The sequence below is a fragment of the Perissodus microlepis genome, chromosome 14 (genome assembly GCF_051167445.1).
Source record: "Perissodus microlepis isolate ML-2025 ecotype Zambia chromosome 14, ASM5116744v1, whole genome shotgun sequence".
In the NCBI taxonomy this organism is placed as follows: domain Eukaryota; kingdom Metazoa; phylum Chordata; class Actinopteri; order Cichliformes; family Cichlidae; genus Perissodus; species Perissodus microlepis.
In genome coordinates, this window is record NC_140474.1 from 9,123,069 (window position 1) to 9,364,536 (window position 241,468).

At 39.1% G+C, this 241,468-nt stretch overlaps 5 protein-coding genes across 13 annotated transcripts; 3 read left to right on the forward strand and 2 right to left on the reverse strand.

Annotated features, from left to right (window-relative positions):
* Positions 1–8,747: 8,747 nt before the first annotated feature.
* spartb (spartin b) lies at positions 8,748–20,180 on the forward strand. Of its 4 annotated transcripts, XM_084950045.1 has the most exons (9): positions 8,748–9,001; positions 9,489–10,314; positions 12,100–12,297; positions 13,206–13,365; positions 13,505–13,699; positions 13,792–13,950; positions 14,495–14,585; positions 14,772–14,818; positions 15,571–16,656. In XM_084950045.1, exons 2-9 carry the CDS (start codon positions 9,493–9,495, stop codon positions 15,675–15,677), a joined length of 1,779 nt encoding a protein of 592 aa, XP_084806171.1. In that variant the 5' UTR covers positions 8,748–9,001; positions 9,489–9,492; the 3' UTR covers positions 15,678–16,656. The 4 variants fall into 4 exon arrangements, with proteins under 4 accessions (XP_084806171.1, XP_084806173.1, XP_084806172.1 ...); XM_084950047.1 differs by lacking the exons at positions 14,772–14,818; positions 15,571–16,656 and adding an exon at positions 20,066–20,180; XM_084950046.1 differs by having other exon boundaries at positions 14,772–15,688.
* LOC146373406 (uncharacterized) lies at positions 18,338–20,077 on the reverse strand. The gene is made up of 4 exons (XM_084950049.1): positions 19,771–20,077; positions 19,625–19,688; positions 19,478–19,539; positions 18,338–19,393 (listed from the first exon to the last, which is right to left on the reverse strand). Exons 2-4 carry the CDS (start codon positions 19,672–19,674, stop codon positions 18,648–18,650), a joined length of 858 nt encoding a protein of 285 aa, XP_084806175.1. The 5' UTR covers positions 19,675–19,688; positions 19,771–20,077; the 3' UTR covers positions 18,338–18,647.
* A 1,354-nt stretch (positions 20,181–21,534) lies between the features above and the next one.
* On the forward strand, positions 21,535–39,440 carry dclk1b (doublecortin-like kinase 1b). Of its 2 annotated transcripts, XM_084950043.1 has the most exons (17): positions 21,535–21,737; positions 22,104–22,484; positions 22,723–23,069; positions 29,512–29,611; positions 30,931–31,047; positions 31,133–31,227; positions 32,116–32,203; positions 32,460–32,629; positions 32,942–33,061; positions 33,309–33,455; positions 34,098–34,231; positions 34,989–35,066; positions 35,194–35,290; positions 35,397–35,477; positions 35,575–35,688; positions 36,408–36,478; positions 37,020–37,184. In XM_084950043.1, exons 2-17 carry the CDS (start codon positions 22,124–22,126, stop codon positions 37,075–37,077), a joined length of 2,178 nt encoding a protein of 725 aa, XP_084806169.1. In that variant the 5' UTR covers positions 21,535–21,737; positions 22,104–22,123; the 3' UTR covers positions 37,078–37,184. The 2 variants fall into 2 exon arrangements, with proteins under 2 accessions (XP_084806169.1, XP_084806168.1); XM_084950042.1 differs by lacking the exon at positions 36,408–36,478 and having other exon boundaries at positions 21,541–21,737; positions 37,020–39,440.
* Positions 39,441–39,746: 306 nt separating this feature from the next.
* On the reverse strand, positions 39,747–239,584 carry nbeab (neurobeachin b). 5 transcript variants are annotated; one of them, XM_084950036.1, is made up of 57 exons: positions 239,008–239,584; positions 192,210–192,441; positions 190,465–190,565; positions 190,137–190,232; positions 188,571–188,692; positions 186,560–186,686; positions 182,861–182,980; positions 180,591–180,737; positions 175,539–175,736; positions 175,279–175,412; positions 173,372–173,480; positions 171,063–171,215; positions 169,493–169,661; positions 164,074–164,153; positions 163,393–163,455; positions 162,916–163,013; positions 162,397–162,489; positions 159,843–159,951; positions 159,660–159,741; positions 159,431–159,554; positions 158,634–158,826; positions 157,490–158,479; positions 156,339–156,556; positions 155,938–156,091; positions 154,723–154,903; positions 153,660–153,772; positions 152,949–153,014; positions 152,504–152,672; positions 150,428–150,860; positions 146,312–146,469; positions 144,361–144,484; positions 143,492–143,611; positions 142,577–142,704; positions 138,071–138,132; positions 133,935–133,999; positions 131,858–131,966; positions 128,490–128,656; positions 116,019–116,143; positions 106,699–106,845; positions 101,918–102,054; positions 80,842–80,959; positions 80,650–80,752; positions 79,837–79,952; positions 76,378–76,490; positions 63,935–64,075; positions 62,776–62,895; positions 58,004–58,156; positions 55,040–55,207; positions 50,701–50,790; positions 49,451–49,643; positions 48,622–48,693; positions 48,321–48,476; positions 47,119–47,289; positions 44,554–44,655; positions 44,119–44,315; positions 43,664–43,815; positions 39,747–41,292 (listed from the first exon to the last, which is right to left on the reverse strand). In XM_084950036.1, exons 1-57 carry the CDS (start codon positions 239,278–239,280, stop codon positions 41,202–41,204), a joined length of 8,745 nt encoding a protein of 2,914 aa, XP_084806162.1. In that variant the 5' UTR covers positions 239,281–239,584; the 3' UTR covers positions 39,747–41,201. The 5 variants fall into 5 exon arrangements, with proteins under 5 accessions (XP_084806162.1, XP_084806161.1, XP_084806160.1 ...); XM_084950035.1 differs by having other exon boundaries at positions 49,451–49,628; positions 152,949–153,056; positions 239,008–239,583; XM_084950034.1 differs by having other exon boundaries at positions 152,949–153,056; positions 239,008–239,583.
* Positions 98,936–101,386, forward strand: mab21l1 (mab-21-like 1). Its single transcript, XM_084950048.1, has one exon. It carries the CDS (start codon positions 99,420–99,422, stop codon positions 100,497–100,499), a length of 1,080 nt encoding a protein of 359 aa, XP_084806174.1. The 5' UTR covers positions 98,936–99,419; the 3' UTR covers positions 100,500–101,386.
* Positions 239,585–241,468: the final 1,884 nt, after the last annotated feature.

The following is a 241,468-nucleotide window of genomic DNA, read 5'->3' on the forward strand; positions in this document are numbered from 1 at the left end:
TCAGCTCCTTAAAAAACACATGAGCCCATGGCACACCAATGTGCCATGGGCTCATGTGTCACCCATTGTAGTCAACCTTTACATGGAGGAAGTGGAAAGTAAAGCTCTTGTCTCTTTCAAAGGAACTGCATCTAGCCACTGGTACAGATACGTGGATTACACCTGGGTCAAAATCAAAACCCAAGAAGTCGAAGCCTTCACTGTTCACATCAACTTAGTGGATAGAAACATAAGGTTCACTAGAAAAGATACAAAGGATAGTAGTTTGCACACACCAGTACTTACTCTTTGAAACCCACCATGAAAAATTGCATACCCTTCATCATGATTCCATCTTAGTCTATTTTTACCTTTTTTAGCTTTTATACTTGCTTTTATACTCTCATACTTCAAGTCAGTTTTATTTATACAGCGCCAAATCACAACAACAGTCGCCTCAAGGTGCTTTATATTTTAAGGTAGACCATACAATAATACAACAGAGAAAATCACAACAATCATATGATGATCTATGAGCAAGCACTTTGGAAGGAAAAACTAGCAGTAGAACTAGACTCAATGAGGAGGGGCCATCTGCTGTGACTGGTTGGGGTGAGGGGAGGAAGCCAGGATAAAAGACATGCTGTGGAAGAGAGCCAGAGTTTAATAATAAGTAATGATTCAATGCAGAGAGGAGTACAAACACATAATGAGTGAGAAAGGTGACTGAAGAAGAAATACTCAATGCATCATGGGAATCCCCCAGCAGCCTAGAGCTGTTGCAGCATAACTAAGGGAGGATTCAGGGTCACCTGATCCAGCCCTAACTATATGCTCTAGCAAAAAGTAAATTTTTTTTTTAAGCCTAATCTTAAAGTTAGATGGTGTCTGTTTGTTGAATCCAAATTAGAACCTGGTTCCACAGAAGAGGGGTCTTAAAACTGAAGGCTCTGGTTCCTAATTTACTTTTAAATACTATAGGAACAACAAGTAAGCAGTCTGAGAGCAAAGCGCTCTAATGGCGTGATATGGTACTATAAGGTCAATAACATAAGATGAAGCCCGATTATTCAAGACCTTATACGTGAGGAGCAGGATTTTGAATTCAATTCTGGATTTAACAGAGAGCCAATGAAGAGAACATAGAGCATCATAGAAGACAACATAGAAGAGCCACCTCGACTGGATTTTGTACATATTGGGCTTGTGAACTGTAAATAAACTTTCACTGAACTGAGTCCTGCATTTGAGTCTGGCCATGTGAGATATGGTACACAAGTAAATTCATTATTAAACTTTGACTATTATTTTTCTCGTGTCAGAAACAGAATGTGGCCAAAATACACATCACTAATCAGGCTTCTTTTTCCACACGTGACTTGCCAGTTATTCCCCTAAATCACAGCTTCTCTTTTTTCCACATACTGACTGGTTACAAAAAGCTCTTTACATCTTAATACATTTTCAAACTCAGTCTCTAGAAGAAACAAAAAACCTTGTGTGTTTCTCATTTTTATGTCTCTTAGATCAGCCTTTGGCTGTTTTGATGTTGATGTACCGGACCCAATATGTTTGGCCTTCCTTCCACACTTTCCTGCCAGAGATATTTTACTGTTTTAGGAAACTGCTCCACTGATGTCTGCGTGCGTTTGTGAATCTTCCATTGCTGGCTTTGTCATTACTATGGCTCATCCACATGGTATTCTTCAAATATGGTCAGTGACTTTACGTTCACACAAAACAGTCAACATACAGCTGTGTGCAGATGTCTGGCTTCACCCCTCATTTCTTTATATTTTGCTTCCAAGGAGGCAGACTTAATTCTTAACCCTTTAAAATCTGATCCATGAAATAATCCTTACCACTTGTTCTCCAGGCTTTTGGAAGGTCTTTCAGGGGTTTTCTTTAGACATCGGCTGCTTTTTCACTCATTTTCAGTCCAGTCCTCCAGTCTGATCATCTTTAGCAGAATGTTTATTTGTTGTTTGTTTGTTTTGTTTATTAAGCCACTTAATGCTGACCTATGAATCATTCAAGCATAAAAAAGGCTCCTAACTTAAAGGATGTGTCTGCACAAAACAGAAAACTTATATAACCCATTTAAATTGTATCTTAGCAATTTATTACTAGCAGCCTGTTCCAAAAACACATAATTTGTTACCATTTCTTTAGTTGAATCTATAAAGAAAGGGCAAATATAACACAATTTGATTGGCATAAAATATTATTTTTGTACTGATGAGGTGATTTCCAAACAGCTATTAACCAAAAACCTGACATAATACCAGCCTGTGGTATTAGAGATCATGTCACCAGGCAATACCGGATGGAAATCATCTGATTGGTGAGAACTCTTTTTCAGCATGTCAGTGATCCCAAACACACTGCCAATGCAGTAAAAGCATTCCTGGATTGTCCTGACTTAGAACGGAACAAAAGAAAGCCAAAATCCAAAGAGGTGAATGTCCTTCAAGAAACTATTCCGAGTGACTACCTAAAGAAACGACCAGAAAGTTTTCCCAAGAAAGTTCAGGGTGTGTTAAAGAATAAGGTGTAAATAACTTTCAAGCTCATTAGAACTGTACAAACTCTGTGTTTGTCCTATATGTTTTACTTCTATTTTCTTAGCAAAATATTAGGAAGAGTGGTGGCTCAAGACGCTGCATGTGCAGTAAGAATATCATTTATAGTCGCTTCAGGCAGCTTTTTGTTTTCAGATGGAAACATGGCTCAGAAGGATAGCTGAATGCAAAGCCATTACATGTCTGTGTTTGTTGTCTGAGTTCTGCCAAAAAATAATTATGCACTACATATGATGAGCATTAGTGAGGGAAGAAGATTGTACTTCAAAGTTAAATTTGCCTCCATAAGATTGAGCATATAAACAAAGTCGTACATCTTATGTAAATATAATGCAATTGCAATTTTACAAAATGTTTTAGTCTGACAGCATTTTAACCACATGAATATGATTCACTAGCCAACACTGAAACACTCCCTTCACTTATTAATGTAATTAAACATGTAAGAACACATAAAGAAGAAGCAACAGATCGTCATCTGGACTATAACAGCTTGGATTTTTAGTAATTTTATAAGGGGAATGTACTAACTGTAAACTATGTAAAGGCCCCATAACACCCCAGAGATGAAGTTTATAGGTAAATTACTTTAGTCTAGTGCAAACCTCTGTTACCTCAGTTTTCCCTGCATTTTTCCTGAGCTAAAGCGTTCATGCATGTAAGACTGTCAGACTGCTGGAAGGAGTAACTGCAGCCCCTAGTACAGATAATAACTTTTTAAATAGCTGGGTGATTCATGCAGGAGACCCTTTTTAAAAAAAATTAAAATCTGTGAGTGAGCGCTTAAGTTAACTTCGTGTCATTCTTGATGACTCCTATTAAAGCAGTGTTTCAGATTAGTAGTACGCTGTTCAATATTTAGCGCCCTTTGAACCAGATGTTAAAGTAGGAACGGCGAGCTTTCCCAAATATTGAAGCATTGTTTCACCTTGGGGATGATAGTGCAAGAGCTTGCTGGAGTCAGAAAAGAACATGATCTCTCTGTCCATAAATCACAAAGCCTGAGACAGGTTTACTAGCGACCGTGATCCAGTTTTCTTTTTTCAGTCAGCCCTGTGCAGCTTATGTGGATTTCAACAGAGAACAATAAGCATTTGATTAAAAAAAGAGGTCAGGATGCACACATTTAGTTTTTCATAAAGAAAAGGTATTTTAGTTTCCTCTAATTTAATCACTATCAACCAAAATGGTGAGATTTGCTGATATAATAATAATAGAGGACACCAGTCACCTTTTGATTCTTACTGTTGCCCATACTTTTTTATCAGCTTTCTTTTAATCAAGATTATTTTTAAAATACTCACATTTTTTTAGAGAACAGAGCTTTGCTGAAGCAGAACTTTTTCTTCTTTTACTGACTTTTTGCAGCCACTTCAGGGACACTAACTTTCTATAATACGGACCTCAGTGGAGGGCTGAGGGGAAACTGTGACTTAAGATCCTGATGTCTGTTAGGAAAACCATTAATTTATATGGGGTTTTATGACATGTGGACAAGCGCCGTGTATTTGTGGCTCAAAAATGCAGTGCAGAGGACACAGCTGCACCATATTTTAATGTGTCTTTTACAGCTTCACCAGGGAAAAAAAAGCAATTCGTTTTGACGCTTGCATTAATTGGAATCATTTGTTGTTCATTTTTTCGCATTTGTTGTGGTTGCACAATTTCCATTTGTTTCTGCTTATAGTTATAGCTCATTCATGCATATTTAGCTCTTTAACAAACCTGTTTATTTCATGGTCATAATATGAAAACATGAAACACATGGGATACCACTACCCATTTTGTTACTAGTTCATAGGAGATGTGCACTGGATAACAACATATATACTATTGTTTATTTATATCAAGTTCTAGTCTCAAGTTAATTGCCATCTTACGCCACTGCAGTGACATAGTTGCCTTGTTATGGTGAATGCTTATTTAGCGGGCTTGCACGAGGACATATAAATAAGTAAATACAAATGTTAATCATTTACTCGACATGAATGTCTTCATTTTGAACAGATCACAGTACTGTTTGGAATAATGTTGATTGAGAGAATTATTTATCTATTATACACACAAACGCTATAAAAACCTAACATTAGACCTGCATAGCAAAAATCTGAGCCTGGAACAGTCCATGATTGATTGCATTTGTGCTTCCATTTTGACAAATAACTATGAAAGAAAGGCTCTTCTTTTTGGCACACAGGCATAAATTTGTTTACACAATGCCTGAGAAGCCCTTCAGTGCCATAATTCCTGCTCAATCCCTCATTTTTCTTCCGATCTTTCTCCTAAACCGATATAAAAGAAATACTAAATAGTGGACGTGAACATTACTCTCTTCTGATTATAATTGTTTTTATGAACACCGACCATCGCATATATGCTTAAAAAGTTATGGAAAACAAAGTGTATATCTGGAACAAAGTGACATTGACAAAAAGGCAGCAATAAATTACTGACATAACTGCGTCTACAGCTAAAATGAAAGTCTGGCCAAAAGATAAAAATGGATAAATATGAGAACAACTGAATGTGATTTAACTGACTAATCATTAAAGTAATGGTATGTTTTGATCCACACTGTGATTACACTGAAGACTAGCAGTCTAGGAAAATACGAGGTCAGGCAGGGGGAATCTGGACAAAACAGTTTTATTAAGGTTTTTTTAAGGGGCATTATGAACATTATATAGTAGTCATGTGGAAAAAACCCACAGAGCTGCCTGTAAAAGAGTTGTACATTCATTACAGCCTTGTGTCTGGTTCTTCCAAATAACTTCTTAAATAACTCATTTTATAGCTGCTTAATCTGACTTTTATCTTATAAACTCAAAACTGAAACTCCACAAAAAAGCAGATTACTGAATGTAAATTACTTGAATAATTGAGGATCAGCAAAGCCAAAAACCCACATGCATATCATTTGAGTGTTGGCTGGGATGTAATTCCTCATTAATCATTGTGCATGTGTTTCAGTAGCTCCATGAGTATTGAAATGTTGAAGTCTGTTTACACAAAGAATTCAAATAACCTGTTTTTGGTTAAAACAAATCTTAATGTTGCAACTCTTCACGAAAACAGCGACTAAACAGCAAGACTAACAGTCATACTTTCTCTGTTACGCCACCTCTAACTTTTAGTTTGTGCTGCACGAATGATAATTTAATAATTATCATTATCATTTAATAATTTTTAACTGTTCAAAAATGAATTATTAAGACAATTCTGATGTCCACATAGAAAAACCATTGCTGTGACCAAACTAAATCCATGATCTATAGATCTAAAGCAAATCACTCTTCCAAAATGGTGACCCATACATATGTTGCTCATATGTGGGCCAACCTTAACAACAGAAGACATGTTTTACCAGCCTGTTCCAGCTACAGACATTAGTCGACCTCTCGGTGAAGCGGAACAAATTCAAAACGTCCCCATCTGGTAATATAATCAAAGTAAAGACAGGCAACCTGTTTGTAGTGCACTCAGTACAACTGTACAAGAACTACAGTGAAGCAGAGTATGATGCACATACAATTCAATGAGATGAATAATAAACTATAACTAACTTCAGAAAACAAAGTCGGTAATAAGAGAATGAAAAACAGATTTATTTTTTATTCACTATGAGCACAATTTACAGAAACACAGGAACACAGTTCTTATTAAATATGACCTTCATATGTTAAGGACTGGAGCTCAGATTCTTTGAACATCAGCTTGCCCTCGGGCATGACAGAGTTGAAAATAGTGAGCTAAAGCTGCACTGGATTAACACCGCAACATGTGTGAAGAGCATGTCCAGTCTGGTCCCAGTGTTTTTGCATCTGTGCTCAGTGAATACTGGGAATCTGTCAAACTGGAGATTAGACTTGTTGAGCTATTTTCCAGGGTCACAGCAGCTAAGAAACTGATGAGAGTCAGACTAGTAAAACAAAAACATAAGTGATTCAGAAAAAGTTCATTCTTAGTAAATTATGCATGTTGATTTGTTCTTATTGCTTTTAAAATGCCTGTAGGTTTCTGCTGTTTGATGGCGACATGCTAGGTAATTTCATAGTCATTAGAGGCACATTTGAACCAAGCCGCATGTCTAATCATTCCCATGATTAGACAAAATGTTTCAACTATGAAGGATGCTAAAAATTTTTGATTAGATTGAACTCAGAGCAACATAAAAACTGTACCGTTTTCACCACCTCATACTCAAAATCTATGTTTGAGGTAGGATTTGACTCCCTCTGGTGTGCAGTTTCAAAAATCTGAAATCTAGTCACTGAAGGTGTCTATGGCCAACGTGACATGTTTTTAAAATCCATAACAAATCTTCTCTTTTCGTCAGTAGATTTGTAGATATTTTCTTATTGTCCTTGGGGGCTCAACAACATGTGTTAGCAATTTCAATGAGTCATTTGCAGAGTGTTGAAAGAAGAACAACGAACAAGAAGTGGGCATGTCCTGTCTGACTCACTTTCTTCTCCTCTGGAAATATTTTACAACAATTGTATCAACATTTTGATGAACCAGCATAATTTTCTGTCTAGTCGGTCAACGGTTCGTCTGAACATTAAAATGATTTAGCACCGGTAAACAGAATCCTCAGTTTCACAGCTGCTGTGAGTGTTCAGTACACAGAAAACGGTCACTGAGCAGATTAATGTTTCAGCTTTCTCAACAGCTGGGTGACCCGAGGTCAGCTCAGACATCTGAGGTATAAAAGAGGCTTTCGGGAATCTGTTTTCAATTTTTTGTTGAATACATTCATTTGAGTTACATTAATGAAAACATATCCATTTTGTTACTTTAATTGGTGATCACCTATTAAACTAACCCATGCATGTCTTTGGATTATGGGAGCAAGTTTGAGTAAGCTGCAGACACAGGAATAGCATGCAATCTTCAGTGCATAGTTTGAGTTTGGACATCAAGCTCAAGGGTCATGACCACCTTCTTCAGCACAGCCCGAACTCTCTCAGGCAAATGTTCTTGTGATTTCTTGTAAGGTCCAGGCTACGGGGAGGCCAATCCATGACCGATAGTGCTCCATTGTGCATTTTTCTAAACAAGTATTGTAGGGGAGGAGCCACTAGCTTAAAGACTCATGGGTCTGTTCATCTGACATTCACGTGTTAAGTTACAGAGTTATAACAGCTATTCCAGTTATCTTGATCTGTTGTTGTTGTTGTTGTTATTGTTAATGTTTAACATTATTGCAGCTGTTTTCTGTATTGATTGTGGTCAGCAATGGCCACCAAGACTAAGACTGCTGTACCAGTTAATGACCACTGTTGTGATTTAGGGTGATGCAATCAACAGATACATACTGGTTGTTGAAAAGTGTAAGAAACACAGGGTCTCCAGGTCAAACTAGAGATCTCTGTCTCCTTCTTGGCTTACCTTTCCAACAGTAAAATATCACTGTAATGGCAGCATGTTTGGGATACTGTGATGCTGAAAAATCAACATATTGCAGCCACATGCTTACCTGATGGCATTGCATGTCAGATCAAAATTAGAATTTTCTGCATTCATAGTGCATCATCCAAGATTTCCCCAAAATTTGGTTAATAGCTTCAAAGAAAAAAATTATAAATATTTTTTTTAAAAAAACAAACAAACAAACAAAACAAAAACCTTAGCATGGCTTGAGACTGTTGAAAATGCTGCATTGTGAACTTGCTTTTTATCATAACTTCAGCTAGTTTGCATTATTGATGAGAAGTCCTAAAAGTCTGTGAAGGTTCTCAGTCATCCAGGTCATCGTAGTCAAAGGAGCTTGCAAAGAAAAGCGTCTGGACTTCTTTAAGTTGCTTGAAGACGTTTCACCTCTCATCCGAGAAGCTTCTTCAGTTCTAAGGTCAAAAAAAGTCCTAAAAGGTCTGTCTTTATTAATATTAAGAAATATATTTACACTGCCACCGCATCATTCAGTCACCGTCTTTGAATCTATATGGAAGTGTATAATGTGTATAAGTGCATAATTTCTGCTTGATATTAATGGAACTGAAATTTGATTTAATGGAAAATAAATTGTTGCAGTTGCTCACTATGACCAATAGATGGAAGTGTCCCCTTATTCAAATGGTTCATTTATCAGTGGAAGCTATTTGAATGGGTGCTTAGTGACCTCTTGTGGTTATAGTGACGAACTACAAAAATTGTCAAGTTTAGGTGGCGTTTCACTACTTCCGGTATCTATTTTTTTTTTTTAAAGGGGGCTGACATGTGATCGTATTGGGCACGTCGGTCGCTGAACCTTTGCTTTGAAAGGTCAGTAATGACCTCATGACACCACTAGGCACTCCTTTACTTTAGGGAGTCGTCCAGCAGCGAAGTCTAGTTTATTTACTCAGGTTGCTGATTGAAGTTAACACTCTTTGCTAGCTAGGAGGAACGTTAGCAGGCCAATTAATAAGCTGTTCTTTGGTGTTTTTCCGCTCTCTAAGGTAAGAGCTAATATCATTCTCTATTAGGCGAGTTGGAACTAGCTGACAGCTAGTAGTTATCACTAATTACGACTTCACATGTTATATATGTATGTTGCTGTTGGTACACTAAAATCGTGGCATAGCTCCTGGCTTTGTCCGAACGCAGATGTTAGCTCTTGTTGATCTGTGTTAGCAAGTTTAATATGAGGATTAGTGTGTTTAAAGCCTGTTTTAGTGGATCGTTTTAAACCAGTGACACTGACGTACGTAACGAAAATAAACCAGGTAACATGTGATCTAGAAAGACCAAAAGGGCCATTTGCGCGATGCGTTTTACTTCTAAGTGACTTGCACTTGTGATCAAGTTTGGGGTCGAAGTTAAGTAAGCAGTAAAATATCATTTGAATAACCTTTAGCCCTTTCAAAGTCTAGCCAAGATAATCATTTCCCTGCATGTGCTGTACTTAATAGAAATTTACGTGTAAATCCAATTGTCTTGTTTCAGAGCAATGGAGAAAGCTAAACAAGATGCATTTGATAATGCCAGACTTCAAGTGATCAAAGATGGCTATGAAAGGGCCTTCGAGTGCATCAATAAAGGACTCACTGCAGATGAAGCTGGAGACAAGAGTCAGGCCCTGGAGCTCTACAAGAAAGGACGACAGCACCTTCTTAGGGCTATCAGTGTGCCTTCGAAGGGGGAAGAGTGTGTTGGTAACTCCTGGGAATCAGCAAGGCAGATGCAGCAGAAGATGCAGGAGACCCTGAACAACATCACCACCCGCATGGCCATACTGGAGACCAGCTCTGACCCTGAATCTGCAGTATCTGCCCCTGATGCAACAAGCATTTCTGCAAAAGGTCTCTACCCAGGACTTCCCACCACAGAGAAGCCAGCACGGCCACCTCCACCAGACATTCCTTCTGCTAATGGTCAGCCAGCTAGAGCTGTAGGAGGTTTGCCTCCAAGCGGAGGAGTGGGTCTACCCCTCTCACCTACCAGACCCTCTGCGGTTCCTGCCGAACAGCCTCCAGCCTACTCTCCTCAGGCGGCCGATGGTCACATATCAGTGTCATATGGAACAGATTCAGGGGAGATGTCATTGGTCGGGGAAGAGTTCTACAGTCATACATCTAACTCGACACCTTCCCCTCAGAGCATAGGTGAAGATGGAGAGGAGCTGCTGTACATTCCCAACGGGGTGCAGATATTTTTTGTCACACCTGAGGGGCAGGTGAGCGCTCCCTCATATCCCGGCTACCTGCGGCTGGTGAGGTTTACCAGCGATCACTCAGACAGAGTGCCTAATCGACCACCAGCATTTCTGCAGGTGAGAGAGGAAAAATTATTTTATTTATATATTTATTTATATATATATCTTTTTACTTTGTTATTTTAAAATGACACATTCATGTGATGTTAAGCAATCACTCAAAAAATATGTTATCAATTCTCTTCCTCTTTTTCTTTTTTGTGTCCCTTTACCCGATTTCATAAGATGTTTGCTCAGTTTCTTAATATCCGCATTACAGTGAGTCATCAGCAGAGGGACATAGGCCGGTTAAAGATCAATGTCCCTCCTCCTAAGGACAGAGTCATGTGAGGGTTGTTTACCTAATGCCCTAGTCCCAGTAGGTAGGTTTATGGCTATGATGTCATCCTCGGGGGAATCCCAGACATGAATCAGATTTGGGGCACAGGTGACAATATTCAGAAAAAGAAATTAAGTTATTTGGAGTGTTCATATGTGTAGGCATGTGCACTATGCCAAGATGATGTGTGAATTTAATTTTCCGTTTTAAAAAGAAAATGACAGTAGCTAGGAGCTAGATGGGCATGCAGCTCCCAAACTGACAGGTTTGTCTAAATGTATTTTAATATAAATTAAAAAGTATAAAGTTTTTTTTAGTAGGAGGTGGGTTTTTTTGTGTGTTTGTTTGTTTTTTACACATTTAAAACTAAAGCAGTGTTTGAACATTAATATCTCAAAGACCTTTAAAGATGAAAACCTTAACATTTACCTGTAAATTGAATGAGGATGTGCACTTAAAGCCAAATACACCGGAACATGGTGTGAGCTAATTAAAAGATGGAGAAAAAAAAATTAAAAACCAGAATCTTCTAGGAAGCTAGAGTACCCACACAAACACTCGGAGAACATGCAAACTCAACACAGCAAAATGGTGGAGTCGAACTCAGGACCTTTTGGCTGTGAGGCAATAGTGCTAACCACTGCACCACCTGTTTCATAAAATGTGTCAAATCACATATTAACATGAAATTGTTAGTCACAAAAATAAATAAAACACTGTTATTAGGTAATGGGGTTTTTTATTGGGGGGGGGATTTTTTAACATATCAAATGGGTTGTGAATCTTCACAGATGAGCATGATGTAGTTTGAGATGCTTTCCAGATTTTTCTTTTTCTTTTGACTTGAAATAAGTTGGTTAATAAAAACCAATGATGCAGTGAAATCAAAGGTTGTGAGGTGTTTTGAACTGCCAAGTTGGATTTGTAAAGGTCAACACCGCAACCAGTCAATGATAAGATAAGAAAGGGTTTGGAGGTATGTACACAGCTTAAGCTCTTTATTAAGAGACTAAATCAATAACACCAAATGTCTCTAACCTATTCAGGATTATTTGTTATGATTACATTTGCCTTTCATGCCACTAGTGTCATGAGACTAAAATTTGCCTATTTAGTGGGGGAATTTCCCAGGTGTTATTGAAAGTGTGTGACATCAGTGATTCACATGAGTGCAAGTAATTACGTAAACCCAGCTTACACAGTTATGCTCTGTAATCTTGTTAGACATGCAGCAATCAGGATGACTGTGTACTCTAGTTTGTCTCACTGTGTTGTGCACTCCTCAGAAGTTTCCCCATTTGTAAAACCAGGATTCATTCAAGGTTACTTTTGAAAACCTCTAGTAAAACAAAATGTCTGCAGACTTCTTTCTCCTGTTAAATGTTACTTTCACCTCAATTCACTTACTATACTATATTACACACATCATTTCATATCATAGTATACCTGTTTTGATTTGTTTTTAATCACATTTTCCATCTGTTGCATTCTTTATTTTCTTCACTTTCTTTTGATCCCGGCAGGTGTGTGACTGGCTGTACCCTCTCATGGCCATGAACTCTCCAGTGTTGCTCTGTAACACTGGTGTGTTTATGTTTCCGGACATGATGGCACCAGCTCCAGGGTATTATGTGGGAGTGGTTTTGTCCTCTGAGCTCCCTGCTACAGACAGAGGACTGTTTCAGGACCTGTTGTCCCAGATGACAGATCTGAGGGTTCAGGTCAGTGTGTTTCACTGTGGTTAGATCTGCAACAGCATGAAATATTTGGTATTATCTGGCAAACAATTGCAAACAGAGACCAGGCTGTAAGGCCTGTGTTTCCCAAACAGAAGAGTCTGTGGCTAAATATATCCCCAAACAGAGATCATGCTGTATTTGATTTCTGTGTTTAAAGAAATAACAATATATATATTTTTTTAAACTAGAAAATCTAAACTTTCCCAACTTCAGATTTTTTAAATTCCAGTTTAATTGTTTTGTTGATTCTTACACAAACAATACTTTTGATGCTGCACTCTGCTATATTGTTGGCTTGCAATGAAACTCTTGCTGCTGCTTATTTCTGATCTAGCAGCCCTCCCCAAATTACCCCTGCCTCAGCATTGTGGGGATTTGACTCAGGCAGGTGAGGAGAATTAATCAGTTATAATGCTCTTATCTGTAGCAGTTAGAACCTCAGAGCTTCAGCTGAAAGACAAGTGCCAGTTTAGCCATGATGGAGGTGTCATTTTGATTGGAGTGACACCAGGCAAGGTCATTTTTAATGAATGCACACAGGCTAATTATCTTGTCAAATGGAGGTGATATCACATCAGAAAGTAAGCAATTTTTTAAAATTTCTTTATTATTCAGTCTAATACGATACCAGAGGTTTTTAGCTAAAATCTTTCGTTACAGCAGAGAGACGTTTTTAAAATGGCAGTCTGTTTGAGAGCAAACAAATAGCGCATTGTAATGAGGAGTGCAGAATGAGAGGATGCATTGTGTGCATTGGGGGGTTACTGGGAGACGAACATCTGAAGTTAGATGTGTGCAGCTTCCACAAGTTGTCCAAAGTATTTCTTATTTTCATCCCACACTGTCTGTCTTCATTCTGCTCTGGCTAACCAATGTGTCTCTATGATCAGGCTCCAGAAGAAGCTGCAGATACCATTAATCTCAGCCAGAAGGTGTCTATTGATACACCTGAGCAACCAGCAGAGGCTCCTGCAGAGACTCCAGCAGAGACCGAAGAGGAAAAGACTTTACCCGAATGGAGTGAAAAGGTGGCAAATGGGATCCTGACAGGTAAGCAGTGTCTCTTAAATTTTTAATATCATTGTTTTACAAAGTTAGGAGTTAGTTTGGAATTGGATTGTTTATGAATATAGGTCAGCAGTCCTCACTAATGATCACTAACGCTGTCTGCCCTGTGTGATCCTGTCAGGTGCATCCTGGCTAAGCTGGGGACTGGTCAAAGGAGCTGAGTACACAGGCATAGCCATTCACAAAGGGGCAGCTAAACTCAGAGAACATATCACTCCAGAGGACAAACCCACCCCCGTCAGCCCCACAGTCACAAAAGGCCTCCATGTTGCCAAGCAAGCTACAGGAGGAGCTGTCAAAGTCAGCCAGTTTCTAGGTCATTAAGTCATCTTCAGTCAGCATTTTTTACTGCCCTTGAGTGGTAATTTGGCAGTGAACTTATAATTTACTAATGCTTTCTTACTGCAGTGGATGGCGTGTGTTCTGTTGCTAGCTGCGTGGGTCGAGAGTTGGCTCCACATGTGAAAAAACACGGAGGCAAGCTGATCCCAGAGTCTATGAAGAAGGATAAAGATGGGCGTTCCAACATTGATGGAGCCATGGTGGTGGCTGCAAGTGGTGTGCAAGGTAAAGTTAATTTTCACTTTATATTCTTTAAAACATGTTTTTTTTGGGTTTGTTTGTTTGTTTTTTATTAAAAACCATATTTTTTAATGTTTGTACTTTTATATGTACACAGATGTTTTTGAAAAGACCTTTTGGTCATTTATCACATGACCAGAAATTTAAAAAAAATAAATAAATAAGAGCTCTTCTATGACAAGTGTGTAGAGGATAGTATTCAGATTAAAACACCTCAGCCGTGCTGTGTATTATCATGCACTGGCAGAGAGCATGGTAAAAAAGCATTTTTTGTTTTGCTTTTCCTGCATTGACCACCTGTCCTTTTCACCAGGTTTGGCACCCTCTGACTTTGCCCTCTTTCCCAAAATTCAGCTTGAATGTCTGCTGTGTAAAATAGCAGCTATTCTGGAAATGTTACAGTAAAAGACACGCTTCAAGGGGATTTTGTCCAATCTGAATCTGATGGATTTCATTATTACGCCCTTTGCATAAATGTATCTACCGTTACAAACAAACACATACAAATAATACTCTTGTGTTTTCCCAGGATTTGCAACCATGTGGACAGGTTTGGAAGTAGCAGCAAAGGACATAGCTACAAGTGTAGCTTCAGAAACCGTGAGCACCGTAAAACACAAGTAAGAAATTAAATAAATATAGTTTAATTACTTCTGACTACTGTCACTGCTTGAATGCGCACCTATGCAATTTTTTGATCAGCACTGCTCGCGAGACGGGTTTTTGATGTGTATGTTGTAAATGACTGCATACATTATGTAAGCAAAAACCAAAAGTGCACTCACTCTCTTCAATTTGCTTTGCAGATTTAGGGGTCTACAAAACAACTCTGACACTCCTAATGAGACAAAGTGTAATTTTTCCTGATTCTCCGCAACTGTTTAATGCTTTGCACTTCTAATTGTGCACATAACACAAGCTTCTGGGTTTTTTTGTTCTCTTTAACAAAGCACTCTTCAGCCCTATGCTGTACCAGTTCACTCCCTTTTCTTGTGTGCCAATTTGGATTACGGGGCCTCTTTAAGTGATTCCATTGATTTCTAACAGTGTTTCTGAAGGAAATGTTATAATTGACAGTATTTTCATCCTGCCTGCCTCAATGGGTTCTCGTGTTCTAAGAAATTCTGCAAAATGGTTATCAGATATCTTCACATCAGAGTTAAAAACTGGTTTCAGGAGGGAAATTCTTAAAATGTTCTTATAATGATGAAAATCTGCTGTACTGTTTCTTTCTTTGAATACGTTTTTGGCTTCGTTAGGCATTCTTGGGAAATCACTAAGCTGGACTCTACAGTATTAAATTGGCTTTGTTTTTGCATGCATGTGTCAATACAAGTTGATTTGGTTAGAATTTGTAAATGAAATTGGCCAAAAAAGATCTTCCCATCTGCTTCAAATTGGGTAAAATTGCCTATATTCTGGCAAACAAATGTATTTATTCCAGATTGCACACTTGCATGCACTTGCAACCCTCACTCCCTCACAGAAATTCACTCGATGCATGATGGCATCTTTACAGTCTTTGCACTACATATTAATTAATTCTTCCCATACCCTCTTCTCCCCGCCTCTCGCTCTGACCTCTCACTCAATCTGACTCTGAAGGTATGGAGCAGCGGCAGGACAAGCCACAGACCACGCTGTCAATTCTGCCATTAATGTCGGTATCACTGCCTTCAATGTTGACAACCTGGGGATCAAAGCTGTGGTGAAAAGGACTGGCAGGCACACAGCACAAGCACTTTTGGAAGACTACAAGATTCAGAAAAAACCTGAAAATGGGACTCAAGTGGAGAAGTTGGAGAAATAGCTGGTAGTGTCCTGCCTCATTCCCACAGCAATGCCTTAAAACAAAATTTGTAATTCCTATTAAATCATTCTATATTTAATATTCTTTATTTATAAAACTGGTTCTAGATTTACAAGGTAACTACTGATTATATTCATATCCTATAGTTTGATACTGCTTGGAACTTGCACTTTATGTAATACAGGAAGATTGGACATAAATGTGAAGGACCTGAAAATTATATAATACACACCAAAAGATTAATTATAAATGATACAATATCTTACATAACATTGAATTCATTTTGAACTGTTTAACACTGCTGTTTGTATGAACAAAGCTTTGTTCTTGAATAGAGACATAATTATTTAATATGCATTTGTGTGTTTCCCATAATAGCAAATGTGTTTTAAACAAAAGATGATGAAATATATGTGTGCATATTTACTTGCACATATATTTAAGACCAAAGTAATACCAGCTGTACTGTTTCACTATGGTGTTGAAAATGTCAAGTTATCACTGCTTCTGTGCCTTCAAATATCAAATGATAACGTTAAAAATTAATATTTCAAGCTCTAAAATTTGACTAAAACACAACAGATTATGGACAAGTATGTAGTCTCTCTATACTCAATCAGTAACCAGTAAGATGTAAATGCATCTCAGGAGTCTAAAAGATGTTGTGCTCCAGTCTGCAGGGCTTGCTTCTGTATTTTCGACTTAGTTGCAGCCATGTTATTTTTAAATGTGGCTTATTGTATTTCAGAAAAAATTCACTGTAATATGTAAACAAATATATCCCAAAGAGTATTTCTAATGTTTAAATGGCCTCTAGTTTCACATTGAGATTTTGTTCCCAGCTGAATTACTCAATAAAGATGAAGACTAAATGAAGCATCCTTAGGAGTCTAAAGTAAATATTTTGTGCCAGCAGAAGTGCATATTTGCGAGTGCAGTCAATTAATTTTAATTCCTCAGGAGTTAGGGTAGTTAAGTGTGAACCATGAGCCTAGTACCTCCACCTAGTGGCGACCATTCAATCAAGCTTAATTTAACCATGTACGTTCATGCCTCCTGAATGGAGACAGCAAAGGAAATGGGTGATCCAGATTAGTTTTCTTCTTTAATACCAGCTAAACAAGAGGTAAAATTAAGTGCAGGTACAAAGAGTGTTGTGAAAAAGCCTTGAGCCAGCCCCTTAGTTACTTTTGCTTCCAAGGAGCCAGACTTAGTCATTTTTATTTAGTTATTAAAGTGGTCTTGACCAGTAGTTCTCCAGGCTTCCTGGAAATACTCCAAACCTTTTTCAGATATTGGCTGCTTTTCAACCATTTTCAGTCCAGTTCTTGTACCTTACAATTTTTAGAGGAATGTTCAAAGCTACTTAACACAAAATTTAAGTACAAAAGAAGTAAATGTTTTGTGCTTAACATTGATAAGCAACATTCATGCAATAAAAAGGCTTCTAACTCGAGGGATGAACCAGTGTTGTCTCTACAGGCAAAGAACCAGTTTTAAACTTTATCTTTAGGCACTTTGTTACCTTTAGCCTGTCACAAAAAACTATTTCTTCAGCCTTAGTTTGCAGAATTCTCATCAGAAATTGTCTCAGTGAAAGGGTGGCTGACAAGAAGCCATTCTTAAGGAAGGGAAACTGGGGGGAAAGGCTGAGGTGTGCTCAATTATACAAGAACTGGACTGCAAATTGGATCTTATGGCGTGAGTAATCCATATTTGAAAAATTTGGTTCAAATCGGATGTACAGAGGTCAGCTGGAAAAGGGTACTGCAGGGAGTGTTTATAGCCACCTGTAAAACACGATGGAGGGTCAGTCATGGTTTGGTGCTCCTTTATTTTTTATGAACAAGGTTTTGGTCCACCATGCAACACAGTTTATAAAAGAGGGTAATTTTCCAGCATGATAATACAGTAAAAACACAGCTGGAGGGGGAAAAAAAAAAAAACACACACACACACACACACTGGAATACTATCAGTCATACACAGTCCTCCCCAGAGCCCATACATCAGCATGACTGAAGGAGTACGGGATTATCTTAACTGAAAGGAACAAAAGCAGCCAACATCCAAAGGAAAGATTTGAATGTCCTTCGAGAAGCCTGGAGAACTATTCCTGATGACTACTTCATAAAGTTGCAAGAAAGCTTGCCTGAGAGTGTTCAGGCTGTGAAGAAGAAAAAAGACGTTCATAAGTACTGAGGTTCAAGCTTGTCAGAATTTAACAAATTAAAATATACTGCATTTCCATTAATGTTTGTACATTTCACTGATTACTGTATCATTTCTCATTTTGTCAAAAAAAAATTAGGGGGCTTAAGACATACACATATTGAATATTTACATTCAGTACATAAATTTGTCCATTTATTTCAGCAGCTTATAAAGTTTTTTCAACTGATAAGATGCCATATCTTTACTCAAACTTAACATAGGTATTCAGTCTAGTTGTTTGTTTAGCATCTTCTCATTTTTAATGTACTCGCTGGAGAGGGAAAAGCAAATTGTAATAATTGCAAATGCAGCATTTTGCCTCTGTTCGTCGGTTTTATATTTAAAGATTAAATGCTTTGAGGTTTCTAGTGGAAATTATGACTCATCTTTACTATAATTCCTACAATGCTGCACTGAAAAATTAATGTTACTCAATATGAAAAGAAATGTAATCTGCAACAGTCTAACAATGCAGGGGGGGGAAATGCAAACATTTTTATCAAATATAAAACTTTCTGTATATGCATTTACTTTTTGTCAGCATCACTGCGGTCTAAACATCTTTTATACACAAATTAAAATAAAAAGGAAAGAAAAAATACAGCCGTCTCTCTACTAGCTGGCCATTTAAAACTGCAAAGCTGCAGTAACTTTGTACTTAATCAGGACCCGTTTCAGGGGAAAGGACAAAATCTACAAGATTAGGATCAGGGAAGCACAAGTTACTACTGCTATCCAAAAGCAAATTGAGCCAAAATGGACTAACCACATCACACTGACTGTCTGTTAAAGGGCTACTGCAGTTGTCACTGTCTGGGAAAAGTCTTGAATCGCACAAAGCTTCTGAAACTGCAAGAGTGAGGTCATCAGAGCTTGAAGGTTCACTTTGAAGTTTACATGGTGGGATAACTAGCTGGCTTGTAAAATCTTCTACTGATACAATGTCAGGTTGGCTAACCTGAGGTAAGTCAGTGTAACACACTTCAGTTTTTTCAGGTGGGGTATAGGCTTGGCCACAATGACCTGATAGGAAAGCAACAGGATCCACCTGGTGAGAAGCAGCATCCCATAACATATGGCTTGAAGATGAGCTGGGTAAAAAAGTGTGGCTGATATCTGCTGATGTGAAAACACATGAAGTTGCATTCATAAATGCGGTGGCTGAATTTATCCAGTTATTTTCCACAAATTGAAATGAGGCAGAGAGAAATTGATCCTGGCACACTGGCAGCATTTGTCCTCGGGGAACAGTCGATTTATCCAACAATATTGGCGGGGCATGTGCTGTGGTCAGGCTGCGCGCTCTAGCAAGTGTTTCATCCATCGTCAGAGGACTATTTGTTGTGATAGATGGCTGATTTACTTCTTTACAGAGGTCTTTCTGAGGGCATCTTGAGACACGATCTGAAATTTAGCAGTATGTTAACAAATACAACAATGTACCAATGAAAGAATTTTTTATTTTTTAAATGAAAAACAATTCCTCACTTGACTTTTTAACAGCCGGCTTTGTCCTCTGTGAAGCATTCTTTTTAAGCCTGATCGTTTTTCTGTTAGAGAAAAAACAAAAACCAGACAGTCAGCTTGGTATTCTTACCATTTAGCGAGTTCAAAACTCTTATTTGGATTGTGTACCTTTTCTTTTGTGATCTCTGTATGCTTTTCCAGAAAATGCTGGAATTCATTTCAACCACTCAACCTGGGAAAGGGAAAAAAAGAAAAACATTAAAATGATCATAACATTTACTTATAATATTGATATCAGGATGCATTAGACCTACTTTACACAGAATATCTGGAGGACGAGTCTCTTTCAAATAGCTTATATAATTCGCGGTGAGCTCTAGTGTGGCTGCTATGTCTAACTGACCGTTGACAAAGGGCAGAAGATCACACAAGCGTTGACAAGATGTTCTGAATTGAAGCCTGGGAACATGTCAATATGTGCAGTAAAGAAGTTACAGTTACGGTGGTGATGTGAAACCATACAAGAAATGGCCAAGGAAGAGTTTTTGGTTGCTTTGATAGCACACCCTGGGATTGTGAAAGTCTAACCTCCGCCTCTGTTCTTTGCAGCAATGACTGATTGAAGTCTGGAGCTCACTTTTCTGTGAAGAAGGGTAGCACTTCTCCAAGGTAGGTTCATTTTTTTTTTTTTAATCTCATCCTCATGCCTGAGGAGAAAAAATATCTCTGAATGTCATAACACACAATGACAATGTATTCAGAAACTTTTAAGATTTATATGACTGGAGTTTTTGGCTCCTGAGTTTGTCTGAAAGAAGTGCAACCAAAGGTTAATGTACTGTTAGCATACATATCATGAACTGTCAAGGTGCTGTTCTAAAGGCTGGAGTTACTTCCTTATTTTAAATAGAAACCTAAGGAGCAGTAGAAAGTTAAGCTTTGTATAGACTTTGTAACCACAGCACCATACATACATTTAATGCATGAATAAAACCTTTTAATTCACGGAGTAAAGCTGGAATAAAGAACAAGAAAGTAACGTGCTACTTAAAGCCTGGACAAAACTCTTAGGCAAGAAAAGTTAGTAAATTTTGTAGCAAGTCACAAGTTGTTAATTATATTTAGAACCTTTTAGTTGTATAACCTGAGCACTTTTGTTTGCCAATAATCTTCCAAAGTTAGAGAATAACAAAGTTATGTTTTCAGCTCTTGGACAAAAGCCACACAGTAATGTGATTCTTGGCATCAGGTTTAAATTGAGAAAAAAAAATGCTGACAAATATAAATCCAAGATGTCCAAAAATGTATTATTAACACAAGCTGTCAGCCTATGAATATATAATAATGATTTTTTTTTTTTAAAGCAAATTACTCATTAGTTGGTCGTTTGCTCATTCTTAAGTTGTGCTTTTAGTTTCCCTGTTAAAGGCGACATTAATCAGCCCCTCAGGCGCATTTCAGGAGCAGGTCCGAATGAACTTGTTAATTTCTCACATTACCAACACCTGTGTAAGCTACTACCGTTACACACAACTGCAGTGCATTATTACCGCAATACCTGCTGTCTACGTTGTTAGCGCATGCGTGAATTTTATTACTTATTTTCAACGATAGTAACCGTTTAAACGAGCTAAAACACTTGCTGGAATCTAAACTTACGGTTTGATTCGAGGTTGTTTTTTTTTAATTCAGTGCCAATGATTGGTTAATTACTTAAAGAAACACTAATAGGAGGTTATTTCTTTTGCCGTTTTGTTTAAAAATGTCTGTAAGATATACCATAAGGTAGCTTAAATCGGGAAAGTCACCATTTTATTGTTGCTTTGGTGAAATAAACCTGCAGGCCAACTACACCTGGAAGTTAAAATAAAACTTAGGTTTTTTTTATTTCGAACTAACGGGTAAAACTTAACGAGGATTAGTAGTTTTTGATTCTAATCATCCCTAATAGTGCTACTAAAGCAGGTCAACACGAACGCGCATTTTATTAATACGTGCGAGAACGCGCCCCGGCAGCAGCGTGCACGAGGAAGGCTGACAGCAGAGCGGTCCGGTAAATCACTGCAATGGAAGAGGAGTAAGGGAGGGTGGAGGACACCGGCTACAGCCCTGCCTCCAATCTGCATGTGAGTACACAGCAGAGTAGACACACGGCAGGGAAGCAGAGCACCATCACAGGGCAACAAAGGGACGCATGGTTCATACAAGGTATCCAATAAATAAAAGATCTGAGACACGTTTCGCCTGGAAGCGTTTGATTACATCCGTCTTCACCTCAGAGGTAAGATTGCACAGAAACTAGAAGATCCTGCTGATTACCGTTTCCTTCCTTTTGTATTTTTAAGGTTTACCTTTCAATAAGCTTTTAGCCAGAATCCCACAAGAGACTGTTACTGTCCATATATTATCCACAGTAAATTCATGTGAATTTTATATATTTAAATTGAGACACCCCAGAGAACATGAAATGGGTGTGACATGCTACTTCATAATGTGTGTATGAGCAGCAGTTGCAGCATCAAGGCTTGTGCCAGTGCTGAAGCAGGATGTTAAGCCACTAGACTTAAAGGGAACGTAATTGGTGTAATATGTTATAAGTTAAAATGGTATTCAGATTGCAAGCATGTTCTTTCCTCATATTATTCAGTATAATAGCACAGCACAGACATGGAGCTGGAACACTTTGATGAGCGGGACAAGGCTCAAAGATACACCCGAAGGGGCTCGAGAGGGAATGGGCTCCCCAGTCCCACTCATAGCGCTCACTGCAGCCTGTACAGAACCAGGACACTGCAAGCACTAAGCTCAGAAAAGAAGGCCAAGAAGATCCGTTTCTACCGCAATGGAGACCGATACTTCAAGGGGATTGTGTATGCCATTTCTCAGGACAGATTTAGGTCTCTCGAAGCACTCTTGGCTGACCTTACAAGATGTCTGTCAGATAATGTCAACTTACCCCAGGGAGTACGGACCATATACACGATTGATGGGTCAATAAGGATCACCAGCATGGACCAGCTGGTGGAAGGTGAGCATTGTTTCTAAACAGTTTTAAGCCTGCCTTAGATTTGGCTTCTATTAGGTAAAATCGTTATCTAGTAAAATAAAATATGATGGAAATGACACTAAAATAGGAGATAAAAACAAAAACCCTTAAATTCTTCTGCTCTGACACAATCTATACTTTTTTTTAATATGCTATGTTTGTGTTAGCATTGCTAATGGGCTGAGAAAATCTGTTGTCTTGTTTTTTTTTTTTCCTCCAGGAGAGAGCTATGTTTGTGCATCTATAGAGCCATACAAGAAGGTGGACTACACAAAGAATGTAAATCCTAACTGGTCAGTTGGTCCTAAGACTGCTGTGTCTGTCCGTGACCCTTCTTCCCTTGGTAGTGGCAAGGCTGGATCTCCAGAAACCAGGGAGAGCAAAGACTTCATCAGGCCCAAACTGGTGACGATTGTCCGCAGTGGAGTAAAACCTCGCAAGGCTGTACGGATCTTGCTCAACAAGAAGACTGCACACTCCTTTGAGCAAGTCATGACCGACATCACAGATGCCATCAAGTTAGACTCTGGAGTCGTCAAAAGGCTTTATACCGTTGATGGGAAGGCGGTAGGTGTTAAATTGTTGTTTCTGCAGAGTTATCGGTTTGTTCATTTCAAAGACTTCTAGTACCAGCAACAACATATTTCCAAGTGGGGTTCAAATAGGAAAGCATTCGCATTAGGTAGTGACTTTGGGAATCTCAGACATCACCAAAAAGTTGCAAATATAACGGGATTTCATTTTCCCACTGTAAGCACGTTTGTCACTACAGCTAACGGTGTTTAAAGTATGAAGTGACTTTCAGTGCTGTCCTTACTCAGAGGAAGCATTAAGTATACGTCTCACAACTGTGCCATTCAGGACAAGTTACATAAGTGCCTGATGATCTTCTGTTTGTATTTACACAAGTGTGTTTGTGCTTGCCATCAGTGAAGCTATGTGCACATTCATGTAACAAGCAGCGCTTTTGATACAATAAATTTGAAAAGTTTAAAAGAAGAGATGTTATTTACCTTCACATTTCCCTGTTTCAAACTAAAGCTCTTAACACCAAATGTTTTTATTTGAAAATCACGGACAAAGGGAAAGCAGGAAGAACAACCATACAGTAAGAGCCCGGTACCTACAAGAGTGCAATTGCTTTATCTTAAGCCTCTCCACCACTTAAACATATAATTGGTCACAAGTGGGAAGGATGGAAGGATGCTTCTGTAGAAAAGAAGTCAAAGTAAAATGGGATCATGCCTCCTCAGCCCTTGTAAGTGGTTTTGGAGACTGGTATTCTGGTGTTGCCATGCTGAATTCCCATTTGTGGTGCTGTGTTACATCTTAAGTTTGATTTTAGAACATTGCAATGAACCACACTTGGTAGACATTTGCAGGAGGCTTAAAAGATTTGGAGTTATGCATCTGACATCAGAGGCTGTGTGGTCTGTTCTTCAGTCTTGTCCCTGAGATTTGCTTCCTTACCCAACAAGAGAGCCCAGCAGGTTCAGAGTCATCTGGGAATATGTGTAAAATGTATTATGAGAAATAGGTTTCTAGGACTCCATCTCATATTCCTACTAACAGTAACACACTATTAAATGTATACTTACTAAGTGAGTTTGTACAAAACATGCAATCTGATCAGCGACTTGAGACTTAATTATAAAGCTTCTTGTATTCTTGCTTCGACTATATGCTCTAAATACTCTGGACTGTTATTATTTATACATTGATAACTACACTGTATATGTAGACTAATTATATTAACCTTTGTTTGGAAATTATGGGAGTCATAAGTGACTATCAGTTTTATATGTAGGCTGACATGGCTGGACAGCATGTAAGTGCCACCTACACTAAGAGCGGTCTAAACATTTCATAGCAATAGTTAGGGCACTCTGTATTAGTATCCCTCTGACTTTTTTTTTTTTTTTTTCCCGCTGTGATGGTCTCTATGGTAAAATGGTTTCCTGAGCTGGTTGCTAAGGAACAGCCTCTGCGGCAGAGCGGTGCAGTACTGATGTCAGGACTGTAGGTGTATTGTGAAAAGGCTCACAGATGCAGTGCTCAGTCTGTCAGCCTTATTATTACACACGGCGGCAAGATGGAGCACATGGCTAAGGTGTAATCCCAGGAAAGCATCCTTTGTGTAATGGTATGTAGAAGGAACAGTGGGAGTTTTTCACACTAACAAACAAATCTGCCTTCAGAATATCCTCTGTTGTTTTAGGAATAGAGATTTGTTTAGCAAAAAGCACAATGATACTGCAATATATTAAAAGTAGAATCCCACTCTATGGAAAAAGTAGGAAATTCAGATTTATTTTTTATGGTCCTCTCACCGTCTCTAACTGCCTTTTGTATCTGCTTCTGGATTTTGTTAACTGTCTCTCCAATAATAAGCTGCTTGTGTGCTTGGTAGTGCCATCATTTCTCTGGTTTTGTGACTTTTTGCCCTGTTGTGCCACCAGATGGCCAAATAAACACCCATTGGCATTAAGAGACCTGTTTTCACGGGTGTTTAACCTTTTGGTAAATGACCTCCTTTCTGGGGGGAGGGGTTCTTAGACAGGCTTTTGCTGACAGTTTAAAAAAAAGAAAAGAAAAGAAAAATGTGACAATTTATTTTTAAATACATTGTTTTCCAGTAAGAATTAAGTACAGATTAAATTTAAACAGCTGTAATTGATTGTTATGCATTTCTTTTTTGAGTCTGCCGGTAAATTAGCAGTGGCATTCCTGTGATTTGTTGTTTTATCCTTAGTTGTCTTTGACTCATGATTCATGGTTCTATTTGTGGATCAGCTTGGCGGGTGGCTGTGCTTGTTGACGCCTGTGATCCTACATACTGCTGAGTCACTCTGTAATGGTGCACTGCCATGCAATGTGTGTCTACATACATAGAGAAAATAAAATCAGTAAGGACTTAGCCACAATAAAGGCACTCCAAGATACTGTAATGCACAGAGAAAAGTGATGGAGAGATGCATGCTCCCCAGATAAGTCCCACTGTGTTGGTCTTATCTATAGGGACATGGCCTGTTATGACCCCTGATATTATTCATCAGATGGAGCAAAGAGTATTTCCAAGACTGAGTAGGTCTGAGGGGACTCGATCATGATGTTCCCATCCCTGCTCAAATGGATGTGGCTCTGCACTATAACTGTATTACGCACAGTGCTAAGTTCTCTTCATGCTAAAGTCAACACTTCTTGTTCAAATAGATGTCAACAGCCACCCGAGGATAGTCTAGCTTCACATCAGTGCATGAAAGCAGAGGCTTGCGCCTCCTTTCTAAAGTTATGTATGAGAGGATGTGATTAAATGGTCCATTCATGCTTTGCCAATCAGATACACAGTGGATGTGGTTGGAATTTATGGTGCTCTGTGTACAAGAGAGCTGAAGCTAACATAATGTTTTTCTAATTCATTCCTTTAAGTTGACTTTGACTCTGCCGTTTTCTGGTCTGGATTTACCCACAATTAATCTCTTTGGTTTCTACTCATACCACAAATGTCACGTCTGCTCTATGGATCCTGGCTGTAACTCCCATCTCACTGTCTTAGGAAAATGTCACTTTGTTTATTGATTCAATAAATAAAATAACTAAATGGTTTTAGTTGGTTTGCAGCCTTCTCAAATTCGATGTGCAAAAAGATGAACAAAATGGAAGAGTGCCTCACTTTCCTCCCACTTTCTGTAGTCTGGCTGTACAAAGAAGTGCCTTCGTGTGCCACTTCATGTGGTAGATATGATTTTTAGCTCATCCAGCCAAAGGACTGATGACCTCATGCCATAGCGAGGCAGCTGTCCACCCACAGTTAAAACTCACTACTCCTCCTCAAGTATTGGTCAGATTTTAGTGAAACCTGCACACAGCGATCACCTAATGGATCTTCATACAAACTATGCTCAAGGACATATTTATCATATTTACTGGTAATATATTGTGATGGATTACATGCTGGATGAGCTTCGTCATTGCATTGTCTCTTCAAACTACCCGTTGCGCTCGGTGGAATTTTCTGTTTGTGGAATTCAAAAGAAACTTTGCAGCATGTGAACATCCTGAGCTGTGTAAAGAAAATCTTTACAGTAACTCGTGTGTGATGTTGCAGTGAAACTATTCTTGAATATTTAAAAAGTTTAGGTGATAATAGTGATCATCTGTCTGTTATTAAATAGACTTTTCCGCATGCTCTCATTATACCAAAAATATTTGCAGGACGTGGTTATTATCTTGGCTGGTTATTATAAATGTTTTTGGGGGTGTTTTTTGGTTTTGAAACACTTCTAAGAGCTAAGTGTAGAAACTTAGTTTCCCTCACTGTTTTTGGAACAGCCCCTGTTAAGTCGCTGCTGTTTCTGCAGCAGAACTGATTTGGGCATTTGTACAACAGACTGCATATAAAGGAACCTCATGCAAAATAGAACACGAACCATTTGCCAACTTGGAGGTAAAGATGAGTCATGTTTCTTTCTGGCATGCTAGGTGACTGGCTCCTGCTTTCACTCTCACACTTCAGAAGAAGCTTTAGTGTCCTGGGAAGCTCCACCTGTGCATGCTTTGTTGTGTTACACAATTGTGGTCTTTCCTATGGCTCAAATCAACAGGCTTCTATAGCATGCATATATCCATTGTTATTTATTTCTGGATTGGATGTCAGGTGCATCACTTGCGGAAATCATAGATAAAACCCTGGAAATCAATACTTCCCTAAGATGCTCCTGAATTGTGAAAAGTATGCATGCGCTTTCTATGCGAATGGTAGGTTTAATGGAGCTGCTGTGTCACAGAGCCTGAAGGCAAAAATAATCAATATGAAGCATCACATTCACAGTTGCCTCTGTTATTTGGCTTCATCACAAGCTTTAGAATTCTAAATTCAAAGTACTTTGGTGGAACTACAGAACTCCTGAAATAAGAGGTAACTTTTAGGCGTATTTTAAGAAATCATTGATCAACATTTTTTTTTTTTTTCATGTTCTTTTATAACGTTCTAAATCTTTTGTATATTTAAGGTGAACACTGCTGTTATTATTGAGAGTGCATATATCATTAATTGGATCTATAAAAGGTTTTTAGCCCTTGGTAGGTATCATATTTTTAAACATTCAGACTAATAATAATAATAAGAATAATAATTTATTATTTTACCTTTTAACCTTTTCAATGTTTTTGATTCCAAGACAATTCACAGAGAGAGATTGGGATTAACAAGGTGGAAATTTGAATTCTTATCAACATCCTAACAATATGCTTCGTCATTCTCTCTAAATGAGGCTATGCTGCTTTTGTGTTATCTGCAGTTTGCACCATTAAGAGCTCCAGATAGGATCTGACAGTGGGTGTCAAAGTAGCCTTCTCATTGTCTTAAACTAAGCTGTGATTTTTGTCTGGTCTCCTTGGTAACTGCTGTGCAGCTCCTCCCTGTGGGATTTCCTTTTAGGAGGAGGAGGGGGTAGAATTAGGGGTAGGGGACATCAGTGATGCAGAGAAAAGGTTCTTATTTAGCAACCCCTCTCCTCAGCCCCATGTGTCTGATATTCCTTTTAACAATTCTTGACTGAATGACCTTTGAATGTTTTAAAGGTTACTGGTATAGCCAGCCTGACTGTGTTCTGTTTTTTTATTGTATTATTATCTATAATACTATAGGTCAGTTAAACAAGAAGGATTAAAGGCTGAACCTTATGGAGAGGAAATTAAAACTGAAGCTCTACTTTCTCTTGCACACTCTTATTAGCCGAAGAGTCATCTGTGTCTATCTTTATTTATTCATGAGACTGCTATATAACCATTAAGATAGACTTTTCTATAAATGCAAACATCAGCATCCACCTAGCCATACAGATCTTGTTTATAGAAAAGCAGAAATGATTATAATTTACACTTCTCTGTTGTTTTTACAGTGATAGGTACTTGGTTACTATGTTATTTTATCCAAAGTTTGCTTAAACTAAGTAAAGTACATTGTGGAAATACTTCTTTTTCAGAAACAGCCTGACCACTGTGTGTTGTTGCGATTGGATCTCTGAATAAATAGCTACTGTTAAACATTTTCTAACGTGATTTTACAAAATATAATCTGCAGTAACAGAGGGCAATTAACTTAATCTCCCACTAGTGATGACAACGATTTAATGAAAGACAGACACCATTGTTGTGGTCTCCACTGAATAAAATCTAACAGGTTTAAAAGGAGCTTTTCTTTTCTTAATGGTTACCCTGAAGACATTAAAGTGCAGCTGGGCTGTTACAAGAGTAGAAAGAGGTTAATTCTTTTATTCATATGCTATACATGCTGCAGCTGTACCATTAATTTTTCATTTGTGCTTAGATCATTATAAGCATTTATTCAAACCTGGCATCCTTAAATCCAGCATTGTAATCAATAAAATTCTTTCTTTACTAGCACATGTTTTATATACTCCATTTAACATGATTATCCAAATGTTATAAATCCTATTAAAGTTTAAAAGTCATTATACACCATTTGCTGTATACAAACAAACTGCTATATTCTTTTCACAAATGTGACACATATTGAAATGTGAATTATTTATTGAAGAGACCTTTTTACCAGGAAATCTTGAAATTAAAGCTCAATACATGGAAACTGCACACACGGCATGTTGCCAGGGTTCAGACCTACATACCTTTTGCTGTGAGACTGTAGTGCCAACCACTGTGCAACCTGAATTTTTATGACATTTTTGTTCAATATGTTGAATCCTACACTTAGCATTGATGTTTCATGTTGCTATGATATCTTACACTGACACATTGAATCTCATTTGCCTCAGTTTGAAAAAACAAGTAGAAGAAACAGTAATATACTAATTTTTACTTGATTTGCATGTCTCTGCTGGAAAAAATGCTTTGTCTGTTATAGTATGTATACAATATTTCAAGATGTTAACACATCATCTTATTTCCAGATTATGTAAAGTATCACTTGAGAGTGAATGCATTTCAGACTTATTGAACTAAAGCTGACAGACATTATTTTTCTCAGGTCACCTCCCTTCAGGACTTTTTTGGGGAAGATGATATATTCATTGCTTGTGGTCCCGAAAAGTTCCGCTATCAAGACGACTTCAACTTGGATGAAAGTGGTAAGCGTAGTTATGAGGCTTGCACCAATTTCCCGTGTTTTATATGTTGTTCACCTTAAGTTGCTGTGCAGTCATTTAAAAAACATGTGAACCCTATATTTAATAGTAATACTAAATATAATATTGATGATGATGATTAAATGATTTTCAAATGAGAAATAAATATATATTTTTGTGAAATGTGCTTTGAATGAAAGAAAGAAAGAAAGAAAGAAAGAAAGAAAATAAATGTGGATCATGAGCATGCCCGCCACTCTATTGCACCACCTCTTTCTCTAGCTCTGAAGGAGGATTTCACATTTTTCTTGTTCAGATAAAAGTTCAGCTGCTTCACAGTTTGAAGTCTCCTGCCTGATATTTTTCATTTAATTATGCTTAATTATGCGTAAAATATTTTAACATGTAGCATATCTAGACTTCAAGCAGGACAATCTGCAGCATGGACTCTTCCCTACAAACCACGAAGAATTTGCTTGCTAAAATAGGCAAAGCTTTTTTTGGGGGGAAAAAAAGAAATAAATATATTTTCTGGATGATGCTGTACACTGCTCCAAAACCTGTGCTTACTGGACTGATGTAGTGAATCTTTGTCCCACATAAAGATTTTGGCACATGCTGTGGATGTCTTTCTGTACCACTGTTTACAGAAAGTATCTTCCATAGACTTGCAGTTGGTTTGAGAGTATCGTCCTATCCTCAGCACAAAAAGGTTCACCAGCTCATCAGATAAATTAGCAACCCTCATGCACCCGAATCAAAGTGGTGTATGGTGTTTTGTACTCATCCAGCCACAGACCAATAATCTCTGTTCATTTGGTCATAAAATCTTTCTTTGTTTCAAATTGTATGATAATGATATAAATGAGATCTACATTAGTTACAGTGCGTTCTTGTTGGTAGGCAGTTGATGTCGTTACTTGGTTTATACTGATAGGCCCAAGAAAAGAAAAGAAGAAGAAAAAAAAAAAGAAGGAGAAAAAAAAAAAAAAAAAGAGAACAGTTGTAGCTCAGATCGTAACCCCAAGATGCTCTCTGATGCATCCAGAGTGTCAGTGGTAGATAGAAAGCACTTAAGCATAGAAAAAGTGATTGTGTGAATAGGTGAACGCAACACATTGTGTAAAGCACTTTGCGTACTCAGGTAGAATAGAAAAACACAATATAAGAACCAGTCCATTTAGCATTTAATAATGCCAGAGAAGCCGAAAGAAGGACAAAAGGTCAGTATGCCACACATAATGCTGATCATTTATTACTCTGCCATAATGATGCTGGAACAGTCCACACCTTTTATTTTGCTTGTTTTCATTTCTTTTCAGAATGCAGGGTAACAAAGTCTGCATCATATGGGCGGCTGCCCTCAGTACACGGTCTCTCTTCCCCAAGAAGTGGTGGAATGCCCCGCAGGAGCAAGTCTCCCTCATCTGCCGGTTCAGGTAAGAGTGTGCATGTGATCTGTCCTTTCACGTCTTGTGAACTTGGTTTATGCTACAGTATTTAATCTTTATCTTATCCTAAAAGCTAACGGCACTGCAGGCAGTCAGCTGTCCACACCTCGTTCTGGAAAGTCTCCAAGCCCCTCTCCAACCAGTCCAGCTAGCCTCAGAAGACGACAGGTAAAAAAAAAACCCAAAAATGAAATAATGAAGTAATGATTTGTGTTGTGCCAAGATTGAAGAATTTTAAGAAGTTTTTAATTTAATTAGACAGAACTTTAAGTGCTTCAACAGGTATTGCACTGACATGGAACAGAAGTTTATCACCATCCTTGTAGTTCCAAAAAATGTGTGAGTCTTACTACCTATTAACCTAACAACTAATTACTTTGTGTTGCAGTTATGTTAATGGAAATAAATTTCATACCCCATCAAAGCCTGCGTTTGAATCATTATAAAGATTTATCTGTGAAATGGGGAAAAAATCCAAAATGCTTAAGTGAGCTTAAACCCTGTGGAGAAAACTCTGACATGAACTCAGGGAACCCTTGTCACAATGAAGCAATTAAGAGATTAAACAAACACGTTAGTAAATTAAAAGCCCATGTAATCAATGCTGCTGGCTAACTAGCAACTTTTCAGCAATTTGTGAATGAAACATAATCTTCACTGAAGCAGCAGCGATTCTGACATATCTGATCATGGATCAGGAGAGTGCAGTCTCTCATTTCTCATTTAAAATCCAGGTATCAGTGATACTGGTGTCACTTATTCATAATTCTGGCTCAGCTAGGTATTGTTACTGTCGTGAAGTTTTGCATGTCATTTTCTGTCTGTGTAGAATCACTTGGTAGTCTTTGTGCTGGTACAATGATTTCTGTAAGGTTTCACCATGCTTGGTTCATTGCTATCTACATGCTCAAGGCTAGCGGAGTGGAACAAACAAGCTTTGTGTAATCTGGCTGTAATCACATTTTTATAAGCTTTGCTCCCCTCTGAAATTTGTGTAAGACAAGTACGTCTGTTTATCTTTTTATTCTCACTCCATAGCTGTCTCTTCTTTTTCAGGGATCTCAACACAGTGGTTCTTCACTCTCCTTGGCATCTACCAAAGTATGCAGCTCAATGGATGAAGGCGATGGGCCGAGCAGCGAAGGTCAGAAAGGACATAAGACAAATCTCCAAAAGTTGATTCTGTTCATGTTTCTCCCACAAAATGCTACGTCCAGATGAACAGAATCAACTTTTGGAGATTTACTTACCTGGATGATTGAGCATGCATCAAGATGACACAAGACATAAACTAACTTTAAACAAACAAACCCAAAACAGTTTGCAAACAACATTTAAACTACTATATAATGCTTTACCTATTATAGAGTGCATTTTATTTCATTTTATTTTTTTCACAGCTGAGCCAATGGATGAGTACTCTTCAATCCCTGCCTCCATAGCAGAGAGGTACAAAGTGGGAAGGACTTTAGGGGATGGAAACTTTGCTGTGGTCCGAGAGTGTGTGGAGAGATCCACTGGAAGGGAGTATGCGCTCAAGATCATCAGCAAAGATAAGTGCAGGGGAAAGGTGAGCCTGCTCTGCACCTGCTGAATTCAGCTTTTACACCATCAAATTTCCAATGTTCATAAAGTTGAAGTTCAACTGTTGCTGAGTCATTGGTGAGCAGGGGTTGCTATAATGCTGGAAACAAAAATATTTGGTTCTGTTTGCTTTTGTTTGCTTTTTTGTTTAAATCACAGCATCAAATGATCCTAGTTTACAGAGTTCTCTTTTGAAAACTGTTTTCTATTATCTTCTCTAAAATTACAAAACAAATCTCATATATTGTGTGTAAAGTATTCTGGCTACAGTGTACAGATTGTTTTCTTTGTCACCCAGGAGCACATGATACAGAGTGAAGTATCAATCCTTCGGCGTGTGAAACATCCCAACATAGTTCTTTTGATTGAGGAAATGGACACCCAAAACGAGCTCTATCTTGTAATGGAGTTAGTTAAGGTACTGATTTTTTTTAAAAAAAAATTTAAACGAAGAAATTGAAACCTTCGATGTCACAAGATAAAATTCAAATAAGTTATCAAAAACATTTAATATGTAATGCATTCTTTTTGCTGTCATAGACTGGTTTATAGTTGAATTAATTAACTTCAGTTAAAAAGAAAATTTTATCAACCATTTATCTGCGTCAGACTGTTATAAATTTAGCAACTGGGCCTTTTTCACATTTCAAACACTCTTTCTCCAGGGGGGTGATCTCTTTGATGCCATTACATCTTCTAACAAATACACTGAGCGCGATGCCAGTTCTATGCTGTTCAACCTGGCAAGTGCTATCAAGTACCTGCACAGTCTTAACATTGTCCACAGGGACATAAAACCAGAAAATCTGTTGGTAAGTACGACTCTGCACAGAGCATCTGTATGGGTGGGAAATCGCTTTGCATTGTAAAATATCCAATTTCCCTATTAGCCCCGTTTCCATGTCATTGTTTTTTCCTCAGAATCTCTCTCTCTCTCTCTCTCTCTCTCTCTCTCTCTCTCTCTCTCTCTCTCTCTCTCTCTATATATATATATATATATATATATATATATATATATATATATATATATATATATATATATATATATATATATATTATACAATACACACACACACATATACATAAGAGCTTGGATTTAAAACTACCAATAATAAATGGTGCATAGGTAAATAAGTTAATTAAATTACACAGTTCTTTGGTAATTTAACGATGATCAAATATACTAAAATTTCTTCTCTAGACCAAAAATAATTGTTGGTCTTAAAACTACATTTCATGATCAAACCAAAAGTCAGTTTTCTGTGCAGACCATCCATGTTTGCAGTCAATGGAATATTTTGTAGTTAATTTTGACTGAAATCACTGCACTAATAAAAAAAAAAGAAAAAAGAAAAATGGCTCAATAATGAAATCAAATTTTTACTAATCAGATTGACTATTGGAGACCTTTTCATCCAGTATATCCCACTGTCCCTTTTCTGTATCTTGTCCAGGTATATGAGCACAATGATGGGAGTAAATCTCTGAAGTTAGGAGACTTTGGCTTGGCTACTGTTGTCAACGGGCCCCTTTATACTGTGTGTGGCACACCCACCTATGTAGCACCAGAGATTGTTGCTGAAATGGGGTAAATCAGTAATTACATTATCCAGTCCAGTCATCTGCAGCACCATTATCAAGACCATAAAAAAAATGCAAGAGTGTTCTCTAAAAGTTGATTCTGTTCATCTGGATGTAGCGTTTTCAGTGAGTACCATTCAATTAGTACCATTCATAGGGAGTTGGGGAATGGCTGCAATCGCAGCATTGTAAGATGGCAAAAGATGTACCCTTAGGCCCCCTCCTCAATTTCAGTGATGAGGATGTACACATCCTGGACAGGGAGGAACGCTGGTTTGAGCGTGGAGTCAAGGAAGCCATTTACGAGAAAAGGGAAAGACCATCTCTGAATCGAGGAGGGGGCCTAAGGGTACATCTTTCACCATCTTACAATGCTGTGATTGCAGCCATTCCCCAACTCTCTGTGAATGGTACTCATGGCCATTGATCAGTGGTCTTTGATCAGTGGTTGTTGATCAATGGTCATGAGAATTTGCATAATTATGAAGAAGGAACTGATCTCCCAGCCCATTGTTCCTTCAGTGGTGCTAGTTATGCAAATATACTGTTTATAAGATTGGGGAAACCTGCAGTCTGATGAGACTGAAGAAGTCACTTGGATGAGTGACGAAACGTTTCTCCCACTGAAAACGTTACGTCCAGATGAACAGAATCAACTTTTGGAGATTTACTTACCTGGATGATTGAGCATGCATCAAGATGCAAGAGTGTTGTTTTTCTGCGTCAAGTGTCCTTTATGTGTTGTGTTCATATTCATATTATAGATATGGACTAAAGGTTGACATTTGGGCAGCAGGTGTCATCACTTACATACTGCTGTGTGGATTCCCTCCCTTCCGTGGGTATGTGTTCCTCTATTTGGAGGTTTACTTTAAGCGTTACACTTTATTTCCATACATTTTTAAGGTGTCACATGTAGACTAATAGTGCCTATAGACCTACTTAGCTTTATAATTTAACTGTATACAGGAGTGGTGAAGATCAGGAGGCGCTTTTTGAACAGATTTTGAGGGGCCAGCTTGAATTTCCTGCACCACACTGGGACAATGTGTCAGACTCAGCCAAGGTTTGTATCTGAAAGTGGTCCTGCTGTGATCACGAGCCATGTGAAACACCCCAGACACCCTCAGTATGTTATTATGAATTCTTGTGGCTAACAAATCTCTGTTTAGGCTCTGATCACTGGGATGCTGCAGGTAGCAGAGGATAAAAGATATACAGCTGTACAAGTCCTTGATCACTCGTGGGTCAATGTAAGTGTGTAGTCAGTCCTTTCGCCAGAATCTGCATCGATACCAGTGACGTTGAGAAAAGTAGAGTTGCTGAAGTATGGCTCTTTATATTTATCAGGATGATGGTGTGTCAAAGAAAGAACACCAGCTGCCAGTGGCTGGGAAGATCAGGAAGCACTTTAACACCAGAGTCAAGGTCAACAGCACTACAGCTGGAGTGTCCGTGATCACAGTAAGCACTGCTCTGCACTCTCCACACTGACACTGCATGTCGGTGTGCAACGGTAGATTACATTTGGGCTTTCTGCTTATTAGCATGCTTTGGCAATGAAGGACTTTTCAGCTTTGAGCCATAATGTGCCTCATACAACTCACACATGCAGAAGCTTTTTATTTTTATGCCTTGGATGTCATTTTAAGTTGGAACTAAAATTGCTGCTTTTGTAAAACAGGTAAACAATTGTCCTCTGATGTTTTTAAATCTGCAACCTCCCTGCTTTTTTCTGTCAGTCATCACTTCATCCATTTGCATCTTACTGCTAGATTTTCCTTTGTTTGCTCTGCCCTCTCATCCTACTTTTAGCTGGACTGTCAGCACTTTTGTTAGAAAAGCTTAGAAGTAACATAGTTGACCATTACGAGGTTTTAGGAGATGATATTTTAATTTGAAATAGTTGCAAATACAAGCTGGATTTGAAAGATAAATAACTTGTTTTCAAAGTGAGCATTGTTATTAAGGAGGATCTGCATTGCTCTACATTTCCTGTATATAGTCTTTTATAGTTTTTTACTTATTTTGAAACCACTTGTCAGTTTACAGTGACATGACATCTATCTGCGAGTATCTTATCAATAATAATAACAGGAGTGTAGAGATGTTTTCCTAATCCGGTAAGTGATGCTTTGAGTTCATAGTGATCCTCTGAGTTGCGCTCATCTCTCTCTGCTCAGCTGGACCAGGACTTAACCATCAAGAAGTCAGGGTCTTTGGACCGCTACCAGCATCCTTTGTACTGGATAAGGTATGACACAGCATAGTGCTTAAATAAAGTGAGTGCTTTCATGGCAAAGTGCTGGCAGTCTCCATTTCCCATCTCCCAAGGGTTTGACATATTGCCCATCAGTGGATCCCTTTTCATGCCTCATCATATCCTTCACTTTATCACCTTACATCATCTCATTTGGGCTGTAGCAGGTAGCTGCACAGTTTTCCTTGCCATCTACTTATTTTGCATTTAAAAAGGTTGTTTGAGAGTTTGTTATAAACTGTGCTACTTCATTTTTATTTTCCAAGATGAAAACATTTTTTTTCTTTCTAGAAGTGTTGGCAACAACATAAAAAAGTGGTGGATCTTATTGCCTCTTCTTGCCTTAGAGAAGATGAAGTCATATTTTTTTTCACATAGAGAAAACTTGCAAGGGAAATGCAGCTTTTCACATACAAGTGCATGATGACACTGGCTCATCTAAAATGTACCTCATGCCTCAGTGAGTGGATGCCAATCCTCATTGATCTGGCTCTCTAGATACGCTAACAATTGCTGCTGTGTCACCCTCTCTCAGACCACGCCACTTGATAAAGAGAAGCAAGTTTTCCGACGAAGACGCCACCAGGATGTAAAGGCCCACCTCCCTCATGGTATCCGTGCCAGCCCCTCCCACGGCGCAAACCGTGGCCTTTCCCCTGCTGAGGTCACTTCAGAGTCCGAAGACTATTCTCCAAGTTCGGCTGACACTGTCCGTTCACCCACTTCTCCATTCTAAAAGCCTTCCTGGGGTGACAGTGCCATCCACTCCTCTGTGGAAAAAGAGGCAGAGGGTTTGATGGGTCTAGTCTGTTGACTTGAGCTTTCACAGACTGAATAATTACCCTTACCTGTTTTTACCTCCCCCGAATGTTATGTTACCTTTATTTCAATTCTTGAATGCATTTAAGAGAGAAGTCTAGTCTGGATCTGGAGGTTTATGTTTTTATGCCCAAGTTCAAATGGCACATCTTTGTATCATTTAAAGTTCAAAATATTCTAAAAATGCAGGCTCTCAGTTCACCCATTAAAACCTCGATTTGTAACAGGCTGTATTTGCTAATGTCTCTTCAAGGCTGTCCTTCCAATGAGCTCACTCTGTCCTAATTGGCTAACTTCCAGAGGTTGGGCTCCCCTCTGCACAGACTTTAGCTGGCTCTTGGGCTTCAGAGCTATGAAAACAAACATCAGTAGTCAGGTTTCATTATTTTTCTATTTCCCCTAAATGTAAACTTTGCAAATCTGCATTTTTGAGCCTGAACAACTCACTGAAGAATTTTCCAACAAAAACATCCACTAACATTGAATGCTGATTTTTTTTTTTTTTTTTTTTTTTTTTTTTTTTTTAAAGCTTTTTTTGTTTGTTTTTTGTGATAATTATATAAATTACAGAAAATCACAAGATGCATGTTGTGTCCCCTTCCCCTCCAAAAAGCCAACAAGCTGTTTAGGCCCTATCAAACAGCAAGGACTGGTTCATTGTAGTACTTTGGAGCCCTCTGCTGGTTAATATTGTATCCTACAGGAAGTAAAGCTTTTTGAAACCAAAACCTTAACCTCTAAATATTAAATTACATTCAGTAAATGATCGGTACATATCTGATTTCAGCTTGTCAATATTAACAGTATCGGCCAACCTTCTGTTGTACTGTAAGGCAAACAGTAAGCGTGCTGTAGCACTTGATTTTGTGGTGCATAAACCATTGACACGTTATTTGAAAGGACTTCAGACATGCTGCCAAATAAGTATTTCCTGGACCTAACAGAATGACGACAATTCTTGTCTTGCCACATAGTAGTTTCTCAAAGAGAAGATGGGCCACTGATATTTAACTGATGGTTTAGCTTACCTGTGTGCTCGAGGGTGATTACTGAAATGGTTCTGTTACACATCTGTGAGAGTGATTGCAGTTCACTTGTGGTGCATATGAATGTCAATGCTGTAGTTGGTAATAGGTGCATATTTTAAGGCCTTGCCTTGACACATATAGATTTAAGTGCAATTAGGTATACTGCGCTCTTGGGCAGTATACCTATCAAATGCTGTGTGTCCTTTGTAATGCTTGCATATTTGACAATGTGCTGCTGGGATTATTGGAATGTCAAACACTTCCCTATCACATGAGGATAACTGGTGCAACATGGTTGATTTTCACACACTGAAATAAGAACCAAGTTAAATAATAGTAATACAACAGTGCTTCCAGTAAAATCTGTAATTTTAATATTTCTCTTCATTAGATCATTTAATTTGTTGAATGTTTCTTTCAGTGATCACATCAAATATGACTGAGCAATTTTAGGTCACTAGACTTTCTGTGCTTTGTCTAATTGCTCCAAGCATTGGTTCACAGGGGACAAAATATTCATTATTATGACTGTCCTCTTTCTTTTTCATAAACTGTAATCTGCATGTGTGCTGATATGCATCCCAAATCAGTTGTTCTGGTCTTCTACTGTTTAACATGCGCTTGTCAGATATAAAACCATTCCTTTTACCATTATACGTGTTGCCTAGATGAATGAACTTTGGTAAAGGCAGACTGTAGTCATACACAGCTAAGATTTGTATATACTTAGTCGTGTGAAGTTACTGCTGTTAAACTGACTTTGTTGTAAAAAGGGCTTTTATGTTTTTCGATTGACGAAATCAAACCCAAAAAGCACAAGAAAAGCAAATTGTGAGTTTTGGGGAATGTGCTGAATCTTCACCAAAAGAGTATGTAATGTTTACATACGGTGTGACAAAACGGAGAGTGCTGTTATTTTGGAGGAGATGGAGTATAAAAGAATTGTGTTGTTTACCCATATTCCATAAATGTAAGGATGCTGTACAACAATCTGAATGAGAACAAAAACAAAAAAAGAGGGGAAAAATATTGCCGTGGTTAAAAAGCAAACTTCTAACAATGTACTCTGCACAGAAACCAAACCTGAGAATAAAATGGATTTAATTTGAGTCAGTGACTTTTTGAAACACCAGATGGCAGTATGACCAAACACCACATCAATTCCACCTCCAGCTACTTATAACATTTACTGCACTACTGTTATAAACACCTTATTATAGATTAATCACATACATGAGTAAAATCTCAAGAATTACTCTTGAGCTGACTAGTGTATGCAATTTTATTAAAAACACCAACAAAAGAAATTCAGCATACAGTTGCCAGTTTTGACCTAATTGTTTCCTCCTGGAACATTTGCAGAATCATTTTACTGTGTACTGATTGCAATAAAAATGAACTGCTTCATTCGGATATATTGTTAATGATATGACATTTTTATTCACAATAATGACACGATTTTCACAGGAAAGAAAAACCAGTGCCTTCAGGATTTTATAACATGCAAAATATTCAGCTTTGGGTAGGTAGGTTTATGTCTTGTAGCACCTGTTTAAAAAAAAAAAAAAATTAACCGCTAACTCCATCAGTTTGCATATTTTTGTTCATTTAAATTGACAGCTCATGGAAATCAACTTCTCCTTGCTTCATTTAAATCCAGACTCAATAGCTTTCATATCACCAAAAATAGACCATACTCATATTTATACTGCTGTCGTCTTCATTAATATATCATTTTGTTACACTGCTGAATACCTCTCATTGACCTATTTGTTGAACATGTAATAATATTGCTTTCAGAGCATGGAGTTATGGAGGACAGAAAATTGCAAAAGAAGAATAACTTAAAAAAATCTGATATACACAAAGAACAGTATAAATGTTTGCAGTGCCAGAAATTGTAGAATGTCTTTAAAAATGGCACTTTCAGCTTTACCATAAACACGTTGACAATCATTAGACAATCCAACAAATCTGATATTTTAATCATTCGATGTTTTTTGGAAGAAACAAACAATGTCTAAAAATAAATGCATGTTCCACATGACAAACTTGAATCGGTATACAATCTTTTCACATTTTCCATTAATAAACAATATAGTCCCCGATTTTAAATAAATTTGGAAATATCCATATTTATGACATGGTCATAAACGGTTTTCACAAAGGACACACTGAATTTCCATATAGACATTCAAACACAACAAATTAACAGTAAACATTGTCTTTTCACATACACATACACTTGACCACTGTTAACGATAAGCAAAAAAGGGTCGTATACGTGGAACTAACCAACTAATATCTGAAGAGCAATGAAAACCTTTGCAACATTTATACATGGCTTGATGGAACATGGTGGGTAGTCTAACAGCATTTAGATCTTTGCAAGTCTTTATAAGGAAGAAACACTTTAGACTGTCCTTTTTTACAGGTTGAGCATTTTTTTTCTTAGAAAAATGTTCCAAGTATCTGCCATACAAATGTTGTATAAATGTTCCTCATTTTGTTTCGCATTTTCACAGTTGAAACAGGAACATTAAGTATGTTTTAATAACTTAACTGTGTAATTTTGTTAATTAGAGTTGATTTCAGTCTCCTCTTATCCAGAACAGCAGACCTGCTTGACTCATTTGGGTAAATACTTCAGCTGGTGCTCAGGTGAAAACCAACAAACTGACTCCAGATTGTTTAGCAGCAGACATGTGTTCGCCTCAGAGGCCAGATGAACACATGCAAGAACACACAGTCCTTCATCGTGCTGATGCCCCCAGCATCTTGGATTCTCTGCAGCACAATTCGGTCACTGGTTGATAGGTTTCCCTCTTAATTCTCCACACTAGCCTCCTGCTGCACGTATCCACCTCTCGTCAGTACCTGTTCTGATGCTCGTAGTGCCAGCGGTTGAAATCTATGTTAAATGCCACAATGCTGCCAGAGGCCATGCCGGTGATCAAAGTCCTAAAAGGCAACAAAACAAGGAATAAATACCAGATATGATATTCCAATGTTAGAAAACTACTGGAAAATGTAAATATTCTTTCTATAACTTAATGCTATTCTAAAGGTGTGTGAATGAGAGCGAGAAACCAACATGCGTTAAAATATGTTCACTGTTTAAGCTTACTTCCATGCATCTGAATGATTTGTTAAAATCCCCACAGTGAGTGAATGAAACCGGTGCAGGAGGTCATGAGGGGCTGTGACAGTAAATTACTGAGTTCCTCTGACAACTCAAGTGGACCACTGAGTCCCACTGTCTTTCTGTAAGTGCCCTATGCCCCCAGTGTCCACATCTGGCTGGTATGTAGGAAAAGCAGCTGATTTCACAGGGTCGTCTTATACTGCTACACCCCGAGGGCTAAAATGCTCCAGCACAAAGAACAGAGCTTTAGCAGAATGTCCTTCTGTAAAGGGAGTCAAGGAGCCCAGCTCACTTAGATTACCTAATGTCAGCTTATTGAGAAAAGACACTGCAGCTGAATCGAGGGGTTCTTCAAATATTTAAGTGATTTAAGTGATGGTTTAATACTTGTTTAATGTAAAAAAATAAATTAAAAAAATTCAGTTTCCTCCAACTAGCCACTGCTTGTCTTAAAGGGTTATTTAAGCACCTGATGGTGCAGATTTAAGAACTAATGTTTGGATATATAAGTGTGTACGAACAAAAATCATATGTGCTCACAAAGTTGAAGGGCATATGTGCATGTGTGTTTTTTAAAGCAAATTGAGCCTGATTTGGTGAAATGAAAAGTGAGACATGAACTTGAAAAAATAGAGTTTGCTCTTCTAATTAACATATTGTTCCTGTTTATATGTTCAATGTAACGTTTACAAACTGTATTAGAAATAAAATTCAATTAAATTCTTTCACTAAATCCTAATCTACAGTTTTAAGTGCTGTAAATAATTGTGGCAGATCCACTTTTGATGTGAAAACAAATCTGTTTTTGCCTCCGATTTGTCGTCCGACTGTTTTATTCAGTAGTCTGATTAGAGTGCTGAGATCACAAAATAAAACGCTTTTGCTTGTCTTAGCTTTTCTAGTGACTGTTTAAATTGAACATTTTCAATTTAAATACTTTCAACTTAACTTTTCAGTTTAAACACTTCTTTGTTCTTTTCATTGCTATATCTAATCGCCTGTGGTTTGTTTGTTTTTAAACACAAAAAATTAATTCAGGGTGTGTCCACATCCATTCATAGCCAAAGATTGGAGTGGAAATCAGGCTCATGCACATGCATTCAATTTTGCTATGATTGAGATTGACACAGCTTTATAAATCTGATGAAAATGTTGCACATTTATGCCTTGTTGATTACACACACTTGTAATCAAGTTTTATGCATTTGGCCCGAGGTCTCTGTTTTTGGATAGGCCTGTAAATACTGAGGGATATTTGGCCTGTGGCTGTGAAGTGGAGCTTGAATGTTCAGGTTCTCTAACCTCTCTTGACTGCCAGGGTCACATGATGACGTCAGGCTTTTAGCCCCAAAGCGGACACTGCCGTCTGTGAGTCCAGTCACCCGTTATATGACTCCTGACAAATCTTGTGGAGAAATAACTTTCAGGACAAACAAGGGGCTGACCTGCCTTTAGATTTCTGCCGCATGTATGTGTGCTGGCCAGTGTCCGAAATATATGCATTTGCACCCCTGTAATTTTTGTCTCTATGGCAACTGTAAGTTCTATTTAAAGGAAGCGGATGGTGACTATTCCCAAACTAAACCACATTGACATGAACAACAGGAAACACAAGGCTTGTTTCCTGAATCTATACCTAGCATGATATCCCGTGATATGTGATCATTTAGATATACACAATCCTCCACAATATTTTTAATCAACTCAAGAATGGCAAACACAGGCACAACACAAACTTGCTTTTTTATACTTCTTACACACTAAAATGTGCAAACATTTGGCATGTCTTGCAGCTCATTTATACATAAACAGTTGGGTAGATTCATTACAGGAAAGAAACTAAAACAAATCAGCTGTTTAGATGCCACTTTTAAAGTCTTCGAGAAGGACAAATTGTTTTTAGGCTGCACCCCTATTCACCCCTTCATAAACACATTAATTCATCACTTTTTACAACCACACACAAACTCACACATGTGGATGAACTGTTGGAAATATAGAGTTTATCCTTCTCAACTGGCTAGAGCAAAGAATTAAACCACTGACCTTCCAATAAGCTACCTGCTTTACCTCCTGTGCCACAACCGCCCCATTAAATGATTATAAATATACTTTGGTTTACCTCATTAAGCTCTCACTCTCATGGGCCTAATATACCATCACCAGCATACAACTGCTTGCCCTGACCTTTGATCGTGTGATAGGTCCATGGCTCGGATGCCTGCATCACAGCCTGGATAGATGTAGAGCTGTTTGAAGTCACAAGCCTGCCACACCTCCACCACACCGTTGTCTCCACCTGTCACCAGGTTGTGGCCATCGCTGCTCAGGAGAATTGCCTACAGGAGGGATAGAGGCCAGTTACACGTGAAACTTCCAACCCAACATTTACTCACCTTTCTTGCTCCAGAATGAGAAATATATAGCATACTGAAAATACATGACATGATGCAACATACTGCACAACATTACTATCATCTAATCAAAGGTTAACGTGCTCAGTATGCATAAAAAAATGACTCAGTATTTGAATAAAATCTTATGTACTTGAGATTTAAATATCTCCAAACATTTTAAAACTGCAGATGAACAAAAATGCATATTTCCTAGAGTATACTGATGTTTTTTTAAAGTTGGCATACCCTGGTGGAATCATTGACTTCCATTTGTGCCAGCAGTTTTCCATTAATGCTGAAGTTGCAGAAGCGTCCCCTCTCATAGTAGATGATACAGTGGCCCTCGCTGGAAACCGAGATGAGCCGTGGGCACAGATAGTGTTCTGGTCCCTCCAAAGCCCGCAAAAGGTCCCCTGTGATGGTATGGACCAGACACGGACCCTCTACCAAACCAGAACGCACATGTGATCAACCTGTGCTTATGTAAAGAAACTATGAAAATAGTCAATTTCTGTGAAGCGACTGCATATCTGTCATCTGGATAAACATTGGTTTGGAGGTGGTCACTAATCAAATGGTCATCTAATGCACGAGCACCGTTGTTCCAGTTTATTGGTGTACCTGATGTCACCTTTTTTTGTCCAGTCAATGTGACACGGAAGAACAAAGAAGCGCACTGACCTTTAGCTCCACTGATGACGAGGCCCAGCTCTGCACAGACTGACACACACACAACCTCCTGGTCGTGACCCGTGAGAACTGCACGGGGTGCTGGGTAGTCACCTAAAGGACAAAAAGGCACACAATGTCACAAAACAAATGACTTGGCTAATTGTTTTTAAATCTGATGTGTGACTGCAAAAATCCTGTGAATAGCATGCTGCAGGTAATTTACCGGCCAGTACATAGTATTTTTGCGCTGTCACCGAGCACATTTATAAGACAATGAAATCATATAAACGCAATCGCTGTGATTGTGACATACATCTGCTTGCAGGGAGGTCCATGTGAATTGTTATGTAAATGAAGGGATGCCCAGGGATGGCAGGGGAGGCACTTGATTTGATCCTGTGTGTCACATGATTGATGATGGCCGGGGGAGAGGTTAGTGAGGGGTGTTTCGTGGCACCTGGAGCCGACCTCGAATACTGTCAGAACGATGAAAGGGGGAGTCTTTCTGAATTGCTCTGATCACTAAAAAAAAAAAAACACTAAACCTTTCCCTAAATAGTGCTGAAGAAGGGAATGAACTTTTAATTAAATTATATCATGCGTAGATTGTTAAATCTCTTTAATTAATCATTAAATTCTACTTAAAGTAAATGACAAAATATGAACACAACTGAGAATCTCTAGTTGCTTTAAAAAACAAAGCTTAATATTCTGTATTTCTTTTGCTTAAAGGATATTTTTATATAGAATTGTGATAGCTAACAAGTCTTCTGTTTGGGCCTTTACTGTAGTCATCACCTTTTCCCCAGCTGCTCATGCCAAACTTATGTCAAACTAACACTGAATAAGTATGAGACTGTTGGTGTCCACATGTAACTAAAAGTTCAGCCAATTCCGTCAAACTTTCCCTATTCACTGGATGACAGCACCATCCTGATAGGAGATGTGGACACACTTTAGACCTCACCACCACCACCACCACCACCTCGGCATATTGCTTCTATAGCCGCGGCAGCAGTCCAGTCAGTGAGCCGGACTGTGATCGATGCAACACGGTCCCTTAGAGACCGGGACCTGAGCAGTGCTGTCAGTCCCAGTACCTGCTGCTGAGGGGGGCTGAATAGGACAAATGTCAGCAAAAGCCTCCGGGGGAAAAAGGAGCTCACCTACCCGACAAAAGATTCAATCACCCTGTACCAACGAACCCCCCCCACCCTGCCTGAACCCTTGGGACAAGCTAGATTCAGCCACAACAATTACTTGGTGCAAATATCTCCTTGCAACCAGCGTGATGGGCTGAGTCTGAGGAGCAAGGCCATGATTGAGCTGGAAGTTATTTTAATTATTAGACATAGAAGTTGCATGCAGGCTTTTGAGGCATGGGTGAAATCAATTTCCTCGCGAACGCCACATCTGCGAGATGATAGAGTAATGATCCGGCAAGCTGCTGCTACATATTCACAGAACCTTTTACTAGCATTACAGAAAATATAATAGGCATGAAATCACTAGAATGACATTCTTGGAAAAGATCGCTCATTGAGACAGTCAATAAGGATACAGAGGACTGCTGTTTTGCTTTATGGCATTAATTTGGGGCCTTTAATTGTAAAGGTATGAAAAGATGGTAGTAGTTCATTTGTCAAGACTAATGCCTTTCATCTGTATTTGAATATGATCATTAGTGGCTCAAAGATTTATACAAGAATAAAGTTTAAAAGTTCTCAGCTGCATCCCAATTGTTTTCCGCTCCCTGTTCTTCAGCTACATAGCTTCCTTTTATCTTCTGTCCATTAAAGGTGCATTGTAAGCACAAGTAGTGTGAATATCAGGGGAATACTGTTTTCCTGCTGCAGTAACACAAGTACTATTGCCCCTTGCTAATTGGAGGCATCCAAGCTGAAATTCTTAATTAACTGTCGGAGCTTCAGTGAAGTTAATTAAAGGACACTCACGACTAATTCAGAGCTCCTAGAATCTGAGACGACTGGAAACACGAGATCTTTTAAGGCACACACGCGGCATTGTTATCCAAAAATAAAATAAAAACATTTTTTTCCCCCTTATTTTCAGTTTTTCCCCATTCCACACCATATATGGTTCTGCTTGCTACATGGTACTGTAACAGTTCCTTTTGTGATTAATTGTCTGAAACACAAGACAATCAGTGCGAATGAGAAACTAAATGAACTGAGCAGCAGAAATCACACACTGGGGTCTACTATTATGAATGCCAAGACATCTGGAGTCCTCTACTTGAAAGCAGCACATCTCAATGTAATGAATCACACTAATGTATCACAGCTTCAGTGCAGATAAATGATCGTCCCCCGTCACTCCTCTGGATTTGATTGTAGAATCTAATTATAGAATAGAAATATTTTTCACCAGTTTATTAAAATTAAAAAAAACAACAACCAACAAACAAACAAAAATACTAGACTTGTGTACCTTTACAGACTTTCATTTCACAACCAAGAAATGGCATAATTAACTATAAACATGTCCAGAGGGCAGTTCTTCTACTCTTTTGTTATGCATGTGAGTGCGTGGCACTTGGATACAGTTACTCACTGTTATTGGGGTTGTCGCCGATAATATGGTGCCGCCCACTCCAGTACCATAGTAGCAACGTAGCATCACGGGACCCAGAGACGATGTAGCAGTCTCCACCAATGTAGGACTCCGATCGGGCCAGACATGTTACCACGTCCCAGTGGCCAAAAACTATCTGGGTCAGCTTACCTAAAGTGGACACACGCTGTACATGAATTCGGTGTTGACAAAGTCCAGAAATATAAAGACTGCTACAACTGGTACTGTGAATGCTGTCACTTCTGTAAAGAGAGTTAATTTATTAATTAGTGAATAAATACTTGTAAAAGTTACTCTAGTGGTTAACCAGCTTTTTAAAATAAAACTTATGCTTATGACCCCGTTTAAAAGATAATGTCCTTAGCATTTTTAAATGGATTATTTAAGCTACCCAGTGTTTCTAAAGAGAAAGAGAGTGTGTCAAACTCCTGTAATTATATAGCATATATAAAATATGGAAGTGGCCACCATGACACCACTGATTTGTTTGTTTTGTTTGACTCACGATTTTGAAGCCATAGCATTTCAGACATCGCTATCTTGTTTTTCATTTTTAAACTGGATTTGGGAGGCAAATGATGGATCTGAGACAAATGGCATGCTTATACAGTAGCAACCTGTCAGTCACAAGGTAGCTACTCTCCAGTACATACCATGATTTTACTCAAAATAGGATAACAAGTTACAATATGATAAACATGCAGTAATAAATTAAATTAGTGACTGGGCCATAATTTAATAGGAGAGTGTTTAATAAGGTCATAAGTGAAGAGAGAAGAGGGAGAACTTTTGCAGAGCCTTTAATAGTTATTTTCACAACCAAAGGAACAAAATCAAGTTTAATGCAATTCTGCTCTGGCTTCACTTTTCAGACCTATCTTTTACATACAGTCTGTGCTTGCATTGTAAGGTGCAATGCTAATCCTTTTTATATATACACACATACCAACACAAATTAATGTTATCTAAGCCGACTGAAACATAAGAAAAAGGAGAAAAAAATGTTAAAATAACTTTTTTTTTTTCTTATTTCAGTCCATTATTATTTATTATTTTCACCCATTTTCTACAAGGCTTGTCAGGAGAGAGGAGCAACAATACTGTATCATTACCGTCATAGCACTGTCCTCCACACATCAGTGCACACCTCTGTAGGAAATAGAGTTTACACTCTAACCTACCTGTCTCAGAGGAGTACACACGGAAGCTCTTGTCCCAGAAGCCACACACCAGGATGTAGCGGTTGTCAGCTGTCACGACAAAACAGTGTGTGGTGATTTGGATGCTTTGGTCCACTAGGTCTGTGATCTGACGCTTGTTGCTTCCAGTATTGTTGGCTGTGGGGAAAAAAAAGAAAGAAAGATGTCCCAAGCAATTTCCCAAGCAAAGCTATAAATTAAGGACTGTGCAATTTTATACAGATCTAAAACTCCATTAGATATTTTTATTTAATGCTGTTTTTTTCCATTCAAGCTCACTCACCAACCAGAGAATCCATCTCTATGGGTAAGTGATGTGCCTGTTCCAGGGAGTAGCCGGGTGCTCCTCGGAGACCTGAATCCAGACAGATATGTGAGCCTATTTCTGACCAATGGACATATCTGCACACACGCGCACACCTGTTCCACTTTTAGAGCCAAGTTAATTCATGATATCTTCCAGGAGATGGAAGCATTGGAGGTCCATCTGTCTTACTCTGCTTTTTTCCCCCCCAGAGTGTCAAATTGAATGGAGATATTTCATCCATGTGAACATATCTGGAGCCAGTTTTGAAGCAGCTACATGCCTGAAAATATGGAGGTCTTGTTATCGTAATTATTCTGAAAAGCCAAACCACATTTCCCTCCTCTCCAACAGGATGGCAAGGGTGCTGCAGCTGTGTTCATTAGTGTGGGTGCAGCCAGAGCCGCCACATAGAGCAGGCTCTTTGGTCCGGAGGTCTGTGTGTTTCTACAGTGACAGATGGGGATGTGTGAGGAGAATGTGGTGCAGTTGTGGCCTAATTTTCTAGTAACCATTGCTTTGGCCCTCTGACCCTGAGGTGAGGCCGATTCTCATGGTGGGGCTCCGTGGGTAATGTTGTTCACACATGTCTGAGAAGTAACATGTGGAAGCACTCACGGTCAGCTTACCTGGGAGGTGCTAGCCTCTCCCATAGCCAGCTGGCTGCAGCTCTATTATGAGCAGTTGGTAGTTTTTTTTGGTGTGTGTGTGTGCGATGGTGATGAAGTGATTTTACAGGGCCACTGCTGTGGTAGGTATGGCATGTGGTGTGGCACACTTTTGTGCATGTGAGCTGAGCTCCACTCACCGACGGTGTTGTGCCATCGGTTGACTGCAAATAGGCGGCTGCAGGTGACAGTGACCACAGCAGGTATTGTAAGATGGGGCAGAGTGTTGGCAGCCACGTGGGTTACGGGTGAATTGGAGGGAAACTTCAACACCATAATGACATCCTGCTGCATCTGGTCCTTGAACATTAGGGGACTCTGTGGAAGGAAACACTATTGAGTAGAAGAGAGAAAAAACAAAGTGTGGAAAAGGATGGAGTAGTACAATGTTGGGAGAGGAGGAGGAGAAGGAGGAAGAGGAGCAGGATGGGAGGCGATGGAAAAAATGAAAAAGAAGAGATATGAAAAGATGAAAGAAAAAGAATGTAAGAGGCAATTAGTATGGAGGTTGGAGGAAAAACTAGGTTTAGACACAAAGGAGAGTTTCATGCACTGTCCCCTATGGGAAGCAGGGACTAAGACACAGGTAGACATGGGAAACTGGGATGGTATTGACTGCACGTATGAGATGGTGCATACATATACATACATCAGAAAATGGCCCATAAGGAAAGCACTAAAAGCAACTGGCTTTTTAAAAATGTTTGCAATGTGCTTTTCCTACCTTTTCCTACTATGCTGACTTCTGCATGTGTAGCAGAAGTAAAAGCAATGGCAGACATAGTGATACTAGCAATACTGTAAGATCTGAAACAGTTTTAGGTCTCATCCTTGATACAGGAAACCATTTAAAGAACTGGAGAGAAATGATGAAAATATTCTCAACATTTGCCTAAGTAGAAAACGGACCTAAAAGGTCTTAAGTTTCTTGTAGGGAGAGAGAAACAGAGAGCCATGTGAGGATAATGAGGACAAGGCTGGTTGTTACATAGGTTGGACAGGGAAGAGGTGCTTCCAATATAAAGAAAGGCACTACTAGGCCAGTAGAGAGCACTATTCCATTTTAACCACACTCCTAGTAGGCAGTACCAGCTCCAGAACAGTGCAGACCACTGGAACTAAAAGATTGTTTGCTATACTGAGGGTCTGTGACCTACATGATGTAGGACTTCTGAAAAATGTATCTTCTGTTATAAAAGATCAGATTCAAAGAAACTTTTGGAAGTGAGAAGTCGAGAACTTCCTTGTCAATCTTCTGTCTACTGTACCTACAAACACATTCACGCTAACACACACCATCCGGGCTTGGACAGGTCCACACATCCTTCCTCATGCACACCACCACCACCAGAGGTGCAGGGAATTTTCCCAGCATGCTCGCTGTTCTCACCAGGTGCATGGCGGAGCTGCGTGGAGGATGTGGCTCAATAAGCAACTGAGATGGCGTCTGTCCAAAGCTCTGGATCTGCGCCTCTGTGGCCTGCGGGAGAGAGAGAGAGGAGAAGGAGAGAGAGAGAGAGCGGCTGTCACAATCAATATGCATCAAAGTGATGGGTCAATGCGTTACTTGACAATGCAAGCAAATCCTAACTCAGCCGTGCCTCTGAGGAAGGGGGGAGGTAAAGGGAAAGGGGTGCACTCCCAATCCGCCTGGGTGCTCCCCCTTCCCCCCTCACCCTGCAGAGTCATCCAAGTGTTAGTATGGAAGAGACAAGCCTTTTCCTATTAACATGCTTCAGTTAACCATTCCCATTTCCAGGAGCAGGGGCCCCAACTGCACAAACGTTAACCTGGAGTGACATCCAGCTAGGACCGCAGCAAGCCGGTGTGCTTTTAGATGTTATTGTGCTTGAAACAAAAGGGTAAAAGCATGTGTATGCACATAGACATGTATTAAACAGCGCCACAAAATTACACAAGCAGGTCATGGCAATTTGGTTAAAGGTACTTTGATGAAAGATGATTTGTGGGGTATAAAATACAAGTCTAAATGCATGTGATGCTAGAAAACTACCTAAAAACAGCCATTAGAAGAGTAGATTTAAAAAAGAAAATCCATTTAAATAGACACTAGATCTAATTTGCCTGCAGTTAGAGGGAGCAAAACACAAATAGTAAGAGCTGCTGAGCTTGACTGAAAGTGGGGCACTCCACGGTGGGAGTGATTGATGTGACTGGAGCCACTTCCACCATCAGAGGGGAGCTTGTAGACGTCCGTCAGTGCCACTGTGCACAATGGAACATACATCGCTCAGCCTTTCGCCCGCCCTTCTGACTGCCTGGGCAGCTAGCCCTCATTTTCCTCCGCCTGTACACACCACTCACTATCAAAAAGACCCATTGGGTAACACATGCCACAGTGAGAGAAGTGGCATGGGAAGTTTGGAGGTGATACTGAATTAGGACAGGCCACCTGCAAGCCACACGGTCGCCCCCAACACCCCCGATCACTTCCTATCTTCCACAGCACCAAAAAAAAGGCGCTGTCCGCACAGCTCTGTCGCTTAGTAGTGAAAGTTTCACGTGAGTTGGGGAGCACATTTGGCAATCATTAAGTGTTAGTCGGGGTTTCTTTACAATGCAGTCTGTCAAGTAATAAGCAACTGACATTATGGCTATTTAAGGTTAGGTTTGGGGTTAGGGTCACCGTGTCTGTTCAAGTAGAGAAATTTGATACAAAGATCAGAAAGGCTAAGAAGGCCATGTGGAAAACATCAACATATTTTTTATGATGATTCTATTATCGGGGAAACTGGGTGCTGCAAAGCCCCATTTTGGTAGCCTCAGAAAACCCTGAACACCAAAAGTTTCCAAGTGCAAACAGGAGAGTTTGTCTCTGTATGTGTTTTTGTGTTATGGGGGCAGGGGGGTTTGACTTGTTGAAGGTTAACCCAAGAACATGTTCTTCCACTATATGATCAAAACACATCAATAGCTCTCAGCTACTTAAATACTAATCTTCAGTGATGTATGTCAGAAACTTATCTCGATCTGAGATGGAGAGCACTTAACAGGTAGTTCATTAGTATAAGTCACTTCAGGCTTTGATTTTTGGCTGATAAGTGACACTTATCATCCAGCCATCTGGATGATCTTCCCTCCCAGCAAAAACTCACCTTGCTTGGATGAGCACCAAACATCCGTTATAACTCACCATGTGTATTTGTCTGTCTGACTTTGTTTGCATCTAATTGTGTTATGAGGAAAAGGCTTCAGAGGTGAGTGTCTCCAGCTCCCTGCATCTCTACTGTATGGTCCCCAAACTGGTGGCAGTCTCTATGGAGGATCCTCCAGTGCACTCATGCAATGCAGCAACACAACAGCTCTGTCACACAGACTGCAGACATGGCCTTGCATTGCCCCACTAAGCACCGTGTGCTGAGTCACGACACCTGAGATGCACAGTGGCAACTGCAAACATGAAGCTGCGGCACCTTTCACCTTTTGGTAGATCCCATAGATTACAGATGGCGAATTGCTTTTAAGTAGAAATTTAAACAGATTGCAAAAACCCATCAAAACCATACAAACCCATGTAAATATGTGTGAAGGTACCATTTAGAATTTGTAAAATCTGTGTAACTGAGTTATTTTCCCATGTGACAACATCACTGCCCATTCTTTACATGCCTGTGGAAATTTGTTTAAGATAAGCTTATCTGCAATCCCCAAGTACAAATAAAGAATTGCCTTGAGGGTGTTTCTTGAGTGACAGCTTGGGAGCTGAGCAGAAATGTCTCAAACATTATGTCCACCAGTATGTGTTTGTTTCGAATGCAGCTATGATCACTAATAATGCACATTAAATCCTATATGATCGCTGATTAATACAGATTAAGGTCAAGCATTTAAACATGTATTCCATCATAATTAGAATATCACAGTGAAATCACTCTAAAGTATGTCAGCTACTTCAAAGCCCCACATTTGCTAGCTATAGCACACTTTGTTGTCTCTGTTGAATCAGAGGGGGCAGGAGGGGCAGTGACATGAGGAGGAATAGAGTCCTACTGATGAATAATTTGTCTGTTTACTTCTGAGTGACACAGTGGGGTCTGAATCCAGGGGTTGCTGTCATGTTTTTCAGTAAGAGAGGGCTGTCACGAGAAGCATCACGGTGAAGGACTGCTGTTCCGGCAGTGTGCCCAGTAGAGCTGTCACCGTGCCCTCAACCAGAGGCCCAGCGGCATGTCAGAGGGTGTCATCATTTTCATCTGACACACAGGCGGAAATTATCTCTCATGACCTCTAATTTCTTGACATTTCAAATGCCTTAATTGTTGTGACTAATGCCCGATCTGCAGCTTCACCTGTCAGGCCCAGAATGAATCAATACCCCGAAGTCAATCGCCACATTTTAGAAATAAGCAAGACATTCACTGGGCACACTTCCATGCCACACCTCACCGACTCATTAAGGCAGAAATGGAGGAGAAGCAGGTAGTCACCTGCCAAATGTTCTTAACATTCTCAGACTGTGCAGAATATTGATGATTTTAAATCAAATTACATGGCTTCTACTTGGAACAAAATCATATTTGCAACTTTGCAATACAATAAAACAAAATAAATATATTTGAATGCATGAACATGACGACTTTTCCAAAAGCATGTTCATGAGATTACTGGGAGTTTTAATATACAAAAAAGTCCACCTGGAATGAAAAACCGAACTGAGGGTATGAAGGCTCGTCTTAATTAGTGCTCATCATATCAACATTACATCAGTTGCAATTAGCTGAACCAATTTCTTTCTCCTTCACAAAATATATTCACAATACATGTCACAACAGAGAATACATCAACTGGGTGCAATTAGGGAGCCTGAGTAGCAGGCTTCCTAATGCGCAACTAACTAACAGTACTGTCATCTCTCAGGGTAACAACAGCCAGGGTGGAAGACAGATTAAAAACCCCTCAATCTGATGCAAAATAAACAGGGCATCATCTAAAATTGTCCTCAAAATGATGAAAACCAACTCTTTCACAATATGGTTTGGTAATTAGATCAGCCAAATCTTCTGCAGGTGATTTGCATAGTGGTCACTTGATAAATAAAGGCGCCCCTGGAAGTGACAGTATATAAATGACTTGTTTTGCAGACAGCAGATGGTGGATATCACAGGGAGAGACGAGCTCACACTGGAAAGTACCACAATGCATGCCAGCTGCCGCATATTCTGGTCCCCTTTCCCCTTGCAATTACGCTATTCACGAGTAGTATGGCGGAGCGAGTAGTTATTCAATTAATTTGTTAAGAACAAGAGGATTCACTCCCTCATCTACTGACTAAGTGACCTCTGGTGATTGATCAAAGAGTGAGGTCACATTCACTGATCTGATTCAGGGCGAGGACAGACAGTATCGTCGACATGACAAAAAAAGGAGGACATTGTTACGATGTTAAGACAAGCTGTGAATAATGATAATGCTGAATGATATGAAAAGACTATTGTTTATCTGAGAGAGTATTAATAATTCCAGAAAATCTGTTTGTGTAACCAGGAAATTACACAAATAAAAAATAAAACCTGCAGTGAGTCATGATCTTTATCTGATTCTCTCACGGTGTACATTTGCATGACACAACATTTGACTGACAGATGCATGATGCGAATGCTCCTGGAGCTCCTGCACATGCCAGAACAAATAGAGACAGGAAGTTGTGGTTATGTTGAGCAACAGAAAAAAAAAAGAGGGGTTGGCGTGTGTGCGTCCGTGTGCTTTACCTCTCTGAGCAAAGGGTCAGTGATACTGTCCAGGTTGACGGAGCCCTCGTAAGTCAGGTAGTGAAAGACGTTGAGGGCGCGCATCGCCTCTGGGCCTCGCTGCTTGTAGCCGAAAATAAGGTCAATCCACTGATGAAGCTGACATGACACAAACTCGCTTTCCAGGGCCTGTCAGAGGAGTATGGGGCAATTAGAGGTGAGAGGCATACCAGCAGCGCATAGCACATTGGCCAAAAGACACAATACAAATTTCACTTCCACCCAACAGTGAGTAACATAAAACACAACCTTACTGACCATTACATTACCTTTAAATATAACAAAACTAATTACCAAGTGAACTATAATGGAAAGTATGACTGAAGCATTAAACCTTTTAGTTTCTATTAATATTTTTTTTTTTTTTTTTTACTGGACATAAAGATTAGAAGGAGTACGCAAACAGAAGCTGAATGCTCAATAATCTAATCAGCTGACTGAAGGGGAAACCTCCCATATCATATTTCCCTGTCCACTTAAAAAACTATCTTTGCATGGAGACAAAGAAATTGGTTCAATACTAACAGGATCCATATTACAGTAAAACTGTCTACAGGAGAAACACTGATAAATTACTTGCAAGAGCAAAAGAGGAGACTAAATTTCTTGTGGGAGCGCTACTGAGATATTTAGGATAAGATTTATGTCCGATAATTATTATAAATATACCTATGGAAAGCATGCAGTGGGTGGGGGATGGGGGCGGGGGGTGTATTGTTCCAGAATATTGTACAATACAATTCCCATGCATGCAGGCGTAAGGCTTTGCTGGAGAAATTTTACACTCCTCCCCTCGCGTCAGGAATAACAGCCATTACCAACAAAGCCTGCTCAAGCACACAGAGGCAGAGTTTGCCACAGGGCATATCACTACAATTGAAAGTGGCACATGCAAAGATGGGAAGTAGGAGGAAAAGAGATGGAGGGAGGAGGGGTGGGGAGAAAAGGAGGGAATGAAGAAAGAAAGAGTGAGAAAGAGGGGGAGGCAGTCAGAGAGATTCTCTGACAGAAATGAAATAATAGAGGAAGCACGAGTGTGGGCTAGCAAGAGAACAGAACAAAAGAAAGACAAAAAAATGGAGGCTGAGGACTATGATTTTCAGGGCGTGTGAATACACTGGTCTGAGAATCCAACAATGCAATGCAACCTCACACATGTATCCTTCAACAGTGAGAAAACATCGACTGTAATCCTTTTTTTTATCCTTGTTGTTGGAGATGCAGACATGCCAGTAACAACTCCCAGCCTTTCCCTTTTCTACCACTTCTCTGCCAGTATACAAGGCTGAAAGAGCTCAACCAGGCAGTCCGAGTACAGCATGAGGAAAGGTCACCTGCATAAGACCAGCCAGGCTCTGTCACTCCAGCTGAAAAGGTCAAGAGTGTTCGTGCAGCCTCCTTTTACCTCTAGTTCAAAAAACACGGTGGCCTCTAACCTCAGGATGCCTGAAAGTTTGTGTCTTCATAGCAATGTTAAAGAAGCCGTTCTGGTTTTCAGGTAGAATCAAATCTTTATACTTAAATGGAGGCGTATCATTGAGCATTATTTCCAATAATATAAACTTTGATTTTAAATGTATCTATTCTGCTCAAATTACAATTTATTTTTGAAGGTATACTATCATAACCAAGATACATCACTACAGTACTAGACTACTGGTTATTGAAGATCAATTTTTCTAAATAGGAATTTTAAGTCTCCAAAAAGCAGCTTTTCAGCTCTAAAAACATGATGTTATTTTTAATGTTAACATTTATTGAGAAAATATGCCCATATGTGTACCAATGTATCCACACTGCTGCAAACAGAAGCTATTGTGTTCTTGCTCATTAGGTTTAGCGGGGAGGGGAGCTGTTGAGCTTCTGCAGTAAATGATTCCAGATTAAAGGGAGAGTCGAGTTTATCTCAAGGTAAGAAATGGGTCCGATCTCATTTTCTATTTCTGCTGTACCTAAAACCTGTTGGGAGTTATGAGTCACATGTTGATAGGCTATCTGTATTAACCGTGCACACACACAGACAAATATGCAGACATGTCCACACACATGCAGATGAAAAGCACCCCGCACACTGCTAAAGTGATGAGTCCAGGCTTTACAGAAGGTAACACTATAGGACAAACTTGCCCTCAACCTCATCTTTTGGAGACACCACTGGGGTCAGATTGTACAATGTTAGTATTGAGTGATGGGCTTTATAAGATGAGTCATGAATAAGACAAAGAGGCAGGTGCATGGGAAGGTTAAAAGGAAGAGTGGGAAATTGATTGATTTGCTTTTGTGAGGAAGCAGAAACATTACAAGGAGAAACGTTACATGCACCATTTGTTTCAGAATGATGGATAAATATGTAAATAGTCTTTATAAAATTGGTCAATATTATAAATAAAACAATAATTATAACACAAAGCTGGTTCTATGAATATATGCATGCAAGAATTCTAGTTGGTGGAAGAGTCGAGGCTGAATTTTATTTTTCTAACCTTCGGGATTCCCTGACCAAACTGCTATTGATTATTCTATGCTGTCTATCAGAGACTGAGTAGTTATTAACTGTACACTGCTGTACTGAATGAATATAATATCTTCCCAGATTTATTAGATTTCCTGTTTTACAAAACATGTTTATAGATGTTCATGTATCAATTGTTTTTCAAAAAAAGAGCAACTTTTACATTAGTAAAGGCTAATGAGGATCCAAATATATATACACAAATAAATAAATAAAGGCAATAACTCCTAATTTCATTACAAGATGTAAACGGAAAGTATATTTTTTTATATTAACATGGTAAATGGTCTGTATTTGTATAGCGCCTTACAGACACTGGATACAACGTGGAGGATGCAGAGGTGTGTGTATGGATAACTGTGGTCAATATAATTATAGCATGAAATGTTGTATTTGACATGACTAAACCTTACCATCCTGTTTATCCTAACAAAGTCTTCAGGTTTCTTGGCCCAGGCTGGCAGGTCCACATCACAAATCATGGTTCTGTCTTCTCTCATTCCCAGATGGTAGCCATTGCTGTTGACAAACATCTCCGGGAGGTAGTAGAACTCGGGAGTCAGTTCCTGAGGAAGAGAGACATTTCCATTTTTACAGCTGACTGGCAGGGCAATAATGCTTAATACCACACTCTACATTGTATAATCACTGAAAAATCCAGCCATGTGCAGGAAATCACGTATTTAAGGACTGAGCCATAAAAAACAGAGGAAAAAAAAAGCTCTGTATCCCACTGCGATGAAGTGAGAATTCAAGGGGAAAGGTAACACAAACAAACTAAACAGCAGGCCACGAGAAGGCAGTGAGAGGTGCTAGTCCAGTTATTCCAGGCAGAGGTGTTAGGTGTGTTAAATGAAACGGGAACTGAGTTGGGTTTTTTTCCTTGGTCTTTGGGTTCTTGTGATGGGGTCAGGACCTTGCAGTGGAGGGGAATTCAGCCTGGTAAAGGAGGCCCCTATGTATAGCCTGGTGTGATTCTATACATGGAGAAAGAGGGCAAATATTTACCAGAGGTTCTAGACAAGACTATTCCTAAAGGATTTCTCATGTGTAGAATATCCTAGTGATGTTTCTTCATTTTTAACACAGTAAGTACACATAGCACTACTTGCTGCAATCAGTCTGTAACAACTACGAGTTGATTTTTACAAATAACTGTTATCATATCTATTTAATTAGCCTTAAAATCTACAACAATTCTCACAATTCCATTGTGTTTGTCACCACTCCACTAGTAGATGGTATTTTCACGCTAAAAAAAATGGAGCAACATTTTAAACCTTTCAAAGAAAATGGAAGAAGCACAAACACATAACCTAGACCAACTGAAGATACGTCTGAGGAGAAAGGAAAAGTTTGCAAGTAGTTGTACTTATTAACCTTTCCTTTCTTCTCAGACGTAAAACACTTTCTGTGGCTGAATTACGATGCAAACTTTAATTTTGTCAGCACTACTCAGAAGCAGTGAAAACAAGTAAATCAGACAAAATCATTGTTGCGGGAAATAAGATATTTAAAATGGATAATATTAATTTTACATTTCATGCTTGTGCTTAAAACTGGCAACCTTTGTAGCACTAGTGCTATAAGCTAACAAAGTTAAGTACAGCCCTGATAATGGACTACAGAGCACTGTAAAGTAAATTCAATACACTAAATTTCTTTCTGAAATGCTGTAAGTGCTTCCATTGTTTGTTCTCCAATGCCATGTGCCAAGACGATGCAGGGCAGCCATCTAAGCTTTACTCCCTCAGAGATCAATTATGTCACTAATAGTGTTACATCCTTAGTGGATATCATAGCTCTTCTGAAAAAGAAAGCAACAAATCAGAGAAATCAGAGACTCTATCATAACTCACAAAAGCGCACGAGAAGATCTTCACTTGGTCTGGAAAAATATTTTGTTTCTCAATGAAAAAAAGCCATTTGTAAAGCTAAGACATCTTACTACTCCTTACTTATAGAGGAAAACAGGAACAACACTAGGTTTCTTTTTCTCACTATGGCCAGACTCTACACACTAATTATAACCAGTAATGACTTCACAAATAGAATTTCAGTAGTTAGGGAAAGTATTCACAGTTGTCCCACCTATGTAGTATTAAGTATGACAACTACAACTGTAGCTATTTATTTAAACTCTGTATGATTTTTCCAAACCATCTTCAATAATTTCTTCCTCCAAACTATCAGCATATCTATTAGACCCCATTCCTACAAGGCTGTTCAAAGAAATCTTAATCAGATTTACCCCATCTCCCTATTCTATCTTTTTTTCTTCTCTCTTTCATCTCACTCACCAGTTGCAGCAGATGGCTTCCCCACCCTGAGCCTGGTACTGCCAGAGCTTTCTTCCTGTAAGAAGCAAGTTCTTCCTTTCCACCACTGCAAAGTGCTTGGTCAAAGGAGGTTTTATCTAGAGTACTGCAGAGTATTTACCTTGCAGTATAAAGCACCTGGAATTGACTGTTCTTCTGAATGGGCACTATATGAATAAAGATTAATTGAATTGAAGTGAGTCATGTATACTTTACTGCTGACTATTACCCAAAGCACATTATGTGTATTAGGATAGAGTTTTTATGCCAGTCAGCCTTTTATATATTTGTAAATGGAAGAGACCTTACTTGAGCCACTATACATAACAAAAAAAGGCATACAGATGAAATGCTGTAAAGACTGTCCTGGAAAGTCACAAAAATATCAGCTTGTAAAAAGCTTTTCTTTTTATTATTTATTGATGACATAGTTATAGCATTATTAGATTAAATAATGACCTGTGGCAAACAATCCATAAAGTACTGCATGTGCTGGACAGGTAAACGCAAAAAAAAAAAAAAAAAAAAATGCTGACTTAAAAGTAAATTGGTATTTTGCAGTTCCCACTGTGACCCCTCTGATCACTCTAAATGGCTAAGTGAGTCAAGCATTTGCACAGCCAGGCATATGCACACAAGGAATGTAGATCCTCCACTCTGTCCTCATTAAAAACATGTACAAAAGACAAGTTAATGTCTACCTTTTAGCGTGAGAAAATAAAGCAGGGTACAAGTACCTTAACTCTTTGTATTTGGCTTGTTTTATGAATGCTGTGTTTGTCAGATTCAGTGGTCCTATGGAGTTTTATATTGCCTATGGGATACATAACGTGCTGGGCTTTCAGGCAGCCATAAATCACTGGGTTTTGAGAGAACGAGTTAGCATGACATGGTACAGGCCAATAACCCTGCTGGTCTGCTGTTGGTCACATTTCACCCTCTGCACACGACAGGGAAGGGAGTAAAGTAGCCATTCCTCTCTGCTTCCTCCTGTCTCTCACATACACACAGCCACACTTTCCCTCCTCTTTTTCATTTGTAAACTTCCTGCCGTAACTCACCGCCAAGCCGTTAAAACTGCCAGCTCCGTTTTCAAGCCACCCTCCCATGGCAGCCATTAATTCTGCAACAGCATTGTAATGGGCTAACAAGTCAATCACACAAGCCTCCGTTGCTTTACACTGTGTCACCTTAATGACATGTTCGTCAAAATCTGTCACCAACGGAGTGCTGCTGGATTCCTTCAGACAACATGGTGGCAGTTCTCTCTGTGTGCATGAAGACGAACGTGTAGATTTGTGTCCAATACCTCCAAGAAAAGTCTCCTCGTCTTTGCCCATAGGTGGCTGTGCCAGCTAAACATAACTACACCAGTGCACACCGAAATAAATGAGAAGTATGGATGCACATTAACATTAATGATGGGGTGGTCGGGGAGGTGAGGGCTTGGTCGGTGAAGGGTTGTTTCCATTTGACTTGCTCTTTTAGGAGGTCATCCCCATCAGGGGTTCAGACTGCCTTGGTCTTGTTGTCATTACTGCTGGAGGAGGTTGGGGTTAATGAAGGAGAGACCCTGGTAAAAAACAAGATCCCTTTAAATTAGAAGCTCAGTGGGCCGGCTTGGTGTACTGGGCTGAAATGACCTTAACCCTGTACTCTCTGCTGGGTCCGGGAATGGCATTTTTGTGTCTGTCTGGCATGCATGGAGACCTGTTTCTGTGCCTGCCAGACAAACAGCCTATCCTTTTCAAAAGAAGAACTATGCTGAGCAATGTTGTTAACACAGGTATGCGAACCAAAATTACACATTTAAAAAGACAATTTCAATAGTTTGGAAGGTAAATGATTTTTTAAAAGATTACAGCAAATAATAATGCTATATTTCCTTATAGTTTATCATGTTGCACTATGACTAATTCATACAAGCTCTTGCACAATATTTTCCTTCTACTAATTCATTATGAAATACTGGTAGCAATCCTGTAGTTTCACACACAGTCCAGCAGCTCTCCTAATAGATCACTGGCAATGCTATGTGTGTAAAAAGAAATGCATGCAGACATACAAGTAGTTGAAAGTAGACTGTATTTGTTAACAGGGTGGCGTTTGACTATTCAGTTGTTCACTGGTTTGCAGCTTTCTACCTCTGCCTCACATGGATTGCTAGCTGCTCTCCCCCAGATTCTGGCAAGTAAAAGCTCTGTCTGTACATAAAAGACTACATTTTAAATAGCTTTTGTCATTAATGCTTTATTAATTGCCTGCGGCAACACTACCCGATGCAGGGTGTGCTGGAAATATATGACACTTTGAGGTCAGTGTGTATCCCTGCTGCGTGTTATGCAGTGGGCAAAACGGAGACAAATCAGCAGGGTTCAGCGTTTTCGATGACTGCTCTGTGGATTTGCGGAGAGATGGTTTTGTTCTTCTCCCAGATGCAGACTTTGTTCAAAAGCAGGATTGTTCTACCTCTGAGATAGTTTGCTCTCTGCATGAGATAAATCAAATGTGCATAGGGTATTCCCGTGCACTACGGCTCTTTGAGATTCACTGTTTGGAAGAGGCATTTATAATTGATGGTATATATTTTTGCAGTGGTTTTGAGGCACAGAAAGGAGGAGAGCATATGAAAAAAGAGGCTTGGTTTGGTATTTTGCAACATATATAGATGTATGCTATATTACTATAATTTTGCATTGACTTGTGCAATAAATTCTTTTCAACCATCTTTGCTGTAAGAATTGCCTTTCGAAGACCCACAAGTCCACAACACAAGCTTTAAAAAGGAAACTAGCAAGGAATAAAATGTATATCAATTGTATTTATAGATACAGATGTTTTAGTATATCCTTTGTTGTGATTCTCACCTTTACATCTGAGGTGTCCCTCTGACAGTTTCTCCAGGATCGGGAAATGCCTGAAAACGTGTGGTCGGGGTGATCGAATTTGTTGTTGTTGGCACTGAGGAAGAACGTGGTGAAGGGCTCCTATAAGGAAAGACATGTATTCATCACAAAAGTCAAATATCTCCACCCAGATTTAAAGTCCTGATTATTATTTTCTCACCCTCTTGACATCTAATTTGATTGCACCTGTCAAAATCTGAGAATTTAAAATATTTTTTCAACCATGAGGATTAAATTTTAAATGCACGGGAATAGCCTGAATTTTCTGTATTATTCATTGTTATTTTTTCTGTAGCAGAGATCCTTCTTTCATTGTATCCAAGCCTGAGGGAAAATTAATTAGTGCTCTTCCTGAGTACAGTAAGCCATAATGATAATTGGCTCAAATTTGGTTTTCTTAGACTGAGATGGCAACCATTGCCGGTTGGAGCGGAAGGATCACTCACCAGAGGAAGAAAGAGATTGTGAGAACAAACCCAGTGAGGCCAATCTAACTGCTGTCAAGGGAGCTCCCTCAGTTCATCAGCCTCTTTCTACTAATGACGGGGGAGGGGGAGAAATACAGTACAAATTCCTCATAAAGCGCCTTCAAATTAGTAAGATTTTTTAAAATCACATGTGCAGCAACTCAAAGAAGTGGTGGAGGTTAGAAGAGCTTTTTTGTTGGGAACAGACTGGAAGTACATGTTCTTCCTCTTCTAGAGTAAATGAGGACAGTGCTCAGTAACCTTGATGGACATGTCTCCAGCGCTCACTGGGTTGCCTGAAACACATAAACCTGTCACAGCAGCCTCTGTAAATCATTACCCAGCCACTCTTTATTTAGTTCACATATGCTGGTTTACTGGCCTGTGAAATGTGTTTTCTGAGCGCCATTGGTCTAACTTAGGCCCAATCAAATTGAGATGTCGAGCTGCTTCCTGTGCAGAAGCCAACAGACCTCAAAGAAACAGCATCATCAAGTCTGACAAGTGACAATCAACTAATGCAGACAAAAAATGAAAAACTCTCTGAGGTCTGGGTTTGACTTCATTCCTATTCACATACTTGACTAATTCGGGGATTTTGCACATAGTACAATAATAAGAGGGAGGGTAGCTGCAAGAGAGGTTTTACTCACAATTCTGACAAGCCAGTGCAGGGTGGTGGCAGCTGTGGAGTAGTGGGTGTTGTAATGACAAGGTGGTGTCTGGTCATCTTCCCATGACTCATAACGCTCAGTGAAGAATGCTGCACGCTTTGGGTTCAGGGCACCAATAGGCTGAAAAGGAAATGAGGACAAAACAGGCTTAGTTGTGGCAATTATCGATTTTCTTGTATTCCGTTTCCACTTAAAAGCCTTTATAAAGATGTACTACATATGCTTTGTACAGTCATGTGAAAAAGTTGTAAGGTTTTTACACTATCAGGGGAAAACAAATCTGGCTTTACCGGGTTCTAAAATGATTTCAATACAATCTCAGATTAACAAAAACACACTGTGTTGTTTTTTACTTAACAAAAAACAAAGCCAAATACAGTGCGCCCCATTAATTTTCTGTGTTGCTTTATAAGTCTCTTGTATCACAGTGGAGGAGTTTTGGCTCACCCTTTCTTCATGATATAAAGTTAATTGAAGTTTGCAGGCATTTGTTCATGCACGACTCCCTTAAAGTCCCACAGCATTTCAATCAGGTTCATCCGCTTGATTGATTTCACCTTTTTACTCCCATTCTGTTGTAAATGTGATTGTATGTTTGGGATGCTAGTGAAGCAGCAAGGGTTTACTTGGTTTCTCATATTTTCTCCTGCAGTTATGCACTTTGGCTTAGTTTTTGTTAATGAATGACAATGGGTAATATTTCATGTGTTGTTTTTGATCTGAGGTTGGATTTACCCAAATTTTAAGAACCAAGAAAAAACAAATATTTTTATTATGTATTGATATATAAAATCTTAGAATTGAATAATGGTGTACTTACATGTCTGCAAGTCTCATGTTTTGTAAGGTAAACAAACCTTAGAGTTGGTCCTTTTATAAATTTTAATTGACCCTAAAGTCTGAAAGTGTGTTGAGGATTATTTGTCCAGTGCACTGAATTTAAAAGTTTGTGGGTTTTTTTCTGTTTGTTTTTTTCCCTACTGTAAACAGGTAGGATGTCACATGATGTAAAGATAAATCTGTCATCATGTCTTTTGTTGATACCTTCCTTCTTAAGAGTTTCTGACATTTCTGGTTATTTCACAAATAGAAGACAATGCGAAAGCTTTTTTTTAACAAATGATATTCAAACAATGAATATATCAAAGTAAAGAGAGCCAAATAAAATCCTGTTTTTCTATGAATATAACAACAACTACAGTATAGAGTTGAAATAACCAGACATATTGTATGTAGGACATGTAGCTGTCATAGTGGCATAAATCTCAGTAATGAACCTCCGTATATCCTTAAGGGTCAAATGTACAGGTTCAGTGTCTCTGCAGAATTTAGTATGCTGTGAGACAACTTAGTCATTCATTATCTTCCTGTTCAAAATATTCACCAAGCACAGTCAAAATAGACACAAGCTGCAAATAGCTTATTATTTAAATTCAAAACTGAATAAAAGAAAAAAATCAGTGCTACCAGTATTCATGATAATAACAACTCTACTGTTAAAACTATAAGCACTCAAATTGAAGTTTAAGCAAGGCTATGTTGTAGTTACTGGTGCTTGCTGTTTTTAAACTGGGCTAGGTTTGCATTTAAGAAAAAAAATACAGAAATTTCAGTAAGTGTTTGTTTCAGTGAGGACTGTGCTGCAGAATTTTAAGAATGTTCGTAAATAAAATGAAAGATTTAAAAAAAATTAAGTCATTTTATTCTAACATAAATATTCTGTATTTATATGTTATTCTTTACTGTATGCCTGCATGAGTATTTGATATTGCTTTGTTGTTACCACATTCTCATCACAACCACGTTTATTAGCCTGACTTGTAGCCACCTGCTTGGCCTGCTAAAAAACTGGAAATAACAGCTTTTGGCATTTTCTGCAACACTTAACTATAAAGCAGTTCCTTTGAAAAAAATCTCCATAAGATCTATGGAGACATTTTGAATTTGGCTTATGGTTATCTCACATAACAGAAAGTTATGGGTCCATATATCAGAGACAGACGCAAAAATCATGAACTCATCATTCCTATTATACAGTGTCAACTTAGATCTCATATTTTTTCAAAAGAAAACTATCTTCTCTGTGAAATAAAAAAAACTAAACATGAGTGCTAAACTGACTTGTATAATATATTCCACTTGATCCCTGGGCAACAAGACTAGTCAGTCCTGTGTTGTTTTGCATGCATAATTTCTAAATATTACAGCACGTCTCATGAGTCATCTCCAATCTAAATTACATTTTTATGTACAAGCAAATCTATGGTGGTCATGCAAAGGTTATAGAAAACAACAATGCTGTATAAGTCTGGAAAAAAAGCATAGAAAATTCATATTTTTGTATATTCCTAAAAGGCACTTTCTTAACTTTGTAGCCCTCACTATTTGGCTCATCATTGCAGTTTGTAAAAACTATAGTGCATGGAAAAACAACATGTGAAGCACACTAATTCCTGCATGGGGATGTGGATGATTTGCTTACCTATGATATCAAAATAGTGAGAGTAACATTATGGTCCAAACATTTTTTATTTTTATGGGATTTTTTTTTTTGCAGTTTTAAAGTAATGAATCCTACTTCACTTATCCTCATAGGAACATCTCAAGCATCTCATGTCAATTAGTTCTCTGTTCTTACTTAAATTAAGAACAAATTAAATGTAGCAATAGCTGAAGAATAACTGGACAGAATTAATGTAAAGAAAGCTGCAGAATCTTGGAAGGTACCAGTTGGGACATTTGTAGTAATACTGGGTGGGAAGCAGTGGAAAGTTCAGGGCAGACATGGAGCTTTACTCTGGCAATTGTCTGTCAGAGCCTGTTATTCTTCTGAACCCTTAAAGTAACTGTTGCGCTGTCTTCTGTCTAAAATTTAAATAGGCATGTTGGCAGGGGTTAGCAGGATGGTGTGTTAAGGATGGAGGGAAAAGATATGTGTGTCTCCTACTAAAACGCTGTGGCTAATCCATGTGGATTAACCCTAGCTGACCTTATTTACACCCAACACACCCATCATGGCAAGCACTTTACTCTGAACTGCTACTCTTGGCTTTAACACAGTGGGGGAGCTAATATTTATTGGGGTGGCCACTCTGATGCTAGTACTTACACATTTGGGTGGCACAGAAAATGAAGTTTTCCTGTATTGTAAATCACTGTAACCAAATATTATATTTGTTGGTCACTTGATCTGAGAATTTGCTTATATAGGCATGCTGAACTTTAGTAGCACATGATAAAGACCAATGTGGACATTGTTAAAAACTGCTATAACAATAGTAGCTACTGAATCTCAATTTCTGTGCATGTGCCCTTTACGGGCTATGTGCATGTGTGGGGTGGTCACCCTTTAAATCTCCACCTGGGTCAGCAATCCTTTGTGCTTTAACACATAGCTGTTTTTAGTACCAGGAAAATACAGTGAAATCTAATAATGCAACACTGTGTTATATTACTGGAGGCTTAGACATTGAGGTAAGCCACAGCCATGGTTTTAAAAGTGTACAATACACACTCTTAAAATTATCAACTGAAGGAAACTGAAGATCAGTTTTTCAGAGAAAAAAATGATCTTAAAAACCCCCCAGTATGGCTAGTATTTTTAGCAGAAAAGTTTGCTCATTATTAAAAATACTCCCCATAATATGCGCACAAAAAACAAGCAGAAATGATTGGAACTTCACAGCTTTGCATTTAAAAAAAACCTGTTGCCTAATTATTTAGACCCCATAAATAATCACTGCTATATATATATTTTACATCTATCCAATTATTTTCACTGTTAGGCAAAATCTTAGAGGGTTTTTTTTTTAACCACAGCCTTAGCAATAACTTCTATATTAAACTGACACCATCACTGGGTTTTAGCCCTTTGGCAGCTGTTTCATTTTTATGTGTTTTAAGGCAACAGAATTACTCCCATTAAACATACATTTAGTGGTGAATAAATTGCTTTCTCTGCCTTTTCAATCACCTCATCCAATATGAGAGCCTTAGAAGCATATTGGCAGTCAATATTAATATACTCAGTACCACTGAATCAGTTGCACAGGGGGAAGGGTGACTGGTAATGTAATCAATGGCAGCTTTTCTACCTGGAAGCTGCAGCTCAGAGGTCAGAAGAAATAAAATAAAAGCAGTTTGAGGCTTATGTCTATTCTAACGTTATTAAAAACTGCACTGTTATTGTTTTAGCTGGGTGTAGTCACTATGAAACCTCAATATGGGAGACTCTCTTGCTCACTGAGAAGATTACCATTGTATCTGCGTGTGGTGCACTGCACATTCCTGAAGCTCTAAGTCAAAACTAAATGCAGTCTCTTTTTACTTTTTTCAGTCCTTTCTTAAAATCTAATGGCAGTCCACATCAGTGTTAGCACAATTGAATAGACTGAAAGAGAAGTTTATTGAGATCTGCGCAGATTTATGGGGTGATAATAGCCTTGCATGTGACGTCTTGGCCCAGCTGGATTGGGGTGTAAGCCACAAGACGTCTCACACTCTGTAAAAGCACTGCTAGTGTGACTAATGCAGGTTAGAGCTGTATAAAAGATCCAGGTAAATACATGTGACAGGGGGAGAAAAGTGAAGAAAAGACAGCTGAAGGTACTAATGAGAATAAAGAGGAATGCCAAACTGGCAATAGTGGTAAGTTTATAAAAAGGCTTACTTGCTCAGCTTAATATTATGGTGCCAAAGAGAAAGCTGGAAAATTTACTAAAATGTGTTGAAATGAGAGAATAGGTGACATATTTTGATGAAAGATTATAACAATTAACTACACTAAGATTTATAATTTGGGTACATTCAAAGTGCCTCTACCAAGACTTCTACCTAAACTAACAGAAACTGGAGCACCAAATTGCAGGGAAGAGATCCAAACACACCTTAATTGACAAAGTATTTCCTATTAATTCTTCTGTGTGGCTCTAAATTCATTTAAAAAAAAAATCCACAGCTAAACACCTTCCCTACATGGGAAAGCCACAAGACCCAGGTCGCTGAAGAAAAGGGTTTTTCACACATTTGTTAAAGGGTGATTTTTCAAAACTGCATAAGTCAGGGTTGTTATATAGCTAGTACAAACCAAAAATATGGGCTATGAAGCTGACAAATACCAAACTGGGCGTGTCTCACATGATGATATAGTTGTAAACATACTATCATGAAAAAGTTTTGGCCCCCTTCTTGACCTGAGTAAATACAAAATATAGTTTGTAACTGATGATTTCATTTATTAAGGGAAAATGACTATCCAAACCTACCTGGCCCTAAGTAAAAAAAAGTAATTGCCCCCTAAACCTAAAAACGGTTTGCCAACTTTGCCAACAAGGACTGCAATCAAGCTTTTGCGATAACTGGCAAAAATTCTTTCACATCATTGTGGAGGGATTTTGGTCCACTCTTCTTTCCAGAATTGTTTAAATTCAGTCACACTGGAGGGTTTTCGAGCATAAATGGCCCATTTAATGTAATGCCAAAGCATCTCAATCTGATTTAAGCGTACACTTTGACGAGATCATTCCAGAATCTTATATTTGATCTTTTTGAGCCATTTAGAGGTGGACTGTTCTGTTTCACATCATTGTCCTGCTGCATAATTCAAGTGCAATTGAGCTTCAGAACACAAATGGATGGCCAGGCATTCTTCTTCAGGATTTTCTACTTGAGAGCAGAATTCCTCATCATTCCGTCAGTTACAGCAAGTTGTCCATCTCCTGAAGGAGCAATGCATTCGCAGAACATCACAACCACCATCCGGTTCGATTGCTGGTATGATGTTTTTTTTACGGACAAGGGGGTAATTGCTTCTTCAAATAGGGCCAGGTAGTTTTAGATAGCTTTTTTCCCTTCAGTGAAATCATCTTTAAAAAGTGTGTTTCACATTTATCCAATGGTATCGTTATTCAGTGTTAAAATCCAGTCGATAATCTGAAACATGTAAGACAAATACGCAAAAAAGTAAATAAACTCCGTAAATAAATTCAAAGTATAGTTGTTGAACAGTGGTCCGTGTGTAGACTGCATATTAGGGTAACAAAAGCAATGGTCACCTATTTGTAAAGATGAGGTTGTAAACTGAAATCTTGTATTCATGCTTAATGAACTCACTTTATTACTCCAAAATCAGCACCACACTGTAGAGTATTACGATTCACCATCTTAAAAAAATCATGAACACATGTCTGGTTGTACCAAATCCAACTGCAGCTACAATTAGATGATTATTAACAGAGTAAATCTGTATACTAATTGAAAGAAACATTTATCTAATTAGTTCTCATTTTAAGCTATGAGCGCAACCAGTTTGTGGCAAAATGAAGGGTGACTTTAAGTCCACACATTGTACTGAAATGACTCTGGGTAGCCTGAAAAAGAGACTACATCCATAACATGTTTGCCTAAATAATGCACTCAGCTACAACAGCATGCAGGACTGACACAATGAAGCTCCCATGCAGTTGTTCTAGTGGAATTTAAGCATAAAAAAATAAGGACACTTCCAGTTTAACCCAAATTCTGTACATGTCCACATTTTTGCTATAATACATAAAATCTCTGTGTGTTTGTTTCTTTGTCTGTGAACGCTTCCTAGACCAAATGAATTTGAACAACAAAACTTTGCATACAGGTACATCTTGGGTCCTGTAGATTCATATCTATTTTAGATATCATGCTGCCAAGTATCCACCTAGCAATGGGCTAAAATGACCAGTTTTTAGCACTTATACATCTATAATGGCTTATAAAAATCATTCTATCCATTTTATCTCACAACAATAACATCTAATTTATATCCCTAAAAGCTGAAGTAGGCATGGTTTATTATGATAGCATCACATTGCCAACCCACCACCTAGCCATGAGCTAAAATGACCGATTTTTAGCATATGAACAACAGCTACACCCCCCACGCTGCCTTTTTTTTTTTTCTTTGCCAACAGTACCAACAGGCCTTGCCCATTAGCATGGGCATGTTGCTACAGGCTTATACTACACACCTCAATGCCTGTTGTCATGGTTTCCTGTTCCAGTATTAAGAAGGCATACTAGTCTATTGAAAGATGTCTAAGTATGATTGTTTAGGTTTACCTCTAACATTGAATACATCTGAATAATGAACTATGTGGTTGATCTGTGGTAAAAAAGAATTTCCTTAAAACCTTAAAAAACAAAAGGACAAAATGTATAAGTGAAACTATGTCCCAAAAATCGAAGTTTAATTAAACTGGTTATGGAGAATGAATGAAATACGCCAATGAATAATGTATGGAAATATAAAAAGTTGATTTTCTGTTTAAACAACTGTACAAAATAATGTACAATGTCTCCAGTAATGTAAGAAAAGACACAAAGGATTTCACTGGTCGCTTATTCCTGTCATACTCACCATCTGTTGATAAGCAAAAATCAAGCTTTGCTTGCATCTGTTCAACAAACAATAATAGCCTCTTACCTTCTCCTTACATTACATATCACACTGATTACAGATATAAGACCATGAAAACAACAGCTTCAGACAACGCCACACTTTCTCCCATCTGACTTCATTTCTTCTATAACACCTGACCAAGGGAAATGCAGCTAAACAAAGTATGATCAAACTTGGATTTAACTTCAGATTTAATCAGGATCATTTGTGGTGTTGCACTCCAAAGATGTAGGAAATGAACGTGGCCATTGGTGAGTGAGCGTGCAGAGAGTGTCTCCATTTGTTTGGTCATATCTAAGCTACCTCCCAAAGAGACGCATATTGCATTTTATATTTCAAAAGAAATTACATTACAGTATGTTGCTGTGGTGCTCTGTCAGGGGAAGTCACAGTCGTTTTTGCTTGCCTCGTCAGAGGCAGGGCTGCATGCAGCTCCAGTCTAATGCAATCAAGTTGCTCCAACTCAAGATAAAGCAGATGTGCTCCAAACAGCCTGACTGAAGCGGAAGTGTGAGTGATGAAGCCTCCATTATAGAGAGAAAAGTGTGGAGGGAGTGCTTTGCAGCAGCCAAGCTGTGTCTGTGTTACTGAAAGTTTTTCTGTTAGAGATTCTCAGCTCAGAGAGGAAGAAAACAGCCTCCTTTATATTATATCTCTTTCAAGACCATGAGGGTTTTTTTTCGAATTTGTTAAGGTGGAAATATATATTTAAATTGAATAAAATCTGCGCTTGTGTCACATTTTTGTTATGTCTGTCAAAATGTTTTTCAAAAGATACACGTAATAAATTTTTCTGTGTGAAGAAGAAGCATGTTGAGCAACATCTGCTTCCTTTGCTTTCTTATGCAATTAAATACATTTCCATCACATCATTTAACAGCTATGAGGAAGATAGTTTCCATACATCTATCATCTACTTGTCAGTTTGTCAAAAAATAATCATTAGAATCTAATGAAACACTTCATTGCATGAGAATGTAGCTGACATCCAAATATGCAGAACTCTGGCCTCGAGGCAAATCGACACAGCATTCAGCAGAACTTTGAAGCTAACTGAATGCAGGAAATGTAGGTGTGTACAGGTTTGGGAGGTTCTCATTAAGTAGATCAGTACGGATGTCGAGCGGTTTAGACAATACTGTCCATCAAGTGACAGTTGCACATAATTGGAAAACAGGTCTCAGGTATGACTCGTCTGTGAGAAAGAAAACCTCCCAAACTGTGCAATGTCCCTATGAGGTTATGAATACTAATCTAATAACAATTTACAAAGCCTTAATGTTGCCTAATTGTACTGCAATTATATTGTATTAACCTAAGAGTAATGATGTGATAGTTTGTCTTCTTAATGCTGCAACCTGAGTTCTCACGTGACAGGTGATATTACATTGGGTGACTTGATTTTACTAAACCACAGGGCAAAAATAAACAGACAAGTTAAAATAAAAACTTTATTTAAAGAACATTTTGTTGCAACCCGTAATGTGGGGTGTAATCTGCTAAGTTCAGGGACAGCCTGAATTCCTTCAATATAAAAAACAAGCAAAACATGCTTTTTTAAATTTTTTTTTATTTCATGTGATAGACTGAGAGCCTATCCAAAGTGTAACTAAATGTACTATTTTCCAGATCTTCCAATTACCAAAAGCAGACAAATTCTGGGATACCAGTGAGCTTTAAAAACTGTCTGTCTTTTTTCACCTTCAATAAAAACACCAGTATATTTATTCTCCTAGGTGTCACCATTAGGCATAGCATCCAGCTATCAGTGGAAAAGCAAAGGCTGAATGAAACTAGGCCTTAGTTACCTCAGGTCTAGAGATTGGTTGGCAACCCCCTGGCAATCAGACATCGCTAGAAAAGTGTGTATTCCCTGGTGAGTGGTTGCTGACAGTCTTTTGGTGAAACTGCTCACAATGAGGTACGTTATACAGTGCACCATACTCTCCGTGCTGTTGATGTGATCACTAGATTTCTGAGGTTGTCCACAATTTGCATTGAAGATGAGTAATTGGTGAGAATTTGCAGACAGGTCTGCATCTTCCACAGAAATTTGCTAGCAACACAGTAAGGTTTTTGGTGCAGCAACTTATTTGCGACCAATTTCACCTAGGGACAGCCAGCATCCGCTTACCAGCTGGTCAGGAAATTTTTCTCTTATAATCCACAGTTGCCAGAGTGGGCTAACTGGTCCCTCAGCCTGTGTGACTGGGCCCATAGAAGTTAGCACTGAGGTAGAGTTAGCCAACAAAGATGTACACATTCTGTGTGAGGTATTTCTAAAACAGCAAAAATAATAATAATGCCCCCCTTGCTATAACTTTGGATGTAAATGAAGATCAAACTGACTAATAGTGGGGAAAAATATACAAGGCTAGAGCAAACAACATCTGAGATCACTTATCCTCGACTAGGTTAGTAATAATTGTGTTGGTCCCCAGTTTGAATTATTTGCTACTGAAAAAGTCACAATCCTTAATTAAATCTCTACACAAAAATTTTACTTGCCTCAACAGCGAGTCATTCCTTCAGGGTTAAAATATTGGTCAATATAGCAGGGGCAATGTGAGCCCAGAGGCTGTAGTGTACATGGTGAGATTTGAAGAGCTCAGCTTAAAGGTATGTACACATCAACAGTACTGAAAATAAAAGCTAAACAAGTTCATAAATCCTTTTTTTTTTTTTTTAGGATTTATGAATATGCAGTAAACAAGGGATGCAGCAATATAGAACAAAAAGACAAGAGTCTCAGCCAACTCGTTAAGAGACTTGGACCCAGTAACAGGACTGATGCGTCATCACCTACCAAACACTTACCCAGAAATCTGACTCAGATTAATCTGAAAAAGACTGAATTCCTCAAGAACTAGTAACGTATTCTTAATGGTACTAAAACATGGGTACTGTATAAAACAATTTGAAATGATATCCAGCCTCAGTTTCCTGATACATGTACAAATCCCTGGCTAAACACAGAAGAAAGTCACCACCTAATATACAATGAATGTCTCCAGAGACTACTGCTACTACCACTGATCCATAAATGAACAAAAAAGGGCAGATGAAACAGAGAGGAGAAGAGTGGGGGCCGTCGTCCCTCTCTGCTACACCAGCTTATGTGAACTTTTGGAGGTAAGAGCCCCGGGGTTCCAAGGACAACTGTCAGGAGACACAGGCTGTGAACTCATGCTAATGAAGGCAGCTCGGCCCTGTAAACAGCATGGGAGGATGTCACTAGAATACATTACAATACATAACTGTCTCCCCGGGGCAGGAGGGTTCCACATGGCACAGCCCTGATCACTCCCCTCGACACACACATCTCTATACACACGCATACACATTCTGTGGCTTTTTCATCCCACCTGGATACCCCACAGGTAAAGAAAACAACAAGACAAGACACACAACTGTTTGTCCAAAATGTTTTCTGTTTAGTACTCCAGAGGAGTAAAACCTTTCTTTCTTTTTTAAAATTAACAATACTTTAACTTGTGACTGATTGTTTCATACTTTTATTTCAAAGTCCTCCGTCTCTCTCACCACAAAACCAAGAAAACAGATGCTTTGAAATGCTGAAAATTGATACAAACTGTTGAGAACTGAGATGGCAAAATGAGGCTCTTAGGCTGCGTGTTGGTGCTTTGAGGGGAACGAGGCAGCGATAAAGTGAGTGAGAGAGAGAGCTCAGACAGGAATGTGACTGTTTTCAGGTCAGTGAGCTGGAGTGTGCATGGGCGAGAGAGCGAGAGCGAAAGAAAGAGAGACAGAAAGGGGAGGGGGTAAACCTATAAACCAGGCCACAGTTCTGCTGCCTTTTCCCCCCCTCATTCAAAGACAGAGCAAACATAACACTGAACTTTATCTATCAGGGTTGCAGGGCATTAAGGACATTGTATCATAGCTGTTGTGATTTGGCACTGTTACCCGAGCTCTTACTATTTCTCAGCTTGATCTTTTTTGGACAAGCCATATTTAGAACATCTTTCACTGCGGCACTGTGCTGATGAATTCTCTTATCAGTTCATCGACCTTGAAAATAAAAGTATATTACTCGCAGAAACTTGAACTGCTGCATGACAGAATTTAGAGGAAAAAAATATCCTTGAAATCGTACAGTTGGTGTTGAGTGTATGAAGACTCAGGCTGTGCAGATATCCATTATTTAGCCCCCCATGGATAAAGTTGTCATGATTTTACTCTTGTGTTATGCAGACTGGATTTAACTTACAGTATATATTGATTTTGTATACATTTTCCATATTGTGATGCTGTATATGCATTTCAAAAAACTATTTCTAATTTATGTTATGATAATGACTTAACATGAGCTGATCATGCTGGGTTGTATGATGATAAATGGCCTGTATTTGTATAGCACTTTACTCAGTCCCTAAGGACCCCAAAGCACTTTACACTACGATCAGCCATCCACCCATTCACACACACATTCACACACTGGTGATGGCAAGCTACATTGTAGCCACCGGGCCCTCTGACCACCACCAGTAGGCAACGGGTGAAGCGTCTTGCCCAAGGAGCCGGGGCTCGAACAGGCAACCTTCCGATTACAAGACGAACTGCCAACTCTTGAGCCACGATTGCCCCATGATGAACTCAGTGTTGTCTTGCTAAGTTCATCGAGTTAGACTTGTGGTAGTAAAACATGTAAAAGCCTCTCTAATGCAAGACCACAGAGATTTGTTAAGGGTATATCCAAAGCACACAGTACAAACTGTGTGTTGAGACAATGCAGCACCCAACATAAGGGAGTAAACTTGTATAAAGTAGATGAGTGCATTTCATGATGCTACAACCAGCATTTTCCACTTCAGTGCAGAGATAGCACATGATTCCTTTGCCAGTAAATACCATATTGTTTTACAATCTGACTCCTAATAAGAAAATCCCCTGCCATTAGATCCAGCTGCCCCTTCTTGCCCCTCTTTTTTCCATCATTTTAAGGTGAACAGCCGAGAGGCCCCTGTACCTTTGAGAGGTCTCTGAAGTTCGCTGGCAGGGTCAAGTCCAGCTCCTCCGAGTCATAGTTGGTGAGGACCCAGGGAAACACCGGGTACTGGTTCAGATCATTGTATGTCCTCCCTAAACACACAGAGGAGACAGAAAACTGTGAGTGATGATGGGCTGGAGGCGAATAGAGGGGTTGAAAGCAGGGCAGCGTACACTTGAGGCTTCAGTTACTTTAGGGGATCAACATGCAACATTCCAACAAGCCCCCAATCAGACGGACTTCCTTCCACACTTCACAGAGAGTCTGCCAAGAAAACACATACACTAATGGTAGAAAATGTGAGAATGATTCTGCGTTTCCCATGACTCTGCCTGCTGTGTCTCCTTTGTTAACAGACTGTGGGAACTGCAGGAGGCCTGTCTTTAAGTATATGGAAAACATAAGCATTTTCAAGTAGTTAGGAGAAAATGTAATTGCGGAGGTATACGTTCTTCTGGGGGACATGACTTCCAATGCCTGAAATCTCACAGCAAATCTGATTGCTGATTGACCAGATGTTCTCAAAGGAAAATATGATTTTCAGATGAGAAAACTTGGAAAACTTGGAAACCTGGAAAAGCCAAGAGCATGTACCATGTTGTCAATAACGCTTGACTTTTCCTTTGAAGATGACATTGATACAGCTGCAAGGTCAGGTGGTGGCCAGTTGTAATCCAGGACTGGGATGGGGCTGCTTTTTGCTAGAATTTTTACTGCTTGTGATAAATCATGCTGAAAACTTTGGCTCAAAGTAAACTGAGAGTTAAAATGTAACAACTTCTTTTCCAGGAAAAATGAAACAAAGGGGCACAAAAGAGATTCTAAGGTGTCAGACCATGGTATCCTAGGATATCCTATCTTTATATGATTAAAACAAACAAAGATGTTTCCTAGAAATGTCCAGTGATTGAATACAAACTATTTTCCAGCTTCTTTAGTTAAACATTCTATACTAAAGACGCAACAATTCCAGGACTGAAAAATAACCAACTCTACAGCAGAAATAAGCAGACAGTTTTGATCTCTACAGCTAATTTCCCTTTCAAGACACTACTACACATGACATATTACAATGTCATTATTTAGTGAATAAACACGAAGCCCAAATTCAGAACCAATGTATGAAAGTACACCCCATACTGCTTCCACAGGAATTAACTGTCAGAGTTCATTTCAGGCTCCATAGGGCCTCAGATAACATGTTAAATCTTATTGTTCACGTCAGTACAATTAGAAAAAGACTGAAGTAGTATGTTTTTTTGAAAAACCACCCGAAGAAAACCACTTCTCTCTAACAAAAACAAACAAGAACCCCCCCCCCCCGAAAAAAAAGAAAAACAAAACAAAACATGGCAGCATGGCTAGGTTGCATATAAAAAAAAACTACAAGACTTCTGGAACAATGTCCTTGGACAGACCAGACCAAAGTAAGTATGTTTGGCTATAATGGACAGTGCTATGTTTGGCAAAAAATAAACACAGCATGCTTGCACAAACATCTCATACCAACTGTCAGCATGTTGGTGAAAGGGTTATGATTTGAGCTTGTTTTTCAACCGCGGGACCCAGGCACCTTGCAGTTATTCAGTGGACAATGAACTCCTCTGTGTACCAAAATATTATAGATTTAAATGTGAGTCCATCTGTTTGACAGCTAAAGCTTGGTCAAAAACTGGGTCATAGAACAGGACAATGCTCCCAAGCACAGCAGCAAATCTACAACAGAAGTGCGGAAAAAGAAAACCATCAAGGTGCTGCAATGGCCCAGTGAAAGTCCAGACTTTAACCCGACTGAAATGCTGTGACAGGGCCTTAAGAAAGCTGTGCTTAAATGAATGCCCACAAACCTTGATGTACATTGGTTTTCACATTACTCTATTCTAGAGGTTGGGTTTTTATATAAATCACCCTAAATTGTATTAACACCTAAAGTCATGTGTAATTCAAGGCTACTGTGCTACTATAATTTAGCTACTGTAAGTACTAAGTGAGTGCAAACTTGTTTTGTTAAGGGTAAGTTTGTACTGAAAGACACTAGAGAGCCCACTACTATTTTTTTCCTGTTTTTAACCAAGCTGTTATCACTGGCTGGTAACTACCCAGCTTGTTACGCTCAGTGCAAGACAGAATGACCAAAATGCTAAATTCAAGGTATCATATTGAATCTTTGCATATGCATCCTGCTGCTTTAGAATGACATTCTATCATGTAATAGAAAAACACATTTACTAAAGTCAACTTTTCAACTAAAGCACAAATGGGAATAATAAGGAAAGAATAATAAAGGATGTTTCACTACATCTAGGTTTAATTAGATTGTTCCCAGGTTTTTAATGATTAACTATTAAATATTATCAACTTGAACCAGTCAATCAGTTACGATTCTGCAGCAGGTTGGCCTTAGAAAATCCCAAACTAGCCAAGCAAGTGAAAACGTCTGACAGGCACTCATGGAGAAGGTTTCTGCAGAGTAACCAGGGTCTGGGGGAATCTAGAGAACATAATTATCCAGGTTAATGCCATGCACTCAAAAGGAAACAGCAGGCTGAGTGTGGAGGATGAGTTGGGCATTGTTGTGGTTAGACCTACTTGCGCTGAGGCCTGAGCTGGGGTGGCAGGATGTTAATAACAGTGGAATAGTGTTTAATTAGAAGACCATTTCCCGTTCGCACCTCTTCCCAGCATTTCACCCCCCGCCTGTCTACCGCTCCACACTATTCTGACATCCCTGGCAGCCCAGGTCATTACCAGGGATTTTTAATGAATTTTGGGCATGTTTTTCTGTCTGCCTTACATCTAATTAGCTGACAATAATGTATCGAAGTCGAGCACAAGCTAAATATAAATATGCATGAATATGCAGCGCGAGAGAGGATGACACCTTTCTGAGCAGAATAGCGTAGAGTCGCTCTTGCCTTCCCTGTTAGTTGCAGTTCAGATCAGAGAGTCGACAACAGAACCTTTCAGCTCCGCAGACACACGTGTGCACACTCTCACAAAGCCAGGCACTAATTATCTGGAAAAATCTGCTGCGCCTGCTCTTTGCTTCAAACAGCATACTCCCATGAGCAGTGAAGTTTACAATGTTGAGCACCTCTTAAGACTACCATGGATTCTTAAACAAATACGACATAACTGAGGCTACTGATAGTAGCTTCCAGCACCACTGACACATAAAGTTTATTGATCGTGATAGCAAACCTTAAAGCCATAAGACTCTAATGGGGAAAGTTTCACATATATAATAGATTAAAACTCTGCGATTTCACCGGTTGGAAATTTTGTCCGGATAAGGAAGAAAACAAGTCAGAATCTGTCTGTTTAACTGATGGCTGAGAAAAAGAGAATATATTATTACTATACCTTCTGCTACTTTCAATTTAAGCAAAGAAATCTCAAAGTTGCACAACATTAGAAATTCAATACATACAACATTACCTGATATAGTGTTGAGAAACATGAGGTACTCAAAGTTGGAGATTTCTCTCCTCTGCCAGCGCTGGGTCATGTTGGAGGATTTGAAAAGCTGACGAGGAGTGGCCAGGGAGATGCGTCTGGAAAAAGCATTTAAACAATAACTCAATATCCACAGGATTAGTGTTAGCTATGGATATTTTATAACTTGATTTTGTTAAAAAATTTGAACTTAAAATAAAAAAAACAACAGAAAACCTGTATAGGGAACTGAATTCAAAGGATTGGCTGCAAACCATGACATTATGACATTAAAAGCCAGTCTCAGGTTTTAACACTACTACTCAGTTTTAGAATTAACATACTGAGATGAAGGATGTATAACAAAATGGTATTCATAGCTGTATATCTTTTATTCTAGCACATTAAGTGAATGCCAGTTGGTAATTAAAAATCCCTAAATCACACAATTATTCAAGCTGAACTACAATGCAGGATGCCTTTCTTGACATCCACAAAATATCCTACAAGTTGCCAGTTTTGCGGCAGTAAATAAAAAGGCCTATTAGCACCATTGGAGTCTAAAGGGAATCTTTTTTCCTGTGGTCATTGGCCTGGCTGCAATCCTCTTGTATAGAGTCTTCTGTCAGAGAATTAGGTCAGCTCAGTCAGGGTCAGTGCACATCCACTTCAATGACTGGAGCAATGGGACTTCAAATGACTCTACTGCAGGCCAGTACTGCACAGACTCTTCACCACACAGCACAGATGAGGTAACAAGGCCATAAAATAATTCTAAACATTTAACGGCATTTTGATTGCTTTATTTCAACTTACCTGGCTTGTGGAAGTCCATAGCTGGTACCCACACCCACCCGAGGGAGACTGTACACGACTTTCTTTACTGTGGCCTGGTCAGGAAAGTTGAACATGACCGATGCTGCAAAGAGTAAAAGATAACACTTATTATATAAAAAATGGGAAATAAGCACTTCAATTTTAAATTCTCTAAATTGTTACTGCCTTTACTTCTGTTGGCCATAAAGACCTCCAGCGCTGTGTTCTGCAGGAGATAACGTCTAGTGAAGACTGCGCGAATTTCACTGAACATCCACTTCCCATGCAAGCCCTCAGTGTATGGTAAGACCTAGAAGGTGAACAAGAGAAGAGAAAAAAATGTCCTGTGGTTATCGTAGCTGTATAAAACAAAATATAATGTTAGATGAAGAGTGAAATAGACTACTGATGTCTTTATTTAGCAATTTAGCAACCAAAGGATCGGAATGCAGTACGTTGCAGATATGATGAAAGGTGTCAAAGCTGTGAGGAGACTGTAACAGAGCACTGACAGGAAAACAAACCCGAGTAAAACATTACTGTACATACTGTTTTGTTTTGGGGGGTATTTTTAGTGGAAACCTGTTTTCATGGGAACCACAAATACAATTATTGAGACAGGAAACCTTTGCCTGCTACTTGCAAACTAATCCCTCTACCCATTTGGCTGCTAAGAAGAATGCTTAACTAGGCTTGCAGGCAGGTATAACAGGGTCAAAGCACCCTGATGTAATTGGGACTTGGAGCTTCACCAAACCAAGGCAAAGGAGAAGCCTCAATATCACACCAGTATCAGTTCTTTCATTCCCTTTTTCAACTTGTAGCTAAGAATTAGTGAGACTGTATAACACATTACATGGCACAATTGGTACAAAACATGCAGCTGTGTACAGACTGTTGAATGTTTCGCAGTTTTTGAGTTAGTTTAAAAGAGTCATTGGTGGAAAGGCAAGCGGTCAAAGAAATAGCCCCCTGGGTCAGTGAGATATACATAATCAATAAAAATCATCATGGCAGGGAAAAGAGAGAGAGAGCAGACAAAGAATCATTAGTGTATGCAGCACCACCGGGGGCTGCAGGTCCACACACAGAAAGACAAGACAGTTGTTCTGACAGGTGAGAATGGTCCCCTCACACACCTTTCTCCCTCCTTCCATCTCACTTCCCCCTGACTGAACAATTTTGTCTAACAGTATGAGCCGGGGAGCAACCTCATCAACTCCCCAGGTTATAATCACACATAGGTTCAGTTCAGAGAGTGCGTGTGTGGAAGAGAATAAAGATTTAACAGGGCAGTAAGGGGGTGAGGCCCTACAGTGTATATGTGTGTGTGTGTGTGCATGTGTCTGTGTGTGTGTGTGTGTGTGTGTGTGTGCGGACACGTGTGTGTGGTCACGGTGGTGGGGGTAGAGATGGAGAGAATCAGAGTGAGCTGGGTTAGGTCTGATGCTAATGCTCATTTAAAATAGTGACAGGCTGGAAGAGTGCAGCACAAGCCGAGCTCCCTTAATTTCTCCCTGGAATAGCTCATGCCCGACCTCCGTGCCACATCCAAAATCTCTTGAGCTCAATTAAAATTGGATTAGGTGGAGATGCTGGATGTGCAGCCCAGCATCTCTGGTGTTCTCCTACCAGTAATGCCCCTGCTTGACACCTCTGCAACCCCCAACTCAAACAGTTGTCATAGAGACAGCACGGCCCTGAGGAGGCAGCGTGCTGACTGGAGGGGGATAGAAAAGAAGGGAGGTGCGATGGAAGGACTACTAGGAGCTGGAGGCCAGCAGCAGTTTACTGGGAAGCAGGTTATCTTTTATGCCCCCTCCCACTCTGTAGCCAGATGTTGTGGAAGCAGTCTTCTGAGTGCAATGCTGAAAGGCAAGTGATACAGATAAGCATCATGGGGAGACTACAACAGCTTACTCCATCAAAAGACTAGCGAGGTGTTATGTGAATACAAATTAAGTTATTCATATGTCTAGAGCCTCTGAATGGTTTGTCAGTTTTAGTACAGTCTTTATTCATTAAACTAATTTATTGTTTTAATTTACCAGTAGCTTGTGAATTCTCCATCTTTATATCATGCATTATAAAATAATACTGTAACTATAACAGCCATGGAAGCAATAAAACATAGTGCAGGTTCGTAAGTATTGAAACATATATAAACAGCTGTAATATTCGGTCTCAAAATTGGTTTTCAATGAAATATTTTAGCGCGGGCTGTTTTTGGTTAACCAGCTAACGCAAACATTTTGCTGCCATGACAAAATACAGGGCAAAGGGCCAGCTGTCAACAAAAGAGAGGCTAAAGAGGAGAAAAAAAGAGCCGATTTCAAACGGCCCAGATCAAAAAATTTGTCATAACAACAAAGCTTTGGTCTAAACCAACACACAGGGGCCCCTGTAGACTTGGGGATTTGACAAAGCCCAGCCCTCATTTTTGGAGGCCCAGCTGTAAAAAATGCCATTTAATGAACCTGTCTGCTGAAGCTGTCCCCTGCCTGTCAGAGGTGTCAGCCAGTGACAAGCGCTGGGGACGGCCGCCTCCAGTCACAGACAGGCCTGCCAGCTGGAGACTTCGGCCCCAATCTAATCACGCCACCAGGAAGGGACCGGCACTCTGCTCTTGGTCTGTCACGCTCAGGGCTGGGGGAGCGGTGAGAGGGTGGGTGAAGGGGTCTGGTGTGGCCGACAAGCACAGCCTTTTGTTTCCACACAGGTCCCTCCATGCAGGCTCATTAGGAGGCACAGGCGCATGCGCTACTTTACCAGCTGCAGCATATATCCCTATCCTGTATAATAGCCATAATGCAATTTAACAACTCTCTGCTTGTTTTACATTATTCCTTCTCTCTGGTTTCCCTGATGTGACAGAGGGCAGGCTGCGTTCTGCACGCAGAACATCATAGAAGAAAAAAAGAAAATATTTTGACAGATGAGATGAGGAGAGGCACAGGTGACACCAGTGTTTAGGCTGAAACTCATATATAATAATGTGCAGATGCTCACACGGAGCACATCATGTTTATAAGCGACAAGAAGCCACTCCATGCATGGAAATAGATTCTAATCATATTTGACTTCCGAATAGCTTTACCCCCACATTGACTGAGACACAATGACAGATGTTATTAATAAATCTAACGAAGCATTTTCTTTAAAACCTGATGCAATTTTCTCCCATACGGAACAATCTACATCCCCCTCCACTCCATTTACACCAAAATAGGAAAATATTATAATTCAGTGAGACCTCCAAGCCAGCATGACTGATATATTTATATGAGACTGTGGAGCATACTGACAACCTGGTATCACAGCACCTCTGCTGCATTCTTCTCAGATTTGTCTAATAGGCTTCCACTATAAAGCCTCACAACTGCATGGTCCCAGGCGGCCATAGAGAACAGTGAAGTGGAAGAATAAGGGGAGGATACGAGAGGCAGTTTCATTTTGAGTGATATGACTACTCCCCGAGGAGCAAGTGGGATGGATTTCACACATGGCAATTTGGAGGATCAGCACACACTGCATATACTGTATTCAATGGCTGACCCCAGGCAATATGGGCCAAATCTGTGAAGAGGTTGAGGAGCCAGAGAAGGCACAGAGAAAGCATGAAGCCTAGTAACAGGGAGAGCAGAGAACAACTCTGAGTTAAGTGGAAGATCATTGCCAGCCTAAGACAACATGGAAGACTGGGCAAAAAAAGAAATAAATCAATAAAAACGAAATAATGTTTATAAAAAATTACCCAACTCGTCCACTAATCTATATCTAAATTAAAAGGGGAAAAAAAAGTGAAAAAGAAAAGCAAGCCTTGCATAGACTGTGTTATAGCTATCATGTACATATGTTTCCCATACTTGCTTAGATGGCAAAATATCACCCCCTGAGATTTCCCTCCAACCCAAAACAACAAAAATGACTCGAAAAATGCAAAAGCCACAAAACACATTATCACAGACAGTTGCTTTGTGATCAGCAGAAAGTAGTTTCTATGAATACACAAAATAGTTTTTAATTTAAAATATTTCCTGAATAAAACCATATGCACAAAAAATAGCCCCAACTTTGACAGTTTTTTCTTTCTACACACTAAGCAGTGCATACACTGTGAAATGAAACTAACGCTGGCATATTTAAGTTTGCAAAGCCAAAGCCAAACTCCACGTTTTTATTTTAACTTTAATCCCTTTTACATCCTGCAAAGATTCATAATGTATGCCTGATCATCAAAGCATGTTTTTATCTGATCTGTCCTTAATGTGACAACTGTTATGAAGTGTAGAAATACAAAAAATGTAAAAGATTCCCCCAGATTATTAAAAAAAAAAAAGAGAGAAAGAGAGAGAAAAATCCACGTAGTTCCTCTCCAGCAGACCCGTATCTCAACTTCAATAAAGTAGCAGGCTTCTAATGCAGGTATTGGGAGAAAACAAGATACAGATTTGCATAATCAGTGTCACTATACATTTGGGTGGTAGCTGGAGTGTGGCAAGATGACACAGCTCTGGTGCTCTGGCAAGACCAGTGGGATAAAGGAGATGAATATGCATTAAATATGCTGGCAGTTCACTGCCCAAAATGTCCAGCCAAGTTTGTCAATAACATTCATGTCAGAGATAGTATTTCACGCAGATTAGCAGACCCTGCAGTGCTGTCTTCAACACTGCCATGGTAGGACAGGTGGGAGGAGCCCCTGGTGCAATATGCAATCGTGTCTTAAAGAGTAAAAGCTCAGCCTATGTGGAAACATAAAGCCCCAAGAAATCCAATGGGTAAAGAAAAAAAAAAAGAGCAACTTAGGCTTGTGGTTCTCTGCAGCAGTGATAGAAAGTCTGGCATCAAGCCACCAGAAGGTTTGGCGGTTATAAGAAACAAATCATTCTAAAGTGTGGTATGAGCCCTCTTTAAATTACATATACGTTTAAATATAGTGTTGTTTCTTTTTAGATTTTAGATCTAGTTGGATGCCTTGTGATTGAAGCCTGATGGTGACGCCATGTTTACACTTTTGCTACTTTTATCCAAGACTACAAAGTGGGAATACAATATTTTTAAAAAAAAAATATATAAAATGAATGCAATTCCTGATAAAATCACAGTTTTATGTGGATCATATTCTTATTGTCTTATTGTCTAATTTCATTTTATATCAGGACTCAGTTTGTTAGGAGTCTATCAAAAGTTTGGAACATGTGTAGGAGGGAGCAAGTTTGAGAACAAAATGCTTGCACTCTTTGGAAATCAAAGGACAGACCTCCCATTTCTTTCAAAAAGCAGATAAGGCTTGTCAGATTATAATATTATTTTATGCCATGTTAGACCCTTAATTAAAGATGGTGAATTATTATGTAGTTTTAGTTTGCATTATTCTCCTGAATTAGAAGAAGGTGATAACTATTGCATTTGTTAAGCTGAGTTGCATTACATTAGACTGCTGGTTTATTGTGAATGAATGATATTGTTTTATGATGCATTATACTGCTGAGTTATGAGAAATACTGTTTGCAGAAAGTCATCGCCTTATTTGTCTGATTAGAAGAGAACAGAACACACTGGAGTTTTCTGCCCCATCTCAGCGGGAGCAGATAAACAGGGAGCCAAGGTTGTAGCTTAGGCACTGTGTGAGAGAAAGAATGTGAATGTTTAGGCTTTTGTGATTAGATGGGGGCCACTAGAGGCTATAAGAGTTTGATCAATGCTCCACCATTTTGAGATCTGATGCTGTCTGCGTACGGTGTCCATCTCCCACGCGTGTGATCATTAAAATCATCGTTTGACTCAACCCGGCCGGACCAGTGTGGTTATTGTGGTTTTTCCTCTTGTATCCATCCCCAATATTTGAATCCGTAACAGGCTGTAATTTAGCATTCAAGCTAACATGAGTTATCTTTGTACAAGTGTTAGTATAATGAAAAAAATGTGCTTAAGAATTTTCTATGAAATATGTTTACTGCCTACATGATTATAATTTATGAGCAAAACATTTAATTTCCTGGGTTTGTTTGTGAGCAAGTAAACGATAGAATACAACATTTAAAGCTTCATATGGAAAATGATCATGGTCAAATGGTGAGCCACCCATAGCCACATCCATAAACATACTTAGTCAGCACATCATCCAGATAAAAAGCTTTGGGGATGCTTTCACTAAGGAGCTTGAGAGAAGGGATGCAGTCATTTGGTGTTGGGTCTTTTCAGCAAGCTTTTCCTAATGGGACGTTTTCAGGGACTTGTCAGCCTTAAGATGACTGAAATCTTCCTGGCCTGGGTACCAGCTTCATCTGGCTGCCACTGAGACTGCCAAGCTGATCGCTTTAAATTCTACTTTTCTTTTCCTCTTTTTTTCCTTTCTTTCTTTCTTTTTTTTTTGGTTATGTGTGGGAGGAATAGGGGCTCAGAGCAAGAAAAGAAAAGAAAAGAATAAGATGAGGATGGAGAGGCAGAGACAGAGGAGAAGAGGGACAGAAAAAGCAAGTGGTTAGACGAGAGGGCCTGATGAGCAATGAGCGCCTCACTCGTCCTCAATTAATCTTGTCTTTCTACCTTTGCTTTGGCGCTTCCCTTGGCACCAAGGTAATAATGACACCCTCATCCATTATCCTTTTATCCCCCTTATTCACAGGGAATTGCTTAATAATATGTTACAGATTCGTCCTCCTTCATATAATTCTTTCTGTCATTCGCAGTATATCATCTGGAAAACACACAGCCCCCTTTCTGCTGGACGCTGTTTGAGGATTATCGCGGGTGACACCTTCGGGATGCAGCCAGAATCTGGAGCATCATTTTTTCAGCCATAAAGTGGAATTACCCTGACTTATCTGTCATTGCCAAAAGCACAACAAGCCATTCAGGGCCAAAGCAAAGGTGGAACAGGTTCTTATCGGCTTCTCTGAACGAGAGGGCTTGTAAATTTATGCTAATGAGGGCCTTTGTCATCCAGGCTCACCCCTTGGGGCTGAACGGGGCTTGCAAGGGATGATAATCTGGCTGTTGAGTGCACTAGATAATTTGTACTTTATCCTCATGTAATTATATAGTTTAAATCTTTTTACCAATGCTAATCCTTCAACACGAGGAAGTGTCTTAACCGTGTCCATGGTTCTTAGCAGCACTAGTTAGCGTGCATCTGACTCCCTCATAAAATCACGTAGGAGGAGTGCAGCGCTGATATAATTACTCTGACTTTCTGTAGCCTGTGCTGTGAATCCTCCTATCATTTTGATCCACCTTAGCAGCCAGGCAGTAAGCCAAGCTAGCAGCCTGGGGGTGTGGGAGACAACACAGGGAAAGGTGAAAACATTGTAGCCTGACTGAAGAGCTCTTTCCATTTTTTGTCAAGAGTAGAAAAAAATGACAGGGTGAAGAGGAAAATGAGGTAAAATTAGTAAAAGTAAGTGCAGTAGGGCAGCTTCGCAGAGCTTTTGAGGTCCCTCTGCTGTCCAGTGGGACTCCACGCCATCTCTCGTGCCTGCCAAAGCCGACAGCCCCTGACAAGCTGCTTGGCGTGCTGTAATTTGACTAATTACACTGGATTAGACCATATTAATGCAAGCTGTTTTCTCCAGGGTCATTGACCCACCCAATGTGTCCCTTGCTGGCTTTCCTCAATTCTGCGTAAACAAAAGAATCTCAAGAAAATAAAGCAGATTTTTTAAATAAGCTTTGAACATGTATCAATTTAACTGATGTTATTTTTATAATGGGAGAGACTGCTACAAAGCATCCACAGCATAGAAACTGTGAGATGCAGACTGCACTTTCCTGGGGCACATCATCACAAGGTTCTTTGATAACAAACCAAATCTTTCTCCTCCTGCTTTGACTCTTTGCATGGAAAAAAAAGAATCTCAGAGAGGTACCATAGTTCATGAGATTGTTTTTTTACATAAACAGAAGGGGTTGGGAGTTACTAAGAATGGCATCAAAAAGCAGACAACAACAGGGAAAATGTAACTTTGAATTTTGTGATTTTGACTTTTAATTTCCGAAAAATATCAGGACGAAATGTGAGTAATGAGGCACTGTGAGGTTTAGCTATGTGTTCAAATGTCTTCCTAGGGAAATTGCGTTTTGAAATCTAAAAGGAAATAAAAGGCACATTATTTCATCTGGAAATAATACTCAGAGAACCAAAAAGCATACTTAATTGTACAAAGACTGATGGGGAACCAACTCATTTGCATTTGTAAAAATCCACAAAGAAAGAGGGGAAATGAGCCATACGATATGTGTGTTTTAATACAAATGCTCTCTCAATTGTACCAAATCAATTTGAATTCCACACAATAGAGAGGCAGCTTCAGTGTTTGTATGTGTTCCTCTGCCTTGAACACGGTGTAATAATAGTCTTAAACCATGTGTTATAAAGACAGAATACCAAAGAGGCTTACAGCCTTAGTTTCATGAAACATTTAGGTAAAAGTTCCAAAGGCTGAGGATGATGAAAGAAGGTAAGCTTGAAAATAGGCTTCTGGGATCCACAGCCCTTATTGTACAGAAGTCACATCAAATTAATGCTGAGGGCCATTTGCAGCCTTTCTTCTGCTGAGCTTTTCAGAACGGATTAAGCTATGAAAACTCAGAAATTACTAAAGCACCTATTAGGCATTAAGCTTACCCTTTCTTCTCTTTCCCTTTGAAAGTCATTGAATGTGCTTCACTTCACTTGTAACACAATTCACAAGTTGTTTGCATACTTGAAAGAATGGCAATTTGATGAAATTTGTCCTGTGAAATGTATATTTTAGACTTGCTTCTTACCATTTCTTAGCAGGAGAAAATCTTTACTTCTATACACATTTTACACCGTTTACCCTTGTTTTACCCAGTTATTTGTTACTTTACAAAACTGCATATTATACAAATTCATCCTGTAGTTTCACATAGCGGTGTAAGCATTTTGCTGATAGTTTCAGTGTTTTCGCACTGGAGAAGAGCTGCTACTGCTGGGTTTCTCTCAGGCTTTCCGCACCCTGCTTTGCTCTCTGAATGCTTCTTCAAAGAAGCGCGGGGAGTGCATGAATTGTAATTATGGCTCCTAAAAGGATTCAAGAGCAACCGAACGATGGCACTTGAGAAACAGGTCGTGTGGAGTTAAACGGCTGTCAGACACTCAAAGCACAGCAGCATGTGAACAAACCCACAAAGGCTGGACAAGTCCACTTTTAGGGCCCTCCTGCCCACTTTTTCTCTTGGGAGGGAGGGGGGGATTAAAGATCAACTAAGTCCCAACTAAAGACCCATATAGCTTTTCCTCATCTTCACTCAAATTCAAGTTTTCAAGAAGGTTCCCGTTTTCCAAGTATGAAACTCAACCTGAAAACAGTAACAACTAGTTCAAGAGCTGTTTAGAGTTGACTCAAAGATTTTTAATCAGGGAAAATATTAACTTATAAACAGGCTATTATGCAGAAAAAATAAATCTTCTTACATTTCAAGGTAAATGAAACAGCAGGAGTGCAGCACGTGAGAAGGAGAAGCACACGTGTGAGAGATCAGGTAATTGGTACCACCTGAGAAACCACTGTAACCACAGTGTCAGATTATCCGACAATCTAGGCTTCACAATTATGGAAAGTATCATCTGCGCTCCCCAAACAGCTTCAATGACTCACCAGGGCACAGGACCCCTCGCTTCACATTAAAGAGACCAGCCTTCAGTCAGGACCTTCAGGAACTTCAGCCCCAGCCTACTCCCTGAAAGCACCCTTAAAGAAACCAACCTGCAGCGTGAAGTCCCTATGCATGACCCTTATTAAACTCCTAATTGGATTGAGAGCCACTAAGAAAAAAAAATTCAACATTGTTCATTCAGCTGAGATTTTCTTTAACATTCCTTCCAGTAGTTTGCTCCTTCAACAATAACATTCAAACTCGTGTCACTGAAAACCTTTTTTTTCCTTTTCAAAACACAAGCAGATTTTTTTTTTTTTAAATAGAAGTATAGGCAAAACCTTTTTTTTTTCATGATGTTCAGAGCACTATTTGATTTTCACAGGGTGCAAGTGACAGGCTGAAACAAAGCTCAGGGATGCCCATTGTAAAGCCTTTCATTGTTGTAATGGTTTTAAAATGGCTACAAGCAGGGCCCTATTCACTAGTGACCAGGCTACTTCACTCTCATGTTTATATCCAGGACAAACTGTGGCCTAAGTGGGAACTCTGGAGTCAGCTGATGAGTTTACTCATACCTGGAGTGCCGGACTATCAGTGCCTACAGAGGTTCCCTCCACATTTACACTAATTATAGAGAATAAATAGTTCCATAACAACAACATCAATCAAGTTCATTATGAAAAACAGCATAATGACAATAATTACAATAATATCTCATTAAGAAAAAGAATAAGAGACAGGGGAGAATTAATAGCAGACAGGTGTACAACACACTGCAATTATGGAACCTGAAATTAGTTCATTGCCTCGAGGCAAACACAAGAGAAAGGGAAGGTTGTGTTCGTGTGTGTGTTGGTTGGTGGGGGGCTGGTTTTAGGGCTGGGAGTAGGACTGATAGAGGGAGGCTCACTGACAAAAAAAGGAATTGCAAATAAGCAAACAAAAATGTCTTAAATGTGTAAATTAGAGAGAAAAATAAGAGGGAAAAGCAGCTTTTCCCTGCAGACTGGTTCCTTAGATGAGAAAGGAGCAGCGAAACGTGATCAAGGGGAGCCGTGGAGCGGTGCGGCAGGCGTCAAGATGAGCACTCAGCCAACGAGTGGCAGCTTCTCCTTTTCCAGTCAATCATTCATTACAGAGCCAAGTGCTGTGGAGGAGTGCCTCCTCGTTTTGACCTATCATATTACTGCCTCTGTAAACTCCTAATCCCCCCCTTCGTTAGATGGTGTCAACAGCCGACATGCTCACTCCCTGCCGCTGCACTCCCTGCTCAGACACCTCCCAAGCCCTGCCAAGACCACAGAATTGACACTCTAATAAAATCGTTTGAAATTTAACGAGGTAGAACGGCATAACTTTATCCGTCTTTCTGGTACTCTTACCCACCTTTTCGACTTGGTTTTTTTTTTGTAAATCGTTTGAAAGACGCGCAGAAAAATCATTGACTAATTAGTTAACTTTGACATTTTGTTTCACTATAAATTTTAGATACATTTAACTGTAAACAACCTTTAAAAAGTCCTGACTTTAGGTCTTCAATCTTTTATTGGCTGGACTGAGAGGCCAGTCATTTTTTTTTCTTTTTTGCCTTGAGGCTGTTTCTAAGCAGGTGAAAGCCTGAAGGCAGGAACCTGCACATCAGCACTTCTTCGTCCATCATGACTCTTTCATGGCGACCCCATCTCCTGAGCTTCTCTAATAGAGCCCAGTGAGATGACTACAATAATGAGTCCAACAGATAAAAGCCCAGCGGGACAAAGCAACATTCAGATACATCTTCACATACACACTGGCACAAATCTGAGAGTCTCTCTGCAAATTTTGTTATAAAAGTAAACAAAAGAATCAGGCACATGGTGCAAAGCAGGAAACCAGATGAAATATCTGTGTTTTGGCTGAACTCCAAAACTAATTTTTCTAGCAATTAATAAAGCCATGCAGATCACAAACAACAGAAAACAATCAAGTTCATTACAGGAGCGTCCAAACATATCACAGCTGTCCTTCACACACTGACCCTTTTAAAGAAAAATATTAAAAACATACACACAGACCAACAGATCCAAGTGCGTATGGGTTTAGGTAGGGTCCCAATTTAAGCTGACAGATACCAGATAGCAGATACTCAAGGAAATGACAGCACAGATTTAGGATGGTTCTGAGTTTAGCTGAATGTGACAGTGCCGCAACAAAACTATTAAACATGAGTGAAGGCGAGTAATGCTAATATTCTTTATTTCTTAATAACATGTAGCACATAAGCCTTTGTAGTCAGTCAGGATCTTAAAATATTGCACCTTATTGGGGGTATATATGTAAATTGGTGAGATAAACTTTGTCACACCTACCACGTAACATGGTTTAAGGGATGTTAATTACCGTATAAAATAAGCAATTGGCATCCGGCCCCATATGTCCCACTTTTTGGGTGAGGAAGATGGAAATGAGGTGGGGTAGATTTGATTGTGACATACTCGCCGTCTGTGCTCCACAATGTGTGCCTTTGCCAGTAACAGGCTAATATTCAGCAGAGCTCACCACCACCAGAACTAATGAAAGTAGACAAAATGTCTCTGCTGCCATCTTTGTCTAGCATCCGCTCAGGGTGAGCCTCCCTCTTTCCCTCCTCTCCTTTTCACCTCCCCTCTTTCCCCTTGCTCTTGAAGGGAGGGTGACAGCAGCATAAAATGGTGGCGAGCAAATGTGCCTTCCATGTGGCAGCAGCGGTGGGGGTGACAGGCCAGGCTGAGGCCAGTGCTATCAGCAGTGCATGGCTGTTGCTTTGAACAAGCTGGATGGTCGCCATGGAGGATCAGGGTAGAGCTCATGAAACGCCAGCAGTTGCAAACAAAAGCATCTCAATATCAAATCAAGAAAAAGACCAGCCACCCTTGAGAGAAAACTGCTAGGTCTTTGATGAATGGAAACTTTGCTGTTTACTGACACTTGTTAATAAGTGACCGCACATCACACCATTATTCTGGTTTGTTTTACAGCCTTTAAACAAAACTGATTCAAAAAACTGCATTTACTGACATTGTATTTATTATTCATATTTTTTCACTGTGTTGTAATTTTAATTTAATATATAAAATATTTATATATGACTTACAGAACATCTAGGCATACTTAAAACTACTGAACAAAGCAAACTCACTTCATCCAGCAATTAGTGGTTGAGTCTTTCAGGGGGTTGTTATTTAACCCAGAACTCTGAGGATGATGAAGCAAGGGCATAAATCACAGAGTGAAACAAGGCAGACTCCTCGATTCATTAATGGAAATGATCTGTCAATATGCTGGAGTCAATTCACACGTGTCAGCTGGGCTCAGCACACAATGGCCCAGCCAACTTATGAACTCCCTGCACCACTCCAACGAGTCCATAAAACAACTGGCAACGCCGCTGGGGAGCACCCCGAGACACCACCCTCTTGCACAGACCACCAGATGACACAGATGGGGCGAAACCAAACAAAGACGAGAGTCCCTTTGTACAAAGACGGACCCCTTTCAAAAGCCATTCATGCAACAAATTGGGGAAATCTGGCCATGCAGCACTTTGGGCTTGCTCTTTTATTTGCATGAGCCTTACGTCACAGTAAGTGAAATCAGATTTATGGCTCTCTGTTACAAAAAGTGGTTAAAATTAAGCGCAATTTTAAGAAAAAAAAAAAGAAATAAAGCTAAGTTAACAACAGTTTGACTATGTTATCCAGGAACAGCTTGTTCTGCTCTAACTGAACCACGGTGTAACGAGCCGAGTCACTTTTTAAAAAATGACATTTTGCTGCATTGCACAACAACAACCAAAGCATCAGCTAAAGAAACGCTAATGAGGAAAGCTACACAAAGACAATGCTGAGCCTTGCTTTCATGTCTTCTCCTCTGGAGCTGATGGATTATTTGGCTAAATATAGAGCTAAAACATGACATAATTTTTATTGTCAAATCATCTTGACAAGCTTGTAAGCAAATGTAATTTCAGACTTCGCGTTCACTGCATCAGATAGAGGTGCAGATATCACCGATTCTTCGCACTCACAGGGAATAATACCTATTAATAACAGCCATGCACAAGGTACTGTAGGGGTAACTTTAAACAGCTTCAAGCTTTAGCACTTTCAAAGAAGGCCCATCAGTTATGGAGGTTTATTTCCATGTAGGTCATTAAGTATGAGCACACAAGCTTTCTCTTGTTAGTCCCTCTGCATTTTTCTTTTCTTGTTCTTTCTCAGCTGCACACTGGTGCTTCTGCAGCAATCTGCATAGAAAGACATTTGTCATCATTAGCCCTGCTCTGACAGTTGGCACCCGGTACCTCAGATCTCTAAGACTGGCAATTATGAACCCTTCATCCCTTATTTAGGCAACATCACCTAATTTCATCACAGGCCTCACCAACAGGATTTGATTACCAACACCCCCAAACCTGCAATATGCCCTCGATTCTTGCATTTCCTTTGTTTTGTGCTTTGGTGTACTCCTACTCCCAGATCACATGACACGTGGGAGAGAGTTGTGTTCATTCAATCTGAGATTTGAAATTACTTATCATACACAAAGGCCGTAGAGAGGCCCGCATATGAGCATCATGGGGTCAGTGGGCAGATGATTACAGCACCCACTTTTAGATGGTAGACATCTTGCAGACATTAAGATTAATCACAGTGTTGTTGCTGAATGGCTGCCTTTAAACACAAACAAGGTGGAAATCAACAATAAAGCAAAAACAAAGCAGCTAAACAGAAATGAAAATAAGTGCATGCTAACATATAAACTGTTCAAGTCTTTATGACCTAAACAAATCCAGTTTCTAGAAATCAACAATAGGAACTCATGTAGAATAAAGTAATAAAAACCAGGTGCCCTAGTTTCCAACACACGAAATGTTTAACAACAAAATACCAACTGCAAACTGCATGCTGATAAAGCGCAGCAGCACTGTCACTGCATCTGGCCAAATGCATAAAATGTGTATGAAAAGGTGTGCCGAGCATTACGTAAGATTGTATGTTCGTTTTAGTAACACAAACCAGGCATTTCTCTGGATTGTTACTTTGGCAAACAAACTTGAATTGTATATATATATATGCAAAATTCATGCAAATACATGCATGTAATTTATCAGCAAGTCTGACAAGCGTACCATATTGCAGAGGGGAGGGGTGAAGGGCCAACTGAAGCTGAGACAATCAATTAAGTTTTATAATTTACACTTTTCTTCGTCTCTCTTTTCTCAGAATGCTCCATCAAACCAATACATTTGGTTATTTCTGTGTGCTGAAGCTTACTGCGAACAATGCCTGTTGAGGTTACCGCTAGAGGGTCTCTGGGTGCCCTCTGGCCATGTGCTCCGGCTTCCTGACTTATCCAAATGAGGCTGCTAATACACAGCGGAGAATAAAACAAATGAATGGACACAATCCAAAGGGGGTCCACAGTGAGGCTCCAGGCCCCAAAATTAACTGGCCTCCTACAGAGACACCATATTGCGTGGAATAATAATGCTCCATTATTAAAAATCCCAATGACAATTTCATTTTGTGACAAACAAAATTACAGAAAAATGTGTCAAAGTGAGTGACCATCCCATGAGTATATTATTTCTCACAGTTTGAGATCCAGCTATGTCACATAGCCGAAGTGTCACTGCTTTTAATCTGATCTGTACAAACAGATGCCATCCTCTTAAGTCCACTTTGGCTAATCCGTACATTAAATCGGGAGCTAGCTGGTTGAATTCCCTTTGTGTGGGAATACTGCTTGAGAGAGTCTTTTTTCAGACTAAAAAAAACCCAGAAACCTAATGAAATTACAAGTGTCAGACTTTAGTTGTGTAACTAGATTTTTAATAAAACATCATTCACAAATACAATGTCAGTAAGAGGATTGCTCACCACAGAAATCTTGATCCAGTTTGTGGATCGTATTATTAGGTATTGCAAAAAATTGAGCTGAAACACGCACGTGTGATTCTTTAAAACTCTGTGAACAGAGCATTGATTGCTATTTTCCCAATTTAAACTAATTTTCAAAACATAATTTTTAATGCATGATGCTGCATAGTGTTTTATGCATGTGTGGTAAATAATACATATCTATACAGCAGCGTAAAGCACGCAAATGACTCTGGCGTCACTTGGTACAACATGACTTCCAGTCACTCAAAGTGGCACTCATCTGATCAAAGGCCAATTATGCCATCAGACGAGTACCACTGAACTTATGCCCATCTATGTTAATATGATGATTGGTCTTTCTAGAAGAAAGGAGAAAGAAAAAAGGAGAAAAAATGCATGAGTGTAGAGGCATGCTCTTTGAAAACAAAGAGGCCTTCAAAACAGGGTCACATGCTTGTGCAAAATTAGGGGAAGTAGAAGTCATTGTATTGATTTACACAATCATGCATGTATTTTGCTCGGTCAGAAATAGGCCTGTGCTGGAATCACAGCCCCATATATCACATTGGAGGGCCTTCAATAGCCTAGCGGCATGGTGAATAAAGCAACAAAGATTGCAATGTAGTAATGGTAAAGATATGGGTAAGGAGACTGAATTGTCTTAGGCTAGACCTGACAACTGCTGGGACTGTCATGGGACTGCAGAGCAGGTTGAGTTACTGTGAGATCTGTGCAACCACATGCTTTAGATTAAGAGGTGATAATCTCAATGAAAATCCTTGCTTCTATCACGCATAGGGACGAAAACTGGAGTACAAACTCAAGAGGTGCAACTGGATTCTGAGGTATCTCACTTGGAGAAAGATAGCCTGGAAAGTGAGCCTAGTCTGGTTTCAATAAAGAACAAGTACCTGCTGAGCTGCAGACAGTGGGAGAGAGTGAGAGAAAAGACTATCAAAGCCCGAGAGGGGAAGACTTTTAGCTACCTCTCACCACATGAAAACGTTCAATAACGTCCTCCACAGTCACCAGAAATATGTCAATAAGAATAAAACATTTCAGTTGTAAAATGTAGTTAAAGTTACCACAGTTAAATGTGGTGAAAACTAGAATAAAATAATATTGTTATTATTTAGTGTTAGCTAGTCTCAAACGACTGTATTTAAAGAAAGTAAAAAATAAAAATAAATCTACCCAAATCTGTAATTTCTGCCTAGTAACAGTGTGAAATTATCACAGAGGTTTACCAAGCAGCTACTGGCAGTGTGTTCATGACAGGCTGTGCTGATAATGGGAGTCACCTATCTATCAAGGTCCTTCGTGCACACACGCCACCTCCCGCTCAGCCGCATCCATGTAGTTAGAGCTGGAACTGACGAGCAGCGGTTTGCCCTCATAATGTCTGGTTGTGTGCAGTTCAGGCTAGAGCAGAGATGAGTGTAAATGACTTTTTGTTGCTTATCTGATCCACGCAGCATCATCTTTTTGAAGTCTTCTTCAAAGCGTGCACTGTATTGTGAGATGGAGTGCCAGTGCAATGATGAGAGCCAGAAGAGGGTTTAGTGCAGATGTTAGCTCACTTTATTGAGGATCATGGCACTGTGTATAAAATGCACATACACATGATAATTATTTTGCTTTTATTTACTTTTTTATTTTTCATTTTCAAAATATTGAAACTGTTTATTTTTTTCCTGGATTTTATTTTATTTTATTTTTTGGGGGGGTGGGGGTGGGGGGTTATTACTATCTTGTTGAATAAAGTACCTCTATTTAAGAATGCAGTATTCAATGTAAAATATTTTATTTATTTAAATAATTATTTACATTACATACAACACACAATAATAACTCTGACAATCTTTAATATTAAAATTACTTTCAGAGAAAATTAATAACCTAAAGACCAAAATAAAAATTTAATTATTGCACATTCTCATTCACTGACTGAAATTAATTTTTTGGTTAAAATGATAAAACTCTTTTTTTAATGTAGAAAACTGTAAGAACCATATAGTTGTTAAGATTACAGCTGTTTTGGTTTTCTTACAAAATAAGTTAATTTAAATGCTAAAATAAAATTACACTGTTGCTGACACCCCCCCCCCAAAAAAAATACTTAAAAAAAAATTCTCCTTATCATACAAGCTGAATTTTTAAAGCTGACATAAGTTACTCAAACTCATAACTACTAAATTAAATAATAAGTCAAAAATGATAAATAGCTTCAAAATATTTTATTCTTGCAAAATAAAGGCGGTAGTTCAACGCTGTTTATTCACCTAACGTAACATTTAAAGATCCAATTAAAAAAAGCAAAGCTTGATTGTTTTCATTAATATATGTCTTAAAATGTACAAAAGTATTTTTAATCCATACATATTAATATATTGCTGTGTGCATTTCTCCATTCAAATTGTGATTTATCTGCTTTAACCTACATGAAGAAAATCGATCTCGTGCGATGCAGAAAGAGGACAATTTAAATAAAACTGAAAACTGAGCCGTTTATTAGACGAATACATGAATACCAAACAATTCTAAACCCACCTACTGTTTCAAATATGATTCAACAAAGTGCACTAAAAAAAATAGAAGATAGCGTCCAATGGAAAATAAGACACGTTGAGCTGTGGAAATTCTGCTTTCTTCTTCTCTCCAAATGCGTAGGTGTACTTCCGCTCCTCGATATACTACTAGTACCTGTACTTTTTACTTGTATATAACACCCGGGGATGAATTTGTTTTCGATAAACTGCAGTGACGCATCGGACAGCGATTGGACATCTTGGTTTCAACTCCTCCCTTATAATAAAGTGTGTGTGTGTGTGTGTGTGTGTGTTCCCGTTGTAAAACACAGCAATACCGGGCGTCTGCGTCAAGAGGACACACTCCACTCTGCGCAATTACGCGGACTCTTAACTGGCACAGTGATCAGACAAAAACGAAAAAGGCATTTCTACTGAACAAGACTTAAATGGACTTTTAATCACGACACCCTTCTAATTTCAAGGACTTGCTTTAAATACTTCAATGCAGTTTACGGCACACCAGCTGTGAATGTTGTGATATGATTTTTACGCGTGTGCTCTGAGCACAGCTTATTTGTTTTATAAATATACTTTTTTCTTTTTAGATAGCTTTCTTTCTTCTCTAAAATTGGCTCCCGTACAAACAGCCGCGTTGGATCCCTCGGCTTACTGCGAGACTCCGGTGTATAACCCGGATCTCTGCCCTAATATGATAGCCGCCCAGGCAAAGTTGGTGTATCACCTCAACAAATACTACAACGAGAAATGTCAGTCTCGGAAAGCAGCCATCGCCAAAACCATCCGAGAGGTGTGCAAGGTGGTTTCGGATGTCCTGAAGGAGGTGGAGGTGCAGGAGCCCCGCTTCATCAGCTCTCTCAGCGAGATGGATAATCGTTTCGAGGGACTGGAGGTCATTTCGCCCACTGAATTCGAGGTTGTGCTCTATCTGAATCAGATGGGAGTATTCAACTTTGTGGACGACGGGTCCATTCCCGGCTGCGCCGTCCTCAAACTCAGCGATGGCCGCAAGAGAAGCATGTCTCTGTGGGTCGAATTCATCACAGCCTCCGGTTACCTCTCTGCGCGCAAGATCCGGTCGAGATTTCAGACACTGGTGGCGCAGGCAGTAGACAAATGCAGCTACAGAGATGTTGTCAAAATGGTCGCTGACACAAGTGAAGTGAAGCTGCGCATTAGAGACAGATATGTGGTACAAATCACGCCAGCTTTCAAGTGCACTGGCATCTGGCCACGGAGCGCTGCGCACTGGCCCCTGCCTCACATTCCCTGGCCGGGACCTAACAGGGTGGCAGAAGTCAAAGCGGAAGGTTTCAATCTTTTATCCAAAGAGTGCTACTCCCTGAACGGCAAGCAGAGCTCAGCAGAGAGCGACGCCTGGGTCCTGCAGTTCGCCGAGGCCGAGAACCGACTCCTTCTGGGGGGATGCAGGAAGAAGTGCTTGTCTGTCCTCAAAGCGTTGCGAGACCGTCACCTCGAACTGCCCGGGCAACCTCTGAACAACTACCACATGAAAACCTTGGTTTCCTACGAGTGTGAGAAGCATCCCAGGGAGTCGGACTGGGATGAGAACTGCCTCGGCGATCGCCTGAACGGGATACTATTGCAACTTATTTCGTGTTTGCAGTGCAGAAGGTGCCCTCATTATTTCCTGCCCAATTTAGACCTGTTTCAAGGAAAACCTCACTCTGCTCTAGAGAATGCAGCCAAACAGACTTGGCGACTGGCGAGAGAAATACTGACCAACCCCAAAAGCTTGGAGAAACTCTGAGGTAAAAATAAAATATATTAGTTCACCTCGTCTTAAAAATGTTTTGAAGAGGCCTAATGATCTCCTAAACGGACACAAAATATTGCCAACCGATTTGCAAGTCTTGTGAAATGTGACTGTCCTCTGTTGTTATGTTTTGGCCTAGCCTGTTTCAAGATGATTTTCTTTTTTAAATAACAGCTTAGCTTGTCACTCTCCCCGTGCACCTTTTGGAGGTGTCAATACTTAAATTTAAATTATTGGCTAATCCAAGAGGCCACCTCAGAAGTGGTTCCTTTCCTCTCCGTGTCACACGGCTGCCTAAATCCTGCATTTCCTTAAACGCTTTAGAATAAAGCCCGAGACAACCTTTGGAAAAACAAAAAAACACATCTGTACATTTTATACTGTAAATACATTCATAGATTGTGATTCGAGTGGTCTGAAATTGTGAATGTTGTTCTGTGACACGTAAATAGGATCCACCTGTTTAAATCTACTTCTGAACTTTTTTTTTCTTTATCTGGTAGAAACGTTTTTAATTTATACTTGCATCAGTGGTAGTCTGATTCACCTGTTTCAATGGACTTTTTCTAATTTTTAAAAGTTTACATTTTGATGGTAGGCGTACGGCATTTTGTTACATTGAAAACATTCCATCGATTTACTTGAATTATTATTTAAAGTACAAACATTTGAATTGTTTTTCTCTACCGTGCTTAGGCCTACATGATTTAAAAAGAAAAGAAAGAAAAGAAAATGATAACATATATATAGTATAAATATATATTACAGTTTAATTGGAAAAAAATGCACTTGAAATACACTGGATTATAACATCTGTGATCTGTTTTTTTATTTCTGTCTTTGATCTAATTTAAAGAGCTAATAAAACGAGCTGTTTTATATTTGTGTCCCATTATGGTTTTATTAAATGTGTATTTGAAATAGTGAAGTAGGCCTAATGCGAAGAAATAATTATTTATTGGAACTTTTCATGTTGGGGGTCTCATGCTCTCGTTAGTATTCTACATTTCAAACTTTCCAAAAGAAAAGAAGGGAGGAAGAAAGAAAAAAAAGTAATTTTCTTATTTAACGTTTTCTTATTCAATATTTTAAAGCAATCCAGCAGATTGAAAAAAAGAAAACATGTATTAAGTACACAGTACTGGGGTCCAAAAATATGACCTAATAACAAAAATCTGAGCAATAAACTTATTCAAAGAAAAAAAAAATACAGAGCATATGCGGAAGAGCGGAGGACTTTATTTTTCAAGAAAACATGAAATCTCGCGTTTTGATTTTATATATAACTAAAACGTAAATGCTTAACACCTGTAAGACGATTGCAACGGAAGGGCAAAAAACACCGAGAAGCACACCTGAAACCAACTGGCCGCTTTAAACTTGAGCTGTACACTTGCTTGCAGGTTACTTACCTTTGAGTCGACCCTTTTGAAGGCAGGGTCATCCTCGTCCACCTCAAAGTAGATTTCAGTGGTGGTGATGGACAGAGTCCCCCGAGCCACCAGGACAGGGGCAACAAGCTGGGCCGGGCTGCTCAGGACCACTGGGCCTGTAGAGTGCAGAGGGGATGGCCACACGCTCAATAAGTAACGCGCAAAAAATAAAAAAAGATTATTACTCTTTTTTTAAAAAAACAATTATTATATTAAATAAAGCGAGATAAGTGTAATTCCGCTAAAATGCCCAATGCGATTACAGGGGGTGCCATCATCTCGCGGCCGATTATCCACAAATCCCAGATGTACTACCACAATCTGTAGTTTTAATTATGAATGTATTTGAATCTTTTTTCAAGTATTGCATTTTTTTTTATTGAAACGTTTAATTCATCAATATAACGTATACATTACGGCAATTGTAGGGTTTTTAAAGACCTGTTTCTGATAGTGTGCATCCGTACATGTGAAAATACAGCGTATTCAGTGGAGTTATAGGGATGTAATTAAAAATTATTACAATAAATTTCAATATTTATATACACTATTAAGGAGAACAAATGCTTTTGCAGTCTGAATGGTTTCCATAAAGGCAATCCAAAAAAGAAAAGAAAAACGCTCTTATTATACATGAGATTAAAATATGATTTTACACAATTGTTACTCAAGACTGTTTTGACAGGGACAAACCAAGCGACGAATTCGGAAAATTAAATATAAAAATGACAATAAAAAACAGAAATAAATGAAAATAATAATAATAAAAAAATACTCTAGTAAACCTCGTTTTCAATTCCAAAAAGTCGTCGAGAGTGTTAAGGTGGGCTTGTGGCCCTGGTCAGCTGATAGTGATCACATCTTTATTTCAGTCTCCTCCCTCCTTCTCCTCCTTCTCCTCCATGTTCTCAGATCAGTGTCGCTGTGGAGTACCGTTACAGTGATTTGTCTGCTCTCAAACGAAACCTCTCGAAATCAGGATATTTATCGATTCCTTAAACTCCAAAGAGCCACTTTAATGTCTCATCAATCTTAATCTGTGCTCCTCGGCCAATTATGGCCGCTAGTGTTACAGGAATACAAGTGGATTTCGGTCTCAACTCCCAGGGCGCCCCTTCATCGCTCTTGCAGGCTGCACAGTTAAACCGCCCTCCCTGATTTTTTTTTCTTTCCTCAGCGTTGCTCGGATCCATTAACGGTGATCCTATCTGCTGATGCTATCAGCGCAGACGCTACACGTTGCTTACAAGCTTCATATAAGTAACCGGTAACCTCAAGCCTGTTTTTCTGCATGCCTGATAAGGTCTGGTGTATTTGTTTAAAAAGAGAGCGAGAGAGAGAGAGACAGCGAGAGAGATTAAAAAGGGAGGGGGAGTACCAATAAGAGTGAAAGTATATGAATTTGTTTTTACATTAAAATAATATTTGAAATACAATCGATTCTTTTTGTCATAAAAGCGTTGAGCGACAATAAAAGTTGACTGCCCTTTTGTTCACACCAGCCCTTAAATTATAAAGTGTTCCACCTCTTACTAAAAGTAACACCTCTAGGACTAAAGCATTGTAGATTTGCCCTGAAGGACTAGGCACAGAGAAATGCTCTATAGCTTCCAGCATTAAGCCACAGCATCCATTGCTCATAGGCAGGAAGAGGATTAGGCAGTAATCCCCTCAGGGATCCTTCCATAATTAGGCTATATGGCATTAAAATGTTTACATGAGAATAATGAAATTAGGGGCAAGTTACTCAGGACGAGTTGCACAGCATGAGTGGTCTATATAGAGTAAAGCTTAAATTACCAGGCTGATGGGCCTTTGTCTTAAATAAAATGCAAATATTTCTTAAATGACAGGCCAATTTAATGAAGTGATGAAAAGTCTCATTTCATTGTGGTGGGAGTTTGGGAGAACTGCTGAGAAGATGGGTATATTATTACCCACAATCCATCTAGTGGACTGCAGTGTTTGATTAGTGCGTTTAGATTTTATATTATGACAGAAAGAGAAAGGGACATGGGTTACAAGCATACCAGAGCAGTATCATTTAGAAATTCTTACATGTCCAATTATAGCAGATACATATATACATTTACATACAAAGACATGCATTTTTTTTAAACTACGAAAGTACTTACAGATGTTTGAAATGACAAAACAAATTTGGGAACAAAAATAAACTTTTTCTCTTCCTCTCCCATCCTTTGAGATTTACGTTCATAAACATTATGTTGCTTTTTTCTTTATGAAGATGTTACATCTCAAGGGATCAAGGCTATGAATGGAGACCTAAAATGGATTCAGAAAGCCTAAATTAGGGAGAACAAAATGGTTGCGGTGCCTAAACCACACTTTGGGGTATATTAACATGGTTCCGGGATGCCAGCTGAGCAGTCATATTTACAGTCTCCTCTTTGATACGAGAGACAGTCTGCGAGGAGGCTCTGACTTCTCAGTTCTCACACGCACGCTTCTATTTTCACCGATTTTGGTAACAATATGTGCATACAAAAAGATTCATTTAATGCCAGCCCAGGCATAGACAGCATTTCCACTGTTTGTGGGGGGAGCAAAACTAATCATAGGTTCAGTAACCACAACTGCCGGAGCCCATGAGTGCAGGCGCCGCCCCTTTGGCAGCAGTTGCAGGCACTGACCCAGTGGCTGGCAGGAGGAGCGCTGTTGTTGACAAGTCTCAGATCTGTCTTTAAGGCTGTTCATGCCTGAGATTAGATACAGGACAAACACAGACAGAGCATCCTGGTAAAAACATTACCCAAATGTTACAGTGCAGGGGAGCTGCCCTACTGGTAAAAAAAAAAGAAGAAGAAAAAAAAGAAATGCATTCAACTTCCATTTATCACAAACAGTTATATACATAGTTAAACCAGAATTTACTTATCAAAATCAGTGTCAACCTTCACATTTTGGTTCCTAATTTCAGCTCACACTTTATAAATGTATCTCAAATATTCAACCTCAGCATTTCTGTTTTGTACAGTATCATTATTAATTCTCTGAGGATAAAACACTTGGTTTGTATGCTAGCGCTCGCGTTGCAGTTTAGGCAGACCAGTGCAGGGTTCATCTGACAGACATGAGTGTTTGACTGCCTGTTGGCCCTGGGACAAAAAGGAGGGGTTAGTGTCCTCCTCTGAGATTCATCTGTGGGATCTTAGAGGGGATTTCACTGCTCAGCAGTGCCCTGGTTCAGACTGAGATCCATATGCTAAGCCACAATAACTCTGTAATGCACCACTGTGAAAGAGAGATGTTTATTTAAGTGTCTGGCAATAGTTTTTAGACTATTCCCTTTCCCTACATTTTTTTTAAAATGACAGTTTGTTCCTGGAATGAATAAATTAGATTCATGCATTTATATCTGTTACTGTCATGCAAGTTTGTTGCAGCTCTGGTTTTACAGGATTTGGAAATAACAGTTTGGCAACCTAACAGCTACTCAAGTACTAAGATTGTGCAATCATACCACTGAAACTGCAGTTAAACCAACAGAACCTGGTAACATCTTCTAATTATCCTGTTCAGTTTTGTTAGTTTTGAAGACAATCCAACCACCATGAATGCTCTATCAGGGAAAAACAAATGACAGCACATAACATTTAAACAAAATTTACATCATGACTGAAAAGGCATGTCGACCAAGAGCTAAAAATGTTATGTATATACAGCATTGATGCAGTGTGCATTTATTTATATATTCTGAAATTAAAACAGCATCCCATGACAACAGCAACTGCTAACAAAGAGTGATGGGCTTTCACCACTTGTAGAAAAACTGCATCTACTTTTTTTTTTTTTTTTGCTGCTTTTTGTTCTTGTTCACCAGACAATAGAAACATTTTTTGTTTTTGTTTTTTCTGAATGTAGAATGACTGCTAGGGTTAAGTAGTACTTTATATTCTAATAAAATAAATAACTTTAGGCATCGCACACACACAAAAAACATCAATCACCAGTTGTCTGCATGAGGTGTTAAGTGAAGATCTGGCTTTATCGACAAGAATGCAGTCCAGCATTCTTGAGCTGCACTCAAAGCTGAAGCGAACTCTGTCTAACTTGCCTTTTAAAGCTATGCCGAGGTTCAAAGGCAGCACAATTTTCTCCAAACATGTATTACTCTGGTCAAATTACAGACGTTTTGGCCAACCACCACCTTTACAGTATGCTACACTACTAACTGAATTGTGCTAGACAAAGTATTAAAGCTGTATTAGGATACTGACTATGAAATCAGACAATAATCATACAGGTAACACAAATCGAAGATGTTTTAATCAGTACGATTTCTATTCTTTGGCTCTTCAGAATTAAATAATGCAGCAGAATTAAGAATAATTAAGCTTCTTTAACACCCAAATATAAAAATCTATTCTATTTTAAACGTTTTCCATTCAATAGATTGTATCTATTAAAAGTGTGACTTATTATGTTATAATATACAGTAGCTGTCAAGTATGTGTGTGGTATTAGGATTATTTTTTATGGTTAATACCGTCAAATCATTGCATGAGAATAGGTGTATTATCCGACATCCAATATATCACGTTATACTAAAAGTACCAAACAATTACTGTGCATCATGCTCTTACCAAATATTTCAAGGTTTTTACTTTCAGATATACTTTTACCACTGCAATTTCATTTTAGTGCACTTTAAATGCTATAACACATGCATCCAACGACTTCACCGATTATGCCAGCTATTAGGATAGGAACAAGCAGCAGTGGTGATTTATACTTACCACCCAGGTTGTCCATCTCCTTCTCCTGCAGCAGGCTGACAGCATCGTCGTCTCCATCCAGTATTAGTTCGGTCTCAGAGTTCTGAGTGGTGACAGTTGGGCTGCGGAACACCGTCTTAGACTTGACCACTTCGTTCTTCTCAGAGGCTGTAAAAGCAAGTACGGGAAGAGAGAGCACTAAATGTCGTCTACTGCTCTTTGAAGCTAATAGCAGGATTTGTAACTGTGCTTATATGAGATTGAGATACTCGGTTAATGATATTTTTTTTATATATAATTATTTAAAAGCAGGTGGGACAGAAGTGTGTGCCTGTAGTTTTTAATTTTTTTTCTTTGATTTTTTTCTTTTTTATTTCAGAAAACTCAGTAGAAAAACAAATAAACATGAAAAGCACACAGAAACATTGCTATCTAATATTGAAGGCACTATGTTGCATTGGAAGGCTTATAACCTAATTGGGCTATCCAAGCTCAAAACATGGGAACTCATTTCATATATATGTTTAACATAATACACATTGTCCTCTATAGTTTCTATGCAAATATTTTGAAGCATAACGTAATAAAGTGTACATAATGCTTTCAGAAGTTTAGCATAATCTACACAAATACCTTTGTTGGAAGGATGCTACTTGCTAGCCCCTATCCATTAGTTTTCTCAGCCACTTATCCACCACCAGTCTATTTCTATTTCTGCTATTTACCACAGAGGTTTCCAGTGCTATATTTTTCCTCAGCAAAACTGTAAAATCCAATCAAAATGTTTAGTAGTTGTACCCTACGACTGAGCAATCACTTGCTTGAAAAGTCAGTGAGGAAATTAAATAAAAGAAAATAAGTGTGTGTTACTAAAGGGGATAATAAATATCGAACAAGAAAACAACACTATTGCAACAGCAGCAAAAACCAAGTTAAAAAGTTAAACCACACACCCACCAAATGACATTTGTAACTCCTGCATCCATAATACAGACGGCAATCTTACACACACACACACACACACACACAGTCATGGTAACAGTTGAGAAAATATAAATGGTTTTGGATAATATTTGGTGGAAAAAAACTTTTTTATTCCTATCTATAAACTAAAATGCAAACATATGGTAAAGTATAAAAACTGAGAAAAATAAAGCATGGAGAATCTCAGCATGAAATGAATAGTGATACGTGGGATGAACCTGACACAGATGCACACTAATGTACTTGCCATTCCATATAAAAGAATGTCAGAGTACACATTTGCTCACTGACTGCTTTTTCGAGTGGTTGAACATCAGAGGTGTTTCAGCTTTTATTTTTAGACAAGGTCAACAACAAAACGCTACCTGCATCTTAAAAGACCAACAGCTGAGTCAGGCATACGTCTTAAGCTCATAGCAGATTAGAGATATCATTTGCCTCTTGCAGATACTTGACAAGAAGGAGACTGTGCAGACAGCACAATTAGAAGGCTGCTTAGACCAAGACTTCATCATATGGCTATAGTGAAGCATGTGTTCATACATCCTTGAAAAAAAACAAAGAGCTCCAACAACACATTTATCAGCTTAAATCAGCCCATCTCCAACATGTGCCTGCCACACAGCCGCTCAAAGCGTTCATATGAATTTGTCTTTCTGACGTCCAATGTGGGAAATAACCAGAGGAGAAATTTGCGCGTGCGAAAGGAAGAACACATATCAAGAAACGGGAGGTGGCTGACACCAGCCTGACATGTTTCCTTTCAGCACAGTTCTTAATTCGCCTCTCCCTCCCCTGAGGAACATGTACCTTGTCTTGAAGAGGTCACATTTGACTGTTGTCAACACTGCTACCAAGAAAAAAGTCTGCTTCCTGCTCTGTCTCATATTTGGAGTGCTTTCATCAGACGAAAGGAAGCAGTCTGAGCATTTCGGAAATGAATTCTGCGCAATGTTAAAGCCAAAAGCCAGCCAGCGGCCAGAAATCAAAGCAGAAAGAGTGAAATTTAAAACTGTAATTCTGTAAACCATCATTATACTCAGAGTAAATGAGGGAAACCTCGGCAGACAGGCCGATGTTCTGATTGGCAAGTCTGGACAGGGTTGAGTAGACCAAATAAACCATGCTGATTTCTACATGCAAACGACCAACATCTCCTTTTTTTAGGGCAGGCAACAATGCAGGAGGAGAGGACTGAACCCAGCTTTGCCCAAAATGCAATTTAGTTCTCAGAGAAAAGAAAATGAATAAGGTTATAAATAAGAAATGGAGTGGTATGACATGTAGGAGAAAATGTGCTGACATGAAAAGCGATGTTCTCTAGAGTCATGGCCCTGGATGGACTCTCATATTAAAAGTGCTGCTGTGAGAAGAGTCAACAATTTGTCACCATTACTGGACTTGATGTGCAGTCATGTTGAGGCAGACTCATTAGAAAGCTTTTCATGAGTTCGCCCTGGGCGAACGTGGCAAAACAAGAGGAATGTTCCTTCAAGGACCTGATACGACTCATGTGATTGACACAAAATAAAAATGAATGGAGACGAGGGCCGGTTGATGAAGATGTGTGTCGCCTACTGAAGGACATGTCATAGTCTTTTCAGCTCTATGCTTTAGCAATAAAAAAATAGATGGAGTGAAATGTGCCTTATGAATTATCTTATTTTGCATTTGCAGGTAAAATTTATATTATTATGTTTCTGATGTAGCGCAACAATAAAAAAATGCAACATCCACTGGAACTGACAGAGCTCTACTTACACCCTCACCAGTCAGGTGGTAAAGTCTGTCATTTACATAGTTTAGTTGAATATTTTTTTGGCTCTGTGATACCCATTTAAATTTAAATAAATTTATGATCCACTTTGGTTGTGCTCGTGTGTTTTCATTCAAGTTTTTCTTTTGTAGTTTCCAGTTTACTTTGATATGCAGTCATTGTTTTCTCCAAGGTTAACTTCCTGGTTGCGGATAAACTCTCATGGATGGATGCATATGAATGTCCTCTACTCCATCACACTGTAATGTTTTGCTATGATATGTTTCAACCGTGCAAAAGTGGACTTTGAGGTAAGATCTCTCTCTTTTTTGGTGGGTTGCCATGTTTCTAAAGCGCCGACTTGTTGATATAACATCAAACTCAATGCACCATTCAAACATTAAAAACAGCAACAAAAGAGTTTGCTATGTTTTTGTGGGGTTGGCTTTAGTAGGCTTGAATGCAACAATTCGGAGTTTAGGATTGGAGAAAAAGTAATAGATGTTCTTTTTGTATTTTGTTTCCTGCCTGCCTTGGAAATAATTAAATCTGGAGAGTTGTGTAGTTTTTGTATGTCTTAACGCCACAATGAAAAGACTTGGATGAATACAGTTTTTAATTGCTGCAAATGTCTACTTTGAGATACTGCTTAATTTTCTTTTCGGTAATGTGCTGGGACACTGTTCCTCCTCTGTAAATTTAGAATAAATAACAATAAAAAGCAGATGTCTGAACCAACTTCCTGGACTGTTGTACTTATTTTGGTTTTATGAATTCCCCAAATTATACACAGATTTATTTATTTTTTTGGCCTAAAGGTTTTCTGTGAGAAAACTTCTCTAAGACACGGTTAATGTCAAAGTTTGCATTTCAGTCCCAGGAAAATCTTTACGTAAACTTAACCAAGCAGTTATTATATTTTTATTGTATTTATTTATTTAGCCTAATTCTAATCAAACTGAAAACTACAAAATAATAATGATAACAATAATAAAATAAATAAGCATGCAAAAGAGAGAAAAAAAAAAGCTATGTGGTAGAAAGCTCTGACTGCCTCTCACAAGCCCGAGCTGCTGGCTCATATCCTGATCAACAGCATTAACATAACATAGAATAACATACACAGCAATCTGTGAAAAGCTACTGTCATTGACTCCTGAGTGTCACAGCAGTTTGCTTTTAAGCTCTTTAGAAACAGTTCCAGGAGGAGCTACCGATCACTGGTCTCCCGGGTCGTTTTGTTCAATCACCGAGTTGAAACTGCCTCAGAGTGCACTAATTACACTCAGTAAAGTGCAATGCAGAGCTTTCATGACCTCAGTGGAGGCTGATGAAGACCTGCCGGCTGTCACTAACAGAGGCCGTCTCTGAACGCACAAAGTCCGGAGTTCACCCTCTCAGATATGCAATGCCCAATGTGGCACAACTTTCCTTAAAACACTGAGTCTAACTTCATCTTTAATTTTTACCCTGGTCAGACAGATTTGTTATATAGAGTTTAAAATATGCTAAAGGATTAAAAAAGTTATTCAGTTGTTCAGTTCAAATAAACTTTGCAAGCTTAGATAAAGGCTCCCATTTTGAAAATATTTTAGGGTTGAGCAGTTTTATTACACAATGTGGAAAAGATGAGCTTTGAAAAGCCTTCAAAGGAGCATTGAAAAGCCTTCAAAGGAGCATTTAATCAACTATAGCAACACTGCCAGGGTCCATTCTTGATATACTGTATTGATACAGGTTGAGCGTTGTGGCACTGGAATTTTATTTTTATCTCAGTAGTGTAGTGTAAGCATGGCTTTTTGCAAGTCTTATGTATAATATAGACCCTCCCTCTCACACTTTTCGCCATTCCTCAAAAAGAAATCCACAACATCCTTCTCTCACATGTTCATCCCAAAATCAATTCTCCTTGTTTGTCCTCCAGCCTGTAGTCCTGTTTATCCATTTTTTTTGTTAAGAGTCGCCCACTAATGGAGACGATGTCAGCTTAATAAAGTAAATTGCACATTTTCCAAAGAACACAGTTCAACAAGGTATTTCATTATTAGCTTTGTTGTGAGCGGTTCTGTTCAATTATGATTGTCAACTGTATCGCTCTTCCTATCTGAGGAAGCATCCATCTATCCATGATTAGAGGTTCCTCCTTATGCAAGTAAACATTAATGACACTCTACTCTGCAATCTTAGCTAGCTGCATTCTTGTTTTGGCTGATAAATGTACACCAGTGAGAAATCAGTTCGTACTCAGAACAAGGTCTGTGGAAGCATTAAATTGTGGATCGTGATTTCTGGAAAGTGACACTTTTTATATGTATATTTTTGGTGCTTCGAGCAGGTAAATGCCACCTGGTTCCATTATATTTAACTGCAGGAAGACATAGTGCCAAAACAGGAAAATTCACACCAAAGTAATCTAGACCAGCGGTCCCCAACCCCCGGGCCTTGGACCGGTACCGGTCCGTGAGTCGTTTGGTACCGGGCCACGAGAGTTGAGGCTCAGGTGTGAAATGTATGGTTTTCAGGGTTTTTTTGTTATCGTTTTTATCATTAACTCGGTTTTCCTTGGTCTTTTCACGTGTGTTATGAATAAATCTTCTTTTTTTCGGTACCGGTACTAGTTTTATTTTGTTGTATTTATCCGCGACACCTTAAAGGTCGGTCCGTGAAAATATTGTCGGGCATGAACCGGTCCGTCGCGCAAAAAAGGTTGGGGACCGCTGATCTAGACACATAAATAGCAGTATGAGCCACAGGGAAAATCTTCAACAATTTGTTACATCTTGTAATTCACTTATTATGCTGTAAATAAAACTCCATATATTTGGAAGAAAAAACAAAAACAAAACTTGTATCTGAAGATGGACCCTAACTTAAAAATCTCAAGTCTTACCTGACTTTAAAAAAATAAACTCTAGAGCTTCTTCAGGAGCGTTGCTGTTTTATACATACATAGATTATTTACAACACTATCACCAGACTGCACTATCATTCACACAAGTTTTGCACACTCATTCCAACATCTATAGAATATGAACTCTATAGAACAGTTTAAATATATCTCTTCCGTTTCCCAGATTCAAATCCTGTCCTCCTACGCTTGCTCTCCACAGGCTCCACATTCCACAAGAGTCCTGTTCATGGGATTGCATTACTGTGAAGGGCGATGCAATTCTGCCTCTTGTCTCTATACTTTTATTTACTCTGCACTGAAAGATGAAATGAGGGAGGAGGGGGAATGACAACTTCATACTTACTGCAATGCGGGCCATCTGTATGTGTAAACATAACAACTTTGATGTAAGGGAGTTTATACAGTGCAGACGCTTCCACTTGGGGTAATCTTTATCCAATATCCTGGAATAATCAGAGGTTACAAACAATCTCTTCTCTTCATCAAAACACTTATAACAAGGTCTAATAATCCCCACACCTCCATATACTTGCTGAAAAGCTGCATTCAAATGCCATTATTTTGGATTTACATGTTAGCCAGCTCATTTATCTTCATTTAATATCTGTGATTATAAAGCTGGAGCGAGCTGGAGAAGGTTAATATCACATCATGACTCTGCCTCCGCAGAAGTACAGAGCTATAAAGATCTCTGCCTGGGGCAATCAGCTCTGAGAGAAGGCGCTCACCTGAAATGAGACAGCAAGGACACTCGGAGGTAAAACACCCCGTTAAACATTTGGATCAATATTAACGTGACTTCCATTTCATGCTTGCCCAATTCCAATCACCTAACAATATACTCGGATACTGGGCGGAGGCTGGCGGTAACAGGGCAGGTTATTACAGGAAGAGGGCAGAGACAGAATGTGCTGGCTAAGCTGTCAATGCTGCTAATAGACAACGAGGTAGAGTTTAAGGCAGAGTTTAACCTCCCATCACACATGTCTGTGATTGTACACACTCTTGCACACACATTGTATAAGTTACACTTGTACTAGTTTTAACAATAACTTGATTTAAACAAATACAGATCACATTTAAAGTTGTGTATTAAATTTGAATGATATCAAAACTCCACAGAGGACATTCTTTTTCTGAGATAAACACCAAACTCACTAAAACCTTATTGCAAAACACATCATCGTTTAACATGTGGTACTAACCTCTAAAGTCTGAAAATACCATCAGTTTAAAAAAAAAAAGATAAAAAGCAGTTAAAATAATTGGTAAAACTTGTGAAATATAAAAAATCTTCTTAATATCAAAGAGAAAACACAAAAGAATGCGGTGCCAACAACCATGCAAGCCACTCGCTGAAATGTTGATTTAAAAAATGTTCTATTGCACTTTCATTTTACCCAAGACTGACATTTACTCTGAACACAATCATGCAAGTCTGCCCTCTTCAAACTCAAATGGTGCCTGAGTGTATACTGTCATATCCTGCTGTCAAACCAGGAACTGGCTATTCAGTTTAAACAACCTGCTGGTTTTCCAGTAGTCTCTGATTTTAAAGCCTCAGTAATGACTCTCATGGGCCAAGTCAAACAAGCCTCTTTGTTTTTCTACTATAGTGCCTATGCTGCCCGGAAGCCAGTAAAGAGTTGTATAGCATCTCCATCAAACCCCAGAAACAAAGTCTGGATATGACAAATGATTTCCAACCTCTCAGCCTTTGCACCAGGATTATCTACAAAGAACAGGTCCTATCCTTAATACTATGCTAATTAAAAGTGAATACTCTTGTAAAAAACACAATGTGTCATAATCCATTTTTTTTAAACTGCCAACTGTCACTGCCAAAAAAAACTCTGCTGAAGCTGTAACAAAGAACAAAAGGTTTCTCATTTTAACTCATAACAAAAAAATGGCCTCGACTGCGCAACCACATCAAAGACTGCTGGAAACAGCCTGAAAGTGCAGCTCACCTCTCATGGAGAGCAAGAGGGCCATCCGACCGCAGGCGATCCCTTTCACTTGACAAGTTTATACATTATTCCGCTCATTAAAACCACCGCATGCCAGCAGGACTTCAACAAGTCTTCTGTCAACCTCATTGAGGTCCTAATGTCACATTGCAGAAAGAAAACTGAAAGCTCCAAAACATTCTGGTGAACGAATGACGTAAATAGCAAGTAAAGTTCACAGTATGACATGTGTTACCTGAGTCAGTAAAGCAGCTAATTCAATTCAATTCAATATTATTTATATAGCGCCAAATCACAACAACAGTTGCCTTAAGGCGCTTATTATAAAGGTAAAAACCCTAGATTAATACAGAGATAATGCACACATGCTAACACATACTTTGAGCACCTGCACAGTGGAGTTTGACAAATAAAAATGTGTCTGGTTTGTAACTGATTCTTACCCTTCATCTGTATGAGTACTAAAGCAATTTCATGTTACAGTATGTTATAGAGGACTTTCACGATATAGGTCATACCTTGGAAACTTTCTTTTGTTTTCTTTTTCTTTTTGATATGAACTGAGTTAAAGTTATCTTAAGAACAATAAATAAATAACAAAATACAGTAAATGTCAGTGTTGAGTGGAAGGTGAGTGGGAGGAGAGTTTATTGCGGATGTTCCAATCTGTTAAGCATTTAGTGCCACTTTATTTATTGGTAGGCAGTGTTGATGCAACACAATGCAATTTATTCATCAAAGATTCTTAAAAGCTCTTTGATATTTTTAAGTGGATTAAAAAAATACTAATGTAACATTAATTGACTTGAGCCCTTCTTACAATGGAATCAATGAAGAGCTGAAAAGCCACGTTTGTACTTATCGAACGTAACAGTGGACCCATTATAAAAAAAAATCTGAGAAATGCTATTTCTATATGGGTGGAGCATCATCCACTGAAACACCAGTTCATGTTCATGTACAGAGTTGCCATGATGTACATACTACAGCAGCAATGATAGCGCAAGAGCTGAATGTAGCCAGATGACATCCCAAACCCAACCCACCAGTCTGTTCAGTAGCTCAAAACTGAGGCACAATGAGGTCAGGGAACATTGTCATGATCATGCATGTGTCTGCAACCATATAACAAGGCTACGCTGACCACAATGAGTTCCCTGCTTTCTGTTTTCCATAAAGTCAAAATGGGTCTTACTCTATTAATTTCAGTCTCAATACATTCAAACTTGTGCCATTAAACATCTGCGCTGCTATTCAATTACAGACAGGAGAGTATCGCCAAGGGATTTTAACAGTACTGAGTGGCTTTTAAAAGTCAGTGTGGCAGGATATAAAGAAATAACCGACAAAAGGTGGTGGGCAATGCTGCGAGGCTGCCTCGGTCAATGAGAAAGGTTTGAGGCATGAAGAAGAAAATAATAAAGCGGGAGAGCCAATTTGCTCTAGAGTATGTGTTGCAATGATAATAAAAAGTGCAATAAAATGGATGTGTCATGTTCAATTCACAGGACTCATAAAAAATGTTACCTATAAAAATTTCTGCTAAGCAACATGTTAAACTAAACGGACAAGCGGAGGCTAAACTTTAATCCTTTTTCAAAAATGTTTTAATGGCAACATTGAAGCATTGAAATGGGATAATGCTGGATGTGAATTTTTAGTGCCCTAATTATGAAAACTTTTTTTAAATGCACATTCCATAAAAATGGGAAAAACTCACCATACTCTTGCAGTTCCTTGCATACGACATCTAGGTGGGTGGAGCCAAATGGGTTTCTGACAAATCTCCGCCTTCGCCGCAGGTCATCTTCCCAGTAGTCAAGACGCCAGAAGTCATGCAGCTGACTATGGAGGAGACCAAAAAGGACAGGCAGGTTAGACAGAGCAAACAATGATGGACTGATTACACCAGCCACGTTCTTATCAGAGGAAAACATCTTGTGGAGAAAAACCAGGCCATAGTTAGAAGGCATATTAAGCTGGGCCTCTGCATACTGCATGCACCGACCTACTAATGTTAGTCCTGCTAATGCTATAGCATCAGAAGAGCAGGGAGCAGCAGCAGTCGCTGCACGCATAAATCACCAGTACTCCCATTAACAAATACAGCATCAAATTACAAGTATAAATGGCACAGCTTGCCTCCTTTTTACAATGTTTTTTAACAAGTCTTGTAAATCAAAGGTAGGAACCTCAACGCAGACAGCGTGGAGTTTAATGATCGGGGTCTTGGGGCGGTTGAGGCATGAGCCTATAAAACAAGCCCCCTCCCTGAGTATGTGGAGCCATGATTAAAATAATGTGCTGAAATATTCATTGAAATGATTCCCAGAGCCCTGGAGCAACCCAATAGAAAATTGCATTTTTATTCATTATTAATAACAGCGAATTAGGGTGGTAAAAAAAAAAAAAAAAGACAGAAAGAAGAAAACAGTTCCAGCATGTGGTAACCATCTTTGTAAATGATTATTTCAACATTAGTGAGGACCTGGGATAATTTTATTGCTTGCAGCTAATGCAAACCATTAAGCACCACAACCAGCATTAGGTTTCTAAGTGCTGCTTGTTCCAACTGCACGCTAGCTGGAGCTATTTCAAAGCCTTTATGTTTCCTTTAGAGGGGAATACAGCAAGACAAGTCTTGCTTTAATTTACCTTTACCAAGGAGAAGGAAAAAAATTGCATCAACTCTAGCTGACAGACGAGAAATCCTTACATCAGCTATTCCAATTTTAACCAAATGTGAAGAAATAACACATATTTTTCCTTCGTTTTGTTCTCTTTAACAATGACACTATGTGCGAATAGGGCAGCGCACTTTGGTACCTCAACATTTGAGCTCATTTTATTATACAAATACAGGGCATCTGTAGATCTAGAAACAGAATAAATCTAGAAACAGGCGCTCAAATCTCAAAATAAAACCTTGGACAGGATATTGAGTGTTCAAATCCAAGCTGAGATTTTCCTGTGTGTGCTGGATACAGTAAGACCCTGGCAGGCAACCGTCTATTTCATTGTATAGTTTCTGCCCCCTTCCCTGCTACAGTACTGAGGGAGTCTAAACAGATTAAAGTGTTAGAGGGGATCACATCACAAAATACAGCCTTCTTGCTCCATAAATATAATATCTACCAGTGTCAGAAATCAAGAGGCTCAGGAGACTTAGCCGGGCTCTGACAGCAACATGAGCTCAGTTTCAGTTAAGTATCAATCAAAACTGAGTGTATATGTGTGTGTCTGTGTGTGTGTGCACATGTTGTATGCGCAAAGTATCATGAGCTGCTGTATGCAAAGCAACACTGAACGCCTTGAGCTTGTCCCCTGTCAATCTCCCTCAAAGCCTCACTGAAGAAAAGAGAGATGTCAGTGGGTGGAAAGAAGACACCCACGTAAATGATATTGTAAATGCGAGATTACACAGTGTGAAAAATGTAAATCCACTGCAGGCAACTGGGCGATTACTGTTGAAGATTATGTCCCCTAATTCTTAGTACAAATACACAGCAGATGCCAGTGGGGGATAAATCTGCCTCTTTGAAGAGTTCCCTGTAACAGCATTAACTAAATTTGCTGCATTTTACACAAAGTGCTTGTTTGCTTATTTGAGTACAACTTCAAGGCAAAATATCTTCATTTGTCTTTAACAGCAAGCAAATACACAACAAACCAAACCTCAATCAACTGATTAATGAGTTGGACGCCGGCGTTTTTTATGTCTCCTTGCCTGTTTCGGCCTGTGCAGATGGTTTCAGTTTAAATCTGCTGTTTGAGGAGGAATTGTGATATTCTACACTATGTGGTCAGTGCTGGACCGGATTTGGACTGTGCCAAAGTACTGTGCTGAAGGAACCTCCTCTCTGAGGGTGGTCCAAAAGCTGCTCAGGAGGATTGCAATCCTGATGGGGATACACAGTTGGATGGCATCGAGCTCCCAGCTGTAGCTCTTCAATAGGGAAATGGCAATGAAACACTAAAGAGCATGTCCATGTCTTAAAAGCATTGTAAGAAATGAGAGTTTGTTTTCTTTTTCCCCAAACGCAGCAATTTCCTCATCCATGGGCCTGAATAGCAGATTTTAAAACTGCACTTGGATAATGTATGCACACATTTTTACTGTTTAATATGCTGCAAAAGCTAACAATCAACACCAATCTCTTCATTTTAAAAAAAATTCAGATAATCAATTTTTAATATAAGTAATAAAACACAAATCCAGCTACAGAATCATTAATAGAAAGATAGTGTGTTGTCTCAGTAACAAATTGTCCATCCAACATCATTCATTAAGGGATGGTTGGAGACCTTTCTTATTTGACACATCAAATGTGTCTGGCTTCATGACAACCATAAAGAATTGCTGTGAGCCGGCCCGCTAGAAACTGGCAAAATTTATTAGTCCCATCACCCATCAATCACCCAAATGGATTTCAAACCGCATTTTAAAAGCTAATTTTCCAGCACTGATAACCTACAGGAAACGGGAACACCATTATTTATGGCCGCTTTCAGACTTGCTAAGTGCAGTAAGATAAATTTGTAACAGGACTATTGTCTATTCTCTGCTCTTTCAAATATGTATTTAAAGGGCATCTTTCCTCAGGGAGCCAGTGTTGAGGTCTTTGAGATGAACACCTAAGTATACGTGAAACGTAGGCTGTTGAAAAGAGAAAGCTAACTGGCGTAATTTAAAATAATAACAGTTTCTAGGAAATTATATCATTCCAAAAAAATGTTGGCTTACATTGGGTTGGAGGGTGAAATCTATTTTATGTTGCGGTTATAAAAGGACAGCAGAAACTCCATAGTTTCCAGAAATATTTCTGATTATTTGGCAAATAGTATCGGTGTTTATTAAAAAGGTGAAACTGTGCCAGGCAATTAAAATCATCTTAAATGTAATAAAACTATGTAAGTGATGGATTAAAACATTGAAAAGTAACACATTTTTGTAAACAACAACAAACTTTATTTATATAGCACATTTAAAAACCAGTGGTGTACCAAAGTGCAAGAGAGTAGGATGAAGTAACAGGGAAGGATGAGGGCTATGGCAAGGTACCAAAACATGCTAGCAGGTTGAATGGCATTAAAAACACAAAAGCAAAAGAATTGCATATAAAAACATAAAAGAAAACTAAGTGTAAAGGATAAAAAAAAAAAAAAAAAATGATTAAAAGTAATTAAGAATAAGCCGAAGATAAGAATAAGCATTAAGCTAACTAACAAGCAAGCGTTAACTGGTAGAAAAGGCGAGGCTAAATAAGTGGGTTTTTAACCGCGATTTGAAGGAATGGATGGAATCAGACTCACGTATAGCGATGGGGAGGTTATTCCATAAATCGGGTGCAGCCAAGGCAAACGCTCGGTCACCTCTAGTCTTCAGCCGGGATCTCGGCAGTACCAAGAGTGACTGGGAAAATGATCTTAGTGCTCTAGTAGGGGTGTATAATCTAAGTAGCTCAATGAGGTAGCTTGGCACTATATTGTTAATAATTCGGAAGGTAAGCCGCAGGATTTTGAATTTAAAGCAATATTTAATGGGAAGCCAATGCAGATCAGCAAGGACAGGGGTAATAGAGACACGCTGCCCACTACCAGTAAGGAGACGAGCAGCCGCATTCTGAACAATTTGGAGTCTATGGAGAAGAGTAGAGTTAAGACCGAAGTAAAGTGAGTTACAATAATCCAACCTAGATGTCAAAAGGCGTGGATAAGCTTTCCAAGGTCCCTATGCGGAACATAGTGTCTGGCCTTGCTAATAAGACGCAATTGATGGAAGCACGATTTAACAACAGAAGACACTTGTTTGTCGAACTTAAAAGAGCTATCCAAAAATACAAATATCCAAATATTTACCTGTCATACAGTTACAGGAATAAGGCAAAAACATTGATACAGCAATATGATGTATCACTTCTTCTGGCAATTACAGACAAATTGACACCAAATACTAGTATTTGCATTAAAACAGACAGGCACAGTCAGTGGATTTTGCCACAAATTTGCATTACTAGAGTCACTACTTCATGACTCATTGTTGTAAAGCTTATCAAAGGAATGAAGGGAAAAGCGATCATAAACTGACTGGCAATACAGAAAAAGACATTCAGAGAGCCATAAAAGCAAACAGAAGGAGAAGCAGAAGGAGAGGAAAGTCATCTAGAAAACATAACAAACATCTATAAAACGTAAGAAATAATAATGACAGAACTGAAGAAGCTTCTCGGATGAGAGGTGAAACGTCTTCAAGTAACTTAAAGAAGTCCAGACGCTTTTCTTTGCAAGCTCCTTTGACTACGATGACCTGGATGACTGAGAACCTTCACAGACATAATAATGATAGTGTACACAAACTGACAAACCAATGTGGCAAAATGCTGTGTTAGGAAATTGTCATTCTTCTGGGCAACACATTGGGAAACTTCAGTTCAGTTCGATTCTGTTCAACCCAATTTTACCCAATCCAAGTTGCCTCAAGGGGCTTTATATTGTAAGGTAGACCCTACTATGATACATACAGAAAAAAACCCAACAATCATATGACCCCCTATGAGCAAGCACTTTGGTGACAGTGGGAAGGAAAAACTCCCTTTTAAAAGGAAGAAACCTTCAACAGAACTATGCTCCGGTAGGGGCAGTCGTCTGCCGTTGGGGTGAGGAGACAGGACAAAAAAAGGACAAAAAAAAAAAAAAAAAACTATGAATGAGAGCCAGAGATTAATACCAACTAATGATTAATGATTAACTAAATGAGTCATATTTTGAGTTGCTTTGTGGTTCCTACCGCTATTTAATAATCAAACAATATTTTCATGACTTGCATCTATAGGTTCTTTATAAGGTAGATAATTGATGAAAACTGAAACTTTAAAATCGTCAAATGGGAATTTTCACACACACTTAAGTTGCAAAATTGTATATAGGGATATACAGTTAGGTCCATATATATTTGGACATTGACCCAAGTTTTGTTTTGTTTTTTTACCTTTTTTTTTTTACCTGTTTACTAAAACAATTACAGTAATTCCAATTACTGTTATATAACGGACATGGACATGTGTAGACTCTCAGCTTTCATTTGAGGGTATCCACATTTAAACTGGATGACGAGTTTAGGCGTCTCAGCTCTTTAACGTGTACCACCCTCTTGTTTTCAAGGGACCAAAAATAATTGGACAATCGACTCAAAGGTAACTCATGGGCAGGTGTGGGCAATTCCTTCATTATGTCATTGTCAATTGAGCAGATAACAGGTCTTCAGTTGATTTGAGGTGTGGCGCTTGCATTTGGAAGATTTTGTTGTGAACAGACAATATGCAGTTAAAGGAGCTCTCATGTGGGTGAAACAAGCCACCCTTAACCCTTTCATGTATAGTGGTCACTACAGTGGACAGCTATTCAAAGGCTGTTTTCTTGTATTTGTGTCAGTGTTGATGGTATACTTGCACATAAACCACTACATTGGACACTGATGTGTCACTCCATAGCCTGCCACCCACTGGTCAGTCAGTTGTCCACCTAAGTGGACATGTAAAAAACTTTTTGAAAAGTACGTTTAAAAAATATTTTTTCCTGCCTAAAGATGAATAAAAATACTTAAGAAAAAGAAATACCAATTGATAATTCATGCATGAAAGGGTTAAGCTGTGAAAACAGAAAAAAAAAATCAGAGAAGTTGCTATGATATTAGGAGCGGCAAAATCATCCTGAGAAAGAAAGAAAGGACGGGTGAACTCAGCAACACAAAAAGGCCTGGACGTCCATGGAAGACAACAGTGGTGGATGATCGCAGAATCACTTCCATGGTGATGAGAAACCCCTTCACAACAACCAGCCATGTGAACAAAACTCTCCAGGATGTAAGTGTATTGATATTGAAGTCTACCATAGAGAGAAGACTGTATGAAAGTAAATATAGACGTTCACTGCAAGGTGCAAGCCACTCATAAGCCTCAAGAATATAAAAACTAGATTGGACATTGCTAAAAAATAAAAATCTAAAAAAGAAAGCTTACTACATCATCTGTAAAACACAGTGGAGGAAGTGTGATGGCTTGGGTGTGCATGGCTGCCAATGGCACTGGGACACTAGTGTTTATTGATGATGTGACACAGGACAGAAGCAGTCAGTGTTCAGAGACATACTGTCTGTTCAAATCCAGCCAAATGCAGTCAAATTGATTGGAAGGTGTATTATAATACAGATGGACAATGACCCAAAAAACAGAGCCAAAGCAACCAAGGAGTTTATTAAAGCAAAGAAGTGGAATATTCTTGAATGTCAATGACCTGGTCTTAACCGAACTGAGCAGAAAGTCCCACAAAAAAACAACAACTGAAAGTTGCTGCAGTTAAGGCCTGGATGAGCATTAAAAAGGAAGAATCACCAGCATCTGGTGACATCCATGACTTCCGGCTGTCAATGCCAGCAAAGGGTTTTCAACTAAGTAGTAGAAATGAACATTTTATTTTCAGTTATTTAATTAATTTGTTATTTAATTTGTCTTTTTGTCTTAAATTACTTTTTGAGCACCTGAAATGAAGTGATTGTGTTAAAAAACCGAAAGCTTTAGTTCCTCACATCTTTTTGTTCAACCCACTAAAATAAAAGTCTGCACTTCAACTGCATCTGAGTTGTTTCATTTAAAATCAATTGTGACAACGTGCAGAACCAAAATTAGAAAAAGTTATCTCTGTCCAAATATTTATGGATCCAACTGTAGAACTAAAATGTCAGCATCCATCTATAGCCTTTGAGATGCAATGCATCTTTTTTGGAGCAATGGCCTAACACGTTATAGGCCAGCTACTTAAGAGTCCTCAACACTAACTGAAATATGCACCTATTTCTCTGTAGCTTCACATCTGTAAATATAATGAAATGTATAATGCCTTAGAAATAAGTGACCACAGTGATCTGTTGTCAAAAGCAATAATTAACTTCATGTTTTTCAAGCCATTTAAAACAGAATGGCTCATAAAACTTGCACAGCGCTCGATTGCAGACAGATGAGTTTCTCATGGTTAAAGATTTTCTTTTTATTCTATTTATGCTCAGAGGGGATTTGTGTGAGGCAGTCGGGAGGAAGGACAGGGACATGCTGATTCAATAAAACACCATTATACTCCTTTTAAAAAGCTTCCATTGGTGACATGAGTAGGGGGTAATTATAATAAATGCCAGTAATCACCGAAAATTCTATTCAAAGGAGCAGTGACTGGTTTCTGTCTCACACACACACACACGGACACTGAAAACGCGCCAGTTTTTAGTGTAATTCTGAGGACAAGCGGTCTTTTCTTTTTCTGTTTGCCGACCTAACAGGCTCTGACTATGTGATCTGCACGGGGAACATGTTTGAAATGTCTCAGTTAAGGTAAAAATTGAGCTAAAGTAAAATAAGGAGACAGTAATAAATAGTTCACTTGTTATCTAGCTGCTCAATTAGTAATTTCTGCCATAGTAGTCAGTTCTCGTTCGCCTATTTAACACTGATTTATTGAAACCTATCCTTTGTGTACATTAAAATGACAACCAGACATGTGGCACTGTAATGACAGGGACCTCACACGCCATGAAAACCATCGGGCAGCCTGCAGAGGCTGCAAACCAAAGCGAAAAAATGTGAAAACATCTTCTGTCAACCAGCACATTCTTCTTCTTTTTGGGGATTTTTATGCAACATTCTCCCACATACTGCTGTTAGATTAAAAAACTAAAAAGACACAAAAAAAGCACCCTGTGCATGAAAGTTGTGACTGGCAACCATATGGTGATGAGCCCGTTGCGTTCAAAGTAAACTATAAAGTAAGGAAAAAAATACAAAGTAATTTCCTCTATAAAAACACACCAAGTCTGATCATGTGTCTCTCGAATGCCAAGTGTTAAGTGACTGTATGGCCAACATCATGATTAGATTATCACAAAGGGCTGCAAATGGCACACAATACTTTCATCTCTTTAATTTCACCATAGCTTTTCATCGCTGTTCTCAAGACTGCCGCAGACTTTAGGTTACGAAGCTGAGATCGAAATGCTTCGGGTTACTGGATATGACTTTTCTTTTGTTGATTAAGAGATAGAATGGAAACACACTGAAGAACGTTATTGGACAAAGACAAAAGGACACAGCGGCAACAAGATTAACTCCAGGTCATCTGGCATAATGAAGACAGACATACGAGGGATGAGGAGCCACATTGTGCTGTTGGTGAGCTCCCCTGGATCGCCAGCTTTCCGGAACCTATCTTTCACTGGAAATGTGGCACAGTCAAGCAATGCCCAGCTCAATTTCAACGCCCACTGAAATTGATGATTGCGTGAATGGGCCTCTTTCCAGAGATAATTAGCACAGCGTACAAGGTTAAGAGGGCCCCAAGGGAAGAGAGCCTGGTGTAGGTCAAGAACGAATGTGAAAAAGAGAGGATAGCAGCGAGCGAGAACAAAGAAGCATCATGTTTTCAATAAGATCAAATTAATGAAGATTATAAAATGCACCCTCACTTAGAGGCTGTTTTAAATAGAGCTGCATTTTATTGATGTACATAGTAGATTAAAAAAATAAGGAAGAGCAGAAACCGCTTTGGTAGAGTGGATGGGAGATAAACATCTAAAGTGTGCATGTGAACAGAAAAAAAAGCCCTTAGAGGTGAATTAATTTTATAGCAGCTTCTAAGATTCCCCTTTTGGTTTTACAATATTTAACAGAGTACTTCAGATTAATCACAAGAATGTAGGATCATACACATTTTGCTGCTCTGGACGTCAAGTATAAACGTGTCTTTGAATTATATCCAGTATGTTGCCAGATTAAATTTTGTTTTTACTGTCAGGCTCAATTGGGGACCTTGACTTTTGTTTTCTGCCCCAAAGGGATCATCAGACCTCAACCCTTGCAAGGCTTTAAGGATCTCTAAAGGAGCTCACACCCCCACTGTGGTAGTAGATTTCTATTAGAATTGATAACCCCTTTCAGGAAGGACCAAATACTGCGGGCACATTGTGAGTAAAAAGGTTCATTCCATCACAAAGTTATTATCCACGGGCAGATTGTTACCATTCATCACGTGCCAGAGATGAAACTCACTGTTAGTCAAGGGAAACGGCTGTTTCACTGCCTCGAAACAGATCAATATATGCCGCCATTTTCCTTTTGCTCCTCTGCTACAAAAAAGTAATTATACAGAAGAAATGTTGACAATCAATAGACTAGTCAGGTAAGGTTAAGGTCTGCTGTGGAGGCCAGCAGAGGCTCCTCCGTCAGCTGTCAGTGATGCTACTGAACTCAGACGCCCGCATGGGAACAAAGAGAAGCTTGTATGCTTCAGCTCCCTTTTACATTTGTGTTAGGTTGGCTGTGTCGAAACAGTTAGTATCAGTGCATGAAATCCAATGAATTTTCAAGTGTTTAAAGGTACGTGTGTGTGTTAATGTAATGCAATATTAAAATTAGACCTTTAAATATATAACAAAATATAATACAATAACACATATAAAAAGAAAAAAAGAAAATGAACAAATACACCATTAAGCTGCCTTTTTTACTCTAACGGTGTATTCAAAAAGACTTTTGTTGCATAAAATAAAGTTGCAGTTTAACTTTGTAGAGAGAATTTATTGTGCTGTCACAGTACGGTAGTCCCGTGCTGCAAAAGTGCTGGACATTAGTCTTCAATGAATTCATCAGCATCGCCTTGACATCTACTTTCACTTTAGACGAGCCTGAACTTTATAATCCACTGGCAGGGTTCAGAGGTCAACAGCAGAGGGGACCAGAGGGCAGGGAAAATCACTCTCTCCCTGGAAAAAACTCTGACATCCAATTTTCAACTTGATTTATCAGTGTAAAGCTAAAATTGATAGGGTGTCATTACTGCACAGGGAGCTGTCTTGGAGAGATGTATCAAAGCCTCCTCATTTTGATTTAGCACAGCGGATCAATACAACCCTATACTGTTTCAATTTGAGGACTATTGATTTTTCTATGCTGACTCCATACAGAGGGACATTCATCATCAAGCAAGCATATAGTATGGATCCAACGGGCCACCATAGGGTCTGATCTGCGTATTTTTCAGGCAGATCATATGACTGTAGAGCAGCTGTTTTAAAGCCGTGTACAGATCATTTCCTCATTTACCGCTCTTGCTGTAGGTGCTCCAACACAATTTCCTAAAACTGTTTGCTCTAATGTGAACAACAACTTAAAATCAACTGGCTGCAGATACCAGGAATTCAAAAACAGAGAAATCTAATACTTGGGCATCTAATGAGCAAAGCTGCAAACATGCGGTTTAAAAAAAAAGAAAAAAAAGAACACTAAACAAAAAAAGTGTCAGGAGTCTGACTACTGCCTTCCTATGAATAATTTTGTTTATAATATATCCTACACTAATGATAAATATCCCTTGGCATGTCCCCAGGCAGAACTTGGGAGTTAAAGGCAAAGCAATTTCTGTGCAAGACGGTAAAAACAAACATTACTAACTAAAGGTTCACTCCCTCCCTCTCTCACACTCATACACACACACACACACACACACACACACACACACACACACACACACACACACACACACACACACACACACACACACAACAGACAGCCACCTCAAAATGCTTGAGGGCTTTATATTTTACAAGAGAAGCATAAATGGGAAAGTTAATGTAGCATTGAATAAGACTGAGCTGCTGAACTGCAACACTGCCTTGAGCTTGTGAGCATATTGCATCATTTTTCTTCACCAGCAGGTTACCATTAAATTTGAATTTGTTGGAAGTTTTGCGGTATCATTTACAATGCACCCACGCTCAATAACCTTTTGTTTCAATGCAAATGCTATGCCTCTGAGAGAAACTCCATAAATATTTGAACAAGAGCCCAGAATTTAGTCCAATAGATTTTCATGGGTACTTAAGGTTCAGTCAGTTTTAAGAAAATCTGTACTTGGACCCTGAGATCCTCACAGTCACAGTCAAAATATTAACATAATATTAAACACAGTGTTTGGATAAGGTCAGTTTTTCTGCCATTGTTCTGGAAGCAATTGCAATACATTACTGCCTCTAACAAATCCAAGTGTCAACAGGAATTGCAGCATGTGATGTCAATATACATGCATTTGATAAAATTAGACTGGCTACTGCACACAATGTTCCGTGAGTAGAAGGATAAAGAACAACTTTAGCTGCTTAGAACATCTACTGATTTTGATGGAAAATGCTCGAAACATTAAAAACATAAAATAAAGCTATAAAAATGAGTACAACATTTTTTCATATTATGAGGAAACCTGGTTTAAGATCTGAAACAAATTCACGCTCAGCAAACCCAGTCGAACATCTGCACTGTATCGTTAAAACGTAATAACAAACTTAAAGCTACTGTTTCAGCAAAGACGCAAAAATTTGGCAAATAAGCAGTTGCGGTTTGTGTATAAAGTGGCAGACTTTCTCTCAACTGGCTGCTCTTGAATTAATTTTATGTGAACAAATTTACTACTACTGTGCATTTCTACAACTGGCCTGTATAATGTGATGTGGATATTTAACTCAAACTGCCTGAGGCTTTCCCTGCACCAAGTCATTGTTCATAGTTCTGCTATTATAAAAAAACTGCATGCTTTTTGTCATATCTGTAATTCCCAGCCATAAGCCCAGAAGAAAACAAAACAGCTTGCTGTGACTCCTTTGTTTGTCTAAAATAACTAGCTGTCAATGCTTCTAACCAGCCCTGCATCCATGGGACCATGTGGATGATAGTGAAAAGTAAGCAGCAGAGTGGGAGAGCTGGTGGTTGTTTTAACAGGGCCCATGGGGAAGGCTGCAACTACCACCAGGTGCTGGGCTGTGTTACTGAGAGGGTCAATGAATGCCTGGACAATGCTGCAGAAACACCCCAACCCCCGTCTTCCACCCCGGTATGTTAGATGACTGGCCAATCAGCTGTCCCCAGAGGATTAAGCCACTCGGCACTGTAATTGCATTTGCTGACCTGATTGCTGACCCTATCGGATCCTGGGAAAATGACATTAACTGGTGGCCCTATCCTCTGACTGCAGAGTACTGTGAACAGGTAACTTTTGTCCTGTAGGTTGTACCTAACATTGAGTGGCTATAGTTTATCTTGAAGTCTTAACACCACCCATGTAGGTCTGCAGTTAAACTTGTTCAAGTGTGGGGACCTACCTCTGGGCCAGCGTGCCCCAGGCACCATGCTTGTTGGTGAGTATGTTGACGATTTTCTGCTTTAACTGGTTGGCTGTTACATGGTCTCTGTGCTTAGCGGCGCAAATCAGGTGGTCACACATCTTCTCTTCCTCTTTTCTGTCAGCAGCATACTGAGCACAGTTTGACTAATTTCAGATTTAAGAAAAGAGAAGAAAGAAAACAAATATGTTAATCTCATTCTGTATTTATAAATTTAGGTACAGTATCTACCATCAAATTTAATGTTGGACATTGTTCTAATAGCATTTGAGAATGTCTTACTTGAATAAAGTCGGAATAATATATACACTCTAATGGAGCATTTGTCACGCTGAAGAATGTTATAGCTTCATTCAACACACTTGAGTGCATAAAGATATTAGTGGACAGCTGAGAGATATATTTCTACTCCCTTGGAGGAGGGCACTAAATCACTGCAAGCACATGAAGGCAGTCCATTGCCTAACTGTGGACAGATGAGGCTTCCTGTTAGGTAGCTTTGGATGGCGCTATTAGGAGAGAAGAATATAGCCTGTCAGGGTTTACAAAGCTACAATGCCATTATATCAATAAAATGTTTATGCTGTCCACTGGTTTAGCAATGGGTTAAAATGTGAAGATTTGCAGTTGTCTTCTAAAACAAACTGTAAGAATGTGTAAGAACATATTGTTTTATAGAATTCAAATCATAAATATAAAAAAAAATCTACTTGTCAGAATGTTTAAATAAAATACAATGTGTAAAATTTGCAGCTTTACTTGTAAACCTTTTTCCTGAAGTCAGCGCAACAGAAGCGCACCAGGTAGCTAAATGTAAACTAGAGTAGCACATGCGACTGTCTCACTAGGCCACCCTGAGGGGAACTCTTGCTAATATTTGCAATCTAATTTGCTAACAGAAGCTGGAAGTTAATTGAATTTCCTGCTTTAAAATTTGAATTCTGTCAGATATTATACTTCAACATATACCTCATAAAGCGGATAACTCAATCTCCGCCCGTCACCTCACATTACAACGTGACGCCGTGACAAATATCAAACATTATTTATCACTTAAAGCATATGACGCTTCTTCCTGACACCAACTTAATTGTAAAACTGTCTTATCTGCGTCCTGAATCTTCAATCTTGAAGAGTGGGTAATAAAGTAATGTCAGGCCTAGATGAAAAGTGTAGGCTGTCTGGAGTTGGCAGACAGAACGGATGGGGCCAGGTACACTTCCCCCTTCTCCTGACATTGCATATCTAACCGTCTCTTCCAGTTTATCTAGCGGGTCAAGGATCCTCAAGAACTGTATATCAAGCAGCTGTTTGAGGATGGCTGCTTCTCCCAGATAAGAAACTCATCACTACTCATATGTACAAGCTGTTAACAGAGCTGGCGGAAATGTGTGTGTGTGGTTTTGTTCGAAACACACATTTTGATGTTGAACAGTCAGACTGGTAATACTTCATAACAACTGTTGTTGCGATAATCGCATGATTATAAAACTTTGTGAATAGTTAAAAAAATGCAGTACAGTGTATTCTTGGCTATTATAAAGTTGTAATGTTGCTGTTTTAAATATTTTTGTTTTAAAGTAAGCAGGTGGTGTTACAATTTAAAATCAGAAGACCAAAAACCTGAAAACTACAGTTCATGTCCTATTTAACTCTCAGTTTTGTTTTCCACTCTAGTCTATCTCACCATTACTGCGACCCCAACCCTGTGGGTATCGCCAAGATAGCCCAACAATATTTGAAACCCTCACTAATGAGGAATTAAACTTTTATTATGATACCAAATTAAACAAGTGTATTAATCAGATTTGTAATATCTACCAAACCATTCATCCACTTTTGTTGTCTAGTTCGGGGTAATATAGCACGGAGAATATTGTGCATTCTGATGATATCTGAGTTCAATGGTTATCATTTCTCACCTCTCCCAGCTATGATGCTTTTAAATGAATGTGTAAACCACTACAACACTTGCAACTTGCTAGTACTTGCTTTCGCTTTATGAAATGTTTTAATTCTTTGTGGCAAACATTCGACACGATGTTGGAAACACTCCTCAGAGACTTTAAGCCATATTGACATGTTAGCATTACACAGTTGCAGCAGATTTTTTCCACTGCACATCCATGATTAAAATCTCGCCACATTCCAAAGGTAAGCTACTGGATTGAGATCCGGTGACTGTGGAGGCCATTTGAGAGCAGTGAACTCATTGTCATGGTCATAAAACAAACAGACATTTACAGCAAGCATATAGTCAGGTAGTGGTATTTAAGCAATGTTTAGTTGGAACTAAGGGGTCCAAGAAACTTTTGCCACACCATGACATCACACGCAGCCTGAACCATTCGCACAGGCAGGATAGATTGAAGTGTAATTGAGGCCCTACCATTTAAATGTGGCAGCAAAAATTGAAACTCATCAGACCAGGCAATATTTTCCCAACCTTAAGTTGTCCAATTTCGGTAAATCTGCACAAACTGTATCCTCATTTTCATGTGCTTCTGTACCAGTGTGGTCTTCTTCTGTTTCAAAGTTCAGTGTGTTGTGCATTCAGAGATGCTCTTCCGCATACCTTGGCTATAAGGAGTGGTTCTTTTAGTTATTCTTGTCACTAACAATCCCGCCATTTGTGCAAAATCACTTTTTCCACAATCTGATGTTCACTTTGAACTTCAGAAGGTTCTCTTGATTATGCATTTATAATTTCATTGAGTTGCTGCCATGTGATTGGCTGATTTGAAACAATGAGCAGTTGAACAGGCGTACTTAACAAATGGCCAGTGAGTCTAATTTATTGTAATTATTAACCTTCAAATAATAATTTGCTGTATTTGAAAAAATACTACTTACTTTCATAACATTTATTAGTGATGTTTTTATAAGGTCTTACCATATGATTTATTATTGTTTTTGCTATTACTCCACTTAAACCATAGTGTTTCCTTTCATATCTCAAATGATGGTTTGATAGGCGTAGGCTAAATACAGACAAAGGGATTTTATCCCCCGAGTTAGTTGGCAAAAGCTCATATCAAAATCCTAAATTAATATTGCCGGGATCCCTTTGCCACCAATAATTAAATTTATATGAGTTGTAAGAGCGAGGATTTAATCCTCGTGAGGACACAGAGGGACACGATTACTGGGCATATAAAGTTGAATGCCTGTTTTATACTAATAGGATTTGTTTAGAGCTCATTAGGAAATTGTCAAAATCTATTCACAGCAGATGGTAAAACTGAAATTTGGTCAATTGAAATATTGAAATAGTGTATTTACTGTTGATTCAGTAAGCTGAGCAACTCTGGGCAGGCCTTTAATGCTTTCAGAAGCATAGTTTATACCTCAAACTCTGCATGTTTGTGCACGTCCTCTGCTCGCTGTCTGTTGAGGATGAATTCAGCCTCGTTGGCAACCCGGACTATGTGGTCCTTCATGGCATGGCAGAGCAACCTTTAATATTGCAAAGAAATTTAAAAACAGGAGAAAACATCAGGATTTTTAAAATTACTATGCATTTCAAAGACACTCCAAAGGAAAGCACAGTGTAAAGGTAAATTTAGCTTGTCAGGACTGTGTAACATTCTGCTTAGTGAGAGAGGAGACTGGTAAACAGAATCATTTGTCTGAGTTATGTTGCAAGGCTGCAGGTCAGTGACAGACCCCTCTGTAGCATTAAGGAGGGAATAGAGTGTCATTAGAGCACTGGAGCCTGTCTGCCACACTCCTGATTGACTGAGCATCCCTTCCCACTGACCAGAACATCAACCCAGAAACTGTATTGCTGACAAGCCTGGCGGTGGAAAGCTTCTCACATGGCTGAGTCTAGACACTCCGTGGTCACCCACATTCACACATAGGTTCTAGTATCTTTAATAAGTGAAAACACCCTGGATATTGTGTGTAGATTACATGCCATTTTACACACCATTAGGCCAGCTTTGTTTTAATTAAAACACCCCTTGTTCCTCTTCAGTGCTTGATACAGATTGTAATTTTCCCTCCCATCCCAAGGAGAGGCAGTAATCCCAAGGCTGCATTCATCAGCTGCTCTCGCCTCTTTAGTTGTTGACAAGCACTCGTTAATAGACAGAAGTTCACTGTTCAAAGACAGAGGCTGACAACGCCAAGCTTTGTTTCGAAACCAAGAATAGATGAGAAAGCAAGTTGACAAGTGATATTTGGAGATGGAAAAAAGACATTTACGCGCTCCACCAGACTTTTTGTGGTATTATTTCATGCATAGAAAACACTAATCAATCACCATTCGCGCCATGACGGGAGTGAGGGTGCTTAGCTGCTACAATAAATGCAACTAAAACTTCATTATGTCAAGAGGGGGGCCTGATTATCATTAACATTTCTACTTTCTTTCGCTACAACAAATGTCTTATCATCAGTCATTTCAACAGCATTAAAGTTAAAAGGTTGTTTTTTATTTGTCTTGGTCCTTTGACTGATTCCATGTGTTGATTTGGAATGCACCTCCTGACAGTGCCTTTAGCAGAGGCGCCTCTCTCATCTCATGTTGGCATTCATTGACATACAACTCATGAAACACATTAGTTATAAAAGTAGTAACACACCTTTCTTTCTCAATAGCTATTTAATATGATAATGTATGGTGCTAGAAGCAGCAATAACTTAATGAATGCTCTTTCTCTTTCCCTTTGTTTTCATGAGGGGAGGATAAATGGCCTCTAAAGTGGATGCCGGATCTGATTGTGGAATAAGCTTAAATAAAATATCCACCTAATCAGAGCATTTTTAGCCTGCCTGTTAATGGCTTGGAATTCAAACAGCTGCATTATGACACATAGCTGAATGTTCTGTTGCACATACAACAGATACAATGTCTATGTCAGCCACGCCTTGTAAGGCAAACAGATTTACCAGACTACAGCTACATATACGTCTGTCTAGTTAAGCAGAATAGGTGCACAGAGATTTGAGTAAGACTGGAAAATTATGTGTCTGTCAGCAGCACCCTGGACAGCGCCGTGTGGCCCTACTGACTGAAGCTCTTTGTTCCCGAGCCAGCGGGGGACTCAGAGAAGCCTGGCTGGGCTCAGGCTTGAACCTGGGCATCGAGGAGGCCTGGCCAGATGGGTCAGCAGATGGGCAAGGAGGCTGAGCCGCCCCTGATCTGCTCGACAGAAAACACAGTCTGGCCACACCCAGGGAGGAAGAGGGAGGAATCAAGAAAAACACAGCAAAAAAGACAGAGGGACAAAATACAAGAGGAGGACCTGAGACTCTTATGTTATCCTCTCACAACAATCTTATTTACTTTTACCTCCAACAGAGCAGCCAAGAGGAGCAAGAGGTTTATGGGCAATCTAGTAAAAAACAGGGGGATTAGTAACCCAGTGTCTGGCCTTGTTGTTTAATCTTATGTATATTAATAAACTGATACTTTACCTCCCTTCATTAATTAGCTCAATGAATGCCAGTCCAGCATTCTTTTGAATCGAGTTCTGCCACTCCTGAAGAGAAAGAAAAAATATTTATTACTCACACAAGGACTGCCCGTGCATCTAAATTACCATAAAGCTAACAGAATAATACAAAGAACACATCAGAAATCTTTGCAAAGCACATCAAAAGTTAGAACAGACTTTGCATCCAATATGCAACAAGATCATTCAGAAAAGAGTGACAAGAATCACATTTCGTCATGAAAATTTTATATTTGAAACTGCAATTTAGATACAGTTTCATAGCTTGTAATTCAAGTACGTAAAAAAAGCATTTCGTTGATATATCCTTTGAGGAAAAAAAATAAAGTGATAGCTATAAAAAGCTGAAATTCTGCACCACATGTAAGACCATCCTTTCTTCCTCTGTGAAAAGATCTGTAAACACAGGAGAGATGTAATTGTGGGATGAAACTGTATCCTCTCGCTTAAATACAGCCATTTCCTCCATCCCTTACAGTGACAGATTACTGAGCGGGCTCACTGAGCCCTGCAGTGAGTGCCTGGAAGGAATCCGAGTCCTGGGCCAGAGTGCCAGCACTTGCTGTCTCACAACATGCTCTGGAAATGATTAAAAAGCAGTTTGAGCGCGCGCCTTTCACTGTGGGAAATTCAGCTCTCCTGTAACCTTACTGAGGTGCAAATGGAAGAGAAAATAGAGAAGGCCACAGTTCAAAGAAAAAGGGGAAACAGAAGAAAAATGAAAGGAGAAAGGGTTTTAGTTCTAAGGGCTAATAATGTACATATAACTTAAGGCTATTCACATATATAAAGGAACCTTTGAACATTGTTTACTGAAAAAGCATTAAATATAACTGCTATTCCCAACTGAAAGACTATATGGTGGTATATAATCTACATGCAGAAAAGAGGTACACACTGCTTGTTCCCTGTGAGTGTCTGGATAACATAAGCAGCATTTGTTTAGTACAGTACCAAAATAACTGACATTGACATTATTATGTATGGGTACGTGTTTTTGTACATAGTTGTTGTGACTGACACATACTGGTTCGCGCACGAGTGCACAGTCTGACCCTACGATGCGTTAAGTCAGGGAGATGGTGCTGACAAACTGCTGAGCATCTGGTCTCCAAATGTTCCCCCTGACCCCTTTCCTGTGCTACAGTATCTGCCTGGAATAGGCTGTTGTTGATTTGGAAAGGGATCATGTACAGCCAGACTTCCAAGGTTCCACTCGCACCATGCTCACGTGACAAAAATAAATACGGAAATCAAGGCAGACGTGACACTTGGGCAACACCGGGAAAGTGGCAGCAGGTCAGAGGAGGTAAAGCATGAACTAGTCAAATATGCTATCTTGTCTGAGGTATGCTTGTTGACAGCTGAGATAGCACTTCAGAGACTCTCTTTTTTCTTTTTCTTTTTCTTTTTTTTTAGCTGGAGTGCACAACTCCCAGAGGAGGCTGCCTTTGATTGCAGAGATTTAAAAAATCCTCTGCAGCCCATTTGAAGGAAATTAGGCTCGACGTGCAGCTCCTTAAAAAGAGATGTAATTCTTGATGTAAATGCAGACCATGACCACAGTGCAGCACCTCTGGCTATGTAAAGTTTGTTTAGTAGTTTCGCCAAGAAAAACGAAATTTTAAAGATGCACCAATAGTTTGGCCTTTTGGAGATGTCTGGTTACAATTAAAAAATAAAAAAGGCTTGACATATTTTTGTCTCATTATTATTAGCTCATAATTACATATCAAGCAGGCATATCCAGGATTACTATTCTCTTAGTAATATCCGAGCAGAACTAAAGTCCTATAGTGACTTGCTTGTAGCTGAGTTTAGTTTCCACACACTAAAACTCATTTACACTGTATTTGATATGATATAAACTTCATTTAGCTATTTGGGGGAAAAATGCTTCAGTTGGAAAAAACTGAAGACTACAGTAGTCTACTCAAATGAATTTGCTACAAGTGGCTAAAAAGTGCCATAATACTAAAGAGCAGGTGAGTTTGTTGAAACACAAACGATACTAAGTTTGATACTAAGTGTTTGATGCTCACTTGGGAAAATACTGGAATTCTCTATTGTATCTTTGAAAATCCTACCACCTAAAATCCCACAACTCCTGTCCCAGTGAACAGCTTGATGGCCTTGAGAGGCATCTCTCTCTTCCCACTTTCATCTTCCTGAAATTCAGCAGGGCACTAAGTATTTGTGGTGTTTCAATCCAACCTGTCAGTATGCGGGAGCCTTTGCTTTTATCTACTCTGCTTTGCTCAGTTGTACTCTCCACATCTGGAGGCCTTCCATCACTAAATCTCTGTGGCTCCACTCTAGATCCCCCCCTGTATGTTTAAGCTGTTACAAGAAACAGAGCTGCTTGACCCTTTCATTCAGCTGCCCAGACTGAGGAGAGACACATAGTGTCTGCAGCCATAGCCAGCAACATAATGATTGCTGTGATTAGTATGCATAAATAAGAAAAGGCAGATCATTAGCACTAATTTATTCATAAAAGTGACAGGTCACAAAACAGAGAGGGACTAAAGGTCATCTAAGTGCCCTCCTTGCTGTCTTAAAACATTAATGTTAAAGTATGTGAGGGTGCATGTCAAAGATGGCATTTTATTGTGATAAAAGCTCACCCTGCATCTGACAAGACTCGCTGTGCTTTCTAAAATCAGCTGAGATTCAATATGTGCTACCAAAGACATTAATTATGAGCTCTTTGCACTGCAGTTATTAATCAGATTAAGGATTGTCTCTGCTGCTTCTGACAGCTGGTCAGCACATATGAGCTTGGTTCCCTGAAATAAGTAATGAAGAACACACTGCTAATTATCTATTTTTACATCAGTTAATTATACCAGCTGGTAACAAAAGTGGAGTATATACATAGAGAGAGTGTATTATAAGGATGAAGAGCAATTGTTCATCTTTATCTGAACAGTGTTAGAAGGACACCAAACCATACAATCTAGTTTCAAGGCCTTGCTGTCTGATCGATATCTCAGCCTGGGTTTCAGCCCGCGAGCCCCTAATGGCAGGAACCTCTGGAGCTGCAGTAATGCTATCTGTGTAACGGGGGGTGGACTCAGACCCTTAACAGCATGCTGATGCTCTCATCTGCAATAAATCCTAAAGCTGGAAAATGCAACTTCCCACAGACAGAAAAGCAGCACAAAAAGGAGCCCATCAAAAACCATCAAAAGAGCAACAATAACTCAAAACTGGCTCCCCCATTTACGTACATTTTTTGGTGGAAAGCCCCTGAATAATGGCCTCCATATAACAGAGGCTCAGCTCCCTGCCGAAGAGCCCTTTGGACTATGGATACCATGGAGCACACTTCGTGGCAATCCACCTCCTCAAGACTTTGGCCCTGCAGTCTGGATCCACAGAGGCACCAAGTAATGGCTTCCTTATGGGCTCCCGACGCAAGACTGATGGGCTGACAGAAGGTATGTTAAATGTCTCCTGTTCTAACTGCTACATCAGGGCTCTGACCTTCCCTAAAACATGGGCTTAACAAGAGATTCAGAGGGTCAGCTCAAAGGTGATCAGTCACTTGCAGGGTTGGCATGAGGTGGAGCTCATTCTCTAAAGGAGAGCTTGGTAATAAAGCTCTAGGGCGTAGTGAGAAAGTCGGTAGATTCTCAGAGATCAGTGTGTGTCTGTACCATCCGTTTGGACAATTAGCTTAAAGAGGGAAGAGATTAAATAACTTGCTGTCTAACATGAGCCCTCAAAACTGAAGCAAGTCTTAACCATAAATGTGTATACTTTCAAAATATCCACAACTTGGACTGGATAAAGGGTATATCTAATGTGTACGTCTCTGTTTAAAATACATCTTTCAAAGTAAGAGGTGAGTGAACTAGGTTATAGCAATGACCATGTCTAATTTGCCAGTACAGAGTGTCAGTTTATATTGATCCGCAAGGGTTGAAACCAGATCCTTGCACGTCTCCACAGAGTGTTGGCAGAGAGTATGTTATCAAGAGAAGCAGAGTATAGAAAGGCCTATTAGACATGAAAAAGAATGGCAGATAGAAAAAGACAAAGAGAGCCTGGGAAGATGAAAACTGTGAAAAAGACGAGAAAGAAAATGCTCACCTGAGAACAAAGGAGCATGACGAGCTCCACCACTGAGGTACTTGACTTCATACACACTAGACCTTTGGAGATAAAGCAGATGAAAAGAAGAGACATTAAACTTGCATGTTAAAGAACATAAGCATACAACTGTTGGTATGATAAGGTGTAATCATTTGGGCAAACAAGATAATATATAAAAAAAGAAAAATGCATAGAGCACATCACCGACATACAGTACTCAACTTGTGCAAAGCTACTGTATATAGCCTCTTTTAACATTTTTGACAACCCTCCCCAAATTGTGTTCCCAATTTGCCTGTCATAAAATTGTAAAGAAGAAAAAAACGACAGAACAAAAAAATACATCTGCAACACATTTACATACGAGCACTCCAACCCCCACACACGCACATCCTTCACACATGCCACACGCTCACAGAAGACATTCACAGCTTCTTCCCACATCTCCATTCGGTAGACGGTGAACCACTGAAGCAGACAACTCTCTAATGAAACATGGGCAGGTGTGAAAAGCTCATTTGTAGAAACAATGGCTGCAACTGGTCTCGTATTCTGCACCTCCAGCCCTTCTGCTGCACTTGGCGAGAACTATTAAAGGTGCAATCATTAATAAAGCAAAGAAAGGAACTCTATAGTACTCATTATAGGCAGGCAGAGTAAAAAAACCTATGCCCCATGGATGTTGTTGTTTCATGGATGATGGGGTATCCACCAAAGAAGATTTCTAGGAACTTTAAGTTTTTCACAGTACAAATACTTAAAAACAAAATAGTATTTATGTAGTTGTAATGATGGCTTATTTAATAAAATTATTAAGAGCAAAATAGTTTTGCATTATACTTAAAAGCAGAGTTATCTTTGATATTATTCAGCTTTATAAAGTACACAGGTATAAAGAATAGCCTAATTATACAGAATAGCTTAATGAGAAATGCACGAGTGGCTGCTGTAATAGCACAGAAAACAATAAATAAAACAATCACATGTGTGTCCAAGGTACATTTGCTGTCCACATGTAAACACAGCAGCAGACCTACCTCCAAAAGTCCAAACACTAAAACTGCAGTAACATTTACATTGGTTGACACGCCTGTTAAGTATGGGCACTGTTTGAAAACAATGAAATATACTGATAATATTAATGTACTTGTGTATTTGTAAACTATGATATGTAAACATAACATATTAATATATTTTATAAATATGAATTTAATTCTAATTACATGACGTTTCCCTTCATGGCTTTTTATTTATTATTATTATTTTCTATTTATGTTTTATTATTTTCTGTAATATATATATAGCATATGAGTTGGATGCTTATATTAGACATGTGCAATGGGCTCAGGCCTCAGTCTGCTCTAAATGTTCTTGTTCAGGCAGGTTTTTTTTTTCTTTTTGCTGGGTTTTTTTTTTTTATATCTTGCCTCTGTGTGATGTCAGTGCTGTAGTTATCCCTAATATAATCATCTCAGCCACACAGCTCTGGCTCTAAGCTTCTGTTTGCATGAAACAGCCAATCAGAAAAAAGTTCACTGCCACCCTCGATGTCAGCAAAGGGAGAGGAGCTAAAACTGATTGTTTTAATAAAATAATGAACAGAGGGGCTGCAAAAAGACCTGAGAGTACTGAGATTAATAAGGATTATTTTGAACTTTGAATTTGAATTGTACAAGGGTGGAAAGCCAGAAATGAGCATAAATGGTCCTCTTTAAAGGTCAACTAGACAAAATTCAGCAGAAATGGTTTTACTTGTGTGATTAAATGGTATAATCTAACACAGAATGCAAAATATTCAAACCCTGGACGGATGGATCTTTTGGTCACTGATTCTCCATTGAGTTCTATTCATGAGCAGAGACTGTCCAAGGGAACATATTGTAAATACTCTAAGAGGATGTGACCCTTCTCTTGTACACAGAGTGCCACAGTTGACCTCTTGTTATAGCAGTGACACGCTAAGCCATAAGTCAGTCCGAACTGACACAGTAGTCAGGTGGCCAACTGACCCTGGCCTTGTGCTGGTAGACAAACTAAATGCATTCTATTTAAACATGGCCTGCCAGTCCTTTCCTGTAAACAGGGCAGGGTTAAGGCATGGGTGAATGTGGCATTGTGGGGTGATGTGCCGGCAAGCTGGGCCACTCAGGGGACAGCAAGGAGCAGGCGGCAGGCATCACAACAGCGGCAGTGTTCGCGCACAGCTCTTACCCAACAACTCCAAGTGTAAAGCTCAGGGTGCACACAACATAATTGCTGCAGTGACCACATGTCTGCAAAGGGGGTGAAGGAATAGAGTGAGGCAAAGGGGCACACAGGGCACAGGAGGGCTTGACCCCGAGCAATCTAAGGAGTGATGGATGACTGGTAATTACTGGTAAATGGAGCGCCTTTGCACTACAGCACAGTATTTCAACTGCGGGCCTGGGAAGGGTTGGGAAGAAAAGTAGATGACGAAAAGAATCAGCTCAGAATCAGCTCAGTCATGAACAGACTGAAACTAAGATGGGCTGAAGTGGCTTGATAAACTTCCATATCATATAGGTGTCCAAGAGCAAGTGTTGATTCTGTGTATTTGCAGTGTTTTGACTGGTAAACCTGCTCTAATCCCTGTCAGAGTTCACATTTCACAGACCCAGACAGGGTTAAACATGTCTAGAGTGCTGAGGCCCGAGCTGTCTATCTATGACCTTGTTTGTGGGGTTACAGTCTGCAGCCTGAGATCAGCTCTGGTTTGTCAGCTTGGTCAGTCTGCTGACAGACTTTGAGTGAAAGGGTAACAGACATATTCACACTTGTCAAGGCTTTGCTACCTGATTTTTCATTCCTTTCTCCTAACACTGAGTGAGTAGACCAAGCCACATGTGCATAGCATACTCACATTTCTATTTACTTATGTATATATGTATGATATACGGCTGACTTGGAGGAAACCATGCTTGTTTGTGGAACTTAACTGGTTGGAATGGAAACATTTTTAAAAAGGAGTCCGTAATACCTCAAAAGTCCTTTTCATGAGCGCAGAAAAGTACTTAATGCATCATTTCACCATTCATTTTGACAAGACTAGTTATATCAAATAAATAAGACCCCTCTTATCATTAAACATGTCAAAGCTGATTATTTTTAAAAGCTTAAATTAGATGCCACTAACAGATGCTAATAAAAAGATCCATAAAATTTCAGATCCAACACTGCAAAAAATCAAAAACCCTAACTAAATGCAATGTTATTCAAAACATTAAAATATTGGAAATGCATTGTTTAAATCAACTGGTTGTGTAAACAGTTAATGAATAAAGTATGCCCCTGGAGAAAAGTGGACAATGGTGGTCAGTAAATGTGGGTCAAAGTATTTTTCTAGGAGGGCTTAAATAACAGTCACAAGAGTGCGTTCTGGCAGCATACTGTCATTCTCTGCAAAGACCTTTTCCACCAGTGTCGGTTAGGTTACCAGCAAAAGAAAAGACTTTTGCAATCCGAATTCAGAGAAAGCATTTTGGGTGCAAGTCGAGAGAGCGGAGACCACCCGCGTATGTTTTGGACTACACACAAACAGACAAACATCTGCAAACACACACAGTCTCACTCATGCGCGTGCTGACTGCGGTGGCCCTGTTTTCTTGTGAATACAAGCCAAAACAAGCCTGGGGAATAGAGTGGTAGTGCACACACATGTAGGCATAGAGCCCTGAGGTTAGGCACAAGTAGCACTGTGAGAGGCTGCCAACCTGAGGCTTGAAGAAGGGACTGGAAAGCTTCACGCAGCCACCAGGAAATAGAGTGGAGTGCAGCAAAGAGATTTCACACTTCTGCAAACACTATGCACAACCAAACCAGTCAGTGCAGCTCTATTTGTAAAGTGACTGCTGTAATATCGTTTTAAAATAAAATAATAATTGCCATTAAACCTCGTGGCTGCACAGAGGCACGTCTAGGTCGAAACATTCAAGAGTACATTTTAATAGCAACAAAAATGACTCCGGTATTACAGAAACATTTAAGCACTTATACTTCATTGTAATAAAAATGTGCATGCATACAGATTTTACTGTGCACAAAAAGGTTAAAGCTTATGTAAACACTTTACCCTGAAATTAAAAATAAAAAAATAAAAAATCCCTTCTTCAATGTGAGCTGGAAAGAGTGAGTTGGAAATTTCATCTTATTTTGGCACTAAAAATAATGCAATGAGGTGGCAAAGGCTACCAACATTTAGTTCAAAATGAGATTGGTTTGACAGTGAAACGCTGATGGTTACAAAAACATCTAGGAACAATATGTGGAAAGAATTTGAGAAAAGAATCATGAAGAAAACAAACACACACATGCCACAAGATGAATGAAAGGGAAAACAAATTTAATCAGACCCCCAGCTTGTGTGCAATATCGCAACTCTCCTGTCAATGTCTACTGCATCCAAAGTTTGGCAGCTGGTGGGGTGACTGGGACAAAAATGTTAACAGCGCACTAAGAATAAAATGTGCCATACAACATCTGTACCTTCTATGAGCAACTCTTGTCCATGGCTGCCCAGCAGGGTGCGAGACAGAAAAGGCGCAAAGTCCACAAAGATCTCTCTCAGCAGGGGTGCGACTTTCTCCAAGGCCCTTTCTAGCTTTGTAGTAATGCTGTCAGAGAGCACATCAAAGTAGAAGTCAGAAAAAGAAATTAGACACCTGAATTTCAAAAAGAAAACTTGAAAGAGGTCATTCTTTTTGCTACACTATCAAGGAGCAATAAAAAAAAAAAAGGAGCAGTGAGAGCCCCACAGTTCACCCGGTGTGCACAGCTAACAGCAGTTAGTGTGTAGTCAGACTGTCAGAGTCAGACTGGTGGGTGCAAGAGGTAACCAGCACATTTCAGAGGATGCAAACTAAGCCAGATATCAATGAGATTGTGGCTGCTATCAGCAGAGATGTCAGTAAGTGAAGATTTAATGTTATTAAGAGCCATGTGAACTCACATCTCACTAGCTGTTTGCATTCTTTGTTGTGATATGTTACCAGAGTTGCACTTGAGATCACAGTTGTTCACTGCAGAGGAAGTTCCACATCTTTTAGACAATCACTCCATGCCTCTGGCTGACATTATCTAAGAACCTCGGAAAAACTGTGAGCTGGAGTCATGCAGCCATACAAACTGAGACGGTGTACAAGTAGAGATACAGTATATCTCCTATGTGTACACACACACACAGATAAAAAAAAGGACAACACGAGGAGAGCTGAACCTTGTTTTCCCAGCTAAGATGGACAGAAAGCTGCAGAATACAGAAAAACAGAAAGAGAAGAGGGACGGTTTATGTGTAGTGGAAACCCGCTTCAAGAAACCTGGGAAAACATATTCAGAGAGATGACACACTAGCATAAAGTGCAGGATGCAGGAAGTCTAGGTAGCTAGCATAGATGTCCTTGCCTAAGACACTGTCCTGCACCTCTGGAGGCTGTCTTTAATCCTGTCAGGGAGCTAAAGGGTTTGAGCTCAGGAGGTGTCAGCTTCTGACGTAGTGGATTCTGGTCTACTTCACAAAAGGCACTGAAATAGAGAGAAAAAAATAAAGAAACCACAGGCAATCCTTCCTTCATGTTGCTTTGGGACTTAGAAGTTGGGATCATGAAGTCATTATATTATAATAAAGAACTATGGTAATAATCAGATTTATTTATGGATTTCAGTAGACCGAAGCAGTCTATTCAGCTCGGCTGTGATCTAAAATATAACACAGGCATCAGTAGGTTCTGTGGTGAGATAGTACCATCATTGACTTCACAGTTACGCTAAGTGATGTCGGTGACTGCTGCCATGGCAACTGAATCTCTATTCCTGTGGCAGAAAACACTGAGGCAGAGCAAGAGAGGAGAGCGAGACTCTGGAGAAAGACCTCGGCTCTCAGCAGTCAGTGGGAGAGTAGATCTAAGGATGTCTGTCACAAACTATTAGAGCGACGGGAGAAGATGAGTCAAGGTCACAGCAAGCTGTACTCAGGGTAATACACATGCACATAAATTAGGACAAACTTTGCCACAGTGTTAACATAAAACCACTTTTTTGGTTTTTATATATACATATATATATCGATATATATATACACACACACACACACACACACACACATACATACATACATAAAATGCAGAAAACTATAGAAAATCTTGATTTAGCACTTTGAGGAAACTTTAAGGAAAGAAACACAATGTAGAAAAATCTACTTTTGGGTAGATTTTATACAGAAGTGACACAGTTTGACTACATGAGTTTGGCTGAATGGAAGAACTGTGTTGTACCTCATGTTTTCTACTGTGTCCTCAGGCATGGGGGCCACCGTCTGCACGGCCGGCAGATTCTTACTCGTGGCTCCATTGACAAAACTGGAGGAAGAGGAGGTAGAAGCAGCTGCGTCAGTGGCTCCTGCGGGAGAAATAACAGAAGCACATCACATTAATGCAAAGCAAAAATAATTTCAGATTTATACAGATGGCTGACAAATTAAAGGAAAGACGTCCATTAGGCATCTTATTATGATGTTAAGCCTCTAAGTGCTGCAAAAGCACGCTATGGCACTTGCTTTTGATGATGGTGGTGGTGTGTAACTCATTGGTGCACTTTCTGCCATATGTGTTCAACTGGGTCAAAATATGGTAAGTGTGAAAGCCATCACACATGGCTTGCATAACTTCTGCACTGATCAAACCATTCAGTGGCCCCCTAATGGCCTTTGAATGCAGGCATTGTGACAGTGGAAGAATACCACTTTGAATCAGGATATAAAATTTCATCTCAGCATAAAGGTGACCACCAAACAACTTTGCACTGATTTTTAGTGACCCCTCCCACTAAGTGAACAAGTAGATACAAGAAAACGCAATGCTATGTCTTATTGTGTTTTAACTATCCTTGTCAAGTACCAAGCAGAAATATTTAGGTAACTAAAAATAGACAGTAAAATGTGGTCAATTCAAAGCATTTAAATACTACCACAAGATTTGTGGAAGAAAGAAGCAAGGCCTTATTCAAAACCATTGTCTATCTTCAGGGAAATTCCATTAAAGTTACATCCAGTGCTTGTAAATGTTTTTAATGGCACACAGATTGAAATGACTGAAAGAAAATGAAGGAAGGATGGGAGGTTATAAAAAGCAGCCACAATCTGGCCCCTGACAGACTTCAGCCCAAATTTCAACCAAGTAGAACAAATTATGCACTTTAACTAAATCCAAGTGCAACTCAGCTGGTTCAAACTTGTGCCAGCAGGGACACATGGAACTGTTTTGTTTAGTAAAATGACAAAGATGAAGAATCAACCAACATATCGAACATATCGGAAAAGCTTTAAACAAGCCAATAAATTTGGATATTGTGACAACTGTAATTTAAAGGTGAAACCTGAGTCAGAGCTTCTTGGCAGCATAGTCGCAAATATAAAATCATTCTGACTGTCCTTTTGAGAGGTCAGACCAGTGAGAATGATATCATGTGGTCTGGGTGAGAGTCTGTGGATTTAGCTGAGCGCACACTTTCACTTGGGTACATTTCTCAAATTCCTTCACAAGGCCTCAGAGAGGAGAGTGATTTGTATTACCATTATTGTTATTATTATTATTATTAATAATAATAATATAGCACACTAAAAGGTGTTTGAAATCCTAATGCTTGTTTGTGTTAAGTGGGGTATTTCAAAAGCCAGAGTACACTGGCCCTGAGGTGAATCCTGCTCAATGCAGCACAGCCTCGGGAGAAGCAATGTGACAGCAAGGGGGGAGAGGCCATGTAGTCAGTCAGATCAGAAGCCATGCGCCATAAAAAGTCAGGGTATGCAAATTCACTTTTGGCAAAAAAAAAAAAAGAAAAAAGATTTGTTTTGCTGTACAGTTGAAGCAGATTAAAATTAGGGTGGTGTCTAGACAAATCCTGGTGGCTAAACAGCCATTTTCACTCTCAGAAGCACAGGGCTGCTTTGGGGAGTCAAAAAAGGTAAAGAGTGCCATCTAGTGATAGCAACAACCACCTGCAAGGACATCCAGGATCACATGATCATACACAGTAAAAACACTTTGTTCTATTCCTAGAATAGCATCATTTAACGAAAAATCAGGAGAGGTCAGTAAGATTACAAGTAATTGCAACTTGTAATCTTAATACTGAAGCAGTATTATGTAAATCCTAGCAAGGCTACTAGGACTGAGTGTAGGATTTGAACAACGTGGTTTTAGTCCAGTAACCTTGTTTGTAGCATACCCGTAGTGTTTATCATGCTTTTGGGGGTCGCAGAGGTAGCAGCAAAGATGTTGGGGGTGCTGCCAGTTGTCAAGCCTGGAGAGGTGCTGCTGCTGCTTCCCAGGGTGTTAACTGCTAGGCTGCCAGGGGAGGTTTTCTTCACAGGCACCACCACACTCCTACATCAAACACACACAGAATGTATCTTATTTATATATGCACCAAAAATGATGCATTAAAAACTAAAATAAAATGACGTTATTAAAAAACAGAACAGCTACAGGGTGTTGTAATTGCTGCAGGTGTATGAGATTCAAACTGTACATTATAAAAAAAAAATGCTAACACAATTGACTTATATTCTTGATTGAACAGCATTTTAAATATGTTTGGATCCAGAATTAGGCCTTTTATATTTGACATTCTGCTTAACAAAAAGAGAGAGTCATTTGTTTTAATAAACAGAAAGTTAAAAAAACAACAACAACACAGTAACAGTTCAACAAAAAGGATACAAAACTAAAGGAACAAAACCACTTACAAAAAAATATGGATGAAGCAAGACGGAAGTTTAAATCTTACAGGAATAAAAAAATGATGTGTTTTTAAATAAATTAAATTAGATGATAGCAGAAAGCAATTAGCATGAGCAAACCTGGTACCAAAGTCATTCATGTTTTAAGGGGGAAAATATCTGCATCTCTTACTCCTTTCTAGGGCCTGCCACTACGAGCACGCGGACACATTAGTCAGGGCATTTGAAGGGTAAACATCCTGCCCTGTAACTCCATCTTTCAACGTAATGCATGCAAGGCAAACTTGGACACACACATGTACACATGAGGCTTAAGTAAATAAACATGAGAACCAGCCAGCGAGCTACTACATTCCCTTACATCTGCTCTTGCCTCCAGTGGTCCCCTGGTGCAGCCTGGCCTGAAAACATCCCCGAGTCGAACAAAAGACTTTCCAGAAGCATATTTGGGAATTCTCTACTTGGCGTTTATTCTATCCAGAGCCACAGAACATAATCTGCTTCACAGTCAGAAACTATATGAAGGGTGTAGGCATATTATGGCAATTACTACTGGTTTTACTTTGTGTTCCTAGATAGACAGGAACACAATAGAAAATAAAAATGCAACCAAAGAAACCAAAAACTTAAAAACAACCCAGCTACAATCAAAAATAAATATGCACATACAGAAGTCAAATATTACGGGTGGCTTTTTCATATAAGCTACTGCACAGATCTGCAAAACAGATCATGGTATTATGATGAAAGGGACATTGTTTATTAACTTAGGAAATAAAGCATGTTGCTTAGGATGGAAATGACACTTGTGACCTTATGTAATGACAAAAGAAAAAGCACAGGCACACCATTAAACCACCAGACTCCTCAGTTCACATGCAATCTGACTGGCCAAGGATTAAAGATGATCTAGTGAACTTGGCTCTGCAAGAGCTCCCTGACAGAGAAGAGAAGGAAAGCTTGTCCTTATCGGGTCTGCAGTTGGCCTTTGGGTTTGTGAAGGTGCCAGATAATGTCTCGTCCAATCTCCTGCAGTTACTCTCTGTGACACAGGCCAGGCCTTTGCTCTGTCACGAGCTAAGCCTGTTGTCATCTGAAGCAAATCCCCAGAATCCTTCCTCCACAAAAACAACACAGACGGTTGTTGCTGTTTTGTATCTACAGTCACAGATCATGTAAAACATGCCCTGGGAAACAGAGTTTGCCTTGGATGTGTTTCAGGCTGTTTGGTAATTTATTTTATTTAAGTTTATTTAAGTTTTTACTGATTCTGCTCAAAATAATAAAAAGTATGATGTTTAATTTCCCCCCAAAAAATACCTCTCTACTTTGTCTTGACGGAGAGAGAATATTCAAAAAGCAGATATAATTGCGCATTAAGCAGAAGGTGCAGCCCTGGTGACAACGACATAACAAGCATACAATAACAAAAATAATAGTGAAAGAAAAAAGCAGTTGAAACTTACACACAGAATAACAGAACAAGAGAGCGCCAGGAAAGCTTGAAAGCCTCCTGAAATATTAATATCTCCTGGGATACAGCTGTGCTCTGGAAAACACTGATGACAAGTATCATTTATTTAGCAGATCTTCATAGTTCTCAGTGAAATATCATTGACAGATTTCATGTTTTGATTGCAGGGGCTTTTTGTGAATGTCCTCTTGTTTGCCACATTCACCCCTTCCTCACGTTCCTGCAGGGGCCTGCCCATGCTTTGGCATGGCCTGGGCATTACATTAGATCTACAGTATGTTGAAAAAACATGAAACTCTTTCGATGAATAATTCATTAGCCGGGTGCTCATGAATCATGTATAGATTATCTAGTGCATATTTTATTAATAGGATTGTCTTAATTGAGTTGCGGAGAATAAAGGAAGGATTAATCTTGAAATGAATATTAATGAGGTCTGCGGCTGTGAGGGATGACTGCAATGTAAAGTATGACCACAGAAATGTCTCCTTTGTAGATCTAGAGTAGGAATCTAATCTAATAGCACTTTATTCAGAAATACAAGGGATAAAGAAGCGCAAATGTGCTGTGGTAAAATTACACATGCAAATTTAATTTAAAAACAGTTATCGCTGCTCTTCTTCACATGAACAATCAAATATGTAGAGAGAGGACCAATAATATCTGAAATCTGGAGACTTTTAGCAGATGATAAAAGTAAATATTTGATTTTATTTTCATTAATTTAAATACGGCTTTCGAGGACGTTAAACCCCTCCTCTGTGAAAGTGTCTAGCAGAGGGGCCGCTGTGACAGCTGCCCCTGTGCACTCCACTTTCAGCCATTTTTCCCTCCTTCTTTTTGATGTTGTCTCTCCCAATCTATTTTCATCCTGACAGACAAATGAAAGGTCCGTCCACGGCTGGCAGTTCATTTCGCTGGCAGGTGGCAAACAATTAGACACAGCAAATAGAGGCTGGAGAGGGAGTGACATGAAAAGCATGAGACAAAGTTGTAAATGTGGTCTGGAGCCTTTGTGTAAAAGCATTTCAAAAATAATACACTTTGCCACGGCGACTCATTTCAGGCTGCCACTTTCCATTAAGGATGTGAGCGGTGAGGACGATGGCTGGCTGCGGTGTGGTGCGTGGCCACTTCTGTTCAATCTGTCATCAACGCCCAGGAGACCCCCACCCTCTAAGCTGTCCAGTTTCCACATACCCCTTCATCTTTTCCCCTATTCATCAAGCTCACCTCAACCCAGCTCAGCAACAGCATGCATTAAGGAGAAAGGAGGCCCCCATTGTTGCTCCTGACCCGGTGGGTCCTCTGCTTTCTCTCTGAGGTCTGAACGCAAAAAACTCTGACCAACTAAGTGGTTTCCAGAGGAAAGGGTTAGTTTTGGTTTGTGCCAAACAAACTTAAATTACTTTGTGAAAAATGATTATTTCAACACTTTATCAGCCACAGGAAACAGAGTTCGGAGGAACTGATGCTTGAAATCCCTGTAGAAGCAGGTTTGTAAACACACAAATCCAAAAAGATTACTGTGTGGTTTTATCTAATCCAGGAATTTAAATAAACTGCAGCAGACCCACCATGCCTCAGATACTCTTTTTAAACATAGGAATCCTTTGCTTTGTTGAAAGAATACAATACAAGTGGCCTGAAATGAAAAAAAGTGCTGCAAGCTACTTAGAAACCATTAGTGCTAAACTGGATGACTAAGGTAAACCCTGAGGATTTACATCACTGTTCTGCAGCCGCTCAAGATGCTGCACACATCCAAACATATCGACAGAAATCCGCTGATGATTCAACTCAAAGATTTTTTTAGGAAAGATCTTTTCTTTCCTATTATTTCTTAAAAACATGAAAATCAGACTCTTTTGTAATCCATCACAGTCGACATAAAGTTCTAATGTCATGCTTCATCCAGTGATGTAATGACAAACCAATGATAATGTGACTTTCATTTAAAAAATGCAAATCAAATGTTCACCTTGACAAATCTGAAACTCAATAAAGAGTGTTCATTGATTTTCGTGTTGAAAAGAAAAAGGAGGGATTATTTGCAATAATATCTTGGCGCTGTTTAGCTGGCAGAGAAAAACTGAAGCACCATCATAGAAATGATTCACTTCCTCACCTGTCAAAGGAGTGAAACTGCATGGGCAGCATGGCCTGGGCCTTGGCAGCAGGGTCTGGATAAGATAAAGGTTCCACCCCAGCCTCCATGACCTCCACTGGAGCTGCTACCAGACTCTTCAAAATCTCTTTAACATTGATGCCCTTGTTGGGCTGACTGATGCTGGTGACAGAGGAGGTCGGTTTCAGCACCTCCACACTAGAGGATTCAGACAAGCTCTCCTGGGACTTGTTCACCTCTGAGGAGAGTGTAGATATGAGGTCATTCACGACACTTGTCCCTCCAACGCTGTGGTCCACGTCAGACCCATTAAGGACGCTGGCTACCTGCTCCTCCCCGATCCCAGAGTCTGTGTGGGGAAGAAAGCTTTCCGTGTGGAAATCTTCTGATGGTACAAGATGGTCTTTACTGCATTCAAAAGTTGGAGCTGTTTCTGTAAAATATACACAGACAACTGAAAGTTAAAAAGGCTGAGACTAGCGTTACCAACATAAATATAGTACATTCATTATAAATGATAAGTCTAGTCATAATTTTTTTCATTTATGACTGACTGAGTCAGAAATAAGTACGGTCTAATGTGTGGTATGTAATGTTTACTGGATAAACAAGTTAATTATTCAAACTGTGTCAATCTCTACACTAAATAGGGCACCATATATCACGCATTTTAAAAAAAACAGTCAGTAGTCTGACAGGTGTCAAAATAAAATTCAAATAGAATTTCTTGAGATAGAAGAAATTGGTATTTTTAATGGTTTTTAAGAAGCTAAGTAAATATGATACCAGTATTTGTGAGGACAAATAAATTTCGTGGTTTGGTTTACAATCGTCCCCAAATAGTAAATTTAGCATGTGTAGAACGAGCCACAGGCCAGGACAGTTTCTTACCCACAAGTTCTGATTCTCTGGTGAGATAATGTTTTTCCCCCTCCATGGTAATAAGCATGAATCCTTTTCTTCAGCTTTCTTCAGCCTAAAGTCATGTCTATTTAATAGTTTGAGCTAGTATTCTGCGAATTTAAAAAAAAACAAACAACCACTGCACTGTGCATCTCTACATACATGGGGAACTTAGTCATTAAAATTAGGGTCTATGTATGGATCAAGTCTTTTTTCATTTTTCCTGAAAATGCAGAGGTGCCTCTCTCACTCTTACTGGCTCATCCTGACCCAGTGGCAACGTAGATGCAAGGGTGGCCTTATTAATATTCATCACATGCCCCCTAACGAGGTCAACAGGGCTTGATTTAGCCAGCAAGTCTACTGGCTTCCTGGTCCATCAGACAATCGTCTGCCACATGCCGTCTGGAAAATTCCCCCCATTTTCTGGTGAAATTTATGAAGGCGGCAGTGTGCCTCTCTCCTCCCAGCAACCTCTATGATCCCATTCTCCTCTGGTGGATTGCTTGCCTAATGGGGACTGACAGATGGGGCTGAAAATAGCAAGCCCGGCTCCAGTGCCCCAAAAACCCACAGTAGTTGGCCAGCATGCGGCCGTTTTCTCATCTTTTAACTTCTTGCTGCTCATCTTCACTTTCTTTATTCTGTGTGTTAAACTTACATGTTTCCTTTGGCCTCTCTCCTCTTCCCGTTTCTTTTATTCCCTTCACCTTTTGTGTGAATTAAAGTTGATAAAGTGTGCTCACTCGTGCATTTCATAATAGTAAGTTGGCACTGCAGCAGACATTGTGCTCAGCCTTTGTAGCCAGCCACTGATTTCCTTTCATGTGACTTAATGTATGATTTATGACTTGAGGCATGTACTTCCTTTCATTTCAAACAGAACGTTGATACCTATTCAAGTTCATAACCACCATCTCCAGCACCAGTGTTCTTGCTTCCACATTTAATTTGCTGCGGTGCAATTAGCAGAGCTCATGAATAAATCATAGGTGAGTCAGTGGAGTACAGCAGGATATCCCTGTTATTTTATTGAAGGAGCGCTCATAGACTGGCACTAGAAGGACCAAGGACACTTAACATTTGTGTATATCAGACAGTCACTTCAAACTGAGATTAGCTGAGCAGAAAAACAAGTTTAATCAGGGAAAGGCCTGGCATAGCTGTCCACACCTGTGCTGGTTGGTGAGTTGATCTCCTGACGCATGCTGCGGCCTGACTGGCTGCTTATTCTGACGGTCTCACGTTGGGGCTCCAAGATGTCACGGTATTTGGAAACCATGAGGACAGAGATGAAGTATACCACAGCTAAAGCCAGGAACTGGGCTTGCTTACTGTCATCCTGTAAAGAAGTATCACAAAAATGCCACTTTGTATTCAGAATATGCATTTTGACACAATCCACTGCTGCTGTTTTAAACACTTCTCACAGTATCTTACATACAAAGCATGAAAGTCACAGCGAGTAAGGTAAATATTCTCAACATATTTCTAAATTTGCTTTGTATGCATGTTGATTGTAGTATGTTGTGGATTCCATCCCTGCTAAGCTGCAGGGTGAAATCCTCTTTTCACACTCACTACCTCACCTTTGTGACAAACACATGTCTGGACTCACCACGTCACGAAACACCACAGCACGGAGTCGATTGATATCCACATCCTGCAGAAGGCGATCGGGGTCCTTGATGGGAGACAGGTTACTAGGGAGAGTCTCTATGGCTGTCTAAAGCAGAGAGACGACAGGACGTGACATGCTACTCCGTTTCATCAAAGCTCACCTTTATGTGTTTTTTTTTCCTTTCAGATTATTTTAGGGATTAGAAAAAAGATAAAGATCATAGAGCTTAAATAAATCTGCTGATATGGTGGGTTCAAAGTCAGATTTAGCATCACTGGATGTTCAGATGATACAAAGAACTGTTTGTCCCTCTACGCATGTCACATTATGAGCACTGGTCAAAGTGTTCTTACACTGGTGGTTCTCATGCTTTTTTGCCATGAATCACTTCAAAAGCTGGAAAACAGTTCACACCCCACGGGCTGCAATTTTTTTTTTTATCAATAATGAACAAAGACATTTTGATCTGTATTTTATTTTAGTGAATCAAAGATCAGCAGTACAGCATCAAACTCTTGCTTACCTTCCCTACAAAAAAAATTTATTCAACTTTAATGACAATTTAGCTTTTATATTATTCATTTGGATTTGTAAACAAGGAGCATCAAACAGAACAGGGAACTTTAATTCCTAGCGGCTAAGTCAGGAGACTAGCTGCTGCAATATTTTGGACACTTGAGACAGGTCATATGTGGCATCACATCCTACCTTGCTGGTAGCGTTATGCAGGATTTCCTGAGTCTTGTTGTTGAGAATGGAAGACGTATTTCCCCTGTGTCTCTGCCTGCACTCCAGACAGTTTCTAACGGCCACACAACACACTGCGCACAAACCAACACACACACACACACACACACACACACACACACACACACACACAAAGAGTAGATAAATAGGCTAATTTCAGAGTTAAGTGGAAATTAAATGCTAATAAAAGGCACAAACTCTTTGAAACGAATCAGTTATCTCTGATGACTATTTGTTCCAGGCTGTCAGGAAAGATAGCAGGAGTAAAATCAGCAGGCAGACCGATTTCACACTGAAGCCTGTGATGACAAATTGTATGTTTGCACCAAGGACACTGTGTAGTCTGAAGGCTATTTTCTATCCCCCAGAGCACAACTTGTGAGTCAACAATCAAGCAAACACAGGCTCACCAACACACAAACCCACAGGAACAAACAGGTACAGACACATTTTGACTGACTTTGTGTTTCAAATACTTCATCCAAAACATCTGAACTCTGAATCTTACAGCTGTCCACATTTTAGTAACTCTGAATTTAGGCTGTTATTGCCTTTTTATTTAAATATAATTCATCTGATCTCTATTATATGAAATGTCACATGCAAACAGGCACATGGGCAGAGAGCACCTCACAGGGTCCTATGAGGCACTAATGACAGACACAAAAGGCTAGCATTTGCAAAGAGAACCTGATCAAACTGCAAATGAATCTCTTTGCTTGCTCTGAATTCCAAAAAATTTTGACTCATTTTTCACCGATAGAAACTGCAGCAAAAGCCTGAACATTCTCCAATCTAGTATACAATTAGCAAACCATTCCTAAATTAATTAGCTTTTTATGATTGTCATGGATTAGAGGATTTATCAGAATATGTGAAGAGACTACCATCACGGCATTTTCCACCTCATTCACCTTTCAGTATACAATCGCTACATAAAGATATGTTAATTTAATTGCTACCTCACTGCACTGACTTTTACTCATTCACATCTCTGGCCACAAACATATGATCACCATCTTACCAAGTCTGAGGCACTGACGCATCAGGCCACCTGAGGACATGTTCTTTTCAGCCTCGATCTCACTGAAGTTGAGGGAGCTTGAGAACACCAAGACATCCACCATGACCATGAGACGGGACAGGAAAGTGATGGCGGTCTCTGAGGACATGCCCTGTGTTGCCTCGATGTTCTCTAAATCAGTCTTGAAGAAGCAACAAGGGAGACGTGATATATGCACATTCTCACCACCAGCTGTGGTTAAAATGTGGTTAGTTAAAGGAAACGTGCAAAAAATGTGAAAAGATAGGCATGTCACATCTATTAATACAGTGTGGCTGAATTTTCCACAGAGAAATTTAGGCCAGAAAGTAGGAAACACCATATTTTATAAGTGGTCTAAATAGGGCAGGGGTGTCCAATCCCAGTCCTCGAGAGCTACCGTCCTGCAGGTTTTAGATGCATCCTTGTTTTGACACACCTGAATCAAATGAATGGCTTGTTATCAGGCCTTTGCCAAACTTGATGGCATGCTGAAGAGGTAATCAAACCATTAGGGATGCATCTAAAAACTGCAGGACAGTAGCTCTCGAGGACTAGGATTGGGCACCCCTGAAATAGGGTGTCTAAGAAAGTAGAGCTAGAATTACAAACAAAAACTGGAGGAGCATTGGATCTGAGTTTAAGTAAATCACACACACACACACACACACACACACACACACACACACACACACACACACACACACACACACACCCCACAAGTGGGCAGTACATATGTATTCAGATCTATTTAGTATGAATCAACAGATTCTTTTATAACTATAGTGCGAAATTCACCGAGAGCAAATAAAATAGCGATAGAAGTACTAACCTTGGTACTCTACACAGGCACAAATGAAAAAAAAGAAAGAGAGGGGAAAAAATAAAATCAAAATCAATTTCAATTCAAGACTGCAAATTAAATCTTATAATTGTACTAGAAAGATCAAAGTAAACAAGAAAGGCACACAGGGAAATTAATTACAAGCATAAGAAACTGTGCCAAAATAATGTCTCAAGCATTAATTATAGCAGGATGAAGCTGAACAAACAAAGCCCCAATCAATAAACACAAACAAGTATTTTTTTTTTTAGCCCCCATAGGTACAAACTGTATTGTTAGACCATAGACGGAGCAGTTTTAATAAACCACCACTAGATGTCATTATTCCCCTTCACTAAAGTCAGTTTACTTACCGAAGGAGACGTGGCTGCTGAGAGAAGGGGCAAAATCCCTCCACAGGCGATAATGATGTTGTCAACCATTTGCGAGATGAGATGGATGGTGTTGTGGACAAAAATGATGTTCTCATTGCTATTAACAAAGTCCATGACCGATTTAGTGGAGTGACTGCAAAGAGAGGTAGGGGAAAAAACGCAAGCATGTGTTACTCGCTTCTATGAAACACAGGACAATTTACTGCGCTGTAAGCCAAGAAACAAAAATATCAGATGAATAAGAATCTAATATCTCTAAAATAGTAATCAAACTTTGTGTTAGTTCTGGTACAGGGGTAGTAAGGGTAAGTATCACTAGGTGCACCATGCTCACCCTCCCTCTCACTGGCTCTCAACCGCACATAAATCACTTCACACACCTCCTCCAGACATGGACGTCACTCTCCAGTGCAAACAGCAGGTCAGTGAGCAGTCTCTGGTGCATGGCTGACCATTTGAACTCTGGGATGCGGAACATTGTAGTGCGTGGGCCAGGGCTGAACTGACGTCGTTGTTCCTCTGTCATGGGCGTCCCCCTGAAGCCAAGATCCACATGTATGTCCCTTTCCATTTGGGTGATCAGGCGGCCATGCAGACTCTGATTGAAGACCAGTTAATTACTTAAACAAATTAATCTGGAATTACATATACAGTCAGTGAGATTCATGAGATACTGAAACACATTATCTGAGTGTACTTATCTGATCAATAGCTCACCCAAAATCAGATATAACCCTACTGTCATACTATTAGTTGCAAATGATAAATTGCCAGGTTATACCGAGTCCTCAAATAACCTCTTAACACCTGCGGGTACAGAAAACTCCCCCAAAAACAACAACAAGCCCAGTGGAACCACGAAACCGCTTTAAGATGAATGAGTCAGCAAGGTGCTGCAAAAGCCCTGTTTAAAAAGCAATGGTGATAAATTCAACATGAGCAATTACGCAACAGCAGAAAAGGATTTAAAAATAAACTCTGCTCCCCACAAGCCCTCCATCACAGTGACCCAATCCAAGCAAAAGATCCTGACCTCTGAGAAGGAGCACAGCTCATAAGGGGAGCAATGAATAAATCCCAGGCGATTGCTGCAGAATAATGCTTTGTCTATTTCTACCCTCATGTTGGCTCAGCCAACTATTCCACCAGCCCAGTTTCCTGAGTCTCAGAGGGATGATGCCTGTGTGCACCAGGCCTTCCTGTATCCACTAGAAATGCAGTTGGGGAAAAGAATGATCTCTGTGGGCCTGTTAATATAGAGCTGTTCAAAAGGGCTAACACTTCCCTACAGTGACCTCAGCCTCACTCCTTACTTTCCTCTCTTTTTCCAACTCTGTCACTACCTTTTTTAAAATTCAAGATCATTTCATTCATCAGTTATAATTCCCTCCTGGATAAAAGCTTTCAAATTGGTGGTCATGTCAGTGAACTTTTACCATTTCCTCTATTTAAACTTTTTTTTTTAAATCTCAAAATATTGGAGAAAACTTATTTTGCTTGAGGGAACTACATGATTTAATTTCACACTAACCTGGGTGGTGGCTGTAGTCTGAATCTTCTTCGTGTCCTTGTCTTTGCCATCATCTGATTTTTCTGTGTCAGAAGTGTTGGTTGTTGCATCTACACCGCTGCTGGTCTTATTAGACACGAGGTCCCCTTCAGATTCAGCTGCCGCTGTCCCCTCAGTGACCTCTAGGTTTTTAGAAGAGGTGTCAGCCTCAGCACCGGGAACAGAGCTGATACCCTCCAGGGCTGTTTGTAGTTCAAATTCATCCTTCTCCAGGATACTGGGTAAAGAGCTGCGTGTCATGTGGACTAAAAGGCTCAGTTCAGTATCGGCACTGTTGTGGACTGGTGGCTCTGGGCTGGGTAGCACCAAAGGCTCATTTGGATTGAGTTCATGCAGTAGCTTGTCCTCAATGCTGCCTGCCACCTTTCCAAACAGGAAGCTGTTGCTGTGAGGGATGCTGTCCTCATCTAGGGTAATGAGAGGGGCTGCATTTTGGTCATCCATGCTGCCTTTTGCCAACAGCACACTGTTAACATTGGTGTTTAGCTTGTCCACAGCAGCACAATAAACATTATCCAACAGGGAATCCACCTCCACCAATGCTCCATTTTCAGATACTCCCAAAGGTTCAGAGGATAGGTCCAGATCATCCAGCTTAACCTCCGTAGCCTCCACCTTTTCAGCCTTGATGTCCACCAGGAGATCATGAACTTCGACCCGGACTCCATCTACCAAACCCTCTGTTCCTTTGAAACCCTCTTCAGACCCTTTACTTTCAGCCAGCAGATTGCGCGAGTCTGAACTCTCATACTCTGTCTCACTCTCAGGTGTCTGGGAGTTATCATCTATTTCTCTGATCTCGATCACACCCTTGATGCCAGAGGCTTGAGCAGACAGACCAGAGATGGTGCTGACCAAACCCTTCTTCCCCTTCTTAATATTCTCCTCTTCCTGACGTTGGTACTCTTCATACATCTTAGCCAAGTACTCTTTATGTGCTTCATATGTCACCTATAAAAAGGTCAGTTTTACAGACAATATCAGCTACACATTTATGATGCAGCCAGCTGTGAACTGACAGCGGAGACAAGACCGAATGAATTGCAATGTTTCCACGGACGGCAGAGGTCAGTGTTTCTTCTTTGCTGTACAACACAGCACTCACCTTTGAGTGGGCTATGGAGAGTGTGTCCACCCACACGCGCCATCCTCCCCACTCGTACTTGATTGCATGGTAGAGCAGAATGCGAAAGATGTTGTACACCATCTCCGTGATTTTCTGCTCTTCAGTACTTTTAGGGTTAATGTAGCCAAGAGAAAACATCCAGTCCTGCCAAACGGAACACTGAAGCAAACACCTGCAAAAGGCACATCAGTCAGCTAATACAATCTGCGTAGGGCAAGTATTTAATCCTCTTACCTTTAGTTTTACATTTCTAATTAGGACTGGTGATATAAAATAATTTAAACCAATTAATATTCTGCTTCTTTCCTACATCCTTGTTTCTACCAAAAGCGCACATCATGTTTATTTGACCATTTCTATAATGATTTTATTGTTATTTTATTGCCAATATTAAAAAATGAGCAGAGTACAAAAAACATGAACTTTTTCTTTATTTTACATCAACAGATTGACATGCCACAGCATTTTGACCTTTTAATTTAGGCTAATTAGTGTTCTTGATTTAGGCCAGAGGTTTCCTAGGGTCGGGAATCTAATTGCTATGTGCACTAAGATAGTGTGCATACGGATATGAGAAGGACAAATTTGAGTGAAAAAGCGAGAAAGAAGAAATGAGCAAGTGCCAAAAACTGTCATAGAAACATCTGCTGGAGAACACATGCACGTCCAAAGATAATTTAGCATTAATTAAAGATGGTAACGTTTAATAGGCTGATACATTAACCAGCAGGATAATTAATGGCGTGGGAGGGCGAAGGTGGCTAGATTCTGCTCACCGTCTGTTCTCTCGGCTGTTGCTGAACAGTTTGATCATATCCGAAAGGAAGAGGCGGCGAACCTCCATCAGCTCTGTGCTGGGGGCAGAGCTCTTCAATAAAGTTGCCACTACCTTGAGAATCACTGATATCACATCCATCCAAACACAAAAAAGTGCAGGTATTATCTATGCTGCTAGATAATCATGTGCATTGGAAAGCAAAAGACTGTGACAGAGAACAGGCTCACTTGGGTTCTGAATCTTGACAGTAGAGTCAGGCTCAGGATGGGGTTTGTGAACTACCTGCGTGCACACCTGCTCCGTCAGAATCTGGCGCAGAGGGCAATGAAAAGACGTCAGTCACACATACTGTACATAAAGACCAATGTTGGAGTAATGCTAGCACATTGGAGTGGAAAATGTTTTGTTACCTCGTAAAGAGTGTTGTAGGTCGTCACAGTCACAGTGTTTGTGTGTAGCATGAGCCTCTCTCCCAGGAGAGTAAACAGACTGTGTGTGTGCATGATCTCCACCTTCCTCCTGTAGATAAACACAATCACACACACACAAACACAAACACACACACACACACCAGCATAATGGGAAAGTGGCTTGTTTAGAGCTCCCTAAGCCACTGAAAGGATCAGTGAGTGCCGTCAGCTTGCTTCCCAGTTCTCACCCACAGGGAGCCAGGATCTGGAGACAAGTGTCAGGAACTGCCTGCTGTCATAAATTGGGGGAATTTTGTTGGAGGTGTGTAAGATAACGAAGTTATCCTGTCACTAGGAAAGGCTCCAAGATGCAACAGAGGCATACCACAGGTGAATTGGTTCAACAGTGACAAACTGCATGGGCAAAAAGTATAAGGACTGCTGTCACAATGCAAACCTAAAGCTGCTTTACTCTGACTAAAGACAAGTTGGAAATTTCCTAATAAATTTCAAAATCTGTATTTTATAGAGGCTGGCAAATTGGACACTTTGGGAAAGAGCAGCATTTCTCTCAACTGTATAAATATGGAAATTTAGGAGAAAAGGGCAGAGTGATGATGCATAGCATGCTAAGCTTTACAGTCAGTTACCATCACCATAAAGCAGAAGAACATGCTTTGTTGTCAATGCTTTCATGAATGTAAATCCAGACAATGACACTCTATTTTTTCCTGAATACACTTTAAATTAACAGTTGAGACAATATTATAAAGAAGGCATGCTGTTTAAAATATGGGAATTGGATGTGAGCTATTCAGTGAAAAAAGATTAAATACCCTGCTATTAGAAAGATAAAGAAATTGTACAGCTGTAAGCACATTAAGATCTGAAGCTATAAACCTCCCATTTCATATTCAAAAGGATTTTTAAATGTTTAATTTTATGATTACGGAGTGAGCAGTTGAAGTTATTACCAAAAACTGGGATTTGAGTGAAACTTGCACTTGAAAAATTTGCAAATATCTTATATTTGTTTTCTCTCATGCTCTTTTTTCCAGTTTTCTTCTACTGCCTGGGCCGAAAAAAACAAATTAATTTGTTTATCGGGTTGACCCATCGACCCAGACAGAATAGCAATATCTACCATCACCGTGCTAATGAATATACATAACAAATCAAATTATTATTAAAGACTCATAACCTCAAGAAAACCCTTTTAATTCATTATGAGCTGCACTAGCACTTATAGGGAACTGTCACTGTGCATTACCTTGTGCGAAAGCTATTAAAGGGCAACGTGAGGATTTAGGCTTTTCAATTGCGCCTGAGGCTTATGCTTGCCATTTCTTTCTATTCAGCAGGCACCAGTAACACTACCTGATGCACCGCTATTGTTAACTCACCACCCGCATATCTTCCCCTGCAACCTGCATTTTAAACCATAACCTTTCTACCCGTAGGCACTCTCTTTCCCCTCTAATGTGCAGAATACTGATCATGTGCTGACATCCTAGTCAGTATTTTATTATTTATTTTACACTGTGAGACGGTAACTTGGGCTTCTTCTACCCTTCTCAAGTGAATTAATGGTTTACGGGCAAATTGCCAAGAATTCAGGTGTTCAACAAGGAAGTGCACCCACATTTGCAAATCTGGCATCAAGTCAAGAGTTTTTGGCTCTTCCCTGTAGCAGAAACAGATGATACTTCTCTCTCTCCAAAACCTAATTTAGAATTTTTCTGTTTCTATCTTACCAGCCTATGAAATCTTGAATTGGACATGGGCATGAACAAAACTAAAACCATTTTATGTGAGGCATGATTAAAAAGTTCCAGGACTCTAACCGGAAAAAAAAGCCAATATATCCACCTGCAATGCTCCCAGCACTCCTGCTATTTTTAGATCATTCTGGACACCTTTACTTGGGCAATTGCTTTGCATAGTGGAAATCCTCCAATGTGTAAAAACAGCACCTCTTTAACTTTATTGTGTTTTTGGTTTTGAAGTACACAGGGAGGCAAATCTGGTAATTAGAGTGAAAATTGTGCTGATGCAGCCAAAAAAAATAAAAATAAAAACTGCTGTGTGCTGCTGCACTGCACGATGGCATGAAAGCACGCCTCGCCTTTAAACACATTAGATTGGTAGAGTGGAACTTTGGGTTGGTACTGTAGCCTCAATCTGGAGGGTGGAAGTGGGCTGAATTCAATGCACAACCTCAGATGATGAGTATGCTCAAAGATATGCTCCTTACATAATGTGACACATTGAGGCTTTGGCACAGAGGAGATTTTGTCCCCTGATATGAGCAATGGGCCAGTTTAACAAAGAAGTTAAATCAACAGCATGTGACCATAATAGTTATGTAAGCAGTCCAGAGGTGCACAGAAAATTCATCCTAAAGGGGATTGGATTGAATTTAAATCAGGTAAGAAGTCTCAGGAAATTTTTAAATTGCATATTAGATATTACAACATTACATATTGAGTTTCATTAAGCTTTAGATTAGTCACTATAAAATGCATAAGTGTGTACATAAGTTATGTTAACTCACTTATGGCCCAAATGCTTAAGGAAGTACCCAAGGACTTTGAGGGACTGCACGCGAATGCTTTCACTCTTGGAGGCCATGAGCTTGTAGATTACCCTGCAATATAAACAAGCAGTGAAAACGACAGTACATGGTCTTGACAGAGTATAGCCCTGATGATAAAAAGGCTTTGCAGCAGTTAGCTGACAACAACTTCCTCTCAGAATGAATTTACATTAGCATCAAAATCTGCTATAGAAAACACAAGCAATTTCCTTAGAACTCACTTGTAATGCTACACTGTGTGCATTTATATTTTATAGGATCACATCGGGCAAGTTTGATCATCACATACAGTGAAATCAATATGGTAATATTGTTACTTTCCTATGCAGATTTTTTCCCTCATTGAACATATGAATTATTCATGCACCACACGGGCACACAGCATCAGCACAAGCGTTAGGTGCTTAGGTTTATTTTGCGAAATCACCTCTTCATTTTGTGCCTGAACAGCAAAGAGTCTTTCCCCGAGGGGCTTACCGTATTCCATTTCTCTGGTCAAAAGCAGGGATCATAGAGGCTGGATGCTCAGACATGAGGGCCACCACCAGCTGCAGCACATCATGCAGATTCTCGTCCTGCAGTCAATCCAGTGGAGAAAGAAAGAGTTAGAAAAGCAGAGAGCACAGCTTTTCTTCTAAACAAAAAGATTCCTTATTAAGACTAATAAAAGTGCAGTAAAGGCAGAATTTAAACAAACTGCAATTACAGAATACAACTGAGGCTCTGATACAAGATAAAAAAATCAGTACGAGAGCAGGGACCAGTTTTTGCACATCAGAAATTGCAACGTCAGTTAGATATAAACTAATTTGGCAGTTAAAGTGTTAAAATAAAAACAAGCCGCTTCTAGATGAGCAATTATGAAAATACACTGTGACCTCGAAGCTTAGAGCAGCAAAGTGATACAATAACACACTGAGTTAATTTACTAGGAGCCGAGAGTCTCAGAGGTACCTCATGCATTGTTAACAAGTAGTTGAGGATGCTCTGTAGCTCATCCTCCTTCACACCTCGGTCCTGAAAGAGCGCAAAGAAAATTAAATATTAGAGAGGCTGAAAAAAGGCTTCAGAGCTTTTATGATTTTCCATCGATTCGTTTGAAATTGCTTGAGGTGAAACACAAGAGTTTTGGCATCCTCAGTGTCAATTCTCATCGTTGTACTCCGAACGGGTTTACGATCGAGGCACCTCGTTTCTGCAACAAAACCGTATTGAACAGACAGATAACTCCAAACTTGATTTCTACTCTGTGTTAAAATTTGATATGTCTTCTTCCCTGCCCCTGGATGCGAGCACGATAATTAACTGCAGAAACATAATATCATAGGATGTAAGCAGCAACATGTCAACTTACCTGCGTGCAATAAAGAAAAACTAGCTGAAGCAAAGACAAACAGCAATTTGTAAAGTTGAAACTCACAAATATATCTTCACGCAATGATGAAATAATTATTAAAACTGTCTTCTTCTTTTTTTTTTTACTGAATCCATTAAACTTTTCATGCCCAGCTAGTTTCCTGAATTTATTAAGGAGCAGGCCAGGAGAACATTATAGGATAACAGAGGAGCGATCTCCATATTTTCTCAGTGCAGCCGTGTGAGGAGCTATGAGGCACAAAGACAGGTAGGATATACCTTCAGGATGAGTTGCTTGAGGAAGAGAAGCATGAATGCCCGCAGAGAAATAATTTCTTTCTGGGTTGGCCTTGGACCATCTGTGAAAAGAGAGATAAAAATGAGAAAGGAGGTACAGGAACCAAATAAAACATCTTCCTGTCATTTATTTTCCAGTGTTATCTCAATTTTTAATATTTTATTGGTGATTTTTTTGGTACCTTATCTGCAGGTTCCTTTTTGATGTTTTTTAATAACCTTAAAATATTTCTCTCGTTAAAGTCATATTTTCTGCTCCTCTGGGCTTTTGAGAAAAAGCTTGGGTGCCTTTTAAAGCGCAAGTGACTATTTTTAGATTTATTTTGGGTATGTTTTGTTGTTACAGTTTTTGGTCTATGATGTCCTTTATTGATTCACTGGATTCACCTTCAGTGTGTGGATGAAAAGTTTCACCAACAACCTAGTGTTGGGCATACAGCCAATCTCCCACTTTGTCATCAGAGCAGAACACGTACTCTGGCTTTATGCTTTAAGCCTGGGAAGGGCTCATTTGGAGTATTCATCTTAAACGTATTCATCATCCACACTGCATCCAAACTCTGTGTATCCCATGTAGCCTTGGCCACAACACAGTACCCAGGCAGCCAGCCCAAGGTCACCTCTGTCATACCTGCCCGTCACACCTGCCAACATCTCATTAAATCTACGCAAAATGCCTTTGCCAACTTAAGGTCACTTTGGCACTCTGAAGTTAGCCTCACATTCTAACTTAGTCAACATGTGATGAGCTAAGCGCTGTCACCAGGTGTAAATAAAGTAGAATGCCAGGAATGACAAAAAACGCTGATTAACCGTCATATCAAAGAGCTGCTCCCATTGCAGTGATTTGGCTGGCACAAGAATTAATGTTGACACAATCAGCCACTGCTCATTATCATAAGCTCTTCTGTATTAACCAAAACATGTTTTCATGAGCAAACACTCTAATGGGCTCCAGCAACAGGCAGATCACAACAATACAGAGCTATTCAGACCGACACATCAGAATATACAGGATGTGGCATACATTACCGTCTATGACAATACAAGCCAATCCCCTTAGGATTAGCAGAACTCTCACTGTAGCACAAAGGCAGGAAATCTGGTGCATGCACACACATATTTATATCTACAGTTCATTTCTTATACATCCTATGTAGCCAATAAGGTACACTGACAAAACCTGTTGCATTTACACAGGTAAGAAATGACAGTAACAGGGTTAAACACAAAAAAACAAGTGTTTAATGGAAAATTTGATACTTTTTTCATGTCTTTCTTCTCCTCTCAGCCCTGATAAACTCTAACCTCCACCTTGGCAGAACACATGTTCATTTGAAATGGGGACCATGCCACGATGACAGATACAACCGCAGTAGACAACTGACCATCCTGCTTCAACAACCGGTCAATGTAATCAATGATGAGGCTCCCTGAGGTTGCAGGATGATGGTAAGTGCTGCTGCATCCTGACACTGATTAATAGAGGGAGAGACAAAAACCCAGGGCAAGGACAGAGTCTGACATAGAAGGGATGATAAGAACATTATTACTACAGCCGCCGCATCTCAGTTATTCGCAACCAATTATGCTCAGCAGCTCTGAACGGCCCTTGTTTCTCATTTACAGATTGCTTTACTTCCTGCGTCCCAAGGGCACAAGGAGAAAGCCTTTATTGAAAAGCGATTTATGTCCATGTGATTAATGCAGGAGCCTAATTTCAGGTTATGACTGATGATAATAACAAAGTTATGGCATGCACAAAAACATGTGTGACGTCTATTGGTACAAGGGTTTCAATAGAATAGTGAGTAAATTAATTTGTTGAGTGAATGTTTCTAAACAAACAAATTCTGACATGATGTAATAATCTGCAGTAGCACTCACTTTTTCTTTTAGATTTAGCCATGAGTTGCTTTTGCATCTTTTACCCAGGTTTAACCTTTTTTGTTATAGCATGTAGAGTATAATCACTTTAAACTGCAATAAGAAAACATTTCATAGGGACAGACCGCAATTCAGTCCTGCCCTTACTAAAGGGTAAAGCAACTTGTGGCTCTATATTGACATTCTACTGCATTCTTTTGTAAATACTGTCTTGCAAAAATCTGAAAAATGCCTTAAAGTTGCAGCTGCACTGGGACACACTACCAGCAGGGTAAAGAACTTAGAACTATATTTTTATAACATGCCAAACCAAACATTGTAATAAGTCATATTTCCAGATTGCTATCCTACGAGTGTGCATAGTGCCCCTCAGTTACCTAGTCCACTCCTCGCATGAAAACAGCATGATGGTAAATGTAATGCCATCCCTCTTCTTCTCGCCACATATTTTCCTCCACCAAAGATTGTTCAAACGTGACTTGTAAACAGAATGCAGACAGGCTACAGACAAATGTTTGTAGATATTAAAACCTTTTTTTTCCCTTCATGTGCTCTGTTGAGTTTTCATGGTATAAATTTGTAAATGTGACACAGCAAGAAGTGAAAGCCTTCACCAAAGATACATGGTTCTGGTGGTTTACCCTTAAGGACCACACACACACACACACACACACACACACACACACACACACACACACACACACACACACACACACACACACACACTCTTCATCTAAAACTCTTGATCATATTATTCCTCTGAAGCATCCCTGCATGTCTGTAACTGGTGATTTCTCTTATAATGGGGATAACATTAAAGCGAATGTGGTAAATGGCCAAGAAACTTTGCTGCCCATCTCATTACTCATTATTTAGTAAAACAGTCAAGGCAGAGACAAAGACAAAAGGAGAATGATATAGATTGAGACAAATTGTGTGCTGGCTTGTGGGTACATGTCACAGACTGACAGAAGCTGAGCAATGAGCAACTGTCTATGAGTGTCTGCACTGATTCTGCGCATAACCGAATGATACATGGCTTTAATTTGATAGCGCTCTCTATTAAGACCTGAGGGGAAAAAAAGGGGGAGGCACTCCCAGAAAAAGAACGAGTAGCTGGAGGAAATCAGTTTTAAACGCCCTCTCTGTGTCCTATAATTGAACACTTCATTATCTGCTTGGCTCTCTCCCTTTTTGTATGCATCTTTGTTTGGTCATTTTTCAGTTTAGGAGGACAGAGAAAAACTGACCTGCCAAAAGATGCACAGATCAATGAAACCAGACTCACTCGGAAAATTACGTACAGCAAAAAGGTGATCCATTTGAGAGGTCTTCCATTGAATCTCAACCATTATTTCAGCCCATTACAGTCTACCAGGGACACAACGACAATCAGCACCATAATTACACTTTGTAAAGTCTGTATTTAGGGAAAGCTTAGCGAAAAAAAACCCCAACTCAGCAGAGGAATGTGCTTGACAAGTATGGACTACAAAATGTAAGTGCAGATGTGGATGTCTTTGTCACTCCTCTTTTTATTCAGTTTTGTTGAGCAGCGACTGCTGCATGTGCCACTTAAAATGCATTTTTTTTGTTTATATTTCTCCAGTGTACTTTTTGGATCAATCTTAATTTTGTGCTGATGCACGATGGAACGCCGAAACAGAATTTCATGGACTTTCTAGTTTCCCTGTGTACTTCAGCTCTGTCCCCTTTAAGCACAGACACCTTGTGAAGGAGCCTCATCTAGGCATTCAATTATCTGAGTCACAAGGCAATGCCCATGATTGTAAGTCAAAGTCTGGGATAGACTGGTAAATCTAGAGCTTTTTTATTCTTAACCTCTGCTGACTGTTTACCACATGAGTTTAAATGCTTGGATGGCTCCTACCTGTTTATCTCATCATCATTCTCTCATTTGGTACAGGAAATCAAATTACAGTGAGATGTAATCGTAAGTCAGAGTAGTTCTAAACAGGAAACTCGCTCTTGAAACAATCTTGTGCAAAAAAAAAAAAAAACTACAGTTCCTACGTTTAGGACAGAACCATGTCCTAAACAAGCTATTTTATAATCACAGTAAGTTATTACAAATTGGTGAACGGAGTGTTCAACACACAGGTTATGATAAAATCTCGTCGGTGTAGGGTGAAAAGAATTCATTGTCCTAGAACATGAACTCAAGACAAGACATGAGAATTAAAGGGAAAAATGTCCTAATAGGATTTTGGCTTCAACACTTGCAAAAGTCATGTGATTTATACAATTTCATACTCATTAAATGCTCCCTTGTGGCCCATGATCTGTTATAAACTGCTCCCATCAGGATAGAAATGTTTCATGACTAAAACAGATAACTCTGTTTAATAATTAGAATTTTCTTTTCTTTTTTTATTAAAAACAAAAATAGTACCCAAATCATGGCATCAAAAATGCCTCAATAACTCCTCACAGTAAAGGTCAAGGATTCAGGTTTTCTTTAATCTGGCCCACATCTCTAGGATGAACTTTCATTACTTGAACCCTGTTAACATCCTTTGATCTACAAAGGAAGGAATAAGGGACACTACCTGGTGTGAGCTGACATGATTTGGAACTAAATAAAGTCAGAAATCATGAGCGTAACTCAGCCTGCATGTCACTACCACTATTAGAATTATGTCAGTTAGGATCACACCCATTGGTGAAGTATCAAGGACGCAGGCAAAGTGCCTTGATGTGGTATATACAGACAAAACACTGCAATATTCAGCCAGCTCTGCAACAGCCCGACAGAATTAGTAAGAAATGATCAGTGCCGCAGGAAACGCTGGGGGTAGAGAAGCATGATTTTTGCAAGAAAACAGCCTCTGATTGTACAACAAGTATGACATTGTCATTGTCAGAATACAAGCTTCAACCTTCAGCAAGTAAATTTCATTGGGCATTGGTACAGTATAAAGTGAGCTCTAAGATCCAACATAAAACAAATCTTACACTGTGACACAGATAGTTTCAGTAAAGAATAATGGATAGCAAAAAGGAAATGACAGTTCAAGGGCACTTTCACTCCCAGCACAGCCTGCTTGGTGACATGCTGTTGTTTCACAGACTGAGGATGCCAGTCATGCTATTGGCCCAGGTTTCAGAGACCTAACACCCACACTAAGCACCCGAGTGGGATGACAATATTGATATGGTGTGTCTGCTTCACTGTCATCTCCTGTGATGGCCACGGTCCTAACAGCTGACAAGCAAGCGCTTCCATGTGGAGATGAGTCATTTCAAATGAGGGGGAGCTGCTGCCATTTCAGGAAGACGCTTTGATAGCAGGCTTTTGACTGAACACAATGATTGTGATTGGTTCGGTACCAATGATTTGCTTACGAAAACACCGAGCTTCTCGTGGATGAGCCCTCGGATGGATGAGAAAGAGTTTACATAAACAGCAACCCCCAACAAATCAAATCCTAAATCCACATCAAAGAGAAAAAAGAACTTGCTCAAAATGATCTAGGATGCTTCGTAGGCTCACCAAGACCCTTTGGTGTGATGCCGCTGCTTTCTGAAGGGTTGACAGCCCAGTAGTAGTACTTCAGCGTATGCATGAGCTGAAGCACAGTCCCCACCCGACGAATAGTGTTGTAGATGGTCGCTGTGCCAATAAACTCAGCAGAAAGGTAGGTATACAGAGAGAGCTGTACCTGGAACACAAACATAGACACATAGATACTCATGTTATGCACAGTTAAGTAAAAAATGTAAGTAAATATTGACATCATAGTCCAATGAACCACAAACCATTTCTAGAAAGAAGTTTTGCTGTGATATTTCACACTAACTGAGCTCATTATCCTTGCAGGTGTATGCTCTAGATGGCCACTAACCCTGTATTACTCAATTTCACATTTGTCGCAGCTCCACTCTGTTCAGTGATGATTAGCATGTCCTCTGTAATTAGCAGTAGACCTGAGAAGAATCCTTAATCCTACTACAGCCCTTTTAGCACTAAATACTGATGGCTTTTTCCCCATATGTCATAAATTGCAAGATAGTAATGAGCCAAATATGAGTCATGATGAAAGGTGGCAGAGTGGCTATGATGTGCGTGTGATGTGATATCGTTTGAGGGCCTCTGAGACAAATGAACACTGCAATACTGTTAAAGCAATATCCATGGGAACAGAGTATTAAAATTGCTCACAAAATCTTATATGACCATGGAAGGACATCATAGGTCCCGTGTAATTAATGCACAGTGCATGTCAGGGTGCTTACTGGCACAGCTGGCTCTCTGCAGCCTGTGCAGCTCGAGAATATGAAGAGAGGAAATGTGGACCTTGTGGGATGTCCTCAGGGAAGGAGCCAGAGTAGCTGTGTGTAGCTAAAGTGTTCTACCCCACTTCATTACCTAGCTGTTTCTTTCATTTCTCTACTCTTTTCTCTATGCCCTATTTTGGAGGAGTGTGGCAGTCAAGCCTCCAGACACTTTTGTATTTATTTCCTCTTTTTATTTATTCATGCCTTGGCACCACAAGCAGCATTCCTGAGGCAAATGTATTTGCCACACACACATTTAGCTTCTTTGATATACCTCATCCTATTTTTTATGGGTCATTATTTAAAAGGAGGTGGAAAAGACCTCTGGAACATTTAAAACACGCTAGAAAAGCAGTAGTTCACTGAATGTCACTTGGGCCCTGAACACCGTCTAGAGGTAAAACGACATAATTTACTTTTATTTGACATCTCAACTGACAGAGTAAAAATAGCTTTCCTTTGGTTCAAATTAATGCAAGTTTATCCTTGTGAAAAATATTTGATAATTATTCATAAAAACGTTTTTCACTTGCAGTGTTATTACCCATATAGTTTATTTTATTGCCACATGCACAAATGGTTGCTGTCACTGAGAATCTCATCAAATCTGACACCAGTATGATGCATACTTGACAGCCTGTTTCCATTAAAATAGAATGAATGTGTAAGGATTTTTATTTTTTATTACCACCCCACACTACAGAAGAAATCATGATGTGGGGCATTACTAAAGCCTGTTATTGTAACTCTGGATATGCCAGTGAGAGTTACCTGCAGGAACTCACCTTGGCAGGGGTGTAGATCCAGATGGCAGGATTGAAAAGGATGTGGTCACACAGCTGCTTCAGGAGTGGTGCTCCATGTGTTAGACCATCCAGATACTTTGCAAAGGAGAGGAACTGTTCTAATACAGCCCTGGTGATGTGTACACGTGATGACTGTAGAGAGAAGCACAGAGTCATGTTAAATAACAATTGTGTCACCAAGACGATTCTGCTGTAAGCAAGTTTTTATGTTCCCTGATACTTGCTGCATCAAGCAAACCCCTAAGGTAACTGTTTGTGAAATGTGTCTGCAATATCCAGAGGAAGCTAAAACCTTTTGTCACAAACCGAATAAAAATATCTGTAACTGTGTCACCGACACCTGAAAGATAGGTAGAAGCATTAAACTACAAAAGTGGTCAGCAGCAGATAATATAGTGTGATATGATAATGTGCATTTTGAAAATCTACATCTACACATATAAATATATATATATTCATCTATGTGTATGTTGTGTATGGGTGGGTGAAAAATTGATCTACTCAGTCATTTTGTCAAGTTACTGAAGTCCAATTATAAATTAAATATATATTATATTAAAATATTCAAACAAAATTAGTGCAAGTTGTTTTGACTTTGCAGAAAAGTCAACTTTGACGAGTTCTTTTAGCGATCATGTCTGGCACCTGTTCACTGTCCAGGTGGACACTTGCTGAGGGCAAGAGAGGGGATAAAATGAAGGCCCGGGAAGAAGGGAAGGTGTGGCATAAACAGATAATGAACAGATGGTGTGATATGTGAAAGTGTGAAACCTGGCGGCGGGAAGGAAGCAAGGAAAAAAAAAAAAACCTTCAGCTCTCAGGTGCCGACTCTGCCTGGCTGTTAGTTAACAGCAGCTGAAGCCAGCAGGAAGGCAAGTCACTGAGTGACAAAGTGGCATAATTTCTCAGCGCTCCAAAAGAGCGAGCACTCTAGAGACACCGGCTGCTAGATCTGAATCACAAAATGGGCAAATAAAAATTGATGTGAAAAGAAAGGGAGGGTGGAGGAGGGGGGTGTTCTTCCTCTAGCTCTGTTTAGTTCAAAGACACATTTAGGACTCTGCTACAGGCAACGACAGATTAGAGTAGTGACGGGGCTGTGAGAGTGTGGGGAGACGCGGTGCACATTGGCACTGAGGACAATGGTAGATCGCTGGGATAGGACTTTGCAAAGATTTTGTTGGGAAAAAAAGCCAAATAATGTCCCAGTTATCCTTTCATTGAACTAGAAAATGAAGTGGTGAACATGTGCTTTTTTCAACTATAATAAACGTCTATACAGCTGTTATTTTATTTGTAATTTCTCACAGACAGACAGTATCTTACACGCATCATGATTATTATAATAAACCCTGACTTTTTTGTTGTGGCCTATGAGCACATCATAACAATAAACATACAGACAGACATTATGAAAGAACAACATATTGTTTAGAACAAGCCAGCAGATAAATATCTAATATAAAAATAGCAAAACTATAACAAATTTAATAAGATGCATATACTGAATACATAAAAAGGTAAAATACGCACATTTAGAGAGTGAGAATTTGATGATGAGCTGTACTGTGCAAATGTAAAGCAGCATGTGTGAGTGTTTGCAGTGATACTGAGTCTTGTGGTCTGTTAAGCAGGGGAGCAAATGCTCTGTGTTCAGTAGTGTGATGGCTGTGGGGTAAATGCTGTTGTTTAATCAGTTTATATAAGCGTACAGGTTCTATAGTGAAGTTGGGTCAAAATGTTCCTGTATTATTCATACAAGAAAAAAACAAAAGAAAAACAAACAACCAATTAAAACTGCCTGAAACCGAATCATTTCCCTTTCAGGGCCATCTTCGTGTGCATGTCTCGACAGCTTGTAGCATAGCTGGTAGGTTTTTTTTGTTTTTTTTACAACATTCACAAGATTTGTGAACTGTGAATGTGTTCCTGGGATGAGACTGAACAATAAATTGTACTGTACCATACTGAGAAATTTGATGAAGGACATTTAGCAAATATGACAAGAACTGTGATTTGCGAAATCTGTGTCTTGTGGAAATGTGTGAGATCAAGGAAGCATCTAATCTAAAGATAGCAGCTTTGATGAAAGCAGTCCCAGCTTGCACAAGGAGATGAACCTGAAGGCAAAACTGTCTAAATTTTTCTATTTTATTTTTTATGGACTGATTCCAGAAGACTTTGATAGTACTGCGTATTTTTACGGGTGTGGTAACACAGGTTAAATTAGAAAACTTTACACTGTGGTAGGAAAACAGTGGCAATATTTTGTGTAAGCTCTTGCATACCTTCTCTAGTAGGTATCCAATCACCAAAAATCCCTTTCCTCCCAACATCTGTTCCTGCATGGCCACGGAGCTCTTGAGCAGCTCAAGCAGAAAAGCCATGAGAGTGGCACTGTAAAAGTAAAAGTCACAATCTCTCATACAGGAATAAAATACTCATCGACTCACAGACTCTTAAGATGTAATTTGTCCATCAACTATTCTATAAACAGAATGAAAAGGGGGGGAAACAAGGTCATTTTCAGAGGATGTCAGAAGTCAGCTGGGAACTCTAGCTCACTGCTTTCATCCCTCTTCAGTGCAGGAGAAAAGGCTGGTTTGCTGGGTTCTCCAGGGACTGGGGAATTTCTTTACGGTGAACTGTAACAGAGTTTGTAGGTATCATATTTTTGTATGAGGTGGGGGAAGAAGGAGGAGGCAGGGCAGTGCAGTGAAGGCATTTTTTTTTCTTTGTTGCAGGTTTTTTTTCTCAGCAGAAGCCTTTGGCTGAGCAACAGTGGTGCTTGGTGACACTTCTTAATCGGCTTTTCCTCACATCCTCTAGTGGTTTTCACCCCAGCACAACAATCACAAGGACACAATCACTCCTCTGCAGGCTTGCTCATGTATAGTGAACATACACTACATGCATACAAACTCATTTACTTAATGTTAACTTCAAGTCGTTTTTTTCACCTTTGAACTATTTACTTAAACAGAGAACAGAATTAGATGACACGACTCTGTGTGGGTCTGGTTTATCCCATGATCCTTTGCTGCAAGCAGAGATTCTTTCCAATTTGGTCGAGGAGTCGTGGCTGATGCGACACCAGCACTGCTTGGAAATCAAGGTGACACAGGCTCACGATATTATTAAAGGGGATTTTTTTTTAAATCACTATTTGATGATGCTGTCAAGAACAGCCAAGGCAGATCAGGGAGCATTATATGGAGTTAATTGTTGCAGACGCTTTGAACTTCTCAGCCCAACAGGCTTTTAGAAGGACTCAGTCTAAAAGCCACGGCAAGGACAAAGCAAAGTGCTTGGGAGCGTTGCACACAGTGAGCCAAAGACTCTAACATGCTAGAAAGAGAGGAGGAGGGACAGAGAGCTGAGAGGAGAGGAATCTACAGAGGGACAGAGCTTTGGGTATCAGGGATTTGTGCTGCTATGCAGCCACTCCTGCGTCCATCCATGTCATTGAACTAACACAGGATTAGAGCAGAGCTCAGGCTCCATCCCGAGCACAGTTGGGAAGCTTTGGGCAGACCAGCTCAGAACGATGGGGTGAGAGGAGTCTGAAGCAGTGAGCAGAGATAATAATGAAAGGGGACTACAGCTTGACCAAGACTGCTATATGATACAGAAAATCTCATCACTGCATTATTTATCCAACAAATCCATGCTGCAGACCCTGGGTGTTTCTGAACTGAATCCATCATAAGTTGTCATTTACTATAAAATCATGAGCAAACCCACATTCGTAGTTTTCAACCATATTAAGCATCAAGTTTAACAAAATAGCCCATTGCTTCTGTTGATTTTACTCCCAGTGAGTTATGAGGTTAACTGCCAATATGCTTAACACCACAAAAAAGGGAGATAATTATTTGGAACACCTCAGTGACTTCCCAATTAGGATAAGTCAGATGCTGGAATGTTGCAGCTGAACTTGATAATTTACATGAAGATTTATTCATGGGGGGAAAAAAGCAACCCTTAAGTCATTTTAAGAAGTGATTAATATTACTTTAGTTGCCAACCCTTCATCAGTCACAAACACAGCCATAAATCACAATAAAAAAATATCAAAAAGGAATTAAATTCACAACTTCCAAATTACTTTTCCCCTCATCTACAGTTTCATGTATATAACTTTTACTTTCATTTCTAAAAGAAGTTGTACAGTCTCAAAATTGCTTCTTCTTACCAGACAGTTGTTTCCACCTGGCTGTCATTCAGCTGATGAAAGTCCAGCTGGGCAAAGAGGGGAAAGAGAACCTGGATCCCACCAATAGAGTGTATGGCACTATGGATGGAGTGAGTCACTGTGGCTTTCACATCCTGGAAGGGTAAGGCAAAACCCATAAATACGCCTTCGTACGGACTGAATTTTAAACCCAATGTAATAAAAATGAACGAGTCAGTACCTAAAGTATTGAGCACAAAGTTAAGAGTAATGCAACTGACCTGAAGCATAAGGGCGTGCGGTGAGTGCACAAAGATGGAGGCATTTTCTCTAGGCGAAGATTCCAGGCAAAGCTGGGCATCAGTGGCCTTCGCATTATAGGTGAAGGCGATGGAGTTGGCTAATTTGCTGTCATATAATACCTGCTTGTGATGCTCTGCTAAGTGAATATCACTCTCGGACTTGAACTTAAATGTACTCTGTTAGAAAAAAACAGAGAGAGAGAAATCAAAAAAGGAATGACAAAAATAAAAGTGTGAGAGTGATGGGCTATGTATTTTTCTTAGTGAACATACACCCCATCATTGCCTCTTGGGTGTTATCTTTTAATTATAACTTCATTTGAGAATGAAAAATGGCTGACACTGAGTGCATTACAGCATATCGCCATTTTCAAAATGAATTTTCTCCATTGATTAAAGCATCCTGTTCATCTCTATCATTCTGTATGGGTACAATCAACAACAAAAGGCAAAACCATTAGCTTTTTAGTAACTAAGAGAATAAATTGAGCAGTGACAGCAGTATTATGTTTACATGTCAAAAGAAAAGCTGTATTCAAAATAGAAAACCAGTGGCTGTAAATAAATTTCCAAAATATGAGACGTAAAACTCATGTTTAAACTTATATTTGTAAAATGAATTATTTTCATCGTTATGTCTCTTGGAGAAATGGAGATATTTGCTGCATATTTTGTCTTACTTTGAATGTGCACGTAAGCCTTTTGTTCTGAGTGCAACATTGCCTGATGACAATCTTCAAGTTCGACTGCAGAGTACAATGATTAGGGTCTGATGATAAAGATCAAAGCTGCTTTGATACCAGAGATGATTGTGTACCTGCATTAATTTAACCAAGAAGTCATTTACTCCACTCTGTTCATGAGCAAATTCAAGCCGAGCACAGTTACTGCTGAACTCTCACAAAAACATACTAAAAGAAGGCTGCAGACAAGGCACTGTCAGAGCAGTCTTTTTGGATATAAAGTACGCAAGGTTTTTTGGTGGGGGGGGGGGGGGTTGCTTTTGCTTGTTTTGCACTGACATTGTAATTTTCTTTTCCAATACAGTCATGAAGCAGAGACAAATTGGGGACGAGTTTTGCCAATACAGCTGAAAACACATTCAAATTAAAGCTGGCGGTTGGCAGTTTAGCTTCAAATTGCTGTGCCACCTCACATCTATAGTAATAAGAGGAAGAAAACAGATTAGAAATTTACGCCCAGCTGAGGGAAATAAACCAGCGACTTGATGATTATGATGATAATTCAATGTTTTACTGGGACTGTGTGTCTTGTAAGAATAACTGCATCATATTTACCACAATGCTTTTACCAACATGTCTCATAAAGCACAGGTTAAATGAGTCAGTGGTTTAGTAACACATTCAATATGGCTACCATAACAAACTGCTGATCGATGACAGACTAGTCTCAATTTACTCAATCAATTAGCTGTTGACAGATGAGCTGAATTAATCTGTCAGTGCAGTGTGAACGCAGAAATCAATTTCTCTAATCAGGAGGGCTGAATTATTAATGGGTGAAAGAAATGCTTTTCCTTCCCTCTCTGACTTGTGGGCAGCAAGACTGTGGTGGTGAGATAAAGAGAGACAGAGAGAGCTGAAGCAACAGTGATGAAACAACCATCTGGTCCTAGAGGGACTGTAGATAAATACAGTATGTTCCGCAACATGGCAAACAGGGTTTGCGCACCTGTCCAAAACGCATCTAAATCTGGGATTCTTTTTCTCAGTGAGGAATAAATGGATAAAAAAAAATGTGATCTGACTCAGATTGTCAAATTCTGCAACGAGTATGGTTTCTATTCTGACTGCCTCTGAAGTGCAGAGTTGTAAGTGGGTGGCAGCCTTTAGTAGAAACTTACATTTGGAAGTTTTTAATAATCTTTATTATTAAACAACAAGTACAAGTATTGCACAACACTACCTTGCATCTTTTGAAATTTAATAATACTATTTGACATTTTCATTCCGTTTTGTTACATGTTACAGTTTCGTCTCTGCCTAAAGTGCTATGAACCTTTTTCAACATGATGCTAGTAAATATGTCTATTTATAGAGGCGTTATATCAGTTTCCTCACAGCACTGAAACTGAGAGGGTTTAATGACATATCTACGTACAGTTCGATGATAAAAAAGCATAAGAGATAATCTCTTCATCTGCCACACAGCGGACATCATGCATCTCATCATGAAGTCTCTAACATCCTTCAAAAGTTTCAACTCATGGAACCCAAGTGGCAAGAAATAACAAGCTCCACTGCTTTGCACTTTTGTGCGATCCTTGCCGCAGTGTGAAAATAATGATCCCATGGGTTTTGGGCTATCAAACCCTGTAGCGTGACAGCATCATTCCATAGGCCAGACACTCATAAAAAAGAATTAGAGTGCAGTTCCTCCTTTTTTCTACTAGTCCCAAAGGCTGCCACTGACCAGGGGCAACCCAGTCTCTCTGCACACCACAGGAAGACACTTAGAGGACTGCAACACTCCCTGTTGCCTGTGATACAAGTAGAAAATAACACAATATACCCGAGTATGACTTTCATTTTCTTCTGCTATTGACCCTTGTGTGTCTTTAATACAGTGAACTAACTATCCAACTACAAATTAAAATAAAAGCAATTTTTCACTTCCAAATTTTTTCTTTCTGTATATTGTTTCTTACTTGCTAGGAAAAAAAAAGTCACATATCTATCATCTGCATGGTTTTTGTTTTGTAGGCTGTTAGTTTTCTTTTTTACTGACTTTGCTTGTCATTGTTTTGTTTTACTTCCGGCTTTGGTCCGTTTCCCATCGGCTCCTCGCTGATTAAGTTATTTATAAAAATTACTGTTGGGATTATTTTGTAAAGCAAGTTCACTGCTGACACATTTCTGTGGATTATCTGAAGCTTTTGTGATTCGGTTTTCTTACATCAAAAGTATTTGGCCATGTTCACTTTACATGTACAGGAGCTGCTTGGGCATGAAGCTCACAGTTTTTATGTTGATATTAATGTTGGTGCCAGAGGAGGTTTGGAAGTTTCCAGTTAGTAAATCAGTAGAGTGTTGGCCACAAACTGACTTGTTGCAATTGTGGCACATATGAATCCAGTGAGAAAGAATGACCCATTCTTTCACAAATGTTTGTAAAGGCATACTGCACAGTTAGATGTCAAATACTTTGAGCAACAGTGGACCAGATTTGTGCCCCAATATCTTCTCCTGTAGCTTGTGTTTCATACTGCAGTGCAGTGTTGTTACAAATTTCATGGGCTAATCTGCCTTATGTAGAACACATCTGATAGTGATAATAGAAAACAAAGGAAAAACAAAGTGCATCATGTGAAAAACTGTTAATCATGGCACAATTGTTTTAACTTGTCAAATACAGATGACATTATTTCCAAGAGAATAAAGAAAAATGAAAAAAGAAAAAAGAAGAAAATATTAGGAATAAGTATGCAGAGAGGGGATTTTTTAGGCTTTCTGTTTAAAGAACTCCCAGACCTCGTGAGTCATTACCTGACTTTTGAAGATTAACTAACTGCTAAAACTGGAGTAACGAATGGAGAGAAAAAAATATGTCAGCTGCTGTCAGGCACAGTGTGTCCAGAAGCACCTCTAACTGTATCTGTCAAAGTCTGTGAATGTCAAGTCAATCATAAAGTTTGAACTTTACAAGAAAAAAGTTGTTTGTTTGTACTTTAAACGAAATAAACAGAAGTACATCCAAGTTCAGAGCCTGAAGAAGAAATCTAGCTAACACAACACAGTCAGATTTACAGCCATAAATCATAACATGCACTAGAAACGGTAACCCTAGGCAGCAATAATCTCTGCATTTAAACTAAGTGCAGTTACGGTTACACTGAATACACCGTGGGAGTAAGTGAAAGCATGTCGGACATCAAACATGGAGGAAAGGACCACGGATTAGAGAATAAATCATACATCAGAGGCGATGGTTTTTCTCCGGCTCTGCTGAGTTCAGACAGTATAAAGTTGAGTGTATAGTACACAGTCTAACAGATGTATGCTGAGATTGGCTGCACTCAGACTCCTCCAGGAAATTCTGAATTAAAACAGACCTCTCGTCATTTGTATAGCACTCCCACTACAACAATAAATCAGTGGGGTAGACAACTGTCTGACCTTTCTCCCCAACTCACCTGTCTAGGTCTTAAAAACATTGTTTACAACTTCACGAACTGCAGATAATTGTCTCCCCTGGGGACATCTATTCTTCATTATTTCAAGAATTCTGAACGATTGCTTTGCTGTGTCTTAATAGAAGGTCATGAAATGCAGTTAAGGAGGGGAACAACAAGTAACCAGTCATTAGCAAAAAGAGAAAACAATGATTTCTCTGAGAATTTCCTGGGCATCAGTAGACCTGACTTAAATCATCTTCAGCAGGGTAGCTTTTACTTAGTAAGTTTGTCTTTAAAACAGCTGGAGACAAAACACTAGTGGCACAAATTGGTCACTGAGAGTGCAAACTGCATGAGTCACATCTTGTGTTCAGGGTTTATTTAGCATGAAATGCCATTCCTACTTTTGGGAGAGGGTGTTGGGCTTAACACTGAAGAAACAGAACAGAAACAGCCTTTTGTGAGCATCTGGGACAAAAGTGAGACAATAAGGAGAATAATCTGAAAGTAAACAGGCACCTCCTTTTTCTTGCAGATCAGTGGGATGTTTTGTCAACATATAATAAATATTCACACTGTAATCCCTATTTTGGGAGGTCAGTTTCCTTTTATATTCACATTCATGTTCTGATTTTTGTTAAGATGCTCGGGAGCGCTCCACCTGCTGCAGCTAATGTCTCTATCCCCTCAGAGGGCCTGCTGCTTTCCTCTGTGTACTGTGCCATTATTCCCCAGAAGTAGGTAATTTATGCAGCCGTTTATCTGGGAGGAAAAGCAGGACAGCGATACAAGGCAAAGGAACTACAGCAGGACAGAGCTGCTCATTGATTTCACAGATGGATTGGTAATGCAGACTGCTTACATGTAATCTAATTTAGGCACCCACAAGCACATACCTTATAGCCTGGTCCTAGCTGATGAATTGCAAATATCTGAGCGGGATTGAGAGCTTCGCTGAACACGAAGACAGCTCCTAGCTGCCCGCAGAACACTCTGTTAGCATCCGCTGTCTCTGAGGACCCAAGGAAGCACTTATCATAACTCTGCAAGAGGGACATAGAAAAAGAGGCAACACCATCAGGGACTAGAAGAAAAAAAAAAAAAAAAATAAAAAAAATATATATATATATATATATATATATATATATATATATATATATATATATATATATATATATATATATATATATATATATATATATATATCACACAGCACTATTACGCAGAGGTCTAAAAGTAAAATGTAAAATATTTGATTTTTCAAATGGGTCCTTCAAATGTATTTTATTTTCTATTCCAGCCAAGAAATTCAATTTCGTTTTTCAAAGTAACATTCTCTCATGTTGTTTCAGTGTTTACGTTGACAATTCCCTGATGCAAAGAATTTCCTAACGGCCCTGATTTACAAAAACATGAAACCTCTATATAATCTCTGTAGTAGTGAAAAAATGTGATGTAGTTACATCCAGCACCAAATCGAAGGGCAATTTACAACGGCAACAGCAAATTGCATTACAAGTGAAGATCTATAAAAGAGGTTCAATGGCAGAATAAAAACATCAGATTAGTTGATAGAGATCTGGTTCTATCTAACCCTGTAAAAATGCTGTTTTACGTCCAACATGTGTAAGATTTAAAGCAAACAGTCAACCAAAACATTACCACATATATTTATGCTAACTAAGAAATACAGCTTTAGTGGACTGTATTACTTAGAAAGATACAATAATCTATATCTGAGTTGTAGTTAAGAACAGAATAAGGCAATTAAAAAGGATATCTAAAGATGACAGCATTTAACCTTTAAGATTGTAGCCTCAATAGCAAAGAAACAGAAGAAATCAAAATTATACATATAATGCATGTTAGATGTCTTCCAACTAAGTACAGCAAATTCACTGTCTACAAAACACAGAGCTTTTCAGCAAATATACAGTCCTTAACAAATTTCTTTACCACCTGTCAAAATAACAAGAAAACCCAAATATTTATAAAAAAAATCTGCCAAAATCTTGTTTATAGCTAAAACCTATATTGTTAGTTAGACAAAAAAAAGTCACATTTTCAGTTCATGTGAATTCATGTTTTTATGCCCTCTGGTCTTCTCAGAAATCAATCAAGCACAACATTCAACCACTAAAACTTTTCTGTTAGTGGGTGTACCCCGCCTTTCTACCTATGAAAGCTGGGATAGGTTCCAGTGACCCTGTTAAGGATAAATGGAAGAGAACGGATGGAAGGACGGGATGCGGGAAAACAACTGTAATTTAGCGTCTTAATAAAAAGTTTTTAAAAGTTTGATTATTTGATCTGCTTTTCTGTAAAACAATAAATTTGAAAATTTGTGGCCAACAACAACAATTACAATTCAGCAAAATAAATATAATATAACAAAATAAAAAATATAATTTTTAGTGAAAACTGATGCATAGTGATGGATTAACCATCACAGAAACATATTTTGGAAATTACAGAAAATGTTCATTTAGGACAGCTCTGGCTTAAACCACATTGCCAGGTTGTCTAATAAATTTGTTGACCACTGTATGTGACCAGAGACCTGCTTATGCCTATGGAATACTGCAAATGTTCATGTTTTTCTTCATGTATCGCAACATTTCTTTACAAAAATCACAAATTAAGGCATCTTCATTTAATGTGGTTGAATATTTCATGAACTACACTTGGTTCAAAGCACACCTTTCTAAATGTGTCCTCTCTGCAAGTCCAAATGCAACACTAATCATTTCTAAAAACTGTGTGAAATCATCTGAACATACAAATATTCTGTTAGACTGTAAATCACCTTGTTATCACACATTTTAAAAAAGACATCCTCAGTCTAATGGAAGTTATTATTTATTTACACATAAAACAGCTACTGGGTCTCAAAATTGTATTCTGATATCTACTGCAGCACAACCGGGACAAACAGATGTTCAAATAAAGAGTGAAACTCTAGACAGACTTCAGAGGAAAACAGTGAGTTAAAACTCATTTTCTCATTTCATCAATTAGAATTATTGAGGATGTATACATGTTTTACTCCCACAGAGCGCGAGCCATGCGAAACATTGATGTGGCAGCCTTAGCCTTGTGCCAGGAAGCATTAAAATCACGACAAAACGGCAACAGTGAGAAAAAGTAACAAATAAGGAGGACTTACATCATTTGTGTTGACGTGCCATGCCATGTCTCCATAAGAAACAAGCTGTCCGTTAACATAGCATCTGATTTCACTGTTCCTCCAGCGGCTGTAGATGTGGACTATACTGATCATGTACCACTAAAGGTGAGAAAGCAATCAGATTGAGATTTAAAGAATACAGCATTATGTATTTAGGTCATTAATGTTTTAACTAAATGTATCATTTAGTTTATAAAACAACATCACAAATAATTTTAAATGAATCACAAAGTTCAAAAGAACAATGGAAACGAAGCTTGCTACACAATGTTCTCAGATTTACAAAGGAGGAGAGTAAATAATAGATCAGAGGACAGGCCAAAGGGACGCAAGACAGCTAATTTTTATCACACACAAAAGGAAGGTAAATACTGCAGAACTGCAGCCAAAGAGGTGAGAGGGTGCAACAATAAAAAAAACAATTTAAAAATTAGCAAGAGGGAGAAAGTTGTTTCTTATTAACTATATGCTAAAAGAGGTAAACATTAATGGTCTGTTATTATATTATTTCACTGCCCATTTCACAAGGTGAAGCTGTTCAATTGCTTGTCAACACAAATCAGCCAGTCATATAGCAGCAACCACCTGAAGTTCAACCCGAGCATCGGAATGGAGACAAAAGTTAATTTAAATCACTTTAAACATGGCGTGGTTGCTGGTGTCTGCTGATATACTGGGATTTCACGACCATTACTAGGATGGTAATGGTTGGGGGTTTCTTTCCACTCTTTGGGTTCCTTAGTACCAACTGAGCATTCACTAAATGTTACACAATACATGATTATTGTTGCTGACCATGTCCATCTCTTTATGACCACAGTATACTCATCTTCTGATTGCTCATTCCAGCAGGATTACATGCTGTGTCACAAACAGTCTAAAACTGGTGTCTTGAGCATGATGATGAGTTCACTGTACAAAAAATGACCTCTACAACCATTGCATTTCAATCCTTTGGGATGTGGTTGAACACAAGATTGCGGATGTACAACTGGATGAACAACTCTGCAGCAACTGTGTGAAGCTATTACGTCAACGTGTACCAGATTCCTGGGGGAATCATTCAAGCATCTTGTTGAACTGATGCCACAAAGACTTAATGCAGTTCTGAAGGAAAAAGTAGTTCCAGCCCTGCTAGCATTAGGTACTAGCAAGGCGAACCTAAAGAAGTGAACAGTGAGTGTATTTATATATTTGACCATATCAACTGTTCTGTGCTAAAAAAAAGAAAAAAAAAAGTAACTAAAACTTAATTCTTCTAAATTAATTCTTAATTCTTTATTTAATAAGAAATAGGAAACTTTAAGCAATAGTAGCAGGAATTGGAAGCAGCAGTTGGAAATGTGGAAAGTGTGACAAAGGCACACCAGGCAGAAGCAAAACAATGTGGCTTTAATGACATCAAGTAGAAAAATATATTTTTTCCACCTTTTTTAAGATATATTTTTGGTCTTTTTACTTTTTGTGCCTTTACCTGAGAGTAGGAACATGGCATGTAGCAAAGAGACAGTGACACTGCAGTCCAGGCAATATTTTTTTTTTTTTTTTAAATGTTTATTCGACGTTGCTTTTTATTAAAAATACTGCAGAACTGCTTTGAATTGGTGTCTGCACTGCTCTTGGACTTGCTCCCCCTGTCAAGCTGCTTGTGCCGATAACAATAAGACGCCCGATGCAGAACTGCATACCACTATAAAGCACTCAGGCTGCTCATAATATGAACATAGGGTAAGACTGAGACAATCAGTCACAGCAGCAGGAAACAGATTGTCCATCTCCTACAGTACGTGACTATGCTTACTTTTTATTAGTTTGACCCAGGAAGGGCAATGTGAGCAGTCTAACAGAATTACTGCTACTTCACACAAAGGTAAGGACACTTAAAAGATGTCTGTGAAGGTTCTCAGTCATCCAGGTCATCGTAGTCAAAGGAGCTTGCAAAGAAAAGCGTCGGGACTTCTTTAAGTTGCTTGAAGACGTTTCACTTCTCATCCGAGAAGCTTCTTCAGTTCTTCAGCTTCTCAGATGAGAAGTGATATGTCTTCAAGCAACTTAAAGAAGTCCAGATGCTTTTCTTTGCAAGCTCCTTTGACACTTAAAATAGGACTCATGGTTAAGGGGAAGAATGCAAGCTACCTGTACTTATCCACGTCACGTATCCATGTCTGAACTCAAAATCAATTAAAAACTCAATTTACAGCAAGTTGTCTTCTACGTTATTCCACAAAACCATACCTGCAGTGTGACACTTGGAATGAGACGAATAGTTGTTCCCAGGTCTTATGTGAAGCCTCTAATTGTTTGACACATGCTTAGAGACAGCTTTCATTCTCTGCAGGGATAGGTACGCTACACTGACACTTCATGCTAAATTAAGTTTCATATTCTCATCTACATTTACATCCAATTAGACCTGTTAAGACTGCTCAGGGGCTTTAAATACATTCACGTTTATATGGAAACATACACAGCATGACTTATGTGTAGTGATTTGGTGTAACAATAAGTTCAAGACATTAATATAGTATAGAGACAAAGGCAACAAGCACAATTGAGGAAGCAATTTGAGAACAGTAGAGATAAAAAAAACAATGTCAATTTAAGAAAATGGAACAGGGAATTGCAATTGGGATCAAGAAACAGTTCAAGAGAATTTCTTTTTTACCGCCAAGCTTATTAAATCCCCTAATTCACACTGGCATGTTTGTTTGTTTTTTCCTGACAGTACACTGAAAAATAATCATATCAAAAGGAAAGAGTTTCTGCACCCCTGAGCCACGTGCAGCCCTTTATTTGTTATACTTTTAGATAATAAAACAACTGCATTGATGCAGAAAAGCTCTGTGCACCTACTGTTTCCGCCACACAGAAAATACACTAGGAATCGATAGAGGGTGGCATGCTGGTGCAGTGGTTAGCACTGTCACCTCACAGCAAGAAGCTTCCTGGTTTGAACGCCAGCTGTGGTCGTTCTCCATAAGTTTCCTACAGCTACACTGGTTTCCTCCCACAGTTCAAAGACATGCTTGTCACCTTAATTGGTGATTCTAAATTGGCCGTAGATGTGAGGTGGATAAAGCGCTTAAAGTGTGTAGAATAAAGTGCCGGACTTTGAATGGCAATGAAGAAAACAAAAAGTACTATATGAATACAAGTACACTGCATTACACTATAATCAAATCTATAAGAGGAAAGACACTAAAAACAAGGAATATCATCACCAGACATCGTGTGTATGGACTGTTAGGGTTAGACTTACTTATTTTTACAGCTACTACACATTTTTTCAGTTTTCATCATGAAATATATAAATGTTTTCATCACCACAGACCTTACTAGGAATAGATATGGAGTCCATGGGTACAGATAATGTAACTGAAATAAGTCTAAATAATGATATATGGTCTAGAACAGCGGTGTCCAAACCCAGGCCTCGAGGGCCGGTGTCCTGCAGGTTTTAGATGTGTCCTTGATCCATCACAGTTGATTTAAATGGCTATTACCTCCTCAACATGTCTTGAAGTTCTCCAGAGGCCTGGTAATGAACTGATCACTTGATTCAGGTGTGTTGACCTAGGGTGAGATCTAAAACCTGCAGGACACCGGCCCTCGAGTCCTGGAGTCGGCCAAGCCTGGTCTAGAACACTTGTAGCAGGAACAAACCAAAATTGCTCTTACCTTCCTGGGCTGAAAATCATACTTCACACAATGCTGAAACCCTTTTCCTTTGGACTTGAGAGATGTGATGATCAAGCAGTTACCAACAAAATGTGCAGAGTAGCCGATGCCCTTGCTGGTGCGAAAGCTGCAGAAAGAGATATTCACACAGTAAATCATGAGCTGGTAAACTTGACAGGGTAACCCAAATGTACTTAGCCACAAACAGAAAAAAATATATTTCTAAAGCAACAAAAGCAGAACTTTTTGACTAGCAAATTATGCAGTCCGATTTCTTTATTTTTTCATCCTTTCAAGTTCATTCGTATGTTTCCTCCTTAAGGCGCCAAACAAAGAAAAACAAATTAAGAAAACGGTGGCTTTGCACTGCATAATAAGTTTGTGGTCACGCTATTTTAAATACCTTGCACTGTGTGGCCAGAAAGCAATTTGCAAAAGTAACTGACAAATAACTCATAAGAGAATTGTGATATTATACCTCAAGAATCACAAGAGCAAAGTAGCTGTAGTTATTTGTTCAGCTATATAGTGAATGGATTTAAACAAACAGAAAAGCGAGACTATGCTTTGACAACGCTCTCAATGGCAAATCGCTCCACTCTGATGTTCCTGCCTTCCTGGTAAAAGATATATTACAGAAGCACTGAGGAAATTCAACTTGTAAACAATAAGAAGCGACCCTATACAGCCTACACTATGTACACGCACAAACAACCTTGCAATAGAACAATAGTTCTCCACTCATAGTCTGCTTGGAATGAACATCTTTTTCATTGCTGACACTTACTCAATACACTTTCACAATCCTCAGGTCTATATTAGTCTTCCATCTACAAAGACCCACTCCACCACACCACCATCTAAGACAAACCGACCTCTTTGTCAAGGCAGATAAAGAGAATACAGGCCTCTGCAACGCAGGGCTGGATGCAGAGCTAGAGAAATATATGACCCACACACAGATACCGCTGAGGCAGCCAAGACACAGTGGACACACTCCTTTCTAAAGATACAATTCTTTTTGTTGTCTACATGCCCTACCAGTGAGCTGTGAGGCATTCAGAGCAAAGCATAAACAGGATTAGTTTGGCATATCTCACCTTTTTGTGGGACTGTACCAGTGCTGAATACAAACATGATTGGACGAATACAAACATCACAGCTTAGCCATTTTTTTTTCTTTTTGATGTTGTACATCTGACAAACAGAACAAGTCTTTCCAAGGTGAACAGACTCTTTCATTCACACTGAACTACATATTGGACAATTAGTCTTCTCTCTGACTTTTCATCTTTATTATTAGCTCGCTCTCCTACTACAATTCTTTTATATGTCGCTTTGTATTTTGAGCTTTTCTCCCAGAGTCCCTCTAATAAACAGAGCAGCCAAACATCACTGCACGTCTAGGTTATTGACTTTAGCACTAATTACTCACAAGCTCCTGGAAGGGCTGCTACGTGAGCCTTATGTGGCAGATATTCAAAACTAAATTAATACCTCCATAGCGTCTCCCACAGCGGCAATTCACCACTGGAGTCGACAGTTGTGTAGCCGCTGTAGATCATGGCCCCGTGGGTTTTAATCTCAATAATCTCACCTAATTCCCTATTCTTATTATAATTCATGAATATTATCTGGCAAAAATGAAGCCCTTTTCACGAATCACATTACATAAGAGCTGCCAGTGTGTAAAAAACTGTCTGTAAAACTAGTTTAACCTTGAAAAACAAGTTGCAGTCATAATCTACTTAGACGAGAAAATCACTGTAGGTCACAGCATATCAGACACCATACTGCTTTGTCAATAAAATTACTTGTAGCTTTATAGGTCTCTGCAGAGAGGGTATGATTTCTAATACAAAGCTAAAGCAATTAGAATGATGGAAAACTGGAAAGCGCAATTTACTTCTCTTTGGCGTCATAACGTGGCCTTACAGCACCTATGAGAGGGATGGGCGTGTACTGGGGACATTGGAAAAAGGAGTAAAAGCATAAGTTAGTGTGTACTCACCAGTAGAGATATGGTTTGTCCTTGTCCACGTTGATGTTATTTAAGGGATCCATTCTGAACCAGGTATTAAATGTAAACCCATTTTGATAAGGCCACTTAGCAATAGGAGGTAAAGCAATTGCCTAAAACAAAAAACAAACAGAAAAGATAGTAAAGGACAAATTCATGCACCATCAGAGATAGCTCCTTAAAATTATGTTCCCCTACTGCTATCGCTGAGTTACATGACAGGGTAAGCTAAATTATACAGACTAGTATGCACCTAAGCTTTATTCTTGTTTGCTTTGAAGAAAATAGGGGCAGTATATAAATTGAAGATAAATACTGGACTGGCTGCATAAAGTTTAACCAACTTTTGCAGCTTCCCTGCAATGCACAGGTCCTGCTCTACTATACAAATGTTATTTTAGTCCATTGTTAGATGGCATAGTGACATCATAATATATAATATACAGTATATCTGAATATTCAGATTTTTTGGCTATACATTTGATGTTACTGTTGTGAAGTTAAAATGACACAATGCTTTCATAAGGTGTTACCGGTTCATAAATGCTACATATGGGTGATTTTAGTCCATTGGTAGGTGGTTGCTGGGCACTATGATAGCACTATAATATCTGATTTGTATAAGAAGCTTCAGGGGCCTTAGATGTACCTCTTTGTGCCAGTTTTGGCTGCTGAACGAGTTCTCGTGTAGGAGGAGTTCACACACAGAGAGAGACTGGTGTATTATAGTAGGATAATATGCTACTATACTATACTACATGAATTAAAATTAAACATAAATATATAAATCAGTAATGTAAATTAAAATGTTCATAATTTCACCCACAAAAAAATACAAAAAGAATATCCCTGAATCCATATTTTCATTCCATTTTTGAGACTAACGTTAAAACGTTTTAAATGTAAAGGAAAGTCTTTATTTTAATTATCCAAATATGTACCTCCAGTTAAATATTGATGTTTAATAATTGCTCTGGAACTGTCGTCCATAGCGTTAGGTGTTGACATAATTCTATCAGCGCATGTGTTCAGCCTCTTTGACATAAATCTGCTTGAGTTCCACTTTTATTTGAGTGAATTTGCAATTAATCTCAAAGACTTTCGGGAGTTTAGTTTAAAATAACTTTTAAACCATCAGTTTAAAAAAAAAAAACATTTAATGACATCACTGTGACACCTCATTTACTTGCTTCAATCAGCATCCTGCAATATGTTGATTAAAAATCCAGCAAACCAGAAAAAAAAACATCAACAAGGCTTTTGATCTTGCAAAGCCTTAATGAGGAAAAGGCACAGCACGGTATATTCCACATTATAGAAAGTGTATTGCCCACTATGCAGACCAAAAAGTACCTGAGATGCACTTTGTGTATGTGGATACACCTCCCTTTATTCCCCCTTTCTTAACAGAACCCTTTGTTACCTGTGTAATCTTTGATTTTAAGGTTCATTTGCATCTTTTTATTGCATTTTCACACTGTGCATGCAAAAAAGTTCATGCTTGCAGTGCATGTATGAAAACTGCTTCATGGCAGAATGTACAATCTGAAAGCTTACTGCTGCGCTGCGACCAGGAAAGTTGAAGAAGGCATCCGGACCGTGTCTCTGAGGCATCTGATTGAGCACCGACAACATTTTGACTGCGTGCTTCGGCTGCACAGGTGGCAAAGATAAAAAGGGTATAGATAAGACAGCAAGGCTTTCTCTGTGGCTGGCTGGACAGCAGACATTCAATATCTTTTCAGTTACTTCATTCAATCATTCGACAGTAAGTCAATTACATAACAAGCCACAGACCGATCAGTGTTGATGGGTTTCTTGAGGCGTCTCCAGTGACAGTGTCAAACAATCACACACATGTACAACTCGTCCTGGTATTACTCACCCAGAGGCCTCCTTCTCCTCGCAACATGCTGAAGAGCATTTTTAGTTCCCTCACTGTGATGCTGTAGCTGGCCAGTACTCCCAACATATCCACTAGCAAATCTTTAAAGACAAAGATAACATAAACACATCACGTGCAGCTGCACTTTGCTGATATTATAATTCATCCACGCTGGAAGTTTTCCTGGAGTTTCTCATGGGGAAAGTATTCATATGACTGAACATCTGAGATAATGGAAACAATTTTACTTTAGATTACAGTTCATTGTCCGTGAAATTCTTATATTTAACACAGAAAAGCCGAAATTGCATGGAGAATGACTTGGAACACTGCAGCGAAAATGCATTTTAATTTCATCATCTGAAGCACAATTTAGAAGTAAGATGGGGTACGGGTGTAATTTGCAGAGCCCAGCATGTCAGTGACAATGACTTCAGTACACAAAACCGCAGTGACAAAAAACTCATCTCTAACATTAATCTTCAAAGACTGAGGGGTTCTGAGCTCAGTTGTTTCTATATCCTTGTGTGTCTATTTCTACGTGAAGGTGTTATCAAAGAGCTATTCTAATATAATCCTGGTGCCACATTTTAATTACGTCTGTATTTTATCCGAAGCCCTGCAACAAAAAACCCCCCAAAACTTTAGTTTCTAACCAATACATGTAAAATATTGCAGGATAAGAACAGTAAAATACAGTAGTTTATATTTAATATTAAGTGCTTTTGTGAAACGAGAATACATGTGCGTGAATGCAATGGAGTGAACAATGATGATACAAGCAGTAGTGAAGGCAGATGAGTTTAAATACCAGGGATCAAACATCCAAAGCAATGGACAGTGCACAAGAGAGGTGGAGATGAGTTTCAGGGGTGAGTTGTGACAGAAGTATAGCAGCGAGAATGAAAAAGGAGGTTTATAAGACTATAGCGAGATCTGTTATGAGGTATGGTTTGGAGGCATTGACAAAAAGATTGGGAAAGAAGGTGGAAGCAGCTAAGACTTTCAGTGTGAATGACCAGGAGAGACATTCCCTCTTTTATACTATGTAAGATAAAGTATATTAGGAGGAGACAAAGTTAGAGAAGTAAGGCTAATGTGGTTTGGACATGTGAAGAAAAGGGACAAAGGATGTTGAATATGGAGCTCCCAGAGAGTAGGCAAAGAGGAAGATCACAGGCAAGATGATTCATGGATGTAGTGAAAGAGGACATGCAAACGGGGATAGGGTAAGATGGAGGCAGATGATCAACTGTGGCGACCCAGTTCAAGGCTATTGTGACTTTTCCCAAAAACTGATGTGTCAAAGAATTGTGTGGATTTACTAAATTACTGAACAAAATCTAATCCCCATTAATTTCCTTCATATTTTCAATGAGAATCATCAAATACACTGTTGTCTTCACTACTTGGTTTTGAAGAAATTTGTTGATGTTTTTATATTTTTTAATCATGTTACTATAGAACTGTTTTGGATCAAATTTAGGGCTAAGTCGCCTTTTTTTTTTTTTTTTTTTTTTTTTTAACCAAAACCTTCAGCAAAAAGTACAGAGAAATTGTCTTTTTGACTGAAGCTAAATCCTAACAGGCATTCTTATGTACTTTCTAGATATAAACATCATATTCATTACCATCAATTCATCTGAAAAAAACAACAACGAAACCCCCCCCCCCCCCAAACAAAACACACATACTACGTCTACTACAGGCAAAAAAATGAAGACAGAATCATATCGTTATCGTACCTGCAATCATGTCATCCACTGAGCTCATTTTCAGCAACACCTGCTGGATAAGGCCCACTTCAGTGCTCGTTTGCAGATTTCGAACACTTTTTCGAAGGACCGCGGTAAACATGCTCCAGATTTCAGCCTGGCAGGTGATGTCACAGTGCTCCAGCAGCTCCACCAGGCAGCTGATGCTTTCTGCATCTTGGATAATGAAGTTGGTCTCCAGATCAAACTCACCACCCACCAACTGCAAAATAAGGTGAGACAGAAGGAAAATGTGTGAAGAGATTGAATTTTTATGCCTTTCACATTCTGCTTAAGATGTAGTTTATTCTATGTTAATGTCATGGTCCAGCAAGTAGCAACCTTTATTAAAATTATACACTGGACACTACTGTTTGACCCAGCTTTCAACCCTTCCCCCCCACACACACCTTTTTTTTTTTTTTTTTCCTAGGGGGGGAATTAACTAATAGGATCCTTTCATAAATGTTAACCATCAGTGTAGTGAAGTGTAAGGCTAGAACTGGAAAGAGAAAGTGAAAATCTTTTTCCTTCTACAAGATTTCGATCAGAATTTAAGCACCCATGAAAATAGAGCTGGCATACAACAAAATAAAAGGAGAAGGCAGATGGAGCCACTATAACTATACTGCTCCATTTAAAACACAATTGATAATCACTATTAAGAAAGTAGAAAAGTGCAATCGATAATGCAGTTCTTCGAGACCATAAAGCATGAAATTAGCCCTTTAAAAAAGGGCATGGTATTTATGGAGTGTGTTGTCAACAACCTGCTGTTGGGCATCAAAGCAAGCAGGTGGAAAATGGACCTAGATACCCAATGCACATTACTGTGACTGACAGGTAATAGCTAGGTGAGAGCAAAAGTTGCCTAAAGTAGCAGAGAAAGACTAGTCCATGGAGGTATAAATAAGGTCTCACCTCAATCATCATCATCAGATCTTGGCACAATTACATTACGATGATGTGTGCTTCAGGGCTGCTAGGACTTTAAGTTCTGAATGACAGTCTTTGCTCAGAGTGCAGATAAAATAAAATATAGAAAAACCCTGCACAAAAACGTACATATTCTCTCTCATCAGACACAGTCTGGCTGAGGTTTGAGGCTAAAAGTTATCTTTATTGGCCCACTTTGAGTTATTTGTGTTGCAACAAGAGTTCACACAATAGCTTTACACACAAAACAACAAGAACATCCACAGTTATTACAAAATAATTGCAGGAAATGGAAAAATTCATAATGGGAACATTCATACGTAATGCTATTTGGTATTATGTACATAAAAGGGACTCAATATATAAGAGTCAGTCCTTACAGTCCTCCTATCAAGCATCATCAAACAATGACCTGAGAGCAATGTTAACTTTCCTATAGAGCAGATGATTCAGGCAGTCTTTTATGTCAATAGACTTCCTAAGGAAACGTCTGCTATAAATGACCAAAAGCTTACCCATGACATCTTATTGGTCTACTGGTTGTGCTTTGTTGCCATCTCCCCACATTTAACAGCTGTTGCACATGTGGAGATCATAGAACTATAAATGGTAGAATAATTCTTAACATTAAAAAAATGAAATAAAAAGCACTTGTCAACATATTTAGAAAACCATTCTCAAACCAGTACTCTTCATCGGTCGATCAGTCTCTTGACAAAAAACAGACACATTGATTAGTGAGATGCTAACAATAGCAGGTATTCACAGCTTGAAAACACAGGTGGGGGGGGGGGGGGCAAGGTGAGGTATAATTCAATTCAATGGCCAAAATGCACAGACGATTCTACACATTCTATAAACCCAAACAAGCTGTAACACGTCTGTGTAAGTCTAGACACCAGGTTAACTGGTTTTGGACATTAACAGACTGATGGAAAGCTTAGGTCACCATTTTATAGAAGTGATTTTTCTAAATGATGCTCAGTTGGTACACCATTACACCAGCAAAATCATTATAGATCCATGCTTTCATGTTGTTAATGCCCAATTCTGACCATACCATCCAAGAAAGCAAAGACCTATCAGACCAAGCCACGTATTTCCAGTCTTCTATTGCTCAGTTTTGGTGACCTTGTGCAAATTGTAGCCTCGGTTTCCTGTTGTTAGCTGACAGCAGTGGCACATGGTGCAGCCTTCTGCTTCAAGGCTTTAGTGCATTCAGAGATGCTCTTCTGCATAACTTGTTTGTAACCAGGGGTTATTTGAGTGATTGCTCCTAACAGCTTGAAGCAGTTTGAAAGATGGTTCAGGGGAAAGTTCTTCTCTATTCTGATGGACAATGTGAACTTTGACACATTATTTTGACTATGTTTTCATGCCTAAATGCATTGATTTGCTGCCATGTGATTGGCTGGTTAGATATTTTTTTGTTCAGGTTAATTAAACAGGTGTACCTAATGAAGTGGTGAGTGTAATAATACAAAGAAAAAAAATTGGCATTATGCTTAATCATATATGATGTCAACAGATATTGTATTGAGAAAAATATAACAGTTCAGTCTATGCAACACCTGCCATGTTCCCTTCTTTTATGAACTGTGACTGTGTCTTTACAGCATTAGGTTTACCCAAGATCACAATGCATTTATGCGATTTTAATGTATGGTTGTTTGAGGCATAAAGAATAACAATATATCAAAAGATTGATGATGAAAGAAACTTCCTGCAATTCAAATGCTGTCAAAGGTTGTCAGTAAATTATTATCAGACAAAAGACTCCTTTTTTAGCCGCTATGATGTTCGTCATCCAAGAGCATATGCAATAAGAGGGAAAAGAGCCATAAAATCTAGACTAAACCTCATAATTCTTAAGTGCAATTGCCATTAATCACACTATTCACAGGCACGTCACAATCCCGAGAAGTGAAGTAATTGCAGGTTTGGTTCCTCAGAATAATTTTCACCCATTATCTTACAAGAGGCACATAAAGACATTAAATCACTGATTACACACTTAACAGGTGGACAGCACAGCATATCTCAGCCATATAAAAATTCAATTCAACATCAATGCACAGTTTGAACACTGCTTAGTTTCAGATGCAAACCCCATAATCAGTGTAAATGACCAAGCTTAGAAGGAAATGCTGCAGAAAACATAAAATTGCAACAAACTGTTGCTAAAAAGCAAAACCAAACTAGTATTACTATTCCACATAAAACAAGCAGTTACATCAAGTGAGTAAGGAAAATGTCCTGCGTGCAAACACGGCAAGATGCACACAACACAGCTGAAGTGAAAAACAGGGGAAACAAAGGGAGTACAGACAGCAAAGATTTGTGGTAAATTACAGCAAGTCATCCTCTACAGTTGTGTTTGATATGTCCCTATTCGGCTTCTGAAAAGGTCAGGTGATTCTTTGTTGGAGACTTGACATGGGTGGACAGCAAAATTACTGGTTTGTACTGAGATGATGCTTTTGGTGTTTGCTCCTAAGACCAATTGTAGTTTCTACTGTCATTCAAAGGCTTGCTATCATGGAAAAACCGACTATAACTGGCCCCTAAAAATGTATTTCCTTAGGCTTAGATGGTGTAAAAGAACTTCTGGGTCTGGCTGTGATGATGGAAAACCTGCCAAAAGAGCTCTACACTACATTAATTAGACCTTCTTGGAAGAGTAGCTAGATAGATCCCGCTCCTATATTAAATGGTTATCTTAGCCTCCCTGGAGTTTTCTTAATGATAGCAAAATTGACAGCAGGAGCAGAAAATATTCTCCTCGGAACACCAGCCTGAACACCATGGGGGTAATAAACAGGAAACAACCTGCAGTTGCTCGTCACCTGGTTAGCAGAGAAGATGATGGTCCCAGCATAACCAGTAGTAGTGAGGCAACCATAAACAAAGATAAAAGCCGAAACATCTTTCAAGAAAGATGACCTCAAAGGAAGGATTCACCTTTCAGCATGACAATGACCTTTCGGCACATAGCAAAGACAGTGCTGCAGATGCTACGTGATATGTGTCTTAATGCCCAGTGATCAAGACACCAGCTATGGTCTGGAGGTGAATTTGCTTGAAAATCTTTGGAAAGGCCTGAAGGTTGTTTTCTCCAACAAATCCATCCGGTCTGTCAGGGGTTGTCGGGATCACCGCAAAAGACTAACACAAATGAGACAAAAAGTGTGATAGACGGAAGAGCACGCTGTGCTCATAAGTCAAGAAAAAGTGTCTTAATTAAGGCACTTCAAGGCATGTCTACTACACCGATGAATGAAAGAAAATGTCATGTCTAAAGTTTCCTATAGAGTGAAATGAAAGCATAACACTTCTAATAGCTCCTTCCAATGATCACTGTTAAGTCTCTAATGCTGTCCAATACCATCTAAAATGATAGCTAATGCAATCTATAATACTGTGTGCACTGCTTAAAGACCTGAAGAGGCAAAAATAATGAGATAATTGATGTAGGTAGGATTATTAAGACAGATACCAATATAATACTTGGTGATTTGAAAATCCTTTTTCTCCCCCAGACAAACAGGATACACAGATTTTCCTAACATGTGTAGTTCTTTATGAGTCCTTACTAAGATGTGGCATTGCAGTTTAAAAATAATCATGTTTTACTGTTGCAACCAGTTGTGTTCTAGTTTTTCACTCTGTTTGAGTCTGTTCTGCGTCAAATCTGTTACATGCAATCTGTTTCTGATAATACAGCAACCTTAACTTTATTAATTTGTCACAAATTACATACCTGTTGCAATCAACATAGAGAGAATTTCACATTTAACTATTTCACTAGCTGGGCCCCCGTCCTCATTTTAGGTTTGACAGCGTTTTAATAGGTAAAAGTGAATGCTTTGACATGAATTGAGCTGCGGTTTGGGGAAGTACTCGATAGGGGGCTGGCAGATCCTCATGCACTAAATAGAAATGAAGAGGTTAAAGAATTGAGAACAAGGAGGGAGGGAGGGTGGGACATGTAAACGAGAATGAACAGCTTGCAGAAGTGGGGGAACCTATGTAGATGACAACAGGAAGGAGAGTGTTTGGAGGCGTGCTCCTGAAATTCCGATACATAATACAGTCGATTGTGGAATATCTAAGAGGAAAGAAATTTAATTAACTGACTTGTTGCAACAATGGAAACCTGTTAAAGTACCATAGTCAAATTCAGTGAGCTCTGTAGAAAGGACCCATTCTTGTATTCATCAAAGCAGTCTGCATGGCAAAGGGACTAAAAACACCTGAATACTTTTGCCCATACAGTGTCGCTTTAAAGGACCCATCTAAAACACTATTATATAAGGAAACAGAGAGAGGATGTAACTGTACTCTAATTTATTTTGCAACTGTCTTTCTGCCCCTGATGATTCCCAATGATAGAGCACTGGTAGCTTTGTTTTGTTTTGTTTACCATATTTAAACCCAAGGGTGTCTGAGTGTGCTGGTGAGACTGAGCTCCTCTGCCAAATCCTTTCCCACTGACACTCAACGATCGCTAATCTGCACTGTAAAACTCAGGCTTTGTAAAAGACAACCATCAAAAATTCAGACACAATTACATCATCAAACTGAAAGAAACTGGTTAAGTTAACTATATGTCAAAAAAGTAAGCCAGTGGCTTTAGTGGTTTAAAGAGTCTATGAATTTATTGAATCATTAAAACCCTGTTAAAAAACAGTGTTATAAATAAGAAGATTCAAGGTTGCTAAAGGTGGTTAATATCAGTCTGGCTATGGAAAATTACATCTAAACTTCCATCAGTATGAATATGGGAAAAAAAAGACATGGTGTTCTGCAATCTTTAAGCCTTATTTCAAGTCTTATCTTGAGATGTGATCAGATATCGTTCTAAAGCTGAACTGTCAATCAGGGTTGTACACCTAATCACAGTTGCCACTGACATAGTAATTTCACACTTAGTATTTTTTTTCATAAATGTAGCTAAAAGGTATGCTCTCTTTATAGGAAAGAGGTTAAATAAAATTATTTGAAGCAATAGGTTTAAAAAAAAAACAAAAAAAACAAAACTATTACAGGCACCAACTTTTTTCAGACATTTTATTTATCCAAATGGGAAAAATAATAATGTTTCTGATTTCTGTCAGAAATCTGTGTCCTTTGGAGGATCCGAATAATGTCACTTTTAATCCCATGCTCCTTTCTGATGCTTCGTCTCACTAAAGGGAAGATTCTAAAAAAGGATGGGCTCCATCTGAAGACTTTTAGGTGTTTGAGTGTTAAGGTCTGTCTTGCAGTTCTGAGTCAGAATATCAAGATTCATCTTTAGCATTTATTATAGTCTCTGTGCAACTACCACCCTGTATTCACTTTGTTTTCACTCAAACACAAACTTAAATGGAACTGAATCATTTGACATTTCTTTGAAAGTGCCATGGTTCAACATCAAAGAGGCATAAATGTTCTGCATAGTGCGAGAGCACTGGATTGCAGAGAAACACACAGACACATGTACGTCCACCTGTACAGAAAGTCTTAGTCATATGGAAGCCTGGTATAACTGAGAGAAGAAAACTCCGCAGCCAACAATTCACAAGTACCCATTGTGCTTAAAAATCAGGGTTTTGCAGACAGTCATTTACCTATTCTCAGGGGAAGGGCCAACGGAAGGGGAAAACCTGCTTCCTGTAGCTATGGCTAAACATATAATTTCAATTAAGAATATCTGCCTGAGACTATTAAGATGCCCAGAAGCTCAGTGCAGCGCCAGGTCGATGGGTTGAAAAAAAATAAAAACGAGAGGAAGCTTGTGAAAACACTACAATGTGAGTCGGGAGAGCAACACCACCTTAATTAGGCTCTAACTCGTATGGATGCAGCTCAGGCTGTCAGATGTCAGGATGGTGAGTGACAGCTAGCTATTTTCACTATACAGCGCCTCAAAATCAAGAGAAAGACTTTCCATTCACAAACCAGAGGTGAAGTAAGGAGTAGTAATAATGTCTCTCAGTCACTCAAGCACACTGGCGCATCACTAAGCTGCTCACCACCATATATGCAATCAGTAATTCCATCTGGCTGACCTGCATAGACTGATATTCCTATTAAATTACAAATAACCCAGCAGAGATTGTTGTGCCACCCATTCACTTTCTTAACCACTTATGGATTCCAAGGTCATAATGGGACTGGAGCCTATCCCACCTGTGAATGGGCAAAAGGTGGGGAGCATCATGGACAGATTGTCAGTCTATCATAGGGAACACAGAGTAACAGACAACCATTCATGCTATCATGCACACCTACAGGCTTTTTAGGATCACCAGTAAATCAACATGCATGCCTTTGGACTGTGGGACAAAGCCAGAGTATTCAGAAAATTCACACAAGCATGACGACACAAGGCAAACTCCATAAAGTTAAGAAGTTTGTAATATTTTTACTGTAATGGGATGATGGGATATGCAGTCCACCAAGTAGGTATTTATTTTACTTGGTAGCATGACTAAAAATTTGAAAGCAATTAAGGTGTCCGTTACTTACCCCAGTGGACACTCTCTTTTAGTGCAACAGGGTTATATGAACTTCAATTAAATACCTTTAAATAACTTTTCTCCATCAAACAACTTGTGTGTCATTGCCATGAGACACAGTATTAAGAGTTACATCTGAGCCCTCGACAATCCCTCCACTTTCAACTACTTCTGATTAGGCCAGGGCTAGAGGCTTACTGTCGCCATGGTGACAGGCAGCAATGACTGGACTTGAGACAGTTTCCAAGGGAAGTCTATAGTGGCCACTAAATTGGGTGAAAATAAATAGAAGTGATGTCCTATTTACAAAGACTGCTGCAGTGACGGAGTCGCTTGAAAGCAGATGTGGAGAGTAAATATCCTCCCTGATATTTTTAAATTGATAAAATGAGAAGTGCCCCTGGTTTAAAGACAAATTTATGCAGTCTTCAAGATCACACAGATACTGTCCATTCTGTTATTAAAATTGGTTACCATTGTATTTATCCCTAAAAAATTAACTGGGACCTTCACAATCATTGAATGCACAGGATTGATAATACTGAGTTTGCCAATCAACTACTTGCACAAAAAGGCTAAAAAGAAGTGCTCATGATGCATAAAAATTGGAGAATGAAGCTCATATATATATATATATATATATATATATATATATATATATTTTATGATGTTTGGTGCTGGTAACAACCAGCAAGTCATCACACGTATTAAAAAAAAAAAAAAAGAAAAAGAAAAGATACCATCGCAGTTTTGCTTGGAGGTCAGTGTACTGTTGTGGCTTATTCCAGGGTCACAACCTGGAAGACAAACTCTGGTAAGGTTCAACTACAAAAATCAGGAAAGACAGCAGCTCCCATCTATTGAAAAATCAATGCAGTCAAGGGGATGATGAAGAATGTGGCATGCACAAGTAAAGTGGAGGAAACAATAAACTGACCATTCCCCAGCCAAGTGCTTAACAGCACCAGAGGGAGTTAAATGCAGAATACAATATTCAAGCAGCATACTTGGGGTTTTTTTCACCCAACAACTGCTCATTACTTCATGGTTTCTGCAAAAATATATATATTTTTAAACACCAAGGAGAAAAAGACAAATAAATCTCAGAAGTGTGAAATAATAACAGACATGAAAGAGAGTGTTATGTAATGGTAGCACAATCCATTCACACAAAACACAAGAATAAGTCTGGATTTAGACCCACAGTCTATTTTGAAAAATATAATTGAAAAAGTAATGAATAATTTTCAAGTGTCTGTATTTTGAATAATGTATCACAAATACAGAAGAGAACCGAAAAGGAAGGTAAAAAGCATTCTCTACTTCTGAAAACAAATATGCTAAGTTGGGTGTTCCTGCATTAAAAAAGAAAAAGAATGGAAATGATAAAAAGTAAAAAGTCACAGTTGAACCACAGAAATAAGATTATGAATTTGGATAACGGGGTTCACCTCTGCAGATAAAATGAGGATAGAAAATACAGAATTAGAGCTCTCCAAGTCATAATGGAACTACAAACAATATGAAGCTGAGAACCATATTCAAAAACGAAATGTCAAACTAATTTGGGAAACCATTCATACAAGAGAATTTCTCTTGCTTGGAGAAAAAGAAATGTGCAAAAACAAACTGCTAACCTTATTAGCTTTTAGGCTTTCTCCAATGTGCCGAAACAAATGACATGAAAAGAAAAATGGATCAAGATGTTATGCAAATGCCGCCGTGCCTTGCGACAAAATGGTGCTGCCACTCCAGGGAACAATTCTGAAGAGTTGAGCTGGAAGCCCACTCAGGGCCATTCTTTCTTTAGTCTGAAAATGTCACCAAAATAAAGGTCAAGCCATTTAAGGCAGATTGGTGAGAAGCGTTGGAGGAGGGAGTGTCAAAAATGTAAGAAATTAGTTTATTGCTTATGTGCTTCCACTGAGTTTGATGAATGGCCTTCACATCAATGCTGAACTATGCTAATGGCCATACTAATGCCCCTATCCTCTCTGCTTCACTGATGAGTTAAGCACACAACAGTGCTGCGGACTGTCTGCAAGGGAGAAAATAATTATTCTTTCTCCCTTTAAAAGGCAATCATTGTCTAAAGCATGCAGGGAGACAGACGCCACATTCAACATTTTCAAAATACTGTAAAATTCACACTACAAGACATTTTTTGTGCTAGACTGTTGATATATAGACACAAACGGTGCATAATTTGCACAACTAATGTCAGACAAGGAGTACGGATTCCGAGATAATGCTGCATACAAATTACAGTCATATTGACAGCACCATCCTTCTGTCTACACTGAATATTGTTTCCTTGGGAGAGCAAGTCCCATCTCTGACTCAACACATGGTAAAACTACAGTACAAGAGAGAGAAAAAGGAGTTGAAATCAATATGACAGTCTCTTAAGTCTCATAGTGGCAGAGAACCATATCTTAGTCCTGGCATGCTTGAGAGAGTGGAACACTTCCTCATTTTCTACTCAATCACGATTCATATTTGCTTTGCCACATCATGCAACCATGTGAAAACTGTGTCTATTTAACCAAGGCCAAAAATTTAATACAGGCCTTTTGGCTTACTGAATTATACAGGGAAGATTTGCAGGGATCTTGCAAACACACTCATCTCTGATTTCATGCTACAGCTAAACCAAACAGAGTCAGACTCTTTTGCAAACCCATATGGAAAGGAAATAGAAAAACAAAACACCTTGTAAGAATTTTGTTGGGGAAAGCTTGGATTTCAGTTAAGTCTTCCAAGCCTCATGCTATGACTTCCTCATTAAAGTAACCTCTTTCCCCTTTTTCACAATGCAAATTGATTACTTTATGCTAACAAAGAAATCAGTTTTCCAGGAACAATTTGCTAGCAATAGGTTGGACTCTTAACCTTAATTCCTTAATTCCCCCTACCTTAATTCTTCATGACAGAGTCAATGAGGTGCTGGTGATGTTACTCAGAGATTTAGGTCTATGTCGACATGATAGCATGACACAGTTACTGCAGTTTTGTCAGCTGAACATCTACGATCTCAATCTTCTGTTCCCTCCCATCTTAAAGGTTGGATTGAGATCTTGCAAATATGAAGGCCATTTGAGTGCAGTGAAATCACTGTTCAAGGAACCAATTTGAGACTATTTGAACTTTGTGACATGGCACATTAATCCTGCTGGAAGCAGCAGGCAGAAGAGGTACACCGTGTTCACGTAGGGATGGGCACCATCAGCAAAGGCACCCGAGTAGACTGTGATGTTTAATTGATACTAAAATATACAAAACTAAATATCACCAACAGCATTACACCATCACTATCAGCCTAAACCACTGATACAAAGCAGGTTAGATCCATGCATTCATGTTGTTAAAGCCAAATTCTGACCATACCAACCAAAGGTCACAGGAGAAAGCAAAAACATTCAGCCCAGGCAACATATTTCCAGTCTTCAATTGCCCAGTTTTGGTGAGCTTGTGCAAATTGTAGCCCGAGTTTCCCATTCTTAGCTGACAGGAGTGGCACCCAGTGTAGTCTTCTGCTCCTGTAGTCCATCTGCTTCAAGATTTGATATGTTTTACAGTCAGAGATGCTCTTCTGCCACTTGATATACCTTGGTTTATCGATTATTTGAGTTACTTTGGCCCTATCAGCTCCATGCCAATCTAGCCACTGACATCTAGCATCAACAAGACATTTTTGGCACTTCGGTAGATCAGTAGGTTCAAGTTCTCTTCCTGTTAAAGTAAGTCGTTCCTCCTCCTGTTCCTCCTCATCATCATCAAGTTCTTGGTGTCAGACCATTGGGGTTCTCTCTCTAATACTGCAGGGTTTTTACCTTACCTTGAGATGACTGTTTTTGCGAGTTAGCACTATATAAAGAAAATGGAATTGAATTACATATCCATCTGGAAAAAGTTTGAACCAATCATTTCTTATCTTGCCGCAAACTGTGAAGCACATGTTTGCTTCATAATTGAAAGTACACGTCATGTTTGAGAAGCACTATCTAGACAGATGAGAGGACACAGGCCGCATAACACCCACTGCATTATACCAACTAACTTCTGTGTGACACCTGGGGAGGCTCCTCTCCTTCACCAAAAATTAGGCTCAGTCTAACATGTAGCCGACAGCAGCCACCTGGTGTGTCTGAATTTCGGAGCACATCTCATGTCATGTACAGTCAGAGTGCGGATACAAAGAAAGACTATATTTGACATCCAAATGTCTGACAGTGGTGGACAAATTTGGCAATATTTGTTTTCTCACAGCTCAGAGGACAGTGACATAATCAAAAGGCAATGTGCTTAAATCATAAAGGCAATTACATTAAGCTTGTAAAATAAATTTTTTAAGTTTTCAGGTAACCTTTAACGTCACCATTTCTGAATACAGCTGCAATACATGCATCCAATCTAAACTAGGTACATGCACTGGGAGGTCTGGAGAGAATGTGACCTGAATTACTGACGTAGTCCTCACATGTGACCAGACAGTGACTATGACATCAGGAGGGCTCGTGTTTGTGGAAACAGTGCCAGAGATTTAAAGATTATGTGTTTATGCTTCACTGAACTGGGCGCTTGCAGCATACAGATGGGGCTAACAAGCCCTCAGAAATAATGATGATGAAAGTTGCTCCATAATCATTCAGTCAAAGAGGGAAGCCAGGGGCAAGGATCGTGGAAAATCTTTAGTTAACAGATCCTTTTTGAATTTATTATCTGGAAACATCTGCTTGTCAGTTCAGTGACAAGTTTGTCTTCATACCTTCTCATTATCAGCTGGGTTTGCAAACTCACGACATATCAGAAAAGAAAACCCAACACACACAAAGATTTGTTTCTCTGATTTCTGGCTATTTGTATATAGTAAAAGAATATAAAATATAAGGCAAGATTTCCAGAAAATGTTGCTTTGCTTAATTTTTTAAGTCCAATATGCTGATTGGAATATATAATTGAACGCTAATTGCCTCACTATAGTGTTTTGCGTATGGAAGACATATCAACATTAAATTATTCCTGACAGTTAATTAACCTAATGTAAACTACATTTCATAGTACAAATTGCTGGTAAGTTGCTATTATGGTTGTGGTAGTGGCTCAAAATCTGCAGCAATTTCTTTGTTTTCTTTATTTATTTCAATATTTATTTTTAAATAGGAAGGCTAAAACTTATTTTACTGTTGGAACAATAAATCTGCTTTTTAATGCTTTTGAACAGCTGCATCACTAACGACACTGACAGCTTTATCATGATTAAAATTATGTGTAACTCATAAAAAATGTGATCATTTAAAAATGCTCTCCTTTTCAAGACGTAGTTCTCTAGGATGTAGCAGAAGGCTGGTAGATGCAAATCACACCCTAACTACCAAGATATAGAAGCTGCATTTAACTTTCAGGCTTATCAGCCCCAAATACACTTGTAGCATGATGGAAGTCCTAACATTTAACCAACATCTTAAAAAAGAACATCATTAGGACAGTCTGGCAGTACACAAAGAGACACCCTAAATCACCAGAACAACACATTCTCAAGCATCCCTGACACAACGTACTTAACAAAACATTCTCTGCAAAGATACCAAGAAGAAATAGCACTGTGTTAAAGGTAAAGAGCGCTCTTGCCAAATATTGATCTGTTCTAGATTTCTTCAGTTTACTGCAAGTTCATTGATAAATAAAATTAATTCATATCATTACTTTTTAAAGCACCCTCATTTTATTTTGAAAGCCTCAGAGAGTGGAAGTTATTGTTTTCTTTATAGTCAACAACAAACAACAGTCTGCTGCAGAACGATGACTGCAGCAAAATTTTAATTTCCTGTTTGCTTGTTTTTTCATTTGAATTATGATATTTTAGCAATATTAGCAGTCTCAGCGCTAAAAATCAAAAATTATGCAGACACTTACATGACTATACCTCTCATCTGTGATCCATTTAGTTTTTGAGACAACTGCTATTTGAAACATTTTATAATTCATGAATATACAAAATTGCCAACTTTATTGCCTTTCGCCAGCTATTCTCCATCAGGCCAAATGTAAGTAGAACATTAATAATTGGACTAGAGAAACAACGAGAGTTTTTTGAACAGAGACTCAGCTGTCAACAGGGTTAACTCTTACACAAGGGGGAAAAAAACAGCAAAAACTCTTGTTGCTGAATATTTTCAGTATCATTTCCCTCAACTTCAGCCTCTCTAATTCATCATTATTTTTATTTTATCTTTAATACTCAGCTGTGAAATCCAGACTTATAATGTAAAACATCCACCATTCTTTTCCTTACCTTACACTTATCCAATTCATACTTGCAGTGGTGCTGGAACCAATCCAACTGTCATAGGGCGAGAGGGAGGGTAGATCCAGGACAGGCCACCTGACTGTCTCAGCATTAACACATAAAGACAGACAACCATTCATGCTTACATTCACACCTACAACCAATTCAGAGTCATCAGGTAACCTAACGTGCATTTCTTTGGAAGGGCCAGAGTACCTGGCAAGAACCCATACAGGCAGGGAAAGCTTGCAAACGCCACATAGAAGGTCCTATTTTTGAACCCAGGTCCTCGGTTTATTTGCAACATTGCCAATCCTTTTTATTTTCATAAATTATTGACATGGATATGAGAATAGAACATAACATGTGCACAGCTCAATGTAACAAACTCCAACAGTGTTAACATTGTTCACCAATAATTTTCTTCTGAAAATAATAATGAAATAAAAAACTAAAAAACGATTTCTGTTGTAGCATTCAAATGGTCGGGTCAGGTCGGAGCTTAAAAAACATGAGAGCATGGATCCATCTTACATTAATGGTATAATAGTGTGGGGGGTATTTCCTTGGCAGTTTCTGAACCCTTTAATACCAACTAAGCATCACTTGTTGCCACAGCTTACCTGAGTGTTGTTACTAACCATGTCCATCACAGCAGTGTACCCATCATCTGCTGGCTCTTTCCAGCAGGATAACACGCCATGTCACAATACTCAAACTTTGTGAACATGACAATCATTTCACTGTTCTTAAATGGTCCCCATAGTCACCAGAACTCAGTTCAATAGAGGACCTCTGGCATGGGGTGGAATGGGAGATTTCTATCGTGGATATCCAACTAACAGATCTGCGGCAGCTGTGTGATACTATCATATCAATACGGACCTAATTCTCAGAGGAATGTTGGACCTTGTTGAATCTGTGCAACAATAAAACAGTTCTGTACCAGCAAGGAGTGAACAAAAAAAGAATTATGGAGAAATTAGAAAATTTGGAATAAATACACAAACAATCCTCCTGAGAAAAAAAAAAAAAAAACTATCTTAACTTCATAACTTGAGTAAAACTACTGACATGTAACAGATAACCTTAGGTGTTGAGAAGACCAGACTATTTGAAGTGTTTCAAAGCCTAAGCCAAACCTTCAGCTACTGTTTTTGTAAGTAAAGTGGACAGGCTGTCAGAGAGTACCATGAGCCAATATGTTTACTGAACGGGTTCCATTAGAATAGCAAGTCATGCTAAGACAACAGCAATCATACACAAGTCACTGTTGCTCAGACATGGAACCCTTCAGCCTCACGCTGGGACTCAAAACGGAAACCAAACTGGAAAAAAGTGAGACTTCCTCAAGCTCATAGTACATAAATTTGTTCTACTCATTTAATCAGTCTTGCTTTACTGATTTATTTTCTCAAGATAAACATGCATTGCTGCAAAAGCAGAAAAAAATAATTCACACAAAGTCTGCAGTAAAAGATTAATTAATTAACAAAACAACAACAAAACAGAGAAGTTCAAAGAAAGCTCCTGGATTGGAAGGGAAATGGCTACCGGCCAGTTTTGGAAGGCTTTGTGCACTGTATCTGACTTTAGTATCCAGATACAGTTGACAAAAAGCTGTGAATCTCCTCATCTCATCCACTTATTTTCTGTGCACGGCAGAGTAACTGCGTCCTATCATGCATCACTGTGACCCCATATATTTCATCTCATACTAATCCTGGCAGTGTCTAGCTGTATTAAATTAAATGTCCTGGACGGTCTACCACATCATCAGCAATATGTCAATTCATTCATCCTGTGAGAGTCCATTTATTAACAGAAAAAAAAGGAATTTACTGAAAGAACAAGAAGTAATAGTGGAAGAAACAGATTGTATTTTGAACTCCTACTCCTGGAAACACAATTATGTCCAAAGGTCCTCTCTCACAGAAGCACACCCACAGATATTTTTCAATTTAGATCTCGAATTCATATCTTTTGCCTCGTTTTCCGTGCCTCAAACTATTTTCCCTAACTGACACAGCTGCTATAATTATTTCAATCACATAAAAAGACCACAGAGGCACAGGAACCTGAACTGAATATTAAAAAACTCTGCTACTGTCAACAGTAAGAGACCTTACATCCAGAAAGGTGTGAACTCATCCAGTGTTTTCATCATCTCTGCCGGTAAATTACTGAAAAATTAAATGTAGCGAATCTCAAAAAGTGCAGCAGGTGCAATTTGCAAAGGTTTGGTTATTTGCTCGTGCTCCTACCTAAGTTAATAGCATGACCCTTAGTGCCATCATCATGAAAAGGAAATAAATGGAAATACAAGCAAGGTGTGGTAAAACCATTTAGTCCTGTGTCCCACTTCTATTTTTTCCACTTAATAGTACAACCAGATATTTAATTTGCAGACACAGTGGTTATTCATAATTTAACAAACATACTTAACCATGTTTAACCTATCAAATTATCTGGGTATCTTTAAGCATACAAAGAAATAAAGCATTTAAAGGACAACTGCTAGTTAGTTACTCATATTACAAAAGCCAGAAGGTTGAAGGTTGAGTTTGAAGGTAAAACTAAAGAATAGTACTGTAATGTCAAATTTTCCCCAACAAGTAACCATTTTTTCTCCCCTCAGAAAAAACCCCAAAGCTCATCGGGTAATAGTAACCTAAATAATTTTAAGAGCAAAGTCGTAGGGTTCTGAATGATTCCGTCTACGAGGAGGGTATGAAATGGATGATTACTGCAATGAAAAAGACGCACTTGAGCAGTGAGATTCCCTTGACACCAGCTGCCTGTCTTGATTTCAGCACTGAGGACAGCTCCCTTCTTATGAAAACCTGTTGAAGAATCAGAGCAAGACTTCTGACGTGCCATACGGGAAGGTCCCCTTTAAGCGAGACTGGCAGATTTAGCTTTGTAACGTGGAGTTTTTACTTTCCATGGATTCATGAATGTGTAAAATACTTTTATGCAGTGTCTATGCTGTCAAGCCTCTACTAGTCAGTTCCATGCCAAATGCTGTCATGTGGAGCAGCCAATGAACATAGAAGTGAGGCCTTTCATCTGCGGCCAGTCTTGAACTTTAAAGCACCCTGACTGTCAAAAACTAAAATGGGGATCAAAGCCTAGTAATGCTGGTCTGTTTGCTTTTGAATGGCACTTATGAAAAGACTTTGTCTTTGTTCCACTCTACTAATTAATCACACCTTTTAGCTGGCCACACTCAGTGGGGCAGTTAGTCGAAAGGCAGCCTGAGTGCAAGGGAGGGTAAAACTCCCCAAGCCACACTGCTTTCCCTATCTCATATTCACAGCTTACTGTGTGGCAACGCCGGCCTGTTTACTATTCTGGTGGTTTGCATCATGTGGTCGTTCCTCTAATCCCTTGAAATGCTTGGAATTGTCAAACAGGAGAAGTGCTCACCTCTCCAGAGGGGGAGAGGTAGAAAATTAAAAGGCAATCTTGCAGGAAATATATCTTGCACAAGGAAAAAGCCTGCACTGTGAACATAGCTACTAAGAAGCCTGAGTGAATGATAGTGCTTGTCACAGAGCATCATACAGTCTGACACAGTTATAACCGCATAGGACCCTGGAGAGAAAATGTGTACAGCCCAACATCTAAAAATGTTGTTATCAATAAATGGTTGCAGGTCAAATCTGACAAGCAATGCAAAAAATGTGTCATAAATCATCTAAACAGGAACAACTTGTAAGTCTAAGGAAATAATGCTGAGATACCATATTGTCCAAAAACTGTAAACTGGCACATACAATAACTCACTTATCATTTTTACACTATGTGGTCACCTTGACTGTGCCCTGCACTGCAGCATATTCCATGCAATCACATAACACAGACAAGGGAAACAAAAGCATCTTTCTCTGCATCTCTAAACACACTAGCATCAAAAGTGCTCCTCTAATTCCCAGTTAATTAGGCACACTGAATATGAAGCAACACTTGTGAGCCTGTATTAAGCCTACTGACCTCGAGATATGATTTGGTTGAAATCAAGCTCATATTTGAAAAATATCACATTACATCAACAATGAAAGACAGCTGGGGACTAGCACAACTGATCTTTTTTGTGATTAGTCTGCACAGTTTCCTCCTGCTGAATAGTGCTGTCAAAAAACATATGCTCTCCTGATATCTCGTATATTGCAAGGTGCATCCATCCAGAAATATGTGCTGCTAGCTTCCATCTGGAGAAGAGAGGAGAGGAGGAGGGACAAGGAGTGAGAGAGAAAAGGGAGAGGACTTTAAAGTTCCACTGCTGATATAAACATCTCTGCTTGATAGAGGGAAGAAAAGTACACTGCAATGCAGACAGAGGCAGAGATAGAAAGGGAGGACAGAAAACAGAAAAGCTTGAGATGGGCCTTTAGAAGGCAAAAAACAGCATAAGATGAAAAGACTATGACAGCAGAGAGCTCTTCACTCTGTCCTGTGTCACTTCTCTTACCAGGCTAGGGACAAGATGTCCTCTAGGTTAAAAAACCGAGATCAGTATGCAGGTCACAGAACCAAAGAGGAGAGGAAGAAAGTGGTGGAAACAGTCCACTGTATTTACTGCAGCAATCTCCCACTTCCTCTCTCTGACCACAACACTAATGACGTTGTTTCCTCACGGACAATTCATCACACTCTGACAGCAACCCTCACTGGTTTCTTACAGCAAAAAATAAAACAAAAAACTAGATGTCATAGTAATAACACTGTCAAACACACAGTCGATGCTTAAAAAAAGAAAATATAATGTAAAATACATGCACTAGAATCCTTTTCCAAGTTCAGAGGACTGTAGATGTTATTGTGGAGAAGTGATGTGAACCTTGAGCTGAGGTTTATTCTTGTAAAGTCTTGAAAGTCCTTGCATTACATGAAAATCACATGAATATATGTGAATGAATGAATATATGTGTAGCTTTACCCTGAACTTTAGCGCAAATATATCAAATATTTCACTGGTACAAGTATCCTTTCCTCACAGAGGTAATTACCTAAGTAAATAAAGAAGGAATATATTTACCCCATTAAAATTCATAAGGGTAAATAAGAAGAATAAAGGACTTGTCACACTCACACTTTTACTACCTAACACATGCATAAGCATCAAAGAGCACCAAAGCAAGAGAAAAAAAGGCAAGGATGCTTTATCTCTCATTCCCACGCACATAGATACATGCCTGGGGCATGTACATTTAAATCCTCCTAATCTTTCTCTCCTATAATGTAATTTGTATTTAAATGTACCGCCAACCAAACCCTTACTGCCTGTTATTCTAATGCCAGAGGTTCCTGACATGTTCAGCCAACCGAGACTTTTGCATCAGCTATCGGAGACGCCTGACAAACAGCAGTAAAATAATGTAGACACAACAATAATGTCCAACAAAGGCTCTCATCTCCTGTAACATTAGTGTTCTCATACCATATTAAATGTAATGCATATTTAATGTAATCTTTCCAAACACCATCTCTAATAATTGATTAAATGGAACTATTACATTATCAAAAAGTAGCAATGTTGCAGCTATAATTACAGGAAAAGCTGGATTTTGCTTAATATTATGAAGGCTTTCTAGTGAGTTTACACCAGGTCTTGCAGCAATCGGCGGTAACACAAAAAGCATGGGGGTGGCAGGTGAGTATTTGATGAATCGGGACTCTGGTTGTATACACATCATTATGTACTAGACACTAGTTAGAGCGTGCTCTAACAGCCAGTGGAAAAGGACAATTAATGAGAGGTTTGAGCTCATTACAAGAGTCTTTGTAGCAGCAGTGAGCAGGGAGTTTTACATATTTAACATCGGGATGAGGCAGGGGGTCAAGTATGATACCCTGTTGTCTCTTGTTGCAGGTATATTACCATCTTCATGGGAACTTCAAAGGCTTCTCAGTCAACACCATGCTGCTGAACTAATGGGAATGATGGCTTGCAGCCACTTAATGCTGTTAATTAGTCTAATAGCTATGATATTCTGGTCAATTATATGTAGAGAATTTGTTAGGAAGCTTCACCCTTTTACTTTATTAGTCAGGTAAAACTAAGCAGTAGCCTGGGTAAATGATAAGAGAATGTGAATGTCAGAGTGGGGTATGGGAGTTGCAAGCCTGCCTCCAAAACAACTAAGGGGCCTATGGCAATCTTTTGTGAGTGACATTTGTAAGTAAGCTGTTGCTTGTCAGTCTGTATGCTGTAAAATACGGTTCTTCCAATCTTGGTCATGGTTCCACTGACAAACTGTCCTCACTGCTTGCCATTTCTTTAAGTACCAGCTGCCCTCTTTCACCACTCCATCACCCCCTCACTGATAGGCCAGGCCACTTCAGCCATTCTCAACACCTCTGAATCCAAGCAGTTCTGCCTTTCTCCCTCACGGTCCTGCGGTGTAATTACTCGACCGCTTACCGCTTGCGCCACCAGCGTGGCTTGTCAGTCCTGGAAAATCCACCGACATTAACCAAAGAAAAAACGGACAAATCCCTTTCCACACTGGCCCCCATATCCTCCAAAATGGTCGCTTTATAATAACAAAATACTAGACTTTAGACTTGTGCACATCACAAAAAGAAATTCACATGAAAATTCAGCACTCATGAAGTAGAATCCTCCCATAACAGAAATGGTCATGTAGTCGCGGTAAGGAAAATGAAGAAATCTCTGCTCCTTATAAAAGGCTTTATCACTGCGTGCTGGGATCATCCATGATTCATTTCTCAGGCTAGGTAGAATATGAAATCGCTGAAGCTGAGCACAGTGGATCTCAAATGCTGCTCATTCAAAAAGGAGTGATGATGCAAGTGCTAATATAAACCCTCACCATTTGACATAAAAAGAACAGTAAAAAAAAAAATTTGTGTATCAAAGAAAATGCAACTAAACTGAGTCACAAGGAAAAATGACTGTCAATCAATCATTATTAACATGGCAACAAAGGAGAAGATGATATTTGATCAACATCTGAACACAAACATCAATGTATTTTTTACATTTCTAGCATATCTTTAAGCCAAAAAGATATTTTTAATTAACATGTCATTAATTTTTCCAGCTGTCTAAGGCTGACCAGGTATTGCAGTATTGTTGTATAGTTTTCTTTTCTTTTTGTGAAACAGCTGTGAACTTGTGAGGGAGAAAGATAAACACGAGGAGCTGATGAGGACAGCATAATCTGGTGATTGTTTTCTAGACGAAAAACCCATTTGAACTGTCAATGCTGTCATTGAATAACATTTTTAAACCTAACGAGGCATTTTAGCGCCAACCTACTTTTGCCAAAAAGAACATTACACGCCTCGCTGAAACATTTCTGTATTCTTGCTACTGCATTAGCTCTGCTTTTCATTAAAAAATATTTTATATCAAATGCTTTTAGTAAAAAAAAAAAAAAAGAAAACATTTACTCTATACTGCTCTTGTACTACTTTTCAATTAGTCAAAGAAGCTTTTTTCCACTCTGATATGCGGGCATGTATAGACTGTAAAAAACAGACTTGTTATTTCATTGTTGATGGAGGGAGAAAATATATTCATATAATCAAGCAGCTATTCCATGCTTTAGCTAAAATCACTAATAACAATGTGGACCTACATTACTGTAGTTCAGCTTTAGTGCACAAACTGCTTCATTCACTTGGTGAAGCTATTAAAAAAAGGAAAAAAAAAAAAAAAAAAAAAAAAAGAACAGGAGGGAAAGAGCAAGACTTTTTTTTCTATTTCAACCTCTACCTCAACCCTGAGAGTCTCGTTCATGGTGGGAGAAAATAAATAATTCAGCTCTGACTTGAGTGGACAAAAGAAAAGCATGGCTATGTGCACATCTCATATTGAAACGTGAATATTTACATTATGACTACACAAGCACAAAATTTGTGCCTTTTTGTCAGCTATGGGGCGTATGTAATAATCAGTGATACCATAAATAGACACCGTGGACAGAGATGCAGAGGGAAACAATCATCTACAGCAGAGTTTTACAAGCTGTGAAAGCTCCTCTTAACCAAGCCACAGAAACATAAAACAACACAGTCAAGTGCATGCTCAGTTTATATCGAGCGAGACAAAGTGTTTTTCACTTTTCTCTCCAGCTGAATGTCAAAAAGGTTATCAAACACCCCCGAAAAACAAAGACAGTGTGAACAAGCTGAAATCATGTGCATGGAAAGTGTCTGTTGAGTATCTCGTGGCATTGAAGTGTTGAAGGAACAACTTGTACGAACCCCCACCCCCCCAACAAAAATATCAACTAAGAAAAAGCTGAATTCACATAGTGAGTAAACAGATTCTTTGAAAACGTGACGGCAGTTTAATACTGAACTAAAAAACCCTGACTGAGTTTAATACTGTACTGTCTAAGAAAACAAAACACATGCCTACTGCATGAGTGTGGTATGTTGGCAGCACAATGATTGATGGCTCTATTATGGTCTTATTTGATCTAGTGTGTAATTACTTGCATCAACACAATCTGTCAGCTTCAATCTGCCTAACGTCATGAGGCTGCTGAGCAGAATGCTGCTCACTGAAATGGGAGAAATGTCAACAATGCATCGTTCTCATTCACATACACTGATCAATTCCAGACAAACTGCAGCACGCTGTCTGCAAATCCTTCTGCAGGGCATATGCATATTCAAAAATAAGTAATAGCTCAAATTCTAAAGAAGAAAAGAAGACCAGACACCAACGAGGGAGGATAAGAAGGACAGACGCAACAACATTGTCATCCCCTATGTAGCCGGTGTATCAGAAAAACTTAGGAGAGTTTTCTCCAAGCATGACATCCCGGTGCATTTCAGACCCAGCAACACGCTCAGACAAAAACTGGTTCACCCGAAAGACAAAACGCCAAAACACAGACTTAACAATGTGGTGTATGCTGTACAGTGCAGCGAGGAATGCCCAGACCTCTACATTGGAGAGACCAAACAGCCACTTCACAAGCGCATGGCACAACACAGAAGAGCCACCTCCACAGGACAAGACTCAGCAGTCCATCTGCATCTTAAGGATAAAGGACACTCTTTCGAGGATGCCAATGTTCACATTTTGGACAGAGAGGACAGATGGTTTGAAAGAGGAGTGAAAGAAGCCATCTATGTCCACTGTGAGCGACCATCTTTGAACAGAGGCGGGGGTTTACGATACCAACTCTCTGCCATCTATAATCCAGTTTTGAGATCCCTTCCCAGACGCCTTAACGCCCACTCACATCCTGGGCCATCTGACCTCAGGAATTCGCATGATAAGGTGGGGCCAGGTTTCACAATGAACACACCCGAAACTCTGGCTGATTGGGACCCACACCCAGTTTCACACCTTGGCTCAGGCGATTAGAAGATCATCAGGGGGTCCTTTTGTCCCTCTGTGGGGGGATACTCCCACTAGGTTTATATCTGGGACTCTCCACCATTTGACCTTAGAACTGAAGAAGCTTCTCGGATGAGAGGTGAAACGTCTTCAAGTAAACTTAAAGAAGTCCAGACGCTTTTCTTTGCAAGCTCCTTTGACTACGATGACCTGGATGACTGAGAACCTTCACAGACAATAGCTCAAATGGACAAACTGTGGTATTTGTTTATTGAGTCCGTGAGGAAGAAGTGTGTAGATTAGTAAAATGAGACAAAAAATAAGTGTAGTACTTTTGCACCGTTACATTCATTATGTTTGATGCCTCAGCTTCCGGGATTTATAGGAGGCCGGACTTGAAAAATGATGGATGGTTTCAAATTTACTTTTGGGAGTGCTTCAGTTCACAATATAATACAAAACTAGTTATATGAACAAACAAATATATAATATATTTTATTTGTTTTAATTTCCAATGTCCGTGTCATATTCAAAACATGAGCTGGAATCAAGTGGGAACAGTAATTTTTCAGCTAATTTGTTTTGGCAAAGTTTACACAAAGACAAAGGCTTGTAACATTCAAAAGCAGCCACCAGTATTTCTCACTCATTTCCCAGCATCTTTTAGTCCTGTAATGAAACTGTGTTTAAATAATCTTTGTTTACATATATACTGCTAACCATACTGTGAGCTATGTCAGACAGGTTTTAAAAACTACCAATAAGAAGACCATTACGGATTAAACTACCATATATTTCAGTTTTGAGCGTGTAATTGTAAATCAATGAAAAAGCATCAGCTTTTAAATCCCAGTTTTCATTTCTTGACAGTAGGTTTTAGTGTGGGTACAGAATTAATTAATTAATTAAATCCACAAATACTGTGAATACTTTTTGGAGTGCTAAACAACCAAATACTGTAGGAATGACTGCAAATTTAAGATGAAAATAATGTGGAATTATTAGATCCTGTCAGAATTTATGGCCATTTATAAATTCAAGATGGACTGGGGTGTGGTAAAACAACCTGGGTCTAGACAGACAGAGGAGCCAGATGGCTGTGAAACAGCAGAGTCACACTACAGTGCCAACAGTGGAGTTTGCCCACAGTGTGAAGCCCTTCACTTAATCCCCAGAAAGCACAGCAATTACCTCCAGAAATGGAGGAGAAAAAGCAAATGAATTCTGCTATAATTATATTATGGGGAAAAGAACACTAATTAACCAACCAAAAACTAGCTTTGCTCTAGCTACACTGCTGCCAGCCGAAAACAGATGCAACTTATTTTTGCTTTTACATGTTTCAGAAACAGCACTATGGAGAGATTGAAAGGTCTTAAGTGTGGTTGTGGATTTCAAGTCATTTAGTTAGTCTCATTAGTTTTCAAAAATATACAGGCTACTCTTGTAGAGAAGGACCAGTCTCCTCCAGTAAAAATGCAAATTAGCACAAAATCAGAACACTCTCCAGGGATGACAGCATTGATGATTCAATTTAATATTATGTTTGATATGGATAAAACAGGTGGCAAATGCCTATTTTACCCATGTTCATTGAATTTTTTACATAATCACCCATTTTAATTGGATAAAGGACTAAAATTATGCAGGGTTATGGCTGCTTTGACTGACAAGTTGATGCTGACACAGACAGCTGTAGCCAGTGGCTGCCTGCTAGCTGTCACCTAATCTAATTTGAGCCACTGCGTTGGAGCGCTTGACCATGTTTAGGTCTTGGTGGCTTTTTTAAATTCTGGCACAAAATATCTCTAGCTTAATTGTACTAATAAACCACTCAAGAACACTGTGTTCTGGTTTTAATGAATCTAATTTTAGGGTTTGCATGCTATTTAGACGTAATTAGCAGGTACCTAGGCCTGGGAACTGCACTTGTGATAGCAAATTTTAAGACTCCTCTTCTCTGTGTCAAGATGAACTTACTGAACATGTCTCCATGCAATCTTTCAGATAAACCACATGTTGATTTATGAGTTATCTTTTATCACACAGTGTTCTGATGACATTCTGTGACCATGGCAGTTAGGTAACTCATCTCTTGCTTAAAAAAACATGCAGACTGCTGTTTTAGTGTCTGTACTGTTGTTTGAACCCTTTTGCAAAGGTAAATAAACCTCAGAGACAACCTGGTCATGTGCACCTTAAGTTGTTTCATATTTTTGTAACACACTCATACAGGGTATAAATTGAGCATGCAGCTTCCATAAATATGCGAAAGAAATAGGGTCAAGACTGGCTACAAAGAACAAAATGCTAAAATCAAGTCTTCAAAGAAAGACTTTATCAGTCGTCATTAGTTGGTGATGTCATGGTGTAGATATGAATCTTTTGTTTGTATCTGGTTTTAAAGGGGGAAAAATGGTTTTAGCTGGAGCCAAAAGAAATTCACCTGCAATGTAATACAGCAATTTTTAAACAAGTTTTGTACTTTTCCTTCTTGGACATCTTTATTTATCAAATGGACAGTATTAATAAGATAAAATAAGATAACCTTTATTAGTCCTACACGTGGGAAATTTGTTTTGTTACAGCAGAAAGTGGACAGTGGACAGTCACATAGCAAAAATTAGAAAACACTGGAATAGAATAAGAATAAGATACTGTACACAACTGTACACAATAGAATAGAATAAAATAAAATACTATATATACACACAATAGAATAAAATAGAATACAAATGCTACATACAACTGAGTAAAATACAATGTTGTGAGAAAAAGAGTATTGCACTCAGTGTTTGCAATAATAATCCATAAAGTTGTGTTAAATAGGGTGAAAAGAGTCATTGCTTTGCTATACATGGCCTGTCTTAGAGATGCACCAGCTTAGATGCATATTCACTCACCAAAGCTCAAAACTGAGCCAAGAAAAGCGTTTTCTTAGTAGGAGCTGTTGCTGTGGTGGTTTTATAGCGCACAGAAATCACTTGTCAATCTAACATACACCCAGTACACTCTCCCCAAGGATTTTACTGCTGAAAAATTCCAAATTGATGTCAGGAACTAGTATGTCAGCTGGTATGTTTTTTTTCAGTGTGCTCTTTCCTGTATAGCATTCTACCAGTTTAGGTTAACAAAGTGACAAAAATCCCCCAATTTTTTTTTTTTTTTTGGGGGGGGGGGGGTTTCAATGGACAAAATGTCTGCATGCTTGATATCATTATTAAAAAAAAACACTAAAAACATAACAAGTGCCTTGAAGGGCCTTTGACATTTGCGCATTTGGACTGAGTTGTTAAACAGAAGCCAATAACTTAAGACAAAAAAGGAAGAAAGAGGAGAGGTTTGGGCAGCCAAGAAACATGAGCACTCAGGCACCACACACACTAATCTGTAGATGCCCCGAGCGAGGCTTGGCCATGCTCTTTGCCACACGGCAATCACACGGCTCAGTGCAGAAACACAGGCACACACCGTCCACAACACCACTGAAGGAGGACCTGGAAGCACCAGCTGCCCTCTGAACGAGAACGAGTGTACTGACAGAGGCCAACTGTCTCCTCCCCCCCCTCCCAGAGTGTCATTCTGGAGCCTTCAAGCACAGTGAGGTTAGAGGAGCTGAACTGATACTGTTAAAAGTAATGGTTTGATTCAATCACCGGCCACACTTTCATCCCTAATCCGGTTTCTCACGTAATCCAGTTTTTGTGCGGTGAGTGTAAATGTCAAGTAGCTTAGGCTAACCTTGTTAAACAGTGACTGCTATCATGATGATGTTACAGCGCTGGCTTTTAAACTCGCCAACTTTTTTGGTTTGTTTGTTTTGTTTTTTTCAAATAGGAACCTGTTATAGAAAAAACTGCTGTTCCTCTAATGGCCACTTAAGGGTGGCTCCATAAGTGAGTCGGTCCAATGTTAAAATGCCCAACTTCACAGCATAAGAACGAGCTTTAATATGCTTTTACAAAAAGAGGATAGTCTACCCCTTCATAACAATCAATTATTAATTCTTTTTTGTGTTTATTTATTTTATTTTAATATGTATCTCGTCTGGTGTTATACTGGTAATTCTTAAAGCTCTCAAAAAACATTTACAGCAGCCAGGGATCAAACCAGCAGCCTTCCAATGATCAGCTCTACCTCCTGAGCTACAGTCACCCCAACTCACTGCATTTATTTTTAATAAATAATACATCTTGAAATCTGTGGTGTGTTAGTGACTGCAAGTATTTTATGAGTCTATTACTTTGCATTAATTAGTGTACATGTGTGTATATTGCACCTCTACACTTTATGAATGTAGCTTGCCAACCAGTTTAGCATTAGCTGATTATTTAGCACACCACAATCTTCTCTAAATATGATCACTGTAAGTTCCAAAACAGCAACATGTCAGCAGGCAAAAAACTAATGCTGACACTTCAAACTGTCACATAGCAAACCAACACATGATGTCATGGTGGGTATGCCCATCTTTTAAATACCCTTATGGTCATTGTTAACGGCATTTTCAAACAAAATATAACAACGTTGCTACTATAATATAGTAACTTTCTGTCAGTGAAAGAATGAGGTTAGGATACATAATTTAATTGTAAGCCTGGTGTGACAGATGACAAAGTAACAAAGGACACCGAGGTCCAACTATGCACAGTGAAGTGATATATCCTGCCTAAAGGAAAAACACAGCCATATGACACCAAAGTAAAAACAGCCTGCTCCATCTGGAATTCAAAAGGACATTTGAATAAACATCTTTCATACTTTGCACAAAACAGTTGAACTATTTTGTTCATTTCAATAATAAATAAAATATGCAAGTATTCCGCAGAATAGCTACAAGCTTTGTTAATGTTTAACGATTAATGATGTTGTGTTGCAGTATTTGTTTTAACGAAAACCTAAATATTCTTACAGGATTTTCAGCTCTAAGTGTATATCACTGCATTAATGCAGCAAATGGGTTTGCATTTAAATCACACTGATGTAGCTGTGTGGCTTGAGGGGGATCATGGCCGGTTGATTAAATCCACAGAGCACATTTTCTCCTCTTCTACTTACTTTATCCTTCTGTAACTTTTAGACTGGTGCTTTCTTATTCACCTGCCATGCTGAGCATGACCCCACGTTTAACAGGTCACATACCCTCGGTCTCATAAAGTATCGACATGAACACTGGTCTGAACTTTAAACATGCTTGACTGCTGTAGGTGTAGCAAAATCATTCCTACTCACTGAATGAAATGACAGCTGTCAAAAGGAATGAATAAACAAGATTTCATAACTTAACGGCAGCTGGAAATTCACAAACCTGTGCAGTATCTGCACCTGAGGTGTCAACATGTATTTAGCTTGTGCAGAATGAACAAGCAGTGCGGATTTCAGATTCACATGTTAGCTTGCACACAATGACATAGTGCAATGCACAAAACAGTCAGCTGTTAATAACTGTTATTACTGCTGTGAGATTTTTGATGGTACACTTTACCAGTGTCTCTTCTGAAGGATTGTTTGTAGTAAGAAACCTTGGAACTTTGTTTTTGTAGTTGAGATAAAATGTCTTGAATATTAAAAATATGCTTTTGCATATATTCAGGGTTATTTGTTTCCCAAGAATACAGCACCACTTATAAAATTATTCCACGTCTCTCTCCTTATATCGGTAGATGTCCATATTTAAAGGATTCATGACTGGGATCAAGCCAAATGTTTTGAGCAGGATATCACTTATAATTAGAATAGTCATTTTTTTAAATGCACCTTGTTATGCAATTTAGTCTTGGGATATTTTCTTTTCTTTTATTATTTATATAGGAAACCAAGATTGACTATCAAGATTGAATTTGACTTTCAAAAGCGTTTTTAAAGCATGCCAGATACAATATATTTGAAAGCATTAAACCTCACAGGAAAAAATGGTAAATGGCCTGTATTTGTATAGCACCTTACTAGTCCCTAAGGACCCCAAAGCGCTTTACACATCCAGTCATCCAGTCAAGGAAAGTAAACTTGACAGTCCAAGTGACTTCAGTAGCAGAGCTTCAAAAAAACTGAAAGTAAATGATTTTAAGATGGAAGCTGTGAAGTCATATTTATATATATTTATTTGGGGAATACTCTTTAGAGCTTTTAATTCACTAGTTCAGATGATTTCCTTGGCTGAAAGATTCTCTTCCAACCAAAAAGGCTACCTTTAGATGTGAGTGCATATAGTGTGCATATGGCACTTTAGGTTAAGGATGGGTTTCAGACAGAGTCAAGGCCAAACAGTCCATTGAGCTCTGTGGATTCTCTAAATGAGACTCCGAGTTGTTGCTCGGTATGGACCGGCTGCCAAAAGAGCAGATGTCACAGTGTTTCACAAATATTTCCTCACAGTGACTGAAAATGAACATTTTTGGCTCAATGACCAAGCCAGTAAATTAAAAGCTGCACCTTTTAAAATATCCTGTACAGGACAAAAACGCTGAGAAAGAATCCAGAGGAGAAGCAGATGTGCCTACACCTAAAATAAGACAGCCAAGGCAGACAACAAAACAAATATATTCACATGATATTTTATACAAGCAACTATGACTCATCATGGCCACCACACCTACCTTTTAAAAACTTATTACTCAGGTAAGGTAGATAGATGCCACAGGAATCAAATTTTCCAATCATCAGGCTACTTACTCTCTTATCTTTCTACTGGATCCACCAAAATAATTTATAAAGTAGTAATTTTTATAAACCTTTATGCTTCAACATTTCTGAGAAGACACAGTCTAACAAGCAGGACACTGAAACTAAACAAGCTGTAGACTTTAATGATCTATAGACGACAATTTGTGTCCCTGTACCTTGAGTAGCCCACTTTTAAAACTTGATATTCCTATTGTTTGAAAACTCTACATGAAAAAATGCTCACCTCTCATCTCATTTCTCTATATTTTACTTCCAATCAGCAAGACTTTCTTGTATTAGCTGTAGTTTTCGAGGCACTTTTTTGTGTTCAAGCCACTTAACACTGACCTATGACTCATTCGAGCTGTAGCAAGGCACCCAACTCAAGGGATGAACCAGTGTTTTATCTGCACGTAAAAGAAAAAATAGCAATTAACCAAATTGTTTTTTTGAGTACTTTGTTACTAGTTGCCTGTCACAAAAACATAAGACATTTTGGCAGGCATGAAATAGTATTTTTGCACCTACAAATTGGTTCCCAAAGAGCTATTAGGAAAAAACCTAGTATATGTCACAGCACGGTGTGTAGTGTGTACTTAAAACTTTGGAGGAAACTAGACAGGTGGAGGAAAAAATAAGTTCCAGGACTAAAAAACAAACTGCAGATGAACAATATCTCACAGTCATGTCCTTAAGAAATGGGGGGGGGAAAAAATCCAGCAAATTTTGCAAAATAAGAGGTAGCTCAAGACTTTTGCACAGTACCATATTACCGTATGTGGTACTAAAACAAAAAGCCTGGTCAGCAGAGACATGGGATCTCTGAAGGTGTGGGAGCTTTCAGAATGCTAGAAACTTGAGGTACAGCTTTGTTAGATTTAGCAGTGTAAACTTACTTTAAAGCCTCAAGGACATTTCTGGACCGGTGGTGGCTCGATAATTTGCTCACACTCTTAAAAAGGTAAGACAGATAAAACTGTTCGAGAGAATTGTCTATGACTCCACTGCAGCCAGAAAGCAGGCAGAACGAGCTGGCCAACTGTGATTGCGGGGTCACTGGTCGATAGGCACTTGGGGAGATCATGCACAAAAATAGGTTTCACTGAAGTCAATCATACTGATGTTCTTTGAGCCCGTCTGAAACATATCAAGTGTAAACACAGTTTGGTTTATGATGGCATCATAGAGACCTTCTTTAACAAGGAAAATAATAGGAAATAGGAAAATATTAGAATATAAACTGCAGATGCAGAGCTGCACAGCTCTGGACTGGAAATGTTAACAATGACCACTGCAAGACGGTAGCCATAGGAAGAGCTCTCTGTTGTTAGCCACGAAGCACAACTTGGAACAATCACTGTACAAGTGTGGATTGTGAACACATTGGACATGGATTTAGCTCAGCTGTCCTCGTGTGCCCTGAAGTAGCATCGTGGCTATCCTGAACTTCTGCTCACCCCTCACTACCCATCCCCCCATGGTGAAACAGCACTTTCCCCAAGGTTAGTCCAAGGCTGAGTCCTGCGTCAGCCACGGCTGTCGTTTTACCAGAGAAGGAAGAAAGAAAGAAAAAACAAACCCAACTTACACTGCTGTGACCAAACCCAAAGCTGTTAAACAAGTTGTAAAACAACATAATAGTCTCTACACTAAAAATACAATTAGATGCATTTAATATTATAACATTTAATGTGCATAAATTTATACATTATGCCTGTAAAACTATAATCACAATTTGTGTCACACTGCCAAACACAATTGCCGGTTTTCATTCTTGTGATTCCAGTTGGACAAACTGTCAGGACACCTAGTGAAAGCAATTTTGGCCTTGGCAGGACTGGGAAAAAAAAAAACAGAACTTCTTCAGGTTTGTAATGACAGTGCTGTGATACCAATAAAATAAATAGTACACCGTGATTCTCTCCAGGAAGTTGGAGCCACATATTTAAACTGTGCAGACAAGGTTGTCAGCACAATAACGACCACATTGTGCTTTCCAGGAAAAAATATGCCACATGCAAACGTTACTCCTGAGATATAGAGCCTCTTTCTTCAGTAGGGATTTGTATCTTCTTTTTAAGACAAATAGCTGCCGTCTGGTTCACTTGAAATATCATTAAAAACTAGATTTGAAGTGCACTGGATTAGATGTACATTATCCAATAAGTATCTTCTCCCACTTTTAAGGAGAGCTGTCCATTTAAACAGAAATTAAAATAATTCATCAAATACTCTGTCTAGTTTGATAAGGGTCCCAAAAAGCCTTCAAGAATCAGTGGGAAATGTGTTTGGGGACTATTTTAGAAAATTTTAGCTGTTTAAATATTTGACTTTGTTTAATTATTCTATTTTTATTAAATACTCTGAGATTTTTGTCAGATGAAGAAAGTGCTTGAAGGGAGAGATAGGAGTGACAGGTGTGATACCAATACCATGGATGGATAAAAATAAAATATATATTTAAAAAAAAAAAAAAGCCTGTAGCTTTTAAAAAGAAATATTTGATCTTTCTGTTGAGAAAATAACTATGGTCCATAAGTGTGTGTGTGTGTGTGTGTGTGTGTATGTGTGTGTGTGTGTGTGTGTGTGTGTTAGTTAAACAAGTAAGCTGTGCGGACTTACTGCCCAAAGCAAGGAAATAATAGATAAACAACTTCCAGATTAATCAAAGCATGCAATCAGTCGGAAATCAGTCAGAATCACAATGTCTGGATTCAGTAATCTCCCCAGAGTTTTATCACTACTAACACACTGTATTCATAACAGGAAGAGAAGCACTGACACACTGTCCCAAGCCATGTTCCATATAGGGCATCCAATTCCATGCTGAATCATCTTCCACTAAATGCTATGGCAGTAATCCATCTCTGCCTGAGACTTGGGAGCAACAGGGAGGCACTCCAACCAGATGTTCCTTTCAAAGCAGTCCTGGTTTCGCAACTAATAGCATTAGCCCAAGACACATATTCAGCGTCTAGCCTTTGCTTGAAATTGGGATTGAGTACCCCTATAGATACAACATACTGAGCTGAATCCCCGAAGCTACATAGAAGATAAGTATGTAGCAAGAACAAACATATAACACAATAAAACCAGATCAACAGCACTAACTCGCTGTTTATTTTTAAAGCACTGTCTACTAGGAATCTTGTGCTTAAAGCTCAACTGCATTCAATAGTTTTGAACAGTGAGTATTAAAACAGGCTCAAAAAGCCATATACAATGTACCATAGACCATCGGATGTTTACTTCCAGATAAGAGAAGACAAATACTGATCTGCCTGGAATTGGAAAATAAATACGCTCTGAATTGATGAACTGTAAAGGAGTAGCAAAGCTGCCATTTCCAATCCATTCAGTTAAACAAGTGAAGTAGAACATCACATGTAGTCGTCCATTAGCTTCTCATGAATTTATACATGAGCAACGCTTTTGTGCTGAGGTAATCTGACGTTAAATGGCATTTGAATTAAAACTAAAGCACCAAAGTTATGTTTCATTAGAGGTATACCTAAACATTCAATAACAAATGATGAGATACCATCAAAATCAGGAAGTTAATGAAACAAACCAGAGGGAAGAAATCAAGCCAACAGCAGACAACGTCCAAGTTACTAATCATAAAATGATCCAGTTAAAATGTGGCAAGGAGGATAATAAGCCATAAAAACGAATGGTGTCTACATTCATTATGCTGATCCCTTTGCATTAATTGTAATCCAAACCCCTAACTCTCACTAAGCCCTCCATTATTTCTCCCTTACTTCAGCCACATTAAATCAGTGTGTGATCTATTACACAGTCTTTCATGCTTCAATATCAGCAGGAAATGGAAACATCCCAGCTGTACTGGAGCAATAAATATAAACATCTAGGAGATTGATTACACTAACCTTTATCAAAAAGTAAAGCTTTCATGGAACGGCCGGAAAAAAAAATCAAGCGAGAAGGATGTACATGGGAGCCTGGCTACACATGTTTATGGTGAAACACTGCAGGGTACACTGACAGCGCTTCAAAACCAAATGGAATGAAGTGTAAATGAAAGAGAAGCATCCTGGCAACAATGCCGGCTTTGTCAGGCATAATGCAAAAATCTGTATTCACAACACACACCATTAACTGCCTAGTGGCTCATGTGCAACTGAAAATTATAAATATGTCACTTCTCCGTAACACGGACCTCATGCCTTATGCTACATCAATACAGTGAGCAAACCTCTCTTGTACGTTTTCTGTCACTAGCAGAGATAAAAGAAAATCCTCACATTTTCTACAGGGACGCTGCTGTTGAATGACAGTGAACATGTGTTGAAGCACCTTTTTGTTGATGCATAATACTAAGAAAAACGCAGCACAAAGTACACACATGTCCAACCTTTCATTCACTGCCTCCGGAAAAAATAACAAAGGAAAAAGTATATAGATTCTGAAACATTTTCCACCCATTCATCTTCTTAACCATTTATCCAATTTTAGGGTAGCAGAGGGGCTGGAGTCTATCCCAGCTGTCACTGGTCAAGAGACAAAAATACACCCTGGGTAGTTTGCCAGCATATCAGCAGCCAAACACAAACAATTCCCCCTCACATCCACACCTACAGACAACGTCACCAGATGATCTAGTGCAGCGGTCCCCAATCCCCGGGCCTCGGACCGGTACCGGTCCGTGAGTCGTTTGGTACCGGGCCGCGAGAGTTGAGGCTCAGGTGTGAAATGTATAGTTTTCAGGGTTTTTATCAGTTTTCAGCATTATTTTGTTATCGTTTTTATCATTTACTCGGTTTTCCTTGGTCTTTTCACATGTGTTATGAATAAACCTTCTTTTTTCGGTACCGGTACTAGTTTTATTTTGTTGTATTTATCCGCGACACCTTAAAGGCCGGTCCGTGAAAATATTGTCGGGCATAAACCGGTCCGTGGCGCAAAAAAGGTTGGGGACCGCTGATCTAGTACTCATGCCTTTGGACTGTGGGAGGAAACCCATGCAGGCACATGAAGTACATGCAAACGCCAGACAGAAAGACCTCAGGCACATCTGAACCTTGAAGTCATATTGCTGTGAGACATACAAGAAAATACCCCTTTAAAATCAAAGCACAAATCAGTCCAGATATTTGGGGTCATTTCAAGATGGTATTACTGTCTCACACCACATATCAGTGGTGCTGGTTTGGGTCATTATGCAAATATACTGTTTCTAAAGTTGGGAAACCTGCAGTCAGTTGAGACTGAGGAAGTCACTTGGATGAATGACGAAACATTTCTCTCACGGAAAACATTACGTCCAGATGAGCAGAATCAATTTTCTGGGACTGTATCACATATTTCATCCATTCCCCCTCAATGCTACCTCAACTGTCTGCAGCACATGTAACAGAGTATGCATCACAGTTGGCCTGTGATGTCAAAAAACTTTAAACAGCCTGTCACATGCCCTTTAATATATTTGTTAGGGTTCATGACTTATATACATGTACAGATATTTTCTTGACAGTAAACTGGATCAATTGGAGTGTTTGGTGAGTTTGTTTTCAAAAGATTTAATAGTGAAAACAAACTACAGAAAACCAACTATTTTATTCATTCATATATTCAGGTACATTCAGCCAAGTAATCTTTGCTTTTGCTGCATCTGCACTGCGATGTGAACGCATTGCTTTGCTATAGCGCTGTCACCGAGCTGCAGCAAGCAATATGACTTTGCATGTTTGCCTAATCAGAGATGCAGCTCATCTCCATAGAAATGAGCATGTGAATGTAGGATCTTGTGCCCTGTTTTGGGGGGAGACAATGCATTAATACGTAGGCTGGAATTTAGTTAACTGACTCAACTAACTCCACCTGGGAGTAGTTATATTGCTGCTACATACGATAACCCAACATATTTATCCCTGACATAATAAACAGGTGAGAATGGGCCACTAACAGACCACAGATGAGTAATACGTTGCTATGCTACATGTTGTATTGTTAGCAGCTGTAGATGTTTACCTATACCATTCAAAAAATGCTAATCTTGAAACATTAAATGAGATGCAATTTATTCATTATTATTGTATGTGTACAGAGACTAATCCCCAAGGAGAGAGTGAACATATGATGGTTTGAACAGGCTTTCTTGTAATATTCCCCTTCAGAGGTTGGAGAAGGATGAGTGATGCCAAATTGGATCAAACATCCATGCAATGTCCTTTCAATGTCAAAGTGAATTATCATCACAGCACAACCACAGTTACATATCCTTTGATAGAAAACTCGAGATGTGCTCTTCGAAATACTTTTATGTAAGTCAACCAAGAGAAAAAACAAGAAAAAGAAGATTTGAAATCTAAATAAGATGCTGCCTTGTTGGTGGAAGGGCCCGTCTGCTTCATCAGCATCTTGTTTTAAATCACTATTAAAGACTTTATGATATCATCAGACTTTCTTGTAAATTTTTTTCAAACTTTTTTATGTATATTCATTTTGCTTATTTTGTTCTTTCGATTTTTAATTTTTAGGTTTTTGGGGATTTTTTTGGTTCTTAACTATGGAGTTGCATTGCATTTTCCACTTGAGTCTTGCATGGACCATTTACATTAAAATTATTAATGTTATTAGTATTATTGAAAATTCTTAAATACACAAATAAATGATACAAATACATACAAAAGAAACACATAATATTGTTTAGAAAACTGCAGGAAAATCCTTTTAATACAAACTTAAAACAAGCTTCATTCTAATGTCCGCTGACCACACAAATTCACAATAGAGCCTCAGTTTATTGGATGCATATATGCTCACGTGGGTGTTAATAAACTCTGGAGTTAGCAGTAGAGAAGAAAATAGTACTCAGACGAATATATCAAGCTTTCAACCTTTCAGTGCATTTTTAACATATCAATAAAATCTTCCAAACTTGAGTCTGACTAGTCCTGCTTTTGGAGTTTATGCTGATTCCAACAGGTGCATTGACCAGGCTCTAATTTGTAGGTCATACTGTGAAGCACAACTTGATTCTCTGCAAAGTAGTTTGACCACAAAACCACAAAGTGTCTATACCCAGCGGCATTCCCACTGTTGTCAAAGCTGCTTTACATGTTACTGTTGGTCAAAAAATTGATTTCTTAACACGTATCAGCTCTGAATAGCTGAAGCAGTACATTAGCTTTTCTCACTCTTCTCCCCAACAGTACGTTTAGGAGACTGTCCTCCTGAAATCAAATCGATAAGTCATCTCTGCAGTTACCACATGACCCATAGTTATGTTTTAAAATCTGCCCGTGTGAGAAACTGAATGTAAAATATGTACCAATGATGTCACTTGCAGATGGGTTGCAAGTCGGAGAATCTGGAAAAATTGAGCTTTATAGCATGCATAAACACCATGTAAAGGGGTGAACAGTAACTTCCACAAGAACAGTTTTGGTTGTTCAAGATGACAGAGCGTAATGCGAAAATGCAGAATATGGACAAAAGTATTGTGCCACACAATCTATTAAACGTGTTGTCCTTAGGGATTATTAAAGTATTCTGATTCTGATTCAGTCCCACTGGCACAGAGGTGTTAAAATCAACCACATAGTTTGGGTCATTTTAAAGAGCACACTGAATTTAACCATAGTACTGTAATATGATGCCACCATTGCAACAAGTCAGATTGTCAAATTTCTTCCATCCTAGAAATTCTATGATTAACTGTAAGTGGTATTATTGGAAAGTGGAAGTCAGCTATGAAGTGGCAGACACTGTAATGTTACAGAGCTGAGTGACTGAGTGCTGAGGCGCATAGTGCATAAAAGTCACCAATGCTCTGAATTCCAAACCTCCTTTGGCATTAGCATGAGCACAAAAACTGTGCATGGAGCAGCTCGGCATTGGTTTCCATGGCTGAGAAGCTGCTGTAGGTGCAATGTGTAGGTGGCCCAGTACTTTTGTCCATATAGTGTAGCTTGGATTTACGTGTACTGTGTAAGTAAGTAACGTTTAAAAATGTACCTTATCATGATATAGGCTTATTATTATTATTATTATTATTATTATATTAAAATAAATGTTATTATGATTAACAATATTTTAATCATAGTCCAGAATTTTAAAACTTCAATGTCCCTGTATTTCTAATTTTAATATGCAATTTAATAAAAATATGATAAATCAGGACCACAAGTAGAGCAGGGCGACATGACCAAAAATATTTATCACAATATACATTTGAAAATTTGCGATAACGATATAACTGATGATATAATTGACACTAGACAAAATACTTTACAACTCCACAACTTTATTAGTGCAAAAAAAACCCCATCAATGTATTTTCACTTAAACAAGCAGCTGTTTTTTATGTGCATTAAAGTTATATAAAAATTTAACAGTGCAAATGCAAATTCCTTGCTGACAGTTTAACCAAAAGGCATTTCTAGTGGAAATTGGCCGACATATCCTCAGCATAACCATGTATAATATCCACTAAAGTTAAAAAGAGTAATATTATGTTGAAGCACAGTACGTATCACTCCGCGAGGTTCCTGCCTACGATAGCCGTAATGCTCCGACAATCCATCAAGCGGTGCGGGTTCGTAGCTTAGCAAAGTCGTACTAAAACATTTGACAGATTTTCGAGCGCCATGTACGACATAAAATCGTTTCGAGATCAGTAAACACAACCAGAATTCATACACACATAAGGCACACGGGATTATAAGGGGCACTGTAGATTTTCAGAAAAAATCAAAGGATTGATTTTAAGTGTGCCGTATTTTCCAAAAAACATGGTAATAACGACGGCCCGCTAGCATGCTCTACCAAAAATAGTGCTTTGTTGTGTATCTGAGGGACGAAAGCTAAACCAGTTCCACACCACTGAAGTTGCAGCATTTTTACAAACCAATTCTGGTTCATCCTTTCATTCAACGATCCGCTTTCGCCCTTCTCATTCTCCGTCGCCGCCATGCTTTTTCCGCCATGTGTGTATGAAAACAAAGGCACTGCGCATGCCCGTTTTACCCATATTCTATCGCGATATTTTATTTTCTTATCATTGCCCAACATTATACCGTGAACGGTATGATATGGCCCAGCCCTAACCACAAGGATACTTGACAACCTGCAGAGACCTCCTGAAAATTAGATGCAACAATGGAGCTGTGCCTCAATAGCAAAAACACTGAATACTTTCCTTAGCTTTGTTCTTGGTTGAGGACAAGAAAATGCATATCAGCATTCTGGCTGAATCAATCAACAGTTAAGGTAAATTACTTTTAAATAAACAGCTTTGAACAGAATAAGAATTTCTATTTTTCCTTAGATCCTAAGAAGATTATCATGGAGTAGATCAGAGGAGACTGCTGTTGGCAGAAATGGATGGCTTAGTAGAGAATAAACTTTAGAAGGGAAGGACAATTTTAGCATACTGTAGTCCCCTCTAATACACGTGGTTCAAAGTGGAAAATAAGAAAAGGCTGAGTGAAGAATTCATAAAGGTAAACACTACTATTCCTAATGAATGTTAAATCTCTCATTATAAAGAGCATGAAGCCTACTGCTTTTGTCCCAGGTACATTAACAGCATTAATGCAATGCCTAATTGAGCCACATAGGTAAATTATCTTTCATTATACTGCTCTACACAGAGGTCAGTGCACCACACAGCTACAGAAGAGCGTTAGCAAAACATGTTTCAGATTAACGCTACATTTAGAGTCTCTTGTTATGATATTTAACACAGCAACGGCCACATCACAATCAAAACAATTAAATGTGTTCCTGTTCTGTGTAATGCCATTAAATTGAGAATGCATGTATCTCATCTCTTGTCGTATTAAATAGTTATTCCGTATATGCATGCAGTGAGTCTGCACAAAAGACATAAAAGAGTCATGAAGCCAATATAATTTTTCAAAAATCTGTAGAACTGCACAAGGGCCCAGAGGTCATATTGATCCAAGATTGATCAAAGTGTGAAACTGACTCAACAGCAGCAGAGGGACACTTACAGTGTAGGCCAATAATAACTGAAAGCTGCTTAGACCACATACAAGTCTCAGCGCTTGTCTTTCATCCATTATTAATTTTCATATATATTGAATGTCTCTTGATGGCAAGTGAGCTTTAGTTTAAATTGTCTGATTCCCTGTTTTTTTGCTTGTCTGTTTACTTGGTTGCTTACATGTTGGTTTTAAATTATAACATTTCCAGCTTCTCCCGCCTTCACAGAACAGAAGGAGACTGAAAGTCTTCCTTTTTTTGTTTTTGCTGTGATTTACATATTGTAAAAAGTGTCCACCTTTCGTTTTTTACTTCCGTGACATTGAAACAAAGTAAAATATGCCTTTTTTTTTTTTTTTTTTTTTTTTTACAGTGAAAATCAACAATCAGTATAAGAGAAGAAACAAAGATTATTTGCAGAACAGAACCAGAATCTACCAAGGTCTCAATAACCAGAGAAAACTTGGGCCAAGTATACCTTTACCACTGCAGCAGTAATATCATGTTGGGTTTTAAAGTGCAGATCGCAGAATGATGAGCACCACTGCCCCCTCTCAAAGCGGAGCACCTTTGGAGTCTTTGGAATTAAGAGATCTTATTATACTGACACAACTAATATACAGCAATGCACAAAAGACAAGCTATCCCAAGGTAAAAATCGCAGGGTTCAAGCTCGCCTTTGTTACACCATTTAATTCCTTCAGAATTACATCAACCTTGAAGGCAGAACTCCACAACCTGTTTTATACTACATTATCTTAATTACAGCTTTCATTTGAGGCTGGCTATACATGAAAGATTAATGACATCTCTCTTTAATTAGGTCTGATAAGGGATGGTGGCACAAAACAGTACCATCTCAGTGTTTTGCTCATTCAATTACTCTATTGCACAAACAAGATTTTGTTTTAGGGTCATGTGGGGGGGGAAAGCTATTTAACTCTTATTCAATTAACTTGTTAACATTTATAGTGAAACAATGCTCAAAGAACGTGTCAGACTGGTGCTGCTCCAAGCTGTTCGATCAATCACTTAGATGAAATATACAGAACATTCTCATTATGTTCTGTATATTTCATTACATTTGTGGGGCTTAAGCCTATCTAAGAGTTCAGCTGGCAGAGAGCAAAAACACTCTGGATGGATGATCGGTACATCACCCTGGCCACTGCTGCCCACACCTACAAATATTAGATATTTAAAGTATTCATTACGGCTAAATGTTTGGACTGTGGACAGAACAGCTATAAGTAACCAATTAGGGCTCCTACAAGAGGTTTTCGCACATACAGTACAGCCCTGAACTTGCATCTGTATGATAGAATGCTGAAGTCTGAGTGTTTGGATCAGACATGAAATGGTCTTTAACCTGCCAGCTCCCTATTACAATGTCTGGAGAATTCACTGTGAGTAAGTATATACCATGTGCCCTGCCTCCTGGATCAGACACGAAGTATTTCCAGTAGTGAAACTGTGACATCATGTGAGAAAGATCAACTTCAAACAATGTCGCTCCTTGATTCTCCTAAAACTGCCATACGCTTTGCCTTTTATTTTAAGGTACATTCATGCCTTGTAACTCTATCACAGATGGGACACCGGTTGCCCTCGGCTTAGCCACGACACACAGTCGTGTGAAAAAGAGAGTTTTCACAGGACTCTAGGCAATTCTGTTAAAAATTAGGTGCACTGCTTCCAGAGGAATTAAGAGGATTGGAAGAAGCCAGGGGCTGCTAATCAAATGCACTTGATTAACTGATCATCAGCAAATGTAACTACCTCTATAAAAATCAGTTCGCTGATCTGGAGAAGTCAGGTGTGTTAACACAATCTTCCCATGAGTGGACATCACAGCAAATTCATTCCAAGGTCAGACTGTGAAAGGCTCAGAGAAACAGCAAAAAACCCAAGCACATGATCTGAGACTCTAAAAGCCTCGGTTAACATGTTAAATGCTGAAGTTCATGACAGTACAATTATAAATTCTGTGGCAAGACTTTAAGAGAGCTGTCACACTGATAAACGCATGGCTAGATTCATGCAATAAGACAAAGACACTTGGTTTGAGGCCAAAAGAAATGGGGACTAATCTTCTAACAGCAATCAGAAGTCACTCAAAGTTAATTAAGGTAATCGATTGAAACTAACACCATCTTGTGTTGTGTTGTTCATGATACTAAATACAAAACTACTTCTGACTGTACTAAAGAAGCATTTCAGCTCAGCTAAGCATTTAGCAGACCAAAAACTTTAATCTTACAAGTGGGTTTTCGAACTCTTAGACAAGCCCCCGTTTGCCACAATCCAATTCAACGTATGTGACAAAAAGAAGGAGATGACACATAGTTGCAAGATGCTGTTAAATAGTTAAATTAACTATAAAATGGAACCAAAGACTACTATCAATTGTTGTCAGCACATCAGTGTCCATGCAATGTCTGAGTGCGCTTTCAGCTGGCTGATAGAGGGAGAGGACAAGAAAAAGAGGCCCTCAAAAAATTCTGGATGGGCTGGAACCCTGAGTCCTCAGGCTCATGTGTGCTGCATGCTAAATTGGGTCACCTTAACCCACCAATTACCTAGAAGGGAGACACAGGTTATATGGAAAACAGCCGAGCCCTTCGGTCGTCACACTCTGGCCAGGTACAAAAAAGTGCTTCATTCCCACAAAAAGGAAAAGCCCAAAATTCTAGATAGCAATTACTTCACTCTGTAAACAATTTAGTAACACAGAAACTTTATTTTGAGGAGACAAGCCACACTACATAACTGCAGTGTTTACCCCTTGTTGACTGCTGTCGACAATCAGTGAACACATCACAAAGAAAACCAGTTTTAAAATTACAAATACCAATTTAGTGCAGACAAATGTTTAAGCTCCAGAGCCTTCTGGTGCAAAGCACTCATTGTTTAAGTATGTCAACTCTCCAGTTTCTTCACCTTTATTCAATATGGCAGTATCTTGACTAATTTGGCTGTCACTATCAATTAAAGATAAAACAAAGATGGTTCTCATTCAGTGAAACTGAGCTCTAGAGTATTTTGTTATCTGAAATAATCAATCAACCATAGTCCAATATGCATCACTGCACTTGTCATAAGGATAATTCTAGCAGCATTTGCAATTAAGCTCATGAAAATAACTCATTTGTATGTTGACCGTGTAATCAACAAAACACCAAGGGTATAAACTCACTTGCCAATTAATTAGGTACACCAATTCAGCTGTTCATAATCCAAATATCTTATCAGCCAAACACGTAGTAGCAATTCAGTGCATTTAGATATATAGATATGGTCAAATCATGCTGAATTTCATGTTGAGCATCACAATGGTTAACAGAGAATGGTCCAGAAAAGATAAAAAACACTGGTTAATATTAGAGGTCAGAATCACAGATGGCCATACTGCTTTGAGCTGATAAGAAGGCAATAGTAACTCAAAGGTTTACAAAAGAGCACCTCTGAACACAAATTTAATTCAATTAAATTGAACATCAAACCTTGAAGCAGATGGGCTACATCACCAAAACACCACAGCGGGTGCCACTCCTGTCAGCTAAGAACAGGAAACAGGTTATAATACACTGTGGCTCACCAACATTGGACAACAGAAGATTGGAAAAATGCTGCCTGATCTTATGAGCCTGCTGCAACATTGAGATTAAAGACATATGTTTAATGGTATAAGGGGGATTTTATTAACAATTCTGGACCCCTTAGTACCAACTGAGAATTGTTTAAATACCACAGGCACCTTGAGTGTCACTGACAATTTCCATCCTTTCATGAACACAGTGTCTCCTGGTGCCTGCTTCACAGCGAATTAAGGCAGTTTTGTAGGCAGAAGGGGGTCCAACCCTGTATATAATAAACTGGCTGGCGAGTGTACAAAAAGCTTGCCTTCAATTTCTCTTTTAAGAATGTTAGTGCCATTTCTACCTAAGCTGGCAAGACAGTCAAGACAAGTCATACTCGCGAGGACTAAGTAACAGACCTTAGTGTGGCCTTAAGGGAACACTGTACAGGCAAGATTTTTCTAGAAATGTATTATTAAACTCCTATTTTTGACAACTAATGTAAGATTTCACAACCCCTTTATAGACCACTGGCCAACAAGGTGAGGCATTAATAAATTATTTTACACATCACCACCCTACGTTAGCAGTTTCTTTTTCTTTAAAAAATGTGGTTTTGACCAAATAAAATTAGCATCTACACAAGTTTGTTTACCTGTGACAGCAGCATCAATACTATAGAATCATACTAAATCAGTTCTTCCATCTTGCCTCCTTGCTCCTTTAATACATCCCGTGGTAACGAAAATCCTTTATCAACATGTCAGTGTCTATCAACATGTCAGTGTTCCAGTCCACAAGTACTTTGTAGTCATTACTACATTACATCAATACTTTGTAGACAAATCCATTTTCAACCTGCCCTTCATTTTGAGCTTAACTACACACAGTTACTGCAATCACATGAACACAATCTGTCCATAAACAGATACATAAACACCTGCCAAAGCACTCAGCTGCTGAGTTAGTTCCCATGACAGTATCTCCATGACACACACACACACCTACAGACACACAGATTCACAAGGTGAAAACAATAGCAGCCTCTCTATCATGGAGCGGAATGAGCATATAAACATAGTGGATAACCGGGTAATGTTACAACAATTTTTTAACAAGTTTGAATTTAGCTTTAAAACTTTTCCCCAACATGAAAATGTGTAACTATTAAACTCAACTCAGCAGAAGTCTCCCACTTTTAAAACCTTCCTTTCAAGCCCAGAAATAGTGAGCGCTTGATCTAATGGGATGGGTAGAGTATCACTTTAATAAGTCCTAAGTAAGCCTTGTGATAACTCTGACCTGACGTGACAGTGTCATCCTTTGGTGTTAATATCAACCAGTTATTGGCACTACATGGGAAGCCATGGTGTCAGGGTCAGGATAATTATGTGCTTGGAAGCCTGTATCCATAGGTCAAGGTATCTTGTTTGAGTACCAATCTTCAACGTATGATCCATTAGAGCAGGGGTCCCCAATCCCAGTCCACGAGGGCCGGTGTCCCTGCAGGTTTTAGATGTTCCTTGATCCATCACAGCTGATTTAAATGGCTAAATTAGCTCCTCAACATGTCTTGAAGTTCTTCAGAGGCCTGGTAATGAACTAATCATGTGATTCAGGTGTGTTGACCCAGGGTGAGATCTAAAACCTGCAGGGACACCGGCCCTCGCGGACTGGGATTGGGGACCCCTGCATTAGAGCATACCTGACTTTCTTCAGTCAGAGAATCGTTAAATGATTTATTCTTGGTGCTAATTATTAACTTGGAGAAACTCATCAGACAGACAGGTTCCAAAAAAATGGTCATAAACTGCACATCTGGAGTAGAAAACAGAATAAAATGTTTACATGACAGATGTTCGAGCCGGTATCCTTAAACCACAATTTTCTGAACAGTTTCCTTAGAGAATGAGAAAAACATTAATATTTTATTACTCTACAGCTGGATCCCGTGAGGCAAACTTAAGGATTCCTCAGAATGCCCAAATACTGTACACTCAAAAAAAACAAACCAAAAAAAACCCAGCCTGATCTTGTAAGGATAAATATGAATGTTTTCACCATTTTCCCTGACTAGTGAGATCCATACACACTTTTTGGACGTATTATATATAAACAGGGAGACAGAATAACAATTGCGGTCTAAGTTTATGTCTTTTTTTGTGTGTTTGCAGGGTCATTATTTTGTTTGCGCTATAAAAAAAAATCAAGCAGGATCAAACTGACTGATATCCAAAATGCCTAACCAGAGCAGACCACTTATTACCCCAGTTAATTAAATTCATCATTCAAAACAAATTGAGAACAGATGAGGCTGGAAAATGATTTGATAAAAATGCATCTTACTGTACATTACAAATAACTGAAACTAAATGAGCACAGGGAGAAAAGGGAAGCTGTGACATCAACACTTTGTATTCAGTAGGTCAAGAGAATAAAGCAAGAGACTGCAGTGTTATTCCTTGTCTGGTGTGCACATTTCCTGTGAAAAAAGCGCTGCAAAGTGTGAGGGGGCAAGGTGTCAGAGACTCCAGCTATTGCAGTACTTCTCTCACGCCTGAACATGCCAAAGGCTACAATTTGTCCTGCTCCACAAAGTGGATCTCTGTTGTGCCAGAACAGGTCGTAATTAATCTCTAGTGTGCTAACAAGGAGAGGCAAACTTCTGCAAACAGGCTGTGCAGTACTCCTGCAGATGGTCAAAGCAAAAAAGGTATTAACTGCTTACACAGTCTATTTATACACCAGGACAGCAAACTGGTTTCACTTGGTTAGCCTGGTCATATATGGGTTCAAATTCTCAAACACATTGTGCTGAAATCATTCATTCTTACTTTTTAGAAGCAGCAGTGAAACAAAATACTCTACACGTAACAGTCATACTACCACAAGATACCACATTTTAATTAAGTGCAGAATCTATATCTTTAACACGTTGCTGGGGAGCTACACTGATCACATCACAAAGCAGGGCTATAGTAAGTCTGGGCTCCGTGAGAATAGCTCCCCTACAGTTGCCAGGTCTATCCCTGAAATTTTCCCACACTTAGAAGAAGCAATTGCCTTCCTGCATGGGCTCATATTTTACTTTAACATGAATACCACTTGACATTGCCCTTTAAATCCCAGCAAGTGATGCACTTCACCTGCAATGACTCTGCTTGATTTGCAGGAAAACACAAGGGAAGCTGGGACTTTGTGGGACTTTTTAGAAAACTTGAGCTGGCTTTGTGTTCTTACCTCCACCTCCTCCTTCCTTATCTGTATGTGTACATGTGTGACTTTTAACTGTTCACTGCTGTATACTCTCCCATATCCTGGGGCAGCTGCTCATATTACTGCTGTAAATAATGTAATTATTATTTTCCCCCGCTCGATGTAAAAAATAAATAAATAAATAAATATTATTTTGTTACATGCACGTTATATTCTATTAGTTGCCACTGAACACCAGTGATGACTTGGGGTTTGTGCAGTAATGTCCAGTCACAAAGTGATAGGAAAAATGTTTGCTTACCAGATTCAGCACCGTTTCAACAATATCCCGGTTGCTAACCTCTCCAGCTTGGATCAGTCCGGTAAGAACGGCAAATTTCATCTTGATATTCCGGATAGGAACCGATGGATTCATAATCCCAGCCGGGAGGACCACTGAACCTGATCCGGACATCATCACTGTCTCACCGGCCGCAGCGGAGACTGCAGCCGCGTGTTGCACGTGACCTGGAGGAGGTTGTCGGTCCGAGAGCGACAGCGAGCCCGGCATTGTCACCGGTCTACCGCTTGTCATTTCCAGCCAAACCGGGAGCTTTTCAGGAGCTGTTACGCTTTATCTCTGCAATATACTTAATCACTGTTCTGGAGCATCACGAAAAAAAAATGAAATAAACACTCGAGAAAACAAAAACAAAAAAAGCAAAACACCAAAAAAGAAATCACTCTCTTTCAGTGAAATCCACTCTGAGGAGTTCTGGTCAGTAGGTCCGGTGTGAAATCGGTGCCGGGCAGTTTACCGAGCTGACAGACCTGCGATGAACACACAAAGCTGTGTGTGATTGTGCCGCTCTCACGGATGTGCGCTGTTCAGTGGCTGTGCTGCCGTCACCGCCATGTTGCCGCCCCCTACCTGTCGTCCCGCTCACTACGCCTGCGTTGTCTGAGATACCGGAGACGTGTCGCTTCGCCGCGCTCTCCGCGGCGTGGGCTGGAACAGCCAAGACCGGCTGGCTTCAATAACTTTAGACAGACACTTAATGTAGACAGAAAAAAAATAGACCGTGTTATCCTGATGGCTAATGAATTTCAACAGGTTTCTAATTTCCTTAAGTCAAAATTTGATTTTACCGGTGAAGGTTAGAGATTTATCTATTTTTTATTAGAGATGCTAATTTAGTAACTTAGGTATGAGAAAAGTTGTCATTGGAAAATAGAAAACAATTATATGTAAAATAAAGTAAAATAATATGAAATCAACACTGAGTAAAATAGAAATGGACGGGATAAAAAGAAAAGAAAACCACATGTGGTGGAAATATTCGCATTAAAAGCAGAGCCATAGCCGAACATTACAGATTACTTCCATTGTTGGTGCACCAAACTGTATTTACTGCAGTGATGAGTTGGTACACCTGAATATACCAGTGATATTATGCTCATATACCAGCTTGCTAAAGATACCTGTACTCCTATCAAAAACGAGAATTACCAAATAACTCACTGTTGCTTTTATTTACATATTCGTGAAAGGTTAATCAGCACTGCACATGTACACTTGTAAATGTCTGTATTGTAGCTGACAATTATTATTATCTTTCTCACAAAAATGTATGGTAGTTTCGTTATAGAGCGCCAGGTGTGGCATAGTTCATGAAGGACAAATGTGACCTTGGATAGTCTTTTATGCAAGGCAATATAAATTTAATTACATTAGGATGAATACTAATACAGAGACAGGGTTTCTCTTAACTTTCCTACTGAATTAGGGAGCAGTCATCTTGTGGACACACATTCGAATGGACAGTGTAATTATACTATGCAGCATTTCTGCCCCCCCCCCCACACACACACCTTAAATGTTTTATGAGACAATTAAGAGGGCTGACTTCTCCAATATCTTTTACATGCCCTTATTTCTCACAGAGTAATGACTAAAAGATACACTGTTAGGGCATTTTCCACTTATTTGTTTTTTATAAAAGAAAGAAAAATGAATAGATGGATAGATGTAATCCCACACATGTAGATACATTTTAGAGAACGTTTCTGTGCACAAACATCTGTTTTGTTTTGTTTGTTTGTTTGTTTAAAAAAAAAGATAATAATCAAAAAATTAATTTCCAGCATTTATATAAAACAGGCTGGCACTGACAGCTTGGGACAATTCTGTCAATCTTCCTTTCTGACAGTCGGAAGCTGAGCGTGCATTTCAAGAGCTCATTAAACAGATCTGTGTCAGCATGGCTTCAAAAGAGTCGTGTCAGTTTTTACTGCTGTGCCTATCATGACTACTATTGTGTAATTTTGATGTATTTTGTGATAAACCACCGCAAAATGATCGACATTGTAATATTTGCCAGTTCACCTGCGAATGAAATGTAGAAGTTTGTTGAATGACATTGTTTTTTACTCACGTTTCTCGCGTTCTATTTTTCTCTTGCTATATCTTCGCATAGTGGCTTAGTTTGTAGAATGCATTGTATAAGGCATAAATATATTCTATTTTATTTTTTCTAATGTTTTGTCTCTGCATATCAACGCGTCACTAATTCAGTGTAACTGAGAAACAAACACTGCTAGTGTTGAACTGAGATCAGTGAAGGAGGCTTGGTCTACACACACCAACGGCATGTACATAAATGGCATACAAAAACCTAGACTGCCATCAAAAATGTATTGTATATGTACGGTGATATGTTCTCAACGTGCTAAAATAAATAAATGTACCGATGGCAAGATCATTAAGAGGAAAAATCAAAGCT

Bases quoted from the DNA above. Each gene is read 5' to 3' on its own strand.
- dclk1b (XM_084950042.1), top strand. From the start codon at position 22,124: ATGGAGCTGGAACACTTTGATGAGCGGGACAAGGCTCAAAGATACACC. The intron at 22,485-22,722 runs GTGAGCATTGTT...TTTTTCCTCCAG, and splicing joins CATGGACCAGCTGGTGGAAG to GAGAGAGCTATGTTTGTGCA. The intron at 33,062-33,308 runs GTACTGATTTTT...CTCTTTCTCCAG, and splicing joins TTGTAATGGAGTTAGTTAAG to GGGGGTGATCTCTTTGATGC.
- mab21l1 (XM_084950048.1), top strand. From the start codon at position 99,420: ATGATAGCCGCCCAGGCAAAGTTGGTGTATCACCTCAACAAATACTAC.
- LOC146373406 (XM_084950049.1), bottom strand. From the start codon at position 19,674: ATGAATTCCAGCATTTTCTGGAAAAGCATACAGAGATCACAAAAGAAA. The intron at 19,540-19,624 runs GTACACAATCCA...TTTCTCTAACAG, and splicing joins CAGAGATCACAAAAGAAAAG to AAAAACGATCAGGCTTAAAA. The intron at 19,394-19,477 runs GTGAGGAATTGT...GCTAAATTTCAG, and splicing joins GCCGGCTGTTAAAAAGTCAA to ATCGTGTCTCAAGATGCCCT.
- spartb (XM_084950044.1), top strand. From the start codon at position 9,493: ATGGAGAAAGCTAAACAAGATGCATTTGATAATGCCAGACTTCAAGTG. The intron at 10,315-12,099 runs GTGAGAGAGGAA...TGATCCCGGCAG, and splicing joins GACCACCAGCATTTCTGCAG to GTGTGTGACTGGCTGTACCC. The intron at 13,700-13,791 runs GTCATTAAGTCA...TTCTTACTGCAG, and splicing joins CAAAGTCAGCCAGTTTCTAG to TGGATGGCGTGTGTTCTGTT.
- nbeab (XM_084950034.1), bottom strand. From the start codon at position 239,280: ATGACAAGCGGTAGACCGGTGACAATGCCGGGCTCGCTGTCGCTCTCG. The intron at 159,952-162,396 runs GTGAGTTAACAT...GTTTATCTACAG, and splicing joins CTTAAGCATTTGGGCCATAA to GAGGAAGGTGGAGATCATGC. The intron at 156,557-157,489 runs GTTAGTGTGAAA...GTCTTCAATCAG, and splicing joins AGACTACAGCCACCACCCAG to AGTCTGCATGGCCGCCTGAT.